This window comes from Euleptes europaea, chromosome 3, assembly GCF_029931775.1.
Source record: "Euleptes europaea isolate rEulEur1 chromosome 3, rEulEur1.hap1, whole genome shotgun sequence".
Lineage (NCBI taxonomy): Eukaryota > Metazoa > Chordata > Lepidosauria > Squamata > Sphaerodactylidae > Euleptes > Euleptes europaea.
The window spans coordinates 77,986,294-78,274,651 of record NC_079314.1 but is presented as its reverse complement, the minus strand read 5'-3'; the positions used below and the strand labels follow the sequence as shown (position 1 = coordinate 78,274,651).

Here is a 288,358-nt window from a genome sequence, read left to right as displayed (position 1 = left end):
GGCTTCTGTAAAGGTAGGTCCTGTCTCACTAACCCGTTAGAGTTTTTTGAAAGTGTCAGTAAGCATGTAGACAGGAATGAGCCTGTGGACATTGTGTATTTGGATTTCCTAAAGGCTTTTGACAAAGTCCCCCACAAAAGACTGCTAAGCAAACTTCATAGTTGTGGGATAAGAGGACAAGTCCTCTTATGGATTGAGAGCTGGCTGACAAATAGGAAGCAGAGGGTAGGAATCAATGATCAGTTCTCACAATGGAGGGATATGAGCAGTGGGGTCCCTCAGGGATCTGGGTTGGGACCAGTGAACAGACTGCTGGACTTGATGGACCTTAGTCTGATCCAGCATGGCCTTTCCTATGTTCTTATGTGGAAAAATTGCACATATCTGGTTGAGTGTGGTAAGTGTTTCTCCAAGTGATCAGGTAAGGCTAGTGATAGGATTTGTGGTCTGGTCATTTTATTTATACATTAGATGAAGACAACAACACCCATCATACATAGCAAAAGCTTCTTTCCCACACAGTCATGTTCTGTGAAGCCTGGATCTAGTCAATAAGGATATTCTCTATGTCTAGACCTGGACAATAATGCCACTTTCCCAATTCTTTGGTGGTGGTGTAAAGTGCTGTCAAGTCTCAGCCAACATATGGCAACCACTCATGGAGTTTTCAAGGCAAGACATGTTCAGAGATGATTTTTACTGCCTGACTCGGCATAGTGACCTGGACTTCCCTGGTGGTTTTCCATCCAAGTATTAACCAGAGCTGATCCTGCTTAGCTTCTGTGATCTGACAAAATCAAGCTAGCTTGGGCCATCCAGATCAGGGCCTCAATTCTTTAGGAAACTGAAATCAGTTTATATTCTGGTACACTAATAGGTAACCCAATGAATGGACTTTCTTTTGGTAGGTGGAAATATATAAGAAAGTTCCACTCAAACATGGAGTAACATGGAGCTGGTCTCTAATGTATGGTGCTCAAAGAATTATAGGCAAGATTCTCTCTTTCCAAGTCATACTACTTTTAAAAACTTAAGAATTATCAAAAGATGATTACTAGATTTAAATGCTAGTAAAGCTATGCTTTTGACAGGTGAGTCTGAATTAAAAACTCAGTTGGCGTTCAAGGGAAAAAACCAGGCAGATCAGTGCTAAAACAAACTCATAATCAGCAACAAGGTAGCCATGAAGTAAGACGATTAATTGAACTATTATAAAGCTTATCAAGATGAAGAGTAACAGCTGAGATTTCCAAGAATTTAGATTATTCAGAATTACAATGTCTGGTTTTTTGCCCTTTTATTGGTTTAAGATGATGTTGATGTAGTATTATACATGCTGTGCAACTGGTGTTGGCTCCTGAATTAAAGCTACAGTGCAATGGACAAGTCCCTTCTAGACAGATTGTATTTGCAAACATTTAAGACTGATAATTCTCAATTAGGTTTAATGAAATCACTGTCTTGTCTAACACCCTTTATGACTCTTTGAAAATGGGCTTTAGATAATCTTGAAGAGCCACAGTTAATCTTTCCTCTTCCTTGTAGTACCCTAATTAAGTCTAGCTGTTGACACTTTTCACCTACTTTTTAAGTCTGACAAATCTCTAAATTTAGGTCACCTATAATTCCTTTGCTTCTTCACTTGAATGTATGTTGGTCAAAACAAAAAGATTAATAACTGCAAAATACACATACGATAGCTGTAAACGAATATTTAATTTGAATTCACCTTAGCATAGTCTATTGTTTTAGACCCATTGATGCAAATAATTAACTTTAATTGGATATTTATAACTAGCATTTTAATAGTACTTTCAATGTGCAAAATCTTTATGAGGATTACAATCCTTACAAGAACTCTATAAGGCATGCCAGTATTACTATTACCAGATTTCTAATGGGGGAGTGATGTTTACAGAGAGAGGTTTGAGTGAGGCCACCTAGTGAGTTTGTGACCAATATGAGACACACACACACCCCGGGTAATACAGCTCGTGTTCTTAGCCATTATGCTCATCAAAGTACATCAAGCATCTTCTTGCTCTAATGAATGAAAAGTCTAATTATGAATAGCACTGTTTATGAAAACAATGTGGAATCTTAAACACTAACAACTTTATTATGCCATCAGCTTTCATGAGCCAGAGCCCACTAAGTCAGATGTATACAGTGTTACATTCAGTTGATGTATTTCTATCCAGGATTATCTGCCTGGGCCTAGGGAACCCCAGGAGGTGCACTAATGCACCATTATGCTGTGGGGAAGTAGGGGAAAAAAACCAGTTCCCAACAGCACTGGGACTGGCATGTGGAAATGGCCAGTGGTGCATTCCCCAGCTTTTCTCTGATCTTTCTGAAATCTGATTTTCTACGAAGGTTTGGGAAAGATCAGAGTAAAACCTTGATGGTTGCCGTGAGGGTAGGAATGTTCAGATTTTCCTGCCCACATGACAACCATTTTAGCCATCATCTATCCTCATGGTAGCTGTCATGTGGACAGGAAAATATCATAGTAGCTGTCATGTGGGAGGGCAAGGCAGGAATGTTCCATTTTGCTGATGAAAAATTTGGTCTGAATCCAACCCAATATGAGGATCATGAAGCACAAGATACACCTATCATGGAAGTGCAACAGAGAGTCAATCAATATATAATGGCAGGAGCTCCATGAGCTGATCTCTTGTCTGTTTTAAGGCTCAATATGCGCTATGAGAGGAGGAAAATTTGTATCACAGCTGTCTAGGGGAGGAAGCATTACCCCTTCCCATACTGGTGAGGGAACATGCCATCAAGTTGCAGACAACTTATAGCAACCCTGTAGGACTTTCAAAGCAAGATACATTCAGAGATGGTTTGCTGTTGCCTGCCTCTGTGTAACAACTTTGGATTTCCTTGGTGGTCTTCCATCTAAGTGCTAACCAGGGCCAACACTACTTAGATTCCAAACTTTTTTCTACTCTCCCAATCATCTCCACAGCTGCAGTTTTTGTTATGGGGGAAGCATGTGGCTACCTGTCTATTAGCCATAGGGCAAATAGAAACTTGGCAGGGCAAAAATTGTATTAGGAAAATGAGTTATCTTCCTTTTAAACTTAATTATATATTTTTTTAAAAAAGAGAATGAGATATCTTCCTATCTCCATAGTTACAATCAGAATTATTCCTGTGACTGCTTTTAAAGCTAAAAAGGGGAGATATATTCACATCTAATTCAGTCCTGAAAAACGACACCTATGATACCAAGGAAATCATCACATTAATAATTGTGTGCCATCAAGTCACAACCAACCCAAGCAACCCCAGGATCATTGGGTTTTCAAGGCACATTAGCTCCTTATACATTCCTAAATTTATCTGGCAACAGCAATAAGTATGCATGAATATAAGAATCCCGATCGCTAGGATTCCATCTTCTGTAAAAGGATCATGAAATTAACTTTACAGCAAACACTTTATATAAAAAAAACCTCTGCATGAAATACTAATTAAAGATTTTAATTACTTTCTGCTGAATCAACCTCTCATTTTTGAAAGTTACACTGAGAATATTGTTTTTAAAAACCTGGTTTCAGTGGACTGGGGGCGGGGAGGTGGTATACAGAACACAGCACTCCTCATTAGGGCTGTCAAAAAAAAAATTCGGTACAGTTCGGATTCGGCCGAATTTGGCCCTTGTGGGTTCGGTACGTGCCGAAGTCCGAACTCCCCCACTTCGGATCCGTTCAATTCGGCGGGAATTCAAAGTTCAGGAAAAAAATTCGGCCTAATAAAGCCATTAAAAACACAACCGCGCCTTTCCGCGGCTCTGGGGGGGGCATTTTTGGGCTTAGAGGTCCCAAACTTTCAGCAGAGCTTCAAAGGACGTATATTGAAAGACTCCCCAAGTTTTGTAAAGATTGGGTCAGGGGGGGCTGAGATATGGGCCCTGAAAGGGGTCCCCCCACCCTTAATGTGGATCTCTCCGCAGAGCTTGCGGCCCACGCACAAAGCTCCCGGCCCGACAAACAGCTGATGAGAGCAAGGGCGGGGCAGGTGCTAAGAACTTTGCAAAGCAACACAACTGCAGAGCAACCCCTTTGCAAATATGCAAAGGGCGGGGCAGGTGTGAAGAATTTTGCAAAACAATACAACTGCAAAGCAACACAAGCACGCAATGCAAAACCTTTGCAACAGTGCATAGCAACACCTGACACCTGGGAGTTTGCATACCATGGAAAGGGACAGAGGCAGCTAGCTATGCATAATGAGCAGGAGGGGGTGGAATGTCTCCTTTTGCATTGGACTTGGGACCAGGCAGATGCATTCTTTAAGTCACCATTTGAAAACCAGTTTTGAGCAAGCATCAATAACTTAACTGATCTTATGAATGAGGAAAAACCTGAAGAATAAAAATGAAGCCCCCCCTCAAACCAGGGAGAGAGAGACTGGAGGGGGAACACACACCCCAGGCAGAACCGGCAAAAGCCCCCTTTGGCTTCCCCCCCCACCCACAGAAACTGCTCCCTCCCCACACACACACACAGACTCTGCTTTCCCCCACACACACACACAGAAAAGAAAAAATATAGATTAAAGCCCCCAAAGGGGTCTTACTGTGGCTGTCTTCTGTTCCAGCAGGAGGGGCTGGGACTGGGTAATCCAATATGATTCCATTTGTATCCAATATAAGATCCATATGTATGCATCTCTCGAGGGTGATCCATTCATCCCAATAGGGGAAAGGGGAAAGCCCATATCTCGGGGGGCCCTGACCCAATGTTTACAAAACTTGGGTGGTCTCTTAAAAAGCCTTGACTGAAGCTCCGCCGAAAGTCTGGGATCGGCACACCCAAAAATGCGCCCCCTGCAGCCATGGAAAGAGAAAAGGGGGGGAGCCAATATTTCAGCCCCCACTGAACCCATCTTTACAAAACTTGGGTGGTCTCTTAAGAGGGATTCTCTGAAGCTATGACAAAAGTTTGGGGGCTGAACCCCCAAAAAAGCGCCCCCTGCAGCCACGAAAATGGAAAAGGGGGAGAGGAAAAAGGGGTGGAGCCCATATCTCGGGGGGCCCTGACCCAATGTTTACAAAACTTGGGGGGTATCTTAAGAAGCCTAGTCTGATGCTCCGCTGAAAGTTTGGGGTCGGCACACCCAAAAATGCGCCCTCTGCAGCCATGGAAAGAAAAAGGGGGGGGAGCCCATATCTCAGGACCCCCTGATCCAATGTTTACAAAACTTGGGTGGTCTCTTAAAAAAACCTGTCTGAATATCCCCTGAAAGTTTGGGGTCGGTACCCCAAAAAATGCGCCCCCTGCAGCCACGGAAAGGAGCGAATGTGCACAAGCACCCCCTCACACACACATGAGGATTTCCCTCTCTCTCTCTCTCTCTTTCCCCGGCCGGCCGCACATCAGCTGATTCCTCCAGTACTCAATCCTGACTGATTGGCCAGAAGAAGACCCAGCTTGGCCACCGATTGGCCGGGGGAGGAGAATGCTGCTTACTGACGGTTATGCTGCTTACTGACGGCCGAATTGGCCGAATTTATTCGCCGAACTCCCGAACTCGCTGAATTCGGCCCCCCCGGTTGCCCACCAGTTTTGAGTTCGGATCCGTCCGAACTAAAAACCGCCGAATCAAGGGAAATTCGGCTGATTTTCAGTTCGGGCCGAACCGAATTGACAGCCCTACTCCTCATTTTTAACAGTTTTGGGGGGTTGGCATGAATTAAAAGATGTATGAACTTCATCCTTGCCCATGTAGATGCTTCTTAATCTAGATCATTCAACAAAAGAGGCACTAACAAAAGGGACAGGAAGAGCATGGCTTCTTCTTCCTCTAATGCAATAAAAAAAAATTACCTAGAGATTCTATTAATGTACTAACAAATGCTTAAGTATTTGAAGAATGTAGCTGTCTGTGTCAAATGCAGTTTGTAAAATGTGTGGTCCTTGGAGTGCACAAAGTGTCTTCATCTGTGTACATTGCCAAGGACTCTCAGAATTCCTCAGTAATAAATGATAATCCTTTCTTAGTTCACCATTTACATGCTGAGAGTTCATGTCCTACTGCCAACAATAATAGGAAAGTTTGCATTTGAGAGGCTCTGGAGAATACCCATAGGGTTTCTTAATGTCAGGAAGTTTGTTGAGAGACTGTCTAGTTACATGCAGCTGATATTCATAGGTCTTAAGTCTGCAGATGTAAATTTTCATCAATTGGCTTTGCTAGAGGCACAACAGAAATCAGCAAGGACTTATGATAGATATTTCATATGGTTTAAAAAAATAGGAAGCCAAGCCATATTGAAAAGATACTCATCTACAGGTAAAATGATTGTTCTGTTTGTATATCATTTCTATATCATTTCCTGTCTTTTAACTTTCTACCACCTCCATCTCCCTTCAGAGGATCACCGCTACAGCTTTCCCCTGAAACTCTCACTCCACATATTGACCATTCAAGTATACAACACCTATTGATCTAAATTAGGCACAGCTCTAGGCACACACTAGTCCTGTTAGGCATCTGTGCTCAGCCAAAGAGTGAACTTTTCTGACAACAAAGCTGTGCAAGAGGAGACGATGTTGTTTCAGTTAGAGTTGCAGAAGCTTGGGCAGCCCAGAGGCACAGAGATTACCATGCAGTTAAGCTCAGTTCTGCTACTTCAAGGAGTAACTTGGGTCATTTTGCATGGCTTTCCTGAATTGATAATTAGCATATATTTCTTTTCATGTATCTATTACCTATTCCAGCAGCACCCTGACAGTGGAACAGCAAAAGAAAGGCTCCTGTCTTCAAAAGGATGAGTCTAATTTTCCATGAAGGATGAGAAGGAGTCTGGCAAAGGAACACTATCTGCTTCTGAAGAAAAGGGCTGGTGGGGCATCTACAGGGCCAGCATCCAGCAGATTGTCTGAAGCAGTGTCAGTAGTGTCATTTTGCTACAAAATGTAAGCAGCTGCAGAAAAAGAACCTTTCAGATGTTTTGGCTAATGTAACCTGCTTGTCCTGCTGACATAGCAAGGAAAACTAACCAGTGTCAACATACCTGAGGCTGAGGTGTTCTGAGGAGGCTCTTCCAAGTCACAGATAACCAATGAACCAATGGGATGGATCCAGCTCCCGAAGCAATTTTATCCTACCACCCAAGTCCTGCCCTAGTAGTGTTAATATTTTCGGCCTGAATGAAAAATATATTTTAAACTAGACAATCCACTCTTCAGTTTAGATACCCATGTGCAAATGGCTCCATAATTCTGAAAAACTGGCTCCTGGTTGGCTCCAACAATATTATACAAGTTGTCCACCCATGACAAAGCTAGTTGTGATGGCAAAAGATTGTCCAGGGAGTAGCATACCTTTCCATTGGTGGTTCTATTTGGGAGATTTAGTGGTACCCTGCTGGAAAGGAGAATTTGTGGTTGTGGCTTGAATCAGATAGACTCCATACATCATAATTTATTGGAGTGTGTAATGCTAGCGGATCTATGCACTAAATTTTTAATGCCATCAATTCAGGACAGGAATTCTTCTCCTCACTCTTTGTTTAGATTCCTACTGAATGGGCCCGACCCAGAAACTACAGAAATAGGAGCCATGTTTTTGAAGCAAGCTTTAAAGATAAAAATCAAACAAAAAATATAATAGCTATTATTTCTGTTATTTTAGATACTCGTTTTCTATAAATACCTTATATTCACTGCATTCTGGCATATCCTACTTCATCCATGTTTATTGATACAGTTAAGTACAGTTTTGTTTTACAGTTAAAAGAGCATTGCTTGCAATCCGCCATGGGTTTCTTGGAGACTTCTTTGGGCTGGCACACCACTTTCACTCCAGACCTCTTCTAGATTGTCTTGTATTCCTCTTCCATTGCTTCAAAAATAGAGGATTAGAAGTTTAGTGGCTGTTGCAGATCAGACCTCTCAAAAAGAGGTGGTTCTTTTTAAAAGCTTATTCTAGGAGCTTAGCATAAAGAAAAGGACGAAGAAACAAACCCTTAGTATAGTCCCTTCCTCCTTGTCTTCCATTTGGCAAATGTTTAATGCTATCTGTCAGACTGACAGATCTGCAACATTGGTCTGTCATAGCATGTTACCCATGTCAACAGAATGGCATTCAGATATGGACTTCTGCCTCTTAAGTACTGTCTGCTCAGTTTTGTCTTTAGATTTATTTCAGGGGTACTATCTGGAGACTGTAACAATTCTTGCCTCTCAGTTTCTCAATTGCTGGACTAATGTAAAAAGAGGCCTCAGAGCTCAATGCAGCAAGCCTCCTTCACAACTGAATTGGCATACAGACATACCAGCAAATCAAACACTGGTTTTGTTCTGTAGGTCTCTGACACACACTTACTCACTTACTTGCTCACTGCTGCTGCCTTACCCTGTTAAGCTATTAAAGCAGCACCCCTGACGCCAGCAGTAGGTTGTACCACTTCCATTTCAGGCACTTGGCTGGTGTCCTTTGTTTCCTAATGTACTGGAAGCATAGGAAACAGCAGGCAGGGAGGAAGGCAAAAGTGAAGATGGAGGATTCAGATCAGTACTTCAGCCCCTAGTAGGCTCATGCGACAGGTCAATTACAGAGTCAGGCTTGCAGAAGAAAACGCCACAAGCCTTCTTTTTATAAGATGTCCATCTCCTGCCTTTGGGCCAGTTGGTAGTGTTTTCATTGTAGAAAAAGAATAAAAACAATAAATGTAAGAAACACTTTCTTACTTTGTGACAGCAAATCAGAACAGGCCAGAGCTTGAGGAGATAGTCACATTGGTACTTTGGAATTCTAGCTATGATACCTGAGTCCTTATGATATCTGAGTCTGAATCAGCTTTTTTTTACCCAAAGATCTGAAGAAGTTCGTAACATGTTGTCTCCTCTCACTGTTGCCTCTGATAAACTGGTTTTGTAAGGATTTCTAATGTGTCTGCTTGATCGGAAGTGATAGTTTGGCAAAAAGCCTTCTCAAATCACTTTCAGCTCTCTTAATTTTCTGTCTCTGGCCTTATTTGCAAATATTTATACCTTCCAGAGACCAAGTGAATGCAATTAAGCTTTTTGCTATAATGATATAACAATCAGAACAGATGCAAGGGATGAGATTCAAATGGTATCGCTAGAAAATAAATCTATATGCTGATGCTGTAGCAATTTTTTTAACAGATCCAATTATTTCTGATATGAAATTAAAACAAATAATTTGAGTTGGGATAAATGTCTGGTTACAAGTTAAATGCAGAGAAAGTTTTTTTAAAAAGAAAAACAACTAAGTCCACACTTAGTCACCACACTTAGTCACCACAACTAAGTCACCACCATGGCTAACGGGTAAGGTGAAGGAAGCAATTAGAGGGAAAAAAGTCTTCCTTCAGAGACTGGAAGGTCTGCCCAAACGAGGCGAACAGAAGCAAACACAAACTTGCACAAAGGAAATGCAAGCAGATAATTAGAGATGCAAAAAAAAGATTTTGAGGGACATATTGCTAAACACATCAAAACAAACAATAAGAAATTCTTAAGTATATTAGGAGTAGGAAACCAGCTAGGGAAGCGGTTGGACCATTGGGTGACAATGGGAGTAAAGGAACTCTAAGGGAGGATAAAGCGATTGCTGAAAAACTAAATGAATTTTTCTCATCTGTCTTCACTGTTGAAGATACAGGGCATATTCCTTCTCCTGAACAGAGATTTTGGAGAGGGGAAAATGAGGAACTGAGGCAAATAGTGGCAACAAGGCAGGAAGTCCTAGAACGTCTAGACAAACTGCAAACTAACAAGTCACAGGGACCAGACTGTATTCATCCTAGAGTTCTTCAAGAACTCAAATGGGAAATTGCTGAACTTCTAACAAAGATATGTAATATGTCCCTTCGATCAGCCTCTGTACCAGAGGACTGGAGAATGGCCAATGTAACACCCATTTATAAAAAAGGTTCCAGGGGAAACCCAGTAAATTACAGGCCAGTTAGCTTAACGTCTGTTCCGGGTAAATTAGTGGAAAGCATTATTAAAGATAGAATTGTCAAGCATATAGAAGGGCAAGGTCTGGTGGGCAAAACCCAACATGGCTTCTGTAAGGGTACGTCCTGTCTCACTAACCTATTAGAGTTTTTTGAAAGCATCAGTAAGCATGTGGACAGGAATGAGCCTGTGGATATTGTGTATTGGGATTTCCAAAAAGCTTTTGACAAAGTTCCCCACCAAAGACTGCTAAGCAAACTTCATAGTCACGGGATAAGGTGACAAGTCCTCTTATAGATTGAGAGCTGGCTGAAAAATAGGAAGCAGAGGGTAGGAATCAATGGTCAGTTCTCACAATAGCGGGATGTGAGCAGTGGGATCTGTGTTGGGACCGGTGCTTTTCAACCTGTTCATCAATGACCTGGAGTTGGGGTTAAACAGTGAAGTAGCCAAGTTTGCAGATCACACCAAATTATTTAGGGTGGTAAAAACAACATCGGACTGTGAAGAACTCCAGAAGGATCTCTGCATACTGGAAGAATGGGCATTAAAATGGCAAATGAGATTTAATGTGAGTAAGTGTAAATGATGCATATTGGGACAAAAAATCCCAACTTCACATATACACTGATGGGATCTGTGCTGGCAGCGACAGACCAAGAAAGGGATCTTGGGGTGGTAGTGGATAGCTCAATGAAGATGTCAACCCAGTGTGCGGCTGCTGTAAAAAAGGCAAATTCCATGCTGGCCATAATTAGAGGAGGAATAGAGAATAAAACTGCTGATATCATACTGCCCTTGTACAAATCTATGGTGAGACCACACTTGGAATACTGTGTACAGTTCAGGTCACCACACCTAAAAAAGGATATTACAGGGCTTGAGAAGGTGCAGAAAAGAGCAACCAAAATGATTAGGGGACTAGAGCAACTGTCCTATGGGGAGCGGTTAAGACGCTTAGGGCTGTTTAGCTAGGAAAGAAGGCGGCTGAGGGGAGACATGATAGAAGTCTATAAAATTATGCATGGTTTGGAGAGAGTGGACTGGGAGAAGTTTTTCTCCCTCTCCCATAATACTAGAACACGGGGTCATCTGCTAAAGCTGGAGGGTGAGAGATTCAAAACAGATAAAAGGAAGTGTTTTTTTACACAACGCATAGTTAAATTGTGGAACTCCCTGCCCCAGGATGTGGTGATGGCTGCCAGCTTGGAGGGCTTTAAGAGGGGAGTGGACATATTCATGGAGGAGAGGGGTATTCATGGCTGCTAGTTAGAATGGATACTAGTCATGCTGCATACCTATTCTCTCTAGTATCAGAGGAGCATTCCTATTGTTTTGGGTGCGGTGGAACACAGGCAGGATGGTGCTGCTGCACTCGTCTTGTTGGTGGCTTCCTAGAGGTGCCTGGTTGGTCACTGTGTGAACAGACTGCTGGACTTGATGGGCCTTGGTCTGATCCAGCAGGGCCTTTCTTATGTTCTTATGTTCACACATACTATGTAAACAGATCAAGAATAGTTTTTAAAAATTAAATATTTAGGGATTTATATTTCTAAAGATAATAAGGATCTTTTTTAAAAAATTAATTTACCCCTTTAATATTATATTAAAGCAAACTTGAGGCCTAGCTAGAGATGAATATCTTACTACTTGAAAAGATTAATGCTACAAAAATGCTTGTTCCTATATATGTTATATCTTTTTCTTTAATAAAATATATATTTAAAAAATGCTTGTTCTTCATAACATTACTTATTTGAATGCTAATATTCCTATATTAATCTGAAAGGGAAAAATGAAAGAACTGCAATACTTAATAGATTTGTAAGGTATAAAAATAAACTAAGAATAATTTTGACAACCTCACAAGATCAATGGGTTGAAGGACAGTCTTTGCTTTCCAAATATACTGTACTTCTTACTATATGACTTGTGTAGCATAGATAGCTAAATAGTGTTCCTTAAGTGCTTACTCTTTATTGATATTATTCAACAGGGCTTATTAGAATCCCTCTAGATGTATAAATATGGTTAAAATATGGTTAACAAATAATACAAGGAACAAATACTACGTGGGTGATAACTACATTACAGTTTCAGAGGGTAGATATGTTGGTCTGCTGTATAACAGCTAGAATTCAATCTAGTAGCAGCTTGGAGACCAACAAGATTTTTAGGCTATGTGCTTTGGAGAATCTGACAAAGGGAGCTTTGACTCTTGAAAGCTCATTCCCCTGCCCCCGAAATCTTGTTGGTCTCTAAGGTGCTGCTGGACTGGTTTCTAACTACATGACAAATTATTTGGTATTTGTCACTTCATAGACTGGCCAAGATATACCTGGAAGTTGTTGGCAATGTGGGATTGGTAATGCCTCTTTTGACCACTTTTGGTGGCAATATCCCAGGTGCATTGTCTTTGCATAATTTTGCAGGGAAGGGGGTAAACTATCCAAACAAAGAGTAATAAATTAATAAGCTGAAGATCTGTTTTGTATCATAAGGTTAACTGGTTATTTAAAAAGGAAAACTGTAAAGAATATTGAAGTTTGGTATAACATGATTCAGAAGATGGACAGCTAAAAGGAAATAAAATTTTATTTGGTTATTGGATAGCTATTATATGATTTATATAAGGATGTAAATATTATGTTGTATATTAATTGTAATGATAATAAATAATAAAGACAAAGGCATGCTTACCTTTGTAAAAGATCCTAGCTAAGAAGCCATCATTCCATCATTCTTCAGGGGGTTGTGTTATTGAGGCAATGAATGTCTGACTGCTTTTTTATTCTGATCTTAAAATTCACTGTGGCAGGTTCTTTGATTGTATGACAGTGGGAGCCTATCAGAAGAACATGCGGCAAAAATCTTTATTCCAAGTCCTATATAAATCAAGGTGTCATTTTGTTAGGCTTCCTCAAGTTGTAGCCTTCAATCAAAGTAAAATGTATTTTGTGAAGTAAATTCTTTTGTCAGTTATCATCTACATAGTTACCACAGGGTCTTCACAAGACACAGGGATCCTGTCACAATAGAGATGTAGGTCTTTCCTAATTTTTACTATACTGTATTGTATTGTATTTATTGACTTTATAAGTCTGTCTTTTTTGCCAAGACTCAAGGTGAATTAATGCAGTGCGATCAGACAGCACAAAACAAGCAAGGAACCATGTAATAGGACTAGGCTTACAAAACAACGTGAATTACAAACCAAACAAAGGTATGATATAAACTGGAAATGGATTACAAAGTATAAGAGAATGCGGTAAAAGCAGATGATATCTACAAATAATTATTGCAGTGGCTTAGAATCTTAGTCCATTATAAAGGTACCTTTCTTGACAGTTCCATTCTACTATAGTTCTAATATATATTTTAATGCCCTCTTAAACTAATGTTTTGCACATTTTGTGGAATGCAAGTATGGACGCCTTCCTGAGTTGTGTTTAAGGGAAGGCCCACATGGAGTGCATTACAATAGTCTACTAATCTTAAAGGGAACCATGGCCTACAAAGGAAAAGCCCATAGAGCCACCTGCCTCTGGTTAGACCTCACTTAGAGTATTGTGTTCAGTTCCGGACGCCACAATTTAAGAAGGATATAAACAAGCTGGAACATGTCCAGAGGAGAACAACAAAGATGAGGAAAGGTTGAAGGAGCTCGCGATGTTTAACCTGGAGAGGAGTCGACTGAGAGTGATAAGATAACCATCTTCAGGTACTTGAAGAGCTGTTATATTGTGCAGAGTTGCTTTCTGTTGCCCCAGAAGGTCGGACCAGAACCAATGAGTTTTTGGCTTTAGGAAGACCTTCCTGTCAGAGCGGTTCCTTAGTGGAACCGGCTTTTTCAGGAGGCAGTGGGCTCTCCTTCTTTGGAGATTTTAAAGCAGATGCTAGATAGCCATCTGACAGTAATGCTGATTTTGTGAACATAGGCAGATCATGAGAGGGAGGGCAGGAAGGGTTGCATCAGTGCTTGGCTCCTGTGGCCCTTTCTTACATGCCCAGGGAATGCTGACCACTACTTTGGGGTCAGGAAGCAATTTTCCTCCAGGCCACAGTGGCCAGGGATCCTGGAGGTTTTTGTTCCTGTTGTTTGCCATCTTCTGGACATGGAGCAGGGGTCACTGGGGGCATGACGGGGAGGTAGTTGTGAATTTCCTGCATCGTGCAGGGGGTTGACTAGAGGATGCTGGAGGTCCTTCCATGATTCTATGAGTAGCTCCTCCACAAAACAGCAGTATTCATCCTGGATCTGGAAACTAGAACACTGGCATAGACCGGGCCAGCTCAAGGTTTTTTTGGGGTTTTTTTGTGCAGTAGGTGAATTATTTTGCTATACTATACTATATTTTGCTATACCCCACACTATAGGGAAGCTGCCAACTGCCCTCCTGCTGCCCCATGGGAAAGCCACCACCTGCTGTCCTCCTTTCCCAGGGAAGCCATCCCACTCATGCTACCCTCACTGTGCCCCGGGCTGTGGCTTGCCACAGTGCCACATCTCCCAACAGGGGCAGATTAGGGGACAAAAGCAGCAATGGAAAAAGACCCTGCCCCAAGATGGAGAAGGAAGGAGCCTTCTTCCATGGACCATCCACTGGTATTGAAGAGACTGCTACATCTTCATTAAGTGAAGTTAGCTAGCAATTCACCCAAATAATTTCCCCAAGAATGATGACACTCTCAGCTACACAAAAACGTGGAAGCTTGGTTCACAACTTGCTAGGAGCTTACAAACATGTTAGTTGACATGTTGCATGCAGAACGACTACGTAGGACACTAACAAGCAGCAAAATGGTAAACAATGATTCCCTGCAAATGAAACTCTAAAAAGAGGGGACTCACACACTTGACAGAGTGTATTTAGACAAAGAAGAAACCAGCAAAGAAAAATTTGCTACAAAATAAAATCTCTAATGTATTTTCAATGAATGAGAATATTGAAATCCATGGGGATTTATAATCAAAACAAATGGAACTTCTTTGAAATGTTATCTTAGACGTGCTGAGAAGTACAAACACATTAGTGCTGGATTTAGGAAGAAAAAGCAGGAGACATGACTCTGCTACTTTTCTTTTGAATTACTGATGCACATACATAATGCCATTATGCAGTTCGGAATCCTTTGGTTTCTGCAAAACATGCTGAAAACTACTGGCTTACTTCATACATTGGTTGGCAATGTGCTCTCAGCATTAGATAAGGTTGGGAAAACACTTGTAAAGTTGTCTGGTAGTGAAGTGATTAAGAGCTATGACAGGTGAAATATGTGGTCAGTAAGCAAGTAAAAGAATCTGCTCATTTTTCAAATATATGCCTAGCATGGCAAGTGTAGATCTCATTGTGTATTCATTGGCAGTGGACATCAGCTGCTGTTCACTTCATTGAGGGTGCTTTTCAGGATGACACGTTAAGGAAAAAAAATATTTGCCTGAATGACAGTGAATGCATCCTCTGCTTTTGTGTCGGCATGCTCTTCTTATTGTCTTGGTTTTGCATCTGTTACAGATGTGAATGGATACTGCTGTCTTTTTTCTCAAATAGAGAATAACTGTAAGGTTCAATTGCAATGGTAATTCATCCATTTACTGCAATGGAATTTGAATGGGAACTGCTGTACTGGCAATCATAACCACCTCTGAAAATTATATGAATGCAAGGTAGCCCACGATTATTCAAGACAGGGCAGCAGTGATGGTGGTGGCTGGCTTAACATATTCAATAAACTATATACCAGTACAACCAGGCAGATCTTAGGCATAATTGACAACTATTCTTTACTAGACCATCTGGAAGGAGAGATAGGATAGGGATCATTTCATTTTTGTTGCTTTAAAACATTCTCGCATGACATTCAATGTCCTTGATGTATCCCATCCCTTCTAGTAGTGATGAATTGCACCATACACTGCTAGTTTCAGCAGATATTTTATTCAAAAGGATTTTCTCATTACCTATTCTTTACCTGTCCACTCATACACACATGACAATTTGCTTTCATTAAGTTCACATCAGGTAAGCATGTTCGCAAAGGGGTCTTCTTTCCCATTTTTGCTGGAATTTTAATGGGGTTGATTTTATAGTTTCAAAGCCTGAATAGCACATTCCTAAGGAAGTGTGGGAAATTGTTTGGAGAAACATTAGCTTCTTCCAGATCCCTTTCAGGACAGATTTTATGTGAATATTTTTGGACCAGAAGATATAGTATCATCCCCATCCCCTAAGCTGACATTCAGGAGGTCATCTACTGCTACCTCATCTTTTTTAATAGATTTTTCCTTCTCTTTTTGGAACTGTAAAGCACATTATGAAATGAAGTGGCCCTGGCATTTCTCTTCTTTCCCATTTGAGCTGTCTGGTTAACAACCAGAGAGAAAATTCAGCAGATTCCTCACATATCATCATGGAATCATTGGTTCCAAGCTGTTGGCCTCAGTCACAGGCTTGTTATCTGTTGCTAAAATTATGTGAAGTACTTTGAGTACTTAGTTAAAGCACTGTATAAATCCTAAACATGATTATTAATTGCAGGGAGACAGGAGGAACTAGTCACATGTCTTTGCATGGATTTAAGCAACCATGTTTTCTAGCATAAGATGACTTTCTGATTATCCTCAGAGTGAATATCCAAAAACTCCTGGGAAAGATTTTATGCTTTGGGGGAAACAGAGTTCAATGGCCCTATTCTCCAAACCATTAAAATGTGGTGTCAGCCCAAAAGGAAAGCTATCAATTTTAAATGATTTTTTTTTTGCAATTACAGTCATATGTTTATAATTAAATGGTTTGAGACATCTGGCAAATGCTTATCAATGGCAAGACAGCATTTTAGAAGCTACAAGAGTAAAACTCAAGAGGCTGAAATTTATAAACACCAGCATGATACAAGAAAAATCTGCCTGTTCTCAGATGAAAGATGGACTGCAATTGCCTGTGACACAGCTTGTAATGAGATCCTGGAGAAAGTGATAAGGGCTATTTGCATTGGATGCTAAGGCATATTCCCATCCCTGGTCACCTATTCAAATGAGAGCTTATCATGCTACATGGATTTCTTTTCAAGTTTCCAGGTTAAAGGCAACAGGAAAATCTGGTTACTGCATGAAACCACTGATGAGTTCACAATTGTAAAAAGGAGAGTTGCTGAGGATCTTGGTAGTGGCTCTGTCAATAATGATATTGACAAAGTTAGCAAGGTTTGTGATATGTGACAAAAATCCTGTTTCGGTAACTAGTTTCCAATCTAGGAACAGTGGCTGTAGCTCAGTGCAGGCTTTGCATGTAGAAATTCCTAAGATTCAGTCCTTGTCATCCCCAGTTAAAAGAATTAGCAGTGGCTAGACTTGAAGAGATTTCTCAGAGGACAGTGCTGATGTGTAAAGGTTGTATATGAACCAGCAGATATGTGTGACAAGAGATTCCATACATAACCTGTGTAATGTGTAGCTCTTAATTACTGTGAAGTATTTTTATAGCAGCTGCAATGCTATGTAAACTGGGCATCAGTCAGAAATGTATATGAAGAGCAAGCATAGTGCAATGGTTAAGAATAAACTGTGTCATTACTGTGTCAAATCTATTGTCGTTGGTTTGGATCCAAGGACTCTTTCCTGCTGATACATCTTTCTCTGTCGCAGAAAGATTCCTCAAATTTGGAATAGGAGTCATGGGCACCATCCACTTAGCTCAGTCACAGCTCTTGTAATATAGGGACAATAATACTAACTATTTGCCTGTTTAATTTAAAACTAAATACTAGCCTGTTGACATCATTTGAAGCATTTTGACTACTTAGGAAAATCACTGTGGAAATACTGTGCATTATTACTATTAATTGCAGGCAGACAGGTGAAAATGGTCACATCTAGACTTGTGGAGAAAATCATGAAAAGGCTATTTTTAGCCTCTAGAAAATCATGAAAATTCCAGTTGTGATTATGGGGATCTGTTCTCCTATCAGTCCTAATTCTGGAGACTACATTTTTGGGATTTTTTAAAACCTGGAATTATGCTTGCATTTCCTGCCAACAAGCAGAACTCAGACTAGAGTCTGCCCCTCTTGACATGTTCAAGTGCCCTGAGATACTATTACTTATCAATACAAGAAATCAATAAAATATGATTAAAGAAGAAATCAATAAAATATGATTAAAGAAGAAGAAATCAATACAATATGATTAAATTATTCCCAAAATAATTTTATTGAGAATTGTCATTACACTATTTTTGTGATTACAGGGCTCGTACATGGGGAGACACATTTGTTATCATGGACACTGATTTGGCATAAAGCGTCCTTATTTGTTTACCTTCATAGATAATTATACTTCTAAAAATGATTGTTTGAAAATTTCTGAGATTTCTGTATTAGATTGCATGACCTTTAAATAGCTGATATTGTATGTCAAATGTACTTTTTGTCTGGCTTTGTTATTTTCTGACAGTATAAACCATGTAAGGCAGTGAGGATTAAGTAGTTTATTCATAAATTAGTATTTAAACACAATATATATATACACTTCAATAGCTATGGTCTAAACATTTAGTGAAAAACATAATGAAGCAAATCCTATTAAAAATTATGATACAGACTTTAACTTTTATTTGGTCCTTTTGCTTTACAGACGGGAATGTGTAGACTGTTAGTTGTCACTACCTCCAAACAAATGAAAGGTCTTGAAAAGTATATACCAGTGCTGAAAAATATCATTTTATAGGTGGTAGTGAGAACACTGAAAATGCCACAAAGGCCAGAGATTCTAAGGATTATGTGTGCCATGCATGCACTTTTTACTGTTCTCCCTTCCAACTGTAGACCTTTAAAGCTCCTTCAGAGGACTGGGAAGATGTTCCCTAGCAGTACATGACAGCAGTGGAGGGAAGTTGGCTTATGAATGCACAAAGGTCCTTTCCACTCATACATTTTTATCCTTTCATAGAATCACATAATCATAGAATCATAGAGTTGGAAGGGACCACCAGAATGAAGAAGATTACTTTCTCTACCACTTAAGGCAGAATCAAACTGGCTTACAATCACCTTCCCTCCCCCTCCCCACAACAGACACCCTGTGAGATAGGTGGGCTGATAGAATGTGACTAGCCCAAGGTCACCCAACTAGCTTCATGTGTAGGAGTCGGGAAACAAATCCAGTTCACCATATTAGCGTCTGCACTCATGTGGAGGAGTGAGGAATCAAACCTGATTCTCCAGATCAGAGTCCTCCGCTCTTTACCACTACACCACACTTGCTTTCCCAGACTTGTTGTTTATTCTCTTCTGTAAAAAATATTAAATATTAAATAAAGGACTGGTTACGTATTTGCTTCAGGGTCCAATTCAAAGTGCTGGTTATTTAAAGCCCTTCCCAGTCTGGAATCTTCATTCTCACCAAACAATTTCTCCCAGTATACGCCCTCGCACCATTTACACTCTTCAGACAGCTTCCTTCTCAATGTGCTCTGCACAGTCACAATGAGGCCTCGGCCTATTACATTTAGTTATGGATCCAGGCCTTTGGAATGACCTGCCAGAGTGGGTGAGGAGGGCACCCTCCATTGCTACATTTAGAAAGGCATGTGAGGCAGTACTAGAGAGCATTTGGTGGGATAGGAATTTTTTCCAGCAGATCTGGCTGTGCTGATCCTGTAAGTTCTAATTGTGGGGAGTGTTTTGTGTGAATGCTTTTAATTTTCAAATTGTGTTAATCTGCTTTAATTTTGTTAATGCATCCCTTTGAAATTTGGTTGCTATCCTGTGTGCCACCTTGAACCCATGGAGATAAGGTGGGCTAAAAAAAAGTTTAGATAAATGAATCTGGAAATCTGTTCATAAACTGAAAGAAAGCAGAACATAAAGCCATTGACCATTTCAAGGCATCTCGTGGCTGAGTAATTTTTCCATATTATGTGCTTCCTTGAATAATGAGAAGGCCAGAAACAGTGTGGAAAGGATTTAGTTTCCATTTGGATGAGACAGCACTGGAGACATATGGTCTCTTGTAATTATATTGCTTTACATTATTTACAAATAAGAATTGGCCAATTGGAAGCAGACATTCTCAAAAACAGGGAACAAAACTACTGACTCAATGCCAGACTTCTAGTGTGCCACTGTTGTGGGTTTTTTTTTAAGCTGCACCCAAGTTTTAACAAACTACAACACATGGCTCCCTTCAATTGCACACGGCAAAACTGTTTCACTGTCCTTTCCTTATACCTTGAGGATGTTACCTTATCAAGTTTGACAGGTATACCCACCAAAAGCTGAAAGGAAATTTCCGGCTCCTGAGGAATATAGCTGTCCCTCACCATTTATTTGTTGTTCATTCACAGTAGTAGGTGCGTATGAGTTAATTTTGGAGGAGACTTGGCAAAGACATGCAATGTGGTGATGATATCCACTGTAGCTTGTACTGGCCATCTGAAGAAGCGTGTTATGACTTTGGCCATCTTGATCAGACACTGATCAAGACAGCCGAAGTCATGCTGCCTCAAATGACCAGCACAATCTACACTGGATATCACAGTCATTTTGCAAGTCTTTCCAGAGTCTCCTGCAAAACCCCAGTGCAAATTACAGCAAGTAAAACGAAGAAGCAAGCAGCTCTGCCACCTCGAAATGAGTCTACCTTGAAGAAAATGTGCTGATTTGGGCAGCTGAGAGAGAAGGGTATGTGGATTGGTTGAGGCTTTGTCTTTTAAGTGACACATTGAAAGACAAAAAAAAGGAATATAGAGGTTAAGAAAGCAATCCTTTGGCAGCTTCTTTTACAGAGCATTTGTTTTGAAAAGTGAGGGGAAAGAGGGCAGACCTTTGTATGCCCTGTGCTGACAGCTCCGCTTCAAATGTAGTAGTGAGTGAGGTGAGGTGAATGTCATTTTGTCCTGTAGCCTTCTAGTTTAGAGGTCTTTAAAATAGGGTTTGTGTTCGCATTCCCTTTCAACTTCTATATTTATTCATTTAATGGGCTTAAATCCTGGATGTTCTCTTCCTACTGGCTTCCAAATGTCTTATAGTTAAAACAATCCTCAACAGAATACAACAAGTTGTTCCCAGTATAAAATTGCATTTAAAAGCACCAGCAAGGCATAAAAGCCAATACAAAACACATGAATTATGAGGTGGGCAAGGGAACCAGCAATGTTAAATCAACACAAATCCTGTATAAATAGAGAAATATTCACCTAAAAGTATCCTGTCCAGCCACCAGGTGAACTGATTTGGGGCACAGCTTTCAAACCCACAGTGAGTACCCATCTCACTTCTAAAAACGAAGTACACGGCAGGTTCATATGTAGTGAACATGTTTAAGCCCCCTGAACCTAAGCCATGTAAGGCTTTAAAGCCCTTTGAATTGTGCCTGGAAGCAAACAGGCAAACTGATGGGATATATTCCTCATAGCTTACACAATGCAGCAACTTTGTTAGTAAACTAAATCTTCAAAATGTCTTTCAAGACCCGCCCCCCATACAGCACATTGTGGTAGTTCAAAGTGGAGGTGATCAGAGAGTGATTAAACACAACCTATTTATGAAAGGTCATAACTGGTGCGCCAACCACAACTGGACAAAGGCACCCCGTGCCACATTTGCAAAAGACAGAATGGAACTCTGCAAGACCCTGATTTTTATGAGAAACTTCTGCAACCAGGGATGAGTTCTTGAGGAGGATTTTTCACATCTGCCTACTTCAAAATGACTAATATTACCTTTTTCCTTTAATGAGACATGTTCTACTCCCTTGAGCCAAGAAGGTATTCCTCTCCAGCTAGATGTAATAGCCTTTAAATTGTGAGGGTTGACCACTGATGACTTTGAATGCATTACTCCAGCAAAGCAGATAACTTCCCTTTCTTCTTTTCCTTCTTTTTTTATAGTTAAATTTTTGAAAAACTATTCTTTTTTTAAAAAAATTACAGCATTTAATTTTAGGTAAATTTTTTTCTTGGACTGCTGAACATTTTTGGAACAGTTTGTCTCTACTGATTAGTGCTCTTTGTCCTATCAATCATGATTATAGTCCAGTTATAATAATTAGGGGGTTTAATCAATTTTCTAACCACATTGCTCAGAAAGCTGTGAAGTACAGCTAGCGCGTGTCATGAGAGGTTATACTAAAAAATACCATACCTAACCTTCCCCCCCACCAATGGTGGATGTGTTTGCTGAACTGAATGAGATCACTGTCTTATCAGGCCGGAACACCTTCCTATCAGGCTTTCAAATTCTTTCATAGTGGCCCTAAAATAATTATAAGCACACACTTGACAAACTGAAGCACAAATTAATTCTCAGCTGAAAATGATAAACAAAACAGTAGTGGAAACACTCTTGGCATTGAGAAGTAACCCCTACTAAATGGGATTCCCCCCCTCAAAACAGATGGAACCAAATTTCCTTTTTCAAAAGTGCCTATTATTTGATAATGTGACTTTGCCCTGTAAAAACAGCACATTGGCTGCATCTGTTAGAAATACTGTCTTGACTTCAGCAAAGATACTTTGAAACAACTTGGCTGTTAGCTTGAGCGTACAACTCTATTCCAGCGTAAGACATTGAAGCACTGGAGCTCTTGTACAGAGAAATAAGTTTGTAGTCTACTTAGATTGTTGATATTCAGGGTGACCTAAAGCTAGTTATGTTGATATGCATATGTCATTTTGGTGCAGTCTTAACTGGGATTAGTGCTAGAGGGTGTTGCAGAGAATGCAATGGAATAAAAAGGATGACAGGTGAAAAGTAAACTTTGGCCAGTTCTGATCAGTGAGTAACTCATGACAACTGGGCACTTTGGCTAGTCAGCAGTGACTTCCCCTTTGAGTAGTGGACCTGATAGCCTCAATCTGTACTTCTCCAGTCTCTCATTCCCTATCAACCAATGCTTACACTGATTACTGGACAGATATTCATTCAATTTCAAACCTTTCCTTTCTGAGTCAAATTGGTCACGTTTCCAATACAGATTCACTTATTTGCAATCACCTGCATACACTACTTGCCATTCTTCCTTTTACAGCTATACATGTACAGCTTTGGTTGACAGTCTATTCCTAAAGACAAAGAAGGGAAATGTAATTTAGTGTCGGTTCTTGTAGATTATCCTGGCTGTGTGACCGTGGTCTTGATATTTTCTTTCCTGACATTCCGCCAGCAGCTGTGGCAGGCATCTTCAGAGGAGTAACACTGAAGGACAGTGTCTCTCAGTGTCAAGTGTGTAGGAAGAGTAATATATAGTCAGAAGGGGGTTAGGTTTGAGCTGAGTCATTGTCCTGCAAACTATTAAAGGTAATGTGCTAATCATTGTCCTGTAAGTATCAAGATAATGTGCTAATGAGGGTGTGGTATGTTAATGTGGAACCATTTGATTTAGTGTGCCTATGATATGCTTATGTCATGATTACAGGACTTAGTGAAACTGCTTTGAAATTAACTCATGGAATTTCTGTTGAAGAATATCTATACAGTTGTACAGGATCCTTTCTCAGCTCTACTTCTATAGTATGTATACAGGTTTATCTGAGACTGTTAGAAAGGGCTGAGTGAACACTCAAAATAAAATATTATCATTATAAAGATGATGCCCACCTCTCCTGGCTTTGATTCACCATTTTTATTCTTATTCAGCCTTCAGCCTATTTATTCAATTATTATGAACATTTTTACCTTGTTTTTTCTATCCATTTCTGGATCCACAAGAAATATTTCAATATATTTTAAAAGCCCATATAGCATCAAAGAAGTCAAAACCCCAGAAAGCAGCATATATAATTCCCATAGATTGTAAAAGTAACTAAACCTATGTATTTCACCTTGTTACACCACCCCCACTCTTCTCTGACTGGTGAGGGGCAGTGTTACACAGGTATGCTTTCTTTCCTTTGGATAAGAGAGATGGTGTCTTTATAATGTATAATTACACAGGTAGAAAAGAGGAGAGGCAGTGTTCCTGAAGGCAGCAGGTCTGCATTCCGCAACAGATCCCTGGAAATCTGAGTGTATCTCATTGCTGGACCTGTTGCAATTGCTGAGTACTAATTAAAACCAATGTTTGAAGATTTAGCTAGGAACTAGATTCTTGTGGGCTATGTAAATGGAATCAAGATAAGACTGAGGTAATTATGGCTTGTAATTAGAATGAGGAAAGCCTACAACAAAGGTTGGATGGGGTGGATACTTAGTACTGCAAAGAGGAAATTATGCATCCACATATCATTGGATATTACACTATTGTTGCACTATAGCAATCATACACAACTAGATTTCCTTATCCACACAGGATAACTCAGCTGCAAATGATTGTCATGGTGCACTAATAGCTCAATATCCAACAATGTATGGTCATGACAGAAAAACTATAACAATGGGCATCCTAGATAGCCTTTTCGAAAGCTTACGAACTGAGATACCAGGAAAATATCTGAGTTCAGCCTCTAGAAAACTAGCTTTCATACGTTCCCATGGGTGGGGGAGAAATCAGTTTGTACTTTTTTTGTGGACAAGCATATGTTAATTTATATTTTAGGTACAGCTAATACATCCAGTATGGCCTTGAACCTGATAACCTTGAGATTATTTCCAGGTATATGTATTCCTTAATTCTTAGCATGTCGCCAAGAAAAAAAAGTTAAGAGCATGCTTTTTTAAGCATTAATGCATTTTAATTAATTCCGTATCATTTCTTCTGTTACCTGTATTTGCTTTGGCTTTAATAGCTTGCATTACAGCACAGGAATTACTGAGTTCTAGTTAAACCAATTATGCTTACATTTACCTCCTCCTTAAAGTAGATCAATTCATAGCCTGTATAATATTTCATTCTCTTTTACCCAGTACAGAGTTTGGAAATGAGATTATCAGGCCCTAATACTATGCCAATTTTCTGGTTACAAAATCTGCAGAATAAGTATTGTGTTTTGCACAACACAATGCCATGAGCCAACAGATGGCAATAGCATATGCTGCTACTGAATTTGTCTATAGCCAGCAGTTGGTGGAATATTTTTAACTGAAGTGTGTGGAATATGAAACAACTATTCAGGTCTCTAATCTACAACCTATTCTTTAATATATGCCTTTTGGAATGTATTTAAAGCTGGTTTTGCTGTAATCAGTTGTTTATTCCAATTCTATCTAATGATGGTAACACAATATGTTAGGTTTCTCATCATTACAGCTGGTGTTTAAATAAAATGGATCACTTTATGCTAAAGAATCTGTCAATGGCCTCTGGTTCCTTTGCAGGATTGTTTCCTAGAGCTGGATTCCTGTGATATTCTGTTTTCTGAAAGCCCAGCTGAAACCTCAACAGACCTTAAGATCACGGGATATTTCAGCTAAGTGGAGGTTTACATGGGTATCTGAACAACCCACGCACAACCTATGAACCCCTTGGATCCATTCAGCTAGTGGAAGTGCTTATCTCTGGTGAAAGGAGCCTTCCCTGCTGGAAGATGGCACACGAGTCACTTCCATCTTGCAACAGAGGAAGGCTCCTTCTGCCAGATCAAAGTCCAAAGAGCTTCAATTAACAGGACAGATCCATGGGATCCAACCCATACTTTCTCCTCTGAAAAAAAAGCAACCAATGAAATGTATGTGGACTATTACATCATGTAACTGATGCCCCGTCTATAATTATTACTTTGATAATACAACAATATGTTGTACTAATTGCACCTGCACATTTAGCAGTGCTGAATGTGTTATCTTTTGTTTTAATTTCAACCCGTTGGTTCTGGTCCGACCTTCTTGATATTATGTGAAAAGGATCTTGGGGTCTCAGTAGACCAAACACTGAACATGAGTCAGCAGTGTGATGCTGTAACTAAAAAGGCAAATGCTGTCTTGGGTTGCATCAACAGTTAGACCTCAACTAGAGTACTGTGTTCAGTTTTGGGAACCACAATTTAAGAAAGATGTAGACAAGCTGGAACGTGTCCAGAGAAGGGCAACAAAGATGGTGAGGGGTCTGGAGACCAAGTCCTATGAGGAAAGGTTGAAGGAGCTGGGTATGTTTAGCCTGAAGAAAAGAAGACTGAGAGGGGATATGATAACCATGTTCAAGTACTTGAAGGGCTGTCATATAGAGGAGGGTGCCGAGTTGTTTTCTGTTGCTCAAGAAGGTCGGACCAGAACCAACAGGTTGAAATTAAATCAAAAGAGTTTCCATCTAGACATTAGGAAGAATTTTCTAACAGTTAGAGCGGTTCCTCAGTGGAACAGGCTTCCTCGGGAGGTGGTAAGCTCTCCTTCCCTGGAGGTTTTTAAGAAGAGGTTAGATGGCCATCTGTCAGCAATGCTGATTCTGTGACCTTAGGCAGATGATGAGAGGGAGGGCATCTTGGCCATCTTCTGGTCACTAGGGGTGTGGAGGGGGGAGGTAGTTGTGAATTGTGAAGGGGGTTGGAATTGATGGCCCTGGTGGTCCCTTCCAACTCTATGATTCTAAGTGAAACAAACCCCAAAGTGGAGCTTTTGTGAACCCAGGGGCAAGGGGGTGGGAAAGCAAGGCTGAGGAGGAAGAATATCAACAGAAATCCAACTGGTGAAAATTAGGCCACAGCTTTTATTGAATATGAGTGCAGGAGCATTGGCACAGCATGGGGACAGATCCTGCATCAGGTGATCTGCCCCGTCCCTGTGCTGGAGGAAAAACCACACAGTGGCAAGCCCCAGGATCTACATGGGAGCAAGCTACTGTGTGGTTTCCTTGTGTGGTTTCCTTGCCACCTGGTGATGAGAGTCAGCCAACAGCCCCCAAGCTGGGTGTGCTGTTGAATGGTTCCACCCCCAAAGACCCCTTAAGGCAGTCCTCAAAATGAGGGGTGAGTGCACAGGCATAGCCTCCCTCCCAAATAGAGCTGTCCCAATGCCCAAACCACCATAAGAGTGGGGGAAACAGCCCAGCTCCCGCCAACGCTCCTACAACTGCAGCCAACAAAGCAAACCATTGTGAACGCTGTGAAACCAGATGTCCAAAGCCCCACTCTGAGAGGTGAATGCCATCAGTCCAGTCTGGGGCTATTGCTCATAGGTTGGGAGTATTCTGACTATTACATTCATCAATTTAAGAATGTCTGTGTGACACATTTTAAACTTCTGTCTAATGAAGGTAGACATCTATGATTTGAAAGATTGTGATATAAAAGTACAATTTCAATTTCAAAAGCAACCATCTCTTTGAAGACATCAAGGAATTAGATTGCATTGTCATGTTCTTTTTGAGGGGGAAAATTTATACAAAACACACACACAATTTCCCTGTGTAGTACTTTACATCTTGAAAGTTGCCAAATATGACCACTGAGGACTTTTTCTTAGATTAGGATTTTGGTTTAGCTTGTTATTTATAACTTTCCATACAAAGAAAAACACCAAAACACCTTGCATCACATATGTAAGTAAAACAGTTAGAATGCTAAGACAAACAGACCTAAGAATTATCAACATCTTATTTTTTAAAAACTGATGAGAACTATTTAATAAAGCCAACTGTGGTGCATTAATAAGTTTGAAGTATTAAAACAGAGATCAGCATCTATCTTTTTTTTAATCATCCAAAGTCAACAACCTCAGTCATCTTAAAGGAGACGGGAGGATTGGGACTACCGGATTTAAAAATGTATTATCAAGCGGCATGCTTCACCTGGATTAAGGATTGGATTCTATTGGAGAACCCAAAGTTATTAGAATTAGAAGGATATAAGTTGTGATTCGGGTGGCATGCTTATTTATGGTATGAGAAACAGAAAGTGAATAAAGAATTTAACTGTCATATTATCAGGAAAAAATTATTACAAATATGGAACAAATATAAAGATGCTTTAGAAAGTAAAACTCCCGGGTGGATAAATCCTATAGAAGCATTTATGTGAAGAGGGGCACATCTAAATTTGGACTGTGACATTTATAGAGAATTGATAGATTATAGAGATGGGACATGGATATTGAAAACACGTGAAGAACTTCAAATAAAAGACTGGTTTATGTATTATAAATTAAATTATGTTTTTATTAAAGATAATAGGTTGGGATTTAATCATACCAAATCTAATTTTGAGACAATATTATTAAAAGGTAATAAAGGATTGATCGGAAGGATCTATAAAATACTTATAGAATTGAATTTAGAACAAGAAAGGATTAAACCGGTCGTGTTGAAATGGATGAGAGATCTAGGATATAATATTGATTTGAAAATCTGGGAAAACCTGTGGAAAAATGAATTTAGGTTTACTATTTCGAATGAAATAAGAGAAAATTTATATAAAATGTTTTATAGATGGTATATAACTCCGGTCCTATTAAGTAAAATGAAAAAAGATGATAAAGCGCTTTGCTGGAAATGTGGTACCGATATAGGTACGTTTATGCATATTTGGTGGTTTTGTAAAAAAATTAGGAGATTCTGGCAATTAGTTATGAATGAAACTAATAACTTGATTAAAGTAAAAATTAAGAGAGATCCCGCTTTTTGCTTATTGGGTATTCCAAACAAAGAATTGGATAAAGGTGATAGAGTCATATGCCAATATAGTTTTGCAGCAGCAAGGATTACAATTGCTAAAAAGTGGAAGCAAACAAATAAACCTTCAATTAGAGAATGGAGAGAAAAATTATGGATGTATATGTGGATGGCCAAAATTACAGCATCTTTACATGGTAAAGACATGGAGGAATTTAAAATTATATGGTCAAAGGCCGCTGTATATTGGGATAAATTGGCAAAAACAGATTTTAAAAATATAGTTAACGAATTATAGTACAATGTGATTTTAATTAATGCATAATAATGTGATTTTTTCTTTTAGTCACTACACCCCATCGGAAGTCCATGGGTGATGGGCACTGTGGTGGGGGGTGGGATTTTGAATTAGGGCGTAATATATGTCTTTATATGTATAACAATGTAACAACAGAAACTTACGCTCTATATATGTATGTATTATTTCTTTTTTATTTCTTTTCTTTTATTATGTATATTTTTTTTCTTTTTTTCTTTTTTGGATTTATTATAAAAAACTAATTAAAAAATTATATATATATAAAAAAAACAACCTCAGTCATCCAAAGAATCAACTTTTAATCATCCAAAGTCACCAACTGTCTTAGAAGGTCACAAGTAATTGATAATTCCATATTACAAACAGTAAGCTGCCAAAAGTATTGAACAGAATAAGCAGTTGTTAATGATTTGCCCTTTTCTGTCATCACCAATTGGCTTGGATTCAGACATTCCTGTATCAAACTTACAATCACTATCCATGTACATATGAGATTGGATGAGAGATGCAGCTAAAGGTTAAGCACAATTTAGATGTGGAGAAATAAGGAGTCAGGGTGGGGAGTTTAATGCAGCATGATAAACAGCAACACTTATTGATTTAATATAGATTATCCCAGCCAGCATCAATTTGCATAGTGGCCAGAGCCTGAACAGATAAAATAAGCATAATTATTTTTAAATGGGTCACTGCTCCTGTCCATGTACAAGGACGGAGCAAATTTAACAATTGCTTAGCGAAAACTATGAAAAACTCATTAATTCTAAGGATGTTTTATGCGGGTATTCTTAACCATGGGAACCAGGACTACACAAGTATGGTTGAATTTAAGTGAGAAGAACAGTTCAATTTAGTCATTATTGGTTGCTATTTCGTGGAATTATAGCTATATTGGTCATTAAAATTTAGGGGCTAAAATCATTTACTTATATGTTAATTTTATTTTATTGAAAAAAATCACCCCACCATATCTTAAATCCAGTGGGAGCTTACAAAAGAAATCCAAACCACATAATGACCCTCCCCCATCCAATCAAAGATAATAATAGACATCCTTACCTCTACAGGAAGTTCCAAAGGGCAAGAGTTACCAATGAGAACACTATTTCTTGGACCATGGATCTATTCCAGATAGTAGGGTAGCAATAACAAAAGATGCTGTAGATTTCATCTCAGTAGGTGGATGTCTCATATGCAGAGGTGGTCCTTCATGTATGTTCCACTTGGAGTAGATAACCTTTAGTAAAAGCTTCATTCAACTTTTCCCCCATGTCACAGGTACGGTATAAAGATCTTTAAATGTCTCGTACAAGGGTAGAAAGCATTTCCTCAAATCTGACCTACCTTGAAAAATAAGACCTTCAGATAAAACCATGACCTGAGAGGAGACACCTTTGATGATAAGTACAAGAAAGATGACGGAGCGCCTGGCTTCAAGCCCAGCATAGATCACTCACTGACAGCAGTAATGAGGCAAAGCAGGGCAGGGCTGATGCATGCCACCTGGCTTGGAATGCCTGAACAGCCTAATTGGCAACAGCTGGCTCATGTAGCCCAGTGAGATAAGGACCTATAAATTTGGGTGTTGTGGGAACAACTTCTCATAACCACCCTGTGTATTGACCTTGTATCTCTGCTGTATTTTGGACTCCTAGTACCCTGACTTGTTGGACTGACTGACTGACCCTGACTCGTGACTTGGACTGCCCTCTCTTTTGTTGAGACCTTGGACTCTGATGGAACTGTGCTTGACCTTGGACTGTCTTACTGACTTCACTTCATGCCTCCAGCCCTTGGTATCTGCCGGCTTCTGGACAGCATGCTTCTCATTTTTGTTACCCATTAATACCTCTACTATAAACTGTGCCATGCTCCTGGTGTCAGCATGAAAGGAAGTGTGAAGGAAAAGCACTCTGCTTTCCTTCTATGAAACACTGGTTCAGGCTTCAGGCCTAGTATTCTCTGATATTAAACTTTGGTAAATTAAACATTGTGGGGCCTAGAATAACAAGCTGGCCTCTCACAGATCACAGTGGAATGTGCTTTCGATTTTGGAAGTACTCCTTAAGGTCTCAAGGTTGCAGATAAGCAGCTGCCCTGAATTTACAGCCATTGGGGGCAGCACCGAACGATTTATCTCCTAGACAACAAATGGGCCATTAAACGTTATCTCTGAGTTTAAGTCTTCCCAGGTGCCTCGCATAACTGCAGGATGCCAGTCAGTGGTAACACTCGTGACTAAGAGATGACATGACAAATTAATTCAGGGTTAATTGACATCCTCACCATTTTATTGGCTAAGATGGCCATAGGCTGGTAAGATGGAGGGGATAAAATAAGCCCTTTTGGACTCAGAGAACATGAAGACTTTTGGGATGCGCAGGCACATCCTGGAGTCTTTCATCAACCTTTGCTTTATCCCATAGAATGAATCTATGCTTGACTGAGGAGACCGGCATGCTGACACCCAGATGCTAACTTCTTGGACTGTGGTAACTCTTTTGCATACCTGAATGCTTTACCTATTTGCCTGATTACCTAAACCTAAGCCAATTGCCTTTCTAATGAAATGTGTAGTTAGACTATTGAAGCTTTCTTGTTTTATATGCTAACCTGCCTCACGTAACGTTTGTCTTTCTGTAACGAGCACAAACCTTTGAATAAACTTCTAGTTTATTATATTTGATGTGTCTAGTGATTTCTGTGGTTTCCCAAGCCTGAATCCTAAGTGCCTAGATTGGCTTTGCTCATGCTATCTTTTGTGTAAACCTTTTGGACAGTGTGAACCACTCTGACCAAGTCTCAGCTTTGCAGGGGAGACTCACTCTGTATTTGGAGCTTGGCAGGGGTTGCTCTGGGCCCCTTTGCCTGAAGGCTCAACCTTTCGGCTCAGAGCTGGTGGCAGCGACCCGTTCAGCTCTAGGCGGAAGCCTGGAGTTTAACGTTTTGTTTTTGAAAACCTCCCCAAACCTAAACAAAGCAGACCCAGCTGGTGGAGACTGGCTGGAGCTCTCTTTGACAGGAAACAACCGTTGTAATTTTTACATTTGACTGCTTATATGGTAATGCTTCTTTAAGAAAAAAAACAGCAGCACCCTGGGAAAAAGGAAGAAATGGATTCTGCTATTCTAACTTGTGTTCAGCATATTTTCAAGAAATAGAAGTTCATTTACTACAATGACCATTTCCCCCCATTGGAGTGTAACATCAACTCCACAGCTGCAGAGATTACTGTGCAACTGCAAAGACAGACCACCAGGGCAGCGCAAAATTGCTGCCCATCCATTCTCCTATAACTGTCCGCACTTGCTCAGACCATAAGACATGCATTTGCTAACAGTTGAAAACAGTAAACTGGTGCCATGCAAGTATGACAAACTAATGAGGTAGAGATCCCAACACAGGTAGTCCAGTCATTCAACTTCCATGTACTTCCTTGTGAATACAGGTTACATCTTTAATCGGAGTTTCTTCTCATGCTGAAAGAACAAACATTGGATCAGAAGGGAACAGTCTGCATGTATTCTTCCCTGACAGCAGTGAGTTTTGTTGTAAATTCCAGACCAGTGATAGTTCAGTCTTTCTGGCACCATGTACTCCCCATCATTTAATATAGAACATACAAATATTAACCACTACAGTACAAAGGGAAGCTGGAATGCAAGCATTTGTGGGAGTTGAAAAGAATATGCTTCAGTGTTTGCTGGACTGGTGCCTTACAAAGACAACACAAACCAGAAAAGGGATAGAACCGTTTTGCATTAAGGCAAGAAACAATAGATTGCACTGTATTAAGTTCCTTGTATCCTTCAGGAAATTTCATAATACCACTTCAACCACTACCATTCCACACTAATAGAAAATACATTGCACTTAACATTTGCCATTATAATAGAGGTTTATAAAAGAGCTCATTTGTTTCCAATATTATTATACACATAATAAACATTCCCTAGACCTCCAGAAGATCATGAAAAAAATTATACCATAAGAAAATACACATTCATATATTAACATTCAATTCATACAAATGCCTTGTATTTCAAGCCTAAATCCTTAAAGGAAAAATGTCACACATAAATAAAGAGGAGTTATGAAGGAGGGAGGAGGAGGTGGAGAAGGAGAAGGACGGCATCTTTGCTCTTCCTGTTTCCTTTCCCCCTTCCCACCCAACAGCCAACCTACATTTTTCTGCCCCTTTCTCTTCAGGTTTCCCTCCCCACCCCCACCCCAGCAGTCTCTACATAGGGAATCTATGGCCCAGTTTTGTGGTGCTGGCCACTAGGTCAAGCCCACTTGCATGGAAGGGAACCCTCAAGGACTTGTAGGGAGGTTCCTCACTTTCCCCTAAACCCCCTCCCTACACTATTTTCTCTTTCCTTCCTCCTAGCAATCCCATATCCCCTCCCCTTTCCCAACCTCATTTTGTCTTCTCAGCCATTCACTAACCTTCCTTTTATCAGCCTATATTCAGTTATACTGATTATTTACTTCATCTATACCCCACCTTTCTCCACAGTGGAGACCAAAAGAGCTTACATTATTCTCCTCCTTTTTTCTCTTGTGAGGAAGAAAGATCTGGAGCTGGCAACCCTAGTCAGGCCTGGCCCCAATGAATCCTCCCTCAAAGGCCAAAATAGGCCTGGAAAGGGTCCTGCCCCCTCCCCCTGCCTTTTTACTCACAGAAACCCAGCTTGGAATATTGTTGTTGCCTAGCAACAGCCACTGAGAGATTCTGTTGCTTAAAGCTACAGGTGCACCTTTTATCAATTTTGGGTTTTAAAACCCCCCAATGTATTTTTTTTATTTCACATTTTTGTAGAAAGATCTGTCTTGCTAGTTCATAGCTCCAGGTACCAGATTTAAACATACTCAGATTTGGCCAACTTTGCTATTAGTATATAGATGATGATTAAAAAAGGCAGCAACACTTGAAAGCAATTGTGTAGCTGCACAGCATGCAGTGTGTGCAGGAGATATGCCAGGAGAAACTAATATGAACTCAGGTTCCTGAAGAACAAGAGAAAATCTGAGGTAAATCTACACAGGAAATAATAGAGAAATGCTCTAAGGCAAGGGAAAGCCTTTAAGCAATGGGCACGGAGGGAAAAGAGAACCACTTCACTCATGGTGTGGAAGATATGGATCCTTGCTGTGTTCTGTTCTCACTCCTACCTGGTGTAACTATGGGTATTTTGTTACTCCATTAATAAAGGTAACAACTAAGTTGCTTCTATATGAATGCTAACAGGAAGAAAGCAAAATAAAGAAGATAGTAAGATAAAAGGCATTACACAGATTTTGGTTTTAAAGTTTTTACTGTTATCTCTAAGGCCTTTTATGCAGGGACATTTCCTCGTGGTCACCCCTGCCGACTGCTTCAGGGCTTCCTTTTTATTTTGCATGCCTTTCCCACCCACCAGAGGTCACCTTGCTCTCCCCGTGCATTTTGCCTGCATTTTCCAGATTCTGGCTAAAACAGCATCTGGAAATCATGGGCAAAGCATGTGGGGAGAGCGAGGCAACTTCTGACAGGCAGAAAAGGCATGCGTAATCAAAAGGAAACCCTGAAGCAGTTGTCAGAGTGACCGCGGGGAAAATTCCATGCATAAAAGGTCTAAAAGTATTTTTTTGTCTTTTTGACATTAAAATATTGTGTGATAAATTTACTCACACATTCAACAACATAAACGTATCATGCATACTGAATAATGCACTTTCAGTCCATTTTCAATGCACTTTAATCATTGTTTGCAAGTGGATTTTGCTGTTTCACAGAGTAAAATCCAGCTGCAACATGCATTGAAAGCGGATTGAAAGTGCATTATTCGGCATGTGTGAAAGCATCCTAAGTAATCTTTTTGTCAGTTTCAGATGGTGATCAAGATTATATAAAAAGTTTAAAGAGAACATGTCTTTCACTGATATTGGGGAGCTTGACTGAGTAGAAAGGTGGCATTAAAATGTTTTAAATAAAAGGTTAGATTTCAGTCCAGTAGCACCTTCGATACTAGCAAGATGCTCAAGGTATAAGCTTTTGAGAGTTAACACTCCCTCTGTCAGAAGGTATCTGAGGAAGGGAGCTCTGACTCTCGAAAGCTCATGCCCTGAAAATATTGTTGGTCTTGAAGGTGCTACTGAACTTGAATCCAACCATTCTACTACAGACCAACACAGCTACCCTCTGAAACTTAAATAAAAAGAAAATTAAGATAGCCTTCTCAGTTAATACACAGAAAACAATCGGACATAATATATAAACCCACAGACATACAAACCTGTATTATCCAACAGTGTCTGTCAATTACAGGAAGGAATGTCTAGGGCTGATTCACATATTGGTTGATGGACAGACCATCAAAGATTACTCCCACATGTGGAACAGGCCTCCCAGACAAAACACTGAAGCCAGAGTTTTCATGTGAGCTCTGACTCAGTATTTTTCAAAGGAAGCAATTCATATATGTAGGTGCAAGTCAGTGAGTGACAAGTCACCGAGTAATGTAGTATTAAGCAATGGACGTGTGTTTGTGGGAAATCATCCCTGAGAACTACAAATCACAAGACGTAGCTATAGAAATTGGAAAACAGCATGGGAAATAGCAAACTGCCCACATGTGAAAAGATAGAGAAAACTGGTACATCAAGTTGAACATTTAGGAAATAACATGCTAGCTACAGTTGACAATCTAACAATTGAAGCTTACATTACTATTTATAGTGTAATTCATTATAATTTAAATGCTTCCCCCCAATATTACCTTCCCAGATTCATCTCCCCATATCCCTCTTCTTTAAAATTAATTGTGGTTTATCTAAGCCTGTTTGCCATGGAATCCTCAAACTTAACAGCCATCTATAAAATGCCAATTATCACAGTTAATGATACCCTTATGGGTCCACAGATGAACTTCTGGGGAAAAGAAGGCTAGTACAATCAAACCCAAGTTAGGGAGATTGATGTCCCATGGTGAGCCTGTGATTTCCTGGAGGGGTTAATTTTCACTCCAGTGAGCAAAACAGTGCAATAGGTGATCCCTATTGTTTTGGGTGATTTTTCAAATTTCCTTTTGATTTAATGAATCACAACGGTACAGAGCATAAATAGTTGTGACTGGCCTTTTCTTTCAACTGAGGTACCTCATACGATGAGGTGCCTCATATGATGTTGGGGAACTAGGTTTGTTTCAAAGTGTAAACCTAGTTGAAATCTAATCAAAAGTAGAATCACAACATTAAGGAATGATTTATATTAATTTTATTTTACTCTAACTTTTATCCTTTTATCCTTATACTATGCCAATAAAGGTATTTGAAATTTGAAAGTGTAAACCTTCCCCTCAGTTACAATGTGGTCTTAGGGTAGCAAGTGTAAAGGCTTTGGATTCAGTGCAGCAAGGGAAGTTTTGCAGTGAGTAAGAAGAACACGGAGATCACTGAGACAGGAGTTGTATTTAAATAGCAAATAAGATCAATTTTTATATGGGCTGTTTTTAAAGATCAAATCAGCAGCACAGGTCTCCAGATGGTCAAAGGAGAAACCTGGCTGAGGCACATAAATTTAAGCTAGGTATGGCTTCAGAGTTTGGTCTGAATTCTCTTTAATGTTAAAGTAGAAATAAGCTTTCACTGACAAGCTACTAGATTGGATCCTTTCACACACACAGGAGTCCACCAACACCAGCCAACTCTTTCTCAAGAGTAAGACTAAATGATATGAGGTCTGCTCATCACCAGAGACAGGCCTCACAACTGGGTATTCTATCCTTTTCCAAAGGAAGAGTTAAACCACTCTGAAGAAGAAGAGTTGGTTTTTATATGCTGACTTTCTCTACCACTTAAGGAAGAATCAAACTGGCTTCATGTGGAAGAGTGGGGGAACCAACCCAGTTCACCAGATTAGCCTCTGCCCCTCATGTGGAGGAGTGGGGAATCAAACCCAGTTCTCCAGATCAGAGTCCACCACTCCAAACCACTACACCACGCTAGCTTTGCCATGCTACCAGGCAGAGCTACCCTTCAAAATGCCTGCTCTTTTGCTGAACAGAAAACTCGTGCCAGCAAGTGGGTATGACAGAAAAAAGGCACTAATGGCATCTAACATAGAAATATTAGGCAATATCCAATACAATAAATGCTAAACTATTTATAAGAACAATGCAAAGATGCAAGGTAATGTATACAATACAAGCAATGCAGAACTAATCCTAATAGGAATCAGTAATAAAGGTAAGACAAATCACAATGTCAATACAGTAATGATACAATACTTCTTGCGTCCAAGAGAATAAAGACACTGTAAATAAAGATAGTCTTTTCATAGGTGCAGACAAGTCAGGGAACTCTTCATAGATCCAAAAGCCAGGAAAAATGGGATTCCGGTATTAGTCCCCATTTCGCATCATGCTTCTTCAATTTCTGGCCAAATTCTGGCAGCCTTTTAGTAGTGAGATTCACATTCCTAAGAACATATGTTCTGTAATATATATACACTTATAAAGAGTAACCATAATGTATGGAAATACTAAACATAAACATAAAAAGCAATAAAATAAAATAAATACAACAATTCCATTAAATACACTTACCCGGGAATTAGGTGTATACCCTGTGTAGCAAAGTGTAGCTAGTGAATGGTGATATGCATCATCTACAGGAAGAAACTTACACCTCATATAAAAAGCCTATACTGGGCTCTAATTGGCAGCAGTTGAAACAACTGGTCTAAATTAGAAAGGTAATGACAATACTTACTATTAAGAAGACCCCCCATTTCATTAGTGAAAGCTTCATAGAATGAAAAATATCTAGTGAAAAATCCATTCTAAAAAGATCTATTAATTGAATGTTTATAGGAAACAACTCAAATCATATGTGTATTAAGCCGATTAGGTGCTAAGGTATCAAATAAAAATATAAAGCGAGCCTCTTGTTGTGATAATATGCGATCAACATTGGTCTACCCGTAAATTGCCAAATGACAAAAAACTGCATTTTGTGGTCAAGATGTTTAAATTGTTTATAATGGGCAGTAAGGAGCACTTCCAAATTGTTATTTCTAACACGTGACCTGTGTTCCCCTATTCTTATTTTTATAGCTTGTTTCGTTTTACCCACATATAAAAGACCACATGGGCATCGGATAATGTAGATAACGAATTTACTATTACAATTACTAAACTGTTTTAATTGAAATTTAAAGCCAGTGCGAATATCTTTAAATTCCTTGACAGGGAGCGCCTGCGCACATGCCATGCAGTCTCCACAGCAGGAAGTGGCCGGCAGAGAGATCTTGGTGCTGCTGGGAAATGGAGTCTGAATGTACCAATTGATATTTAAAGGAACGGGATCGTTTTAAGCCAAACTTTGGAGGAGGCGTGCACCCCGGTATATCACGTACTAGATGCCAGCGTTTGGCAATAATATTTTGAATATCACGAGATAAAGGTGAATATTGTAAGACCCACATGTGACTTATTTGAAGTTTTTGCTTTTAATAAATGTGTTCTTAAATTATTGTCTGCTTTAAAAGAAACTCCTCTATGATGTTGATTGGAAACCCTCATGTTCTAAGGGTGTTATTTAAGGTTTTTGCTTTAGAGTGATAATCCTCCACAGTAGTGGAGTTCCGTTTCAGACGGAGAAATTGCCCATACGGGAGATTTCTTTTTAAGTGCATCAGGTGAAAGGAATCGAAATGGAGTAATGCACCCCTATCTGTTGGTTTCCTAAAGGGTTTAAAAGCTAACTAGAAGTCTGTTGTAGCATAAACTGTAACATCCAAGAAATTAACCCTATCTTTACTAGTAGTGCCCGACATCTGTATAAGGTTATTCTGCAAGTTAAGCCAATTTAAAAAATCAGGGAAGGTATCTGCAGGGTGATATACCAGAAAAATATCATCAATGTAACATCTCCAATAAACAATATTAGAGGAAAATTGATTATTATTGTAGATATGTAAATTTTCATAGTTGGCCATATAAATATTAGCTATTGAGGGTGCACAGGCGGAGCCCATCGCTGCACCATGTTATAAAACGAAAAAAGTTGTGTTCAAGCACCAAATCAAGTAGCCCTAATAAGAAATGAGTGGGAGGTTTTTGTAAAGGTCGATTAATGAGTAGTCCTTCGATAATCATTCTCGTGTCTTCTAGAGGCACGTTCGTATATAACGAAGCAACATCTAATGTTTATAAAAGTGCCTGTTGTGGAATGACCAGTCCCTCCATATCAGAAATAAATTGTTTTGTGTCTAGCACAAATGAAGGGGTCTGAGTAGAAAAGTGATATAAATGAGACTCTAGAAATTGTGCAATAGGATCAAGTAAAGAACCGGCTACAATGGGCGTCCCTTGTGAATTTTAGGTAGAGTATAGAACACTGGAATTTTGGGAAATAATTTTTTCAAAAAATTGGCTTCTTGTTTGTTGATGTAATCTAGGGCAAGACCTTCTTGCACTACTGTTTTTATAGCAAACATCACTTTTTTAGTGAGATCACTATTAAGTTTCTTATACACATGTGCATCTTCCAATTGCCTAAGATTTTTCTGTAAGTAGTCCTTATGATTTAATAGCACAATGGCACCCCCTTTGTCGGCCTCTTTGATAACAAGGTCCGGATCATCAGCCAGGTTTTGTAAAATTTCCCAGTCTTTAACTGTAAGGTTATCCTGCCAGTTCCTCTTTTTACGTTCTAAATTATGAATATCTTTGAGAACCAAATGCTGAAACGTGGAAATTAAATGACTACAGGAGGTAGGAGTGAATGAAGATTTGGGTCTAAATTGACTGGCTGAATACGTGGTGTTTCCCAAAAATTCCCTAAGTTTAAGTTGTTGTGTAATTTTAAAGATGTCAATTCTAGTTTGAAATGCCGAATATTTTGGGCGTGGAACAAACCCCAGTCCATAATTGAGGACGCTGATCTTAGCTTCAGATAATGTTCCTTTAGATAGATTGACAACTAAGTTGGTCTCTTACGATAGCCTCTTCTGGGGAAAAAATCCCTATAGTCCTGTTCCCTGTTGCGAGGTCTTAATGAGTAGTCCTTATAGGATGAGCAACTCGAGAGGCTAGAGGAGTCGCTATCTGACTGGAACCCACGTGGTTGTTTCCTACCTCCCCGGGTATCATTTTTATTATAAGTAGTTTTTTGTTCTTGAGTATCAAACCAAGGATAAACAATATTTTTTGAGTAATCCAAAGAGTCCCGATCAAATTTTTTCTTTTTATACAACTTAATATTGTCACTGTAAGTTTTTAAATCAGAATCCAATTTTTTAATTAGCCTTGTGAGGTCCGAGGTGTCCAGTTCTTCCTCTAACATTTCCTTATGTTTATTCGTAACTACTTTAAGCAGAGAGGCTTCTAGGTTAGCCTGTTCTATTAAGAGAAGCATTAAATCAATAGAACATTTATTCAATATTGCAATCCACTTTTTTTTTAACTTCTCATCATTCCTGAATAGAGTGGGCGCTTTATTCATGCGTAAGCCCCTAGGGATCATCTTGTGTTTAAGATAATCAGCTAGTGAAGAGGAGTGCATCTCACATTGTATCATTTTTCTAGATGCATTGCTCAATAACTCAAAGGTATCAGTTTGTACCATAGGTGTATCTTGCAAAGAGGGTAAATTGCTAATAATACGATCATGGTCTTCTGCCATGAAGGGAAATGTTTCTGACCATGTAGCCATGATAAGTATAGGTATTCAGAACAGAAAACTCGTGCCAACAAGTGGGTATGACAGAAAAAAAGCACTAGTGCCTTTTTTCTGTCATGCTCTTTTGCTGAGGCAGACTTGAATTATCTTGCTATGCTTCCCTCCAGCATTTCATCCCCCTTCTGAAAAGGGATTGGATGCTGCAGCAGCACTCTCATAGGCTCAGGCATGAAACAGCTGAGTGGCTGCTGCTTCTTTCAAGATCAGGGCATCCTGCTGTCCAACACATTCTCAAGTTTCCTTTTGACTGCATGAATCACAAAGGCACAGATCACAAATAGCAGATAAGAAAACATGTTCAGAAAACTTATGTTGTATATTGATGAGTCTTTTGCACCAGTTTCCTAAGAAGTTCAGAGTCCTGATGTGTGATGCATTCTGTTAATGCACACTACTGATGATAAATGAATGGAACAGAATGCAGATATATGAAAAAGGGATGCCAGAAATTACCATACACAAACCTATTGGTTTTTGCTTCAATTAGAGGACTGTACATTTTCCAGATGAGCAGCTTCAGGGTTGCTTGCTTCTCTATTCTTCCTGCACCCACATTAATTATGTCTCTTAACTTGGGACTTAAAAACCACAGGTGTTGCTATAGCTGCATCTGAGCTTGTGCTTGGAGTTGGTAATGAGCTAGAATTGCGCCAATACACTGAAGTTCAGTGCAGACCAGGTGAAAATATATTGTTGATGGGTTATGAGATTGTGAACGTTGGATTAAACCTGTACTGGATGAGAGAGCACTTTCCCTTAAAGGTCAAGTATGCAGTTTAGTGGTAGTAGATCCAGCATGATAGATGGGTACACAAGTGGCATCTATGAAAGCACCTTTCACCGTCATTGCATGAGACTCCAGCTGTATCTCCTTTTTGATAGAACTGATCTTACTACAGTCATCTAGGCTCAGCTATTGCAGAGCTGTAGCATGCTTGGTTATCTTTTAATTCTGTTGGAAAGCTATAGCAGCCAGATTGTTCACTGTGACATTTGTGGGGTGTGCATTATATCATCAATATACCAAATATTGTCACAAGCTGCCAGTTAATTTCTGGGCTCAATTCAACAATTATGGGTTGACCCATAAAACCATAAACAGTCTGGGATCAGACGGGCTATAGGTCCCTCTACTCCAGTAACCACCTGTCCATACATCTTCTTCTGAGGCCATTTTGGATGCTTCTAACAACAGTATCCTATTTAACCACCTCTTTTGTATTTTCTGTGGATTGCCTTTGATGTACCTTCATCATATGACAACCTACTGTGTCAGATAGCTTAAAGGGGTATCCAACCTCATGCCAAAGCTGCTCTCCAACACGCTGCATATACTTACCTTCTAGACAGCTATCACAACATTCTGACTGGCAGGTACTGTGATGAGATGCTCTATAGATTATGATGGCTGCGTGGAAAGAAAGTGGATGCATTTGCAGCATCATGGAAATATGACTCAGTCATCAAATGAAGATTTTGAATGGAAGACTTGATTGATTACAGTTGCAAGAATGCTGATGAGCTCCTTCAATTCATTCTAAAAACCAGTGCTCAGATAATTGGCTATACTTACCATGCATGCAAGCTGCTTATTCATCAAAGGATCAAATTCTACTAGCAATTGAATTCTATCAGATGTCATGAAAACCAGGCACTATTCTATAACAGAAAAGTTCATCGTCTAGCTTGAATTCACTACTGTTCTATCAGCAGTGGCTGCCCCTCTTTATTCCAGAGCTCCCTCATGTTACACCAGGTTTTGAAATATATTTGTGTAGTATTTGGGCATCATGATTCTTTAGCCTCATGGATCAAAACACAACCCAGGCTGTCCTATTGATATATGATGGGTTTTGTTTAGATTATGATGACCTTTTTCCATATGCAATGCAGACTTTCAGAAAAGAAAAGGAAATTTCTCTTCAATGCCAGCCATATGGATTTTGGAACATGAACTAAAAGGTGAAAATGATAGAATAATTTGCTACTCTAGCCCATTTGCTTTAAAAAAATCATTTGTTTTTTTAAATTCAGATATTTGAATGCTGGGGTTTCTCTCATGCTACTCCCAAAAGTTGCATGAAATAAAGTTCTATGAGATAAAAAGAATAATCAAAAACCCTACAATAGATTTCAAACTCTTTGATTCAGGGTAATCCAAAACCTTCCATGACAACAGTTGAATCAGAGATCAATCCCCAAACTACATACCTTGATGAATGTGTCAACCCAATATGCTGTAATCATGAAAAAAGTGCTGAAGATTATTACTAAAGGGACTGAAAATAAAATAACCAATATTATAATGCCCCTTTATAGATCTATGACGCGGTCTCATTTGGAATACTTTGTGAAGTTCTGGTCACTGTCTCTCAAAAAAGATATAGCAGAGCTGGAAAAAGTACTGAAGAGGCAACCAAGATGATTATGAGACAGGATCACCTTTCCTATGAGTAAAGGCTGAAGAGTGTGGGACTTTTCTGTTTAGAAAAGAGATGACTAAGTGGACGCATGATGTCGGTTTATAAAATTATGCACAGGATAGACTCAGGTAAATTCAAAATCAATTTGAATTAATATAGGATTAACAGTGCAATCCTGAAGGGGGTCTGAAGCCACATAGGAGCCGCTGTGACCCCTATGCCGGCGTCTGTGCCACTTGCGCCATGCAAAGTGGCATTGACACCAGTGCAGGGTGACTTACACTGGCTCTGGGGAGTTGCACAGAAGAGCAAGCCTCATGTACTGGCGCTGCCTCCCTGGTCTGGCATGAGTGCCCATGCCGGTGTCCTGTGGGGTGTTTCTTCGAGATACGCCTACAAATTGTGGCACAGCCCTGTGGAACTCTATGGGGAATTCCATAGGAATGTGTGTGTTTTTAACTTTTAAGTTGTTTTTTTGGCTTGCTGCGCTGGCAGCAAGCTGCTCTGGAGGCGGCATGATTGCTCCACCTCCGGCTGCCGCTGAACCACCCTCCCCTTAGGAATGGGCTGCCCACGTGTCATAAAATGATATCACACACAAAGTATTTGTTATCAATCATTTATTACTGAAAACGAATTGAATTTTCTTATCTGGCACATAAACAATCATGTCTACAAAAAGGAAAGCCTACAAATCTTGATAATTTATACAAATAACAGTTTTCTCAAAAAATAAAAATTTAATTTAGTAAACTTGTGCTCTTGTTTTTAAGCACTGTCTGCAATATCCACCACAAATCCCTGAGCAGAGACAACATTTTAACATATTCCAAAATTGTAAGTTATAAAGCCCAGCCCTATAGTGAAATGTATGAAGGAACATTCTTCTTTTAAAACTTCCATTTGTTATTTTTGTTTTAAAGGAGACAATCTTCAATACTACCATAAAACTGTGCTGTGTGTCACTCAACATTGTGCAATGAATAGAAAATTAATAAACACACAAGCACATGCAATGAATGAAAGAGCAACAGGGGAATGATACCTGCATTCGATAGCTGAAATTTAAGGATACCACATTTACACATATTAGTCTTCGGTTAATACATAGGTTATTTTTACAGGTATTCCGAAAGAGGGTGTGCTGTGGTGGATAGAATCAAGCTATTACACACCTTAACATGAAATACTAAAAATACTGTATTTCAATTCTTTAAAAGTCATTTCTTTCCAATTCTAAATAAAACCACTTTTGGGGTTGTACCATGGGCACAGTGAAATGGTTGTGGTTCCTGAACGTCTCAATAAAAGTGGGGAAGGGTTATAAGATCAGAATACTTAGTAGACAGTGCTCATGATCTCCATGTTTACTGAAAACATGCCCAGTAATAATGGCAAAAAACCAAAAACAACCCCAACTTTCAACTTTTACAAATTGTGACCTACATGGCAACATGCCAATAAGATGGATAGCTGCATTCCAAGATTCCTTAGTAGGTATACATTTACATAGCAGGCATATAACCAGCTGGTCCTCTTAAGCATCAATACACACTCTAAACATTTAAAAACAGTGCGTGAAAAGGAAAGTAGAAGGCTAGCAATGGTTGTGAAACACTAATGATTCTTTTTGTGATTTTTCAAGCAGTACATAGCAATCAAACAATATTCAATAAGAATAAGAAGAAATGATAACATATGAAGAATAAGAACCTTTAAAAAAATTGATTCAAGGTGCACCATGATACAAGGCCAATAAACAAAAAAAAATTGCATGATGTCTTTCTCAAACAGCAGCCTCCTCACCATTTTCGTTGTAAATGACTTTTAAGACTGAGATGAGTTTCAAGAGCAGTTTGTGACATAGCACAAAAAAATCACGAGGGCCTATGAGAGCCCTGGACATGTTTGTAGTAGCTCTTTGGAACATGGGCAAAATATATGTTCACAGCTTCCCAAATGAATGTCAAAATGGGTAATTAAATTGGTTATTAGAAACAACTTGCCTACCCCATAAAATAACTTAGTAAATGCTCTGAAAGAACACAGTGCAAGCCTAACATATTTTGTAAAAGATTATTTTGTGTGTGACATAAAACACCATAACTATGCCAAATAAACTGAAATGTTAAGATTTTTTAAAATGTTGCTACTTGTCTTCGGGACGAAATGGATGTAATATTTGGTTAAACGCTGTACAACCTTTTTTAATGCTAAAAATGCAAACTTAATTGGCAACTACTGTCAGAAACACAATCCGTTTGGGTCTAATACCTTTTTTCTTGAGATGGTAAGAACATTAAATCCTTGCTGTTTCTTGCTGGCTGCATAGCATATGACAAAATCAGATTCATTGCTAGCACTGCAAATGCATATTCATCAGCCTCACACTTTTGTTTTTTTTTCCAGTGATGTGTAGCTGTTCTGAAGGCAGAAATGAAGCTAAATACAAACATTATCTCTTAATGGCCATCTGCCCTGCCATTTGGAATGGGGCTTATGCATCCATTAGCAAGTAATGTACAACTCGATCCTGGGACCCATGCTGCTTTGCAGCTCCAACCTAATGAACCCATACTGGGGATACATACAATCATGATCCAATGATCTGCATGCTTGTGCATTGTCAGTGTCAGACTGATTTATACTACACTCACCCATGCTTACAAGTTACTAAGAGCCAAGGTACAATGGGAGCAGTCACACTGGCTCTTCAGGTCTACTCTGTTCATGTCTAAGGCAGACCAACAAGATAGAGATAGCTGGACCTCTCCCTTCCCCACAATCCACACCTTCAGCTACTTGTCTCCTAGTCCAGATCCAATACTGGGGCTCCCTTTACTGAAGAACACAATTTGATAGACTGCATTAGATAAGAATATGGCAGAGATGTGAACAAGCAAATATGCTTCCTCCAACAATTATGTTGCTTCCATCATCCCTAGTTTTGCCTAAGTAGTTTATGATAATCTCTTCTTCTTCCTGTAACAATGACAAAAAAAGGGAGAAGGTGCAGTATAACTTACCCTGAATGCAGTCAAGCAGTGCAATATTCAGGCCAAAAATATAGTTTTTTTTAAAAAAAGGATAGAGTGTGCCAATTCTAATTCTTGGGTTCATTTCTGCTGTGTGTTTGTTTACCCTTCATTGTCCCTTGCTTCTTATTCTCATGACAACCCACAGCCAACATGATATCTGAGAAAAAGCTTTAAAAGTATGTGCACTTTATCAGGAAAGATTGCAAAATCTTAGTTGAAGTGACAAGTTTTTCAAATAGTTTTGGAAGTTTGTGAAACAGATAAGCAGTCAGCCCTAATGATACACAACATTAATACAATTTGAAAACCCATTGTGTTTAGTATACAATTTAAAGAAGGATAGTCTTAGTAAATGACCTAAAATCAGTCTTTACCCTCTTCTAACTTCCCATGCTGACCAGATGGATGCTATAAGCCAGTATGATCCTGTACCAGAAACCGCTTAGAAATGAGCAACGTGAAAATGAGTGGGATGACTTGATGAACGTACTGAAAGGGCTCCTTTCAAGTGTTCCAGTTTTAAATCTATTTTATTTTTATGCTTATGATGGTAACTATTAAGTCCTTCATGAAGTTCCTAAGAAGTTTTTTTTTAAATCTCCCTCTTATTGTCAATTGTCACAACAAAAGCAGCCCTGTAGGTTCTCCTAGCAGCAATTACATCCTTGGACAACTGGAGTCCGGTCCAATTTGAGTGCCAAACAAAAGAGCATCCTGGGAGTTCTTCTGAAATTGACTTTTTCTCCCCCCTTTACAACAACAGAAAGGGTCTAAGGACTTTTCCCCCTTTGTCATGTCTTTGATGTCCTTAAGCCTTGTTTTTCCATAATATTCCAGAGTTTGCGTAGATTTGACTGTGTAATGACATCATCTGGTTTAAACTGAAGGGCATGGAGATAGTTTGCTTCAGCCTCTAGGAGTTTGCCATTAAGATGCAGAATTGCTCCCAGATTCATCAGGGCAGCTGGATACTGAAACACACAAAAAAGGGAAAAATGATTAAAGGTTTGTTTTTTTGTGAGGGTTGAATGTTGTTTCCTCCGATAATCTTCATCCATGACACAAAATTATTCTCTTATGTTTTTGCACCCTTCTTTCATGAAAACAATTTAGCAACTGGAATAAACATGGAAAGATAAGAAAGGAGAGATTTAATCCACTGTTTGCTGCCCTTTGCACTTCAAAGATGGCAGGCCATAGCGTTGACAAGGAGATTCCTTCCTTTTTTTTAATGAGCATAACATAAAGGCTTCATAAACTGTAACATGGGTATTCCCATTGAGATTTCCAGGAGAAATTTATAGCTGATGAGAGATTTTATGTCTTTTAAAGCAGACCTTTTCCAATAAAGATTTTACAACTCATGGAATCCATGAAAAAATGCTTTATACTCTACTTTCTGAAAATACAAAGTTATGTTCACTTTAGGTTTCTTGTACTGGCTGGTATAACACAACATCAGCATAACTGGTGAAAATATGATATACTAAAACAATAGTATGAATATGCTTACACCAGACAATGGCATAAAAGCCTGACAACTTGCATAAGAATATAAGAAGAGCCCTACTAGATCAGTACAGTGGTTCACCTTGCATCACACAGCAGATAACCAGTTGCCCCGGAGGGCCAACAAATACGACACAGAGGCTTTCCCATTACCTTGTCTTCCAGCCCTGGTGTTCAGAGCTTTACTCCCCTGAATATGGAGGTTAGATATGCCTGTGGTCATCACAGTGTCCTTATGCAGCAGAAATGGGGGCAATTTACATTTTCGCTTTAACACTGAAATCCCATTTAACCAATGCTACCAAGTAAGAGGCCTGTAGTGAGATTCTAATATAGCTGGTTAAGCGAGGAATGCCTTCAGAATCCCATAGAGTCAAGTCGCAACAATGTCAGTGTCATGTAATGTCACATCACTCTCTGTGCTTTTAATCATAAAATGTTTTGATAAACCTCCATCATCAAGAGCCTAAACTTGAAAAAGACAGGCTAGAAATATAACAAGCAAGCAAGAGATCAGTTAAAATTATAAAGTGAAAATGATGCTGAAATTTGACCTGCAGTCTTTCTTTTCTATGGATGTGTTACTTCTTGCAAACGCCATAGGAATGAGATTTTTATGGACTGAACAGGCCTACCTAATTAGCATAGAACAAAAACATATTTTGTGGATTTATACAGAAAGTGAAGAACAGCTTTTTTTCCCAAAAGCAAAAATATTAAAATGGTAATCTGCTATATGGATACCTATAGTGTCCCTTCACCAAAAATATTTTCTTCATAATTTAAAGCTTGCCCATTATCAATATCAATGCATGTGTGGCCATGCCCTGAACTGGATGGTCTAGGCTAGCTTGTTCCTGTCAGATCTCAGAAGCTAAGCAGGGTCGGTGCTGGCTAGTACTTGGATGGGAGACCATCAAGGAATACCAGGGTCACTATGGCAAACCACCTCTCTTAGTCTCTTGCCTTGAAAACCCTACAGGGTTGCCATAAGTTGGCTGGGACTTGATGGCACTTTACACACACACACATGCATACCCACACACACATTTTTTTTTTGCTTTCTTTTTACTGGAAGCTGAACACAGAACTCACAAATATTTTCTTCTCTTTATGCCTGGAAATTAGAACTCAACACAAGTATCTGGCATATGTGAACTATTTTCCAGTACTGTCAGTATGTCCATCTAGTCAAACAATCTAAAAACAAGGGGAACTAACAAATGAATTCATAAAACATCTTGATTCCAATGCTGTACAGAATGTCCCAATTACCATACTGCTAGCTCTGAATGCAAGAAATCGTGTTATTTCATTCTCTGCTTATGAAGGCAGGTTACATATCAAACAGAATCTATTTTTAGATGTTATCTCAGTTTTTTTTAGATACCATGTTGGCTGATGTTTGACATTCATTTTCTCTGTAAATATAACCAATTAACCTGCTGCTTTTGTTGAAGATGACACAAACATCATCCACCTCATCCTTGCTGTTCTAGTGCAGATCATCCATACATCAAGCCATACCCATAATGAGTGTGATTAACTCAAACATTACATTGTCACTAAAGGAAAAGTGTATGTGGTGTCCTAAATACATGTGCACTTTATACATACATGACAGCCAGCATGGTGCGATGGTAACAGCAGTGAACTAGAAATGGGGAAATATGGGTACAAACCCACACTCTGCCATGAAGCTCACTTGATGACCATGGTCCATTCATTCTCTCAGCTTACACTACCTCATAGTTTTTTGTGAGAATAAAGTGGGAGGGGGTAACAATACACAGATGATACCCAGCTCTACCTTTCTTTTCTACCTAATTCCAAGGAAGCTGTTGATAATGTAAAATGGTGCTTGAAGTCAATAAAGGGCTGGATGAGGGTAGACAAGCTGAACCTTAATCCTGACAAGACAGAGGCGCTTCAGGTCAATAGACAGGTAGACTAGGGTCTTGAGATCTCTCCTGTCTTGGATGGGGTTACATTCTCTCTAAAAAACTACACTTGCAACTTAGGAGTGCTGCTCAACATCAGGGGGCTGCTGTAGTTGCTTTTGCCCAGTTTTGGCTGGTGTAGCAGGTGTACCCATTTCTGGCTCAGTATGATCTAGTCACAGTGATCCATGTTTTAGTTACATCTAGACTGGTCTACTGCAAAGCACTGTGTTTGGGACCACCCTTGAAAAGTGTTTGGAGGCTGCAGCTAGTGCAGAATGATATGGTTAGACTGGTTGAGAATTCATATAAACCTCTCATGTGCCATATTGAGACATATACCAATGAAGAGCTTTTTTCCCAGTTCCTCAGCTTTCTAGGTTGGGTCAGAATACATCTATATACATTTCATACATTGGGGGGGGGGGGTTGGAAAGCTAATAATTTTGGGGATAAAAGTATTGAATAAACTGTAAAATGTGTCAGATATGTCATACTGATAAGAGAAAAGGGGATTTAATAGAACAGATGAAAAAGGGAAAGACATCCTCAATTGCCAGTCAATTTAGACTGATGATATCATCCTAACCTCAAGTGAGAACTAACTCATAGCCACCTTTATTTGTCAAAATAATTGAACATATTCAATTTTTCTAATGGATTTTGGACCAATTTTACAATCTATTCCCATTTCAAAGTGCAACAGCTGTTGCCACTGTGAAGCCACAAACCAGGGACAGAGTTTGTGTTATTCTAGTAATTATATTATTCTGCTATTGTTAAACCCCTTCTGCAAATCCTGTGTCCCGGCTTCACTCTACTTTTGGGAGTTTTTCATGACAGGCTCGTATTTTTCAATAGAAGAGCCAGGGAAACCCACTGCTTTAAGCAATGGGCCATTTAAAGCAATTGCTTTAAATGGCCCACTGCTTTAAGCGGCAATTGCTTTAAATGACCCATTGTTTAAAGTGGTGGCCTCCATTGAAAAATACGAGCATTGTTCACAATAGAAAATCTGACTAGAGCCAGTCAGCCACTTCACTATTGCTTAACTTTTCTATGGAGGAGAATTGGATGGGGGCGACCCCTTCCAGACCCGATAAAATTGGACTCCCTGATCCAATCTTCACCAAACTTGGGGGTTCTTGCAAGGAGAGTCCCTTGCAGCCATGCAGCATATTTGGGGGCTCTGCCTGAAAAAATTCCCCCCAGGAGCCGTCGAAAGCCCCATAGGCTTTATTGGACCCGGATTTTTTCGGGAATCTCAGAAAAAGCTGCATTCCCATATTTACCAGTATGGGGATTTAGTTTTTTTCGGGTTTACCATAAAAAAATGGGACTAATAAACCTGAACCCAAAATTTACCGAATTTTTGTTTTGTTTTGCACAGCCCTACATTGAACCTCAGCCACAACTGGCAGAATTTTTCTTTCCATACGTATCACTTTTTATGTAAGTCAGCTGATGAAGCTTTTCAACTCATTAAGAGTGCCAGTCAACAGCTAACAGTCCAATACATGAAACACTTGCAGCCGCTGAACAAATGGTTCCACCTACCACATGAAAGGAAAGTCAGCCCCTTCAATAATTTCCTTTCAGAGATACAGGCTTTACATCAAAAAGAGCCACCTAGCAGTTCTAGCAGAGTTTTAAAGGCTGTCTTCTATGGTTTACCGGGAATTATATAGTTATTCAAGAATTTCTATATAATTGTTTGCTTAGCCTTTGAATGTGGCCTTTCTCCCAAGCATTGCTCAATGGTCAAATACGTGCTCAGTACAAGGCGCAACGATTATTGCTCTGGCATGATCTCACCAACCATGGTATTTTACACCATCGCAGGCTCACCACACAAGTTGCAAGCAAATGTGCCAGTTACAGATGTTTGTGATCAAGATGAGTTGTTTTAGTCATGAAACAGAATTGCAAGAGCAATTACACACGTCCCTTCTAAGCAAAGGAGAATACAAAGTTTAAAAGTAACAAGAATAAAAAACAGTTGCAAGTAAAGCAGTAGCTGAAGTTTGTCAGTCAATCAGATTTTCAAGAATCAGATGTGTGCTGTGACTACTGTCATGTCCTAGAGACACGGATACATCCTGTTTCTTCAAAGAAAGTGCATTGTTTCCTCTCTTGTTCTAGTCTCCCTTTTCTCCATACTCTTTTGACTTCCCTCCCCCTAATTGATATTCTCCTCGTATCATTCTCTGCTCAATGTAATTGGCAGTATCCTGGGAAAGGCTCACACCGCCTTCAGCACTTGCATGATCCTATATATATTTCACACATTGCAAACCATAGGTTTAATGCAATGTTATTAACCCCATATCATCACTGGTTAGTGGAAAGTTTAAGAACTACTCAGTGAGCTGTTGTATAGGGATGCAGTCCTAATTGCACAGAAGCAACATGTTAGAATTACATGCTTCAATAACAAAAAGGAAAATATAGTTCTAACAATAAATAACAATGCCCTTGTAAAACTGCATGTGTGCACAGAAGAAGTTATGGTGGTTATTAAGCCACTGGATGAAAAAACTTTTACATAGTCCAGGTCCCATATTATAAACAGAGAACTAAGAGTTGGATTCTGAGGTGCTTTTGCTTAGACAAGGAAGGTTTCTGCAGATTTCTCATTCAAACTGCAGCCCCCTGCCCGGCAGGTCACACTGTTCCCAAGCATCCCAAATTCTCAGCAGCAGTTTTGTTTGGTGGTTTAGGTAGCTTATCTACACACAGAGTTTTTCTTCTGATTCTTTGAAACCAAACCTATAGAATGAACAAATACATATGCACACAGGCACAAAATACCGCATTCATATATACCTGAAATGTTCACTGAGTATCTGTTTTCAGTGGCCATTCCTTTCTCCCTTTCCTTCCCTTAACTTATTAATGTGTAAGTTTCTCCAGTACACAGAATCCCATTCACCCTTATATTTTTAAACAGCACATGATTGTTTGCTGGATGATACAATCAGCATGGCTTACCAAAAAAGGGAAAAAAAGACAGTTAATTTCTTTGAGGTCAAACAGGAACAATCAAATCTCCCTGTTTCTCCTAGACGGAGTGCAGTTATTTCACATCAGGCACGCTCAGTCAGGTAGCTGGTGGTGTTTTTAAAGAGCAAACAACTCCTATGGCTTTGCTGCTGAATGGAATTTAATGGTCTGGATAGCAGGGTGACCAAATATTTTAGCTATACCATTAGGATGCGGTTCTCTTCCCAACATAAAGAGCAACTGAAGTATTTGGAACTTTCAGTGTGCTAATTGAAAACATGCACAGCGGCTTGATAAAGAGGAATGAAGTAATAAAAGAGAAAATGAAAAGAAATTTATCAGTAGGCTGCACTGCTAAGCTTGAAAACGACTCATGGTGGCCCTGCTTCGTCTTGCCAATGACCACGTTATAATGTGCTGTCAGGCCTTTTAATCCTTCTGCGGTGATGGGAAGAATTTTCACTTGAACTTTTATTACTGGTGTCGCTGCCATGCTTCAGCATGCTATTTTCTGAAGCAATCAAAATGTCAACAGCTTCTTTTTTTATTGCTAAAGAGAACTGCGCCCAGCTGAATCATTTCAGAAGTGGCATTACTTTCTGACAGACCCCCGAAGTGTTACTTATGGGGTTAGGCTTGGACATGGAGGCTGCCCTTGAAGCTCTTGGTGATGATACTCTTAAAGCAGCATCTGATCTCTATCAAGCAACTAGAACATGTAAATTCAATGTTTGTGGAAAAGAGATACCATTTTCTAAAAAACCGGGAAACCACAGAAGACTAAAAAAACAAACTGTTTTCATGGCAAGTGTAAGCTGTGCAGCACTGTATATGAAAGAGTCTTCTCTCAATGGGTGAAGATACTGTATATTTGCTACTCCCCATAATGCCTGGAATATCAACACATTTCACAGTCTCTTGAATTGGATACGCTTTCATCCTGCAGAACATCATCAGAAGCTGACTATGTTCTTTTCAGTTGATTAAATGGGTAGACAAATGAAGCAGTGAGGGAATGGGTAAGCGCAAAATGTAATCAAAGACTATTATAGCTCTGCCTAAATTTTCAAATACATTTATGTCTATACTGAACCCTCCTGATGCACTGACTGGGCACATCTATTTCCTGAGTTTTCTGAATTTCAATGATGACATAGTTGTAGAAGCCTAACACTAGCATCTGCAGTAAACAAACAAACAAAAATCCCCATGCCAGCCACTGTGTTTGCCTTTTAAAATTTTGACTGGGTCACAAACATTTTGGCTGTTCCATGTACTTCTAGTATCACATTTCCAGAAACACTGTATCTGCTTCTCCCACTGCAGCTTCAGGTTTAAGAAACTCCTCCACAAATCTTCCACAAATTCACAGAACAGCATATGAAATACCCAGAAGGCAAATACTGTCCACTTTGTTTGAAAGGGAAGTGAGGTCTACATTCAACCTTTCCTTCACTAGGTAAGCGACACTGTAGCCAATCATCTGTTCAATACTCTATGGCACTAATTCAAAAAGTTACATTCTAACATCACAATCTATGGTTTGTTCATGATGAAAATGAACCAAAAAGTCTTCTGTCTTGCTCCCTCCTTTCTCCTTCACCCATCAATGGTTGTGGCAAGATTAAAGGACCCAATTTAGAACTAACTGCTTCACCTGTTGTGATACCCAAATAAGGTGCATTAACAAATTATTACAAAAGAGAATGCTAAATTGTTAAGCAACAAAATGCAGTATGTAATAGCTTCAATACTATTACAAGTTATGATCAGCTCTAAACGAGGAAGTCTTCAGTCTCGGTGATGGGAGAGGGAAATGGAGGGATATAATTGGACTTCCAAGGCTAATTCTCATACTAAACAAAGTACTGTTCGATTGGTTATCTACATAAATCCAATGACATGGATACAAGGAACTTGGAAAAGGTTCTTCACATACAGTGGTAATTTGCATATGGAGATGTGATCATATGACTCCTACTTCCAAGTGCATATAGCTCTTGCTAGACTGAATCACATCTAAATATATAAAACATAATACATTAACCCAAGCCTTGGCTCCATGATCATTGCTAGAAACTACATCACTGAGTCAAAAATTCTAGAAATCGCTAGAAATTACATAACTGAGTTAAAAATTCACCCATAAACTCAAATGCCAAAAAAGCCTATAGTCACCTCTTAAGAAGTAAAGGGAAAAGAATTTTGCATACATCCCAACAGTAATGTGTGCCAGATTTTTGCAGCTTTCAGAGTTATGACACCAGGTCTATGAATTGTAAGATGAAAAACTTGGCATGAACTTTAAAACAGCATGTAGCCTATCTTGTTTTCTTTGGGGGGGGGGGCGGATTATGACAGTTTCTTAGCATAATGCAATGAAGCCTTGACTTTTTAGATTGCCATCCGCTTAACTTCTTTTCCACTTTCATTTGGCACCTCCATAACTGAAATTGAAATATACTTAGTTGGTAAAAGATATCTGCCATTTACATTTGTACAAATTCCTATTATACCATATTACATACTGGCAATGAATTAATGCAAAACTTAAAAGTATTACAAATTATATGGCAGTCTGAAAAACCCAAGAGAACCTCTACAATAGGAGTAGGACTATAGGTTTTTCCAATAGCTATGCATTGAATGCTTTGATACAGTTTTTAAAAAGTCTCTCAGCAATTATTCTTTCAATCCATATGGAAACCAAGCTGCACACTTTAAAATATTATTTTATTAGTATAATAAAACATCCTAAATAGTGACACACACTATAATTTTTTAATACTGTGATTATAATTTTTTAAAAATAAAACACTAACGTATATGTTACAGACCTCACAAAGTGCTTATAATTAAACTCCTCTGGATTTCTAACCCAAATACTTTCAGATTGTGCAGCATATAATCACTGCATGCAATTGTCCAACCATTTAGAGTTAAATAAGACTTCATTTGGAGTTAAATGAAATTTTGTTTATAGAAATCAAGCTGTGTTTTCATTCCAAGGCCTGCAATTTGGTCATTTTCACATCTAGCAATCTGTTGGAATTATCATACAGCAGCCCTTTCCTACTTATTGTTGGGATGTCTGTCTAATGGAAGATGAAATATGAATGAATGCCAGTCTTGCTACTTTTGCTATAGTCAACATTGGCAACACAAGTCCCATGGTGTGCCAGCACAAATGATGTGTACATAACTGCAATCAGGACATGTTAATCAGGTTAAGAAATCAAGGTTGCACTTACCTGTAACTGTTCATCAAGTGGTCTTCTGTGCAGGCACATATGGGACTGTGCAGGGATAGGCCAGCCATGGAGATTTGATTTGTAAAGCTACTGGAAAGACTGGCTCCATGGATCAGCCCTTCCCCTCTGCCTCGCACCTAAATCAGAGACTCTTCCTGCCCAGATGGTCATATGACAAGGGGGAGGGAGCTCTCTTTCCTCAGTTCTCCCTTCACCACCATGGAGCAGAAGATGGTACTATGGCCAGAAGCCCACAGTGGGGAAAGGAGGGAGGGATGTGAGTCTGCAAATAAGACTACTCAATGAACAACAGTTACAAGTAAGTGCAACCTTGTTTTCATCTTTGTGGCTTCTGTGCAGTCTTACATGGGAGAGTAGCAAGCTCACTTACCCAGGAAGCGGGTGTGTGGCTGCTTAATGAAATAATGATAGAAGAACTGTTCTCCCAACAGCTGCCTCATACCTGGAGTCCTCATCCATGGAGTAGTGTTTAATGAACTTGGAAGGCTGCTGCTCTGCAGGTGTCGCACAGATAAACATTGGAGCTGAATGTGGCTGAGGAAGCTTGTGCCCTAATAGAATGTGCTTTCAGCTGGATAGGGCACTCTACATTAGCCTTGTCGTATGCTAGTCTGATGACGGAGATCAGCCACCTTGATAGGGATTGAGTTGTAACCACCATCCCTTTATTGGGACCCTTAAAGTAAATAAAAAAGTGGAGTAAATAAAATAACAATGCCCTGCAAACATCTAATAAGCGTAATGCTCTCTCAGCAGTGGATTGAGGGTTTTCTTTTGAGGGGGGGGGGAAATGGCAGTATTATGTCCTGTGCAAGATGGAATTTGGATACCACTTTAGGAAGGAAGTCCAAACTTGGACGAAGGACAACCAGCGTGGTGTAGTGTTAAAGAGTGGTGGACTCTAATCTGGAGAACAGGGTTTGATTCCCCACTCCTCCAAGGGAGGGAGCGCTCCTCCTTCAGTTCTCTATGCCTATGTGGAATGCTGATATGGCAGCCAAATGTACTTTAATTGATGAGTTGGAAAGGCCATAGTCTTTAAGAGTTAGTAGATAGTCAAAAACATTTTACAATGAACAAAAGTCAGGCTTGATATGTCCCTGAGATGCCCGTATAGTAAATAGATGCCACTTGGGAGCATATGACCATCTAGTGGATGGTTTATATGAAGACAACAGTACATCAGTAACTATCAGACCAGAAATTTAAGGTCAGGTTCTCCAAGGTACATGAGACATTCAGAATGCTTATCATTTTGTTTCATCTTTGTGCCACATTGCTGACATTTCTCGAATAACTCCATCTCCTTACTCTCCATTTCTCCTCAGAATCCAGTGGAAAGAATGATCAGCAGCTACGATATGTCTACTCTCCACAGTGACAGAAAGAGAACTGAAGGAGGAGCGCTCCCTCCCGTCTTTACCATTTGGGCAAGAAGAGTCTTTGACTCAGGCACAAGGTAGAGGGGAGGAGGAGTCTTCCATGGAGCCAATCTTTCCAGAAGCTTTACAAATCAAATCTCCGTGGCTGGCCTGCAACTGAACAGTCCCATGTGGGACTGCACAGAAGCCACAAAGATGAACACTAATCCAGCCATCATGTATAATTTTATTTTGGGTACTTCTGTTTTGGTGTTGTTGTATATGCCTTAAAACAAAAGTAAGTCATAGAAGCAAGTAATTAAACTTATTTACACAACAGTAATGTGTCCAACACAAGTCTGGGTAAATTTAAACTATTTTTATCAACTACCATGACAATTTCAATATGAGTATTCACAACAAGATTCTGGCTTACTACTGTTGTTTTCTCCTATACAGAAATACAGTCAACACATACCTTTGCAAGATAAATGAATAGCTGAGTCTGTTGTTGTTATGGATGAAGCCCTATGTTTTAGGAAAGAAAACAGATCTATTTTTTTAAATTTTCAGTTGAGCCACAAACTCCACACATGTATGAGCACAGAACATCAGCTTCCTGGTAAAGAGACAGTGAAGAATTTCCCTTAGCCTGTCACTCATTTCATCTGCTGTTTGCAGATGCCTGTGTGCAAGACACTCAGTATACTGTGGTAATGATTTATTGGCCAAAATCTCCCTTTTTTATTGGTCCAAAAGTGATCACCCTGCTTCTGAAAAATCCTAAAAGCAAAACTGTTACAATTTGTACTTTTGGCTCTGAGAGACTTCCTGGGTTAATTTTCCCACTTGTCACTGCTTTAAGTTCATATTATCATAAAGATAGTGAGGGGGAAAAGTATTTGATCCCCTGCTGAATTTGCCCGTTTGCCCTCTGACGAAGAAATGACCAGTCCATAATTTTAATGGTAGGTCTATTGTAGCTGTGAGAGACAGAATAACAACAGGAAAAACCCCAGAAACCCAGAAGACAAAAGTCAGAGATTGATGTGCATTATAATGAGTGAAATAAGTATTTGATCCCTTTGCAAAAGATGACTTAGTACTTGGTGGCAAAACCCTTGTTGGCAATTACAGAGGTCAGATGTTTCTTGTAGGTGGCCACCAGGTTTGCACACATCTCAGGAGGTATTTTGTCCCACTCCTCTTTGCAGATCCTCTCCAAGTCAGTAAGATTTCAAGGCTGATGTGTAGTTACTCGAACCTTCAGCTCCCTTCACAGATTTTTGATGGGATTAAGGTCTGGAGGCTGGCTAGGCCACTCCAGGACCTTAATGTGCTTCTTCTTGAGCCACTCCTTTGTTGCCTTGGCTGTGTGTTTTGGGTCATTGTCATGCTGGAATACCCATCCTCAACCCATTTTCAATGTCCTGGCTGAGGGAAGGAGGTGCTCACCCAAGATTTGACGATACATGGTCCCGTCAATGCGGTGAAGGTGTCCTGTCCCCTTAGCAGAAAAACACCCCCAAAGCATAATATGTCCCCCTCCATGTTTGATGGTGGGGATGGTGTTCTTGGGGTCGTAGGCAGCATTCCTCCTCCTCCAAACACGGCGAGTTGAGTTGATGCCAAAGAGCTCGATTTTGGTCTCATCTGACCACAACACTTTCACCCAGTTCTCCTCTGGGTCATTCAGATGTGCATTGGCAAACTGCAGACGGGCCTGTACATGTGTTGTCTTGAGAAGGGACCTTGCGGGCTCTGCAAGATCTCAGTCCTTCACGGCATAGTGTGTTATCAACTGTTTTCATGGTGACTATAGTCCCAGCTCCCTGAGATCATTGACAAGTTCCCCCCGTGTAGTTCTGGGCTGCTTCATCACCGTTCTCATGATCATTGCAACTCCACGAGATGAGATCTTGCATGAAGCCCCAGACCGAGGGGGGTTGACAGTTAGGGTTAGGGTTGTCACCTTCTCACCAAGCTGCTTGGCAATAGTCTTGTGGCCCAGTCCAGCCTTGTGTGGGTCTACAATCTTGTCCCTGACATCCTTGGACAGCTCTTTGGTCTTGGTCATGGTGGCTAGTTTGGAATCTGATGGATTGATTGCTTCTGTCGACAGGGGAACCCTAACCCTAACCCCAATCTGGCTGGTTGATAGGGGATCAAATACTTATTTCACTCATTATAATGCACATCAATCTCTGACTTTTATCTTCTGGGTTTCTGGGGTTTTTCCTGTTGTTATTCTGTCTCTCACAGCTACAATAAACCTACCATTAAAATTATGGACTGGTCACTTCTTCGTCAGAGGGCAAACGGGCAAATTTAGCAGGGGATCAAATACTTTCCCCCCTCACTGTATGTGAACGAGAGGGGGGCATCCTGCCCTTGTCGCACACATGCATGTAGACCCACATTCAAAGAATGAAGGACTGACTGATCTGTAACAGGTATGGCAAACCATTTCTCAACGTCTCTTGCCTTGAAAGCCTTGTGGGGTCTCTTGGTGGTGGCAAGGAAAGTACTGAAGGTATTTATGGGTTCCAAAGGCTCAGCAGGTAAAGACACATTTGCACATGCACTGGGAAAACATTTGAGGGTCTATAACAGCTTTGAAGCATCCTTTTATGACTGCTGTGGTTGCTTTACCACTGTATGGTTTATATTCCTGAATGTATTCCACATGGTCAAGTGCATGACATGTACTTCCAACTGGGTACAAGGAAAACTAAGCATGGAAATGTAGGTTGGAAATGTCAAATGTTGCAGTAAAATATTAAATGTGAATTAGAAAAGGAGTCAAAAAGTACATTTTGATCTTGGCCTTGCTTCTTGGCACAAGCAGTGCTTAATCAACTATCAAAGGTGTATACTGCCAGCTTGAAACAGTTTTCAGCAGACACCAGAAGTGCTTGCCAGAGACTATGCCTATAAACATAAAGGCAAGAAAGACAGAAGAGCTACTGAACAGAATATTTTCCAAGCATAACACTAGAATATTCCAATGCTGTTTTAAGACCATATATTTTGGATGCAATTACAATACACACACAGGTGGAGCTGAGCTTCGGGTCATCAGCTTTTGAACTAATAACTAATTTCCATGTAATAAGATCACATAGAGAGTGCCATAGTATCTGCATGTGGATTTCCAATTATATTTTTCAATCATGGCTGGATTTTCATGTGCCTTTGCTTTTTTAAAGGTTGTAATTATTTTTAATTGGCCAGTTGCCTATTGCCAAAGCAACGAGATCTATTATGGCACATGATCAGGACTATGAAAGTAAATTTACCAGTTTCATGGCTGAAGATGGTTGCATTACCCTGACATAGTAGCTTATTTTCTATCATAAGAAAATCAAGTAGTTAGGAAAGGAAAGCAAGAACATATATGTAAACAGGTTGCATAGTTGTCGCACATAAAAAATGGGGAAATAAAATATGTTCCTGGACTCTAGATTGCCAGGCAGGTTGGGTTATGCCTGAATGTTTTTCCATCTTCACTACAAAGCCAGAAACAAGGTTATCTCCTCATCTAGAGTTCTTCAACAAGAATTAGGCATCAGTGGTCAGGATGTCATTTAGAAGGAAACAGGTGGTGATATTTTTGCTTATTCAACTACATAGGGCTGCTAACTGAAGCTTGGGAAATTTCTGGTGATTTGGGGCATTTCTTGGGAACAGCAGAGTTTGGGGAGGGGAGTAAATTCACCAAAAGGGAGACTGCAGCCAAGAAATTAGAAGGAGATTGAGACTGGGAAGGGCAGCCATGAAGGAGCTAGTAAAGATTTTGAAGTGTAAGGATGTGTCACTGGCCACCAAGACTAGATTAATTCATGCCATCGTATTCCCTATTACTATGTATGGGTGTGAAAGCTGGACAGTGAAGAAAGCTGATAGGAAGAAAATGGATTCCTCTGAAATGTGGTGTTGGAGGAGAGTGTTACGGGTTTCATGGACTGCCAAAAAAACAAATCAGTGAGTTATAGATCAAATCAAGCCTGAACTGATCATAGAAGCTAAAATGACTAAACTGAGGCTATCGTATTTTGGTCGCATCATGAGACGACAAGAGTCACTGGAAAAGACAGTCATGCTAGGAAAAGGTGAGCAGGAAAAGAGGAAGACCCAACAAAAGATGGATTGACTCAATAAAGGAAGCCACAGCCTTCAATTTGCAAGATCTGAGCAAGGCTGTCAAAGATAGGACATTTTGGAGGACTTTTATTCATAGGGTCGCCATGAGTCGGAAGCGACTTGACGACACACTCACTCACACACACACACACAGGGAATTCAGTGGGCATGTGATGCCTGAAAGTCTGCCCTCTAGGGTTGCCAGCCACTGTCTGCCACCTGGCAGAATATTGGGGGCAGGGACATAGAGGGTCCCTGTGCACTGATGACACAAAATCATTTCTGGGGTGAACATGGTAGTTACGTGATGCCAGACTAGGATTCAGCAGCAAAACCACAGAAATTCTGCTGAATCCTAGAGTAACATGATGTCTCTTTCACGTTTGCCTCAGAAATGATGCCATACCATTAGTGTAATGATGATTTTTTTCCTCTTATTTTTACATTGCTGCCTATCGAGCAGCGGCGGAGGTCAGTGGCCCAAAGCAGGGGATCTCCCACTGGGAGCAAGAAAATGGCAGTCCTACTGTCTTTTGAAACTGCCATTTTCTTCAGGGGAACTAATCTCTGTTTCAAACTAAATATGACATTTTTAACACGTCTAGTTTGGCTTTCTGTATTCTGGAGACCAGTTGTAATTCTGGGAGAATTCTCAGCCCCACCTTGATGTCTGTAACCTCAAACATTGTCAGGCCTAATTCTCAGAATGCAGCAAAACAAATCAGATATTAACTTCTATGCTTATTTGCAGAAAGGTAAAACAAATGCCTTTCCATAAGCTATCATACTTATATACTCCCTGAACTTGAATAAGGATCAACAGGTTCTTATGGTAGTAGGACAAAACCAGGAAGAAATGTGCAAGTGTGAATACTAAACCCAAACTTATAAACGTATACTAGGCATATGCTATATTTTTGAAAGAAGAGTTTAGAATAGTATCATGGAAGTGCATTAGTTAATGAGCGAATGTATAGTCTAAGCAAACTAAAAATACTCTTATCATCAGTTTTAATTGAATATTAATTCATGGGATTTCTAGAGTGTGACTGAAATACAATGCAAAGGGTGGAAACCTTGCTGGACTCTTTTTAATTGAGTCAAACTGATGGCTTCATTTCTGAAACGTGAATAGGCTTGCTGTGAATTCCATATTTCACTGTATTTTACTTTTGATTGCCATCAAGGGGTACATTCAAAAGACACAAACAATGGCAGCTCAGGAAGAAAAAGATGTAGGCAGTTCTATATCTACTGCTATGTTACTGTAAGATTGAAACTAAAAGAAGAGAATAAAAAGCACAGCTATGTGTCTATTCTTCATACAACTGCTACTCAGTTGTCCCAACTTAATTCATGCATTTTAAAATAAAAGGCATTCAAAAATAATCACATGCCACCATCTCCAAAGCCTGGCAGTTCTCTATAACTGCACTTCCAAGCAGTCACATAAGCATACCTTTTTCCCTTGAAGAACATGATTTGAAAAGTATGTAAAGTAAAATTGTAAGAGATAATTTACACAAAATATTCAATTGTATATATTATTTATATAAACTGGCTATTTCCACAAAGCAAGAAGCAGCACAGAACCAAAATATGACTAAAGTGACAACTACATGTTATTTTTGCAAGACTATAAAAACATGCAAATGTCCTGTGGGAAATGGAGCAGGTAAGGGAAAAAATGATTTAGGATTGGTTAAGAAATGGCTACCTGTCCCTCTGCTCAATGAATCAAATTACCATCAATGAAACTTTCAATGAGCAGTGTTTCACAGCTGTCCGGATCCAGTGCAGTGCTTCTGCAAAAATTGCCATGGCTACACTTCCGAGACACCATGATTTAGGAATCAAAGTAACAGCACTTCTCTGGCTTTCCTAAGGTTCCTCATACAAACACAGAAGGAAAACAGGTTTTTAAAAAGGAAGATGAAAGCAAAGGCACAGTTTTTCACTATCCCTGGGATTCCGCTTTTTGAAGCTTGTAAATTTTGATTGAAGATTGTTGCATTGAATTCCCAATTGTAGAGAGGGATTAAATCCTAAAGGATAAATCCTAGGAACACCAGGACAGACAGAAGCAATGTAAGGCTTCAAGTATTTAGATTTATAATGCAACAAGTGGGGACCTGCAAGAAACATGCGGGAGCAGCTATCCCATTCTTTCCACTCTTCCTTCCTTCCCTCTCTCCCTACTTCTCTCAGTCTCTCACTCTTCCCCCCTCCTGCCAATCCTTACTCTCTCCTCCGTGCCTGTCACTTACTTTCACTGTTTCTGCCCCCACCCCATCACTCTTTCTTTTTCTTTCTGCTCCCCACACCATCATTCTTTCTCTGTGCCCCCCATCAGCCTCCCAGCCTCCCACCTACTTCCCTCCACCACCACAGCAGCACAATACTATGCAGAGATACCCCAGTCTAAGCCCATTGAAACTGATGGGCTTAGGCTAGAGTAACTTTCCTCAGAATTGCACTGAATGTCAGAGTTTCAATATGGTTATGTTTTGTTAAGAAAAACTTCATTCATGACGCATCAGCTTACAAAAATGATTTCTGGATGAGTTGGGGAAAAATACACCTCTTTATAGTTTGTCAACGGGAGACCTTAAAGATACTGTAGGTGATCTATGCAAATCTATGTAAGAGTTACTGGAGTCTAAACCCATTGAAATTAATGTGGGCAGATTGGAGTAATTTAGCATAGGATTGTCCTGCTTTAAGTATGTGTGTGTATAAAGTGCCATCACGTCACAGCCGACTTATGGCAATCCCTTATGGGATTTTCAAAACAAGAATCTAACAGGGGTGGTTTGCCATTGGCTTCCTCTGCATAGCACCCCTGGTATTCCTTGGTGGTCACCCAACCAAATACTAACCAAGGCTGGCCCTGCTTAGCTTCTGGGATCTGATGAGATGGGGCTACCCTGGGCCATCCAGGTCAGGGCGCTTTAATTATACACTTACAATATACATTAGAAATGCAGCAAGGAAAAATTTGGAAACTCTTGTATCATACAGTACATTAGAGACCCATGACTATCTGTATTCTCCTATTATGTTTAAACTTGGTAGAAAGTCTAAATTTGTCTCTGTGTGGTACACCCCAAACTGACAATTGTAGCTAATTCCTTCTATTTACTGGCCATTCTATTTATTCAGTTGAGCCATTCAGAAAGGATGCTGAACCCCTTCAAATTAATGGATGCTGAAGTATACACTAGAGTCTTGGCAGACTAAAGTGGATTCATTCCATTACACTTCCACAGCTTCTTAGGGCAGAAAAAGGTATTCCACTCTTCTCTAGAAAGTTACTGGCTGTATGCATATCTTAGTCTCAGTGTTATCAGAATACATTGGGTAGGTAAAATATTAATTCTGTTTAATAACAGCAAAAGCCTTCCAAAAGAAACTTACTGAGGCAGTTTTCTTACCACAATTGGTACTATTTCTGAAGGTGCTACTCTCTGAGATAATATATTACTAGTAATGGTTCTGTTATGTTCAGAAACTAAGATAGTAGATACTTTAAAAGTGCACTTCAGGCTAGTTTTATTGGGTAAAAATCAAATTAACTCAATTTGATGACCTTTTCCAATATATAACTTGTTTCTTTCAAATTAAATTCTGTCTCTGTGTTGCAAGGAACAGTATTTATGGAGAGATACAACACTTCAGGGCCTTTTCCTTTTTAAATGTCTGCAGTGTTGTTTTTTTAAAGTCATCTCACAAGAAGGCTACTGAAATTACCCACACATCTGCTCTTAAAAAGGAAGGACACTTTGAAGTCTAGTCTCTGGTGTATCAAATAAAAGCCTACCAGATATTGGGCTTTTTAGCCTGCAACCTTGGTGCATTCCTCATGAAGATGCCATGACCTGAAGCCGCCATTCCCGGTCTCATATCAACCCACTTGCAATCAGCCGCTTTTGACAGCTTTAAACCCTATACCTTCAGCACCTTGTCAGATGCAGCTGTTTCCACTCCATCACTTCAAAAAGCTTTGATTTAAACAGCGTGACAACCCACACATGCACACAGATACTCAGAAAAGAGGGGCTTAGGAGCACAGCACCTTTGGGCCAAACAACTACAGCTTCCACTTCATAGCTGGGCAGAGTGGATGGGGATTGAAAAGCAATTCTTTAACTCTAAGATTTCTGGATGAAAGTGGCAAATCTCTGAGCAGCATATCTGCTATGGTTAATTATATTACACTTTTGAACAAAGGGTTATTTAAGGGTTTGGGAAGCAAGAAAATCTACATTTCAAAAAGTAGGATATGTAAACATGCTAAGTTATATAGGGAATTGGTCAACAATGAAAATTAACTTTCTCCCTGAAAACATTACTAGAAAACAGTGCTATTTTAAATAATTTTAAAAATCTGAAACACCAATTAAATATCTCCCAGTACTGATCATCATATACTCTCTTAATGAACTATGCTAAATTCTATCTTACATTCTAATAGCGAAGTTGGCCAAAATTTTAGATACTTAAATCCAGTGACTGGAGCTATGAAAGGGCAAGACATTCTACAAATCTGAAAAGGGCCCCAGGCTTGCATAAAAATCTGAAATCTAAATAATAATAATACATTGAGGGTTTAAAAATGAAAATAATAAAAAGAGTGCCTGTAACTTAAAAAACACAGATTCCCTCAGTAGCTGTTGCTAGGCAACCACAGTATCCTGAGGATTGATTCTATCAGTGAAAGCAAGGGGGAGCAGGGCCCTTTCCGAGCCTACTTTGGCTTTTGAGGGAGGACTCATTGGACCAGGCCTTGCTAGGGTTGTCAGCTCCAGATTGGCAAATTCCTGGAGATTTTGTGGATTTTGAGGAGGGCAGGGTTTAGGGAGGCAAAGAGATCTTGGCAGGGTATAATGCCATAGAGCCCAGGGGGCAGATTTCTGTCATTTGGAGTTCAGTTGTAATTCTGGGATCTTCAGGCAGGCTGGAGGCTGGCAATCCTAGACCTCGAAGCAATTTCTGGCGGACTTGATACTACCTGACTCAACTAGGCCTGGCTCCTTGCTGCTACTCAACAGCAGCCTCAACATGAAAGCCAGTTTGATGTAGTGGTTAGAGCTTCAGAGCAGGGTCTAAAAGACCCAGGTTCTAATCTCCAACTGGCTGTGGAAATTCACGGTGATTTTGGACCAGTCACATATTTGCAGCCTACCCTACCTTACAGGGTTGTTGTGAGTATAAAAAGGAGAGGAGACTATAGTAAGCTGCTTTAGTCCCTACTGTGGAGAAAGGTGGAGTCTAAATGAAGTAAATAAATAATAAATATACATATAATATAATAAATAAAAATACAGGTTGTTGAATAGCTGAGAAGATGAGAATGAGGCAGGAAAAGGGGAGATGGTTAGCAGGTTGCCAGGAGTATGGAAAGAGGAAATAGTTTGGGGAGGGGGATAGAGAAGAAAGTGAGGTGCCACCTTACAAGCCCTTGAGGGTTCCCTACCATGGTAACAGTCGTGGCCCAGTGGCCGGCACCATGCAACTGGGCAAGCAGCCTTTGACATGGCCGACCATCATCTCCTTGACCACTGCCTCACCGACATTGGAATTTGGGGTGTAGCCCTTCAATGGCTCTGCTCTTTTCTACAGGGTCGGAGACAGAGGGTATCGCTTAAGGGGGAGATATCGCAGTGGCACCCTTTGGGCCTTTTTGGCCCTGGCCCCAGCCTGGTGGAACTCTCTTTCGCATGAGACTAGGGCCCTGCGGGATCTTAAACAAGTCTGCAAGGCCTGCAAAATGGAGTTGTTCCACCAAGCCTATGGTTGAGGACAGCTATGGTTTTTTGTCTATGCTGGCCTCTCCCCCTTTTCCTTTTCTATACTGTGGTCATACCATCAATGGAATTGGGGCCCTGGCTGCCTGAGGGCCACAGCGATTTTAAGATTTAAGCACCACCTATTTATTATTTATTGTTTTAAAGTTTCTGAATCATGTGTGGTTTTATTGAGAATGATTTTACTGTTTTCGACAGAATTGTATGGTTTTATATGTTAGCCGCCCTGAGCCTGGTTTTGACCAGGAATTGAGGTGGATTATAAATTGAAAAACAAACAAACAAACAAACACTTTTCCTAGGTAGAGGCTGTATTGGAGGGTGGACTCTAAGGCTTTATACCCTGCTGAGGTTGCTTCCCTAACCATACCTTGCCTTTCAAGGCTCCATCCCCAAATCTCCATGAATTTCCCAACCTGGAGCTGGCAACCCTAAGGGGGAACTGAATTCTGTAGTTGTGAAATCTTTTGTGATTCCAGGAGATCTCCAGGCCCAACCTGGAGGTTGGCAACCCTTGAAGGACAGAAGGAAATAGGAAAATGAGAGAGGTTATGGGGGCTTTCAGGAAAGGGAAAGAGGAAATAGTGGGGGAGATGGAAATGAGATGCCTCCCACAAGGCCTTGCAGGTTCTTACTTGTACTACGTATTTTTGCAACTATAACATACCATTCAACATTTCACATGTGAAAATAGGCAAGCTATTAAGGTGGTGTTGGAGGAGAGTGTTACGGATTCCGTGGACTGCAAAAAAAACAAATCAGTGGGTTATAGATCAAATCAAGCCTGAACTGACCCTAGAAGCTAAAATGACTAAACTGAGGCTGTCGTATTTTGGTCACGTCATGAGACGACAAGAGTCACTGGAAAAGACGTCATGATAGGAAAAGTTGAGGGCAGCAGGAAAAGAGGAAGACCCAACAAGAGATGGATTGACTCAATAAAGGAAGCCACAGCCTTCAATTTGCAAGATCTGAGCAAGGCTGTTAAAGAAAGGACATTTTGGAGGACTTTCATTCATAGGGTCGCCATGAGTCGGAAGCGACTTGACGGCACTTAACACACACACATTAAGTTTTAATATCAAGAATGACTTCATGTCTCACTGCTAGACACTCTACACTATTTGCTGTGCTGGTTTACTCTATAAATAACCTATATTCCACTGATTAAAAAAAATATTATGCTCCTTCGGTTATTGATACACTTGAAAAACATAACTAATATATTATCCACAGTTCAAAATTTACTCAGCACCTGCAGTGAAATCATAGATTGGCACTGCCTGCTGCTTTATTGTTTGTTTACCAACATGATCACTAGAGATAAGAATGATATATCCATTGCCCCATCAGAGTCTTAGTGCAATCCTACGCAGTGGGCTTAGTCTGGAGTAACTCCTCAACGGAGTCTTGCACTATTAATTTTTGATGGATTTAGAGGAAGGAACTGAAACAACCATTCTAGTAACTCAGAGTAAAAGCAAAACTAGGGACAGTGATTTACCAAGTGCATGGATCAGTAAAGGACCTGCCCTGGTAAAAGGGGGCAGTTGGAGCATATAATGTGAGCATGTCACTTTATCTTGTGAATCTTTCCAGGAAAGTACTTACATTAGGTCTCAGTTCAGCTGCCATTTTATAGTACTTTTCAGCTGCTTCATTGAGGCTAGCTTGTCTATCAGAACAGAGAAAAACAAATATTACAGTTGAATTCACATTGAGAACACAATCTGCAGATAAATCATGAAAAAATTATTTGCTCTGTATAATTAATCCCTTCTAAACATTATATAATTCATGTGAATCCCTTTTGATATTCACATTTTTAAGCTAATTTACATTATAAACTTCCACTTGACTTTTTAGGCAATTATAAAAATGGATTGATGGCACATTCCAAACAACTGATTCAAATTCAAGCGTAACATGAATTAATCTCACAATTAAACTTTATGGTTCTTGAATTTTAATATGCTTCTCGAACAAACAAACTGAAACCATCCCCAATAAGTAGTAATTATATTGGCAAGAAAAACAAGGGATTTCCCCCCCTCTTTGTAGTGCAACTAAAAAAATAGACCTTTATCAGATCTATGAGAAGAATTTTCAGATTGAGAGACTGATGATCATTCAGCTTATTAAACTTATTTAGTAATGCAAACAAACCACACAAGTTTGCAGAAAGGATACCGTATGCTCATTGAGAAATCCCAATGTCCACTTTCATGACTAAGCCAAAACCACTCATTTATTGTCAGCAACATTTTTGCATGGGCTGAAAAAGGTCTGAAAATAAATGAGAAAAGTACCACTAAACTTCAGACCACAAGAAAAAATAAAAGAGGCTAACCACAAAAAGCTGCTAGAAACAATTTTTATTTGTTCAAGTCTTCCATAATGTGTTGCCTGGTCCTGGTGCTCAAACATCAGGTGTAGTAACTTGGAGAACATGAACAAATAAATATTTTTATACCTTTTTGGAAGGTTTGCCTCTTCTTTTTTTCTTCTGAGCTTCCCCTTGAGACCTGAGAAATACAGTCAGGGTGCCCTAATATATGCCTCATGCTGCTCAGACAGGCCAAAACACTGTCAAAGGCACTGGAAAGGAAATGCTTCAAGCCTACCCTGTTGGGACACAACAACTATAGTACTAGTGGAAAGAACTGGATGTCAACTAGGAGCGTGCATTCGGATATACCGAACCGAAAAAAGGGCACCATTTCAATGGAGTCAAAAAAGCTGAATCCAGAAAAAGCTGGAAATTTCCAGCTTTTTTCTGGCTTTTTCGGGTCCATTATATCATATGGGGAATCTTTGTGGAGTTCTGGGAGGGGGGCAGCTTTTAAGCCAGAGGCACCAAATTTGCAGCATAGCTGCAAGTGACTCTCCTTAGAAGAACTCCCAAGTTTGGCAAAGATGGACTCTGGGAGACCAATTTTATGGGCCTCCATTTTTTCTCCTTTCTAAACAACGGAGAATGGATGGGGCACCCTCTTTGGGGACCCATACAATTTGACCTCCTGACCCAATCTTCACCAAACTTGGGGGTTCTTCTAAGGAGAGTCACCTGCAGGTATGCTGCAAAACTGGTGTCTCTACCTTAAAAAGCTGCCCCCCTCAGAGCCCCACAAAGATTTTCCATAAGGTTTAATAGACCTGAAAATGTTTGGATATTTGAAAAAAGCTGGGGGGGGGGGACCCATATCAGTATAAGGGCTCTTTTTTATTTTCTGAAAATTTTCAGATCTATTAAACTCTAATCTGGGTAACCCCCCCCCAAAAAAAAATGGTGCACACCCCTAATGTCAACACCACCTTCTTCTTCCTCTTGTTATTCTCATTACATCTTCTATCTCAATTAGTCACACTGGGGATCTCAAGCAATTGAGGAATCGTGATGCTATGTAGATACTTAGGTTTGACTACGACATTACATCATAACGAGGGTAAAGAAAATCAGTTATCAGTGAAGGTGATGTTTCCTGGATATTCACATGGATGATCCCAGCAAACTGGGGATCACATGGTGAATGCCATGATTTCACAATGCTGCAAATCAGAATCAGCTGTGTGTGAGCATCACTGCATGCAAACAAAGCCAATTCATAAACCTTGGCTTTCTTCCTGAATAGGTGTTCACCTCTTTTTTGATATCATCACCAAAACTGTCAAAGGGAAAGATGTTTTTGATGCTGATAAAAGTGTTTGGAGATAAGTACTTCAGTTTTGGCTCTGAGTTAGTTTTCACACATCTGAAAATTCAAAGAAACCCCCTAAGAACTGCAACTAGCTACATCTGTGTCTATCATGTGTTATCATTCATGATAATACATTTCAAACAGTTCAGAAAAGACATGGCATGGTCAACTCATGCTTCCTTGCTTTAGAAGAAAATAATTTACAATATCATTTGTTCAAAACAAAATATTTAGTAAAACACAAATATTAAGTAAATCAATATTATATGATAAAAGTATACATATTAGGAAGTATTCAACTTATGAAATAATAGGTATTCTTTCATAATGAAACTGTTCATACTATACCAAGTCCATGTTGGGGACACATGGATTTCTGTACTGGGGACTCAATTCCCAGGCACACAGGGGACTGGAAACATGATACATGGGGAGAAGGAGCTTCAGCCTTTCTCATCTAATCTGAAATTGTCAGTGTCGCTATTCGCCCCATTAGGAAAGCTTATGTAGAATCCTTAATACATTATATTTCCCCAGTGAGGCAAATAGGGACTTCTCTGGGACTCTTTCAGGTCAGAAAAATTACATGGCAAAAAGACTTAAACCCCTACTCCCTGCATGTTGTGGTCTCAATCCAAATTGAGCCCCAAATGCCTAGAAATTTGCCTTGTGAAACTCGAGGCATGTGTCTGATCCAAAGTCCTTATGCTGGTTATGTGTGGACTTTAGAACGTGTGAATCAGCTTTAAGACACCAAAAGAAACAACTAACCTGAGCATGTGGGCAGCATTGAAAACCACATCAAACTCTGTGTTATCCAACTCAGCTGCTTTCTTTGCCATCTCTGCTGCTTCTATCAAGCGTGATTCTTCTAGCAGAAACTGACCTGAAAGACAGGACTGATATGAACTCAAGAAGGAAAGCACACACAATGCTTCAAATAAAGCATGTAAAAAAAGTCAGAAAGAAGTTTTCATTAAAAAGAAAACAGGACCAAACAAACTCTATACTGTATTCCTGGGAGTTAGCATATTAATTAATTTCTATATAACTACCAGCAAATTATCATTTATTATTTACTTATTGAAATTTTCATTTTGGTTTTTAGTTCTGAGAACCTGCAAAGTGGCTTATGAACATAATACGTCATCCTGCAGAAGATCCACATATTTTAACCCAAACAAAAAAGTTTCTTTTCATAATCTTTTGTGAGGGTTGAACAAAACTCAAAAGCAAGTCACAGAAATGAGAAACCTTAGATGTTTCATCAACCATACCACCAGCTGCCAAATAAATGGTTGTGGTGGGGGGACTTTTAGTAAGTATTTCCTTTGACAATATCAGAATAGAGTAAAGGTAAAGACAGCAGGGAAGAATTATAAGAAAATATTTTTTTGTTCATTTCACCCTCTATATAAAAATTTCAGGGTGGTTTTTTTCCAACACGCATAAGGGTCAAAATGACCACATCATCATCAGAGGATATATACACTGTAATTTACAAATTACTACAAAGGGTGGGGTTGAGAAATGAAACACCATTACATAAATCGATCTCATCAGGAATATACCAAGTACAGAGTTGTATAACATTATTTAATATTATTAGGTTCATTAATAGTCTGTCTTTTTTTACTGGGATTCAAACTTGATTTCAAATATGATAAAAACATTCCATCATTCTGCAAATGACTTACAAAATATAATAAAAGCATTTGAATCTAGCAGAAAAGATTCCTGGAAAAACACAATAATGCAGTGGGCCTGGACAGATTATAAGTAGGAGAAAGACTAGTCAGTTTGCAAAGGACAAAATATGATAAAACAATTAAGTCTAACAGCAAAGTTTCTTAATAAAAGAAAATAATACAGTAGGTGTGGGACTGAACACAAGTATACAAAAAAGAACACCCTCTCCAAGGCACCTTTGAAAACAAAGTTCTATTGTTCCCACCCAATTCTTCTGGGTCTTAAGAAGAGAGCAAGAAGTAGAGCATATATAACACCACAAGCTAAGAGCAGTTCAACAATGGCTGATTACCTAGACTCCATGAATTTATCCAGTCTCCTTTTAACACCATCTAAACTTGTAACCATTACTAAATGCTGTGGCTGTAAACTCCATAAGTTAATTAGTATTGCATGGAGAAATCTGAACGAAGCTACCACTCATCAAATTTTCATTCTGTGACCCCGAGTTCAGTATTATGAGAGCAAAACAAGTTCATTATTGAGCCAGCGTGGTGTAGTGGTTAAAAGCCGTGGGTTCAAGCAGTGGACTCTGATCTGGAGAACCAGGTTTGATTCCCCACTCCTCCACATGAGCGGCGGAGGCTAATCTGGTGAACTGGATTTGTTTCCCCACTCCTACACACGAAGCCAGCTGGGTGACCTTGGCCTAGTCACACTCTCACAGCCCCACCCACCTCACAGGGTGTCTGTTGTGAGGAGAAGGGAAGGTGATTGTAAGCCGGTTTGAGTCTTAGAATCATAGAATCATAGAGTTGGAAGGGACCATCAGGGTCATCTAGTCCAACCCCCTGCCCAATGCAGAAAATTAACACCTACCTCCCCCCCACGTCCCCACGTCTTCCTTAAGTGGTACAGAAAGTCAGCATATAAAAACCAACTACTACTCCTCTTCCTCTTCTTCTTCTTCCTTTACATCATATATAATTTTATAAATCATTTTCATGTTGTCTCAAGTTAAATAGCTCTCATTCTTGAGGATCTTACATGCCAGTACTTACTTGCTTCTGTTCAGGGAACAATCCATCCATTGTTTCCTGTTTTTTAACCCTTTACAGTCAGGATTAACAGTGCAGTCATAAGCAGAGTTACACCGTGGTAAGCACATTGACATCAATTCGTAGAAGGATATAACACTGTTTTAGAATTACACTTTACATCTATAGTTATCTCCCCTTCCCTGTCAGATCTACAAAGTGAGCTGTTTTAAATATATAATAATTGATTAGGTCTATGACCGCAGTGAGCTGTTTATGATATCTAGACATTCTGCGTCATTCTAAACAACTGCACATGTACTTGTCAATGTGAGGGTAAATTCTTCTATTCTCTCCTTTGGTTGCCTCACTAATCTGTTTTCCTATTTCAAGACACCCTGTAGAATTTTGGTCAGTTAACCAATAATACATCCCCAGTACTATTGGATCCTTCAGGGGTTAGTATTCAATCACACAGATTCTGCGGTCAAGTTTATTTTTGTTAGGTTTTCTGGTTTCCTGCTCTATATGCCTTGACACCCAGTATATTTCCACCCTCAACTGGCCGTATTTATACAGCTCATATTCAGGTAACCATACTCCACTGATTTTATCCATTCTACAAAAAAATTGTAATGCTCATTATATCTATGCTGTTGTTTAGCAACAAGCACTCCAGTTCTCCCATCCTGACTATAAATACTTAGATCTTGTTTTTGTTTCCAAGCATCCATTTTCTCCTTTAACACTCTGATATCTTTACAAGACTAGGCTTAACTTAATTCTGTCTGATGTCACATTCTTCTAGCCTGTTCTCATTTAGATTAACTGGAACGTTTATGCCTGCATCTATTAGGGATGCTTCCTTGTTCCTGTCAGATTTCTCTGAGAAGTTAGTTCACTGCTTAGTGACTTTTTCGGCATCAAGAGCAAACATCCAGGTTCATACTGGCTCAAGTGGCAGCCATCTCGTTTTAACACGATTGGCTTATCCCAGTTTTTCCCTCGGTGCCTAATAAACCTAAGTACTCATTAAGATGCCTAATCTCAGCCTTTCTAGTTGATTCTGACATAAACCCATTAGGCAAGTTTCATAGCTCAGTGAAATTTGAATTCTGGTACAAAGAGCCCTGTGGCGCAAAGTGGTAAGCTGCAGTACTGCAGTCCAAGCTCTGCTCATGACCTGAGTTCGATCCCGATGGAGTCGGTTTTAGGTAGCCGGCTTGAGGTCGACTCAGCCGTCCATCTTTCTGAGGTCGGTAAAATGAAAACCCAGCTTGCTGGGGGTAAAGGGGAGAAGACTGGGGAAGGCACTGGCAAACCACCCCGTAAACAAAGTCTGCCTAGTAAACGTCAGGATGTGACGTCACCCCATGGGTCAGGAATGACCCGGTGCTTGCACAGGGGACCTTTACCTTTACAAATCCAGTACTCTGTGATTACAGTACTGGATCCACTGTAAAGCAGTCACCTGGACATCTAGTGGCCAATGGCCTGGACATCTGACTCTGCAGGTGGTCCAGAGTTACAGAACTGTCAATAGTATCAAAAGCTTCTGATGACTCAAAGACAATCAACACGGTCATTCTCTCCAATTCGACTCTGTACCCAGATTTTCCACAAGAACCATCAAGGCAGACTAAGATCATTGTAGTAGAATTAGCATATGTTAATAGCTGTAATAAATAACAACAACAATCAAAGCCCATATCCCAGAACAACAGAAAAGATCTACTGGGTCATTGAGCAAAGGATCCATCAAACAACCAATTATTATTCCTAGTGCTTTGAAATTTTGTACTCTATTTTATTTTTAAAATGGGAAACAAAAAAATTGATGCCAAAAACTCTTTTAGCACTGCAGGACTCCCTTATACTGTTCTGTTTGCAATAACAGACTGATATGTATTGTGATTTATTAACTGCATGCTATATTAACCAGAGTGAACAAAGAATAAAATTAAAAACATTAACTAACAAAAACTCTGCAGGTTAGGCTACAGAGAACTGCACACTACATGATCAGTTGTAAATTACTTCAAGTGAGTGCATAATTACAGTAATTTAATGTGAATAATCAATTTTATTATAAAAACAGAATCATTAAGCGATTTGCAATTATTAGGAAAATGTATTATTCAAAGGAAATTAACTTCAAGTCTCAACAGTTATTAATAAAAAGAGTATTATTTAGAAGAACATCTTTTTTGCTTCCTATTAAGTACTTCTCTTTTGGAGATGTTGGATTTTAAACCTTCCCTATTTTTAACCTTATCTGAATTTACATTTGAGTACTACTGGTACAATTTTATCTTCAAGATTCAATATATTCTAAACCACTGGTCTTCAGAATTTCCAGACCTGGAACCCACTGTCAGCACCCTGGTGGGAGCATGAGATCTACCAAGCTGTAAGCTTGTGACAGAAACCACATACCAACATAGTTATATGACAGGAAGATGAGCCTCTCTGGAATCTGCCTTTCCTAAAAGGGAATACTCTCCATTCCCATCCTGCCACTATTCTCAAAACGTATGCCTAGAGAGGCAGGAAGATAGGGTCATTGCTCCTTGTGTGCACTACCTTTTCAAAGGGAACAAAAATAGCAGCTGTATAGAAAATGGCAGATCTTCAAAAGAAGAGAATGGATATGGGATAGTTGCATAAACATGAGAAAAAAACCCATTTAAACACCCCAAAACAGAATGCAATATTGCCGAATAATTAATAGCTATTTATCACTTTTGTCTCCTTAGTATGCAACACTACTTCTAGGGATACTGCTTTCAGTTTAATTTCCTCTTGATTATTCTTTGAGATTTACATTAGTAAAACTGATGTATTTCACTGTCATTTATCATAGATATATAAGGATCATGATTAATGATGTTGTTATCCCCAGTAGTAGAGGGAAAATGTCCTATGTATCTAGCTATGTTTTTGTACAAAAAGCAAAATAAATAAGTAATTGGAGATAAATTATACATATTCCTTGCCACATAAGAACATAAGAAAGGCCCTGCTGGATCAGACCAAGGCCCATCAGTCTGTTCACACAGTGGCCAACCAGGTGCCTTTAGGAAGCCACAAACAAGACGAGTGCAGCAGCACCATCCTGCCACATATTTTATTATGAGCAGCAGGAAGAGGAAAAGGAGACTATGGGTTATTTAATCAAGAAATAAATTTGATTTAAAAAATTATACCTAAACTGGCACAGATTTATAGAGCATTTATATGGATTTCTGCCCATGAAGTATGACTGTCTTACGTCCTGCTGCAGTCTAAAATGCCCCCTGAAATTCTGCTCACATTATCAGCATTTTAGGACATACTTTGGGTTACATCTGGAAGGGGAAAGCAGAAAATTGCATTCTGCAAGCAGAAATCCTTGGATCCAAGTCATAGCTTATAGGTAATATACATGAAAATGTACATGATCACCACAAACCAAATCTAAGTGCTGCTTACTTAGTGCAACACCACTAAGTTATTCTATTCTCAATGAGATTTCATGACCTAACTTAACCTCATTCTTTCTTGTGTCAATTTAGTGGTTCTCTATTCTACTTTCTATAGAAACAGAGATCCCTGGCAGCCAGCTTTCATCAATGTGTACAATTTAGCTGTCACCTTCAGCTGCAGCACCCACAAATTTCCCCATTTCTTTTTATGTCTTGCATCTCTGATATTTCTGCCTGGATATTTCAAACCCAGCAAAGCAAAGATTAATTCCCTATATTTTTTCATCTAGATGCCTCCATTATAGTCCAAGAAGCAACCACACATTTTTGCAGTAATCTTTCCTCCCACCTGATGTCACAGGATGGTAAGCTTCATAACAAATGAACTGTGTGTTGTGCACCAACTACAAATAAACTTGTTTCAGGGGAAGCCCTTCATCAAAATCATTGTACTAATGAAAATTCATGAGCCAGCAAGTCATCAAAATTATATGCATGCCTGAATGTAAATGTAGGGGTTTTGTAGCATTACATAGATGAAAACTAATCTCTAGGATCTCGCCATAATGGATATATATGGGGTTGCATTACAGAATTACATATTGTCAGCAAAATAGCAGTTCTGTTGGTGGTACATCTCCATTTGTAATTTTTGCCACTTCTACCTCCCATGGAGACTCCCAATTTAAGAACATAAGAACATAAAAAAAGCCATGCTGGATCAGACTAAGGCCATCAGGTTCATCAGTCTGTTCACACAGTGGCCAACCAGGTGCTTCTAGGAAGCCCACAAACAAGATGACTGCTGCAGCAGCATCCTGCCTGTGTTCCATGTCTCCTAATATTATAGCCATAGAGAGAATAGGTCTGCATCGTGACTAATATTCATTTTTACTAGTAGTCATGGATAGTCCTATCCTCCATAAGCATGCCCACTCCCCTCTTAAAGCCTTCCAAGTTGGCAGCCACATCCTGGAGCAGGGAGTTCCACAGTTTGCTCCACACATTCTTCCTGGGCATCCATAGAAGTGAACAGTGGGAGAGGGGAGTAATAAAGTGGCCTTCATCTAGTTCATCCCCCCTTGTGCTGCTCAGGATCCAAGTCATAATGCATAGCCTGCTCCTAAGGCTGTACTGAGAAGACAACACACGGATTTCAATAGGTCTTAGTTTAAGACAAGTGCATGTAGGACAACAGCTTTCAGAATCCAAATGTCTGAAGAACTTACTTTGCAGTAGGACACAGCCACAGGCAATGCACTTAGAAGCCCAACCTGTACTTTCTACCACAGGGCACAATGACCTATCATATTTGATGATTTAAAAATGAACTTGATCAGGAGCTCACATGGGAAAACCATATTTTAAGTTGTATCAACAGCCATTCTACTGAAGCACTTAAGGCACTGCATAGTCTAAAGGAAAGGCCCATACTTATACACTTACTCTAGTTTTACTTCTAAACTTACTCTACTTTTCAGGAACCACTCGCACAGAAACTCCAGAAAAATTTCCTCTCAACAGCATAAAGCACTAGAATCTCAAGTGAGCTAATACCGAAGAGGTTTATATTTCCCCTCTTCTTTAATGCATTAGTGAACAGGTTGGATTCCATAGCAATTTCATACATTATGCAAAGGCACAACCAAATTTCCCAGCAAGCCTGTCAGAACCTCCTCTATCCACACACCCTGTTCTAACTCTTCCTTTTGGTTTCATAACAAACCTGTGACAAGTTGTGATCCACTTTGGGGTCCTAACCCACAGACTGAGAACCACCGGTCTATGAACAGCAATTAAAATGAAACAATCATAAAATCAGTAAAACAAAGACTTCAAAAACCAACAAAGGAGTACCCTATTACGCAACTAGAGCTCTATCACACAGGAAACCTTGCATGAAAAACAAAAGTTGGCCATTTATGCATGGGAAGTTTTGCCTTGGATTTGCCACTCTTTAGATGCACATTTTCCCCATTCAAATTCTCAATGCTCAACAATAAGCCCCCATGCAGAGTTTTGAGAATTCAGATGGGGAAAATGTGCATCTAGAGAGCAGCAAATCCAAGGCAAAACCTCCCGTGCATAAATAGCCTTTTAAGTTATCTGATTTCTAAAGCTGCTCTTGATCTGAATGATTTCCACTTTCTAAACATATGTCTACTGCTCATTTACACACAATAGTTGGAACCAGAAAGTGCAATTAAATTGCTATACAAAAATATACTGCACAATAGCTGATTTTTCTCCACATCTATTAAATTAATTCCCTCTATTTTTTATCAGCAGGTTTTATCTTTAATTTCTGAATTTCCTGTCACCACACGAGAAGCAGTATAAAAAGGGAATAACAAAGTATCTGTTTAGAATCAACTTCTACAAAAGATTTTAAACATCCAACATAAAAATGTAACCAACCCTCACTGTATTATGCTGTCTTTACTTAAACAGAGTATTAACAATGGAGACTTCAACCTTGACTGATCAAGCAACACACTGCATGAGGACACTTATTTATATTAATGGACTGCCATCACAACATGTGCACATTGTGCCTTTGTGTCTATGGTTGGAGCATCTGTTAAGGGATCTTCAAGTACAGTTGAAGGCTATATGCTTGGCACTGTACTCATGGAACACAAAAAAACCCTTGTCTTTTGTCCTCCATATAGGTGGTCAGTGCTTTCAAAAATGACAGTTGTAAATATCTGATGGTGGAAGTGGTGATCTTTATAGTTTAAAATGCTTGCAAGAAGAACCTTGGATGTCCTGGACTGATGCTACCGTGGAATATTGTCCATTGGCCCACCCAGCATCAAGTAGTGCTAGCTCAAATATATAAAGAGAGCCATGAACCTTTCAGCACTTAAGAAATATTTATTTCCCTCCTTTTCCAATCAAGTGTGCCAACAATTTTGTGCTTTAATTTGAAACCAAGACCAATTTCTAAAGGAAATGGGCCTTTTGATTTACACATAGGAATGGATAAGAAGTTTTTTCTGGCATGCTTACATTTTCCCTTTACAGTAATATTCTGCTAGCTGCAGTTTTTTTAATCATTGATCTAACTCTTCCTTGATCACAGTAAACTAGAATATGCAAGGAAACACTGTTTATTGAAAACATACCGTAATGCATATAACAATTTCCCTTGGTAGGGTCCAGTTGAATTGCCTTCAAGAAATACTTTTCGGCCTCACTCTTACGACCCTTGATGAAAGAAGAGAAATATAGATTATTGGAGGATTATTGGAGACAAAGTCATTGCAATTTTGCCATGTGTAATGTACCATAAGAGAAGTATGCACAGGAAAAACATATGTAACTAATATCTTCTAGATTTCACTGAATAACTGGATTATCTATGAACACAAAGATTGCTCAATTCTTCCCTGCTTTACTCATTAATCCACACACTTCCATTATTATTATTCCTTTTATGCTAAATCAATACTATAAAAAATAATAATAATCATTTTTCATAGGGCTGGGCTTATCCATCCTTTTACTGTCCTGATTGAAGTCTTTTTGAAAAGTGTACTGGGATCTGTCTTTTCAAGATTCATCCTCTTGGAATCTCCTGCTACAGACCCTGGGCTTAATCCAAAAGCTTTCATCATTAGGGATGTGCATTTAGTATATCCAAGCCTAAAGAATACTTCAAAAATACCTTACCAATATTTTGAGGGTATTTTTCCCAGCCAAATATACATCAGAGAATCTCTAAAAAACCTGAAAACCTCGAGTTTATTCAGGATTACTTGGGTATGCCAAATAGCAACATTTAAAGGGCTCTCTATACATGAACATATGAACACATGAAGCTGCCTTATACTGAATTAGACCCTTGGTCCATCAAAGTCAGTATTGTCTACTTAGACCAGCAGTGGCACTCCAGGCACTCCAAAACAAAACAAGCACGTAAACTACGAGTTGAATGTTGAAACAGATTTTGTGATTTCAATGAGACTGGTTCAGGGGGAATATATTGTTATGGTATTAGTGATGCTATGTTTAGTAATTGTTTCTACTGCGTTTTAACCTTAAGTATACGTTGGGTGTTGTAAATTGATTATGTGTTGTTGTATTATGTATTATTGTTATGGTTAAGCTCAAGACCTTTGGTCAAAGGAGCTAGTAAATAAATGGAAATGGAAATGGTTTCAGCCAGAGGACTTTCACATCACCTACTTGCCTAGTCCCTTTAACTGGAGATGCCGGAGATTGAACCTGGGACCTTCTGCATGCCAAGCAGATGCTCTACCACTGAGCCATGGCCCCTCCCCTACAGTTGCCCAATGACCTTTTGCTGCCTTTAGACTGGTCTCCAGGGCAACAGGAGGGAGGTATGTGCAGCACAGGGAGATGTTGGAGGTGGTGCTCACTCAGTCATCAGCCACCCCAAACCAAAATTACATGTTGAAAATAATACAGCTGCACCAAAACTGTTCTTCAACTTGTTGGAAATGAAAGGGATAGATTAGAATAGGGACCTATGTGTCTGACAGAAACCAGCAGAACCCACAGAAGCACCATCAATAATGAAACCAATCTGTATGTATGTAACATTCTTTTTTGCAGGGGTGAGTGGTGGGAGGAGAGCCTGTAATGAAGGGCAGCTGCAGCACCTAAAGCTCATCCTCTGAGGCAGTGATTGTGGGCAGACTGCTGGGAGGGGAGGATGAGGATATACACAAAAACCCCTCCCTCTCACTTTCTGAGGCCTTCCTTGGGGAAATGATGGTATGTAGGTTTGTCAATGGATTGCCTTTGGTTCTGCTGAGTTTTCAAAAGTGCCCCCTTGTGCTTAAGATGGTTTTTCTGGGCTTCTGTGGATTGCCCTTGGTTCCGGGGGGGGGGGAAAGCACCCTGCTGGGATTCTCTGGTTTGACTTTGGTTCTGCTGGGCTTCAAAGGTGGCACTCTATACTTAAGATTGTTCTGCTGGTTCTAGAAAAACCTGCAGAGATCCTCTGGTTTGACAGTGGGGTGGGAGGCATTGACCAGTGATTGCTGCAGCATGCCTCTTTGCTTTTGTTCTGCAATAAAAAGGCTGTTTTCCCCCATTGGAAACAATGAAGAATGGATGGGGGTACCTTCTTTGGAGGCCCATTGAACTGAACCACTGACCCAATCTTCTTGAAACTTGGGGGTTCTTCTTTGGAAAGGCACTAGCAGCTCTGCTGCACGTTTGGTACCTCTAGCTTAGAAAACAGCCGCCCTCAGACCCCTGTATAACTTCACCATAGGCTATAATGTAGCTGAATAAATTCAGATTCTCGAATAAAACCTGGATCTAAGCACATGCCAGTGTTGTAATTTGGGGATATTAGGATTACCCATATTTTTCGGCTCCAGTATACTCAATTCTGAAAAATATCATTTTTTTAAATGCACACCCCTATTCACCATTCAAAAACTTAGATTCCTGGGATTCCCCTTGCATATGTTTTTCAAGCACTAAATAGAGAACTCCAAGTTAGTTCAGCATTGAATAGTGGTCTCCAAGTTAGTTGAGGTACAGCTTCATATACTGGAGGTACTTGTTTTACAGTTGTCCTATTTAACCTTGTAGCCCACAAAATCAGGGCTGTGGCAGAAAATATGTTCCTCAGGACATCCCTACAACTGGGAAATTGATTAGCAGAAAATACAGTTCATGTTGTCCCTGTACTTTTTCTTATCAGCCAAGGTGAGTTGATACTTGCCTTAAAGTGCCTCCGTATAGATGCAATGTTGTGATAAAATGATTTAAAATCCTAAACAAAACAGTAAACTGGAACGCAGGGAGGCTAAAAGCCAATACCTATGCAAATGTTTTCCTACTGAGAGTTTCCTCACATTGATAAAAAGTTCCATGCTTAAGTTTTCTACCAAGTCCAGCCTATATTTAAATCTTTCATTCCACATGAGGAAATTGTGGTGAGTGAAATAAAGAAAACAATACACACAAGGGGAGAAAATAAATGGGAAAAAAAAGAAAAATAGGAATTGCCCAGCAGAACTACAGAGATCATTTGGATTACAAATACCACTACACATTAAAAAGAAACATAGGGCATTGAAGCTATCATTCTCTGGCAAAGGTTTCATGTCACAAAGCATTCTGCAGCAGGTCTCCAAAACTGCAGCCCCAGACTGGAATCCATTGCTAATGAATTAAAGTTTATATACCTTGCACCACTGCCCTGAAACAGAACACTATTAGTCTTGGGAAGCTAATTATCATGTCTCATTGCACACTTAGGTTTCTCATCCTACAGGAAAAGAACAGTTTGCTCTTGCTTATTAAACTTCTGTCTGCAGTATGACTTCCACTGAGACCAAAAAGCAATGTCAAATGCTATTTTTCAGCTAATCAATTCTACAGAATATGTTAGCACAATGGTGTACTTAGCTTCTTCTTGCAGTTGCTGTGGTAGTCAGTGTTAAAGTCATTGGCCAATTGGTAGGTGGATGCCGTAAGGAACTACAACTCAATATGAGGCCAACTATAAGAAGTAAGGGTTCTAAGAGACAAACCATGCTCATTAACAGAAAAGGGAACAGAAAACGTTTCCTATTCTGTCCCTCTGCATGGGAGACTGCTGCAGGTCATCTCTTCAACTTCAATGTAATTTGTCTATACACAAAATCTGTTAAAATAATTACAAGGGAACTTTCATACTCTAGCCAAATACTATTTTTTTCAGTGTCATTTTCCTGTTCTTTTTAAAGAACTATTAAGGACACCCGTTTGAGAGCTTTTTTGTCAGTCACACAATACAGAATCTAATCATTTGACAGGATCAGGCTCGTTGAGTGCTAACTTTTGGCATTTACCAAACTTACATCTTCTGTCAGACAATAATATAAATGTTCCCTTTCTTAGTATCACCTGAATAACAACATATGTAAACTGAAATAGTCAGATTTACAGAGCAATAGCTGACTTTTATACGAACTCATTCTGGTTTAGGACCGTAATAAATATTCACTTACTTATACCAACTCCATAACAGGAATTTAATACAAGGAGGACCAAAATATTGGAGAATCGCATATAACAAAATCTTTTATCAGTTAAGTCAGAATCTGAACTGAACTATTCAAGTATGTCATAACCATATTGTACCACTGCATGCAGATTCTTCAGTGATGTGTTTAGCTGCCTGACTAATGCCATTTTCTTTGCATTTTAAATGGAATTATTTCCAGATTAGCAATTGGGTATTAAGATATTATGAACTTTTCTAGTACATGCTATGGTTTGATCTCAACACAGACTGGATATGAACATGCATTTATTTAATAATGGTTTCTAAGAAGTGAACAGCTGGTTACAATCTAAGGTTTAGTTCTCATGTAGCCCAGCGGTACTTAATTAATGGTGCGGGTACTACATGCTTTTGGAGAATTAGATCCATGACAGATGCTTAACCTAGACTAATGACCCCATTCCTGTGATGGGAAAGTTCATTCCTTCTGCCACCCTTGTAATGTAATATGAACTTTGTAGATTTGCCTGAAGTGACACCTGAGGAGTGAAGGATTTGAGAAAAGGTTATTGTTCCTCTAAAGGCCGTGGATGTTGCCCTGATGAAGGATACATCCACCAAACACCTAGGATCTGTATTTGAGAAACAACCACTGCCAGAAAGAATAATGGACACAAGTACAAAGAGTTTCTAGCTACAACATTAGCAATTACTGCCAAAACACCAACATTAGGTACAAAACTGAACTGGACCACAGTGACTCCCAAATATCACTAAGCGGATTTATCAATGAAATTTCAGCTGAAATCCTTAGGCCATTTCAGAGCAGCTTCGGATGGTAACAAAGCTCCAAAGCCAGCAGATCTGGAGATACACTGGCAGAATGCTATGGCAGTGTAAGCCCAATGCTGGCACTACTATGCCAGTGCAGAAACAATGTAGCACCCAAAATAAGATTCCCAGGAGTGTGTTTGGGAAGGAATAGGACACAGTCAGCATCTTATGATCTATCAGCCTAGATCCTAGAGGTGGGATAAATATAAATATTGCCAATGAATGTGATAGGAGAGAAAAATAAATGTCCAGACTGTCCTCCCATCATGTAACTTAATACAGTGATTAAATATTCAGCCAAACAGTGTAGCTGTACAAAAAAACCTTGCCAGGACACACAAATCTCAGATGACAAATGGTAATCCCATGCTACAAATGTTTAAAACTCTTCATAGTGCCAATAACATCTATCTGTAATGCTGATGAGGTCTTGTTAGCATTAATGTAGCCACATGTGTATACTACATGAAAGCCTTGTACAGAAAACCTATCCGTACGTTCACTGATCGTGCTGGGATGGAGAGCGGGCATGACTGCCCTGGCTCTGCCCCATGCAACTGCTGAGTTGTCTGTATGCTGTGATCACATGGAGGAAGTGTCCATGTGTACACTCCCCCACCCCCGGTGATCCACAGCGCTGCTTTCCAAATGTGGCTGCTCACAGGGAGGGAGCGTATGGGTAGGCACTTCCTCCGAATGTTTGCACTGTGGGGATGCCTGCTCTCTCCTCCTATGCGGTCAGTCAGTGTGTGGACAGGCCATCAATACAGGACAATTTCAAGCATGTGTACGCTCAAAAAAGTGCCTGATGTACTTCTGTGTTAGCTCAAGTATTGGCTACATTCACACTTACATTTTTAGGCTCCCACTGAAAACATCTGAAGAACTAAAAATGTAATGTTAAGTGGTAATAAGCAATAAAAACAATAATATCTTTTACAAATTAAGTTTTCTGGCAATGATTCAGCATTGTTATTAAAACAAATTAACATTAATGAAAAATTAAACGGACACAATTATTGCAACATTCTTGAAAGAGCTAGTACCTGACAATAGGAATGCCTCAGATAGCCACAATTTGAACACAAAATATTCACAATTCTTATACAACTGCTTTATTGATTATACATACATTCACAATCTAATAAAATAATAAGCTTGATTGGTACATGTTTGACTGTTGTCAGAAAATGAAATGATGGCTTCTTTCATGAAACATACCAATAATTCTGTTTAGCTTTCTAATTTCCAGTAACAAGCTTGAAATATATGTAGTTAAAGAGTGCTAATTACAACTTTCTCTGTTGCTACCAAGAAATAAACAATAAACAATGTCATGCAGTTAAAGAAGTATTTATTTTAAAGTGACAGTGTCTTCTGTTTTACAATTAGAGTTGCAAAATTTTGGCAAGCAGACTAATATGCTATAATTGGATGGCAAAATGTATGCAAATTTAAATGTGAAAGTAATTTTATGGCATGTGGCCAATAAAAAAAAAAAACAATGTTCACAGATGCCAGTTCTGAAAATAAATTTAGAAAATGCTGTCATTTGCAACGGAAATGCTAATGATTTGGATATACAACTTTGCTAAGGATGGCAAAATAAATTCTGTATTATACAGAAGGACAGATGGATACAAAAAGAGAAGCCCCCTTCTGGAAATCCTAACTGAAATAAAAATGTAAATAAGACACAGACTCGCACTTTATCCCTAGTGTAGACATTTAAACTGCTGCTTCTTTGTGCTAAAAGAGAGTTGTGTTGCAGAACATACCTAGCCTTTAGCATGACAAAGGATGAAGTTAGAAATTGAATCACAAGGGCCTATATTTTTTACCATAAATTTTCTGAAGTGAAATACTGTTCATTACTTCACTAGATTATTTTTTCCCTAGACTAGCAATTGTGTATCATGTCCCATAACAGAAAGAATCTTTGGCCAATGACTTTCCATCAAAATATCTGTAACCACTTAATTGATTTGTTCCATCAAAATGCCACTCTAGAGCTCATGGAATGTAGACAATTTTGTAACAAATGCTTTTTGAAGTCTCCGCTTCCAAGTCTTGGCTTTCCAATATCCCCTTAAGCACCAAGCTAATCCTAACATTGCCTTGCCCTTCTATGGCACTCAAGCAGCTAAAACAATGGCAGCTAGAAATACTGTAAACATGACTTTCGATCAAAATCCTTTGTGACAACAATATCCACTTACCCATGGATGACACACCACCTATAGGCTATGAACCTGCTAGTAGGGTTATAATAAGAACATAAGAAAGGCCCTGCTGGATCAGACCAAGGCCCATCAAGTCCAGCAGTCTGTTCACACAGTGGCCAACCAGATGCCTCTAGGAAGCCACCAACAAGACGACTGCCGCAGCACCATCCTGCCTATGTTCCACTGCACCCAATATAATAGGCATGCTCCTCTGATACTAGAGAGAATAGGTATGCAGCATGACTAGTATCCAATCTTACTAATAGCCATGAATACCCCTTTCCTCCATGAATATGTCCACTCCCCTCATAAAGCCCTCCAAGCTGGCAGCCATCACCACATCCTGGGGCAGGGAGTTCCACAATTTAACTATGTGTTGTGTGAAAAATACTTCCTGTTATCTGTTTTGAATCTCTCACCATCCAGCTTCAGCAGATGACCCCGCGTTCTTGTATTATGGGAGAGGGAGAAAAACTTCTCCCTGTCCACTCTCTCCAAACCATGCATAATTTTATAGACCTCTATCATGTCTCCCCTTAGCCGCCTTCTTTCCAAGCTAAACAGCCCTAAGCATCTTAACCGCTCCCCACAGGACAGTTGCTCTAGTCCCCTAATCATTTTGGTTGCTCTTTTCTGCACCTTCTCAAGCTCTGTAATATCCTTTTTTAGGTGTGGTGACCAGAACTGTACACAATATTCTAAGTGTGGTCTCACCATAGATTTGTACAAGGGCAGTATGATATCAGCAGTTTTATTCTCTATTCCTTGTCTAATTATGGCCAGCATGGTATGTCCACCCTTTATTTTTATATAGCCATATGGCTATTGCAGGTAATACACAATCAATCACTACCAGCAAAATCAATCCATCCAATAGAGTCTAACACAATGGCTGCTGAGATTAAGTCCACCCTGACTAATGTCAGTACACTATGGTGAAAGAAGTTCAACCAACATAAACACTTTTGGGAAATTAAACTCAGTAATTAATATTTGTCTATACCGACTTTCTTCATCCAGAGTTAACTTACGCTTGTCTGCTTGGAATCTTCAGGAACAAAAAGTACAAGGTAGCTTCTCATTGCACAGATAAGACATTTTTTGATTAAATGCCTAGCTATAAATCCAGCTAGATCTATGAGAAATTCAATCTCCAGTTCTGTGTAATGTTTCCTGAATGAAATTTTTGCCCCTAGAAGCTTTGTTCAAATTATAACTACTCTGCATAACAAAGGTCCTGCCATTTAGGTCTTAGGGAAACAGGAAAACTGAAATGTTAAATCTTTTCAAAATAAAATATACTTCCCTTCAGAAAACAGACAAATTACAAATTATTTGCTCCTTAAGAGCTTCACTAGATTATGATATCTTAAGTACTTTAGACCAGGATGATTACAGTGCAATATAATTTCAAATATCTAAGTACTGCTGTCAGAAAACAAAAATAAGTACAATGAAAATAAAGCCTTTGCAATACTGGCTTTCAAATTATTCGCTCCTTAACCACTAAATTTTGCTGTTCTTAAGCTTTCTGGGGGGAAACATCCCAGTGTGGTATAATTTTAAATATTAACTTATATTATTATTTTGTATATGGGTTGTGAAACAATATTTCTTATGGTGACTTTAGGCCTGATGATCACAATCTCACCAATGATTCTCTTACAGTTTAGGTTAGGTTGATTTCTCTCTCTCTCGAAATATAATCTGTCATACTATCACTCAGTGAAAGATATATCAAATGTTCACAAAATTGCTCAGATACATAACTCAAATACTAAGCTTGTACAAATCTAAGCAAATTAAACATGTGCAATTTTATAGATCACAGTTAGATTATCTGCTTGACACTGTTTTTCTTAGTACCGTCACAATAATGGCCTTAATCCAATCACACAATGTTGAAGACTTAAGGTCACTTTGTGTTCTTGGGAGGAGATGGTGACTTCCAATGGTTCTTTCTTTCTGGTTCTGCTACCCCTTCATTTTATTTCTGAAGGTCAGCACATCCACAACAGCAGCATAGGGGGCACAGTGGGGGGTCTATAGTGGGAGGAGGGAAATTGGCAGAAATCACAGCTGCCTCTGAAGAGAATGTAAATGCCCTTAAGTCTTTGGCATGTGTGGTTAGATAAAGGCTGCTGTTGTATAAAACAAGGTTATATAACAGATGGAGCTGCCTTGATTGATCCAACCAATCCCTAGCTCAGTACTTTCTACTCTGGAGCGGTAGGGGCTCTCAAGGAGCTAAGGCAGAGAAAGATCTTTCCCTACATTGCTTCCTGAGATCTTTTAACTATGACTGTAACTCAGTCCTACTTAATTCACAGTCCTACTTGTAAAGCATGTGCTCTGGCACCGAACCTACACTTACAAAACAAGAATCAAATGATGTGGAATCCCTTGGGGACAAGCTAAAACAAAATAAAACCTTCCAAAATTCCTAACTGCCAGTGGGTGGCCACCAACAGGGATCTTGACAGATGGAGCAAGCATTGATCCTCCTGAAAATATCTCCGATGTTCCAGAGGAGGGTCAATGCATTTCTTTCAGGAGCCAGATTCAAGGGAAGAAATGCAGCAACACATCTGTTTTTCCTCTACTATCCCAAAATTCTGTGGTGAAAGAAATATTTCTTATAGTCTCTTCCTCATGCCTTGGAAGGGCTGTGTTAAGAACAGGATGGTCTGGATAAGTAGGGTGGGCCTTGGGGGAGAGGTTTAGTGAGTGAGTTGGAAAACTGACTACTACCCAGTCAAACTTGACTGGTATTTCATTAGTTATGACACTTTTGATGGTTGAATTAACAGGGTAAAAACAGAGATAGTTTTCTGGCTACCCAGGTAAGTATGAGTCATATGGCCCGACTAGTAGAGTGCTCACCAATAGCATTTTTCCCCTCTCAAAAAAGCATTGCTTTTTTGGTAATGGTTAACTTACCGTTAAAGCTAGAAGTTTCCCATACGTTAGATGAGCTGGGATATGGTCTGTTTTGGAGTGTAGTGATTCCACATACCAGTGCTCCGCTTCGGGTAATCTGCTGAGTCTCATGTAGGCTTCCCCTATGGAGCAAAACAGAGACCCTTCAGAACACATGGAAAATAGGAAAGTTGATGAGCTGTAATTATTTTTATTAATTGTAAAGACCTTCTGTTCAGATGGAATTGTTTTTCTCACACACACTCACTCAAACACACACAAAAACATCCACCCAACAGTTGCAATAAAGGCCCTGCTCTTTGTTGCATATGTTCTTAATTCATGAAATAGAGGTACATGGAACAAGATCTGGCTTGCAGAAAACAAAGACAAGGTGAGCTCCAGTAGATATATGAGTCTCAAAGCGTGGAGAACTTGAAATGACAGCACCACACCCTTAAACTGGGCAGGAAGAAAATGGCAGCCAGTGACACGTCACAAGAGGTGAACAGTCAGAGCAACTGACTCATCTTCAAGGGCAGCCCTGCATTAAATTACTCAGGTGACAAAATAAAGGTGACAAGAGTAAATATCATGACAGGATCTCACCTCTCCTGAAAAGCTGCAGCCTCTACAAAAATAAAAAGATAAAATTCACTCCTGGCCATTACCAAAACGTTCCTATCCAGCAACACAGCAGGGCCCAGGTGAAAAATAGTGTCCAGATCACAAGATTTTGAATCTGCCCTAATGGAAACTGGTACCTCATTTATCACTGGTAAAACCACTCCTTCTAGAGACCTGGGATTTTTTGCCACCATTACTATCTCTCTCTTGCAAAAGAATTCATATAAATACATTAGAAATATAAAATTTCCACTGGAAGGCTTTGCTATCAGAATGCCAGCAATATAAAAATAAAACCATATTTATATGATTTATTTACACAACAGTATCTCTCCTATATCACCACCAGCAGTGGTCATATGGCACAAAATGGATGAATCAGATACTTTCAAAGTTATCTGGGAAATTAAGACTTTGAACATGTAAGTGTGCCTCTGTGAACACTTTCCCTCTGTATATTTACATATGCACATAGATCTATATACACACAAGAAGCAAAATGCTTCATATCTCAATATAAACTTCAAGTATATGACATATAGCAGTTTCTAACTATGTCAATAGTGAATATAGCAACAGCATTTCCTCTATCAACATCAGTCTGTGAAATACAAACAAATGATGATTACAAATGGAAAAAGAAAGAGCCCAGCCCAAAATGTTTCAGCCCAGTAAATTATTATTATTTTTTGTCAAAATAAATAGATTTTTACTTCCTTAGATTTTTCGGCATCCTGAAGCATGCCATTTTAGAAGCAAAAAAGCTTGAAATATTTTGAAAAGTGATATTGCTTGTTACAAAAATTCTAAGAGCCATACAATCCTCTTATTTACACTGTCTACATGATATAGGTTGTATGCATGTGCTCATAAAGTGCACTGAGTCCCATTTATCTCAGCACTATCACCCTTAACTTCATTAATTTGAAAAATACTTTGAAGTGAATACTAAAAATAAAAACTTCCATATACAAGGTCCATTTGGCAACGTAGCCTCTCAGACACACGAAGATTAATGGACTTCTGCCTCTTGATACAATCTGTAATAATTGTTCAGAATACACACACACATGCAATATACATTTGAAATATAAGTTTTTGTCATAAAGGATGTATGCATTTATGGAAATCTGAGTGCAATTTTGAAAAGTGTGCAGGCACTTATTAAAATGCCACAGTCTAAGATTGCACAATAAAAAAAATACTTGCATTGTTATTTGCTGAGCCAAAGTACAAACACTTGTATCTGAAAGTTTTATTATTTAAAATTCATTAACAGGTGGTTCAAGCAATCTGTTGATTTTTGGCTTAAAGCAAAAATACAACAGAGAAATACAACAGAGAAACACTGAAATAATAAACTTATGGTTCAGTGCATGGAGTCTGAGAGCCAAACTAGATGAGACAGTGTCCCCATGGACACTACCGCCATTTTACCTTTGCAATTAGCTCAGTTTCCAAAGACCATGAAGGCTCGATCCTTCACAGGGCCATGGTGTGGGGGAGGAGCGGCTCCTGCCTGTCCTGCTGTTTCCAAGAGCCCAACCTCCCATGAGGGTGTTTGGGCTCTTGGAAATGGCATGGGAGACAGGACCCTCTCCTGTCTCCCATGCCATTTCTCTCCTCCCTGTCTCCTTCCCCTGTACCGTTGTCTTGAACAGGATCAGGCCCCCATGGTGTTTGTAAACGGAGGGAATTCCAGAGGTAAAATGGTGGGGATGCCATATCATTTACATTGGCCCTTAGGCTCAGATCTGAGGTTGTCATTGTTGATCTGTTAATAAAAACATCAATATAATGTGCAGGGTCACACCTACTCCTAAGGAGCTTCACCCCCCTCCTTCAGGAATAGGCTGCTCGTTTTGCAGCAAATGAAGAAATATAAACTTTTAAGATTAAATTAATTTTAACTGACACAAGAAGAAAATTATTCACTCAGTTTAAAACATACATACTGCATGTTACTATCAGGTGCCCCAACAGTAAAGGTGTGAGAAGGACAGCCAGAGCTGAGTTGTTTATAAAAAGTTAACATCCTGCTAATAAGTTATTCGGTAAAGGGAGAGGGGATTTTAAACCAGACCACTCCTCCTCCTTAGTGGATAGTTTGCATTTTAGTGTTAAAAAAGACCTCTAGGCACTGGCTACTTTTATCAGATGAGGAAGCCTATGATCAGCATCTAACAGAACACATGATCAAGCTAGGGGCAACCTGCACAGAGAACCTGTTTCCAGGCAACAGTGCTCCGAGCTGGATCCAGGCAATGTACCCAGCAAGAAGAGCAATGATGTTATGAGACAGAATATTTTAGCTTGCACTTTTGCTGCTCACAATCTCTTTTAAAGTCTAAGTACAAAGATATGAATAGTGGATGTAATGGAGCTTTGAACTTGCCTTGCATCAACAAACGCATTGAGATTAGATAGCTTTAATCTTTTAAAAGTGGTACACATAACAGAGAAAGATCAATTGTGAAACTTCTATGTCTCAAGAGGAACTGAGTGAGTTTTCATAACATATCTCCAGGGTCCATGTGGTCAAAACACAGTGCTATAGTAGAGAAATTATAGCATAAAAGAAAGAAAAATAAAGAAATACATTCATTCCTCAAAAAAATACCAATGGCTTCATTATGCTGGACAAAAATTATTATATATTGTGAAAGATTATTTATGTGTAATATATGCACGCAGTGGCTACAATGAGACATCTTGTTTAGCATGCTAATTGAACGTCATCTTAGTATTTAAGGGGACAAGCAAGAAGAAGGCAATTATGTTTTATTGCATTTCTCAATGGAAAAATCTAACAATATTTGGGTTTACATAATCTGACTGGAGAAGATATTGTTCTAGATAAAAGGACTATCCCTAAAGTGACTTTTAAAGGTTTATTCCTGTGTTTTTACGGTTTAAGGTTAGTTTCAAGCACATAGTAAAAATGAAACACATTCCACAAATACTATTTGGCTTGGGCAAAAATATACAGTGACCCACAGAATACTTAACCCAACATGTCTGCTCATAAAACTATCCTTGATACATTAAACACAATGGGAGTAAGCTTAATAGTGAAGCATACTTTAGTAAATTATTTAAAATTAGCCTGAAGCATGACAGGAATGCAAGCAAAGATTTCATTGCTTGAGGCTTACAAATAGCTACTCCTTTGGTGAGTAAGGACTGTCACCAGGTCATCAAACATACAAGATTTCTAAAGCTTTTTCTCCCTGTCAAGTCACAGCCTACTTAAAGTGACCCCCTAGGATTTTCAAGGCAAGAGATATTCAGAGGTGGTTTGCCATTGCCTGCCTCCACATCATAACCCTGGTATTCCTTGGAGGTCTCCCATAACCACAGCTAACCCTGCTTAGCTTCCCAGATCAGAAGAGATCTGGCTAGTCTGGGCTTTCAAAAGTTAAGGGTTTTTTCCCCCTTTCATGCTGCCAGAGATGAATGAAGGATGTGCTGACAGATAAGCTAGCAATGATTTTTATGGGCTACTGATAAGTCTGGCGGATTTGTAAGGTTGCATTAGCGGAGTGATTGTTAAGTTTACTGAATGCTGAAATGATAATGATAGGACTGGGACAGAAAACAGTTGCAGCTCCATTCCAAATGCATGCACTGGCTTTGTGCAAGAATCTGCTCATTCTGTTTAAAGCTGGGTGATCTTCTGAACACAAACTGATGCACATAAAAAAACTGCTTCAGCGACTAAAATGGTCAGGCAGCATGTGCATCTACTACTTTGATGCACAGGCATCACGCTGGGGAATCCTTAATAGGGCTGTCGATTCAGTTCGGCCCGAACCGAAAAACAGCCGAATTTCCCCTGATTCGGTGGTTTTTAGTTCGGGACGAACCAAACTAAAAAATGGTGGGGAAATGGGGGAGCCGAATTCAGCGAGTTCAGGAGTTCACGAATAAATTCAGCAAATTCGGGAAACAGCAGCATAACCGTCAGTAAGCAGTATTCTCCCCTGGCCAATCGGTGGCCAAGCTGGGTCTTCTTCTGGCCAATCAGTCAGGATTGAGAACTGGAGGAATCAGCTGCTGCGCGGCCCAGCCGGGGAGAGAAAGAGAGAGAAATCCTCGTGGGGGGGGGTGAGTGTGCATATTCGCTCCTTTCCATGGCTGCAGGGGGTGCTTTTTTGGGGGTGCAGCCCCCAAACTTTCAGCATAGCTTCAGATGAGCCTTCTTAAGAGACCCCCCCAAGTTTTGTAAAGATGGGTTCAGTGGGGACAGAAATATGGGCTCCCCCCTTTTCTCTTTCTGTGGCTGCAGGGGGCGCATTTTTTGGGGTGCAGCCCCCAAACATTCAGCATAGCTTCAGACGACCCTTCTTAAGAGACCCCCCAAGTTTTGTAAACATTGGGTCAGGGGGTCCTGAGATACGGGCTTTCCCCTTTTCCCTATTGGGAGGAATGGATTACCCGATCCTGTATGCATCTCCAGAGCGGCAAATCCAAGGCAAAACCTCCCGTGCTTAAATAGAATTGTATTGGATTACCCAGTCCTCCCAGCCCCTCCTAATGGAACAGAAGACAGCCACAGTAAGACCCCTTTGGGGGCTTTAATCTATAATTTTTCTCCTGTGTGTGTGTGTGTGTAGGGGAAGCAGAGTCTGTGTGTGTGTGGATAGGGAGCAGTTTCTGTGGGTGGGGGGGAAGCCAAAGGGGGCTTTCACCTGTTCTGCCTGGGGTGTGTGTGCCCCCTCGAGTCTCTCTCTCCCTGGTTTGAGGGGGGGCTTCAGTTGTGTGTCCTCAGGTTTTCCCTCATTCATAAGATCGGTTAGGTCTATTTTGATGCTTGCTCAAAACTGGTTTTCAAATGGTGACTTAAAGAATACATTTTCCTGGTCCTGAGTTCGATGCAAAAGGGGAAATTCCACTCCCTCCTGCTCATTATGCATAGCTAGCTGCCTCTGTCCCTTTCCATGGTTTGCAAACTCCCAGGTGTCAGGTGTTGCTTTGCATGGTTGCAAACATGTTGCTTTGCAGTTGTGTTGCTTTGCAGTTGTGTTGCTTTGCAAACTTCTTCGCACCTGCCCCGCCCATTATGCATAGCTAGCTGCCTGTATCCCTTTCCATGGTTTGCAAACTCCCAGGTGTCAGGTGTTGCTTTGCATAGTTGCAAACGTGTTGCTTTGCAGTTGTGTTGCTTTGCAAACTTCTTCACACCTGCCCCGCCCTTGCTCCGAGCAGCTCAGCTGTTTGTCGGGGCTGGGAGCTTTGTGCGTGGGCGGCAAGCTCTGCTCAGAGATGCACATTAAGGGTGGGGGGACCCCTTTTGGGGCCCATATCTCAGCCCCCCCTGACCCAATCTTTACAAAACTTGGGGGGTCTTGCAAGAAGGGTCCTTTGAAGCTCCGCTGAAAGTTTGGGACCTCTACCCCAAAAAATGCCCCCCCTGGAGCCGCGGAAAGGCGCAGTTGTGTTTTTAATGGCTTTATTTGGCCGAATTTTTTCCCCGAACTTTGAATTCGCGCTGAATTGCACGGACCCGAAGCGGGGGAGTTCGGACTTTGGCATATCCCAAATCCAGACGGGCCAAATTCGGCCGAATCCGAACTATACCGATTTTTTTTTCAGCAGCCCTAATCCTTAATTAACTCATAGTAATCTCTTATTTTACAAACATCTAGGTAAAATTTGATGTGGTTCAAATGATAATCAAAAACACTGAGGCTTGAATTGTGCTTTACTATTGTGCGATGGAACCACTTCTGTGTGGTATGGTTAATGTATAAATCATGTATAAAACATTACACATGTCTTTAAACAGAAGCCATGTGCACTGGACAAATGATATCATTCCTTTCCATGCCAGCCAAGACCCCCAATGGAAAATGCCTAGATGATAAGTAACGCTATTATTATTACTGTTTACAAAACTCTACCTGTGTGGTATGGGACTGGCCCACAATCAACTGATTCTATGATGTAATAGTAATAAATTAATCAGGTCTCAGGTGTATTAAGTAAAGGGGATTTTTTTTAAAAAAATGAGGACAGTAGATTTTTCTTGGCTGAACATAAGCGTATTAATTAAATTTACAACCCAAGTATAAATGGTAGCATGAAACACACCTCCTTAGGCCTCAGCCTAAATGCTTTATTACCAATGTATACATGTGAGTAATAACCTTCAAGAGATGCAGAAGAATTAGGTCAAGTTCTCAAATCTAATCTAAACAATAAAAGACAGACATTCATAATGTGTTACCATACAAAAACAACCTTTAAAAAAATCTGTAGTGCTAAATTACAAAGCTGATGAGACTCATGTGAGCCAATTATCTGTATTTTGGTTATCCAGATACATGTTCTAGGTTTTGTTGGATTAAATAATGGGATAATTGTGACCACAAAATAAAATGACCAGTCTTATGTTGTCAAAGCAATACAATATGCCTTTCCTTCTAGAGACCACTGCTCCTTGAAATCTACAGTATATCAAATTGCTACCCTGAAGTGCCAGAATCCATATTACTGGTATTATGTCTTCAGACCTAGCATGCACAGAGGGGTAGGGGCAATGGTACTCAGTCTGTGGCTCATGGAGATACCCTTTTGCAATTGCCATCAATCAAAAGAGTCATATATAATTTTATTGCTGCCATGAGGCCTGCACTTCAGGGAGGGTTGCAGCTTATCCATTCCACCAGCGATGGCTGTTTCAAGGTAGAAACCCATCAACCACAAGCCCGACTGTGCAAGAGCCTTGCCCTCTTCTCTAAAACAAGAGGAAGGTACCACATTGGGGAACAGTGCTCAGAAGAGTCAAACAGCCACACGTGGCTCTTGAGCCACTGAGTAGGAGGTTGGTGAACCCTATACTGTGCTCTATGTGGGATTTCTTCATGAATTTCTCTTTACATTTTTTTTAAAAGTGCCTGGATACAGCTGTATCTCATAGCAGTTTGACATCCCATCCTCATTACATGCAAACAAGACATTCTGTGCATCTAAAGAAGATTGCTCTGTGATACGATTGGTCACAATGACAAACAAAAACAGTCAAAATACTACCTAGTTAATTTATGAAAATTATATCTGAAGAACAGACATGAAGCTGCTTCTTGAAGGAATGCACTTACAAAAAATGTTTGCAACAGTGTAATCCTAAGAACAATTTCCTGGGAGAAAGCCCACTGAATATACCTGAGTAGGGTTCTGAGTAGATCTGCTTAAGATTGCTCTCTAACTACCTGAAATTCCAGCAGATCAGTTTTACCCTTTTTCCTATTACTTTCAATGTTAAAACAAAGTCTTAATTCTCCATCTTACTTTTATACCACAAAGCTAGTTGACACAGGAATTACTCTAGCAAGTGGTCTTGTGTGGTTTTAAGAGAAATGCAACACAACCAACTGCATATTGTATTTCCAGGATACTGAAATACATCTAGAAGTAAGACTGATTCCTAAAGCAAGACTAATTTTGGCATTAAAGTATTCAATGTTCCATTAGGACCATTATTTCTTTTAACCCCGAGATTTAATTGATGCTTTAAAACTAAATAGATTACCCCATTCAATGCAGTTGAGTTGGCTTTTGCCTTTTGTATTGCATGTCCCAATGCCAAATTAATCTATGTTACCCTCTTGCATACTTGTTTAAGGTGAGTGCCAAAAAAGGTAAAAACGTACTCTACACGGAATCTTAAATAATTAGCCTGATAAGAATTTTTAAACTATCATTCTACAGTAATGCTCTTTCTTTGCATGAAAAAGACTGATAGAATTATTTCTCTTGGTAAAGAGCCAAACATATGGTTTTCTTAACTCGCTTCAAGCACACCTGGCCAAATAAATGCTAGAGACCAAATTCACTGTACAGCTTTCTATACAGTGCACATTTTTGAATACATGAGATAAGAATGGCCAGATACCTGGGAGTACAGTACAGGCCAAAAATAGCACTCTACTTTAACAGTAAATCAGTAGCTAGATTTTAAGTAGGACCCAGCTGGCCAGACTGGTGAAGTAAAAGCCAATGGGAACACTCCTTGAACACTGTGGAAAACAGGTGGTGCAAAATGTTTACACAGCTGAAGTGCTAATCAGATTTTGGTAATTTGGAGTGCAACTCTTCTCAGCCTAGACAATGAACCTTCTGTAGCTACAGAGGAAAAAATCACAAAGCTACTGTAAGTGGCATAAGGGGGTGGGGAGGTTCTGAAATCTAATTATGGCTCAAACTACAGGTGATACTACAGGCCTTAGCAAATCAAGAACATGACTGATTTTGCTGTATTCTTGCAGTCAGATGATCCGAGCTGCCAGTTCATTATATGTTCACAAGGTGAGGTATAATATTCAGTGTGGACCAGTATCAGGGTATTAGGTTGGCTATTTGCTGAACCCTACCACATGACAAAGATTCCAGTGTCAATCAGAGATACTTGGGATCATCTACTCCAATTAGAAATGGGAGCCATATCACTAGGGTTGCCAACCTCCACGTAGTAGCTGGAGATCTCCTGCTATTACAACTGATCCCCAGCTGATAGAGATCAGTTCACCTGGAGAAAATGGCCGCTTTGGCAATTGGACTCTATGGCATTGAAGTCCCTCCCCTCCCCAAACCCTGCCCTCCTCAGGCTCCACACCAAAAACCTCCCACCAGTGGTGAAAAGGGACCTGCCAACGCTACATATCACAGGGGCCCCCATTAAACCTGTTGGGACCAACTGTCCAATTATGTACATACAAGGGGCAAACAGAATGGAGGACAGTGGGGCAATACTGATGGAAGTGTATTTAGTAGGGATACTACTAGCAAGCATCTGGAAGGAGCTGAGGAAACAGATTGAGAGGAATATTGCTTCCAGCTGCAATGACTTTTCTGTGCTCCTGTTTGCTCTTCCTGTCTTAAGTATATTATCTTGGGCATGGCCAAAGGGCTCTGGGCAGTTAGCTTATAGAATCATAGAGTTGGAAGGGACCACAAGGGTCATCTAGTCCAACCCTCCGCACAATGCAGGAAATTCACAACTACCTCCCTCCAACACACCCAGTGACCTCTACTCCATGCCCAGAAGATGGCCAAGATGCCCTCCTTCTCATGATCCGTAGAATCAGCGTTGCTGACAGATGGCCATCTAGCTTCTGCTTAAAAACCTCCAGGGAAGGAGACCCTGGCTCATGCCCTGTGACCATGGAGAACGGCCTATTTGATTCTGGAGCAGTTCCAAGATAGTTTGTTCTTACTGTCTTTTTTATATTTAAATTGTATTTGCTTTCATTTTTATTTGTTGTAAGCAGTTGTGGGTGTCAGTAGGGAGAAAAGAAGCTAATAAATATACTAATGAACACTGTCCAGTGATGCCTCAAGCACGGGCCTTGTCCAGGAGTGGCGTTGAAGGCTCCTTGCTCCCCTTGGAGCACCATGCCCCGAGCTGCACCAACCCAGGCAGAATCCCTGCACTTACTTCCAGGTGGCTCCTCAACGTCCCTGTCTTCGTCAGCCTGGCCGGATGTGCCTCTGGCAGGTGAATCCTCAGTGCCCCACACCCTGTGGGACTGTCTCTCCCAGCAGCAATGGCCAGCGGGGACGGGACTATATGCCAACGAGGCGCAGAGCCGGCGAGGGGCAGCAGCGCGGGGTCGCCTCCTCCTGGCTCCCCCGGGTGTGGGGAAGGGGCAGCGGCCGGCCAGCGGGAGCCTCTTCGGCACGCAGAGCTGAGCAGCAAGTGGGCATGGCTGAGGCGCCCTCTGCCTGTGCCTCAGAGGCGAGTGAGTGGCTGGAGAGGGAGGGAAGAAGAGGGGGGAGGATGGAGGGCGCCTGGGTGGAGGGCGTCTTCGTGGCTGTCCCCTCCCTTTCCCCTCCTACTTCTCTCCCTCCCTCGCCTCCCGCCTTTCTGGACTTCCTTGCAAGTAGCCGTTCGCTTTCCAGAAGGACGGGAGGATGGGCGTGCACGGCTTTGGGGGAGCGTGCAGCGGCTGCGCCGTTCAAGGGTGAGTGAGCGGCTCCCGCCCTTTTCCCGTGAGGAGGAAAGGGGCCGCCTCCGATCCAGCTGTGCTCTACCATCAAAGAGGGGTGGGTGGATGGGAGAGCCCCCTGCCCACACACAGCGAACGTTTGTCGGAGAAAACGAGTCTTCTGGGGGGGCACTGCTTGGACGATTCTTATTCACAACTAATTCCACCCGCACCAGGCCAAATAGGTTGGGGAGGGCCTGTGGCTCAGTGGTAGGGCATCTGCTTGGCACGCAGAAGGTCCCAGGTTCAATCCCCGGCATCTCCAGTTAAAGAGACCAGGCAAGTAGGTGATGTGAAAGACCCCTGCCTGAGACCCTGGAGAGCCGCTGCTGGTCAGAGTAGACACTACTGACTGGTCCCTTTTCGCCATCGGTGGGAGGTTTTTGGGGCAGAGCCTGAGAAGGGTGGGGTTTGGGGAGGGGAGGGACTTCAGTGCCATAGAGTCCAATTGACAAAGCGACCATTGTCTCCAGGTGAACTGATCTCTATCGTCTGGAGTTCAGTTGAAATAGCAGGAGATCTCCAGCTAGTACATGGAGGTTGGCAACCCTAGTTTCCCAGGGGAAGGTGGAAGCCAGGAATCCTGGGAGTTAGGGCAGACAACAAGGTAAGACACAGCAAGGGATTGGATGGGGGGGTGGAAGTTCCTCCTTTGGAGGGAGAAGGATTATGGAAGGAGTAGGATCATTGGAAGAGGAGTGAAGGGGGTGGAGCAACTTCCATTTAAATAAGGACTAGAGCCACGGCCAAGGAGGACATAGGCTGGGAAGGTTCTAAAGTACAGAGAACCAGCCAGCCAGGGATTGGAGTTGAGTGTCTTTTGCTATTCCTGCCCATTCTGAGGCTGCTTAATAATAGCAGATCCAGCTTGAGCCAGGGTGGAGGGCCTGCAGTGGGACATGCCCAAGAATGTTCCTCACAAATAGATTTCCCAGTGGCCTGTGTTCGATTAAGTCTTTGATGAAAAACAGGGACAGACATTTTTAATACTGTTGACTGCAGTTCTACTATTTCAAAGAATTCATGAACACTGATTGCTATGCTGGATGTAAATCTATACTATCCCCACAGCAATTTTTTTTTAAGACCAACAAAAGGCACTTAAACCAAATATGGGAAGGCAACACCTGCATGTCCCTGTGGGGGACAAGAAAAGATGTAAAAGGTTCAGCTTTGGACCTCTTCCATAATTGCACAGGAACAAAATTGTGTTTTCCTACTCCCAGTTGGTTCCTTAAACAAACAAACACAGGACAGGTTCAAGAAATTTAGCCAATGCAGAATTCATAGCAGCCCCGAAACATCTGCACAGTAACAGTTCGAGTGCAAAAAGCCATCTTGAGAAATGATATTTTAACTGTACCTAACAAATTTATAATGATTTCAATATAGGTTTTGCTCTTGAAACTATAGGCTTGAATCAAGAGTTTTATCAAAATATTTTGCAATATTTTTGGATGAACATTGCCAGGTGGGCTACAGATGTATAAACTCAATCTAATTCTGAAAGAAGAGCACCATCTGCTTGCTAATTTAAAAAAAAAATTGGTGCTAGAATGGGCAATACAATCTATTTGAACTGAGCTATCCTAAAATAAGAAACACACAAAGATAAATCCCAGAAATTTCATTTCCTTCCTTCCAAGTATTTGAACATCATCATCAGTGAGTGAAATGTTGAAGCTGTCAGCAAAATATACAGGGCTTAGAAAAAGCCTCTAACTCAATGTGTATGGATTTGGATCCAGAAATTCAGTTATTTAGTATCTTCATGAATAAAATTCCTAAAAAAGAGAGCTATGTCAAAAATTAAAATTATATGGCAAATAATAAAAATGCACAGATCTTTACTACGATGTAAAAGTGTTTCCAAAGTGTTTCAAGTGAAAAAATGATCTTTTTTCAGAATCTTCTCTCCTGCTGTTACTCACTTGGGGGGGGGGATCATTAAACTGGATCCAACTGAGATGGAGCAACTTCATATAAGAGATTTTTACTACCTTTTCCTAAACACTAAACGTCCAAAAGCTACTCCTGATGCCAGGGGTGAACTTTGAAGAACAACACAGGATAGGGTTGCCAGGTCCCTCTTTGGCACTGGCAGGAGCTTTCTGGGGTGGGGCCAGAAGAGGGCGGGGTTTGGGAAGGGGAGGGACTTCAATGCCAGAGTCCAATTGCCAAAGAGGCCATTTTCTTCAGGTGAACTGATCTATATCAGCTGGAGATCAGTTGTAATAGCAGGAGATCTCCAGCTAGTACCTGGAGGTTGGCAACCCTAACAGAGGATATGGTATGGCCCTTGTAGCTAAAAGGATCAGCAGAAATTCCTTCAACCCCTATACAAATGTCAGCAAAAATCTGCTCAAAAATAGCATCAGGGTGCTATTGATTCTCTCTTCTGGGTACAGTCTTCCCCCTTCACTGGAGATGGGGCCATGGCTAAGCAAAAGAGCATCTGTTTTGCATGCAGGTCTCAGTTTCAATCACTGATGCCTCCAGTTAAAAGAATCAGCTAGAAGGCTATGTGAAAGGCCTCTGCCTGCAATCCGAGACTGCCATTATCAGTCAGAGTAGACCCTACTGACTTTGATAGGCCAATGGTCTGACTCAGCATGAGGTCAGTATTTTCAGTTCATTTGTTCACTGCATCCCATTCTGTTCCCAACCGTCTCACAGACTTCAAGCAGGCCTTTTCAGAGGAAGTCACAACGGGAAGGAAAAAGAAGCAAAGACTCTCTTCTGAAACCTTGTGCTTGCAATTCAACAGGATCCAACTGATTAAACTATATCCTCGAAGACAACTATTTGGCTCCAAACACCCTGGAATGAATTATTTTCTGCATGATGTGAAAGATTTTTTCAGCCTTGTGCTTTGCCACTTATTTTTGTTTGTTGCTTAAAAATAGGCAATCATAATGCATTCAACACAAAATCAATCCTGATCAGAAGGCAATAAAATGTCCTAGATTTTTCTTAAAGTAAATATCAATAGTTTCCACTAAGAAATTCCTAATATTGCCAGTCATAAAAACTCTGCATTTGGGTAATCGCATGAGTCTAATAAAACTTAGATTGTGTGCATATTGAGTTTTATTTTCACAATGTTGGCTTTGCACTCACCCATCATGTTGTACAAGCTCTGTGGTGCAAACTGCCTTGGCATCTTCTGTATTGCTTCTTTGTAAACTGTGAGGGCATCCTAATATGAAAAGGTAGAGGGGAAAATCATTTTGGGAACACTGTGGCTTCAGAAGCAATTTTTATATGCAAATTTAATAGAGGAAAAATGCAGAGTGGCCCTCATTAATCATGACGAGGATCCCACTTCACATTTATAAAAAGCAGGCAACAAATGAGGTGAATCTCCTCAACAATCCTGCACAGAATGATTTACATTATTAAACATCTCACTAGAGAATGGGAAAAGAGAATGTCTGACAACCTCCAAAGGCTCATTATCCTACATTTAAAATTCTGTGGAATTAAACAAAATGCAAGCTGTTATTTAACTACAGATGATATTTTTTAGTCATTTTACACTGTGATTCTAATCATCACTTAATGATAGCTTCCAATCTAATATATACACAAATTCCCATTACAGAATGTATTGTCCCAAACAAAAAGGTTACAAGAATATGAAGAAAAACTACATGACATAACAAAAGAAACTTCACATTAGGCTTTCTTAAGCCATATACAATCAGGTAAAAGTGGTCTATTTATTTCATAAGTGTTAAATGACAGCTTGAAATTTATTTTCATTCTCACTGTTCTGTATGACATTCTCCCTTCTACTTCACAGTCCTTTAAAAGTAGCACTTCTAGCACAAAACAAGTTTTTCTTTCCCTAATTAAAAAAGCCCCCATAAAACAGCATAATTATCTTGGCTCAGAAACGTGTCGCTTGATTAATCTCAAAACACAATCACTTATAGCTAGCAGCGCTTGGAAATGTGACATTTGCTAGAAAGGGTCCCGGCAATGTGACAGTCTCTTTAAAAAACAAACAAACAAACAAATAACCAGAGATTGTTTTGTACAATCTTGGCTTCTTTTCCGGAGAACACAAAACAATTCTACTGCACAAATGTTCTGTGAAGGTTATCCATATAACCAGTGGAAATTATTTTTTGTATTTAACAAATCAAACACGTAAGGAATTATTACAATGAATTTCCTGAGCATGTACTTCGGATTTAGAGGGAGGGAAAGTCTCACCTCATACTGTCCCTGTTCATGGTAGAGTTTTCCCAAATTGTAAAGGCAGCTGGTGACAGAACTCTTATGAGCATGAGGATCTTTTAAATTTTCATCAGGGATTTCCGAACACTTTAAAAACGTCCTCCTGGCATCTTCCGCCTTTCCTTGGTTCATCAAGATGATACCAGTATTTAAATAGGCAGCTGTGAGATGGGAAAAAAAAATATTTACATACTAATTTTATACACACACACACTACTTACACACACACACATTCATTTTGTTGGGTTTAAACAATCAAAGCTGTGACAGCTGCAGTGGCTAGTGCTTCCTTCGGACTTAGGTCATTTGATATCTCTAATATGGCAAAATTCTTTATCTATAGAACACTGGGCTACAACAAAAATTCTGTACAAAATAGCGTAATAGCCATGAACAGTTATTTCCATAGATATTAGTGCTGCTGCTTTAAAAATCCAGATGCAAATTAACAGCTGCCACTGCAAACATATACAAGCTTCATCAACTATGACCTTTTCTTAATTTAAACAAAAATGATTGTTGAAACAATACAACAAACTGGGTTTCCAAAATGGGTCTGGAATGTCAGGCATTCCAACCTCTTCTCTAAATGACAATCCTTCTCTAGAGAAGATAATATACAATGAGAGTTCCCATTCTATTCTGGAAGAGGAACAGCAAACCAGTGACTATTTGCAGGCATAACAGTTCTAATGAACAAAAAAAGCTATTGTGTCATACAACGTGAACAAAGTCCCTTGTATGCATATGAAGAAAAATCCCTTTCCTCCCATACAAGGGAATTATTTCATTGCAGATGAAACAAATACTAGAAGCAGATCATGATGGGTAGCCATGTTAGTCTGACAATAGCAGCAGAAAAGAGCAAGAGTTCAGTAGCACCTTAAAGACTAACAAAATTTCTGGCACGGTATGAGCTTTCTGCAGAATTGAGCTGTGGCTCACAAAAGCTCATACCCTGCCAGAAATTTTGTTAGTCTACAAATACTACAAGTGTCACCCCTTAAAGCTGTATTCATAACAGAGCAGGGGAGAACATCTTTTTTAAAAGAAACGAGCATGCAGCATTACTTACAAGCTAAAGTAGGTCTGCTTCCAATGGCCAATTTATAGTAATGTAGAGCTTCTGAGAATCTGCTGCTTTCCTGCAACAGCAATCCCCTAATTTGAAAAAGGAAAAACAAACAGAAAGTGAGATTACTCCACAGGAAATTATGAAAAAATAAATCCACAAAAGGCAGATTTACTGGTCTAAGTATTGACAAGGTCAGGCAGAGCCAGGGTGGTGTAGTGCTTAGAGAGTCAGATTAAGATCTGGGGGACAAACTAGATTTGACAGCATCCTTGTGTCCATCACAGGGATGCCATGGACATTTTGAAGTGATTTGAAAATGCCATGAGGGCACAATTGCACTGCTGTGGGCTGAGATGCTCTTATCCCTTTCCCCATGCCTTTCAAGTGCCAAAACAGCTGTGTTTGGCCATTTCGGCACCTCAAGGCACATGGTAGAAACGAGAGTTCCTCAACCTATCAATCAGGCCCTCATAGCATTTTTAAATCACTTTTAAATGGTGGCAGTGACCCCATAGCGGTCACGAGGATGCTGTCACATCTAGTTTAGCCCTAGAAGACCCAGGCCCCTTTCAAACTGCCCTTATAATCCATTTGAGCAGCCAGTTGCTAATGGATTTTTTGTGTCATTTCAGACACAACTGTTTTGGCTCCTGGCTGCTAACAGATTTTTTAAAAAAACTTTTAAACGTTAAAGCCGCTTGCATCCCATTGGCATCCCAGGGTTCAGCTGTTTTTTATTAAAACAGCTTTCTCCTGTTTTAAGTTCTCCCTTGCGCTTCTCAATCACTCCAGTGTGCTATTTGAACTGTCTGGAGTGCTTCCAAAAGGACCACTATTCCCCCCGCCCCGCCGTTTTCCATGCCATGTTCTTTTTCAAAAGCTACAGGCATGTCAATGGTGCTGCTATAGCACTATAGTGCTATATTGCTATAGTGCAAATCTTAGGGAAAAAATGAAAAAGAATGTGAAGCAAAAAAAGATGGGGGAAAATAGCAGCTCCATTTGAAATGGCCAGAGTACTTCAGAGCACTTCGGAGATGGCTCATAGACAGATTGAAATGAGCTGTATGAAACACCCATCCCTGTATCACTTTACTCAGATTCGAGCTGGGTGACCTTGGGCCAGTCACACACTCTCAGCCTAACTTACCTCACAGGGTTGTTGTGAGGACAAAATGGAGGGCAAGAGAATATGTAAGCCACTTTGGGTCCTCCACTGAGGAGAAAAACTAGGTATAAATAAATAAAAACAGAAACACAAACAAAAAACAAACAAACCAAAAAAGAGAAAAACGTGAATTCCTATTAACTTGGCCATGAGATTAGATAAAGTAGAAAATACAGAAGCAACTTTCCAACAAGTTAGGTTAATCATTTATTTTTGCAGAGAAAGAACATCTTAGTGCATTTCTATAGTTGTATTTGTTTATTTATCTAAAACATGTATACCCCCTTTCTCCCATCTGTAAGACTCAATTTGGCTTGCATCATTAAATCCACATTAAAGCAACTAGGACAAAAATAGAAGACAAATAAACAGATACAAATAGGGTTGCCAGGTCCCTCTTTGCCATCAGTGGGAGGTTTTTGGGGCAGAGCCTAAGGAGGGCAGGGTTTGGGGACGGGAGGGACTTCAATGCCATAGAGTCAAAATGCCAAAGCAGCCATTTTCTCCAGGTGAACTGATCTCTATCGGCTGGGGATCAGTGGTAATAGCAGGAAATCTTCTGCTATTACCTAGAGGTTGGCAACCCTAGATACAAAAGAAGTTCTTCCAATTATCCATCAAGCTAACAGACCTCCAACCAAATAATATATGCTCTTTTTAGAGTTTCTGACTAGAGATCTTCAAGATTAGAAAAACTCTGATCTTCCATTCAAAGATGTTCATTTACTGAAATCATCTTTAGAAGTCCTGGCTTGCTACACATGCTTCCTGAGATGAGGTGGGTGGCACTGAGATAAGGACTTCCTTTGCTATGCTGCCCTAGCTGAGGAATGCCCTGAGCTGGCACAGGAGTTTTTGGTGCCAGATTAAAACTTGTTTTCCCTCCTCTCAGACATTATTTCAGTTGAGGTTTCCCACCCTTATATTGTGCTGTATATCTCCTATTGGTAGATGCAATTTAAACTACTTGCATTTATTACATATATTGCACTGTTTAATTTGCTGGTATTAAGATATTTATTCTGTTGGCTTTTATGTATAGATGTAGATAGATATAGATATGTCTACCTGTTTGATGTACTTCTATCTCTTTGTAAACCATCTCAAGAACTAACCTGCTAGACAGGTCGGATAAAATGCATCAAACAAATGTAAAAAAAATGGAGCTTTGATGATAAACAGCAACAAGGAAGAACACAAAGAGGGGAGACAGAGAAAATGAATGCTAAGGGTAGCATAAAGCGATTTAACATTATTGCTTTCAAGCAGTAAAACAGGTTAAAATAAAATCCTAGGGTTTGAATCAGTGGATAATCTCCACTTTCAATGTACTAAATCCAAGATAAAACGTTGCAAAACATAGAAAACATCTTTATAGTGAGATCTATATTGTTTTTTATTTCCCACTTGCCTTCTTAGCCTTCATATTTTCAAATTCATTCACAATTCAGTGATGCAATTTGTATACTTGTAAAAAGCAGTGCTGTTGCACACGTGCACAGAGATAGATCTATGAACCGGTGTATTAACATACATATAAATGTATTTAATAGTCAACATGGCCCCCTCTGTGGATATTTACATTTGCTGATAGGGTCCATGTTGATAGAAAACATATTTCTTCAAACTTGGGGGATCTTGCAGTTTTAATATAATACTGTCATCCCTTATCTAGTATATGCACACAAGAACCAAACAGGATGGCATAAACAGGACTATGCTATTGTGTCCCAAATAAATTAAACACAGGGGTCTTTATGGGGGGGGGGGAGTTTGACACATACATTTTGAAAATGTCACTGGTTTATTCCCAGGGGTGTCCAGTCTTGAATTTATATACTAGCTGCTTTCCACTATGGGACTGTAGGAACTTTGATGCAACAGGCTTATCCCATTGCTACTCTTTTTGTATTGCCGTTCACATAGTTTGAGAAGTGACTGGAAATTAAGGCAAATTTTGAACTTTAGGGCCTACCATGAGATTCGCTCTCTTTCTCTTTGCCGTCAAATCGCAACTGATTTATGATGACCTCATAAGGTTTTCAAGACAAGAGACAAGTGGTTTGCCATTGACTGCCTTTGCGTAGCAACCCTGAACTTCCTGGGTGGTCTCCTTTCCATGTACTAATCAGGACTGACTCAGTTTAGCTTCCAAGATGTGATAAGATGGGACTAGCCTGGGCTATCCAGGTCAGAGCCTCTCATTGTTTAGAAAATCATAGCTTCTTTTGTCCACTTTCATATAACATTACTGACTATTCTTTAACCACTAATGTAATGATAGGGAATGTGTTTGCTAAGTGCGGGGAAGTTGTTTCCGACTTATGGTGACCCTATGAATGAACAATCTCCAAAAACGTCCAATAATTAACAGCCTTGCTCAGGTCTTGCTCAGGTCCACGGCTTCCTTGATTGCGTCAATCCACCTCATATTGAATCTTCCTCTTTTCCTGCTGCCTTCAACTTTTCTTAGCACCATTGTCTTTTCCAGTGTGTTTTTCGTCTCATAATGTGACCAAAGTATTACAGCATCATTTTGGTCATTTTAGCTTCAAGGGACAGTTCTGGATTGATTCAGTCTATCACCCAATGATTTGTCTTTTTGGTGGTCCACAGTATCTGTGAAGCTCTACTCTTAACGCCACATTTCAAAGAAATCAACTTCTTCCTGTCAGCTTTCTTCATTGTCCAACTTTCACACCTATACACAGTAATGGGGAATACTATAGTATTAATTATCTTGATCGCCAGCAACACATTCTTACACTTAAGGATCTTTTGTAGTTCCTTTATGACTGCCCTTCCAAGTGTCAATCTCCTGATTTCTTGGTTGCAGTCTTCCTTTTGGTTGATGATGGAGCCAAGGAATAGAAAACCTTGAACAATTTCTATTTTGTCATCATCAATCTTAAAGTTCTCAGCAGTCTTCTTGATGTTCAGCTGTAATCCTGCTTTGGGACTTTCTGCTTTAAGCTTCATCAATAGTGGACAGTAACAGTCTTTGTTGTAAGATTTTGAGTATCACTTTATTCATGTGAGAAGTTAATGTGATGATCTGATAATTGCTGCAGTCTTTGATATCTCCTTTTTTCAGAATTGGAATGTAAATTAACAGTTTCCAGTCTGCAGGTCATTGTTCTGTTTACCATATTTGTTGGCAAATTCTTGTTAAGAGTTTGATGGACTGTTTCTGTGGCTTGAAATAGCTCTATTGATATCTCAGCTATTCCTGGTGATTTGTTTCTCCCAATTGCTCTCAGTCTAGCTTTTACTTCACTTTCTAAAACTGCAGTTTCTTCAAAAGATTCAAAATATCTGTCATACTTTCATCATTTTGATATGGTATTGTTCAGTGTATTAATTTCATCTTTACTTCATTTTTTCCTGTTTAGTTAATGCATTTCCATTTTGTTCTTTCAAGATCTCTAACCATGCTTTCAATTTCCCTTTGATCTCTTGGATCTTGTGGAATTGATCTCTTGTTCTTTTTTTGTTGCTCTCTTTTATTTCTTTGCACTGGTTAGTATAATAGTTCTCTTTAGCTTTATGTGCCAGTTACTGGAAGGCTGAATTTAGACTTCTATTTTTGTCACTTTTTACTTTTGTTTCTTGTTTCTCTTTAGCAATTTTAAGAGTTTCATCCATCATCCATCAAGGCTTTGCATTTCTAGGAATAGTCTTTGTACATTCTTCCTTGGTAATATCTCTGGTTTCAACCCATAGCTCTTCTGGTTTATGTCCACTTGAACTTAATAATGCAAATCTGTTCTTTGTGTGGTCTTTAAACTCTTCAGGAAAGTTGTTCTGAATGTATTTTGGTACCATGAATGTGTTGGAGTTTTTCTTCAAATTTAATGTAATTTTTGATATTAACAGTTCATGGTTTATACCTCAATAAGCTCCTGGTCTTATTTTAACAGAAAGAATAGAGCTTGTTGTCTTCACAGAATTCTGAATCACTCTCCTGGTTCATTTCAATTTTATGAGTTGCTTTCCTGCTTCATTTCGTGCTCCTAGCCCTAATTTTCTGACAATGTTTGATTCTACTTTGTTTTCCACTTTTGCATTCCAGTCACCTATGATTATCAGCACATCTTCTTAGGGTGTGTGATCAATTGCTTCCTAGACATTTGCATAAAAGCTTTTAATTTCTTCCTCTTCAGCATGTATAGTTGGGGCATAAATTTGAATGATGGTTATGTCAATAGGTTTTCCATGAAGTATGACTGATATTGTTGGGTCAGACTTTGCATTATAGCCCAATTGCTTGTGCTACATCTCGTCTCACTATTAGAGCGACTCAGTTTCTTTTGTCATTTTGTGTTTGTCATTTTCTGACTGAAATGTCCTAATCCAGTCCACTTTAGTTCACTCACTCCCAGAAGTATAATGTTTAAATGTTCCATTTCTCATTTTATGATCCTGATATTACTTTGATTCATACTTCTCACGTTATATTTGTCAAACAGCTCTGGACTTTCCTTTGCATCCATTGACATCGACAACTGAACATCCTTTTGGCTTTAATCCAGTTGCATCATTAAGAATAGTGCTTCTCTTACTTGTCCTCTACTCTGCCTCTGTAGCTAACTGAGTGCCATCCAACTTGGTGGACCTGTCTTCCAGCACAATATCTTTTTTTTTAAATTTTGGATTCTCTCATCACAGGATTTTCAAGATATGAGATGATCAGAGGTGATATACCTGGTTAGTGATATATCTGGTTAGTACTGTGCAGAAAAAGGCAAAGGTCATCTCATACCTTGAAAAACAAGCTTTGTTCCTTCAGGCTTTTGCTGCCTATGATCGTTTTTTGATCAAGCCCAGTAATTATTCCCCTTTTTTTCTAAAATGCACATATTTAACATAGGCAAAGCATAATGGTTCACAGTTAGAACTGTTTTAGAACCCCTACACCATCTATTTTGCCCAGTACTATTACAGTACATTAATACTGTTTATGGTTTTTATGGGGATGGTTTATTTATGAGTATTGTTTAATATGATTTATTGTGATTTTATTGAGATTGTATTTTAAGAATGTGTGAGCCGACCTAAGACTGGCTTTGCTGGGGAGGGTGGCATAAAAATTTAATAAAATAAATAAATATGACATAACACATTCTATGAATATTGTATATTTATATCTCCAGATTATTGTACCATTAACATTATCATCTGTCATGTACGTTTATTCAGATGGGCATATTATTCCACCACCACTAAGTATATATTCAAAAACATTCTTGAGTGACACTTATGAAGAAGTTAAGTCATGGATTGGCCATAACTCCTACATGGATAATCATCAAAATATTTAAGCTGTCACTCAACATTTAGATATACTTGAAAACGACTGCTGTCACCATGGAAGTGCTCCAGTATTGGGTTATTTATTGATGTGACATCACAAGAAACCACCATACCAGCATCTACCTAGTGTCATGTCTATAGCTTGAGGAGGAATGTAGTTTCTCTCTATTCTGTACTCTGGCTGTTAGGTCAGAACTATCTTACTCTCCATGTTTCCTCTGAAGAGGTATAATGGATTAATCACACACCTCCTAGTATCACAATGGGTAGCTGTGTTAGTCTGTCAACAGCAGTAGAAAAGAGCAAGTGTCCAGTAGCATCCTTAATGACTAACAACATTTCTGGCAGGTATCTGAAGAAGTGAGCTATAGCTCACAAAAGCTCATAAAGATAAAGGTCCCCTGTGCAAGCACTGGGTCATTCCTGACCCATGGGGTGACGTCACATCCTGACATTTACTAGGCAGACTTTTGTTTACGGGGTGGTTTGCCAGTGCCTTCCCCAGTCATCTCCCCTTTACCCCCAGCAAGCTGGGTAGTCATTTTACCAACCTTGGAAGGATGGAAGGCTGAGTCAACTTTGAGCCGGCTACCTGAAACCAACTTCTGTTGGGATCAAACTCAGGTCGTGAGCAGAGTTTGGACTGCAGTACTGCAGTTTACCACTCTGTGCCACGGGGCTCCTACAAAAGCTTGTAACCTGCCGTAAATGTTGTTAGTCTTTAAGGTGCTACTGGACTCTTGTTCTTTTCCACCTCCTAGTATGTACAGCATCCCCAATCTGACAGGCAGTTGATAGTTTTTCTTTATTCTGTTGCCTCAGGCCAACGAAGGTATGATTACTGGCAAGATTTAACAGATTGGCAGTACAGTCCTAAACAGACATCCTTCTTAACCCAAGTGTTTAAGGTAATTCTGTTTAGGATGGTACTATCAATGTATCAAGCCACTTATAAGGGTTTCTATGACATTTACACTGCACACAGCTTTCCTAATGTATGATGCCAAGCTGAAACAAAGTAGGGGCATGACAGAAACGGAAAGAGGTCAGTTAACATTTTCCTTCTAACAGAAGAAATTTGAGAGACAATTGATTCTCAGGAGACAGGGCTGTGCACATTGTATCACTCCACCATGCCAGCAGAAAGAAGCAAGGTCCAAGCCTGCAAGGAATCCTGTGGGCCTTTTTCACTCACTGGAACTATAAAGAACAACATGCTTAACACACTGAAATGAGTGAAAGTAATGGCTTGGAAATTCTTAAAATAAGTGAGTCATATTCAGTTTATAATCCTCCAGCTTTGAGAAAGCCCTATAGTTATGAATTGCTTGCCCATACAGATAGAATTAAGTATTGTTTTTGTGTGCACAGTGTATTACTTTTGCAATATGTTATATCACTTGAATTTTTAAAATATTCTGATCTCTCATAAGAGGACTTCAACTAATTTTCTTCTTTTATTAGCAGCTTTATTATTGGCATCCATTGAGGCAATGCAGATTTATTTTCCCCTTCTGTTGCAGGGGAAAAAACATTTACAGCTGTTTCACAAGCTATTTAAAATTCATCTAGAGCAGATGTAAGGGCAAATTTGAATTCTGGTAAATAATTAAAGAGGGGTTTTTTTAAAAAAAGAAGAATGTATACTGTGTAATAAACTTTAACTAACAACAATGAAGCACACAACCTAGAGCTTCTTGATCAGGCAATAGGAAAAAAACCCTTCATTTTCAAACTGTAATTCTCATTTGATCGATCTTTGCCCTTCTATGTGTTTTCCTGTGGCATACAAAATATTAAAGTTAAGTAATTTAACGGCTTCTACCGTTCATGTTCTACCTTTTTAAAAAGGAAAATGTTTAAGGAAAACATTACTGTGTTATTGTCGAAGGCTTTCACGGTCAGAGTTCATTGGTTCTTGTAGGTTATCCGGGCTGTGTAACCGTGGTCTTGGAATTTTCTTTCCTGACGTTTCGCCAGCAACTGTGGCAGGCATCTTCAGAGTAGTAACACTGAAGGACAGTGTCTCTCAGTGTCAAGGGTGTAGGAAGAGTAATATATAGTCAGAAAGGGGGTTGGGTTTGAGCTGAGTATTGTCCTGCAAAAGTATTGTCCTGTAAGTATCAAGATAATGTGCTAATGAGGGTATAGTATGTTAATATGGAACCATTGTATCCTGAAGTGATCTGTTAATGTGTGTAATCCAAAGCTAATCTGTATGGCTATTGTTGAATGTTGTCTTTGTCAGTCTGGAGGTTTTTCAGGGCAGGAAGCCAAGCCTTATTCATTCTTAAACTCTCCTCTTTTCTGTTAAAGTTGTGCTGATGTTTATGAATTTCAATGGCTTCTCTGTGCAATCTGACAAAATAGTTGGTAGAATTGTCCAGTCTTTCAGTGTCTTGGAATAAGACCCTGTGTCCTGTTTGTGTCAGTCCATGTTCAGCCACTGTTGATTTCTCAGGTTGGCCAAGTCTGCAGTATCTTTCATGTTCTTTTATCCTTGTTTGTATGCTGCGTTTTGTGGTCCCGATGTAAACTTCTCCACAGCTGCAAGGTATACGATATACTCCTGCAGATAGCTACTTACACAAAAACTCCAACCACCACCCCCGACAGAAAAGAGGAATAATCAAAACATTAATGGACCGTGCAAGACGGATCTGTGAACCACAGTTTCTCAAGGAAGAAACTAATCATCTAAATCACGCACTGCTAGCAAACGGCTACTCCAAGAATGAAATCAGAAGGGCCATTAAACCAAACAAAAATCAGAAAACTCAAGAAAAACAGTCTCCCATAGGAAAGGTATTCTTGCCATTTATTAAAGGAGTCACTGATAGGATGGAGAAACTTTTGAAAAAACATAACCTACAAACAGTGTTTAAACCCACCAAGAAAATACAACAAATGCTACGATCAGCAAAAGACAAAAGAGACCCCTCACCTCTGCAGGAGTATATCGTATACCTTGCAGCTGTGGTTTGCTACTTTTAATAATAATGGAGTGGATCACCTGAGAAAGGCAGAGATAAGAACATAAGAACGGCCCTGCTGAATCAGACCAAGGCCCATCAAGTCCAGCAGTCTGTTCACACAGTGGCCAACCAGGTGCCTCTAGGAAGCCTCAACAAGCCACAACAAGATCCTCAGCTGAGCTTCTACACTGACCCCCCAAAAGAAAGAAAGACCTGTGCTCAGTAGAAGAAGAAGAGTTGGTTTTTATATGACGACTTTCTCTACCACTCAAGGAAGAATCAAACTGGATTACAATCACCTTCCCTTCCCCTCCACACAACAAACACCATGTGAGGAAGGTGGGGCTGAGAGAGCTCTAAGAGAGCTGTGACTAGCCCAAGGTCACCCAGCTGGCTTGATGTGTAGGAGTGGGGAAACCATCCTGGTTCACCAGATTAGCACCACCACTCACATGGAGGAGTGGGGAATCAAACCCAGTTCTCCAGATTAGAGTCCACCACTCCAAACCACTGATCTTAAATACTACACCACGCTGTACTCTTTCACAAGCGGGTGCTTCTGTCAAATCTGGAAAAAAATAACATCCGTTTAGCTCTGTGCATGTGGGTAGAGTGCCGAAAGCACTCATCTGCTGGATATGGTAAGCCAACTAGCAAATACAGTTATTCGGCACACCATGGTTTCTGAATGACTCCTGAACCAACTAGGCTCCTGATTTGTGAAAACTTGCTTTTGAACACAACTCCCTTGCTGGATCAAAATGAAGAAACAGCCATAGCTGTAAAGAAGGATTAATAATAGGCACTGAAAAATAATACAAACCGATTTCATGCTAACACTTTTGACTTCAGCAGAATTGGATCTTGCCTACCCCCCCCTACTCTGCCTTGCTGCCCACTTTTCTACATGCCTGCACTCTCCCCATCAATTATGCCTGCCCCCACTGCTCTGCCCGCCTGCCTGTCCCCCTCATCCTTCAGCCCACCAACCTTACCCACCACCAATTCCACCTCCCCATCACTCTGCCTGCCTGCCCCTGCTTGTCCCCCTCCTCACCGCACTGTGGGAACAGCTCTTCCCCAGCCCACCTGCAGTGTTGCTGCCTCTACCTATCTGGCTCACAAAATGGAAGAGGTTCCCCCTCCTCTTTTGTCTCCCTTAGTCAGCCAAGGCTCCCTTGGTCAACCTTGGTCCCCTGGTCTGGTGTTTTGTTTTTATATACATATAGCTTTCTAAGAATGAAGACAGATTCAAATACTACAGTATGTAAATATAAAGAGTTAAAATTCACAAAAGGTATTCATGTTTGTCTCTGAAGATTTAGCTTACATAGTTCTTCATAAACATAAGCATTAAAAAGTTATAGGCATGAGCAACGTGTAGTCATTTGTCTGGGAGCCAGCTAGCATATTCCTGCTGAGGGCAATTTTACTCTCTTGTTTTTAAGCTTCAGGTTTCCTTACACTATTTGGAAACAGCCCGTTGCCCCAGGAAATGACTGAGCACATAGATGGTTGAAATGCATCCAGTAAAAATGCATCCGTTGAATAAAAAGGGGGGAGGGGTAAATCAGGAAAATTCAAAAGCACATAAAATCCGATTCAGGTATACTAATAAATATGCTGGGAAGAAGTTGACTGAAACACAAAGGGACAGTTCATACTAGACCAAACAATGGTTTGGTCATGTGAATGACCCTGTGCTTGCAGATTTCCTTTCTCTTCTAATTATATGGCGATAGTCAGGTAATGATTTCTGGCCTGCACCCACACATCATTTGATAATGCACTGTCATTGCAATACAGCAGTTGGGGGAAATCTATTGCAAAGGATCTATTGTTTGAATCCTACCTTTTTCATTGAAAGGGAAAAACAAACAAACAAAAAACCCACACAAAGAAATGGGGCAACTTAGCAGAACTAAAGCTGTTACCGCAGTTGTATTCCCAGCGATGTATTAAGAGTTTGAAAATGTTATAAAAAAAACTGTTTGCACTTTCTATGTATTCCCACCGATGTATTAAGAGTTTGAAAACGTTATAAAAAATAGTGTTCGCACTTTGGCCCCTTTAGCTGTGAAGACGTCTTCCAACCATTTATAAGCCGTGGTATCCAAAAACCCTTTTAAAGCAATGTTTTTTATAACGTTTTCAAACTCTTAATACATTGTTGGGAATACAAAGTGCAGTAACCCCCTAAGAGTCCATTGCCAAAGACCTGCAGAGTCAGGTCTTTTGTGGCTTTAAAGTGGAGTTCTTTAAACTGGCTTCAGAAGCAATCAATATAGACAGCCAGTGAGAATGAGATTACGTAAATCTGAATTCCGCCTTAGAGCTGCCAAGTCCCTTCCTCCAGCCACTGCCCTCTGCTGCCAAACAGCTTGTCAGTGGGGGGGGGGGATGTACTGGTAGTGGAGAGTGGCCTAGCCCAGCATGGAAGTGACATTACTGGAGATATGGTGACACCACTTCTAGTGCGCGCTTCCAGAAATGACATTATGGCATTGCCAGTGATGTGGGATGCTCTGGTACTTAGGCAAAAACTCTATAGTAAAAACAGGTTCTGCCATAGAGTTTTTGCCAAAATACCAGAGTGTCCTGCATACCGATGACATCACTTTTGGTGCATGCTTGAAGTGATGTTACTGCATTGCTGGCAATGTTGCTGTGACACTGGGCTAAGCCTCCGCCCACTGCCAGTAAGTCCACCCTGCCCCACACCGATTGCCAGGGGTGACCTGGCAACCCCATTCCATCTCCATCAGAAGGCAGGCCATCATGTCTTGTAGTAGCTACAGTTCTCACTTAAGAGCAGCCTTCAAAGGCAGCCCAAAAGTAGTAATTTACCAAAAAATTAACGAGAGGTGTCAGGTCCTTGTCAGAGAGAAAGAGTTGAAGCTAGTTCACCAAATGAAGTCAATAAAAGGTATTCCTATCCAGTCTTTGGTCATTACAGTGCTTTTGGTGTGTCCATAAACTTCTGGTTACTGGGAAGCATGGATGTTCTTTATTGGGAAAAGGTATGGATGCAAAGGACTATTGAGAAACACAGCACTCCACTGGATCACTAGGGAAATCAGCTCATGCTACTCACTTCATAACAGAATCTCAATACATGATGACCTGATAAATGTATAGAACAGAAAGGCTCTGTCTACCCCAGAGCTTCAAATGCATGATTAATAAAGAGGGAACCCCCCCACCCCAAATAACAGCTAAGGTTTTTTCCACTTCCAGGAGCCAGATAAATAGCTTCATTCACGAGAGGCATCACAGATGAACCAGAGTAAGTAAAACCCATGCATACTTACAAATTATAAAGCATATCAGCCATGTTGCTGCGGTAGTACAAGGCATTTCTATAGGCGCTTTCAGCTTCAGAAATCTTGCTCTGGCTCTTTAGAACATTTCCAAGGTTACCCCATGCTGCCAAGAGAAGAAAAGCAGTATTCAGAAAGAGCTACAATCCAATTATATACTCAACACATATCTGAGCACTGAGAAGTTCCTCAGGGACAGAAAACCCACACAGCTGTCTTTTTTTATCTGGAGAATAACTTCCCACTTTTCATTACACTATATCGTTTCTTCTGCTAGCAAAAGGGATATGCTTACTTTAACTTGATCATCAACATTGTCCCAAGAGGGCACACATTATCGGCAAAAGGCATCTATTGCTGGGATCACAATTTCCTCAGGAGTACCTCCCAAGCCCTTATGGATGTGGGGAGACATGCAAGTAGGACAAAGCAGTCACAATGCTGCTACTGTCAGTGTTTGGAAGCATACAACATTGAGACCTTCATAATACAAAGAATCAAAGGAGAAAGAATAATTTAGTAGATCCTTAAAGAAAGCATACTTCACATATTCGTATGGGGTATGGCATGTTGGTTTTAGATACCCTGCACAGGAAGAGGGGAGAAGTAATTTCAATAAAGGACATGAAATAAATGACCATGTGGATGAATGGAAGAATATGTACTAGGAAAAGGATGGATAGAGGCTTCTGTTCAAGGAATAGATAAGTGAAGGATATACTTCTTTTCAAGAAAGTAGATCAACATAACCATCATTCAAGTCTATGTCCCAACTACAGATGCTGTTAAGGAAGAAATTGAAAGCTTTTGTGCAAGTGTCCAGGAAGAAACTGACCACACACCTAAGCAAGATGTGCTGGTGACTGGAACACAAAAGTAGAAAACAAAGCAGAATCAAACATTGTTAACAGATTTGGACTAGGAGCATGAAATGTAGCAGGAGAATGACTCATAGAGAATTCTGTGAAGACAACAATTTGTTCATTAGCATCATAGAATCACAGAGTTGGAAGAGGCCATACAGGCCATCTAGTCCAACCTCCTGCTTAATGCGGGATCAGCCTAGAGCATCCCTGACAAATGATTGTCCAGCCTCTACTTAAAGACTGCCAGTGAGGGGGAGCTCACCACCTCCCTAGGTAGCTGAATCCATATATATATATCCTAATATCCAGCCAGTACCTTTCTGGCCACAATTTAAACCCATTATTGTGAGTCCTATCCTCACTGCAAACACACATTTCAGGCTACTAAATAGATGGTTGTATACGTTGACATCACTGGACAGCCAATATAGAAATCAAATAGATTACATAATAGGAAGCAGAAGATGGAGAAGGTCTATTCTCTCTGCCAAAACAAGACCAGGAGCCAACTGTGGTACAGACCATGAATTGTTAATATTGAAAATTAGAATAAAGATGAAGAAAAACGCCAAAACATTCATAGTGACAAAATAAAATCTAAGCAACAATCCTGAAGAGTGTAGATAATAGATGTACATTACTAAGTTCAAGTGAATATGAACCAGATGATGGTTTGGAACAAGAGATATTATCAAGAAAGACTATTCCTATAGCAAAAGGAAATGAAAAGCCTCTGTGGATGACTGAGGAAACTCTTAAAATTGCTAAAGAAAGACTGTAAATTATTGTCTGTAATTTTATCTGGCTAAGGGCCATAAATAAACAATCTGAATCTACTAAAGAAAGACGAGAAACAAAACTTCCGGTAGAGACGCTGGTCTGAGTGCCACGTTCTTCGGGGGCTCCCGAAGAACCCAAGAAACGTTCAAATTTGGGATGCATTCTGCACGCCCACCCGGTTCCTAAATAGTGGTTCGGGGAACAGGAACTCTCCTGCATCCTTGAAGAGCAGTCTGACCCCCATTTTTCTGAGAGAGGACGACTCTCGGGGAACTGGGCGAGGTCCCGCTGGCATTGAGGGGAAAATACAACGCCGTGAATGTCTCTTTGGAATTAGGCTCCTCTACCTATTACTACCTAAGCAACTACATGGAAGCAAGAATACCTACTCTTCTAAAATCTGAGTAAGTTATAAAAACTCTTTTGTTTTACCTGGATTTGGAGGATCTGAAGAATTGGCAAATACATCTATCAAATCCGTGCCTCCCAACCTGATGTATAAATGACTGTTATAAAACAAAAAAGCATCAGATAAGCCGGCAGGAATCCTATCAATTCGATCAGTGGGTAGACAAACAGGATCTTTTGAAAGACGTTACAACCACCAATCAGATACTTCGACGTTGAAAGGAGAGGGAGGAAGAATCCCCCCTCCCTAGCTGTCATCTTTCCGCTTTCATTGTTTAATGCAATCGCAAGACTGTAACAGTCTGTGAGATCGTGAGACCAGAAGTGTGGCTCCCTTGTGCAACTGGCAAATTACTCCCAAGTTCCTGAACAAGAGGAGGTAATGAAAGGTCCACGGTTTGGCATCCTTTTGGGTATATCCTGTTCTCTGCAGCAGTCTATACTAGAATTTTTTCAACTTGATGGTATTTTAACATCAAATTACTACCCGCAATGCAGGAATCCTGTTGAATTACCTACATTTTTTTATTTTTTTGGTTTATTTGTCCGGACAAAATTTTTAAAAGCAGCAAGCATGGAACATGCGATTAAACAGATGGATCAACTAATTGCCATGACAAACACCCTATATCAATCTATCAACCAAAAACTGGATTCTTTTTTGGATGTAATTAAAGACATAAAGGACCAAGCTAATACAACGAAGTCAGATTTGACAGTAGCGGATGCTCCAATTGAGAAGACGGCTCAAGATCAGGTAACTCCCATAAAAAAAAGGAGAGCCGGGATAAACAACAAGACAGTACATCCTTTCAACAGGAAACTGCAACAGACCAGCTGCTTACGAAGGATATGAACGTGAGAGACTTTGACTTTTGTTTTTATAAATTGCCTGAAGAATTCTTTGATACTAGCTTGGAGGACTTGCAGGGTGGAAAGGCTGGAGCTACCGGGATTTCTTTTTATGATCTTGGAATTGAAGAAACTACAATGCAGGTGTACTATGAGAACTCTATGCTTGCAAAGGGAATTTTACCAACAATGTCCAAGGATGCTCTTCAGTGTTTGGAGTTAATGAATAAAAGTGGAAGACGCTGGAAATTCCGGACAAAGGGAGTGGCTAAAAGTCTAGTTTTGTTTTTTGGAAATAGACAAGGAACTGGTTAAAAGGCTTGATTTTGGCAATAATGGTAGAATTTACTATATTAATACATTATAAAGACAATTTACAATGAATAGGTGTAGGGAGACATGGAGGGTTTACGGAGGAATTGTTTTATAAAGGAGTTGGTAATTTTTACTTATTGATCTAATCCATTTATTATTAGTGAGATTTATTAACCTTCTTTTTTCTGAGTTAATATTAACCACTTCTTAATGATTATATTCAATGAAATATTTTTAAAACTGTATGAGATTTAGTTTAATGAATGTAATTAGAAATATTAGGATTAGAATTGTAGATACCAAAGAGCACACAGGTTTATTAATGGAAGGAGGAAGATGTAGGGTAAGTTCTGTTATATTTCTATTTTTTTCTCTTTATCGTTATATGTTAACTTGTTTCAGAAAAATAATAAAATTATTTTTAAAAAACAAAAGTAAAAGGTCGTAGAAACAGAATCAAGTCTAAATGGAGCATTCCAGCAACTTGCACATAGAGACAAAGAGAACTATTATTATAACCAATGTAAAGAAATAGAACAAAAAAGAAGGAAGAACAAGAGATCTATTCCACAAGATCCAAGAAATCAAAGGGAAATTGAAGGCACCGTTAGGTATGCTGAATGATAAACATGGAAATACATTAACTGAACAGGTCAAAATAAACAAACGACGGGAACAATACACTGAAGAACTATATAGAATAAATGAAAGGATGACAGATTCCTTCCAGGAAAAATCTTTTGAAGAACCTATAGTTTTAGGAAGTGAAGTGAAAGTTGCACTGAGAACAATTGGGAGAAACAAATCATTAATTGATGATGGGATATTAATAGAGCTATTCCAAGCTACAGAAATGGAGTCCATCAAAATCCTAACAAGAATATGCCAACAAATATGGAAAATAAAACAATGGCCCACAGACTGGATTCCCACAAAAGGAGTCATGAAAGACTGCCACAACTATTAGACCATCACATTAATTTCTCCTGCAAGTTAAATGATGCTCAAAATCTTACAACAAAGACTGTTACCATATATGAAACTAGAAACGCCTGATGTTCAAGCTGGATTCAGAAAAGGAAGAGGCACTAGAGATCATATCGCAAATTTACATTGGTTACTGGAGCATACAAGAGAATTTCAGAAGAAAATCAGATTGCGTTTCACAGATTACACTAAAGCTTTGATTACACCAAAATCAAGGTAATTCATGCTATAGTATTCCCCATTACTATGTATAGGTGTGAAAGTTGGACAATGAAGAGGGCTGACAGGAAGAAAATTGATTCCTTTGAAATGTGGTGTTGGAGGAGAGTTTTACAGTTTTACAGATACCATGGACAGCCAAAAACATGCCCTCGACATGCTGGGGCAGGCCTTTGTGCCGGTGGGACGTCGGCGGAAGACCTTGCCAACATCCCTGGGCACCGCTGCCTTGGCAGCACTGGGAGACCAGCATTTGGGCCTCCCCACCAGCATCTGTCCCATCCTGGATGGCGTATGTAATGCCGCCGCTGGTGCAGGAGGCCTGAATGCCAGCAGAGCCCCTTCCTGGCCTCCAAAAGATTTCGTCCTTTAGGCTCAGGAATGGGCTATGAGGCTATCATACTTTGGTCATATTATAAGAAGACAAGAGTCACTGGAAAAGACAATAATGCTAGGAAAAGTTGAAGGCAGAAGGAAAAGAGGAACACCTGACATGTGTTTGACTCTATAAAGGAAGCCACAGCCTTCATTTTGCAACACCTGGGTAAGGCTGTTAATGATAGGATGTTTTGGAGGACATTGATAGAATCGCCATAAATCAGAAGCAACTTAACAGCCCTTAACACACAAACAGAGATAATTCCCCTGCAGAGAACAAGGATATTATAGTCTAGTACATCTAGACTATATCTACTCATCAGTCTCAGTCATTTAATCAAAATTGTAGAATTTATTAAAACTAGATGGTAGTAACCATGTTAGTCTATGCAGCAAAAACAAACAGGAATGTCATTTTTTTAAAAAAAACTAACACATTTTATTCCAGCATAAACTTTTGTGAACTACAGAAGCAATGAAGTGCTCCTAAAATGAAGTTAAAAGATTATTGGAGCGAGGACAGTAATGTGTGTGTAAAGTGCCGTCAAATCGCAGCCCTTTTTTGGGGTTTTCATGGCAAGAGACTAATAGATGTAGTTTGCCAGTGCCTTCCTCTGCACAACAACCCTGGTATTCCTTGGTGGTCTCCCATCCAAATCCTAACCAGGGTTGACCCTGCTTAGCTTCTGAGATCTGCCGAGATCAGGCTAGCCTGGGCAGTGATAGCTGCCACATATACCTGCTTTATGCAATTGAGTTTTTAGAAGCGTTGGATTCTTGGATTTTTCCAATAATGAATAAGATGTTGGGTCTTTTATATACTCCCGCTTCTGAACACTGGGCAGGAAAGCATGCTAGATGGAGGGAATGTGCACCAAAATTTTATCCGTGGTAGTTGTTCTTGCATTACAAACACACGGTCTTTAAATAAAGTACATTTACACTAGATAGGCAGGGATAGAAGAAACAGAAATAAAATCGGAATGAATGCCTTGATGACACTGATGAAACTACTTCAGAAGATGCTGAGCTAATTAAATCTCAGTAACATAATTTTGATTTATATATAATACTTTCCATCTTCTTCAGTTGATGGACAAAAATGCACACTAAGCAACACAACCTCTAAACCCTTTTATGTCTTGGTGATATATTCTTATTAATGTGTGCTTCTGGATTGGAATTTCGTTGAGCTTTATTACTTATGCTCCTCCCAAATCACTCTTTCTCTAGCTGCCATAAATTAGCAAGAGAACAAAAACGCCCTTGACACAAAGCAAGATTACTCCTTTAAAATGTTACCATTTACAGAAACGTGTTTTCAACAGCCAAATATACAGTGGCTTGTTTCATATTTGGTGCTCATCTTTAGAATTGCCCCTCGGAGCTCTTCACTTCCATTGTTCATACAGGTATTGTTTACTACTTTGGCTCCCTTTCAATCCATTAAAGTTTCATGTAAGCACTTTGCGGTGAAGCAGTAACTTTTATATTGGCATTGTATCCATCCATTTAACATTTATGCATTATCAGAGCAATATTGAAAATAAATTCCAAAATAAAATATTATTAAATAAAATATTATTTCTCAGTACGTATTTTCTTTTGCCTCTCTCTGGTTGCTAAAAGCGCATCATAGAAAACATGCATGGGTGTGCTCCCCAAACTCATAATACATACATACTCATACAACAGAACTATGCCACTTCAGGGTATCTGTCACAGCAGTGACTTGAATAACTCTCATGACTAGAAATTATATGGTGTTCATATCAAATACAGTTGTAGGATAAACGTAACGAGCACATGTTCCAATTGCAATAATGGTTCAATCCTATCAATAGAAACTGTTTAAAAAGCATTACCTGTCCTGCAGATATAATGAAGGAAATAATTACTTCATTTCTACATCCAAAATGGTATCCACTGGCCAAGATCAAAATGGAAGATTAATCTCTGAATATATGAGCAGGGCTGCCAACTGACCTCGCCTGAATACCTACCTTTTAACAGCAACTTGAGTTGTAGGAATGCACAGATCTCTTCTGGTTGAGAAGAGGGTAACCCTAAATTAGGGGTGTGCATTTGGATATCTTTCTGAATTGAAAGGACATCTAAAATTTCCTGTTTTGTGTCAGGAATACCTGAATTTACCCTAAACACTTCTGAAATTTCAGGAATGATTAAATGTATTTCCCTCTGGAAATCAGGTCAACCACCCACTGAAAACAGTGTGGGGGCTAGAGGTGGCCTCCAAATTCACACACCATGTGTTACACCCCAACAGGAGTAGACCTAGCCTCCAGACCCCAGGTCTGCTTTGGCTGCTTTCTGGACTCTGAATATACTGAACTCACATAGTGTGGCTACTCATATGATAGTACAACATTTATTAACAATCAAAAATAGTGAAATCTAAACACACCCATGAATCCTATATGTGCTACACACTAAAACATACAAGCATAGAAACCTATACAAACAGAGTATCCAATGATGTCTGACTGCCTATTTTCAATGTCCACAGTTGTAGTAGGAATATCCAACAATGGCTGATAGCCTATTATCGATGTCCTTAGTTGTAACGAGGTGTAGTCTCATCTAAAGAGTTCATGCGTTGGTTGTCCTTACCAACTTTGGCTCAACTGGCAGAATATTACTCAGGGCAAAATTATTCCACAAAGGACTGCATGGCCTGCCTTCAGCTAGAAACTTCTGATTGCTGTGGAATATATATTCAAGGCAGGCATTTCCCAAGTAAAATACAGCCTTGAGCACCATTCTTTCATTCTTTTGTTCCCACTTTCATCATGACCCACAGAGTCCACTGACTTACGGTATCTCAGCCCTCGTAATTCAGTCTTTAGAGGCCTGACCTCTGCTTGACTCTGAAATGGCACATTTTGCCTTCTGACACTTTGCCTATGAGCATAGGCTGCAAGTTCAGCACTCTATGCCTCTATGCACTGGAGATCAGAACATATTGCGAGCAGTTCAAATGCTACCCATCCCATCAGGAGGCCACTCTAAATCTCTTCCATGACAGCACCACACAAAATGGGACATAACGTTTATCCTGAGGTTATCATAACAACCAGCCACAACTAGGAACAGAAGCTGGTATGGTATAATGGTTAAGGGAATTAATGTTGATTCTAATTTCACCTCTGCCACAAACTCAGTAGATGGCCTTAGAAAGTCATTCTCACACACCCATGAGATACACAGGGAATAACAGTGACCTCCTGTGACAGGCCTTTTCTTTACCAACTGAGGGGTCAAAAACCTACCCCTCAAGTTACCAGGTGTTCTAAAGGTAGCAAGGGTATAGGGTTTGGGTTCGCCACTGTGAGGTACGTTTTATGGTACCCAAGATTATTGAGATCACTGAGGCAGGATTAGTATATAAACAACTAAGATTTATTTATTTACAGGTTTGTTTAAAGGAACAGATCAGAAGCACAGGTCAAAAACCTGGTGCAGCCTGACTGTTTTCAATGGGGGGAAATGCCCCATTTTCCTAAAAAGCCTCCCATTTTTTTTTTAGTCTTTTGGTGGCCAGGAAACTGCTTTAGAGGCAGCGCGGTTATGCCATTCCCAGCTGCCACAAAGCTCAGAAATGAGCTGCCTGTCATGGGTATGGCTTACTCAACCTGCTGTTGGCCAATAATTCCACAAATTTAGGAATCATTACATATGCAGTTTGTTATACATAGATATATTGCCCCACAGATCTGACAGTAATTTGTTACTACCATCACTATTATAATTCTAAAGGGAATTTTGGCACTTTCTCTTCAGATAGCTCAATGTATTAATAGCTTTTGTGGCTGTTACAGATGTGTAATATTTTAATGAATGCTAGACTGAAAGCTATCTTCCAACTGTATCTATCACTACAGCTATTAGAAAAAAATGACTTTTTATAGTAAACAAAAGAAAAAATACCCTTCAGAAACCAATCTCATGAGAATACGCTTCAGAAGGAACAGCATGTTGAATGTACCCGAGTCTCAGTAAAAGGAGAAAGAAATGTGAATTCTGCCTATCCAAGCACCTCAGAGTTTAGAGAATATCAAGCAATGAGATTTTGAGAGGTAGGGTAGGATTTCCAGATTGTTCCCCTGCTCAAATTCCTTCATGGTTCCAAAGCTAGACCCAGTGTGATGTAGTGATCAGAGTGCCAGACAGGCATCTGGGATAGGGCTGTTGATTCAATAAAAACCGAACCAGAAAAATACTGAATAAATGCAAATCCGGTAAAATTTGGGTTTGGGTTTACTGAGTCCGCAAAATCAGGGAGGTTGGCAAAGCCAAATTTTTCGGGAACGTCTTTCTGCGGCTCCTGTGGGAGGGAGCATTTTTGCAGGTAGAGGTCCCAAATGTTCAGGGTAGCTAGAAGGGACTCTCCTTGCAAGAACCCCCAAGTTTGGTAAAGATTGGGTCATTGTATCTCTATGGAGGTGCAGGGCGAACTTTCCCACCATTTAAAGCCTGGCTTCTCAATTGAGATACATTGCAAAGATCACACTAAAGCATCTGAACACAGCCACCTTGCCAATGCGTTTCAATGGAGGAGGATGGGGTGACCCCTTCCAGATCCCATAACTCCGGACCCCTTGACCCAATCTTTACCAAAGGAGCTGCAAAAAGCCATGAAATGGGTTTAATGGGTTTAAATGGCCAAATCTTTTGGAAATTCTGAATTTAAAGCCGAATTCCTACCTTTACCAGTATAGGAAATTCAGCATTTGGGTTTTCCCAGGAAAAAAAGGCCAATAACCCCGAATTTTCCTGAATTTGTTTCCCAACAGCACTAATCTGGGATTCGAATCCCCACTCTGCCATGGCAGTTTGACCTTGGGCCAATCACACAGTCTCAGCATAACATTGTGAGGATAAAATGGAGGATAGAAGAATGATGAAAGCAGCTTTGGATTCACATGGGGGGGGAAGGAAGGGTATAAATGAAGTAAACAAATTGTTGACCTCTGATTAATAGAAGATATGGTAAAACAAATAATACATTTTCAGATATCAGAAGATTGTTGGAAGAATCCTTTAAAAAAAAAAAAAGTCATCCAGTTCACTCTTACCAGACTGGATTTCCCCCCCTGAAAAAGTATCACCTAAACATGGCTCAAATGAGTATTTTATTAACTTCAGATACATAAACTTAAATAAGACTGGTTTTTCTAGGAAAATATAGTTATCCAAATGTTAAGCATTTATTCAATTACTTTCCTAAATCAGAATTTAAGATGGCAAACTGAGATAAAAATAAACACAGTGTATGTGCATGCACCATTTTAATATATATCATTTATGCTAAAACTTTAGCTGTAAGACCAAATACAAGCACCTTTTTAAAAAGAAGCATTTGTCCATATAAAAAAGCAACAACTGTGGAACTGTCAAATTGCATATTTTACTGAAGGGATACTTATCGTCTGCTCTTCTCCCTGTTTTCTCTTGACAGAACTTCAGTCTTCCAGAATCCTTAATTAACTACATCCACTCTACTCTCAAATCCTAAAACTATAATAGGGCATGACTCAGCTAAGTTCATGAGTTATTTAAAGATACCCTTAACAAAAAAGCCCTGATTATATCAAAATAGCAAATGGACAGGCATGACAACTCATGCAGAGGTGGCTGTCTCAAACCCCACTTTCCGAGAAGTTAATGACTGGCAGGTTGCCCGTCAAGCTTCAGGTCAAACAGAATGGCCTTTGCACATGACAGTTTTAAGGCAGTTGTAGAAGATTCCTTTCAGCTGGTTCTCCTGAGTATATCTTTCCCCAACAGTGAGCAAAATTGTGTGCCAGGAGTTTAAGCAGTTCATGAGGACATAAATAATAATAAGCTGTGCTACAACTGGAAAGCAGTTGGAATTTTAAAAGAGAAAGCAGAACAAGTTCTTCCACTAGATAGTGTAGCCACATTATTAGACCATGTGAAACACATAGCAAAGAAAGGAAAAGAGGGAACTGGTAACTAGCCTGCTTATATTGTCAATAACTGTTTAAATAGAAAACAGAAGCCCCATCTACCAACAAATAGTTACAAAAAGGTGGAATATGAATCGTTAACCTTACACATTTAAAAAGAATAAACCTGATAAACTAAAGCCTTTGTTCATAATATATTTTAAAGTTTTTGAAAGATGGTAGAGTCAAAATGGATCTAGCAAGGTTTGTTCTTTTGGTAGAGATTTATGTTAAAGAAAATCCTCTTGCAGCCCATTCCTGAAAGGGGGGGCCGAAGCTCCTTAGGAGCCAGTGTGACCCCGTGCTGGCGTAGGTGCCACCTTATCATGGAATAGGGTGGCATCTACACTGGCACGGGGGAAAAACATGCTGGCATCCAGGATCTGCTGGCCCCTGCTGCCAGCACAGCCACGCTGGCAGGGCTTTCCCAGAAGGGAAAGCCCATGCAGGCATGGGGGGGGGGCGTTCCTGGAGGCTGAGCTGCCTTTGGGCAACTTCCTAACTGTTCACCCTGGGAACGTCCCCTTGAGCTGCAGCGGGGCTGAACCACCTTTTTTGGTGGCTCAGCCTTGCTTTGTTCAATGGGGCATTTCCCCCTTTTTTAGTATTTTATTTTTTAAACCTCTCTTTTTTTGTTTCTGCGGTGTCTGGGAAGCCTCTGAGGAGACAGTTTGGCTCTGCTGTTCTTGGCCACCATGGATCTAACCCCCCTTCAGGAATGGGCTGTCCATATACTGTTAATACAATGAAAGTTTTTAATGGTATATACTAATCTATTTTGTACCTATGTCTGTAACAAGCATTAAACGGTTAAAAAAAGGGAACGACACAGAATTTTATTTTATTTTTTAAGTATGGGGGGCATGGTTAGAACCAGGGCTCAGTAAGACCAGTGCTCATTTTATCAGCTTCTTTCTTTCCCCCTCCATTTTAGACACCAGCAAGACCAACTCTTCTCTGCCAGACACGAGACCCAGAAAATGAATTTTGACCCGACTACTAGGGCTGTCAAAAAAAAAAAAAAATCCGGTACAGTTCGGATTCGGCCGAATTTGGCCCTTGTGGGTTCGGTACGTGCCGAAGTCCGAACTCCCCCACTTCGGATCCGTTCAATTCGGTGGGAATTCAAAGTTCAGAAAAAAAATTCGGCTGAATAAAGCCATTAAAAACACAACCGCGCCTTTCCGCGGCTCTGGGGGCGGCATTTTTGGGCTTAGAGGTCCCAAACTTTCAGCAGAGCTTCAAAGGACATATATTGAAAGACTCCCCGAGTTTTGTAAAGATTGGGTCAGGGGGGGCTGAGATATGGGCCCTGAAAGGGGTCCCCCCACCCTTAATGTGTATCTCTCAGCAGAGCTTGCCGCCCATGCACAAAGCTCCCAGCCCCGACAAACAGCTGATGAGAGCAAGGGCGGGGCAGGTGCTAAGAACTTTGCAAAGCAACACAACTGAAAAGCAACACCTTTGCAAACATGCAAAGGGCGGGGCAGGTGTGAAGAATTTTGCAAAACAATACAACTGCAAAGCAACACAAGCACGCAATGCAACACCTTTGCAACAGTGCAAAGCAACACCTGACACCTGGGAGTTTGCCAACCATGAAGCCCCCTCTCAAACCAGGGAGAGAGAGACTGGAGGGGGAACACACACCCCAGGCAGAACCGGCAAAAGCCCCCTTTGGCTCCCCCCCCACCCACAGAAACTGCTCCCTCCCCCCACACACACACAGACTCTGCTTTCCCCCCCACACACACACAGAAAAGAAAAATTATAGATTAAAGCCCCCAAAGGGGTCTTACTGTGGCTGTCTTCTGTTCCAGCAGGAGGGGCTGGGAGGCTGGGTAATCCAATATGATTCCATTTGTATCCAATATAAGATCCATATGTATGCATCTCTCGAGGGTGATCCATTCATCCCAATAGGGAAAAGGGGAAAGCCCATATCTCGGGGGGCCCTGACCCAATGTTTACAAAACTTGGGTGGTCTCTTAAAAAGCCTTGACTGAAGCTCCGCTGAAAGTCTGGGGTCGGCACACCCAAAAATGCGCCCCCTGAAGCCACGGAAAGAGAAAAGGGGGGAGCCGATATTTCAGCCCCCACTGAACCCATCTTTACAAAACTTGGGTGGTCTCTTAAGAGGGATTCTCTGAAGCTATGATAAAAGTTTGGGGGCTGAACCCCCAAAAAAAGCGCCTTCTGCAGCCACGAAAATAGAAAAGGGGGGAGAGGAAAAAGGGGTGGAGCCCATATCTCGGAACCCCCTGACCCAATGTTTACAAAACTTGGGTGGTATCTTAAGAAGCCTTGTCTGATGCTCCGCTGAAAGTTTGGGGTCGGCACACCCAAAAATGCGCCCTCTGCAGCCATGGAAAGGAAAAGGGGGGGAGCCCATATCTCGGGACCCCCTGACCCAATGTTTACAAAACTTGGGTGGTCTCTTAAGAAAACCTGTCTGAATATCACCTGAAAGTTTGGGGTCTGTACCCCAAAAAATGCGCCCCCTGCAGCCACGGAAAGGAGCGAATGTGCACAAGCACCCCCTCACACACACATGAGGATTTCCCTCTCTCTCTCTCTCTTTCCCCGGCCGGCCGCACATCAGCTGATTCCTCCAGTACTCAATCCTGACTGATTGGCCAGAAGAAGACCCAGCTTGGCCACCAATTGGCCGGGGGAGGAGAATGCTGCTTACTGAAGGTTATGCTGCTTACTGACGGCCCCGAATTGGCCGAATTTATTCGCGAACTCCCGAACTCGCTGAATTCGGCCCCCCCAGTTGCCCGCCAGTTTTGAGTTCGGTTCCTCCCGAACTAAAAACCGCCGAATCAAGGGAAATTCGGCTGATTTTCAGTTCGGGCCGAACCGAATTGACAGCCCTACCGACTACCCTATATAGGCTGAGACAAATTTGCACAAGAACACTATCACATCTTTGTAATTCTATCAAGACAGTATCTTGATAGCATTATGTATATCTTAGAGACAGTCCACTTTAATGAGTTAGTCATTAGTAAATGATAAGCATATTTTAATTTTATCTGTCTTCAAATAGTGGCTTTATTTACACACGTGTCCCTCAAGAACAATGTAGTTCAAACTGTGTACACATTAGGGTTTTTTATGTTCATTAGCCTTTTATTATTTTTCCTGACTACTATTTTGCTACACAGCATGCTTTTCTACTTTCATCTACATGCATCCTTCTGATATACAGTCAACATTAACTTGTATTCTATTTATTATACCTCCAATGTTTTCACACTACTCATAAATGCACACCTAGAAGCCATAAGAACATAAGAAAAGCCATGCTGGATCAGACAAAGGCCGTCAAGTCCAGCAATCTGTTCACATAGCAGCCAACCAGGTGCCTTTAGGAAGCCTGCGAACAAGACGACTGCAACAGCATCCTGCCTGTGTTCCACAGCACCTAATATAATATGCATGCTCCTCTAATGCTAGAGAGAATAGGTTTGCATCATGACTAGTATTCATTTTGACTAGTAGCCATGGATAGCCCTATCCTCCATGAACATGTCCACTGCCCTCTTAAAGCCTTCCAAGTTGGCAGCCATCAGCACATCCTAGGGCAGGGAGTTCCACAATTTAAGAATGTCACATCCTTTCCAAATCTATTAAACCCAGAAACAAAAAATAAAAGCATAATTAGTAGAATCTGTAAAACAAGCAAAGAAACAATAAAGATTGTTACCTTTAGCTGGATTTACTTTTATCCCTGACTTATACAGCATCTCTTCGTTCTGCCAGTCTCCATTCCTGACAAAAGTCTTGAGTCCATACAAAAAAATTAATGCAGCAGTGGCAAAAAAAATCAAGTTCTTCAGAAAGCGCTTTTGGGTTTTTATGTAGAGGGCCCTGGTGCCCACGGTAATCAGTAGGCAGAAGCCCATACTAGGTATATACAACACACGCTCTGCTATTACAAAGCCAACATAAAAAAACAGGTTTGTGGCTGGAATAAAGGGCACAATTAACAAGGAGAGAGACAGAACTACAATGTTCTCAGTTGAAGGAAGCTGTGGTTTCTGTGGCAAGGGTCTGTTAATACCATTTTCTTCTTTAGACAGAAAGCTGGACTTCATCTCCAAGCTTTTGCATTCCATTTCTGATATAAAGTTATGACCATTGGTATTCGGCTTGCCGTTGGTTATATTTTTCCCATTGCATTCTCTCTCTTTGCTGGAGTTTTTCAAACCAGAGTAAGCAAGAAGGAGAAGTCCAGCATAAAAGGCCACTGTGTGTAGGTTCCTCCAGTCACTGACTGTTTTGAGAAGAGGCACAGCATCCATGGACCAATCAAAGCTAAGAGTGTCCGGGCACAGCAATAGCCAAAGGTTTTTGGTTGGGAGGTAAAAAAAAGTCAGAGTTCGTGTTAGAAAAGTGTCCGAATCAGCTGCTGGGTTGTCAGAGTTGGAAAAGCTGGGAGGTTTGTTCCCCATCCAGTAGAAGCGAAAACCTAGCAGAAAAGTTCCCCAGGAGATCAATAAACCAATGCTCAAAAGTAGTGGTAAATTCTTCCTCTGAAAGGGAAAAGAGAATAATACATGTACATTACATCATCAAATATACTGAGGCTCGTGAAATCACTATATAAAAAGATTTAATTTCAATATTTGCAAGCTTTTAAATAGGCTTTAAAATCCTCACCTAACAGCACCCTACAATTTCCCAGCCAGCTTTTACAATACCATCTGTGCCTATTAATATCTAAATGTTGTCCTACATTATTTACTCCAGTTACAGAGTTATTCATGTAGAAGAAGAAGAATAGAAACATAGAATTGGAAGGGACCACCAGGGTCATGTAGTCCAATTCCCTGCACAATGCAGGAAGAAGAGTTGGTTTTTATATGCTGACTTTCTATACCATTTAAGGAAGAATCAAACTGCTTTACAATCACCTTCCCTTCCCTACAACAGACACCCTGTGAGGTAGGTGAGGCTGAGAGAGTGTGATTAGCCCAGCTGGCTTCATTAAAGCTCCTTTGTGAAGGAAGGTGATTGCTAACAACAAAAGACTTCTTAGGTTCATGTGATCTGCCCACCCCTTCCCTTGACTTTCTGGTTTGCACCAAACCATAGTTTGACATGTCACTAGTTTATCTTATGAAGAAAACCTAGTTTGTAGGCAAGAAGCAGTCCCTACTGTGTGGTTTGAATGCAAAAACAAACTATGGCCTTTTGCAAACCAGGAAATCATCAGTCCCTAAGCTTCATGTGATAGGAAAGCCAGGAGAGACAAAGCACACAAGTCCGAGACACACACCCCATCATGTTCATAAAATGACAAACCAGGGTTTGAAGACAATCTCAAAACTTCAACATTTGTTATGTCTCCAATACTCTCCATCTTTTTTTCAAAACAGTCCTAAATACAATAGCTCAGTCTATACATCTGTGTCCATGCAATTTAATCATACAGGAGTCCTCATAATCTAAATCCACATGTCATGGCATAATTTTTTCCTCTTCTCTATTATCCAAGATCTGGACAAGAACACTTGTAATACAAATTTATAATAGTCACCATTGCAATCAGTATATTGTAGCTCTGCCCTTTTCTATCCCAATCATCAACACCAATTTGAGTTTTGGCCTGAACATTCAATACCCTTTTAAAAGGACAGATGGGATTATCTCTCTCAATGTTTAGAAATGACAATAATGTCTTCCCTAGCCTTTTTGCTTTGAATTCTAGCTCTGTTCTATCTGGAAAAGTATTGGAGCACCATAAACATTCAAAAAAAGCTATTTCGTCTACACTGAGCTGTGGTGTGAGATGAAAGAGTCAAGGACAAGAGCAAACTTCTCTCAAGAGCACTTTAAAAGTATGCTTTTAGCTGGTTTTTAGTAAACTGTAATAGCTTGACATTTGTCTGCACTACATTCGTGGTATATATCACTGTTAATGAATGCAAGATACTGAACCCTAATTTGGTGTTCAGGCTCCCCATGTAAAAATCGTTTCACTTGCCTTTTTAAATAATATTTTTATTATTTCTTATGCTCTCATACATCTTAGGTGTTCATTGAGTTTATTTTTTTGTTTGCTCTTACCATGATTAATTACTGTTTTAATCACAAAACCACTTTTACCAAAAATAGGCCGTAATAAATTGATATTTTTAATCATGGTCTTGAGACATCAAACCATAACACATGCTGGGAATTCATGAGGTAGGGACTGTTGCCAATCTCAAACACAGGCACAGGTATTTATTACTGCTATTTCATAACAAAAACACTCACTTTCACACAGTTTTAAAGAACAATGAAATCTGGATATGGACTGGTTTATAAATGTTGAACCTTTGTTTGGGGGGCTTCTTCATCAAAGGGCTTTAAAATGTCTCTGTGGTTAGGGTTGGATAAAAGGGCGACAAAGTTCAGTATTTTCAAAGTTGGATTTTGGAAAGAGTACAAATACAGGTATTTGGGAGTATTCGGGTCCCCAAATATTATTTCAGGATTAAGGCTGGGTTTTGGGAGGGGGGATTCTGAAATTATTTGGGTTGTATTATTCCCTAAGGGGGACCTGGGGGTCTGGAATGTCTGTTTTTAAACCAAATGACACCAAATTTGCAGAACATCAAGTCCTGCCAACCTACTTGTCTCCATTGTTTCTTATGGGCAAAAAAAAATCAAAAAATCAAAGAAGCCAATATTAAGAGCAACCACTGACCAAAAGCATTCGAACAAAACCAGTGTCACACCACAGAATTCCAGTACAGCCACAGACCAATGTGGGAAACCCAACTGAACCAATGTCAGACCAGAGAATCCAGCTTCATCAAGGGACACTGTTGCAAGATCAACAGAACCAATGTCAAAGTACAAAAGCCAAGCAAAACCCAGGGCTAATACGGCATGCATAACAGAACCAATGTCACACCAGAGAATCCAAGAAACTTGACCTTGTGTTTTTTTTTAAATACCTAAACCATCACCTACACATAACTGTTATTAAACCTAACCAGAAATTTTCTTCAGAACCTGCTGTAACCATTAAAATTTTAAAAGCCAACAGGAATACTTCAAAACTTTATGAAACAACTTTCCCAAAAGGAAGAAAGGTCTTTAAAACCACTTGGAGAAAATAACTGTAAAATCTGAATCAGAAGAATGAAAAATGATAAACTTCTAAAGAAAGTAACAGCTTAGACCCCCCCACCAAAAGCACAAACACTTAATTTTTTTGAAAGCTTTTAGAAACAGAGAAAATGCAAAAGCAAAAATCCTCTTTCCATGCTGGAAAAGTTTCACAGGGTTATTGCATTATTAACTTATGCAATACTGAGACTTGGTGCTTCTAATTTGCCAGTATGGCAGTGGTAGCTGCAAGAGATCTAGGCCCAAATACATAGGTCTATGTAGCAAGGCCTGGGCACAGTGATGGGCTTGTAGTATTCACTTCTATAATGGCTGCAAGCACATGAAATGTATGGAGAAATTCTAAAGCAGGAGTTGGAATCAGAAGCTCTTGGGGTCAGGGAACCCACCCCAGCTACACCCCCACCCCAATTTCTTAAAAAGTGATATCACTTAGCTCCTGTAATATTTTAGGCATTTCTAGTTTCGCAGGCGTGCTTTTATGGGAATTATTGCTTTCATAAGAAACTGACATTCTTTCTTATCTGAAATACACATGTTTCTTGTAATAGGTTATTGATTACAGTCAAAGCTTGTTGGACTATCCAACCATTAATATTAATCAGCATGGCTGGAACATTCCAGATAGGAGTTAAAAAAAATAATGAAACCCACTCATATTTTTCATAAGAGTTTTCACATTGTTTGAGATGTATGCTGCTCTACTTTTATAGTCATGATCTAATAATTCATGCAATGAGCCCGCTAATCCTACTTCAAACAGGAAAACCTCTTTGTGAAGCGGCTTTTGAGGACTATTTTTATTCTGTGTCCAAATGTGGATCTTTTTTTTTGGGGGGGGTCACCCAAACTTAAGGCTACTATAAATGTCATTGGTTTTACTGTTCCCACTCCAAATGTACAGTGCTGTGGTCAAGATTAAAATCTGGTATTAAAACTTTAATTAACTTTCCATTGTATAAATTGAAGGTGCCAGATGGTATGGTTTTCCTTACACATGAGACTAGGGGTCTATTTGATTTATAGCTAAGACCAAAGACTTCAGTCTGTTTCATTTTCACTTTTTATTCAAAAAATATCAATTTTAGACATATTCTTAAGGTTAACCCTTCACAAGTCTTGTTCAGTTCCCAGACACTAATGTCACCTCAGATGGACCTGGGCCAAAGGGCTCATGGAAAAGTTATAATGGGATTCTTAAGAACATAAGAAAGGCCCTGCTGGATCAGACCAAGGCCCATCAAGTCCAGCAGTCTGTTCACACAGTGGCCAACCAGGTGCCTCTAGGAAGCCACTAACAAGACGAGTGCAGCAGCACCATCCTGCCTGTGTTCCACTGCACCCAAAATAATAGGCATGCTCTTCTGATACTAGAGAGAATAGGTATGCAGCATGACTAGTATCCATTCTAACTAGCAGCCATGAATACCCCTCTCCTCCATGAATATGTCCACTCCCCTCTTAAAGCCCTCCAAGCTGGCAGCCATCACCACATCCTGGGGAAGTGAGTTCCACAATTTATCTATGTGTTGTGTGAAAAAATACTTCCTTTTATCCGTTTTGAATCTCTCACCCTCCAGCTTTAGCAGGTGACCCCGTGTTCTAGTATTATGGGAGAGGGAGAAAAACTTCTCCCTGTCCCCTCTCTCCAAACCATGCATAATTTTATAGACCTCTATCATGTCTCCCCTCAGCCGCCTTCTTTCCAAGCTAAACAGCCCTAAGTGTCTTAACCGCTCCCCATAGGACAGTTGCTCTAGTCCCCTAATCATTTTGGTTGCTCTTTTCTGCACCTTCTCAAGCTCTGTAATATCCTTTTTTAGGTGTGGTGACCAGAACTGTACACAGTATTCCAAGTGTGGTCTCACCATAGATTTATACAAGGGCAGTATGATATCAGCAGTTTTATTCTCCATTCCTCGTCTAATTATGGCCAGCATGGAATTTGCCTTTTTTACAGCAGCCACACACTGGGTTGACATCTTCATTGAGCTATCCACTACCACCCCAAGATCCCTTTCTTGGTCTGTCGCTGCCAGCACAGATCCCATCAGTGTATATGTGAAGTTGGGATTTTTTGTCCCAATATGCATCACTTTACACTTACTCACATTGAATCTCATTTGCCATTGTAATGCCCATTCTTCCAGTACGCAGAGATCCTTCTGGAGCTCCTCACAGTCTGATTTTGTTTTAACCACCCTAAATAATTTGGTGTCATCTGCAAACTTGGCTACTTCACTGTTTAACCCCAACTCCAGGTCATTGATGAAGAGGTTGAAAAGCACCGGTCCCAACACAGATCCTGAGGCACCCCACTGCTCACATCCCGCCATTGTGAGAACTGACCATTGATTCCTACTCTCTGCTTCCTATTTTTCAGCCAGCTCTCAATCCATAAGAGGTCTTGTCACCTTATCCCGTGACTATGAAGTTTGCTTAGCAGTCTTTGGTGGGGGACTATGTCAAAAGCTTTTTGGAAATCCAAATACACAATATCCACAGGCTCATTCCTGTCCACATGCTTATTGACGCTATCCAAAAACTCTAATAGGTTAGTGAGACAGGGCCTACCCTTAGAGAAGCCATGTTGGGTTTTGCCCAACAGACCTTGCCCTTCTATATGCTTGACAATTCTATCTTTAATAATGCTTTCCACTAATTTACCCGGAACAGACGTTAAGCTAACTGGCCTGTAATTTCTTGGGTCCCCCCTGGAACCTTTTTTATAAATGGGTGTTACATTGGCCATTCTCCAGTCCTCTGGTACAGAGGCTGATCGAAGGGACATATTACATATCTTTGTTAGAAGATTTGTTAGAAGTTCAGCAATTTCCCATTTGAGTTCTTGAAGAACTCTAGGATGAATATCGTCTGGTCCCTGTGACTTGTTAGTTTGAAGTTTGTCTAGACGTTCTAGGACTTCCTGCCTTATTACCACTATTTGCCTCAGTTCCTTATTTTCCCCTCTCCAAAATCTCTGTTCAGGAGAAGGAATCTGCCCTGTATCTTCAACAGTGAAGACAGATGAGAAGAATTCATTTAGTTTTTCAGCAATCGCTTTATCCTCCCTTAGAGTTCCTTTACTCCCATTGTCATCCAATGGTCCAACTGCTTCCCTAGCTGGTTTCCTACTCCTAATATACTTAAAGAATTTCTTATTGTTTGCTTTGATGTGTTTAGCAATATGCCCCTCAAAATCTTTTTTTGCATCTCTAATTATCTGCTTGAATTTCCTTTGTGCAAGTTTGTGTTTGCTTCTGTTCGCTTCGTTTGGGCAGTCCTTCCAGTCTCTGAAGGAAGACTTTTTTTCTCTAATTGCTTCCTTCACCTTACTTGTTAGCCACGGTGGTGACCTCTTGGACTTATTACTACCTTTCCTGACCTGCGGTATACAAGCTAGCTGAGCCTCTAGTAATGTGGACTTGAGTAACCCCCAAGCCTTTTCAAGAGATTTAACCCTCCTAACTGTTCTTTCAACTTCCTCTTTACCAGTTTTCTCATTTTAGAGAAGTTCCCCCTTTTAAAGTCAAAGGTAATTGTGTGAGATTTCCCAGTCACTTTCCCACTTACATATAAATTAAATTTGATGCCATTGTGATCACTATTGCCAACTGGCTCAACTACATCCACATCCCACACTAACTCACTGGCAGCACCACAGAGTATTAAATCCAGGATCGCCTCCCCTCTGGTTGGGTCTATGACCAACTGTTCGAGGGCACAGTCATTTAGGATGTCTAAATTTTTTATCTCTTTGGCTTGACTGGAGCATACATTTATCCAATCAATATGAGGGAAGTTGAAGTCTCCCATTATTACTACTTCATTACCTTTACATGCTTCCCTAATTTCATTCTCCATCTCAAGATCACCCTGAGCCATTTGGTCAGGGGGCCGATAGAACGTCCCCAGTACTAAATCTCCTTTGGGGCCCGGAACCGTCACCCTTAAGGATTCTGTGGACGAGTCTGCCCTTTTTATGGTCTCTAGCTTATTAGACACTATGCCTTCCTTGATATACATAGCAACACCCCCTCCAATATGCCCTTCCCTGTCATTTCTATACAGTTTGTAACCAGGGATGACTGTATCCCACTGGTTCTCTCCCCTCCACCAGGTTTCTGTAATGCTCACTATATCTATGTTTTCCCGTAAAACCATGCACTCTAACTGTCCCATTTTTGCTTGGAGGCTTCTAGCATTAGCATAGAAACACCTCCACACTGTTTCTCTCTTTCGACTTGCCTGGCATGTGCCTTTGGGCATCTTTAAGTGGCTATCCATCATTTTTTCCCCATTCCCTTTCATGTCCAAGTAATTCCCATGTGGGCAATCTGAAGCAATTTTCCCTTTGTCCATGTGCACTGAGTTTGCCCGAACCAGATGCTTCTCAGCTCCTGTCGGCTTTTCCCCCAGGATCAGTTTAAAAGCTGCTCTGCCACCTTTTTTATATTACGCGCCAGCAGTCTGGTTCCATCCTGGTTCAAGTGGAGCCCATCCCTTTTGTATAGGCCTGGCTTGTCCCAAAACGTTGCCCAGTTCCTTACAAATCTAAAGCCCTCTTCCCTGCACCACCGTCTCATCCACGCATTGAGACTCACCAACTGTGCCTGTCTAGCTGGTCCTGCACGTGGAACAGGTAGCATTTCTGAGAAAGCTACCTTGGAGGTCCTGGCTTTTAGTCTCTTGCCTAGCAACCTAAATTTGGATTCCAAGACCTTCGGACTACATTTCCCCACGTCATTGGTGCCAACATGCACCACAACCACTGACTCCTCCCCAGCACTACCTACCAGACTACCTATATGACGGGTAATGTCCGCAACCTTCGCACCAGGCAGGCAAGTCACCATGCAGTCCATGCACCCACCAGAAATCCAGCTATCTACATTCCTAAGGTTTGAATCTCCCACTACAAGAAGCCCCCCTCCCCTCTGAGGCATATCCTCGGTACGAGAGGATATCTGTTCATCCACCAAGGAAGAGGTCCCTTCTAAGGTACCACATTCCCCTACCTCAGTGAGATGGCCTCCTTCCCCAAGGGCTCCATCATCCATGACTGGCAGGTTGCCGTCACCTTGGGACTGGGATGTGACTATTTCATCCCCGGAGTCCTTAGTCATCTCTCTCTCTGCCTGCCTCAGCTCCTCCAGTTGTGCTACCTTGGCCTCAAGGAAGTAAACTCGCTTCCTGAGAGCCAGGAGCTCCCTGCACCGAGCGCACACCCACGACTTTTTTTTTTTTACTTTGTTTTTTTTTTTAACTTTTTATTATTTTATTTATATATTTGAAGGGTACAGGGAGAGAAAAAGGGGAAGGGGTGACACCCACGACTTCTGTCCAGCAGGCAGATAATCATACATGTGACACTCTATGCGGTACACTGGCTAGCCCCCCGACCCCTGCTGGCTTTCTACCTTCATAACTGGTATTTTATTAATTAATTAATTATTATATTATTCTTTGGTGTTGTAACCCTGCCCTTGCACTCTTGCACTCTTCCTATACCAAATAACTCTCTTGCACTCTTCCTATACCAAATAAGAACTGAGTGCCGAAGTTCCTTGCCCTGCAGCTATCTGCTGCTAATTCACAAAGATATTCAAGTTGCTCGGTACTCCAACCAGATGGAGAGAGTTACTCTGTTAAGATAAAAAGATTTTATACTCACCTACAGATCCCCAGTCACGATCCACAGGCTAAGAGCCACTGGGCAAGAGCCTCTGGCGAGCAGGAGCCTTGGAATTTAAATGCACACAGCCCCCACCTCTCAGACCCAAGCTCCAATCACAACAACCCCACTTAACAAGGGAACAATCAAGCTTTCAGGCAGCAATCAACCTTAATCACCCCCCTGGCACAACAATCACAACCCTCTCCCAGCAAACCTGAATTAAATTCTCAGTTTAGTTAGGCTTCCCAGCGTTTTAAAAAAGGCAACGTTTAAACTCACCCCTGCCTGTAGTCCCCATCTCAGCTGAATCAAAATGCCTTCTCAGGCTTTGGTTTAATTTAAATTGGTCATAGTTTTAACTGTGCCACTCCTTTGCAAAGGCTTGGAAGCTTCCCTGCCCAGGATCCCTGTAAGCTTGTTTAGGGGTTGTACATTTTCCTGGGTATGAATTGCTCAAACATAAATCACAACCTTTCGCATAGTTTTCTCTGAGCTGCATTTAGCACCTAGGGCATGGATAAAAAGCAGAATTAAACTTTGGATTTTCATGTTATTGACTTAGTTTTCAGCAAAAGTTTGTTCATTATTACACATTATAGTATAAACTCACAAACATTCAGCTGTAGTCTAGCTGACACACAGTGCAACTTGTCCTGACAATATGACTGATAAGCAACCACAGTTGTCACACATTCACCACTGGTTGCTGTGCTTCCCTCTCCCAAACTGCCACTTCCCTAATGCTCTGCCACAATCAGTACAGATGTCCCATGTTTCATCTCCATTGATCTCTGTGACCTGTTTTACGTAGGTCACTTCCTTCCATTCATTAAAAAAACTAGCTTAGATTTTGTAGTTTAGATAAGGCAGTCTAGTATACTACACTGAATGTTTGACTTACAACCAAGTAAGGAAAGGCTCAAATCCACACTTTATCTATGAAGCTTATTGGCTGACTCACTGGCTGTCAGCTCAACTCACTTCACAGAGTTGTTGTGAGGGTGCAATGTGCTCCACATATCAAGGGCGACAACATACACATGCCATAAATACCAAATCATCACCATCCTGCCAAATGATGGTGGTCTAGGGCTTTGTACATCACCCAGTAGAATCTCTCATTTTTCAGACTACCCCACCTATCCTCTCTTCTACCTTTGCAATTTCTACCATGACAGAAACTGATAATGAATCCTACTTTCATAACCTTTGAGGCATTAGGGCTTGCCATGTGCCTGCTGGGGGCAGAACATCTCCCACCCATCCCCAGCTCCCATTGCTTGCCAACACTCAAGCAGCCAGCAGGAGGTTAAAAAAAATAAAAATTGCTGTTAGGTGATGTCATTACGCTACTTCCAGGGAAAACCTGGAAGCAACGTCACATTGCTCTATCAATCACTGGAAACTTGATGTTTTACCATCAAGTTTCTGGTAAGTCCAAGAGAAGCCTGATATCACTTCCAGGTTTTCCCCAGAAGTAATGGAACTTTTTCTTTTAATGGTGCTCCCATGTTCATACCCCCCCCCCAAGACTCCTGCCAGTTGCTGCCACTGGTAACTGGCTGGCAACAGGCTAGATTTTTCAGTATATTATTATACAAACACAGAACAATAAAACTTCAGTGTTCTTTATAGGTATGGAGAATGATCATTTTTCATTCAACAGGGAACACCCACTAATTTTTCATGAAAAAAGCTGTTTAACTACTATTTCAGGAGCAGTTCTAACACTATTTTTAATTCTCAGCATCTTTAGCACTGTTCCAATCATTCTGGCTGTAAATTTAGAAGAACCTAGCAAGAGGAGTTCCTTTTAATATATGGCAGCAAGGATTTGGATTACTGTGCTTCTGAGTCCTAATCCAGCCCATCTGCCATATGCTTTGACACTCTCATAAATCCTCCAGCCCTTCAACAGCTATAATTTTCCTCTGGGAAAGAAAATGAACGAACACAGATTTTTTTTTCCAAAGATCAGATTGAAATGCCACACGATTACTGTTTTTTAATCAGTGAAATTTTCTTTTCCTGGTTTACTAAATCCAACCCCTCCATACCATGAATGATCCAATACTTTGAGTCAGATTCCTGTCACACAACTCTGCAGTAACACTGCTGAATTAAACTCCACAGCAGATTACCCACATTTAGTCCTTCTCAATGCAAAGTCCTCGTTTAGCCAGTGGCATATGGAATTTCCAGACGACAACATTCTTTCCTCCTTGCCCTCTCCTGATCCATCAAGGAATAAAAACCAAAGAAATATACTTTGAAGATTTCAAAGCATAATATAGGCAAGAGTTCAAACACTATTCTGATATTACAAACAGATGCATCAAACAGATTGTTTCTAATCCCTCCACACCTTTTAAAAAGAAAAAGAATGCAAGTTTCAGCTCAAACCATGGTTTGCTACTCTAGCTGGGAAACATGGATAGTACTTTTATCAAGATAGCCCAACCTGAACTGTCAAAGATTACAATTTTAAACCTGAGCAGAAAACAACAGATAGTTCATTGCCTGAAGGGATGGGTTAATGGGAAGATATATTTAAAAGGTGCACAAGCATCTGCACTGGCTGTAACAGAAAAAGTTTACATGAATGAACCTGCAGAAAACCTCAGGGTCAAGGATTCCCTGATCCTTTCCTTGTACAACCAGCAAATTAAATACTTCTGCATTCACAGCAAATCACAGTTTGTTGTTTTGTTCAAACGACAAACCATGGTTTGTTTTCTTTTTTCTCAACCATAATTAAACAGTGCTTAGGAGACCTGCTGGTTTGGGAGGAAAAGAAGAAACTGTAGATTGTGGCTCAGAGAAAACAGCAAACTATGCCATGCCAGGAAAGCAGGAATATTTAATTAACTGGACAGACTGTTCAATCCCAAGGATCTTTCAGCCTTGTTTTGATAAGGACATATTACATTTCGTTATTATTACTGAACCATGCTAAAGTCTTCTGGGCCCCTTAACAATTCAGTTAACAACAAACTCCCAAAATGTTTTTTTTAGTGAGGAGGCTTAACTCCTTCCCCAAAATAGAGATTGACACCCAAGATATGTGAAGTTGTATGAGATCATATTCATCACTGAGGGACCAGATAGTTACTGATGCATTATCTAAGCTAACCCCGGCACAAAAGAGAATGAAATAAAGTAGTGATGGAGGAGAGAGAAAGTGATGACTGGTGAGAAGGGGAAAATAGTGATGGGGGCTAGGGATCAGTGATCCAGGGGAAAAGGAAGAAAGTTCTTTTCTCCCCTCCCACACTGCCACTTAGGGTCTCTTTCATCTGCCTTCATTGGGTCACTCCTTTCTCCCCTACCCATCACCACATTCTTGCTCTGTTCTTCTAAAACAGGAGAAGGAAGTACATACTTTCTCATATGAAAAAGTAAGTAGAGATGGGGGCAAATGTTACTGTCCATTCAGGGAAAAGGGCAGGATACATAGAAAAATGTTAGCTTTTATTTCCTAAAACACACCAAACATTAACTAAAACACTTTCAGAACCAAAATCATTTCAGCACTGAAGTCTGCTCCCATCTCTATTTTCCCAGAATGCCACGTGGTTCAGTCTTAAAGGGGCATATAAAGGATTAAGCATAAAATGTATATCAGCTATTACTCCCTATCACACTCTCCCCCTCCCCAATTTCCTTCCCCTCATATCTACATATGCCACAGTGGATAATACACAGGGATCTGATAGTAAAATGGCAAATAGCTTTGCAAATAATACCAAGATGCAGTCATCTGTGCCAAAACTAAATGAAGATGCTGGTAAGATGCTGGCGTTCCTGACTGACCATATGTCAGCATCTGTGGGGCTCATTTTTTTTTCCTATTTCATATTTTTCTAACTGGATAACCAGTAGCATTCTCTGGAGATTGGCATTTCACTGCAGCCATTGCATTGGAAGGGCCTGTTTTTTCTTCTTTCCTTTTCCCCCCAGGTTTTTTCGGTTGGACTTTAGCCAAATGCACACCCCTAAACAGAATCTCAAGATATGCCATAATTTTGCTATGCTGAGATCTCTTTTCCCTTCCAAATAACTCCTCAGATTGAGTCCAAGAGAAATTGCTTTGATGAGAACTTCTGTGATCTCTGCCTCTCTGTATCCTTTTTTAAATTAAAAAATTAAATTGTCATACATAATACAGAAGGGAAAAAACAAAAGGAGAGAAAAGGAATAATACATAATACATTACAACATCAACATTAACTTAAAAATAATACATAGCTATCTTACACTGTACATGACCTACATAATATAAGCACTTTCATACCAAGTCTCTTAAATCAGTTACTCATAACATGGTATTACTGTGTAAAGCATGTTTAATTTTTTTGAATCATGTCATTCCAATGTCTTGTGACATTTACGATATCTTGTGACCTTTGCAATAGAGTTAGTTTTAACAGTTTAAACATTTCTTTGACCTTATCTAACAAGTCATCCAACGATGGTCTATTCTTTGATTTCCAAACATTAGAAAATACTAAATGTGCTGCTGTGAACAAATACAGTGGTATTATCTGATACAGCCTTGGGAGACATACAATATAGTTAATGAGAACCAATTCCACTGGTTTCCTCAGGTTCCCCTCAAATTCCATAGAAAACAAGTTAATTATCATTTCCCCAAAAGACCCTGCTCTGATGCAATACCATCATGTGTACAAAAAGGTGTCTTTATTAAACTAACATCTACCATTGCTAGTTTTTTAAATTCTGGCAATTCAAACAGGAAAGAGATGCTGATGATGAACCATTTTACAAAAGTTTTCTTTTAAAAAAGGTAGACACAGAAAAAGAGGAGCCACAAGTAAACAAATGGGACCAAGCTCTTAATCTATATTATGACCTATGACTTCCTCCATTTTTAACATAGCTGGGGATTGAATCACTGTTAATTTCTAGTGGAAAATACATTGATATAGTACCACCCTTAATTCTCTGTTACACTTTTTTTAATCTATAAAACTGTGAAATATCACATATATTGAAACATTCTCATTTTCCTTGCTTGTGTTTTCCTGTTGCTTTGGGAGGGGGGTACTGTTCTGCATGTTTTTTGCTCCCTCTAGTTGTCAATTCAATATTACATTGGTTTATGTGCAGCATATCTCCCTGCACATTTAAACTGCAGGTTTTTGTGCTGGACATAAAGTAATGCAACATTGAATCAACCCCTAAAGGGAGCAAAAAATATGCAGAACAGAAAAAAAAACTCCAAACACACAAGTGAGGAAAATGAGGATACAGAAAATGTCAAGATCGTTATTTAACCGTTATTGGCCTATGTGAACCAATCTTTTTACTATCTTTGCCAGGTTTAAGAATTAATATGACTTTACCTGTAGTCCAAGAAATTGGTTATTGTTTTATGCAGTTTATTTCATTCAGTGCTAAGAACAAAGCTTTAGATAAAGTTTCTATAAATATTTGATAGAACTCACTAGTAAAACCATCCCTACCTGGCACATTATACTTTTTAAAGAGATTTTATAGTGGAAATTACTTCACATAATGTTATTATGTGTCTAACCATATTTTCAGCACAATCTTGGGGGAGGGGATAGTTATGCTGCGGCCAGGGACGGCACAGCGGGTTGCTGTGCCATGGCCAGCAACCTGACAGGGGCACCCCAACCCCTGTGGAACTGCTGAATGGGCTGTGTCCATGATTTTGCTATCATAAGTTTGCACTGGCAAATGTGGGCATTCCTGGGTTGAAAGAGTTCAGGGAGCTGACTAATGCCAGCCCCGCCCTTGGGAACACTGCCACCATGGCATGCGTGACACTACTGCGCCACTCCCTAGCACATAGCGTAAGTGCCTCGGGGCTGCCATAAGTGCCCCTTATGCCAGCAAAAGTGGCATTTATGCCAGAACCATGCCAATGCCTCATCAGTCCCCCCGCCTTGGATTGTGCTGTTAGTATGATTGTCAGCAAAGGTGATAAATAGTTGTCATTGCTTTGGACATTTCAATAATTGTTCTTATAATTTTTTGATGTGGGTTTCTTGAAGGAGTACAACACTTACATGCTCTGTAATTTGAAATTTCCTTCTTTTATGTAGGCTACTAAATCCATTGAAATTCCATGACATAATTTTAAATGATTCTTTAGTAGACATCTAAGATTAAATGAAAAATGTGATCATATATTGTTATAGAAAAAAAAAGAAAGAAAAAAAGAAACAGATTTCTAAGGAATACACTTACAGCCCATTCCTGACCTTGAGGGCTGAAAGTCCTTAGGAGGAGTGCAGGGGCCCGCTCTGGCATCTATGCCACTTGTGCCAGTGCCCGTGCCCCTTGCGCTGGCAAGACTGGAACAAGATGCTGGTGTCAGGCATCTAATACTGTCATCCCTGCACTGCCATGGCAGATTGATCCTGGGACCCCTCCTCAGCCTCCCGCCGGAGTCCTGATGGCGCACTTCCATGTAACGTCTTCCCGGGGGGGGGCATTCCTGGGGTGTTCCTGAGGCAGTCCAGGGGAGAAGCTGCCTTTAGGCAGCCTCCTAAGCTTTTTTGGGTCTGGGAATGCCCCCTTTGCCTTTACTTCGATGTAGGCCATCTTTTTAGCCTTTTTAGGTGGCGTATCCCCGTGGAACCCTATGGAGTGGTTTGATGGGGCTCAAGGGTAAGGGCAGCATTTTGACTTCAGTGGGGGGGGGGCTGAATCCTCCTTTGGAGGTGGCATAGCAGTGCCGCCTCCAGCCACAGGCTCAGCCTTTCCACTCAGGAATGGGCTGCCAATATATATTCTATTTGAGTTACATAGTTTCCACTTCTTGAGCATTTTTCAAAGTTTTATATTGTAATTTACCCCTTTATATTTAAAAAAACAGGTGAAATAGAAAACCCTAACAATATATTATAGCTTTGTTATGCAACTTATCTGTGAAAAATTTCAAATTTTTGAGCTTCTGTAAAGTAAGTAGAGAAAGATCTGGAATACCTGTGTTGTTTCATTGTTTGACTATAAGGGGGTGGTTCTCAGAACTTTCAATAGAGCTTCCTTAACTTTTATATTCTCAAAAGAAAAAAAACAATTACATCTCTACATACATTTCTTTTCCAAACAATGTCAGAGTTGACTCTGAAAGCCTTTTTATTTTCACTGGAACATAAAATCAGAACCTAGTATGATGGAGAAAAGTTCTAATAATATCTCCACATTATTTTCTCCGTGTTCTTCCTTAAATCTCCTCACCTTAATACAACTTCTCCTATTTTTGTTATCCAGGTCTTCAATTTTTTCTTCCAGTACTTCAATTTTTTCAAAGTTCTTATTAATTACAATCCTTTTTCACCATTCTTAGTTTTTAAAATCTTGTTTTTGTTTTCCAGATTATCAATCTGTTTCATAGCTGTTTTAATATCAATCAGTCCTTTCAAAACTTTTTCAATTCTCCTCTCATTAGCAATTAAACTTAAATCTATAGTTTTAATCTTATTTTCCAAATCTATGTGAAATTATTCTATTTTTTCAAATGTTTTTTTCTTCAAAGTTATGAAATTCAGTTAACTAAATCTCACATTTTTATCTAAAGAAAAGAATACGGGATATAAAGGAGGTGACTACTGTAGACTAATCTTTTCACCTTTTTGGCATTTTTAGATTATTATTTAACTATTTTTAATCCCAAACCAAACCACTACAGTATTCTGAAGACTAATAAAATAAACCTAGTAAGATAACAAATGACAACTGCAGACATAAGGCTGAGTTGCCCGGGCCTAAGTGTGCCTTGCTAAAGCAAAACTAGAGCCATGTTTTATTTGTCACTCAAGGAAAAGAACTAGCACATTAAAACTGCAGAGGGGACACATTTTGCAGTGAATTAACTAAATGGATTTTATGTGCAAAATGTCATTTAATACCAAATTAAGCCTCTGGAAGGTCTAAGCAGTTTTAACAACCCAGCAGTGGAACCCATCCAATATTGAATTCTGTTTGTAGTATAAATAGCAATTTGGCTTTGAGAGCGACAGAAAAAGCTATCCAGATACAACATAAATCCAATCAGTTGAAGTACCTGTCATTCATCAACTAAGTCAGCATTATCTGACTTATGTCCTGTATATGGATTTCGCTGCATTATCTTTAAACTGAGAAGAAAGTGACACAATAAACTATTTCATAAGGTTGATCTACATATGACTTTCTTCATATGTAGAATCTAGTAAATACCCTCCACTGATAAATTCCAAAGGTGGTTCCATATATATATTTAGCTAATGCATCATTTTAATCCCAAGCATGGAGATAGCATATCTCCACAGGCAAGGTAATATACTGACTAGTACTTAGACTGTGCCTGTTCAAGGAATGGATATGTACATGAAATACATTGGTTGTTCTAGTCCACCTCTGTATGATCTTCAGCCCATGTCTGCAGCTAGCCCATCCACATTGTTGCCAAGGACAGTGACTCTGGGAGCAATCTTAGACTGACCTAGGACTTTGGAAAGTGTACCTAGGATTGCAGCCTTAGTAACTTTTAAGGCAGAGGCTTTCATGAGAAACAGCCTATATCAATATACAGTTGTAACAATAGGAGTGACAGGTTCTCTGGATTCCCAGCTTTAGTTTTCTTTTCCTTTTTTTTTAAATAAAATAAGTCTCTAGCTCCTTTAGTTGCAAAGACATGCCTTTTTCTTTACATCTCTGCAAGGGAAAGGCCTAAAGACTTACTTTAAAAAAAATGAAAGCTTCAAATTCAGAGAACTTGCGACACCTATTGCATATTGATATAATTATATTCTATTGCCATTTTTTTAAATCCCCCCAGTGGCAGGGGGAGGAAATGTATGCCATGGGGACAGAGTAAGGGGAAATGGCTACACTGAAGAAGTCAAGCAGCTGGGATCAACAGTTTAAACCTGTTCACCCTGAAGGCAGAAAGATTCTTCTCTTGAGATCCAGAATATCATTCAACAGCAGAGTGATCTCTCAGGTAGTAATAAAATCTAATTATGATTGCCTGAACAAACTGCTTTATTGACTCATCATAGGTGGGTGCCAGGGGAAGGGAGAGAAATGTATGTGGGAACACAAGTTAATTGGGACCTGGGGGTGGGGGTTGTATGGTTATTTGAAATTAGCTCTGCTGATATTTAGTGGCATTCAGGGGTATGGGTGAGACACAGCAATTGGTACTGCCTGGCTTTTTAAATTACTTTTAAAAGTCCCATCAGTTTCTCTTTGTACAGTTTAACTCGGTTTTTTATGCTCTGAATATCTGCCCTGTGTTTCAAATGAGCTGTTTTTTTCTTGTGATATTTCAATATACTGTCATTAGGTTGGAAGGTTTTTTGTGTTTTATGCTGGTTTCTGCAATTTTTATGTTAATCTGTAATTTTGTAAACCCTTGGAGATACTTAATTTAGAAAGGCAGAAAATAAATATTTTAAATACCAACCTACATAAATATACTGTGAATAGGAACACTGTAACATTTTAAATAACTCTTGGATGTATTGAGATGGATAACTTTTAACATGCAAGGTACACACTGTCTCAACTGTACAGTCTTTCAGAAGTTATGACTGTTAAAAATTAACATTTTTATTACTGGATATCTACTTCCCCCAATTGTCTGATATCAAGTTAATTATTTGAGAAGTCAGCATTTCTGAGGACTAAACTGATGAAAAGGCCATTCTCTCTGATCAATGCTAATTTATGGTTTTTAATTTGTTCCCTATTTATTGTACTAAGTGGAAAGTGGAATGAAACACTATTACAAAAAAAAAAGAACAAAAAAAACGCATTAAAACTATCTGAAGCAAATAGGATTTTCTTGTCATGGGTAACTAATAACTAATGATTCTCTAATTGGAATGCTGCAAGATAAGCAGAAAACCTTTCAGTAATAGTTCACTGTAACAAAGAATATGCAAATACCGGGATCACAAAAAAGGGAAGAAAATTACATTGAGGTACATTGTTTTGAGAGAAAGGCAAACAAGAAAACAAGGCACACACGGGATTGCACAAGCACGGGCCGGTTGCAGAGATTAGATTTCCAAAGCTTCCTGAGAGTTCTCCAGAGGGCGTCCCCTCTCCTCTGTCTTGTGCCACAATCAGGGTTTTTCCTGCCTAAACGGTCACACGATGGAGGCACGGAGAGCGCTCCTCCCTTAGTACTCTCTTTGCCGCTGTAGGAGCCCACGGCAGGGAAAGGATGGAAGTATGTATGCCTGCACAGAAGAGACTCGATGAATGACAGTTACAGATAAGTGAAACCTTGTTTTCATCTTCATGTCTTCTATGCAGTCCCACATGGAAGAGTAGCAAGCTCACTTACCATGGGGGGGGGGGCGCTGGAGAGCGAAAAATTGACTGTAACATTGTCCTCCCAACAGCCGCCTCATTTCTGGAATCACTGTCCATTAAATAGTACTTGACAAAGGTAGATGGTGATGATGGCATTGCTGCCCTGCAGACTCATTGTGGACTTGTAAGGGGGTAACAACGCCTGAGCTCTGGTTGAAAATGCTCTATGTAGAAATGGACAGTCTACCCTGGCTTTATCATGTGCCAGTTTTACTGCAGATGTCACCCACCTAGACAGAGTCTGGGCCAATATTGCTTTGCCCTTCTTATGACCACTGAAGCAAACAAAGATTGAGAGCACCCCGATTCCTTGTAGGAATATTCTTTGGTTCAGGCCTGAAGTTTGTCCTGCCCAGTTAACATCCTTGGAAACCTTTGGTATGCAAAGGGTGTGGGAAGTTCTGAGTGTGCTTCGCACCCCTAGATAGCGCACAGCTGGAGATGTCTCCAACTGCCCTTTTCTGGCCATCAAGGCCATGCAATTAGCAGAACCAATTTGGTTCTCACAAGCAGTATCAACTGTCACTGGGAGGAGGGGGGAGTGATGGATGGACGGCCACCATTCCTCACAAACCACACCTCAAAGAGATAGTGTAAATCCCCTGCTCGGCAAAAGTCACAACACCTGGCTTTGATCCGTGGCAAACTGGGGTTGGGTAAGAGCTCACCCCATTCCCAGTCCGTAAGGGTAAGAACACCTGACTCGGTCAGTCAGTGTGTGGTGCTCTGGGGCTTGCATGCTCCGAGGCCATCACCATGCCTACCTTTATTCCATAGGAAGGGATGCACTTTCTTTCCTCTTTGGATATGATCCTGACTGAATCATCTTCATATAGGTCTATGCATATGTATTTGAGCAACATTTTATAAGATAATTAGAAGCAAAACTACCATACTTCACAAGTCAAAAAGGAAAGCCTCAAAAAAAAGGGGGGGTTAGGTTGTTGTGAAACAAGTACAAATGGAAAGGCTGGTTCCATTTCATGGTATTGTAGTTGACATGGCGACTCATTCTTTTTCATTAAACTAATGTCAGGAAACCAGGCAGTTAGCAATCTCATGACTTCCAACAGCAAGCTAATTCTAAAGTAAACTCCTAGAAGCTGAAGCCCCTAAAGAGTTCAATTATTGGAGCTGCAAGGGAGAGTACTGGAACCCCTTACCTATTATGCCATTATGCATAAAGCTATTTGAATGCCAGCTTTTGGAGTAATCTTGTTTAGCTTAAAAATAAGAGATTTAGCACATCCCACCAGGGAGTGCACTATAGTTGAAATACTTTAGCTGTGAAACAGCTCAGTCTTTAAAACAGTCAAGGCTTTATGGATGAAAGTTTTTTTTAATAGCATGCTTCTTACAAACTTCATTTTTATTATTAAAAACATTTTTGATTGTAACACATAAGTTTCTATATATTTTTAGCAGAAGAAAATATTTAACAGGGAAGGTAGATGAAATAAAGGAACAAAAGTAATTGAGTTGGGGGGAGCAGTTGGAATCAATCTTCATTGCTTTCTCTTTAGCAAGCTTGCTGAAGTGCAAATGTGTTTCCAGCACTGATGAATTAAACTGCAACATTCTTTTTTACTCTGTGTGGTTCTGGTGCAACAAGCTAGCCATTATGAAATACATTCCTGTCTCATTAATGAGCTAAGCTTGGGAACCCAGCATTTTGGAAACATAAAGAGGCAATTTATAATGAGATCTCAACTCAGTGGGAAGGTTGAGGGTGGCAGACTCCCCTCAACATTATCATAATAGAAAATTGTTTAATGAATGAGAGACTTCTCCAAGAGTTGTAAAAGCATCCTACTTCTGAAGAGGATATATTATGTTACACATAGGCCCACCTTGCTGAGCTTTAAGATACAGAAGTTCTTTTACTTTAGATGAAAAATATACTTTGGAGAGAATGGTGCCAGATGCACATAAATCAGAAAAAAGGCATGTTTATAAAGTACAAGAATTCCAGGTCAGAACCTCTGTAAGAATATAAGAACTTAAGAAAGGCCAGGCTGGATCAGACCAAGGTCCCTCAAGTCCAGCAGTCTGATCACACAGTGGCCAACCAGGTGCCTCTAGGAAGCCCCCCAAAAAGACAACTACAGCAGCATTATCCTCCCTGAGTTCCAAAGCACCTTAGTAGGCATGCTCCTCTGTTCCTGGAGAGAATATGTATGCATCATGACTAGTATCCATTGTTACTGGTAACCATGAATAGCCCTCTCCTCCATAAACATGTCCACTCCCCTCTTAAATCCTTCCAAGTGGGCAGCCATCACCACATCCTGGGGCAAGAGTTCCACAATTTAACTATGTGTTGTGTAAAGAAATACTTCCTTTTATCAGTTTTGAATCTCTCAGCCTCCAGCTTCAGCAGATGACCCCACGTTCTAGCATTATGAGAGAGGGAGAAAAGAGTCTCCTTGTCCACTCTCTCCAAACCATGCATTATTTTATAGATCTCTATCATGTCTCCCCTTAACTGCCTTCTTTCCAAGCTAAACAGCCCTAAGCGTTTTAATCACTCTTCATAAGGCAGTTGCTCTAGCCCCATGATCATTTTTTGGTTGCTCTTTTCTTGCACCTCCTCAAGCTCTGCAATATACGTTTTTAGGTGTAGTGATCAGAACTGTACACAGTATTCCAAGTGTGGTCTCACCATAGATTTGTACAAGGGCAGTGTGACAGCAGCAGTTTTATTCTCTATTCCTTGTCTAATTATGGCCAGCATAGAAATTGCCTTTTTCACAGAAGTTGCACACTAGTTTGACATCTTCGTCGAGCTATCCACTACCACCCCAAGATCCCTTTCTTGGTCTGTCACTGCCAGCATTGATCCCATCAATGTATATGTGAAGTTGGGATTTTTTGCCCCAATGAGCATCACTTTACACTTGGTCACATTGAATCTCATTTGCCATTTTAATGCCAATTCTTCCAATTTGTAGAGATCCTTTTGGAGCTCTTCACAGCCCGATTTCGTTTTAACCACCCTAAAAAATTTCGTGTCATCTTCAAACTTGGCTACCTCGCTGTTCACCCCCAAATCCAGGTCACTGATGAAGAGGTTTAAAAGCACCAGTTCCAAACAGATCCCTGAGGGATCCCACTGCTCACATCCTTCCATTGTGAGAACTGACCATTGATTCCTACTCTCTGCTTCCTATTTTTCAGCCAGCTCTCAATCTATAAGAGGACTTGTCACCTTATCCCGTGACTATGAAGTTTGCTTAGCAGTCTTTGGTGGGGGAGTTTGTCAAAAGCTTTTTGGAAATCCAAATACACAATATCCACAGGCTCATTCCTGTCCACATGCTTATTGACGCTATCAAAAAACTCTAATAGGTTAGTGAGACAGGACCTACCCTTACAGAAGCCATGTTGGGTTTTGCCCAGCAGACCTTGCCCTTCTATATGCTTGACAATTCTATCTTTAATAATGCTTTCCACTAATTTACCCGGAACAGACGTTAAGCTAACTGGCCTGTAATTTCCTGGGTCCCCCCCTGGAACCTTTTTTATAAATGGGTGTTACATTGGCCATTCTCCAGTCCTCTGGTACAGAGGCTGATCGAAGGGACATATTACATATCTTTGTTAGAAGTTCAGCAATTTTCCATTTGAGTTCTTGAAGAACTCTAGGATGATTATCGTCTGGTCCCTGTGACTTGTTAGTTAGCAGTTTGTCTAGACGTTCTAGGACTTCCTGCTTTGTTACCACTATTTGCCCCAGTTCCTCATTTTCCCCTCTCCAAAATCTCTGTTCAGGAGAAGGAATCTGCCCTGTATCTTCAACAGTGAAGACAGATGAGAAGAATTCATTTAGTTTTTCAGCAATCTCTTTATCCTCCCTTAGTGCTCCTTTATGAGCCCCATGGCACAGAGTGGTAAGCTGCAGTGCTACAGACCAAGCTCTGCTCACGACCTGAGTTTGATCCCGACGGAAGTTGGTTTCAGGTAGCCGGCTCAAGGTTGACTCAGCCTTCAATCCTTCTGAGGTCGGTAAAATGAGTACCCAGCTTGCTGGGGGTAAAGGGAAGATGACTGGGGAAGGCACTGGCAAACCACCCCATAAACAAAGTCTGCCTTGTAAATGTCGGGATGTGACATCACCCCATGGGTCAGGAATGACCCGGTAGTTGCACAGGGGACCTTTACCTTACCTAACTGTTCTTTTCAACTTCCTTTTTACTAGGTTTCTCATTTTAGAGAAGTTCCCTCTTTTAAAGTCCATCCTGGTTTAGAGTAATGGGCATTATGATAATATGACAAAAATGCTGCAGTCATGACATCAGATTTGTAATATTCAGGTAAAAGGGAAAAATGACAAAAAAATCTAATTATCATATCTATATTTAAATGTTTTACTCTGCTCTTTTATCTAGTGGGTCAACGCAGAGCAATTCAATGAAACTAATATCAAGATGACTAACACCACTCAAGAAAGTAGAAAGCAAAAAATAATAATATCCAGAACCACCACCAGACAATATAAAATAAGCAGCTATCAAGCATGTGAAAAAAGAAATTTTACAATTCCAGCACCAGCCATCATTATACTCAGCTGTTGCACCTAAACTGCTGGTTTAAAACCAGGAGGGAACCTAGTGGGTCTCCCCCGGGGAAGCTGAGCAGCCACTGAGATGCTTTGGAACTGGGGACTACATCCCACTTCGTAGTGCTGAGTTCTCTCTTTTTTGCTTCTCAAGCCACTGAGCCACAATACCTTAAGTGATGGGCTGTGACTTAGAGCATCTGTTATCCAAACATAAAGTCCCTGTTTCAACCGCTGGCACCTCTAATTAAAAAGATCTCTAAAAGGGGAAGGATCTCCACCTGAGACTCAGGAGAGCTGTTGTCAGTGGACAATACTGACCTTGATAGATCAATCATCTTTCCTCATTATAAGGCAGCTTCACATGCATGTTTATGTCTCCAGCTGATGTGATTGCTGCAGCTGTTGCTGTTCTTTCCTATTGTTCTTGTAGCCCTGAGAACACTCCTGAAGTTGTGAAATTTATTTGCACATTCATACCCTACCAAAAAACTATGATATAGAAATGTCAGCCTCTATGGTTTTAAGGAAATTATCCCACTTACAACAGCATAAGAACATAAGAACATAAGCCTTGTACTGAGGTCTTGTTTATACCTGCAAAAACAAGTGTGGGATAGGAGTGTGTGCGAGGGGGATTAATATACCAAGGAAAAAAGCTCTCAGCTCTTCCTTGCTCTGTTAGCTGGGAAAGGTTCTGTTATGCAAAAGCGCATTAAAAATAGATCTCCCACCTGCAGTCTTCAGTTGCACAGTTCATTATCAGGATTCTACCACCTCATTTTGCAGATCCAACCTGAGAGTCTTGGGCTAAGATTTGTGAAGTGGGTATGGGAAGAAAGTTGTTTTTGTCTTGTTTTCAAAGATTGGTGTCTATCTTGGCTTTGTGAACCCAACACATCTCCCATTACATACTTCTAAAAAAATTCTAACCAAAATAGTATTGTCAACATATGCATGCTGTTTATACTCTCACAATATTCTGGGAGTCAAATTTTTAAATTCACTACTTCATAGCAATGCAATGTCCTAATTTAAGAAATTCAGACATAGATTAAAAAATATGTGGGCTTGAGAGCAAAGGAAAGAAAAAGCATAACTGTTAGGTTGCCAGCAGTCAGCCTGAGGGCAGATAAGTTGTTCTCCAAGTCATTAAAAATGCCAGCATCCTCCAGTCTTTCCCTTACCAGGGGTTCCCAGAAAAAGAAAATGTAAATTTAGCTCTCTGAATCCTGCATTGGTATTTTCCTTGAATAACAATAATTTCTTGCTACATATTTACTTTGGATTCTGATCATTCTTTTGCAAATATCTAAATACAGCGCTTATTAAAAGCATTCAAAAGCAAAAGAAACACAGAAGAAATAGCAACACACTACAAAGAGAACCACCAACCCTAACTTTAAAATGAAATAAATAGAAAACTAAAACCATATAATCATCACTCTGAATTCCTGGTTGATAACAGTGGTGATCAGAGATGTGTTTGCTGCAAGAAACAGAACTCAGAAGGACAACCAACACTTTAGTTGCTGTGTTTTGTGTTTCCAAGGGGAATTTAGGTAGCGCTTAAGGTACAGCAAAGGCATAATCTCATAGCTAAAAGGAAATGAAAACTGAGAGGTTTGGTGTGTTGAATTTTACTACAAAGAAGTCTTCTGTGGCTAAACACATCTGAGCTCAAAAGCTTAAATTTGAAGTAAAAGGTCAGAAAAGGAAAAGGGGGGAGATTATTTCCACTACTTGGGATTCTGGAAGTTAGCAGCCAAGCTAGTAGGAAAGCCATGGTGATTGACTCACTGGAGGGCACTCCATGTTTGCATTTAAGAAATATAGAATACATGCATCTGTATATGCCTTCCTAATTTTCTCAAAAACCCTATTTGTCCCTAAACACACGGTCTGAACAAAGTACTATCCACACTACCAGATTTGTCCCTGGAAATTTTTTTTTTTAATTGTTTGATCAAGTGGTTAGGAAGATACTACATTCAAATAAATACACTACAGTTCTGCTCACTCATTACTTCCTCTCTATGGGGAGGGAAGTGATCTGAGAGATCTCCTCTGAAATTAGTGAGTGAGTGAGCTGAACGTTGGGGTAACAGAAGCTTTTTAATGGAACTTGGAGCAACCAAAACTATAGCATTGCCACCAAGAGGTTGTTTACAGCTATAGGAATAGAAGTTATTATATTGTCCAAATGCTAGAGTTAAAACAGATGTAATACCATGAAATATGGATGTTTTGAAGCTCATCATCATGATTTATGCATTTAGGTGCAAAAAGTGTTTTTAGTTGGTTCACTAATGGAGTCTTTGCTGCTTCCCTTATTACAAATTAGAAGTATTTTTTTTTCCTTCTCTAAGGCCATACTAGAAGAAAATAGTTTATTTTGATTCAGCAGCTTGGTTTAATAAATCTTACGATCTATTGCAGACAGAGACTGGGGTATGTGGCTTTAAAGTCTATAGGGGAGAGAAGAGAAAAGTTATACTTAGTTGTAAGTACATTAAAGTTCAACTATATAAACTAAAAAGCTAAATATGCAAATGTAGTTGTATTGCAAAAAACTAGCTTAATGTATATCAAAGATACAATACCAATACGCTACAAAGTTTTTTTTACAGAGAGTATCAAGACATAAAACCACTCTGAATAGTTGACAAGCCCGATTCATGTGTAGCTGCTTCCCTATAGTACAATCCCACAGTCTCATGGGTTTCTCTCATTCAAAATACTACATAGTCAGTGGGTGGCAGTCACTAAGGAAAGACACATGTGTGACTGGTCCCACCTACATGTCGTTCACTCCCTCTAGGTGTAACTACAGCTATATATGAAAGATGAGATAGGTAGGTATAAGACAGACAGAAGTCAATTAGGGAAAGCCACACTATTGATGAGACCTGCAGTTGAAGCTAACAAAATAGTGCATTACCTTAAACTTTCATTTCATTCCCAGAGAGAAACTTGTGCAATAAAAAGATCCAAACAACTCTCTACATGTGGGAAAGAAAGGCACTTCCATTTCATATTGGGAGGAACAGTTCATAGACTCCCCCAGCTGTACATTCGCACACTCTTACCCACCATTCTAGGTTTTTCCAGCCTTGGGTTGGTTTTAATGGGGTATGAAGAAGGATAGGGTACTAGGAACATTATGATACGTCTGCATAGCTATTTAGAACCCAGCCACTGTTGCCTAATTTTCTTGTATAAAATGTGCATGCCATAATTGCCCTCTTCTGTCATCTATCAAGCATAGATACCCCATTTCTATTCTATGCATCTCTGACATCCTCCCCATTTTCCATCACGCCAAGTGGATTAGTTTAAAAATCTTTTAAGAATAAATGTATTTCAATCAGCAAAATTCCTGTAAGTATTAAATGAGGAAGTGCAAGTTTTTTGAACATATACAAAGTAGTTGAAATAATAAGGAAAAGTTGACGATGGGAAGAAAACTGAATAACAGAAAAACTCAACTGAATTTAGAATATCGTAAGAAAAGGGTAGCTATACACACCTATCATTTAAATACTAAAAAGTAACTGATTTAAGTATTTCCTCTAGTAATAGACAAACGTAGGTGGTGGCATATTTAGATTCCATCCTGTACAAGTGGTTATTACTTTTTATTGAAATATTTCTATCTTTCCCACAAATAGAGCCCAAGGCTCTATAATTTCATTTATCCAACAAGCTTATGCTACAACATTAACATCACAAGGTCAACTAAAAAACCATAATAAGAATAAGAACTCAATATAAATAAGAGGCATTTTTTCAAAAAAGTGTACTCAACAGAGCATCCTATGCCACCACATAAAAACTCTACCTTTCATCTCCTCAGAATCCCTCTAAATCCTACTAAATAGAGTTGTCTTCCAGACTTTCCTAAAAGCTAATAAAGTAGACAACATTCCAACTTCGTCTGGGATGTTGGTTCAAAAGAGTTGCAGCTACAATTGAGGAAGACGGTTTCAGAAACAGATGTAACTGGAAAAGGCACTCTTAACAACCAGACCAACCTGCTTCCCTGGATCAAAAATCATCCCGAAACACTTCACAGAGTCAGTGAAGGACAGACCAGGTTAGGGTTGCCAACCAGATGTGGTGGCTGGAGATCTCTGGCTATTACAACTGATCTCTAGACAACAGAGATCAGTTCATCTGGATGAATTCATGCTACCTATCTGGCTCTCATAGTTTAAATTGAATAGGGGATTGGTGCAGCTGTGACAATTAGCAATCAGCTTTCAACTTCACCACTTGCTTAAAGGAAACATGCAAGATCAAACTCGTTATTGAGACCCGTGGCGGCCATTGTTTTAAAGAGATACACCATCTTCATTTGTCTGCGTAATATCTTGATTATGTCCTCCTGATGGTAAGCACGGGGTCTATACTGCCACGGGGTCTTTACTGAGCAAAGAACAGTAGGTCATTTTCAGAAGTCCCTTTTGCAAAAAATGCCCCGTAAGCGGCGCCTCCGTAATTTTCGCGCGCAATCTGGCGCTATTGGCGCCAATACGCAATTTTAATTGCCTGGAGGTGGAGCCAATGTACATTAATAAACATGGGCACAAAATTGCATAAACCACGTTTTGTGAGGCACAATTTGTAAACTGATTTAACGTAAATTTGAAATTGGTAGCTGTAGAGCTAACTTCCTTGATAGGAAGGCTATAGGGACATAGGGTGCATGTGCCACATTTGTGGTGTCCTTTCACATTAACCTGTTGTTTGCTGGGTGTTAAGTCAGTCTTGACAACATAGTTCTGAATGAAGCATGTTTTCCTGAGCCCGATTGCATCCCGGGATATCAGATATTATGTGCCAATGGAGATACAAGATCTTTTTAATTTCAAAGGTCAGATGATTGAATTCTAATGAGGCATAAACCAGTGGGATGTTTTCCTTGTGTTCAGTCCATAGTTCCAAGAGTGAGTCGCGGCTTTTACCTGGCAGTTGGCAACCCTATCTGGAAAAAATGTCTGCTTTGGCAATTGGATTCTATGGCATTGAAGTCCCTCCCTCTCCAAACCCCGCCCTCCTCAGGCCCACCCTCAAAATCTCCAGGTATTTCCCAACTTGGAGCTGAAAATCCTAGACCAGGTCCACCCAGATTACACAAGACAACTCCCTACCTTATCATCCAGTATCATATCTGTTTGCTTCTCTTAAATAACAGGTTTAATCTTGAATATAATGCTGAATCATAGGCATTCATCTAACTAAATGTATATAAATGAGCAATCTTAATAATTTTACCTCATTTGGAAGAGGAAAGGGCATTTTACAAATAGCACAGACAGTGCCTGACCCTTGCTATTAAGTGCTGACCTGCTGTTTCCTAATCAGCAAAATACAGGTGGATGTTTGAGTATCTGTGGTAATTCAGTTGTAATATACACTTGTCAGTTACCTTTTAGTCTCCCAAACTAACTGGGAGTTTTTCCCCAAGATTTTTTTTTTAATTTGTATTTTTTACTTTTAGTAGGCCTCATGATAAGGTGGAATGTAGGGAACTCTACCAAATGAAAAACACATTGTGTTAGGAATCAAAAGCTATGGTGCAAGTTAAATGTGTTTTGCCATAGGTTTTTGCTACCAGTTACAGAATTAAAAACAACCTTCACTGTAAGATGAAAGTTGGACCCTTAAATACTATTTTCTCTGGAAATGTGATGCAAAGCACAGAAGGATCTTGAAAACTGCTTTCTCAAAAAACGGAACCTCTGTTCTTTGTGAGAAATCAATAGCAATTAAAGAGAGTTGCTCTACCCTTACCTATTTTATGGCTTTGCATGCCTGGGAATCTGGGGGAGGGGAGGACTCTGACAGACATAGGCCCAACTTCTTAGCTTTGCTGTTAATTTCCAGTTCAAATGAATAGACTATGTAAAACAGTCCACCATGTATACTTACAAGTAACAGAGTGCAATGGGACATACACTCAAGCATCAAGTCATAGGACTGTATCCTAAGAGTGCTAACCATGAGCTCCTGCCCTCCCTTCACAGAACCACCTACTACCAAGTCTCCTTTCTGCCACTCTGCTTTTCTCGAAGAATTTTATATGTCTTCATAAGATGGTCACCGTTGCTGCTGCTGCTGCTCAAGGGGGCATTCCCAGGGCGAAAGGGCTGTGGAAGCTGCCTAAAGGCACCTCCAGCTCCGGGAATGCACACACACACAAGTGTGGGCAGCGTTGTTGGTGGGGGCCGGCAGCACCTGGACGCCGGCATGTTTGCCCCCGTGCCAGCATAGGTGCCACCTTATTCGGCACCTACACCAGCGCAGGGTCACGCCAGCTCCAAAGGAGTTTTGCCCCCCTTCAATGGCTTGATAAATGAGGTTGCTTATCCTTATATTTGCTGTCACCAGTTCATATAAGAACAATATTAGTTTTCCTTAGTCTATACACTTTAGCTATTTTATTAGAACCAGAATCTATTATTTTAAAAACCTGGGTATGGATTGTAATGTGCAACATGGAAATTTTCAGGAGGGAGTTTTTAAGAAAGGGATTAGAACAATAATATAATGTAATATCGTAGCAGGTTACTTTTATAGGGGAATAGGGTTGCAGTTTATTTCTTTCATTTCTTCTAACATAGCTTATCTTCTAACTTTATAAACCATTTTCTTCATGGTACAATATGCCTTAGACGGGTTTTTGGTTTGTTTATCTGCATTGTTTTCCAAACCTGAAATCTTAGTCCTACTACATTTTTGTAAAGCAATGTCTTATACTGACTGATTGAATAGCATCCCATCCCCATAATTATGTAATCCATCAAGAGTCCAAGCAAGAAAGGTGAGCTATAAATGAAGTAAACAAATAAATAATGGACAACAGAGAATCCATAAACATGGAAGTCACCTGCTGATGCATCAATTCTGGTTCAGCTAATTCTTGGTTCAGCTAATTTCCTTTCTTCAAATTTAAATTACAGATAACCTTTATTCATTTTGCCTACCTGCATTATAAAATATTAAGATTCTTTACAGTCCTCCATTTGTTATTACTGGCCAAATTATGACTTTTTGTATAAAAAACGTCTTTCAGACAGCAATTCTATAAATGTTGTTTTCAAAAGCACCTTACAATGCACATTTTCTTTCATGGCATAAACAAACTGATCATGTAACCCTGCAATCCTAAACATACTGACATGCTGATTGCAATTTTTCTTCAGGTTAAAACCTAAGACACCAAATAACAATTTGAATAATTATGAGCATTGTTTCCTCTATGTTGTGCACATTAGAATAAGTGTTATAACTGTGTAATAAATTATAGATAGTTCATTAGGCACACTGTCATAGCGGCATCTGAAACTAATAATTCAAAACAATACAAAGAATTTAAAACTAGAATCCAATTTAGAGTAAGCTGCAGTAACCCTTGCATACACAGTCCTGTTACTTTTGCCACAGAATAAGGCAAAGCAACTGTTTTAGTTCATCAGTTAAACTATTCAATTAATTCAGAACAACTACATCTGCCTGTGTTGTGGTTGTAATAATTATATCCTGTAATCTGTTAAGGGACAGCCAGCGTAATAGCAACTTGCTTTAATGATCGAGAGTAATATTCTGACCTGACATGGTCTTTTGCAATTACTGCAGCTCATTCGTGTGTGCTAATTATGCTGACAATGCTGCCATTCTTAAAGACATCATACATTTTCCCCTTCTTTGCTAACAGACAAACTCACGAGATTAGACAACTTACACTGTAGACTGCAGTAATTCTATTAGCTCCTAAAAGGTATGTGTCTAATGGGAATTCTGTCTCATTTAGCCATCATGCTTCAGCTGAACTACTTTTTATCAAACTGTCAATCATTCCCTTGGTTTTCAGCATTTGATAAAAAGGATGGTGGTATTTTTCTTGGATGTTCAGCTTCTACTGAATAAACTTTGAAAGGCCGGCAGCAAGGAGATTGGTGAATCAATAGAATCTACTTATTTGCTATAGGTGCTTCATCTAAATATATATTTATCAGAGAATCAGAGAATCAGAGAATTGGGACCACCAGGGCCATCTAGTCCAACCCCCTGCACAATGTAGGAAACTCACAACTACCTCCCCCAAACACCCCCAGTGACCCCTACTCCATGCCCAGAAGATGGCCAAGATGCTCTCCCTCTCATGATCTTCCTAAGGTCATAGAATCAGCATTGCTGACAGATGGTCATCTCTCTTCTTAAAATCCTCCAGAGAAGGAGCACTTACCATTTCTCGAGGAAGTCTGTTCCACTGAGGAACCGCTCTGTTAGAAAATTCTTCCTAATGTCTAGACAGAAACTCTTTTGATTTAATTTCAACCCGTTGGTTCTGGTCTGACCTTCTGGGGCACCAGAAAACATCTCGGCACCATCCTCCATATGACAACCCTTCAAGTACTTGAAGATAGTTGTCATATCCCCTCTCAGTCTTCTCCTCTTCAGGCTAAACAAACCCAGCTCCTTCCACCTTTCCTCATAGGACTTGGTCTCCAGACCCCTCATCATCTTTGTTGCCCTCCTCTGGACACGTTCCAAGTGATCCTAGTTACGCATTTCTATAATGTACCTTTATGTTTCTGTAACTGTAGAAACTTCAGTACAACTGCTAATGGATTACACCTCTAGTATAATATGTTAACATCATTCACGGGAGGGCAAAGAGAAAGCGAATGGGTAACTACAAGAGACTTCACAGCAGACAATAATATTCAGAACTCTTAGTGCTATGTACATGCCAGTCTCCCTTTATTGGCTAAAGAAAGAAAGCAATCACAGAGCTCATAAGACTTTTGCTGTACGTACAGATTTGCTGTGCTAGATTAAAGCTTTTGTCTGTGTCCAGCTCCAAGACAATTAACAAATAGAATATTTTATTTTACATCTGAATCTTCAGACTTGACAAAAAACTATGTTAAAAACAGACACAAAACATACAAATATTAAAACTTTATCTTGAGTAGCTGTTGATAGCCAACCAAAGCTTTAAGCATTTTAACACAGTTTCTTAAAGATACTAACTTGGCCTTTTTCTGGACACTCGCCCAAGTCAATAATTGAATTTTTGTGAGGCAGCCACTGAGAATACTGCTGTGTTCCCATGCAACCCTAATTTTAGAACTGGCACACAGGTCTAGCTCTACAGCATGTTTTCTGCTGGTAAGTGCTGCTGTTGCAACTGTGTCTGGACTTAAGGCCTGTGTACTGTCATATCAGAAATAAAATATTTTCCATGGATTTTGGGCTGACCTGATCTTGCCAGCTCCCAGTATCTAAGCAGGGTCAGCTCTGGTTAGTATTTGGATGGGCATCCTCCAAAGAACACTAGAGTGGTGACATGGAGTCAGGCAATGGCAAACCACCTCCGGACGTCTCTTGCCTTAAAACCCTACGGGATAGCCATACTTCAGTTGTGACTTGATGGCACAAAAAAAATATTATTGTAAATAGTGCTCTTTCAAATACACTTTCAGCTGTTCATATAACACACATCCACGTGGCTCAAGGTATGCCTTTATTAATCTTTCTACTGACAATAGAGCCCTCCCCTTTCTACATACAAAGCCACTGAGACATGGAACTAGAAATGGATGAGCTAAGCCTGATCTGTAATTCACCTTTCAGCACAAAGTTGTGAAGCTGCCCGATACTATTCCTGGTCAAATTCAGCCTTCAGCATTACCACCACTGCCACACTTTTTGCACTACTTAACAGGAGTGCAGGATGGGGTGAGGAGAAGGTATGGGATGGTTCATTTGTCTGGGATTAATATAAAAACTGATCAGCCATCTTGGGCATTTAGGACTTATTTAGGAGTCTTGACATTGTACCCCTCCCTAACAGGGCTTGGTGTCATCTTTAGTGGGGGCAGATAGGAAAAAGCAGAAAATGGCAGGGATATTGGAAACAGTGGAAATGGAGATCAGTTACAGGGGACACAAGACAATCAAAGCTGTTGATAAACAATCATGGTGTTTGAGTGGATGGGGGTAGAGTAGCAGTGTCAGATTCCTTAATATAGATCCTTTTCAGCATATTAGTTCTTGGTACTCCAGCACTGGAACAGTAACTTCATCACAGAGACCTCACCCCACCTCTACACCAATCCGAAGAGGAGGTTGCACTATCTGGTAGACTACAATGCTTCTGTATCTCCAGTTCATTGGTATTTGGGCTTAACATACATAAAACAAAAGAAATATGTTTATTGAACCATTGAGACAGTAATCACTAAGTGTCACAGAATGCATGCCTGCTTAGGTCACAACTTTCAAAATCTCATTTTCCATTAAAGTTGTCAAAACCTGTAAGAATGTGCACAAACAAACATTTTACAACCAGGCATGGCAGAGAGTTTTTTTGCAGCAACATGATGATTATACTGTCTCTTAATACTGCCGTGGTAACTCTGGATAAGCTGTCAGATTTTTAGTTTTCAAAACATAGGCTTTGTTTTTCAAATCAATGCAGAAAGATCCTTTTTTGTTATTGCTAATTGGTTTGATTCCCCCCCCCCACTTTCTAGGACTGCTCACCAAGTTTAATGCTGTCACCTTACTTACCCAGGAGGTTTCGTTGGGGGAGGGAAAACCAGTTGTCTTCCAAGTGTTATCAAAGCACACCTTTCTGTGACTAACCCTAATCCACCCAAAGAAGCAGTGATATGGCAAACACCTTAAGAAGACCTGCTCAATGGAAAGTGGAGCCAGTGTGATGCAGTATTAGAGCACTGGACCTGAGCAAGGTTCAAAACTCTTCATTCTGCCACAAAAATGTTTTTAATAGTGCTTGGATTTTTCAAAGAATAAAGAGGCCTAGTCTACATGACTTAGACTTTGATTGAAACTGTAGAACTTAGACTCTGATTGAAACTATCAAACTTGTACTATGTTTCTGATCCCTACCCCCCATACACACTTGGCCCACTGACTTTTCATTAGGAAATGCACTTGCCATTCTCTGTACAAGTTAGATGAGGTCTTTACTGCAGCTCCCTCTTTTGGTTGGCATAGATATCTATCATACTATGGGCCAGACACTCTCTCAGCCTAACCATCTCAGAAGCTTGTTGAGAAGATTAAAAAAGGAAGGAGTCATATACATCACCCTGAGCTCCTGAACTAGAACAAATGATAGATAGATACTTGCAGAAGGATCTGGCAAGAGGCACGCGCTGAGGCAGAGAAAAGGACAAAATCCTTAACAGCATGCTCACATATTACTTATACAGAAGATTGTGCATCAACCATAAATTATAAAGCTTTTTCCACTCATTACATTAACAACATAAACTTGTCACCGTGGTTACATGAGTCTTATGGATTTTTAAATCAGTCAGTTCCTTTTTTAAAAGGTGTGGTTAAACAATGGTGCTTCAATATAGAACAACCATGCTATATTTAATCAATCATTTGCCATATTGCAAATTAATGTTATTTGAGCTTTATGTTCTTTTCTTTTTGCATCACTTGTATTAAACATAAATTCAGCATATTTATCTATTTTCACAAGGCCCCAGCTTTCCTCAGAAGGCTCAAACTAGCTGATAACAAAGAAACAGATGTATAACATCAAATTAAAAAAATGTAATCAACTTGCCAATCAAATACAGCTCGGCAATACTATTCGAACTACCTAAGCATAAAATAAGAAAATGAACAATTTCCACCACTGAACAGCAACAAGGTTGCCAGCTCCAGGTTGGGAAATACCTGGAGATTTGAGGTTGGGACTTGGAGAGGTGGGGTTTGGAGAAGGGAGGACCTTCGAAGGGTTCCTAATGCCATAGAGTTTACCCTACAAAGCAGCCATTTTCTCCAGAGGAACTGATCTCTGTAGTCTGGAGATCAGTCGTAAATCCGGGGATCTCTAGGCCCCACCTGGAGGTTGGCTACCATACAACAAAAAGCCCTTTGAAAGGTCTCCTAAAAGAAAGCAAAGATGAGACTTGAAACAAGACCTCTGGAAGGCTATTCTACAGGGCTAGAGCTTCAGAAGAAAATACCCAATTTATTTTGAAAAGTAAGGTGAGTGAAGAGCAGATCTCAGGCACAGCAAAAGGTCATACAAGGAGAGGTGGTCATTCAGATATGTGTTTTTAAAAAGGAACAAGGGAATGGTAGTTATCCCAAGTAAATTCCAAATAGTAGTCATCCCTGTTAATTCACCCTAAACAAAAAATATAACAGTGTGTATGTCACTGTATATCTGCTGTATCAAAGTTATCCTGACAATTCAAAATAACTTATTTGTTTCACTTAGGGCAGCCAGCTCCAGAATGGGAAATTCCTGGAGATTTCTGAGTAGAGCCTGGTAAGGATGGGGCTTGGGGAAGAGAAGGACTGGCAGGTTATAAAATACCATGGAGATCACCCTCCAAAGCAGTCATTCTTCACAGTGGAACTAATCTCTGGAGATCGGCTGTAATTCCTGGAGATCTCCAGGCCCCACCCGGAGGTTGGCAGCCCTAATTTCACTCAGGGTTTAATTACAAGCCAGAATGGAATTGAAAGTGAGAGGCAACCAAAAAGCAATTCACAGACGGGGTAAATAGGCTAAATCAGAGACATGAATAAGCATTAGTGCAGGGATTCCATGGCACAGAGTCCTTCTGTTTCATGCCAGGAATACAAACCCAGCAGAGCACACAGAAACCATCTGGTACAGTATAGAGCCACGGAGACTGACTTCAGAGAACAAGGTCACATGAACCTTCCTGTCACTATGCAGTTACAAAATGCTGACAAGAAATTCCTTACAAGCCGTACAGGTCTTTTAAACAAAGATGAGGTGATTCCCCTACAGAACTAGAAACGGACCAGCGTAACAAACCTTCGTTTTTAAAGTTTTATTTTTAAAATAAAAATTAAGAGGTAAAAAAGAAGTGCACACCTATTTTTGGTTAACAGAAAAGCCAGATTATAATGTCTGTGGACAAAAGGGGAGCTTGTTGGAATGTAATTAATGGGGAAATTTGTTAGACACCTTGGTGGCCCTTGTGAGGGCAGAACAGTAGAATATAATTTTGTAACGTAAAGTAAAATATAAAAATTCCAGTTTTGCACATTAATTATTAACTCTGAATGCTTTACTTTGTTATTTAATAAGGCAATTAGAAATACACGAGCATGGCTTTGCGACTTTATTATCTATTGTTATCTGCAACCTCAACTCTTTTGTTACGAATACATAGTGAGTTACATTATCAAAATTACTGGAAAAAATGTAAATCTGGGTATGAGGTTTACACTAAGGCCCCAAAAACCTGGGCATAGAGAGACATAAGAACTTATTCTATCCAAAGCATTTCTTTTTGTTTAGCTCAAAGATGCATTTTTAAGCTTTGTAAATACCTTTTTGAAGCAAATATATTTAGGAAAGAATTTTCAAAAACATGACCATTATTATACTGTACAAGATACATTTGTAATTTTAATGGTATATAAATAAAGATTTTGTAGTTTCTTTTTGCCAATAGCAAGATTGTACACATTAAGATGCTGCTGGAGCCTGAATCAGCACCCCTATGGCTGCAATCCTGAAGGCAGGATAAGGGGTACTAATCCGTCCCGGGAACAAACACACCGGCATCGGGGAATCGCGGAGCTGCACCGGCCCCCGCCGCCAGCACAGCCATGCCAGCAAGGAATTCTTGGAAAGGAAAGCCCAAGCAGGCATTAGGTTTTTTCCCCAAGGGTTGGAGCTGACGTCAGTCAGCTCCCAAACGCCTTTTACCCCAGGAACGCCTCCTTGAGCTGCAGCGTTGCCTTTTTTTGGTGGCATAGCCTCACTTTGCTCTATGGGGGCATTTTCATTCTTTTTATTTGAAAAATGTTTTTTCTTTCCTTTTGGTGGACAGGAAGCCTTTGAGGAGGCTGCACGGCTGCGCCACTCCTAGCCGCTGCAAATCTAACCTCCCCTTCAGGAATGGGCTGTCAGTATCATGTTTTTCTACTGTAATGTCTAGGGGTCTTCAGTGTGCCTTGATGCTGAAGGCTTATGGGATCCCTTCTCTCACAAGTACAGCAAATGGAGTAGAGCAGGGGCAGTGAAGTCTGCAGCATGATACCACATGCAACTTTGAATTCCCTAGACTTTATGACACCATGGGTTGCCATAATTTTTAGGTCTGCTCTGTCATCCTCAGGTAACATAATAAAGTGCCTTTCTGCGCAAAGTATGAACTGCATATTAGTTACTGTACCATATTTCTCAAAGCTTTCTGAGTGACAATAATGTATCTACAGTGTCTGAACAGAGTAGGCTTGCTGTATAGGAAAAATGCAGGACTGGTGAAAATATACAAAATTATAGGTTACTGTTCTGAAGCCAGGACAGCCTTGCAGATGGTTTGCAGTAAAAAAAAGAAAATAGTATTATGGATTTCTATTTCTGTTTGCATGCTAGAGCTAAACAGTCATGAAGATAGGCTACAGAAAAATAAAAAAAATCAATAAAACAGCAAGTCTGTGTGTGGAGCTGTGCTATGTCAATAATTGTATCACATGTGAATGCACAGAAAAGCATTAAGATTGTGTGAGGCTATTCAAATACAAAGACAGGAAAGGCATATTAAATTATCATACCACTCCAGAAATCTCCAATTTGGCATTTGCGATTGGGTATCCTGATTTGTTTCTGGAGTTCTGAGAACAATAATTCAGAGGGCCTTCAATGACGGATGGGGGCTGTCAGCTCATTCCCCATCAGTTGACTGACTAGCAAACTGTGGAGCTCACCCTGAGCAAGCACATTTTATTAAACTGCTTGCCCTCTACCTCCCAGAACAGAAGGTACTCAGAAGAGCCCTGGAGGCCTCTTTAAACCTCTTTGTCTATGGAAAACAGTCTGAAGCAGCTACCTCCATATTAGAACAATACTTGGCTTGGAAATGTACAACATTCTGTGACTATTCCTCCATGCCATCCATTTTGAGACTACCACTGTCCTCTCTCAAAACTCCAGAAGTGCAAACAGTCTCAACAGGACCCTTGAACTAAAATCTAAGAAAAAGTAATGATAATTTTAACACATATAACATAAGGTTGCCAACCTTCAGGTAGTAAAACAAAAACAAAGGCACCTCCGTGCCTATACCAAATAGGTTTGGAAATTAGCACGGGAAAGTGGTACACAAATGCACATAAACAGGTTGCAAAAAACACGTCCATAATTCGTTTCTTCAGCCCCACATTGCATCATTCATTTTGTAGTAGGTCAATTACATATACAAGCCCATTTCCCGATGGGAACCTGTTGACAGTGCTGCTGCAGAATGTTGAATTGAAATGGACTTGTATATGTAATTGACTTACTACAAAATGAATGATGCAATGTGGGGCTGAATGTGAAACGGCCGTCCCCTAGCTTTTGGATTTATACCTACTATTGGATATCCTGGTGAACTGATTGATTTTGAAACTCAGAAGAGGACTTTTTGCCTCCAGATACATACCAATAGACTGTTTCATGCTTACTTGTACATTTGTATATAACCAATCACTTAGTTGCTAAGCTTTCATGTTGTACACTTGTTTTGTTCTTTCCGTCATCATTACTCATTATAGACGTGTTTTTTGCAACCTGTTTATGTGCATTTGTGTACCACTTTCCCGTGCTAACCTTCAGATAGTGGCTGGAGATGTCCTGGAATTACAACTGATCTCCAGGCTACAGAGATCAGTTACCCTGGAGAAAATGGCTCCTTTAAAAGGTGGACTCTATTGCATTGTACCCTGCTGAGGTCCCTCCCATCCCCAAACTTTATCCTCCTCCGGCTCCACCAATAAATTCTACAGGAATTTCCCAACCTAGACCTGGCAACCCTAATAATTTTACTAATGTGTACTTCCATCTTGCCCAATACCACTTATAAACCATTATATTCCCATTTTTTCTACTTTTCTTAATCCTTTCTCCCATTCCTTCTTCCCCCCTCCAAATATCTTCTCAAAAACAGATCATAAAAAGGAGTTTCATAGCATGAATCATTATTTAGATTCTGGAAGACAAGCAAAAGGAGAAGAAGATTTTCGAAGCACAGCCTATTAAGGCTCGAGTACATTATACATACTGGAGCTAAAATATCCCTATCTTTAAAATACTGTGCTAACTTTCAGTTAACAGCTTATTACAATTAGTAAGTTTTATCCAGGCATAAACAAGACCATTGCCAAAGCATCCATTTAAAATTATAGCACAAAACCTACTCAATATTTTAAATGCATTTCAAATAATGCAATTGCTCTTGTAAGCACTCCTCATCGTATGCTATTAAGCATGCACTATAGCTATATAAAACTATCTGAAGTCTCATAACACATAACAATTGCTATGACATGTGTATGGAAGTGGGGCTCATGAACCCTCACTTCAGCCTCGTACAGGAGTGAGAAAGTATTCAGCCATCCTGGGACCCAAGCCTAACCAGGCTCTCCTTCCTTTCCTCTCTCTCTCTCTTTTCTGTCACTACCACCATCAAGGCGGGTTTTTTTAGGATTTGCCCTGCCTAAGGGTTTGTGCTCAAGGGCATAGTACCTCATTTGTGTTTCCCTCTCTTTTCACACTTGCTAACAAGGGGGCCAACATGTTTCTTTGAGTGCTTTAGGGGAACAGGGTTTAACGGCTGCCCCCTCCTCTTTCTGCTCCTCATATATGTGACCTAAACAGGGACTTAATATGGTTCACAGAGATCAGATTGACTGCATTGAAAATGAAAAGAGGTTTAATACGAAAGTAAAAAGCACACATTGCATCTACAAACACGATAGACTGAGCATGGATTTTAAAAAGTGATAAAAGGCATCCCTCTAATCCATAACTCTACGCATACACCTACAGATGGTAATAAGAGATAAGGTACAAAGCTCTGGGAGCTGCATTTAGAAGAATAAGAAGAAGAGTTGGTTTTTATATGCCGGCTTTCTCTACCACTTAAGGAAGAATCAAAGTGGCTTACAATCACCATCCCTTCCCCTTGCCACAACAGACACCCTGTGAGGTAGGTGGGGCTGAGAGAGTGTGACTAGACCAAGGTCACCCATAGGGTTGCCAGGTGCCCGGTGGTGGCGGGTAAAATCCCACCAATTCACCGGGTTGCCCGCCAGCCAGCTGAGGGCCCGCAGGCACAGCTCCGCGAGGGCCCCTTCCGGGTTTACACTCTGGCTACCTCCGGACAAAATTGCTAGAGAATTCGTGCTGCGCGGGTTGCACACGCGTGCCACACCAGGCGCGTGCTCAGAGCGCACATACACTACGGCCATGCAAAGCTCCCGCCGGTGGAGCTGCGGGGCCTGGCAAGCCTAGTCACACAGCTGGCTTCATGTGTAGGACTGGGGAAACAAATCTAGTTCACCAGATTAGCACCCATTGCTCATATGGAGGAGTGGGAAATAGGGCTGTTGATTCGGTAAAAACCAAACCAGAAAAATACCGAATAAATGAAAATTCAGTAAATTTCTGGGTCGGGTATACCGAATCAGCAAAATCCGGGAGGTTGGCAAAGCCGAATTTGCCATTCCTGAATATTCGGCTTTCCGAGGCTCCTCCGGAGGCATTTTTGCAGGTAGAGGTCCCACATTTTCAGGGTACCTTGTAGGAACTCTCCTTGCAAGAACCCCCAAGTTTGGTAAAGACTGGGTCAGGGGGTCCGGAGTTATGGGGTCTGGAAGGGGTCGTCCCATTCTCCTCCATTCAAATGCTTTGGCAGACTCTTTAATATGATCTTTCCACTGTATCTGAGTGGAGAAGCTGGGCTTTAAACGGTGGGTGGGAAAGTTCGCCTGGTGCCTTCATAGCGATACAATGTGATACACTTTGTCTCTATGGAGGTGTGGGGTGAACCACCCTATAAAGACCGGATTCTCCATTCAGATACATTGCAAACATCATACTAAAGAGTCTGAACACAGCCACTTTGCCAATGCATTTGAATGGAGGAGGATGGGGGCAACCCCTACCAGACCCCATTCCTCCAGACCCCTTGACCAAATCAGTACCAAATGTGGGGGTTCTTGCAGGGAGAGTCCCTTCTGGCTACCCTGAAAATTTGGGGCCTCCAACTATAAAAATGCCCCCCAAAAGCTGTTTCCACCATTGAGAAGCATAAGGAATTTTTTTTGCACAGCTCCTTGAAGAACATATTTGTAGGTAGAGGTCCCAAACATTCAGGGTGGCTTGCAGGGACTCTCCTTGCAAGAACCCCCAAGTTTGGTGAAGATTGGGTCAGGGGGTCCAAAGTTATGGGGTCTGAAGGGTGCTGGCTTCTATTCATTCCAATGGGCGGATGGACCCCTTCCAGACCCCATAACTCTGGATCCCCTGACCCAATCTTAACCAAACTTGGGGGTTCTTGCAAGGAGAGTCCCTCCAAGCTACCCTGAAAGTTTGGGACCTTTACCTCAAAACATGCCTCTCCCAGAGCAGCACAAAGCCGTTAATGTGTTTAAATGGCTTTAAATGGCCAACTTATTCAGGAATTGTCAGCCCTTGGCCCACAGAACCAGAAATCACCACAAAGTCGTATAGAGTCCAAACAGGTGGATTTTACTGATCAAATAGGCATACAGTGCAAACGAATAAAATGACAGCTATGAAAGGCTCACTAGCTGGGAGATATTATAAGGCAGGAAAGGCGGGAGATTACACGCAGGAATACAGTTTCCCAGGAGCTGAGTTCCCAGGCTTAGGCCTAGGCATGCGACCTTGGGGGGCAGACATCCCGTGCGCGCACCCATTCGTCATAGGCAGGGGGGAAATGTTTCCAACGAACTAGATACTGGAGAGTACCATGGTGAATACGGGAGTCAAGGATCTTGGAGACTTCGAAGTGTTCTTCCCCCCCCACCATGATGGGTTGCGCAGGCGGTGGGTCCGGATGCCACCGTGGAGAAGCAACATGGGGTTTGAGGAGGCTTATGTGGAAAACAGGATGCACACGCCTCAAAGATTTGGGGAGAGCCAGTTCCACTGTGACAGGGTTTATGACCCGAGTAATGGGGAAAGGGCCAATGAATTTGGCGCTGAGTTTATGGCACGGTTGGGTGGACCGGAGGTTTTTGGTGGAAAGGTAAACCAAAGCACCCACTTGCAGATCACCCCCGGGGGAGCGATGTTTGTCAGCTTGCGCTTTGTATTTACGTTTGGCCCGGTCGAGGTTGCTAACGAGCCAGGGCCAAGTGGTACGGAGGGCGTGTGCCCAGGAGGCAATGTCGGGGTTCCCCTCCCCCTCTACATCATCTGTAGGAACGATGGGACTGAAATCTTGTCCATACACAGCAAAAAACGGGCTAAAACCTGTGGATTGATGCATGGCATTATTGTAGGCATATTCTGCTAAAGGTAGCAGTTCCACCCAGTTATCCTGGTGGTAGTTAACATAACAACGCAAATAACATTCGAGTACAGCATTGACACGTTCAGTTTGACCATCAGTTTGAGGATGGTATGCACTAGACAATCCCTGTTCCACCCCCACCAACTTGAGGAAAGCTTTCCAAAACTTAGAAACGAAACCACTTCCGCGGTCACAAATTATTTTACGCGGAAACGAATGTAAACGAAATATATGCGTCACGAAGAGGCGGGCTAGTTTCTGAGCAGAGGGGATCCCTGCACATGGAATCAAATGTATTTGCTTAGAAAACAAATCAGTAACAACCCACAACACAGTTTTACCCCCACTGAGAGGGAGATCAGTCATGAAGTCCATAGCGATCACTTCCCAAGGTTTGCTGGGCGTTTCAAGAGGTTGTAGCAGTCCCGGGGGTTTGCCCTGCGATCGTTTCGCAGCGGCACAAACGGGACAGCTGCGGATGAAGGAATCAATGTCGGAACGCATTCCCCCCCACCAGAACTGTCTGCGCAATAAGTGAAGGGTCTTCAGAAACCCAAAGTGCCCAGCTGTTTTGGCTCCATGAGCTAAATGTAAAACGTCCTTCCGGAGAGCTTTGGGTACATACAATTTTGAGTCTTTGTACCAGGACCCCCCTTGTTCCAAAACACCAGGAGGTAGGGTATGAGCGGAACGTTCTAAAAGGCACTGGTCCCGAAGGACAGTTAAAAAGGATTCGGAGATGGGGAGTTTGGAGGGAGCCCCCCCGTCGGTTCTGGAGATCTGAGAAATAGTTATAGGGCTAGTGCTTACGTGTGGCGGCGCGCAGACTGCAGGCGGCTGAGCGGTCGGAGGGGTAGGAGGGGCGGGAACTCCGGTCTGTTGCGGTGGCGGCTGGGCAGCCGGTTGGGCTGGCGGAGCTTGCGAGGTGTGTTGATGCTGGGATCGGGTTTGCACAGCCAGCATAGGTAGGGCCCCACGTTGCATAGGGGTGAACAGAGAGTTGGTGGGTCTTTCGAGTTTTACCGGATATTGTGGTAAACGGGAGAGGGCATCCGCGAGAACGTTCTGCTTCCCAGGGACGTGCTTCAGGGTGAAACGGAACTGAGCAAAGAACTCCGCCCACCGTTGTTGTTTCGCCGATAGCTTATGGGACCCCGTGAGGGCAGCTAGATTTTTGTGATCGGTCCAAACTTCAAAGGGTATTTTAGACCCTTCCAAGAATTGCCGCCATAAAGTCAGTGCATGATGAACTGCAGAGGCCTCTTTCTCCCAGATGGGCCAGTTTAATTGAGCGTGCGCAAATTTTTTTGAAAAGTAAGCGCAAGGGTGAAGAAGACCGTCCGGTCCTTGCTGGAGGAGAGCCCCTCCCATGGCTACATCGGAAGCATCGACTTGCACAATGAACATTTGATTTGGGTCTGGGTGCCGTAGCACCGGCTCCGAAGTGAAGAGGCGTTTGAGGGCCAGAAAGGCGGCTTGGCATTGCTCAGTCCATAGGATCTTTGCGGAGGGCAAGGCAGCCGAGCTTACTTTTCCTTTAGTTTTAAGCAGGTCCGTAATGGGTAGAGCCACTTGGGCGAAGTTAGGGATGAATCCCCGATAGAAGTTTGCAAATCCCAGAAATTGCTGTACTTGCTTACGGTTGGTGGGGGGAGTCCAATCGAGGACGGCTTGGACTTTGGCGGGGTCCATGCGAAGACCTTGGTGGGAGATGATGTATCCCAAAAACGTGAGTTTGCTTTGGTGAAATTCACACTTAGCTAGTTTAGCGAACAGTTGATGGTTACGCAGGCGTTGTAGAACTTCTCTGACCAGAGTCACATGCTCGTCCATAGTTTTCGAATAAATGAGAATGTCATCTAAGTAGACCACCACCCCACGATATAGAAGGTCATGTAGGATTTCATTGATGAGTTGCATGAAGACCCCCGGGGCCCCTTTTAATCCGAACGGCATTACAAGGAATTCATACATTCCGAAACAGCTAGAGAAGGCAGTGAGGTGTTCATCTCCTTCGCGGATACGGACTCGGTAGTAGGCTTCCACCAAGTCTAATTTAGAGAACACACGGCCTTCCTGTAATTGTCCCAAAATATCCGATATTAATGGGATAGGATAGGCGTTGGTCTGGGTAACCGCATTGAGCTTTCTGAAGTCAATGCACAGGCGAAGGTCGCCCTCTTTTTTCCGGACGAAAAACGCGGGGGCCGAGTTTGGGGCATTCGAAGGGCGAATGAACCCTCTGGCGAGGTTTTTGTCCAAAAAGTCCCGGAGGACAGTGCGCTCGGAAGCGCTCATAGGGTAAATCTTACTTTTGGTTAATGTGCAGTCCTTTACTACTTCAATCGCACAGTCTGAGGCCCGGTGGGGGGGTAAGGCATCACATTCCTTAAGGTCGAAGACATCTTCAAAGTCCCGGTATACAGCGGGTAGAGCCGGTGGTACTGGGGCAGTAGAGGTTAACGCTGGAACGGGCGGAAATGGCAGAGCAAAGTTTTGCCGATGCTGGTCGCAGGTGGGACTAGCGAAAGAAATAGTGTCTGTTTCCCAATCAATACTGGGACTATGTCCTTTAATCCAGTTAATTCCCAAGACCACTTCAAATCGGATAGGGGCTATAGTGAAGTCTATTTGTTCCCAGTGGGAACCAATTCCCATTGCCACCCCTATGGTGCGATGATCAACTGGACCCCCCTGGAATTGGCTCCCGTCCATTTGAGCAAATTGGACGGGGGCGGGTAAAGCCTCTGAGTCGGCTCTGAGGGCAGCAAACGTGGCTTCGCTTATGAGAGTGCGACAGCAACCGGAGTCAATTAGTGCTTTGACGGGGATTTGTGGACCTCCGTTAAGTTGTTGTAAAACTGCATCTACGTAGACGGTGGAGTCCACTTCTTTGATTTTGGTAGGAGCATTCGGTTTGATAGGAAGATCCTGAGAGGTCTGTGGAGATGCTCCATTCACCACAGACCGGAGCCGTTTTTTGACAAGTCGAGGGGAGATTCCAGGTTTAAGGCTGGAGAAATCCAAGGGTTTTCCTCATCCGAAGAGGGAAAGCTGTCCCCCAATGGGGCACTTGTAATCCGAGACCCGGCGGGGTCGTTGGAAGCAGGCAGGGAGGCTGGGTCCCCGGCATGGAGTGCAGAGGGTGTGGGCCTTCCCGGAGCTGCGCTGCGGGTGGCCGCGGTGCCTCTGCGTGGTGGACGACCTCGGGCGCGGGTTGTCGTGCTGGGACGAAATAATTCCTGGCGGCGTGGGCAAACGGCTGCGAAGTGGCCCATTTCTCCGCATGTAAGACAGGCACCCCTCTGAAATCGGACTTCACGTTCCTGGAGCGGACGTGGGGGATTTCGTGGGACGAGCAGTGGTGCCTTGGGTTGAGGCTTTTGGGTGCCCTTCTCCTTGTGCTTTTGACGGACGAGAGAAATAAAGCGGCGGCGGCTTTCCACTTCCTCGGCTAATAGGATCCAGCCTTCGAGGGTATCGGGATCGCCCCGCATGTAAGACCAGTTCAGAATGTCAGGATGCAAGGCTTCCCTGAAATGATGGATTAGGGTGGTCTCGGGCCAACCTACAATTTTACTTGCCAGTCGCTGAAATTCATCGGCAAATTCCCGAACTGTAGCAGAGCCTTGTTTTAATTGTAAAAGTTCCGTTTTGGCTCTTTCTCCCAGGAAGGGGTCCTCAAACCTCCTTCTCAGGGCAGTCATGAAGTTGTTGAGGGAACGAATCGCACGAGAGCGGGTGTCAAACTGGAGGACCATCCAGTCAGCCGCTTTGCCTGTCAGGAGGGAAGCTACGTACCGCACCCGGCTATCTTCCGTGGGGAAAAGTTGACCTTGTTCACGCATATAACTGTCCACTTGATGCAAGAAACAAGGCAAAGTCTCAAGAGATCCGTCATACGTAGTCCTCAATTTGAGTTGCTTCCAAGGGCCGGGCGCGGGCTGACCCGGTTGCACGGGTGGTCCGGGCGGAGGAGCAACAGGAGCTCCAGGAGGCAAGGGTGGAGCAGGCACATTAGCAGGTGGTTGCACGGGTGGTCGGAGCGGAGGAGCAACAGGAGCTCCAGGAGGTAAGGGTGGAGCAGGCACATTAGCGGGTGGTTGTACGGGTACCGCCTGACCCGGTATCGGAACGGGCTGTCTCTGAGCTATCAGGGTTTGTTGTAATTGCCTGTTCTCGTGAAGCATAAGTTCCATTACTTCTTGGAGTTGATCCACACGGTCGGAGAGCTCCCGATTCTGGGCTCGTAAAAGATGAACCTCCTCACTTGGGCCCCCAGTAAGATGAGGCTTACTGGTTCGGAAGCTCGTGGCCCATTGAGAGCTATCCCCATATAAATCCTCGTCTTCAGACTCATCTGAGTCTCGACGTCGGTCAGCCAAACGGCGTGCGCGTTGGGTCGTACGCGACGGGACAAACGCCGGGGAAAAGGTGAGACCTGATAGTCCCAGTACATAGTCCTTGGGGCGCGTGTCCACGTTCGCCTGATTCCTTGCTGCAGCCGCCCTGGCTGCTTCCGCCGCCTCTCTCTCTCTTGCGACCCTAGCCGCTTCGGCGGCTTGCTGATCCGCAAGAACTTTGGCGTTCTCAAGTCTTAGGGCAGCCTCTGCCGTAATGCGCGGCAAAAGTTCTGTCTCGAGGAGCAAGAGTATGGGGTCAGGTTCCCCGCCCAGCAGAGGTTGTACTCGAACCGCCAGTGCGGATGCCTCGGCTCCAAACGTCGGGGTCAAAACTTGAGCCAAGGTGGCTACCGGGGTGTCCTTTGTACATTCCACAAGGAGAAGAGCGGTGCTAATAGCGACTCGCTTGGCCTCAGCCTGGCAGCTGGCCGCATCCGGGATCAGGGAAAAACCCTCCGGTGGGGCTCCCGCCATGGTAGAAAGAGTTTGTCGAGAAATAAGATTATCCAGAAGTCCAGTTAATATTTGTAAATCCTCAGTCGCCAATCGGGCATCGTCCAGTAATTGATCCAAGTCCTGAAGATCTAAACGAGCATCAGTATCCTCCGATGTTAACATCCAGAGACGTCCTGTAAGAGATTGCCACTGCGCGTGTACCAGTCCCCTCAAGCGGCAAACCTCTCGGTTCGTCCGGAAAAGTTCAGCAATTAAGTCCTGTAACAGAGTAGGGTCCTCTGAGAAGGGCTCCAGGGTAGTAGATCACCTGGAGAGCTGCACAGCTCCCATCCAAGTGGCAGGCGAACCCCCCTGGGTTCCAGCCTGGCTAGGAGAACGGTGAAGATGTGAGATAGCTGTCATAATGTCAGCCCTTGGCCCACAGAACCAGAAATCACCACAAAGTCGTATAGAGTCCAAACAGGTGGATTTTACTGATCAAATAGGCATACAGTGCAAACGAATAAAATGACAGCTATGAAAGGCTCACTAGCTGGGAGATATTATAAGGCAGGAAAGGCGGGAGATTACACGCAGGAATACAGTTTCCCAGGAGCTGAGTTCCCAGGCTTAGGCTTAGGCATGCGACCTTGGGGGGCAGACAATACAGCACAGAGACAATAACGAAACCGAGATAGCAGCCTGACAGGAATCCTGAATTTAAACCCGGATTCCTACCTATACCGGTATAGGGGGATTCGGGATTTCCTGAATAAAAAAAGGCCATTTAAACCCAAATCCAAATTATACCGAATTTTTAAAAATTCAACAGTCCTAGTCTAGTGGGAAATCAAACCCAGTTCTCCAGATCAGAGTCCACCACTCCAAACTACCGCTCTTAACCATCATCTTGGTTTCAGTATCTATGGTTCCCCCCTAGATCTCAGGAGCTACCTTCTAGAGTCAAGATTTCCCCCTCTTCTTTGGTGTGTGTAAAATGGAGCTTCTTCATCAACACGCTCAGAGGTTTTACCAGCTCTCCTTCGTCCCGTCCCCCCAACTCTTCACTTTAGTCTCCCAAGGCACTATACTCTGTGCCTGAATCCTCTATGCCTGCACAACATGCAAAACCAAATATTATCCTTTGGGGTACAAACTTTGGCACTAATCCTGGGGTGCCAAAGGGATTTTATAACATCATATAAGAGATTTTATAACATCATTAAAATTAAGTTTCTACTTAAAATCTGTAGAAAACAGGTTCAAAGAAGTATGATCTATTTTAGATTAATACCTGCTCCCTGAAAAATTGCATTTTAGAATCTGAACATCAGTCTTGAAGGAGTCATATTTTTCTTTAGTACTATTTTGTGTGACAGTAATCTACTGAGGAGGAAATATATAGGAATGCTGTGAGGAGTCCCACAGTACACTGCAGGTTAAATGCAGCTGAGAAAAACAACAACACTGTACTTGAACCTGGCAATTGGCAAACAACGAAATGACAAACACAAGAGCTAACACCATCTGTGCAAATCTCCATGAAACTTAAATTCTCACCTCATGCCTCAAAGAGTAATTCCACCCCAGGGAAAGTTTAGAGGACACTCAAGTGTGTCTTTCAATTCATGTTGTGCAAAATAAAGCTTCTGGCTTGCCACAGAGAAGCACACTGAAGCTTTACATTTCCTTATATCCACTAGCTTCAATTATTATTTCATAAGAAATAACATAGTCTGTAATTCCTGTAGAATTAAAGGAAGAGTTAGGAATTTTCAGACCAGCTCATATATAATCATGTCTCAAACTCAAATTCTCCTTTCTATCCTTCCCTCCTTCTTTGTGCAATTAGATGACCTCTATGAAAGAATAAAGAGTGCATGAGAGTGGGGAAGTGAAGTTGGCAGCATGTAAACCTATGACATTATCACAATGGCCAAATTATGGGTTGATCATTACATGAGATGTTGACAATAGAGAAGAGGGACTATTGAATCAGCCATGTGCACAGAACACTAAAGACTTGTTCAGAACTACATGTCATACTATGTTATAAATCAAAGGGTGGGTTTTCCTGACTCATTTCTGTGATTGATTTTCACACCTGCAATCAAACAGAATGTGAATCAGAGTGTCACAGAATTATTCCTTCTGACTGCAAACTGTTTTGACATCTACCATTTATGGGATTGCAATCTGTGTCATTATAACTCACATTACAACATGACCATAATTTCAGTGTGTTTAAATATCCACTTGAGGAAACGGTGAAAGCCTCTGATGGTACACCCAGAGGTGGATATATTAAGATGACATTATTCTTGATTTCTGCTCAACTACCTCTCATTTTTTGAATGCCGTAACAAAATGCATGTCCCCTAGAACCCCTCCCCAAGGAACATGCTTATAATTTAGTACTGTAATCAGAAAGGATCCAGATTTCTGCATATTTGTTTGTAATACTGAACATTTCACAGTAATGTACTTTCTACAAAGAGTTTCTCACCAAATTATGATGGTGGCACATGTAAGAGCCATTTCCAATCCACATCCAAGAGTAAAAAACAATGACAATCTTCCATTCCCTTTCCTTATTAATTGTAGCCATGGCATCTGCACTACTAACCACTGATAAACTGATCAGATAGTTTTTGAAAACCGATATAAAAAGCTTGGTTAAGATAGCTGTTAACCGTAATAATGTCAGTGAAGATAGAGCAGTAAGGGGAAGGCAGAACATGAGCACATAAGCCCACTTCTAATTACTAAACCATGGTTAAGAGATGGGCAGTTCTGCAGTTGTCCCTGGAGCCTCTGTGTTTAATCTCTTAATAAACCTTGTTCTTGTTAAAACCTTGTTCTTAATAAACCTTGTTCATACTTGTTCTATCCGCTTTACTAAATTCGGTTCAAGGACTACTAAATAGGAATGTGCCACCCATACTATCTCATGCAGCACAGACTACTCTGCATAAAAGATAAATAGTAATGAAATAGATAGTATCAAGCAGACAATTAACCTATCTACGAACCACTGCACTTACATAGGATGCTTCTAAATAGCACCTGTTCTCTGGAAGAAACGAAACTGTTGGGGCATAAATAAATTCTAATATTTGTTCAGACTTTCACATGTTTATAATGAGATATAAATGCTGGAGAAATTAATGGTCAGCTGAATAATCCTGTATGCAAGGGATTCCACATGGGAGTGAGCAGTTGCGTTCTCAACCGTTTTTTAGCTCTTCAAAGTGTAAAAAAAATCCACAGTGCACTCAAAGGCCATGTTTAACTGTTTAATGCACTTGTGTGTGCACATTTGTCCCAAAACACATGGCTAGATAGTGGAACTGGTAAGAGGTCAGACCACATTCTAAACCCAACAATCACCATATAGCAGGTTTTTAGGAGCTAATTTTTGCTAGGAAACACTCATGTTCTAATTATGATTACACAGAGCTGTCCCAGGTGCTGCAAAGGGATCCTCATAAACTGCAATATCTACCTGTAGAATTACAAAATAAAGTCTGAAAATTTTACACAGACACCATTAAAAAGATACTAGCTGAAAAGAATTTCCACATTCTGCCCTGGGGGATGTATCTTTGATTATTACTACAGTGTTAATGTTATATTAAAGTAAAAAGAGCAGTTGATAGCCAGGTACTATAGCTTTTAGAATGATAGGACAGGACCTGGACCTAGAAGACCAGAGTTCAAATGCTACTTAGCCATGAAGTTCATGGAATGAGCTTGAGCCAGTCATTCTTTCTCTCCTGGTCTAACTTACCTAAGAGGGTTGTTGTGATGACAAAATGGGGAGCGGAAGAACTATGTTCATGACCTGGAGCTTCTTGGAGCAAGGTTGTACAAATGTACAGAAAGGTTGTACAAATTGATAGAAGGGTGAAAGTAAATCCACAGCACCAAAGCTCAATAATTTCAGTGAACTCCAAAGACTATCATCCTGCTCAGGTAGCACTGTTATTCTTCTTTTCCTATCGTAACAGAATTTCTCAAGGACAAAGACTAACTGGCACTATTTCTAAGCATCTGAGTAAGTAAATTATTCCACCCTGAGCTCTTAACTTCTACTGCAGAGGATTAACTCACATATTTAAGATTTACAATGGCATTTTTAAGGACATTATTCTGATATTAAGTTCCATAGTAATTTAAGGTTTGCTTCATTTAAGGATAGAATTGAAGTTGATCAATCCAGATGAGTGTTTTCATAGGTGTAGTGATTTCCAAATACATAGAACAACTTTCTGACTTGCCCCCTCTGTGGCTGCCCAAAATGTGCCCCCAAATCCTATTCCATGGGAGGGGAAAGGTGAGAAAGTTCACTCCATGGGTGGAAACACTTTCACCCACAAAAATACTAGTTTGGATACAAGCTAAGATTTGCACAACTACCCTAAAGTTAAAATAGTTTTTATAAAATTTAATTTGTGACATAATCCATAACTGGTACCAGAATTCATATCAAAGGCAGATTTCCCTTTGTTGAATTACCCAGGAAAAGAAATTGTTTCTTTAGTTTGTAATGTTTTTTCTCCTCCCACCATTCATAAAAATATATTTGCTAGCAATGTATGCATACATAGAAATTTGACAATAAAGTGGTAATTTTAATGCTTTTTAATAAAAACATTGTGATGCATTCTGCCCCCATTTGAAAAAATAAGTGCAAGAAAGGAGAAAACCTAGAGCACAAAGACTCAGCTTTGTAGGCTAATTGGACCAAATTCTACAAAGTTGATTAAAGTTCTTAGATTGGGATTTGCAGCTACAGAGAAATTAGGCCTCTGATTTTGCATAGTTGTTATCATTACAACCTTCTCCAAAACATATTCCCTTGTTGAACTTTTCCTTCTTTTATTGTGATGGTATAATTTATGAAGATGTTGCTGACAAAATGAAGAATCACTGGATACATACTGGAAGTTGATCTAACAACATACATTCTACCTGATATATATTTTAAGAAATTCCAGCCACCAGTAACTCAAAATAAAACTAATCAACATAAAGCCTCAATACAATTTATTCTATTGGTGGATTCCAAAATGGCCTTTTTTTTTTAAACCTGTCAATATATACTTGCAATCTACCTCCCATTATTGTTTTACATTTACATATTTCTAAAGGTCACATTAAACCTATGCTTAAACATTATAAACTGCATAAAATTAAATTCTAAGATCACAGATTTCTCCTTCATCAAAGTGATTTTCAATCTCATTAAGCTATGGACCCACAGTTCACGTTCTGTCCACATTCTACCAAGCCTAACATATTTTCATCTATCTTATTTTGAGTGGGCTCATTGCACAGCAGCTGTATCACAGCTCCAGATGAATGCAGGATTTTGTATAACTACTCAACACATTTCACAGCTGCTCAAAGTACTTCAGGAAAATTTAAATCTTGGGTGATGCTAATGGTTAGCCCAGGCAAAAAGCAAGTAAGACTTCTAAGATGTGGCCATGAGTCTCTATGAAAGCTAGACTCATAACAAAAAAACTGTGCCACCCAATTTGGTTCAAAAAACAAACCACAGACCAAGAGATGTTTAGCGCAAGACAAAGCACAGGAGCATGACTGAAATACCAAGCATCAACTTTATGAAAAATCACTGTTGAATGAATTCAATGATATTTCAACCACAAAGCCTTTTCACAAGGCAGGGTGACCTATTAAGTACCCCAAGGTTTTTTTTAAAACACGCAAATATATATATTCCCTATTACTATGTATGGGTGTGAAAGCTGGACAATGAACAAAGCTGATAGGAAGAAAGTAGATTCCTTTGAAATGTGGTCTTGGAGGAGAGTGTTACTGATACCATGGACTGCCCCCCCCCAAAAAAAAAATCAGTTGGTTATAGATCAAATCAAGCATGAACTGACCCTAGAAGCTGAGATGACTATACTGAGGCTATCGTACTTTGGTCACATTATGAGAAGACAAGAGTCACTGGAAAAGACAATCATGCTAGGAAAAGTTGAAGGCAGCAGGAAAAGAGGAAGACCCAACAAGAGATGGATTGACTCTATAAAGGAAGCCATGGCCCTCAATATGCAAGACCTAAGCAAGGCTGTTAAAGATAGGATGTTTTGGAGGACATTGATTCATAGGGTAGCCATGAGTCGAAAGCAACTTGATGGCACTTAACACACACTTATATAAATAATGTACGCAAAACCTTATGCTTCTTACAATCCCCAGATTTCACTCACCTTGTTAATAGCAGGCATGATTTGGTGCATTTTCAGCCTGTGAAACACAAAGACATCATAAACTGCTGAAACTGCTAGAACTGTCACTCCTTGCTCCTTCCACAGCATGCTGCAGGTGGCACACACGCCTGTACCCAAGAGCCAGCCCCAGGTTCCTTCTGAATAACTTCTTCTGCAGCAGTGTTTAATGTAACACATTAGGGCTAGCAGGAAAAAGAGGCAAGCTCCAATATCAGCCCTTCCCACTATGCCTGCCACTGCTTCAGTATGGATGGGATGAGAAGCAAACAGCAGGCCAGCAAGTAAGGTCCAATATCCGTCACCAAACAGTATTCGGGAAAAACTTGTGAAAAGAATTGTGACCGCAGCATGTAACAAGACATTTACAAGATGGTAGCTCCAAGGATCCATTCCTCCAATAGCGTGGTTGAGGCGAAAAGAAAGTGTACAAAGAGGTCGATATGATTTATGGCTCCCACTGTGGGTAAGAAGAGTGCCCCAAAAGTCGTTGTAGAATATTTGAGTCCATGGTGTTTCTGGAAGAAGATCCTGGTTTGTCTTGATAGCTCGGCTGAAAACAGAGAAAGAAAACAAATTAAGCAATGTGACGACAACAACTGGGGCTTCTAAAGTAATCACAAAGGAATTATTGTATGTAGATAGTCATATTATGGAATTAGAACAAAGTCATAATATGAAGCATTACTACTTCTTAAGTTTTAAACTCCGTAGTACAAGTTCTGCTAGGAGTATTTCATCTATTGACTTTTTGCTACAATAAATTTCCATATAAATTGGCTTTTAAAACCTTAGAAACAGCTGTTATGCTGGGTCCATTAAATTAAAACACCCTTCAATGACATTCATCCAAGTCAAATCCAGAAGCAATCACTTGCAAGTTGATGAGTTGTAATTAAAATGTAAAGGAAATATGAGAAACTGACAAACACAGTGGCTGAAACTAGCAATTCCTGAGCAGTTCCAAATAAAACACCAAGTGGCCTTTTACACACCTATTTTAATTTATGTGGCAAAATGAATCTTGCCATAGGACGCCTTCATATGTATGCAAATTTGCAACATGGAATAATTCCACATTACATACACACACAGCTATATGTTAAAGAAAGCACTGTACATTTGGCTTAAGTGGCCAAAATGATGGCAATCTCAGCTACTTTAAGTCAAGCTCTCAAGGCTACTGTTCTAGAAAGTCAGGAATGTAACATGGTGGTGGAAAGTGCTGTCAAGACATTACCAACTTATACCATAAGATTTTCAAGGCAAGAGACATTCAAAGGTGGCTTGCCATTGCCTGCCTGTGTGTAGCAACCCTGGATTTCCAAGCCAGTCTCCCATCTAAATACTAACCAGGGCCAACCCTAGGGCTGTTGAAAAAAAATTCGGCCCGAATTTAAAAGGGCCGAATTTTTCCAAAGCCTGAACTGCCCCGCATCGGATCCCCGAAATTCGGAGGAGATCCAGAGTTCGGGGGAAAATTCGCCCTCCCCGCGGGCCTTCACGGGGCTTCCCTGAAGGCACGTGGGGGGGCCTTTAAACAGATCTGCGCCTCCCAGCTGGAAGCCCCCTGAAGGCGCACAGGGTGTGTGTGTGTGGAACAGATCGGTGCCTTCCGGCTGGGAGGCACATATCTGTTTAAAGGGACCCCCACGCGCCTTCAGGGAAGCCCTGTGAAGGCACGCGGGGGGAACAGATCTATGCCTAACAGCTGTTAGGCGCAGATCTGTTTAAAGGCCCCCCCGGGCGCCTTCAGGGAAGCCCCCTGAAGGCGCGCGGGGGGTGGTGGAACAGATATGCACCTAACAGCTGTTACGCGCAGATCTGTTTAAAGGGCCCCCCGCGAGCCTTCAGGGAAGCCCCGTATGTATTCTGATTTGGAGAGGGGAATTCTAACTAACTCTATCTCACCCTCTGAGGGATAACTTTGTCCTTTCAGCTCAGTTACTGAGAAAGTGTACAGTCATGGTGTAAGATGTTACAAGAATATCATGATATTCCAGTTAAAGCTGTTCCTTCTTGCTGTATGCAAAATTCCTACTCCTCAGTAAATGGTGGCAGCTATTTTATTTAGGGTGGGAAAGAGGATTTAGACCTCACAGTCAATCTCGAGAAACTACATAACTGAGTGCCAGAAAGACCCATGAGAAAATCCATTATCTATGTTGGAAAAATGATCACAATGAGTGTCAAAATGTACCACATACATTATCTCAGTAATCCTTAGAACAACTGTAAGATTTGCAAGTATTACTGTTTGCCATTTTTTATTCAATAACTCTCCATATCCCACTAAGATTTACTACTTGAAAACTACAGTTATATATATTCGGAGTGAAGTGCTGTCAATACAAAAATGACTCTGAACTTTCCATCTTCTGCTGAAGCAAGGAATCATGGCAACAACTAGCACCCCAATCAATGACCTCCCTCCTTTCTCAATTTGCTTGGTGCCTAGGCAATCATCTTTTAGAGGCCAGGCGAAGTCTGTCCTATTTTTTCTTGCTTTTAACACCTAAAAGCTTGGCATGACTTCCAGTATGGTGCTTTGTTTTGTTTTCTATCATATTGGTGTACCAAAGGTTAGATGTAAATCCTTAAATAAATGAATAGAAAGGATATTAGACAATTCAAATGGCACCACTAACAGCGCTCAAATAAAAACACCAATTTCACAGTATTAATTAAAAGCTGTTGTCCATGTTTGCTTCCAATCTATCTTAAGAATGGTAAGCAGGAACACAAAGGAGGTGGAGGACCATATGGTATATCCGTTTTTGATTTTAATAAAAACATCCAAATATGGGATGGGATCTAGTTAGCTGTTCACAAAAGGATGATGGATCTTCCCTGTTTTCCCCTCCATACAAGCTATATATACACACTACATATAGACAAAACACATACCAAAACTAGATAAATAGATTTAGAAATGCCATTCTCAATGCTACAAAAGCAGGGCTTTTCACTGAACTGGGGAGAAAATTTTGGGTTAAATAGTGTTCAAGAAAGAGAGCAATCTAGCACAAATGAGTATAAACCCCTGGGCTACACGTGGCATCACAAGGGTCCACTGGTTGAGGCAGCAGTTGATGTGGTATGTAGTCCAAGACAGGTGCTTTGTACCTTTTGCTTAAGCTGTTTTGGCCAGAAGAGCTTCATTTACACTCCTAGCAGAATTAATGAGTAACAGAGGGTTTTTTTCCTGCAACTTTGCCTCATTTCATGTCACCAGTGGGATGATTTATAAACTACAATCTAACAAGAAACAAAAGTAGATATTCCCACAAGTTGGCATGATGGGAAAACACAGATTTATTTAAAAATTCAGATTTAGGTATATCATTAACAAATAAAATTCATTTCTTCTGCTGAAACAAACTCTCAAGGATCCTCAAAGCTACCACCCATCATCCTGTATTTTCATTTAAAAAAACATAACTATATTAATGAATTGCTCTCTGCACATTTGTTTTGAAGAGAAAAAATTGTCAGTGTTATTTAAACTGCTGACTTTGCAAGTCATGCCACAGTTCTGCAAATACATGGTAATACAAAGCTCAGCAGTTTCATTGTATGAAGCACATTGCTATAATGCTTTTAGGCACATTTGCTGCCTTTAGATCCCTTTTGTCTGCATATATATTGAGGTTAGGAAGAGGTCAGTAAAAATACTCATTTCAGTTTTTGCTTAGGTTCTTTATCAACTTTGTCTCAATTTCTATTTCATTTAACTGCGATTAGGATAAGACAAAGCTACAAAATCTGGGCCTCATACATATATCGCCTCATATCCTTTATTCTAATAAGAAATCAGAACCCTGTGTTTGTGATGTCATACCCTAAAATGCAAATCTCTGGAGCAACAAGAGACCAAAGAGACAACAGGCAAAACGCTTAGAAGACTCAGGGATTACTGCCAGTCCCCATAGCAGAAGTATGGCCTTAATTGAGGCTTCATCGTTAAGAAAGGCTAATCTGGTGTTACACAGGCCATTGTGCTAATGAAATCAGAAGGAGAGTTTAGGAGGATTATTTTCTCGATTGTTGTTACCTCAAGCAAACCTTCTTTAGGGCTTAGATTAATACATTTTTTTCTTTTTGAATTCTAAACCAGATTTAGAGGGATCTAGCAGCGATGGGCTCTTTCCTTCCCCATCACCCATATCAGTCTCACTATGGTAGAAACTCACTGCCTGAATGCAACGAAGAATTATAATGCAGGCAGCTGTCCCCTTTGCAGCTGGAGCATGGCACACTTGCTTTCCCAATGGGAAGTGTAACATGCAGGGAGGGGGAGTTCCAACTAGTTCCCTAGGGTAAAGAGAAACATACCTCTACAGGAAGAGATTCTAGGTGATGCAATACAAGGCATATAGACAGCAACTCACTATGTCCTTTTTAAACCCGTTAAATGAGTAATTCTTACTGCTCTGGGAGTTCAAGCAAAGACAACATGCTTCCTCAATGAAGCATCTGGCAGAAAGCTACTAGAACCATTGGTTTACCTGCCCTGAAAGTAGTGATGATTCAATTTTCAAGAATAACACATTTGAAAATCGAACTTCTCCTGCTTACAATGGCAGCTTTCCCTTAAGTCGAGAACCCCCTGTGATTGCACTAATGATCTGTTCTCAATTTAAAATGAGCACTATTGGCATCAGCACAGTTGGAAGCACAGAGTATGGCAGGTGCTTGGATAGCAACTACTGGTATACACTCACAATCATGGGCTAATTTCAGATCAGCTATCTTTTGAGTGTAATGTGTTACTTTCTCACTTACCAGAGTAGTGCATGCTCAGAGTTCATTAAAACATACTTCCTAGTTAGCAGTGCAGGAGTGTATAGTTTTAAAATTCATTTTAGATTTCAATTACCCCTAACACAGTCCAGTTTGTGAGTAAAAAAGGAAAACTCGCAAGACTGGACTATTCAACAAACAAGTCATATAGCTTTCCTACTGCCACCGTACCAGTAGGAGCTGGACAACCAGGGCAATCACCTATTTTGTAAGACTCCCCCCACCCCCAGTACCTCAGCTGAGCCAACCGGCAGAAGGAGATAGGTGGCCACAGCTTTTTAGGATGTTTCTTTTGAACAAGGAAGCTTTATGCAACCTCCATACTTATTTTTATTAATTTATATAAAATATTTATTTGCCACCTTTCTTCCTTACAGAGTTCAAAGAGGATTATAACATAAATAAAATGAATAAAATAAAATGCATTCAAAACATAGAAGCCAACATTTAAAATCACAACTCAGGATTGCTTGTGAACTTAACCAAATGGAGTCCTAAAGAAAACCATCTTCAACTGCCTCCTAAAGATCAAAAGTACAGGGGCAAGGGGCCACTGAAAAGGCCCTCTCTCATGTACCTACCAAACAAACTTATTTGACTGATGGGACAGTAACAGGCACCTCTCCCTGTTATCTTAATTTGCAGGCAGGAATTTACTTGAGAAGATTATCCTTCTGATATTCCAGTCCCAAGCCACTTGGGGCTTTAATGCCAGATGCTATTTACAAATAAATTACTGGTGCATTTGTTCATTCCATGATATTTGTAATGATCCATGCATACATCAACTTTTCTAGCCTAGGCCATAAAATAAAAAATGATTTATTTACTTTAAATTCTAACCTCTGGGTACTTTTGCAGGACTATTTATAAACTTAAAGGACTATATTAATGCTCAGAAAAAAATGGAAACAAAATTCAAAATTAAATCTTTGTAGTAAAGCTAAGAATTAGAGTCTGGGGAGAGACAAACTTCTGCTGGTTAAATAATAAATATATTTTATCAAGGCTTTTGAAGAGGCAATATGGTTTTTGCCATAACCATAAAGTAATCCACATAAGCAGTGTTGAACCCTTTGATGTAGTTTAACCATTAATAAAAAGTACTAAGGCATTATTCTTGCCTAAAGATGGACACAAAGTTTGAACAAACATGGCAATATAATTGTTTTATTTCCTTCTTATTTTCTGTCCTTCTCAATTGTATTGTTGATACCCCCATTTCCCTTCCCTCCCCTGCATCCCCCTTATATAGAAAAATACAAACAATGGACACAAAGCTATCCTGTGTAAAAGCAAAGCTTGTAACTTTATTTTAAGATGTTTTCCCATCACAGAGACCCTTCAGATAGAGATAAGTAAAACAAAAAATGAAACCCTAACCTCTGTTAAAGTTGAAACCAAATAGAAACACAGATTACCATAAAATGCCAATAATTTTCTAAGCTTTGATGAAAGATGCTCTTTTCAGTTTATTTCATTTATATCCCCTTTCTCCCCAGCAGAGACCTGAAGAAGCTTACATCATTTTATCCTCATAAAAACCCTGTGAGGTACTTTGGGCTGACAGTGTGTGTGACTGGCCAAAGGTTACTCAGTTTTGTTGTTCTTTTCCCTGAAAACATTTGGTTGGCAGTTGTGATATATAGAGCACTGTGCCAGATAGAGTTTTAGTGTGATTTATCTTATTACATCAGATTTTTAACTCTAGGAACAAAATAAATGTTCAAAATAAAAATAATTACTAAATATGTTTATAGTATGAGCTCACAATGTGAAGGACTTCCATAAGTGGCATAACACCAAAAGAGACCCCCTCCCTTGCAGACCCTATTTACTTCAGCAGGTGGGAAACATAACAAAGACCCCTTCCAAAAGATTTTAATTGTCAAGGAAGAACAGACTCCCAGCCTAGAAATGCAGAAGTATGACTCACAAGTTATTCAACTCATGAAAGATAATACGGTTTTTGCCCTCCAACTTATATTGAAATCCTGAAAAATTCCAACCGAAATCATGCCTGTGGGGGGAATTCTGTTTCCCCCTCTCCCGGTTCTTTGTGATTGGATTTCTCTGCCTGCTTACTTACCAAAAGCAAAACTCAGAGAATTTGATAGGAAACATAGACCTTGCACACAGCACACCGGACATATAACAGTAAACCGTGCAGTTTATTGAACTTGCAAGAGAATAGAAGGCAAAGAAAGAAGCAAATACTTGACTAAATATATATGACAGAATTGAACAAACCCACATACAATTTTACAGACAAACAAACAGCAGAGCGCTCTGGGTCGTTCCAAAGAAGAGACAGAGATGGCAACCACAAATTGTGGAGCCTGGTCTCTCCTTGAGAAGGACAAAAGACTGGACAACTGGACTAGCCTTTTATAGGCTAAACGGTGAGAAGGGGGTCCCAACCAGACACCTCCTTTCAAATTTTTCAGGAGATGGGTTTTCACAAATCATGGCTAATCTTGTTTGGAAAATATCCTGTTCCAAAATAAGTTTCTCATATCCAGAGTGCCTGACAACTGTTTGTTCGCCCGTCAGCCCGTGTACAAAAACAATTTCCCCCATTCGTAAGCAGACAACTTGCTGCCTGCCTAAATGACCTTGCTATCCCTAAACATGATTTGGGGCACCTAATGTGTTTTGGTTGACTAACTCCTAGTAATACAATCTCCTGTACCCTTTAAGGTCAGGGGCCTAGTTGAAGCTTGGGTCAGCTAAAGGTCTCCCCCCTTGAAAGCCATAGTCAGGCCTGTATGTGGCTTCTAAGCTACAGGTTATAATATTAGGGTATAAAGATGGTTCTTCTTAAGCCAAACTAATGTTTAATATAACAATTCTCACCACAATGCCCTATTTTAATGAGAGTAATTTAAGTATATATTTACTCAGCCGTAATCAATAGGGCTTAAATGCACTCGAATGGCTGTGTTTATTTATTCATTTATACCTTACCTTTCTCCCCAAGGGGGACCAAAACTGGCAAACTGGCTTACATCCTCCTCCTTTCTTTCATTTTATCCTCACAACAACCCAAAGAAATTGGTTAGACTGAGAGTGTGACTGGCCCAAAGTCACCCAGCGAGTTTCCATGTCAGAGTGGGGATTCAAACCTGGACCTCCCAAATCCTAATCCAACATTCAAACTACTGCCTCATGTCTAGGGTTGCCAGCTCCAGGTTGGAAAATACTTAGAAGTTTTTGGGGCAGAGCCTAAGGAGGGCAGGGTTTGGGGAGGGACTTCAATGCCATAGAGTCCAATGGCCAAAGTAGTCATGATCTCCAGGTGAACTGATCTCTATCGACTGGCGTTTAGTTGTAATAGCAGGAGATCTCCAGTTAGTACCTGGAGGTTGGCATCCTTACTTATGTCCAATGTTCTTTCCTGTTGGGACTGCAGAGGAGTGATGGCAATAAAGGAGTGAAAAAGTAGTAAAATATATTCCTTAAGATAGTAGTTTTCCAATTTTTAGAAGAATTTTAGAAGAATTTACCTTTCAGGACCAGCTTGAAAAGTAACTCCATTTCTATTTCCTCAACATCAAACACTATAATTTCACATTAGCTCACTGAAAAAAATTAAGTTTTATTTTTCATTTTTAATATTTACAAATATATAGCAATGTAGAGCAACAGGATATACAAAATTCTCCTGGCCATTTCACACATCATGCAAATGCAAATCTACAATCAGAATATGCTCAAGAGGAACCATAGCTATTCATACCTTCCTGTCTATTTTCATGTGTGAATACTGATTGCATTTTATATTTTGGGGATCACACTTAAAACTATTACATATACACTAAGAATGCTTGACCCCTTGCAAGTTTGGCTCACTTTTCATTCACCAGTGGTGATTAAATGTCCAATTAACTGACAGCTGTTTGCAGAGTCTCTTCCACTAAGCCACAGCCTCTCCTTACTCAGGATGCCATACATGGTTCTTCCCTTTCCCTTTTATCTCACACCAACCTTGTAAAGCAAGTCAAACTGAGAAACTATAACAAGCATCACCATAGAGGTTCACACCCAGAATGGCTCAGGGAGGCAACAGATGGTGGCTAAGTTCACTTCCCACACTGGCACTGGCAAGTTCAACTCCTATGATGATATTCATAGCACCATAGGTTGGGGCTTGCATGTTGGCAGCCAGGTCTAGGATGAATGAACAAAGGCTACTATGTCCATCACCTTCTTGGCCATGTCAGAGAACTTGGTCAGCAAACCTATACATGGAGCACTCATATTACTTAGCCAAAGAACCTGCATGTGGAACATTCACCTTGTGCTCAATGTAGGGTTGCCACTGGTGGGAGGTTTTTGGGGTGGAGCCTGAGGAGGGCAGGGTTTGGGGAGGGGAATGACTTTAATGCCATATAGTCCAATTGGCAAAGTGCCCATTTTCTCCAGGTGAACTGATCTCTATCGGCTGGAGATAAGTTGTAATAGTAGGAGATCTCCAGCTAGTACCTAGAAGCTGGCAACCTCAGCTCAATGTTTGGTAGACTGAGCTTCTCTCTCCCTTTCTGATGACATGAGCAGGAAGGTGAAGGAGGAAAGGCAGCAGTTATTCCCCTTGCTTCTCCTTTTCCCACAGCCTTCTCTCCCAGCTTAACTCCTGGCCTCACAATCTCACCCACACGAGCCATAATCCACTTTTGCATCCCGAACCAGAACTTGAGAACCTTAAGGAATACATTATTGTTACAACTACATTTCAAGACCTTCAGCTACAAGGTACTCTTTACAGTTTACATTTTTCCGATGCTTACTATTGCATTTTTATCTAGCTACCAATGAGATGGGAGCGTTAAAGCAGCAGAGGAGACTGCCATTCAGAAATCTTAACTTTTGCTTAAGAACATAGGCAGCAGTCTTGTCTTTTGAGACTTTTCCGGTTCTCTGAAGCACCAGCAATAAAAGTGTGGGTGGGAAGGCATTATCTTAAACTATTTGAAAGAGAAACCTTAGGAAACAGGGGAAACTGACTAAAAAATAGCTATTCCAGTTAAACATTCAGGTTTTAGGAAAATAAACATGCTGTAATGTCTGGTGAAGGAGAAAAGAGGGAGGTCACAACCCTAAATCAATTCCAACTTCAAATCAAAGAAATAACTTGTTTGTATTTCAGAGTAATGCATGTCAGAAAGACTATTCCTGGGAGCAGTCAACAGAGGAGCCTTGGAGACTAAAAAACTGAAGCATCAAAAGGTCAACAGGCTGTCTCAACTATTGGGGTGTTGGCTACACCTGCACCTTACTACTTACAGCTGCACATGTGTGATTAATCTCTTTCTCCCTTCCTTTCACATCGTTTTTTAAAATCCAAGAGCAAACTAAAACAAAGAAGAACACTGGGTAAGCTTATTTTCACTTGCTAATGCTTATTGCCTAATTCCAAAGCAATTTTTAAAAGCAGTTTTCTTAACACCTTGGCAAGTGCTGCAGACACTCTCTAAATAACATTTGTGCTTCTGTGAGCTATTTCCAGGAACAGATTCTGGGATAAAGTGACAACTAATGCTGTTAGTACTATCACCTGGTTTTTAACTCAAATAATGTATCTTCTGGGTATAGTCTACTCATTAGTCTAGACCCGCTAATGGGCATAATAAAAGGAAACTCTCTCTATGGGCCATCTAGTTAAGGACTGTAATCTCTCTCTGAAAGGCAAGAATGTCGCAAGAAAAGTCATCTGTCAAAGTTCCAGCTCCACTGGCACTTTTATTTTCTGTCAGCCACAGATAACATTTGCAGACTCAATAAGCAAGACTACCCTCCACATTTTAAAGCCTGTCCATTTCACAAGTCCCTGGAGAAAGTTTGCTTGCTTATATCACCACTAATGGGTTATTAAAAAAAAACCTGTGCATTATCAAAATGTTTTAAATTATTAAAAATAGTTATTTGATAAAGATAATGGCAAATGACTTTTTATTCCCCCAAACAGAGAAATTTTGTTCTTCTATGTATGTGCATATTGCCAGCAGCTGCTTCTCATAAAGAACTAGCTTGAAATGGGGAAAGAAGTACAATGTTAGTCCTCAACTGCTTGTATGGAAATTATTGTTAGCCTATTTCCATGATTAAGACAGAAAAGCGGGGCAAGCCCTCACTCACCAGGCAAGCACACCATGATTCGCTGGGTGCGCCAGCTGATTCCTGTCTCAATCTGATCTAGCCTTGGTGATCCATGCCTTAGTTACATCTAGATAGGACTATGGCAATGCACTCTCCCTTGGGGGTACCCTTGAACAGAGTTTGGGAACAGCAAATAGTGGAGAATGCTGCAGCTAGACTGCTGGTTGAGGCTATCTACCAGGAACATATGATCCCAATACTACAGCAGTTACACTGGCCACAAATCTTTTCCCGAGCACAATTCAAGGTGCTGGTTTTGACATTTAAAGCCCTACATAGCTTGGGACTGGCACATCTGAAGGACCATCGTCTCGTCTGGGAATTAAGATCACAGGGATAGGCCCTCTTGACTGCAACACCAATCAAAGAAGCTCATCTGGTGTCCACACAACAGAGGACCTTTTCAGTATCAGCTGCATGATTATGGAAAAATCTCCCTAGGAAGTCACCCCATCCCCTCCTTGTCAATCTTCAGGAGGCAGTTGAAGGCAGTTTTACTTTGGAGTGTATTTGACCGATTTAGTATTTGACCAATTTAGACTACACATGAGTGACGGATGTTAATCTGGTTAACCATGTCGGTTTCCCCACTTTTCCACATGAAGCCAGCTGGGAGACCTTGGGCTAGTCACAGCTCTCTTCGAGCTCTCTCAGCCTGACCTACCTCACAGGGTGTCTGTTGTGGGGAGGGGAAGAGAAGGTGATTGTAAGCGGGTTTGATTCTTCCTTAAATGGTAGAGAAAGTGTGTATATAAAAACCAACTTTTCTTCTTCTAATGTAAAGAGAGAGTTTAAGGGAGGGGCTGTGGCTCAGTGGTAGAGAATCTGCTTGGCATGCAGAAGGTTCCAGGTTCAGTCCCCGGCATCTCCAGTTAAAGAGACTAGGCAAATAGGTGATGTGAAAGACCTCTGCCTGAGACCCTGGAGAGATGCTGCTGGTCTGAGTAGACAATACTGACTTTGATGGACCAAGGGTCTGATTCAGTATAAGGCAGCTTCATGTGTTTGTAACACTTCTATGCAAAAATTTGGAGTTTTGCAGCTCATGGATTTTGAACCTACTCTTCCCACCACCTCCTGATCCTGCAGATGTCTATACATTTCTACTGACTGGAGTTGCACTTCTACATATTACATTTTGTTCCACCCTCTTCCACAAACATCAGAGCAGCACACACCCTTCTCCATTTTATCCTCACAACAACTCTGTGAGGTAGATTAAGCTAAAATACAGTGACTGGCCCAAAGTCACCCAATAAGCTTTATGACTGAGAGGGTCTACATGGTCCTAATCTAAGTCGGCTCTAGCTTCTGCTTCTAAATCTGCTGGTCTTGAAGGCGCCACAGAATTCCTTTTTTGATACTTGTGCATAGCCATGAATCTACTGTCAAGTTATTTATTATACTCTTTATGCTTCTGTGTTAAATGAGTGAGAACATACACAATATTCAAAGACTGACACATAAAACTTGTATCTCAGCCTCTGAAATTTAAGTCATGGGAAGTGACTCTTAAAATGAAGAGCAAGTCATTCAAGCTAAAGCCAACAGCTAGGTGATTCAGAAGTTCTACTAAACAGTTACACTGAAGTTGATATTGGCCACACAAAAAACAAGCATAACATACAAAGAAAGTCAAATATGGTGTGTCATTCACAATGGGAGAATGTTTGTTTAATTTTGTTTAATTTTCTGGACTGGTAAAACACAAATGTTCCAACATTAAAATTTAGTGTGACAAAATTTGACCAAAATCCTTTGCTTTGAAAGGATATGCAATGTTGTCATTCTTTCCTATTACATTTGCAATCATTTAAAAATGTTATCCCTTCTTCTGAATTCAAAATCAGATGCATTCAGAAAAAGTGAAATTCTACTCTCAAATATTCTACCTACCAGAAGGCCCTAACAACTTAAGGGGCAACCTTCAGTTAGCAGTTATCACCTTCTCCAGTCTAGTACTAACTTGGATGCTAAGCAAAAATTAACAGCTATTTTCCAGGAGGTTTAGCTTTCCTAAGGATCATGTGGGTGAAACTTGAAGCTCTTTTACAACCCTCCTAAAAACCAAAGACCCTGGTAAACCACTTTCCTCAGTTCCCTAGTGCAATATTAAAAGTACATGCACTTTTCACACAGCAGCAGCATCAACTGTTTCCATCTCCAACTGTGAAAGCATCCAAATATCACAAAAGGTTGTGCTAGATTAAGACACTCATTTGTTCTCTCAACACTAAACTATACATTCTCATAAAGAAAAAGACACGGCAGGAAGCAAAACTTTATAAAATTAATGAATTACATTAGACAAGAAGGGAGAGAAGGAATTGTTACCTTCTTGGAAACTTCCATGACACAAATATTTCAATGTTGACTCCATACAACCACTGATGCCAGAGCAACAAGTTTTAGCTGCCGCAGGATTTTTAAAAAGCTGAAGAAACAGAAAGAGTGCTACTGGACTCTTGTTCTTTTCTACTATTGTGTGTATAAAGTGCCGTGAAGTCGCAGCCGACTTATGGTGACCCCTTTTGGGGTTTTCATGGCAAGAGACCAAAAGAGGTGGTTTGCCAGTGCCTTCCTCTGCACAGCAACACTGGTATTCCTTGGTGGTCTCCCATCCAAATATTTCTATTACAGACTGACTAGCATGGCTACCCATCATGATCTATCTCCTTTGATGAAATACACATAGTGCCAACATAAAGCAGAGTTACACCCTTCGAAGTCCTATGAAGTCAATGGGCTTATAAGGGTGCATCTCTGCTTAGGATGACATGGACAGTTTCCTAATACAGACAGGAGTTTATTTATTGTGCATATTAAAGTGCAAAAAAGGATTTGCTTGAAGTGGATAACTGTTTCTCAACGGCCCCAGACATGCACAAACGTTGATGAAAGAAATACAACACTTACAGAGTAAATATAAAGCGATATGACATATGATTCTGGCCTGTGTCGACCATACCACAGTAAAAACACATCTGAGTTCTCAGACAACCACTTCAAAATGGTGATTTAAACAAGAACCAATCACGTGGTTTAGATACATCACATAAGTAGTTTCCATATCTGCAACCACAGATGAACAAGCTACTAAAGCAGCTTGTCTGTTCCGCGTCATGAAACCACACAAGTCCAGTCAAAAGAGGTTTAAGGGGAGAACATGCACACACAGGATTTATAAAACAAACTATATTGTTTAACTGAATCATTTAAAAACATTTGTATGCCCTCTTCATTACATCTTAATTTGTACTCTATTATTAATGGGCTGCATATAGTTACTACGTTCCCCATAATTTCTCTTGTTAAAACTGACTTGCTTTCAATATTCAAAACTTCATATTGCAATGGAATTATACATATTCATGAAATCCCATTATCTCAATTAAGAATAATCAACTGAATGATAGACGTTTAATTGATCTTTTAAATCTACCTAACTATAGCTCCTCTTACAATTCACAAAGACAACAGAATCAAGTTTTCATGTTACTATTCTGACAGTTCTGTACAATTTCCAGAGCTACCAGAGGCCACACCAAATCCTGCTACACTTGTGTCAAATTACAACAATTCACCCAGAACAAAGCACCTTCCATTTGTCACATCTACATCCTATTATTTCTCTTAACTTCTGTCTTGCGCTACCTTTTCATTGTGCACTTGCACACACAAAAACTATGGGCTATAATCTTTTTACATCCCAGAAGGCCAAGTACAAACAAGAGTGAAATATGCATGCAAGAAGGGCAAAGAACTCACCCAGCTCAAAGACAACAAAACCCATAACACATCACACTCGCAAGCAAAACTTTGTGTAAACATCTGTAGTGTGAATTAAAGCAGGCAACTTATGAAGCACTGAACATATGGAAGCAGAAGATTAATTCTTCCCACCAGCTGGAAAAATCTTGGAGCATAGCCTGCTATAGCAGTAGCAAACTTTCCAGAAGCTACCAGTAACACAGGAAAGCAGGCTATGGTGCCCAGCTGCTCTCATGAAGGATTGTTTCATGAGTGGGAAAGCAACCAAACCCAACTGATCTGTTTTACACAAACCTGCTCTTCAAGTTCTAAAAAAATGGTTGGTTCGGCATAATTCTCTACCTTACAATACAATGTAAGAAGACTTATATTGTGCTCAGTCTTGTAGAGTTCGGTTCAAGTGTTTAGTGGAATTAATAAGAAACAAGGTTTAGTAAATACTGTGGAACCATACAGTCCCAGGAGGTGTTCCTGGGGCGTTCCAGGGCCAGAGCTGCCATTACGCAGCTTCCTAACACCTTTCAGCCCAGGAATGCCATCACTGTTTTCTATGGAGTTTTTTGCCCCTTCTTTACCCAGACCTATTTTACTTATAATGCGGCTTGTTTCGCTTGTGAGCTTAAACTGATTCTAACAAGGGCCAATCCACTTCTAGCACCTGGCATATTAGTTTACACAGCATCTTGGTTTGAAGAATGCTGATGTCTCCTGTGCATGTTTACATAATTTTTCAAAAACCTATTTTAGGTACTGTATAATGACCTGACAACTAACGTTTCATGGTAGTGTTTTTTAAGCTCAGCTGACTTATGCTTGTTTAATGGATCTTGAAGAAAATATATTATCAACCTTAATGAGAATGTATGTAAATTGCTGGCAGAAAACAGTTACCATTAATTATAATTAGCTGTGAGGTTTATTTCCTAGTTACTCCTATTTCATGAGCCTAATTTCTCCCTTTTTCATTTATATAACCCCAGATTTCCTCTTTCACAATAAGACATAAGCAACTGAGTGAGTGTATTCCCTGAAGTAACTCATTTCTCACCTGACAATTAAACTAGCATCTTGCTATGTACTATATTTTTTATTATTCTCCTGTTACTCAAGGAGGAGGAAAGGAGAATACTGTAAGCAGTTCTGAGTCTCCAACAAGGAGAAAGGAACAACTTCTAAGTCTATGACTTCAGTCTATGACATATAGACTTAGGAAGAAAAATGAGAGCCAGACACTACTTCCCCAAGAGAACAAGAATAGTTATGCTGAATTCTAAGAGTCTTAAGTCAATGTAGTACAATAACCGCGAAAAAGAAATAAGGAAGTGTGTGGCTTTCCAAAGGGATTACAGACAGACTCTCAAATAGATCCTGACATTTCTTTCATAAAATTGCTTGGCTTGATTGATACCACATTTACTGAATGTAAAGTATCCTCTAACTGCACTGAGATAAACTGAAAAGAATAATTACACCTTCAGCAGGACTCTGGTATTAAGTAATGTTTTTTCTATTATAAATGGTCTTTTTGTACACAACATTCAATACGGTAATAGCATGCACTGGTTTTCAGCACTGTAATTTAGTAAATTACAGTTTCTGATTCCTAAAATATTTTGCAGTCCTAAAACTGCATATATTCTGCTTATAGTAGCCCTTTTAGGATGTCTCCCTCCTTATGAACATGTGATTATCTACAAAGTACTTTCCCCCACTTGGTTTTTTAAATTGCAGTTCCAGTAGTAGCTCCCTGCAGTGTTTTATCATTTAAGGCCAACGTAGATATATTTCTTAAAGTTGTAAATTAGACATGTGATACGAATTTCCCTTTTGTAAATTTATATCACTAGCCTAAAATATATTTCCTTACAACTCTAGAAAAGAGCAAGAGACCAGTAGCACCTTAAAGACTAACAAAATTTCTGGCAGGGTATGGGTTTTGGTGAGCCACAGCTAATAGCTGAAGAAGTGAGCTGTGACTCACAAAAGCTCATACCCTGCCAGAAATGTTGTTAGTCTTGAAGGTGCTACTGGACTCTTGCTCTTTTCAACTGCTTCTGACAGACTAACACAGCTACCCATCATGATATATCTCCTTACAACTCCGTCACCTTTATATTCATGACATTTATTTCCACAGAATTTCAAAAAAAGGATGTAGTGTAGCAGCTACAAGAATGAATGGGGATCCTCAGACAAATTCATTAAGCAGCTAAAGGCAGACCACTCTTTCCTAGTCTCAGCCCCTCTCCAATAAGAAAATAACCATACTTCCTTAACAGAGCTGTTGTAAGGATTTCAAGATGTGTGGCAGTTGGAATATTGTATGTAGAATAGCTTCAAGAGTATCCTTCATATTTTAGGCCTTTCTACACAATGAAGGTGCAGTTGTTACTTATGGCTGCATGCAGGCTGGACAATTCCTCAGGGTAAACCTCATTTTCTCAGCTGTGGGTATTCTTTATTTGAATCTGGAAAATTCTTTTTCCAAAAGTACATTGAAATTGTTATGTGGAGGGGAATGAGATACCCGCCTTCTCCCAATCGCTATGCCAAGTATGAGAACCATTTTATTAAGACACCACACCAGTGCACCAATATTTCATGACTGTTTAATACATTATAGCTCTTTAAAAGCTGTGTTTAGTTTCTCTCCAGAATTAAATGCTCTCCAGAATTAAATGGCAACTTTTTCCCAAGTTGTCAAATAGCAAGAAAAGCTATCCCTCTCCACATTTACATGTTGACTGGATAATAAATAGCAAGACACTAATGTATCCAAGTGGAAACACAGAGAACTATCTTGTAAACGCTAAAACATGGTTAGGAAACATTCTTTGATCACCTGGATAAGGCATTACTCAGAGGTAAGTTTAACTGGGACTTAAAAGAAAATGCATTTAGGTACAAGGTAAGATGATGTAATGTGTGATATTTATTACTAGAAACACCAATTCATTCTGGCATATGGTTTAAAACAATATCCCAAGTTACTATTTCTGAACCATTTGAAGCACTACAATGTACCCTTGAAGTAAATGCTACTTCCACTGTATGCCAATTCATAATTTAACTCTTCTTTAGATATCCCCACAACACACAAATTAACAGTCTGGTCTTTGATAATGAAACAGATTGATTAGAAAACCAAAGGGGGGAAGCATATAGAGAAAACCTTTCATCTCCTTTCAAATGGCTTTTGCTTGTTTTCCTGTCTAAAGACATCCTTTGGAAAATAATCAGGGTTGTCAATGGTAAACTTCCTTCAAGTCAGTGAAATGATGTCATTTTGTATACTTAAACAGATGTGGGAATTTTAAGATCTGGGGGCAGCAGAGGATGGGTGGGTCAGATGTAGAGGAAGCAACACAAATGGTATGTCGGAAATCTTCTTGAGAAGCAGAACAGCAACTTCCCTTTGTCTGATATGTTTTAAATTAAAAGTTAGAAATAAAAAAAAATCAAAGTTAACATAGTACTTTCTGCTCTTTCTGAAAAATCCCTTTACATGTATTTCAAAATATGTAATAGCACAGATCAGAATAATAAAGGTTGTGCTGAACAGATGTCGCTACAATTATCTTTCAGAAGTCATATTTGCTTCTGTCTGGCTTTCTAGGCTCTTAGGGAGAGGTCTTTCATATCACCTTCTATCCAGCTTTTAACTGGAGATGCCAGAGATTGAACCTGGAACCTTCCGCATGCAGATGTTCTACAAGTGAGCCACAGCCCCCCCCCCCCACACCACCCAGAGCTCCTTGAAGGAAGGGCTAGATTTTTAAAATGTAATTATTAGGTGAATGAGGGAAAAAAATCACAGGAAGACAGGATTACACTTTCCTCCCTATAGCTCTGAACCAGTCTACATGAGCTCAGCAACTGCTTGGAAATTTAAAGAAACAAAAAACAAACAAAAAACAAATTGCACATGCCCAACACTGTGCTGCATTTGCAGTTGAGTTTTCAGACAAGGAGTTCTAAGGGGAGGGGGTCCATATCAGAATTCCTAGGAATGAAGCTGCCAAGATTTGCCTAATATTGTACTGGCAATGGCGACCATTCCTTGTTACTGATTTTATGAAACAGTGAGTCTTTTACAAGTGGAAAACAAATTGTGGAAAAATAAAGCAGCAGAAAATGTTCTGCTCTAGATCTCTGATTAAGTGCAGCATGGCATACAAGAAATTTACAATTTTTAAATTTCTAAATAGAAACTTGGAGATGATAAGCTATGGCTAGCAGTCCTTGTTTTCAAACAAAAGTTTGTTTTTGAAAAATCACATATCTGAATTTTGCAAACAGTTTTCTAGTTCTTAATGCACTGCTTTAAGCAAAACAAAAAGTTAGTTTGTATTTATTAATCTAATTGCTTGCTAGTTAGTGTAACAGTCAAGACTCAGTAATGAAGTAGGAATGGTCTGATTCTCTGAACCTACAGGGTGTTCTTGGACCACCTGTCTTGTGGCTTACAAGTCCTACCCTTGTAATGTAGGGATAATAATACTGACCTACCTCACAGGATTGCTGAATTCCTTATAAAAAGAAAATGAAGGTGAAATGCTGTAAACATTCAAGAGTGAACACATGAAGCTGTCTTATATTGAATCAGAATATTGGTCCATCAAGGTCAACATTGTCTACTCAGACTGGTAGCAGCTCTCCGGGATCTCAGGCAGAGATCTTTCACATCACCTACTGCCTGGTACTTTTAACTGGCAATGCCAGGGACTGAACCTTGGGCCGTCTGCATGCCAAACAGATACTCCACCACTGAGCCACAACCCCTCCCCATTAAATGACATAGATTTAAATGACAATAAGGAGTGCTCTGAAAGCAGGCAAGTATTATTACTACTGTCATCCCATGACTTACCAGTCATATCCATGTACCTCTGTGTTCAGATATGCCATATCCCAGGGTTCTCCAACTGGGTGCCCATGGGTGGCATGGCATCTGTCAGTGCTTCCCCTGGTGCCTGCCACGATTTTCAGAAATTCGCCCAGGACATTGTAAAGCAAAGCTTATAATTGGCTTCCCTCAATCAAATGGAAGGGTTCCACATCTACAATAACAGTTGCAGCCATGGGAGGATCAGGAACACTGATAAGTATCCAAGCTTCCTTCAGTCAGTGTGTGGTTCCATTCCCCCTTCACTCTTGCCTTCTTTTTATCCTCCATTCTCTTTCTCCTTTCATGTCTCCCCCTTGGGCTTTCCTCCTTTTCTTTATTATTCCCACTCCTCCCTTCCCCTGTCAGACTTCCTTTCATTACTTTTTATTTCTCTTCTCTTCTTTGAGAAACAAGCTTTATATATATTATATATATATTACAAGAAAGGTTTTTTCAAAACACACACACACACACCTGCTTTAGAAATGAAAGGCTTATTAATAAGAGACGCCAGAGAGAATTTTAAATGACACTAATGTCACTGAGCGAGATTCACAGAAAATCATGCTGTGGGTTGATTTGCCCCAGCGCCCAGCTTGTTTCCATTGCAGTGCCAGGCACCACTGACTACGGAGAAAACAGAGCAGCCAATCAGAGGAGGGCAGCTGGCTGTTTTGCCCTGCTTTCACCTTCAGACTTGGATTACCAAGCACATGAGTTTGGGATGCACTCATTCCCGGTGAAGGCTGCATCATCAGTAGCCAGCTTGGGCCTAGCTGGCCGATACATACAGCAGATCAGCCGTTGGCAGGCTTAGATAAAGCAGTGTGCTTTGTCTCTTACAGGTGCAAGCATATTGCACAGCCTAGTCAGGGTTTTCATCCTGGGCCACTCCATAAGAACATAAGAACAAACATAAGAAAGGCCCTGCTGGATCAGAACAAGGCCCATCAAGTCCAGCAGTCTGTTCACACAGTGGCCAACCAGGTGCCTTTAGGAAGCCATAAACAAGACGAGTGTAGCAGCACCATCCTGCCTGTGTTCCACCGCACCCAAAATAATAGGCATGCTCCTCTGATACTAGAGAGAATAGGTATGCAGTATGACCAGTATCCATTCTAACTAATAGCCATGAATACCCCTCTCCTCCATGAATATGTCCACTCCCCTCTTAAAGCCCTCCAAGCTGGCAGCCATCACCACATTCTGGGGCAGGGAGTTCCACAATTTAACTATGCATTGTGTGAAAAAATATTTCCTTTTATCTGTTTTGAATCTCTCGCTCTCCAGCTTTAGCAGATGACCCTGTGTTCTAGCAGATGACTCCCTTGTTTTAGGCAAAGAGAACAGCAGAAGTCAGTGCTGGAGTGATTCAGCTGAGCTTTCCCCCTTTGACAAATGTTCAGTGGTGCCGCAACAGGGGGATGCCATGGGGCCAGCTCCTTCCCTCCACCAGGCACTCCAGGTACTAAAAGAGGGCAGTCACCCCAAAATTCTAGTGTTACACTTAGGTGAGAATGATTTAGTGCAGAACAAGGGTGCTGTGTTAGTAATAAAAGTGATTAGGGACCTCAGAAGAATTCAGGCAGGCTGCCCCAGAGTGTTGTTGTTTTGGTTGGAGTTCTTCTGGAGGCAGGTCTGGAGGGGCACCTTTAAACCTTTGGCCATTGAGAATGCCAATAACGACCATTAGAAAGGCAATGTTGGGGACTCATGAGAGGGAGGGGAGGAAAGATTGTGTCAATGCTTGTCTCTCATGGCCCCTTCTTGCATGCCCAGGGTGATTCTGATCGCCACTTTGGGGTCAGAAAGCAATTTTCCTCCAGGCCAGATTGGACAGAGATCCTGGAGGGGTGGTTTTATTTTTTGCCATCTTCTGGGCATGGAGTAGGGATCACTGGGGGTGTGGGGGAAGGAGGTTGTTGTGAATTTCCTCTATTTTGCAGGGGGGGTGGACTAGATGAACCTGGTGGTTCCTTCCAACTCTATGATTCTATGACATGATATGGTATCCACCATATATGCCACATCTGTATAGAAACAGTGGGTTCAGCATTTACTTGTCTGATCTTCACTGAGGCCTGCATGACACAACAGTCAACATGTGGGGCAAGTGGTGTTAAGCTAGGCTCACCCCGTTGTGTTTTGGATAGGTAGGATTAATCATTAAGCATCCTGAAACATCTGCATGATGGAGGGTGTGTCTGGGACAGACCATCACATGCCTTGTAGTTGGGTGTGCTGTGAAGGAGCACCCTTGGTGATGAGTGGCATCTTTTGAACTTGGTCGTAGAGGGATGAAACTGGGCACCTCTCTGCACTTAGGGCTGTGCAGGCAGTGATATAAGCAAGACTGGCAGAAACACTGGTTGAGTTTGGAACTGGGGTAGAAGACAGAGCATGAGGAGGCCTAGTGCAGAAAGCCCTCAAAATCATCAGCTTACTGAAATAAGCAGAGACATAGATCAGCCATTTATGCATTTATGCAAGATGGACACTGAAACAAAAAACTAGTTGAACCCTCACTTGGTGTTTTGTGTTTTCATTGTGGGGGGGGGGTGCTGGGGCAAATTTAATGTCACAAAGTCTGCTTGCCAGTCAGAGTGGAGAAAATCTGGACTTAATATAAGGCTGCTTCATGTATTCACCATGGAATAAATTAGGCAGAAGAAGTGAGAGTGATGGAGTTGGACCAACTGTTGCCATGACCTTCTTTTGCGAAGTAGTGAGGGAGCTGGACTGCAGCATGGGAAGAGATGAGCATTCAAGAGCAGAAGCCCACCTCCTCTTTCTCCAGGTTTGCGGTCCTCCCAGTGGTTGGACCATGCTTCCAACCAAAGTACAGATAACGCTAACCTTGACAGACCAATGACAAGACTATGAATAATGCAGTTTCATGTGTGGTTGCCATGTGATTTTTTTGCCAAGTAAGTAGTGAAGCATTGCCTTTGCCTCTGCCTCCTGCAGCACCCATTTTGGGGTAGTACTCATCTCCCCCTCTCAAAATTCCAGTGGTACATACAGGACCAAAAAGAGTGGGGACCCCTGCCATATTCCATAACATTTTGAAGTACTATTTTTGCTTCTTGCATGCAAAATGTTGTTTTCTAACACACTAAACTCTGTTTTTAGCTAATGGAAAGTAAAATGGGAAAAACTGACTGTGAGATAATTTAGTGGAATCTGGGAAGGGGCGGGGGGACTTCCTTATCTGAATTCTGGTTATTGAGAGATGAAAGTGTGGAAAGTTAGCTACTGTATATTAATATCTGCCTTTTTCTTCTAACCTACTGTTATTGCCATTGGGGTGCCAGCAGTAATACTATGAAAGGTGTACATATAGAAGTAGTGTTGAGCTATATTCTTTGTACTTGGCTCCTGTTGGTGACTTCTGTATTTTGCTATTACAGGCTCACTGCAAGGGCAGTTGTACTTTGTGCCATGCACAGCTGAAAGCGTTAAGCTCCCCACGATCAAGACTCTTCTGTGTCCAATTATCTGTTTTCAGCAGGGACAGGCACATATAGCAAAGCTCTGCAGAAGCTAACGTTCAAGCAAAAAGTCAGAGGAAAAATAATGAGTGGAAAACTGAAAAAGCCAAGTATTTGAACAGTACTTTGGTGTCAAATATCTGATTAGTTAATCCACCATAATGGCTTCACATAATCAAGTCATACACAATTATTTTCAGCTTTTCAGCTTTCAAAACTGGGAGAGCTTTTTATAAACAAGTCTTAAGTTTGATTCGTTTAAAACAAATCTCTCTAGAAATTCAACCTGTTGAACTGCCTTTCATTTTCTTTTGATTTTCTTTTTATTTTTTTTATTATTTTTTTAGAAATCTCATCCAGTGCAGAATATAACTGTCTACCTGTTGATGGGGGCTAGTTGCTGTGGCATTTTTTGCTACTTATAATTAAATTTGACTGGCTTTAAATTAGTGTCAAGGCCCAATTCAAACACTGGTATTGACCTTTAAAGCTCTAAATGGGTTGCAACTGGGTTGCCTCAAGGATTTTATTTCGCTTGGCCTGCTTTTAGATCAGTGTTTTTGTTGTTGTTGTTGTTGTTTTTGCTGTTGAGCAATGTTAGTTTTTACTGGGATAGTTTTATAGGGTTGTTTTAATTTTCAATTGGTTTTATGCTGTGAGCTACCTCAAACAGGGTTCTCAGAGAGGTGACATATGCATTGCCCTCAACTGTTGTAATGGAAGGGAAAAATATAAATAATGCTACTCAAAGCAATGAAATGCAAGAAGTTCTGAGCGTGACATCTCGAAAGCCCAAGATAAGCACAATAACATTCACAGAAGCAGGGATTCTACAATTGGAAGAGGAGAATCTTCTAACAGGATTCTGTTCATGAAAGTTACATATCCTCCACTCATAAAGAAATGCTACCCAATATGGCTTTTACTAACTTCCTACCTAGCACATCATCTAAAATTAATATCTGGGTTTGTGAACATAAGAACTACTACATTTTTCTGGTGCTTTCACAAAAAATGTGTGCTGGACAGAAGTGGGGAAGGGTTCTAATGATTTGCTAAGTGTTTTAAAAAGGAAATTTCCTTCCAGCTTCGTCCTCCCAGGAGCCTCTGATCCACCTTAAAACCCAATTGCACTGATTACCATGTAATAGAATTACGGATGCAACACCTCCTGTTCTCAATTTTTAGAAGCAACAAACTGCAGATATTCCCCCCTCCCTTCTCCTCTCTTTTTTCTCTTTCTTTTTGGAACCTCATGTAGACTGTCAGGGTACTCAAAAACTTGTATTTTGTGTCATTATGTTTCCCAATAAAATCAAACAAAACAACACCTAAAATCAAAGTACAAGAGCAAGATCTAGTTTGTTGCTTATTATAAAGCAAATTACATCTTGCTTTAAATTTGTGCACTTTAAACAAAAAAAGGGCCCTTAAAAATCCTAGTACCATTTCTGGATTTCTTCCCCACTCATCAACTTTTTTTTGTCTATTTATAGCAGCAATAATTAATGATATCATCTTGCTGAATTGTTAAGATAGTTAAGCACCTGTTGAGCCAGTTTGTGGTTTTGTGCAGAGACTGGCTCATTTCTCCTATTTGGAAAGTAAAGAGCACTGATGACTTATGATTATATGTCTCATATTGGAGAATGAGTAAGTGAGTAAACTCTGGTGTGGCTAATGTTATCAGGTCTCATTAGGGTTTCCAGGCAGTGCCTGGCAACTGTTGGGAGGGTTGTGAATAGAGACATGGGGAAGCCAAATGCTGGCTGCAGCACACCACTTCCAGTAAAAACCCAGAAGAAATGTAGAGAAGCTCTAGGAACTGATGACACCATAGAGTTTCTGGCAATTTCTAGAGCTAACCTAAGAGAAGTGACTTAGTGCCATGTGCAATGCTGTTACTTAGAGCAGTGGCAGGTAACAGGAGCTGGGGGCAGAGAATCCCCCATCCCCACCAAGGGAATGAGAACGCTAGGTCCCATAGAGATTTTGTCCAAGTGGATAAACAGATGGAGAGAATTAGATTTGTAGGATTGGGTCCTTGGGCAAGTGTCTTACGTTGTTTATGCATGGGTACTTTCACTCACGTTCACTCCCGGTCTGAGTCGGTTGATCCTTGGAGTTATGCATGAGTTTTCCCTCCATTAGAGATAACCTCGCTGCCAGCCCTCACAATGTCCAGGTCTTCCCATTCCTCTGTTAACCCAACTCTTCCATCTTCCCTGAGGAAAGCCCGAGTGAAATTCCCATGCATAAGGCAAAGTGCGGGACACGCAAGCTTGGTTTTGCTCACAGCCAATTACAAAGTAGTATGTCCAGAGGCAGGGATTCAAATACTTTCTGCTTCCTCAGAACTTGTTCTGAGCAGAAGAAAAGCTTTTTAAAACCGAGGCTTGGATTTCTCCCCTCCCTTCCTTTCAGATTGCTACAGGTTTTTTGTTTGTTTGTTTTTTGTTCTTAAAATGCATTTTTATGTGGCAATTGTGTTGGGGGATTTTCTCTCACAGTAAGCACTACAAGTAAGCCAATTACAATGCAGCATTTAAAGGGGCGGGGACTTGATTTGAGCTTGGAGACTGCTGGTGCATAGATTCCCAACAGGAAAGAATAGGTCTAGCGAGCAACGAACCTCAGGTAAAACTACTATGCATAAACGACCTTAATGAGGAGACTCAATGTTGTTTATGAGTTGCTTTTTTTAGATTACAGGGATATTTGTAGGTGAGAAAAGGTTGAACACCCAGGGCCTGCAAGAAAAATATGTTCTCCAGGATGAGCTATAGATGACACATCATAATAGTTTTCACTGAAAATTCGTGATCCTGTTCAGAAATTTGAGCGCCTATGTGTCAAAGCACACGGGCGAATTTTTTTTAAAGGTCCCCATTAAATATTGGGGGGGGGGTTCCATCTCCACATTTAGATGATACATACAAACTCCTAATTTTAAGACTGAAAACCCTAGGTGACAAATGGTGTTCTGTGTCAGTAATTACTAGGCTACTCCAGGGCAGGTACATCAGACTAACACAGCTATCTATTTAGATTATTATTGAAATGAATAAGAATATTTATTACAGGTGAAATATTGTCTCAACATCAGTACCATTACCAAAAATTTATATTAGTAATATTTAATTAGTAAAAGATCTCTTCACGTACAAACATCAGTGCTTGCTTTCATAATACTTTTCTCAAATAGGGAACTGGCTGTTAGACCAAAATACCTTTATCTGAATTAGTATTATTACTATTCAATAATTTTGATCAATATATTGCACTCATACAAGGTAAACGTACAAAATGTAGATGGAAGAAAGAACAGTACACCATCTGAAGCTATGCTGATTATAAACCAATATTTTCAATTGTCCTTTATACACAACCACTTACTGTGTACAAAAGATGAAGAATCGTGAATATATTAGTCATAGTACTGGGATGTGCTGTCCTGGCACAGCAAGTCCAGTGCAGCTTCATTCCAGATGTATCATTTCTGTTCTAGCACTAAGCAAAACAGACATCTCTGTTATGCTAGCAGAGGGAAGCATTTGTCCAGCGCTATGGCAACTGGAGCATCTATCCACGTCCCCCTTTTCCAAAGCCTCTCTTTTTCCTAGCTTAAATTATACTTCTTACACATCCCCATGCTGGAAGATACGGAGACAAATGATTGATTACAAGTGTTTTGACATATAAATGGAAATTACATCTAAAAATCACCAAACTTATAATTTATTCAACGCAAATCAATCTGCTATATTAAACCCAAGTCCATGCTAACAATATACGGGAACATCCCATACAGATAAAACAGGAGTCCTGGAGCCCAAGTATTTTTAGAAAATGGCGGGATGGGTCTTTTTGCCCAGCTGGGCATCCTATTAAACGGGGCTTCTATTTCCAGTGGACAGACAGATTTCCAACTGGCTCCACCTCCTGCAGCAGCCATTTTGTGATTGGCTCTGCCTTGTGTGGCAGCCATTCTGTATTTGTGCCCAACACCGTATGTCAGAATTCCAAAGGTACCTGCAGGATGTGAAAGGCTGGGAACCCCTGAGATAAAAGAATAATAGACTCATATGCCTTTCTTCTAAGGGTTCAACTTTTTGTCACTGAAGAAAACTGAACAAGCAGGTAAATCTAGCAGGCAGCATCACTCAATTAAATGAGAAACTACAATCTTTAGTGTGACTATACAATGACCACTGAATTGATCAACTCTTCCCCCTTCTTTTTTTTAATCAGCGCTGACCAATCATACCTGATTAAAAACATCAGTTTTCAAAATGCTAGAAGGAAAACAAAACCTGGTTAGGCTAACAGAAGAACTCTACTGTACTCAGGACTATCCCTTCATTCCCCCCCCCCAAAAAAAAGAAACATAGCAAAACTTGGCAGAATGACCTGCAAAGATGGACAGTTTTGTAGCTTTATCAAAATGACATCATAGCCCCAAGGATTTTAAACCATGTTTAGGAAGAATCCAGATAATATTAAGTCAATTTTCAATAAAGAAAGAAGCCCATTTTTGAAGTAACCTGAAAGCATGACCCTAGACGAACATATGTGCGGTTTCCGTTTTAAACTTTGTAAGAGGCCCAAGGCAAATCTATCCTTTTAAAATACATAACCAGTTTTTGAAGTCTGGGGGAGGGGTGTCTGTAGAGACCGTACAGAAAATCGCAGACAAAAGTGAGAAAAAGCAAAATTCAAAAGAAAATGTTTTTTTAAAGAACCAGCTTTTTTGTGATTGTTAATCCTAACTTGACTTTTAAGTCTTCTGCAGTATGAAATGGTAATCAAAAAAGGAGGGCTAGTTAAGGCAATTCTGTCTATTTCCTTGCTACATGCAAACACCCACAGTGTGTGATACATCCATCTCCTTTTTGAAATTGAGAAATGGAATAGCTGATCAATGTAAACATGACAGCTGTCTCTCTCCATTGGTTGGTACACTGTTCTATATTCAAAAATACATCTCTGAAATCCTGCCACCATCTTTACATACGTTTAAAGTAATAAAAAACTCTGATAATGCTCAGAAAAGCAGTAAGGAGGTTTTTATATAGACAGATGTAGATTACGCTGAAACATTTTGCAACTAAGGAAATTTCTCATCTCAGTTCATCTGCTTTTTTAGCTGTGAGATACCGATTTCACATAATAAAGCCCATAGCTCCCAATTAGAAAAGGAAAAGAAGAGGTTTTGGACTACTCCTGGTGTACAGTTCTATAAACTCTCAAATTTCATCTGCAAAAGCACCTGGGCCTCAGTGGGAATGTCATGACATCTAAAGTCATGCATGATTTACTTCCTAAGCCAAAGCACTTTATGTCCAACAAATAATTGGCATATAAAATCGACATGGGTGTAAGTAACTTGAAACCTGTTCATGTATAGTAGCTTGCAAACGGAATTCCTCTCTCATCACATTCTTCCTCACTCTCTCTGCTTCAAAAAGAAAAAAGGGACTCCCACAGAAACATTCTCATCTCCCTCGAATGTGATAAAACAGTAATATTCTTACTGCAACAAAACTTTTGAGTCCTCTCAAATGATATTTAACAGGGAAAAGGCATCTGGGCATGAGGCAGCAAATTATAACAAACCTGGACAGGTACTGAAAATTCAGATTTCTAATCAAGAACTGTATATACAGATTGCTTTCCCTAGCATCCCAGTATGAACACTGTAATTACTAGGTACCATATTGTCTTGCAAGATCTTGAAATAACAATGGATGTGAAAGAAGCTAACCAAAGCTAAATGGAAAGAATGGAAAGAAAAACTCACTGTTCTTGTTCTATTCAGGACTACCAGTGTTTTCTTTTGGGAAGGACCTGATTTCAAAGGCTCACACAGGTAAACAGTGCACTAAGTAACATTAGACAACCCAAGGTCAAACTTAGAGACAAGGGTCAGTAGATCCAAGGTGGGGTCAAGCTATCAAAAACCTATGGGACAATAATAGTCCCTTTCTAAAGAACTGACTCATCCCAAGCAACCAGAAACCAACCACACTTATATCCATTAACTTCTGTCCTTCTCCCCCACCCCCATCTTCTGATTCCTAAAAGGAAGAAAAGCAAATAGAAAAACAGCATAATGCTATTACTACTTGGTAGTTACACTGCTGTGAACACAGCAAGCAAATGGAGGCTAAACTCTACTAGGAGTCCACCCAAGATAAAATTAAAGGACACAGTTAGCATGAATCAGCTAAATTGCTTACTTCTTGCTTTTAGGAAACACTATTTTATTTATTTTTTTCAAATGGATAAACAAAACGTACAAACATATAGACATACACATAAGATTCTTACATTATACTGGATCTTACTCTATAGTTTCAATTCGATTATACATACTTTCGATTATTTATGTTTTCATACTTTACAATAGATTTTATACCTAAATTCTTACCATCTATTATTTTTATTAATTAACAGCTATATAATGTATCACCCTGACCTGGATGGCCCAGGTTAGCCTGATGTCGTCAGATCTCAGAAACTAAGCAGGGTCAGCCCTGGTTAGTATTTGGATGGGAAACCACCAAGGAAGTCCAGGGTTGCTATACAGAGGAAGGCACTGGCAAACTACCTCTGTTAGTCTCTTGCCTTGAAAACCCTATAAGAGGTTGCCATAAGTCGGTTGCGACTTGACGGCACTTTACACACACATATAACGTATCATAAAACTCAGAGGTTGATCTATTGCACATGAAAGATAGTTTAGCCACAGTTGCATATTCTGCTACTTTATTTGACCATTCAGCTGCATCTGGATAATCTTCTGCTTTCTACTTTTTATTTTTTGGATCTAACACAAACTTAATTTTCAATATGCTTTGCATTTCATAATGTATCATTTTCAAATATTTATTGATTACTGACTGCCCTATCTAGAAGTCCCTTTCAGAGCCAAGGAATTTTTTAAATTCCCATGTCAAAATCAGAATGAAATCTTTAAGCAGTATGGAATAACTAAAAAGTATGTGCACCTTGGAAAGTATCCACCAGAAGATTTCCAGACGTACTAGATTACATCTAGATTAGATTACTGCAATGTGCTCTACCTGGGGCTGCCCTTGAGAAGTGATTGGGAATGTCAATTAGTACAGAATGCAACAGCCAGGATGGTCCCTACGACCCACTCCAACCACATCCTGGCTGTTGCATTCTGTACTAATTGACATTCCCAATCACTTCTCAAGGGCAGCCCCAGGTAGAGCACAAGGCAGGGTTTGGAGAGGGGAGGGACTTCAGTGCCATAGAGTCCAATTGCCAACACGACCATTTTTTCCTGTTTAACTTATCTCCATTGGCTGGAGATCAGTTGTAATAGCAGGAGATCTCCAGCCACCACCTGGAGGTTGGCAACCTTACTACTCCCTGATATTTTGTAGGGGTCTGCCTCCAGTGGAAGCCATTGTGTGGTTGCACCCACCACCCTGTTCCAGAATTCCAAAGCTGCCTGCAGATTTAGAAGGTTGGGGACCATTGTGATATAGGAAGAAAAGCTCTAGCTGCTGCAGTCGATCTTGTGCAAGCAGAACTGCATGAACTCCATTTACATTTCCACTTGCATATCCCTGGAATCCAGCCCTTAACTTTATCAACTCTTCACAATGGAAAATTAAATGCTGCCAAATCCAGTATGCAGCAATAGATTACCTATTTGGAATTCAATCTTGTAATATTTAATGTCTAGTCATAATTAAAGAGTTAATATATGTACATTTCCTTTTATGACAAGATCAACCCCACCATTATGTGAGATGGAATGTTACATTATAATATTGACTTGGATCCAGCGATGCACGAGTGGAAACACAAATTGAAAGTACTGCTCTGCTTGCAAAAGATCTGGAGCAACTCCTAGTTCAGGGGCCTCCAGCCTTTTCTAGCATTCAGACACCTTTGAAATTCTGACACAAGCTGTTAGGAGCATCCACAAAATGTTAGGGAGTGATGTTATGCATAACTCTAATAGAAACTCTTCAACATTTCAGGCAGAAGCTCTGTTTAACAGGATGCCTTTTAAAATGCCCATACACTAATGCAGTGAAGAACTTTGTGCTGTGGTGGCAGTTGCTGTTGAAGCAATTTTTGAAAAATCTGCATAGATAAGATTTTCAATGGCTAATTGGAAACCCTGTGGCCAAAAGACCCATCTGACCATATCCACTTTCTAAAAACATTTGATGGGCTTCAGCAAAGGTTTCTGCAGGTGCCAGAGCATCCACAGGCTCTTCTTTGGGGGGCCCTAATCTTGTGTTTTCATCTTTATTCATTACATTGGCCAAAAATTGGTTGCACAATTTTGCGTAAGCAAAAATACAGATGGGGATAGAACAAGTATGACTCAGCACAAGCAGGTATCATGGTCTTCTGTTTGTGTTTCTGCTTGCTTGAGAGTTCTAGTGCAATTGAACATTTGCACTGGATCCAACCTATTAAATATACTGTCTATACAAATTCATTCAAAATTTCAAGGATTGTCTATACAAATTCATTCAGAATTTCAAGGATCGACTCCCGGGACCTGATGAAAAAACGAAAATGGTCAAACCAATATCCTACCACTCAGTGCTCATTCCAAGAAATGCTAACTTGTCACAAAACAATGGTAGAATGTTAGAAAAACAAAGTGATCTTAGCGTTAATAGATAGCTCTCAAAGAAAACATTGAATCAGTGTGCAGTAGCTGTAAAGAGGCAAACTGCATGCTGGGCATTATTAGACAAGAAACTGAGAATAAAATGATAGATGTTATAATGTCCGTGTACAGAGCCATGGAACAGCTTCATTTGGAATAATGTAGACAGTTCTGGTTGGTATATCTCAAAAAGGATTCTGTAGAGCTGGAAAAAGTACATAAAAGGGCAACCAAGATGATCAAGGGGTCAGAGCACCTTTCTTGTGAACAACACTGAAGAATCTGTGACTCTTTACTTGAGAGAAATGGTTAAGGGGAGACATGGTAAAGGTTTATAAAATTATGCATGGAGAAAATGGATAGAGGGAGCTTTTTCTCCCTTTCCGGTACCAGAACTCAAAGGATCCATTGAAGTGGATGGGCAACAGGAACAAGACAGACAAAGTAAATACTTATTTTCTCAGTGAGTAATTAAATTGTGGGATTCACTGCTAGTAGAGGAGTAAAGTCCGCAAACACAGATGGGGGTTAGACAGATTCATGGTGGATAGATCCATCAGTGGCTACTAGCCATGGTGCAGAAAGGGATTCTCCATATTCAGAGACAGTAAAACTCTGAAACCCAGCCCTAGGAAGAAACATCACGGGAAGGCCTTGGCCTCTTTGCCCTGTTAGTTGGCTGTCCAGGACAGCTGTTTGCTGCTGTGTAAAACAGGATGCTGGAATAGATAAAGCACTGGTCTAATCCAGCAGGACTCTTCTTATGTTCTTATGCTCCCTCGTGCTTTGTTTTCATTCAGATGGATGGAACATTCCTGTCTCCCCCCACCATGTAAATCCACTGATCTTCACAAAATGCTGCTGCTTGGGAGGATATGGACATGAGTGTGGTGTGCAGCAGGGGGGGTGGAAACTGGCAGAAATTGTCAATTTTGTCGGGATCCAACCCTGTGTATCCAACTCTTTTCTACTTATAACAAAGCAAAAACTGTATGTTCATTTTTCTTCAAATCAGAAAAAAACCTCAACAGTCACACAGCTTTGGTTCCTAGGTTATGTTACAACAAATGTCCATACCTGATATCCAGCAATGGAGTGCATTTAGCATTCCTAAGAACCAGGATTCACTCTCAAGGGCAGTTGGCTTGGATCACCCTGTAGTTGAAGTTTAAACAAATTTGTTGGCCTCAGCTCAGTCTATAAAAGAAAGTGTTCCATACCACAAAACCACAAAATTGTTCTGCAAAATCTACCAGCATACAAGAAACTAACAAGTCTGAGTCAAGTGAATGATAAATATTCAACCACTAGCACTCAAATAGAACAGCAGGGGTCTATTGTGTGTGTGTGTGTATTTAATGCCGTGAAAGAAACTTTAGTTTGGGAGTCAGACAGTATTTCCTAGTTCTCATATGTGTTGTGGCAAGCAGAAATGTCCTGCAATGCCTTCTGAAATTATCCTAACAATATTTCATTAATTTGTTATAGAACTACACTACATTTTCGCCATCTCACTTCCCTTAAGGCTCTAGATAGGAGATAAAGAAAGGACAAATTTTGATTTATTTCTGTAACTACTCAAATAACGTTGTAATAAACCAATATACACCACAACTGCTAAAACAAAATTTAAAAGTATATTTGTATTTTTAATAACATATATTTGCCATGCTTGTTTTTTTGGCAGTATATTACATTTTGTGAAACTTAAATAGGCTGAAAGGTTTATTGCTTCTCAGAGAAAAGAACTTAAACTCACAGTTGGACTTTTAATGGTGCATTTTATTAACAGTCAAATAATAAATGGCCCAGAGCTGCTTTTTAAAAAATGAGAATCACATACACAGACAAAAAAAGAAAAAACCTGCAGTAGCTTTGGTCAAAATTCTTGGAGAATGGCAACCAAAGTTTTGGGATTCTAGTGGCTGAAACAATACCTAAGATTCCAATGGAATCTTACTTTATTTGTTGTAATAAACCAAGGTGGACAAGGTGGACATTTCTTGTGAACAATGCCTGCATCTGAAAAACATCACATCTTCAGGTTGGATTCATATACTGTTAGATACTGTAATATTGTCCAGACAGCAAAGTCCAAGAGGTGACCGATTACAATGGCTCCCTATCCAATGGTATGTGGATCCAGCTGAAACTATACACAGGAAGACGACTAAAGATAAGCTTAAATGTATTTATAGTAACCATTTTCTCCAGCCTGCCCCTTGCCGAGCAAGGAAGGGAAATTGTGGGAAGACAGCGGTCTGCTGTTAAGATTTAGCCTGAGATTTTGCATCACTTAGAGTCTGGGGATGGCAAGAGGAGCAACCAAACCAGCCCAAGATGTTTAGTCTTTTGTTTTTCCTTGAAGATAGTTTCAGGTGGGCAGCCATGTTAGTAAGTAGGAGTAGAACAAAATTCAAGTCCAGTAGCACCTTAAAGACCAACAAAAAATTTCCAAGGTATAAGCTTACATGAGTGAATGCTCACTTCGCTGGTATCTGATGAAGTAAGCTTTGACTTAGGAAAGCTTATACCCTGGAAAATGTTGTCGATCTTTAAAGCGCTACTGGAGTTGTGCATTCTTTTTCCTGTTTGTATCTTTACACTGCATTCAAATTGTATGGGTACAGGATAAAGTGGCAAACATGCCAACGTCTGGGAGCCACGGAGCTCTGCCGGTCCCCACAACCAGCGCAGCCTTTACTGGAACTAAATCCCAGAAGAGAACATGGGGGAGGTATTCCCAGGGCATTCCCAGGGGCGGAGCTGCCTTTGGGCAGTTTCTTAACCCCTTTTGCCCAGGGAATGCCCCCTTGAGCTGCGGTGGGGCTGCACCAACTTTTTGGGTGGTGCAGCCTCGCTGTTTTCAATGGGGAATCCCCCCTCATTTTTTTCTCTCCATGGCAGCCAGGAAGCTTCAGAGAAGACAGCGCAGCTCTGCCACTCCCAGCTACCGCAGATCAACCCCCCTTTTAGGAACGGGCTGCCCGAGGCCTGTGTTTGAGAGTTCCATCTTTTCAGATTTAAGTAGATAATGTAATAGAACAAAAACGTTTGCTGCTTTCATTTGTTCCTATACTAAACCAAAAGTTACTTTGTGTGGCTAGCAAGAAAGGTGATTCGTTTAAATATGTGTTTTGCTACAATATAAAAATATTATCGCTTTCATGGATTCTTTCCTGTAGCTTCAAACAAAACTCTGCCAAAATTAACAGTTTAGATATTAGAGTAGTCAAAAATATCTGAGGTGAATCAGTCAAACACTTTTCCAGATTCTAAATCCTCATGCCAAAAATAGTTTGTTTATTCTTTTCACATGCTCAACCCTCAGGTCATATCTGCACTAGCTTTATTTCCCAGAAAAAAATGTTTCAGTGCATCCCAGAAACTATTACTGCATTCCACATCTCAGCTCAGAAGGTGCCCCCGATTAGGGATCCACTTCCATTTTTCTATGAGGAAATCAACATAATGTTCCCTTCGACAGTTCTTGAAATGTCTGGAGAGATATAAAGTGGTGGTGGCTTGTAAAATGGTTTGCTAGCAGCAATCTCCCATTGGCACGGCAGGACAAAATTGAGAGTGGTGGGGAAAGCACATTATTACTGGCAACCGTAGGGAAGCAGAAAAAGAAGCAGGGCATTTAAGTCAGTTTCATGTATACACACATTACCAAAAATATTATACAGAATCCCCACATTTTGTATGTATCTATCACTTGATTACCAATCGGATTGATGGTCAGTTAACCACAAAACCACAAAAACACAAATAATTAAGCTATAACATACAAAGATAAATGAATGCATTTTTTCCTTTTCTTTGATTCTACCATGAGGTAAGCGAAACATTTAAAGTTTCTCTCCCAATGCTGGCAATATACATGTATAAAGAAGCCATCATTGCATATGCATCCTAATTATATGCAGCCAAGATGAAGGTGCTGGCAGATGGTATAAAATGATTCCCATATTAATCACTATAACTAGGGCCAAATTTTGTGCCACTTGAACTACATTTAACCCTTGAGAATAACCCAGGCTGTTTCTAACTCAATGGGCAGTGGCTTGATAGAAACACAGAGCCTTTGAAGTCTTGGAGCAAATTCTTTTTATTGTCTTTCTCCTCAGGTGGAAAGTGCTTTCAAACTGCACATCATTAGGCAACCTAACCCCTAAATATGAAAAAAAAATCACTGTAAATACCTATGGGGGAGAAAAATGAAACAGTTCAGTAGTTCGCTACATTTGGCCAAGTAGATGCTCACTAAGCTTTCAATTATATTCAGGCAAATTCGAGACTGACTGACAATGGTATTTCAACTGATAACAGAGATACATTAAGTCAGGTATAAAATGTGTAAGCTGTTGAATCCAGTTTCATCCCTCACATCCTCATCTTGGGTGAAGGACTTGCTTTGCATGCAGTCAAGGAAAATAAAAAGTAGTATATGGATGCACACTAAGAAATATAAGAGCAGCCAATATTCCTAAAATAAATTACCACTCCTCTCAAATGTGAACAGGGGCAGTATCTCCCTACAACAAACATCTATTTATGTCCAGATAAGAGAAGCTGCATTTTCAGCAATTCCTTTTTCAGTTCATATATTTAAAGCGCAGGTGCCTTCTCCTCCTTTGCCAGTGGGCGCATTTGAGCCCCACAAACATTTTCCTTCACCATGGCTGAAAGAGTGGGGGACTTCAGCTTTAGAATTTTGCCACATATAACCCCCATCTTAATTTTGGCACTGGATTTATTCTGCTCTTCTTCTCAATGAAAGAATAAGAACTCCAATAGTGTATATGATAATGCTCTTCCTGTAACTGCTTACCAACAGAACAAAATCTCCCTGTTCTACCCATTTGTACTACAAACTCTTACTTTTTCTATGCTTCCTTTGCTTATTTAGTTACTGTTTTTTTTTAAAAAAAAGACCAGCGCTAAAGCTAGTACCACTTGATGCCAGTCGCTTTTTTCTTCTTCCCATTTTCTGCCACAAACACATAGGTTTGAACAGGCGGATTTAGCATGCTGCTCAATGCCAGCATTTTGTTACTGTTAATAAATGGACAGATTAAGAAGACAGGGTCTAGCAGTTTTCCCAGCTGTTAATTAAGCAGGCACTAGCCTCGTCTGCAAGCCATTCAGAACAACTATCAATAAGAACAGTCTATACACAGATCTGTGTTGTTGTTGTTTTTACTGGAGTCAGAAGACAGGACATGTAAACAGTTCTCCCACCTCCCATAGGGATTCTAGACCCAGGCATAGAGGAAGAATCCAATTAGAAATGTGTTAGGCTTACTTTTAAGTGAAATATTAGTCCGCTGGAATCTTGCTTACTAAGATTTCTAAATTTCTGAAGTACATTGTCAATGAATTATCTTCTTATGCCATACTTTGTGGTTGTTACGGGGCTCCTTTTAAAAGAAGTGCAATACACAAACACCTCATTATAGCATGCAAATTCTCTCCTTGCTAGCCTCATTAGAGATAGTGAACAGTATTCGAATAAAGCTCTTCCCCCATTTCCAAAATGAACAGGATTAAAATAATCCAACAAAGAGAGAGAACTGCATTAATACTTGAGAAGCAAGCATCTAGACTCCCTTTTGCCATACATCAAGCCAAGACCACATTCTGCTAGACCAGCTTCTACTGAAGTGGTTATTTGCCTGGGAATTGCAATAAAATACAAATAGCCACAAAACTATTAAATCTTCTCATATCTTAATATTCCAATTGTCAAATTCGATGGCATATGATTTGGAAATTGCTATTGAGGATGTAATGCTATATTACGTGTGATTAATTTACAGCCAGTTGGAAACAGAAAATGTAAATATAAAGTCTGAGAACAAGAGCACCAAAACAAGTTAGAACAGTTAGAGTGGTTCCTCAGTGGAACAGGCTTCCTCGGGAGGTGGTAAACTCTCCTTCCCTGGAGGTTTTTAAGAGGAGGTTAGATGGCCATCTGTCAGCAATGCTGCTTCTGTGACCTTAGGCAGATGATGAGAGGGAGGGCATCTTGGCCATCTTCTGGTCACTAGGGGTGTGGAGGGGGGAGGTAGTTGTGAATTTCCTGCATTGTGCAGGGGGTTGGACTTGATGGCCCTGGTGGTCCCTTCCAACCCTATGATTCTATCATTCTAAGTATTATTACTGCATAATCAGATGTTTTAAATATTGTTAATTTCATATGACAAAAACTGCCAACAATTTTAAGAAATTTTGCCAACCTATTCTGTCAGAACCACAGAGGCATATACATTGTACCTGGAGATGAGCAACATTTTGACAATCTGTGATGAATGAGTAGTTGAATGAATTTGCAACATAATCCCAAACTTGAAGGATTTATAGCATCTTTTATTTCTTTATGATGATAGAGTTTGGGATTAGAACTGATGTTTTTCAATGAAATTGGTAAGGGTATTTAGATGATGTACAACAAAAGGGATAGTTTGTTAGAAGTAAAATTAAGATTACATAAAATTTAATTTAAATAGATGGATTTTACTATATGTATATAATGTAGAAAACCTTTGAGATGTAAGATGAAACATACTCCCCGAAGGAGTACAAATTGTATAAATATAAGTGTGGTTGTATGTTTGTTTGTTAATATATTGAAAAAAATTAATAAAATATTATATAAATAAAGATAAAGTTTGGGATTAAGTTGCATATTCATTCAACTACTCATTCATCACAGATTTTAAAAATGTTGCTCATCTTCATGTTCAATGTATATGTTTCTGTGGTTCTGATAGAATAGGTTGGCAAAATTTCTTGAATTTGCTAAAACTTGTAATGAAACCATTATTTTATTTTTTTGCCGTAAAGTCACAGTTGATTTATGGCAACCTCTGGTGGGGTTTTCAAGGCAAGAGATGTTTAGAGGTAGTTTGCCTTTGCCTGGCTTTGTGTCATTCCCCTAGTATTCCTTGGAGGTCTCCAATCCAAATACTTGGCAGGATCGAGGCTGAGAGTGTATGATTGGCCCAAGGTCACCCAGCAAGTTTCCATGGCAGAGTGGGGATTTGACCATGGGTTTCCCAGATCCTAGTCTCACATTTTAACCACTACACCATGCAGGCTATCTCAATGAAACCATAAAAATATACAAATTACTTAGTACACTCTGGTCCACATCTCAAATTGAGACACCAAATACTTAGCATAGATCATTCAAGTTGGAGACAATTAGAATTTCAAGAATACGGACACAGGCTAGAATTTCAACTATCTGCTGTAAATATGGTGGTAATAGATCATGACTTCAAGACAAGGCTTAACAGCAATATCAAAAACACTCTTTGATCCCTCCCCAAAAAACAGCAGTCATTGCCATTCTACAGAATTACTAATGATCTTTTCTAGTGCTAAGGCACAATCATCAGACAAAACTGCACAGTAGAGTTGTTTAAATGCCTGCTCCATAGTCATGGTTACTTTGAAGGCTTCTGTATGTCACAGACAGAATGTGGGATCTGCCATTCATGCAGATCACACATATACCCGATCATTTCACTGAGTCACTAAAGTCATGCCAAAACAAAGCCTGCTTTTCATGTTATATACATTATCATTCCTAAGTGTCAAGCCCATTAGCCCACCCACCATCAACCAGGAAGTGTTCCAGGGATGGTTCCCCACTCAGGTTCTTATAAACTGGTGAGCCACAAGAGGCTTGTTGAGGTAAACCTCCATATACCATGCTAATGCGTCATGGTACTTGGTGATGTTCTATCTCTCTCCTTTCTTTAAATCTGCACTGCACCTGCTCTGGCACAGGCTAGCCCTACATTGCACCCTCTCATAAGAACATAAGAAGAGCCCTGCTTGATCAGAACAGTGACCCATTTAGTTCAGCGTCCTGTCTCACATAGGGGCCAACCAGTTACTATGGAGGTCCAAAAACAGGGCATAGAGTCCAAGGCCTTCCCTTGTTGTTGCCTCCTGGCTCTGATATTCAGAGGCTTACAGCCACTGAATGTGGAGGTTCCCTTTAGTCAACATGCCTAGTTGCCACTCATAGACCTATCACCCATAATCACCTTTTAAAGCTGCCTACACCTGTGGCCGTCACTACTCCCTGCACCTGCAAACTATGAAATCTTACAAAGCTCAGATGAAAGTGTCACATCTCAGAAAAGCAGTTGCCCCCCACCCTTCAGGAATGAAAACCTCATCAGTCTAAGTCATAAGTTTTCTACTCACCCTTTTTTTTTCAGGGCTCACTGCCCCCTGCCCCCACCAAACCCTGCATTGGAGCAACTGGGGCTCTGAAAAATAAATTGCTTTCTCAACGGCAAGCTCAAAAAGAAGCATGTTCTCTACCTCAAGTCATTTCTCCCCAAATGTATGACAGGGGTGTAACTGGGGTGGGTGGGTGAGGAGGGCAGCCACCTCCCCTGTGGCATGCAGAAAGGGCAGCAGAACTGCCTCTCCTACCCGGCCCACTCCTCCTGTAGAAGAGGCAGTTCTGCTGCTCTCTCTGCATGCCACAAGGGTAGCGGCTGCCCTCCTCGCCCCCCCCCCACTAGAGCCCTGATGTATAACTAAAGCTTGATGGCTTACTTCCACATCTGAAGAAGGAAAGGCCGAAGTTAGTTCCACAACTTTCCTCTTTTGTTAAACCATTCCATGATGGCAAGATGAAGGATACATTGTTATGTTCCAGTGCTACTGCTGCACACCTTCGTGATGGCTAAACCTGTTGTTACAGTGTCCACAATTCTGACCCATGGTCACTGCTGCCTTTTAGAGGTGAACTTGGGCTATTTAAAAATTAATCAAGGGCCTAATCTTAATTGGGCCCACTGTGCAGTAGGACCACCTTCCTCTCTCCCCTGCATGCATTTTCAAGTGCTGAAACAGTTCCCCACAGCTGTTTCGAGTGCTGAAACAGCCCCCCACAGCTGTTTCAGCACTTAAAAAGGTGAAGGGAAACAATATTGTTTGGTCCCACTATGCTATGGGTCCAATCAAGATCAGGCCCTTGCAGCTTTTTTAAATGGCCCAACTTTAAATGGCCCATGGACACTGTAACATCTGGTTTGGCCCAGATAAAACAGATGATGTCAGATTAGACATAGCACAACGGTCACTTTGGAATTTAGGAATTTATTTACATAATCCCACTTGTTCAATGGCTGGTCCCCCCTCCCCCACAAGCAGGTTCCAGAAAACAAACTTCACCCTGAACACCATGAACTGACTCGTGCTATTTTCTGTATTACATATCACTGGTTTTTCCCTTTAGGGATTCTCATAGGCACTGTACAACTTTCTGACTTCCAGTCACTATATGTCCTATACTTAGGCTGTAATCTTAGGGACAGTATCCTGGGAGTAAACCCCATTGACTAATATTGGATTTACTTCTGAGTAGATCTGCTTAGGATTTCTCTCATAATGTATTTAATGACTAGCCTGGCCAGCCTCCACCACATCAACTTGGCACAAAACCTTAGTCCGCTGCTAGTCTAAATAAGTGAAAACAATCATGCCCCCACCCACATAGCACAGGCCAGTAGTGAAGTCAACGCTGCTTGTACGAAACTTCCTGTTTTGTAGCTGCAACTGAAAACCTGCCGCCCAACTTGACATTATATGGGGAGCCTGGTCATCAAAAACGTTGTTTCTGCTTTAGCGAGCAGCTGAACTCTGTTGCACCAAAAACAAACAAAAAGACAACCAAGACAAAAACTGCTCCAGTATTCGAAGATTTTGTTGTCAATGAATGAACTCATTCTTCTGGAACAGCACATGAATGCAAGAGAAAAAGTTACATTAACAGCATGAAACACTGAAATGCTATTTTATTCAAGTGGCATATAAATAGAGGAGACAGAATTTGTCCAGCTTTTGCTCTATGAATCGGTAATCCCTATCACCAAACCAGAGGAAAAGGTTCTATAGTATGTCTTCAACTAATTTATTCATCATACAATCCATCATATTTAATGCCAGAAATTGATTTTTAAATGTACTTTTACACAAAAATGAAATAAGAGAAGATGTATCTGTGCCCCTGGTACTGAAAGGAGAGCAGCTGTGAAAAGCTATTTGTTTAAAGAACAGATTCTTTTGCCGTCTGTGAAAAGAGCATTAGATAATCTGAACTCTTATGTAAATTACAGTAGAAGATGGGATATTGTTTATACTTCATATTTTCCAGTGTTCAAACGCAAATGACTTTGTTCAGGTTTTATATTAATACATTTTCCAGCAATTAGCTTATACAAGGTTTAAACTAATTTGGAGAAACATGAAGCTTCATAGCCAAATTTAAACTGAAGGAATTACTTTGCCAAAAATTTATCAGCACATAGCCACAGAGTACTTAGTAGCAGGTCCCAGCTGATCTGTTATATGTAGTGTTAAAGTATATTTACTCAGAGGTAAACCCTGTTAAATTCAGTGCCAGTAAGCATACTTAGAAATGATGCATAAAACACCTAGAAACAACGTGCTAGTAAGCTTCCAAAGCTATCATTCACAAAAATCCATAAATAATTGATCTTTTCAGGAAGAAGTTATCAGAAAAAACATATGTCTTGTGGGCAGATCACAAGGGAGATCGCTTAATCCCTTCTGCTCCCACCCAAACTCTTCTTTGAATGCTTCTTCCTATGATACACATTTCCTATAATGCTTCTTCCTGTAATATACATATACACAATAAAACATTTAAAGCAAAGGAGCCAAATTTAATGCACCTCTTTACAAATCCACTCTGAATAGTTTACAGTAAGAGATCAAAAAGTCATCTCTTTGATTTTTTCATTGGCATGGAAAAACCCAACACATCCACAGAAAGACATACAAATCTGAAAACATCACAGTTTCTTTTGATTTCAGGGATTGCTTTTAAAGATGGTGCCCATATGTGTCTAATAGAAACCTATAAAGGTGAGTGCCCTTCTCCCATCCACAAGCATCCAAAACCAGCCTCTAAATCTGAGATTAGCAAACAGGGCTACAAAAGCAGTGAGTGGATGTGGGTTTAAAACTACTGCTTTTATTTTTAAAAGACACACACTACTACTTATGGGGATTTAGGAAAGGACAGATATTAAGGGTCAGTATGAATTCTAATGTCAGTGAATATCTTGTATTTTCTCTAGAACTCCATTCGTTATGGGCTAATCTTCATAGCATCTGAAGTGAGCTCTAACTCAACAAAACTCATGCTGGAATAAATGTTGTTCATCTTTTAAGGTGCCACTGGACTTCTGTTTTATTAAACTTCTAAGAGCCATCCAGGAAACACACACTCAGTCCTCTCTGCTACCAAAACATGAAGTGTTTCAAGAAAAGCAGTGGCAAAACCTACAATAGATTTGAGCTCAAACATAAAACATCACAAAAACAAACTCAGCAGTCAATCTTCAGATTTCCTCTGGGAACATCTGCAAACACCACTTATCATAACTCTTAGCTGTAACCCTATCAACTTTGCCTCTGGGAACATTGATAATAAAGACACTTACATGCTGGAAAACTGCACTTTTGAGCCCCTGTTCCCTTTGTCAGCACATACCTCATCAGACTGCAGAAGCCTTCTTGTAATAGCTATTGCAACATCTTACCATCATAGTTGCCTCAAAGCAGTTAACATGTACATAGGTGCCCACTTTTCACCCATTCTTTTTTGTTTCGACAGGCTATCAAAGACTGTTCTCTGATAAGACATCCATAGTGCCAAACTAAGAACACTTACCTGGGAGTTAAGTCCCACACGTTTAGCATTGCACTGTCACTGAAAAATGAGTTATTTTGTGTGTGGAATAAGAAACCTTCAAGAGGCTTCAATTAGATGTGTGCAGTATTGCTGATACAGTTACATGAAGCTGCCTTACTGTAAATCAAAGTATTAGTCCACCAAAGTCTGTACTGTCTACTCAGAATGGCAACAGCTTTCCAAAGGTCTTTTATATCACCTGATCTTTTTAGGTGGAGATCAAATTTGAGCTGTTTCTGAATGCCAAGCAGATGTTCTACTCACTGAGCTTCAGCCCCATCTCTAACTGCATTACAACAGCAACATAACATAGTGAACATTCATAATTTTATCTCCGTGCTGTAGTTTCTAGGTTTGGGCTAGATCACAACAAACTATCTCTGCTTCAGTTACTTCTTGAAAAATATTGCAAATCAGTAATTCTGCTGGCCATCAACACACCATTAGTTTTAGCTGTTTACCATAATATTGTTGCTTTGGGCAGCAAGTGATTACACAGTCACCTTTTAAGACAAGGTTTGTTTGTATTTTCAGACTAGCATTCATAAGGAACACATAGGTACAATTAATTTCTTGCTTGACAAGCTGTGTTTTACCCATTGGGTAAGCAGAAGCTATTTCCATTTGCTGATTCTTAAAGCTGTACATTACCACAAAAAGAGGAAAATATGCAGGTAACAGAACACAAGAACATGGGAAATGCAGTTGTGTGGCTCTCTAGGAAAAATGGAAATTCTGCAACATGTGGAAAGTTCAGTATGGCTTGGCTTGTGAGAATAGAAAAAAAATTAAGTGGGAAATGGCAAACACTCAGGGAAGGAAACTGTCAGATCATCACACTGCTATCAAAAGCACAGAAGCATTAACACAAAAGAAACTAGCTATCCAGTTTGGAAACAGCACACTTAATATGAACTAGAGGTATTTTGGTATAGAAGATCCTGTCGCAATGCAGGGGACTGGATTAAAGGACTGCAAGATTTCCTTCCATGTCCACAAAGGTGACTATTAATAATAAAAGATGTAATGGTCATAAGTGACACATATACACAAGTAAGAAGCTTAAGCATAGAGCCATTCTCTCTGAAATCACCATCTCATACAAAATGTCAGGTTTCCACAAAGCAGCTTCCAAAATGGATCTGTACAAGAAAAAAGATGTACTAGATCAGCACCAACAGGCTTTGTAAAAGAGTGTCAAAATATTGAAGATCAATATTTTTTCTCTTTGCAGCTATCAGAGAAAAGTGAAACACATTGTTCTCCACATATGCATCACCAATGTATAGCACTGTCAAAGGGCGAAAACACATGGTCGCTTTAGCCTCCTTTATTCCGTTTCAGCCAGGATCGAACGTATGCGCTTCGCCGAACGTGCGTTCGATCCTGGCTGAATCCTGGCTGAAACGGAATAAAGGAGGCTAAAGCGATGCATTTTCGCTCAAAGTATCTGGACTGCAACTTCTCAATAATACAGATATAAATTAGATTAATATTATCATTTAGCATCTTTTTGCTGTCGGCACTCAAGATGAAATTCTACAGGAGAGGTTCTGCCATTATACGCTTATTCTGCCAATGTATTATAAAACATTAATTCAGAAAGCCTCTCTCATAGAAGCCATTCCTATTTATCTTCACATGCGGAAGGATATTCTTTGCTCTACCTTGTATCCACACAAACTATGTCAAAGGATTTCCTCCTACAAGCAGGTCTTGGTTGATCAGCTTTGACACATTTATACTACATTCATTCAGTTTTACCATCTAACTGTGCCCTTCAAAGAACACTTTCCTAAATAGACTTAAGTAGGATTCTGAGTGAACCTGCTTAGAATTGCTGTCTAGGATACTTAGAAGAAATATTGCATTTTGTATTAATCAAGGTCTTTGTCAGATTTCTTGACCTGCTGACTACCTCTTGCTCAGAGTTAATTATATACTATGGGAGGAATACAATTATCTGGGTTTCCTAGCCAAGAAAAAGGAAGACGACACACATAGGGCTAAAAGAACGAACAAAAGGTACACTTGTGTAACAAAGAAAATAAAATGTTTACAGAATCAAATTAACCTTTATTATAAAGTCAAAACTCTGTGTGTGAGGAAGATCTGCTAGGAAGAGACACATACTCACCTTGCCACTTCCCTGCCAACAACAGTTTAATATTTGGTACAACAAAGCCTGGAGATAAAATGTCAAAATTACTCTTATCCCTCTGACTATCATACGAGCTGATATGCTTTTATTACCCTATTGCTTCCCTGATGACTATTTATGTCGTGTTGGGAAACTGGGAATAAGACTGGTATCTTAAACCCAATAGTGAAGATCACTGCAGTGGTGGGCAAGACACAGCACAACAAGTGATAAAAATAATTTTATATTTATGGGGCTTCTCGGACCAGAAAGCCAAATGTGTAAAGCAAGCATTAGAGCAATATGTATTCATATGTACTTTATTAACAACCTTCTATGGTACCTTTCCATGCAGAACCACAAAGGCAACTTACAGATGATAAAATGTGAAATACAGTAACAGTTAAAAACAATAATCTGGGGGTGGAAATTAATAGCTAAAATCCCAAGCATGAACATCAGATTTCCTCTAAAGCCTTCTAGCCTGCCTTGAAATGTTGCATGGTAAACCCTCCTTTCTCTTGCCCCTTCAGCGTGCACATTTAGCAGGCTGAAGCACTGACATTACAAAAGCATAAGTAGCCAAGACACCCTTATTGTGGACACTTGCTGCTACAGACGCATCTGACTGGCACTCTTTATGGTCAGTGAGGCTGACTTTTTTCTCCCAGAACACAGAATGCTGTTTTTAAGAGCTCTCTGCATAGTTGACAGCTGCTCTAGTGCACCATTCAATGTGGGTTCAAATAAGTTTTTAAAACACAAATTATTCCAAGATTAACATCATTTCAGTAACACCGAGAAAAATAATACACTACAAGCTATTTTTAAAAGAGTAGCTGTATCACCTAGCCACAGTTCTAATACCATATTTGCTAAGAATATTTATGAAACAGAATAATATTTTGCCTTAAGCAGTAGGAAGGGTGCCAAGAAATAAATGACAAAAGTTTTACTGTTATTTGACCTACTAGCAATTGTCCATTTCAAAATGTTATGTGCAAAAAGTACCCTAAGTATCTTAGAAGTCCCCAGCCTTCTGCCACCTTGTTCAAGCTATGTAAGGTGAAAAGATTTTTTAACTAATGCAACATTTTGCTTAAAAATCTTAAGTGGTATGAACACTATGGAAATTAGAAGCCGGTAAACTAACTGCATTTCAAATTATAAACAGTACAATTTACAGTGAATTTAGTATTCAGAAAGTTTTTCCCCAAAATAAAGTTCTCTCTTTATTTTTAAATTCAAGAGATCTTTGTGGAAGTACTACCCTAAAACCAGGCACCCACTGAAAAAGATCTGCTCTCAGTCCAACGCAATAACCCCTGTTGGAAAAGGATTGCCTCATCCTATTCCCCTTAGGGTCAAACCAGATGTGACAGCACTCCTGTGTCTGACATGGAATGCCACCCCCATTTTAAAGCCTAACACAGGTGATTTAAAAATACCATGAGGGCCCAATCCTTATCAAATCAATCAATTGACCTTTATTGGCATATTCTCAGAAATATATCATAGACCTTATCAAGTCCACAGCACTGTGAATAAGGCACTCTTCCCCCCACAAAAGCCTTTTAAAGTGCTGAAACAGCTGCAAAGAGGCTATTTAAGCACCCGAAAAAGGTGAACATGAAAAGTGCACATCCCACCACACAGAACTTTTAAATCACCCATATTTTGTTTTAAAATGGCAGCAGCACCCTTGTCACATCTAGTTTGGCCCTCAGTTCTCAGAAGGGCTCATACAGGAAACTGTGCTCTTTCAAGGCGGCTCGTATCAAAACATTTAGATGTTAAAAAATCAAAACCAGGCCCTTTAACTGTGTTCTGCCAGAGATACACCGGCACATCCACTATGCTGTTGCAGAAAGAGGCAACCTTGGGGGCAAGGCAGGAGTTAAGTCAACTTCCTAACCCTCTCCAGCCTGGGAAACGCCACCTAGAACCAGTGAAGAGTTAGGCTACCAAAAACCTAAGCATAGCCCAAAGGCACCCATGCAACAGAAATGGTACCCACCCCCATCCTGGCTACAAGCCCACATTTGCACAGGATGCCAACTATAGACACAGCTAAGCACACCCCTCCACACCCACCCAATCACAGCCACCCAAGCACTACATAAACTCCAGCCAGGCCACATCATAACTCAGCCGATAAGGCAAGTGGCATGGGACTATTTCTGATGTGCAGATTTAGAGCACACAGTGTTGCACTATGATGGTGGAAATCCACAAATAGTACACTTAGCCACCTCAAGGGGGTGAGTAAATTAACTTTCTGTGTGACTAACACTTCTCATTTCAGAACCAGCGCAGGTTCCCATTCCCAGAGGCATAGACAGAAGGAGTGACCATGCACTGACAGGTGAGCAGGGGTGGAGATCCACATCCTCTTCCCTCTTATCCTCTTCCCTCTTATCCCTGACAGTGCAGGTGCCCACAGCCAAAGCTAGTGGTTTGTGCACATGGAGTCAACCCAAGACAGATCTACCCAGCAGTAGGTTCCATGTCATGTGATGGGGCTTACTCCTTGGAATGTGTACCTAAGAGAGCTTCTGATGGTGCCAAAGGGCTGTCAGCACAGTCCCTTGCCAGGACACCCGCTGGGGTGGCTGGCAGCTTCCCCACTGTGCTCTGTCATACTACTGGCCATACACTCATAGTAGCTATAGCCTTTCAGGATCAGAGCCCAATGCTTCAGCAAATAGAGCAGACATTATTGAGTTACAATACTCCACATGGTGGAGGCATCCTGGCAGAACAGAGCCCCCTTTCATTGGGAGGAACAGAGCCCCCTCTCATTGGGAGGAACAGAGACCCAGCCAGGGGGGCCATAGGCATGGCTATAACAGTCATGACCACTGTGCTGTTTGTTATCATTGCATATATCTATGTTTGGAACCTGCACAGACAGTGATTCAACATGGAGGAGAGCTGGAAGAACAACATTCCCAGTGAAATACTCACTGGCTGTAGTAACCTGTGCTGTCCCTGCTTCTCTGCTAAGGGCTGCCATCTCCCCAGTTCCTACCCAGCTCCTGCAGCACCCCAACACAGGCTGTCATCTATCAAGCTGTGATAAGAAGAGCCTGCCCCATCTCCCCATACCTTCCCCAAGCAGCTCTCAAAAGCAAAAGGGCCAAACTGGATACAGGGATTTCACAAAGCCTGTCATCAGATCTCATTACTATTTCCTGTTGCTAGTCCATAAAGACTTATGGTGACCCTATGAATTAATGACCTCCAAAATGTCCTATCATTAACAGCCTTGCTTAGGTCTTGCAAACTGAAGGCCATAGCTTCCTTTATTGAGTCACTCCATCTCATGTTGGGTCTTCCTCTTTATCAGCGAGTCTTGTCTCCTCTCACTGGAAGATTAGTATTTCAGAATAAAAGATGGTGTACCCAGGTAGTTTTTTTTTCCTCATGTGTGAACTCTCATTCAACCCCACCCCTTAGCTTCAGGGAGTACAAGAGAGATACACTGCACCATGGAAACTGAGATATCAAATAAAACTTTGTAAGCATGTTTGGATGGGGGAAAGTATAGATTTGAAGCCTGATTCCTGCACCCATTTTCTAAAAGGCTAGGACAAAGACCTCTTTATGTACTATGTTTTAGTAGAAAACAATAGATTTGTTTTACGCCCGTAAGTGGCTTTACAATTTGAATAGAACCTTTTTAAAAACAATGTGAGAAAATGTAGTGCATTTCAGAGCTCAAATTGATTAAGTATTAAAAAGGACGATGTCCTTCAGAAAGGGCTAGGGGAGGGGGGAAATTATAAAAGGAAGCTGAGGGCTAAACTGTTGTTAATCTAAGAAGCAGTGGTGGACAGAGCAGAATCACAGTGCCCTTATACTGTGCTAAATGATCACTGTGTGCCCATCTTGACCTAAAATTCAGACTGAGTATCACGATTCAGACAGGAATGGTCTCAGCTCTATGCAATTTATACTCAGTTCACTGTATATAAATAGAAGTTAAATGCAATAGTTCTACAGCTTACGGGGAGAAGAAACTTATGTGTGCGTTTTAATTTAAGAGCTCCTTGCTGGCCACCTTCTTTTTTTTCCATTGGGAGTTACTATGAGAATGGATCGACCTTTCAACATAAGCTTCAGCTATATGGTAATATACAAACAGATGTCTAAAGTGTCTGACTACCATTTTAAACTGAGCACCCTTTTAGAAGTAAAAGCCTGCAAAAGAAACTTGCAGATGAAACTTTGCAATGATATCATTGAAAAAACGTTCACATTACAAAAACTCTTTTCAAACTACCTCACAGCCCAAGGACATTCACTCAAACAAAGAAATTAGCATGCAATGTGTTCCAAATGCATAGGAGGCAGGAAGCAAATTTCCTTTCAAAAAATGAGCAGCAACTGGGAACAGAATGGCATGCCTGCAACCCAATTCATTTTATTATAAGACATATCATAAAGTTGGGTTACAGTAGCTCCTGTCACTGGGCTGCTTCCAGTCCAATTTCTTAACACTTTGATACAGTATATCACACAGTTTTCGATGCATATTCTCAGAGTATTAAAGAACATTATATTTTGTGATAACTATCTTATCAGCATTGAAGAAGGAGACAGGATAAGCTCAAATCTTTATTTAGAGAAATAATGCCCCTCATGTAGCATTAATGTAACCCTGCCATAGCATTGAACTGCATCAGCTGTGTATGGCAACAATATTTCTATCTTTGTCCAATAGATGGTGAGAAGCAATCCTTGTCAGGACTCCACAGGCTTTGATACATAACTTGTTTACAAAATAATTAGGATGTTCTGGTTAACTAATATTTCAAAAAAATAGTGTATTACAACATGTAATGGCAACTGATAGTGCCAAGTCTGCAAAGGTCTAGTTCAATAGATAACTGGAAGTTGACTCCAGAAAATTATTTTCATGACAGAGATTAAACAAAAGACCAAAAGAGCTGTATGAAGTACTGGGGAAGGAACACAAAACAGGGTTATTGTCAACCAGTGGGTGTGCATATGCTTGACAGGATGAGCATTGATAGCCTTTGCCAGTAACCTCTTTGTCATTCTCCAAGCGCAGAGAAAAATAATTTTTTTCTTCTTCAAAAAGAAAATAAATCGTTACCATCCCTAAAAGGAGAACAAGAAAAGTAGTATTAGCAGCACATTGAACTAATTTCACATTTTAATAATGTCTACATATGGCAATATCTTATTTTAAGAAGCCACATAATTGCATTTAATTACATAAACCCTTTTACAGACTATAACTAGAACTTAAACAAAAGGAACCATTCCTTCAGTCAGCAAATATTGAAAAGTTTCTCCCTCTCTAGACAGTTAAGCTCATGAAATTTCTACACAAGTCAAACAAACTTTGAACTAGGGTTGCCAGGTCCCTCTTTGCCACCGTTGGGAGGTTTTTGGGGTGGAGCCTGAGGAGGGCGGGGTTTGGGGAGGGGAGGGACTTCGATGCCATAGAGCCCAATTGCCAAAGCGGCCGTTTTCTCCAGGTGAACTGACCTCTATCAGCTAGAGATCAGTTATAATAGCATCAGATCTTCGCTATTGCATGGAGGTTTGGCAACCCTACTTTGCACTCAGTTGTACATGAGTTGCATAGTCTTTATAACACATTGGAACAAATCATATAAAGAATAAAAGCTTTTCATAAGCTATGCTCAGTAATCAACACGTACAATACACACCTGAGAAAAGAGGCCATATTACAAATATTTGTTGAGATTTCTTATCTGTATATCTCTGAGTCAGTGGGCAGAGCAATCCTGAAGAGGGGCTGAAAGGGCATAGGAGCCGGCGTGACCCCAATGTCAGCATAGATGCCACTAAGGGAACTTAATGCCAGTTGGTGGGGGGAGTGGTGCAGCAGTGTTTCAGCTGGTTGCCGGCATAGCAGGCACAAGAGCGTGGCTCCAGCACAGGGGTTGTTGCCGGCCCCAAAGGGGACATTTCCTGTCAGCCCAGGAACACCCCTTTTTTGCAGGCTCAAAGTTACACCTGCAAAATGTAGCCCCATGGAACGCAGTGGAGAGTTTTACAGGGTTTTCTTTAAACTAACATTTTCAGCTTGTTGCGCCTGGCAGCAAAACACTCAGCTGGCAGCGCGGCTGTGCCTTCCCCAAGCCCACCGTAACCACCCTCTCCACTCAGGATTGCACTGTTATTGAAAGAACCTATATATCAAAGCTAGCAGAGTGTACACAGCAACCCAAATAATCAATGACTTGGCCACTCCCCACATTTTCAGATTCAATGATAGAAGGTATTTTTATTATATAATTTGAAAGACATTCCTAAGCAATGGAATAATCCTATTTATGAAAGATATGAATATATTACAGAGTTTAGGCTTGCCAGACCTTTCTTTGCCACGGGCGGGAGGTTTTTGGGGCAGAGCCTAAGGAGGGTGGGGTTTGGGGAGGAGGAGACTTCAAAGCCATAGAGTCCAATTGCCAAAGTGGCCATTTTCTCCAAGCGAACTCATGTCTATCAGCTGGAGATCAGTTGTAATAGCAGGAGATCTCCAGCTACCTCCTGGAGGCTGACAACCCTAACAGAGTTTGATGCCAAAAATCTGATGTCATAAAAAAAAATTATAACCCACTTCTTGATATTAATTTTTTTCTATCTTACTGAAAACATTCTTCTACTTATGAAGCACCATTCTCTTTCTTCAAAGAGAAGCATTGTCAGTGACTGATCATTCCAATCAATTTTTGGATGCATTCTAGACTCAAAAGACTAGCAGTATTCACTATTCTCTTTTATGTTAGCAGCTTTCATGCTTAAGAATATACTCGACTCATTTATTCGATTTTTTAAATAATCTTTTAATTGAATAAGACTAGGATAGAAACTAGTATATTGAACTAATTGTAACAAGCATAAAATTTGTTTTATGAATGTATAATATCGACCAAAGAGAACACTGTCTATTGCAGATGGAAGTGAATTTTCCCTTTTTCCATCCTACATAAATACAATAAAAGCATTAAAAAAAATTTTTTTTAAAGACTAGCAGTATTATGTAGATGTTCATGCAGGCAAATGGAATATTCAGCATGATTGCTCAATTTCTTCATTTCCTCTTCTTTCAACACAAAAGCTCGTACCAAATTGGAGTGGTAAATATTTTAGCCTGGCTAGTCTGAACAGAATTCTTGCAACATCCCAATTCTAGCTATTGTCATTATTCCTCCCCTTATTACCACACCTTGATTTTGCTGAAAGTTTTTTTTACAGAAGCTGCACATCTCCTCTTTTCTGTTAAAGTTGTGCTGATGAAGCCATTGAAATTCATAAACATCAGCACAACTTTAACAGAAAAGAGGAGGGTTTAAGAATGAATAAGGCTTGGCTTCCTGTTCTGAAAACCTCCAGACTAACAAAGGCAACAGTCAACAATAGCCATGCAGATTAGCCTTGGATTACACACATTAACAGATCACTTCAGGATACAATGGTTCCATATTAACATACCATACCCTCATTAGCACATTATCTTGATACTTACAGGACAATGATTAGCACATTACTTTTGCAGGACAGTACTCAGCTCAAACCCAACCCCTTTCTGGCTATATATTACTCTTCCTACACACTTGACACTGAGAGACACTGTCCTTCAGTGTTAATCCTCTGAAGATGCCTGCCACAGTTGCTGGCGAAACGTCAGGAAAGAAAATTCCAAGACCACGGTTACACAGCCCGGATAACCTACAAGAACCAATCTGATTACTGTTCAGTCACACAAATTCATAAATAGTTCCAGAAAGACAGACAGAAAGAGAAACCATTAATCTCACTTATACTTTTGCTATCATTTGTGCTCAATTTCCATTAATTGGAAATCAAAGGGATAATGTTTACAGGAAAAAAATGATTACATTACTTGACAATGGCATTGGATGTGAGATCCGAATTTTATAAGACTGCAATAAAGTTATTGGGAAACGTTCATATTGCCAGAAAGGAAGAAAAAAAAGCATACATGGCTCAAATGAGAAGGTGTTACTATGTTCCTAGCATTCATTAGTTTGAAATTCTCGAGTTCTTGTACAAAGCAAATATTCCTCTACTAAAAAATTAAAATCTATTTACAAAATAGTCCTGCTTGTTAAAAGAGCATGAACTAAAGTTGTCTAATACCTCTTACTCTCTCCTTTTTTTAGCAACCAGTTTACAAATAACTCCCCTCTTACATACACACTCACCAAAATATTAGTACCCTCTTTTCCTGGCGTTTAAATTGAATGTATTTTGATTAAATTTGCAAGCCAATTTGTCAGAAAAACAGAGTAAAAATGTTACAGATCAGTTAAATAAATTTGCCAACAGCACACCCAGCCCAGTAAAAACCCAGTGCATCTCTTGCACAGATTCTGGGCTGAAAAGTATGTCTAGCAGATTGTACAGTCAATGCACTCTGCATGTTCTTTTCCCTATTTGAAACTTTGGAGAGAAAGAAGAGAAAAACATACCAGGTACACACAACTCCCAGAGTTTAAATAGGGTGTCTGATCATTGAGACTACACAAAGAAAGCTTTCATCCAACAGTACCATCTTGTCTATTTCCATTTTTGAGAAAATGATCAGAGAACAGCAACACCTGAAATGGCCATGGTTTATTCAGTACAATGAAGAGGTCTCTTTATTTTTGCTATATTTGCTAAGGAGTACATTTCCTGCTCCCTGGAGAAGTTTTCAATAAAGATACTCACTCCTCTTACTCATCTGATGCACAGCTTACTCTGTTTCTACCACTATCACCCCTTAGCACTTCCACAGCATTCCATGTGAACTGTAGTAATCCAGTTTGGTGTTCAACCATATGCTGAAGAAAATGCAAGTAAAGGATCAAATGCTGGCCATCTCCAGCTATATCAACTCTGTGCTTACAATAATCTTTTGCAAATTGACAAGTTACAGGCTGACATAACAGAAATGCCAACTAAGTGGTGTTTATAGCTCAAATGGTAAGGAGTCATCGGAAGTCATTTATTCAGTTCACAGACAACTTTTTCAATACACTGAGATTTCATCCCAAAGCGCTTTTAACTGTACTCTCCAAAAACTTAATAAATTTGTATCATCTCTTAAACCATGCCCCTGGACAAACCAGTCCAAGCATTACTTTCTTCATCTCAGGGCCTCCTCTCTGCCCTTGGTGACAAGGCAGATCACAACAAGGGACCTGGGCTGTACAGGTGCGTAATCTCATCTATGGAACAGCCTTCATCTGGCCTACAGTTTAAATGTGCTGCAGCACCAGAGCCTTTGAATGCCACTGAAATGCCTCAATTACCTCAATTGCCCAATAAAGTAATTCAGGAGAGGTTATCAGGATCAAACAGTTCTTTTATTGGCCAATAAAGGAATAGCGTGTGTGGAGATGCCCTTAAAAAGAGTCACAGCATTCCACCCAGAACAAAGGAAGACATCATGTTTTATAGACTTTAGGATGAAGGGCAGTAATCAGAATTACTATAACATCACAGCCAATACACATTAGATTCGTACATACAACCATTAGCATAACCTATTAGTGGGGTTTTGAGGCGTTTACTTAGATTATTTAGATGGCTATATGATCTCTAATGAAGAAACGAAACTTAACATTCTTATCTGACACTTCTGGTGTCTTCAATCACTGGTCTAGGCCTTGTTAAGGCGGCTAGCTGTACCAGCCGAGCAAGGATGAGCTCACTGGCACCTGATTAGAAATGGCTGCCAGCTTATGCTAACCCAGTGATCTGAACTAGTGAATCTGAACCAAAGATTAATTCTTTACCCCTTATACATGGGGCAGTGCCTTTACATGTGTGCAGAATATATATATGCCTGATGCTATGCTTTTATACCTGAGCATAGCACCTTATAAGCCTGTGAGTATTCATACATGTGAAAGAATAAATGTTTTCCCATAAATGACGTTTATAGGCACTTCACCACAAGGAGTTTTTAAACTTTAGTTTGCATAACTTTTATCTACAGATGACTGACCTCAGATAATTCTTAGGCACAAAGCTGCTTGATGCTTCTTACTATGGTTCCTAACTTGCTTTAATGCTGATTTTTAGAGGGCTATGTGCTGTTGTAAATTGTATTTTACATTTCAATATTTTGTTGATTTACTTGTATATCATAAATTATATTAATGTTTTTAAAATTGCCTTGAGTGTTATTAATCAGAGTGTTCTACTTACATATTATAAATAAACGATACATTAATTCCAGGAAAGAAATATGGTAGAATATCCCTATATGTAGATTTAATCCATTTATTTGCATAGGACAGGCCACATTTATATTGGCAGTCTTTGTCAGAAATCACAGTTTTAGCCTCCAAGTATTTTCTCCTATCCTTACAAATATAATTGCTTATTTCAATGCATGTTTAATTTGTTTTTCAAGGGCAAGTTCTAGAGACTACAAGAATCCTCCTCCAAAGCAACACATAGCTACTAATATCTCACTGTTTATACCACTTCTCACAGAAACCAGATGTAAAGGGTTGTTAGAAAATTCTTTCCCGGGGCTCAGTTTTCTCTGCCATTCTAGTCAAGAAACAGGAATATGTTCCATGTGTTAAATAAAAACGCCTCTCAACAAAGAAAATAGATTTTCAGTAAGCCAACTATTAGGTCAAATCTGTATTAAAACTGCTTTGTTCTGAACTGTACATCATTGCTAGTTAATTTTTAATCATAATCATTTTTTCCTGGACTCTTTCTCCCACACAGTCGATAAACATACAGGATGATTTATCAGCTTGCAGTACAATGCACCATAATTTTTGTATAGTGTAAAATACACTGCCACATTGAAAAGATACAGAATGCTGTTTGTGGTACTATGCATAGTTCATTTACTACTGCTCTGAATGTTTTTAATCAGAATGCTCTACTTGCATGTTTTAAATAAATGAATGAAAATAAATTATTTCCAGGAAGAATAGTTTCACTTTGTTTTTAAAAATGTAACCCACACTATCTATATGTTTACATTTTCTTTTACTCAGTTTTATGTTCATAAAATTAGAATATTAAGCATTCCATACTCCTACAGATCAGTGATGCTCATTCAGCATTTCAGGGCCCACGTGTGGCTCTTTCATGTAGTTCTTCTGAGCAATGTGGCACCTGCCCAGGGTTTCAGGAAAGCGGGTAAGGACCTTGCCTAGCAGGGCTTGGGGTTGGAAGGTGGTTTCCACCTGAAACAGCTGCTACTGAAGGAAGAGGTAAACTGTGAGCCTCCCTGAGGTAGAGGCTTTTTAAAAAAATAAAATTATTGGTTTTTATAATAGAAATTTTCCATAATAACTAAGAACATATAAACATTACAGAAAAAGAGAAAAGATAAAGGAAATTTCTTTGACTTCCCCATCACCTCTGTCCGCCTCTTAATAAAGTATTTTATCCCAACGTGATATAGTCTGATCTTGATTATTCTTAAATTCATTTAAATTTCATGTAAATTTCATATAACATACTCTATTGATATAAATGGTTATAATTCTTAATATTAATAGTGTCATTTAGATCAGATTAAAAGGTATTCTTGCATTTTTCCCAGTTTTAATTCATATTCGCAATATTTCATCCAAGCCTCCCATTCCCCCATAAATCGAACACTGTCTTTTTGATTTATAGTAGTTGTAAGTTTTGCCATTTCCACCAGGTCAACCGTTTTCATAATCCAGTCTTTTTCCCCAGGAGTATCTGCCCCTTTCCATTTTGCTGCATAGAGCAATCTTGCAGCTGTTGTAGCGTAAATTAAAAAGTTTCTTTGTGTTGACAAGTCATCAGGTATCATACTTAGTAGCATCATTTCTGGTATTTTGGGTATATTTTTTGGTAGTATCAATCTTAATTCGTTATAAATCATATCCCAAAAATCCTTGGCTTTGTCACAGGTTACACATATGGTAAAAGGAACCAACTTCCTTGTTACATTTCCAACATTTAGCGGACGTCATTTTGTAAATCCTTGCAATCTTCTTAGGTGTTAAATGCCATCGATACATCATTTTATAAATATTTTCTCGAACTGACTGCGCATTTATTCCTTTCAGGTCTTTCGACCATAATCGTTCCCATTTGTTTAAAACAATATCATGTCCCACATTTTGAGCCCAATCAATCATTGTTGGTTTAATTGTCTCCTGTTCACAATATATTGTTAAAAGAAGATTATACGTTTTAGAAATCAGTTGAGTGTCGTTATCTAATAACATCTTATGAAAGAGCGATTTTTCTTTAGAAAATCCATTTTTCATATCTTGTGCAAAGACTGATTTAATCTGACAGTATTGTAGCCATTGTAAATCATCTTTAAGTAACTGAAAGTCTTTTAGTGAACATTTTTTCCCTTCCCAGTTAATTAATTCCTGGTAAGTAATAAATTTGTCCGGTCTAAGTGGGCGTAATGTCAACATTTCTTGGGGTGATATCCACATCGGTGTTGCTGGTTCAAAAATATGTTTATATCTCATCCAAGTGCGAAGTAAGGCGGATCTGATTATATGGTTACGAAATGATGCATGTATCTTGATTTTATCGTACCATAAATAGCCATGCCATCCACTTATGTTGTTGAAACCTTCAAGATCTAACAAACGCACGTTAGATAAGTCCATCCAGTCTTTTAGCCATGTTAAAGCTGCCGCTTCAGCGTAGAGTTGAAAATTAGGTAGTGCTAAACCTCCTCTAACTTTAAGATCCACCAAATATTTATAAGCAATCCTCGGTTTTTTCCCTTGCCAGACGTAATTTAATATGTCTTTTCTCCAGGTATCAAAGTATTTAACATGTGATATTATAGGTAAATTTTGGAATAAGAAGAGTATCCTTGGTAAAATGTTCATTTGGACTGTTGATATACGTCCCAATAATGACAACTTTTTATTTGACCAAATGATCATATCAGTTTTTATTTTACTCCATAGTTTAAGATAGTTGTTGTTTATCAATTCTTTATTCTTCACAGAGATCCAGATACCCAAGTATTTGACTTTGTTAACTTTCTCCCAACCTGTATATGAAGTAAATTCCTGCTGCTGTGTTTCTGGTAGATTCTTAAATATTGTCTTCGTCTTTTCTTGATTGACTTTAAATCCCGATATTTTTCCAAAGTCGTCCAGAGTCTCCAATAATATCTTCATTGATTGTGTTGGGTTTTCTAAAATTAACAAGAGGTCATCCGCGAATGCTCTCAATTTAAATTCATGTTTTTTAATTTTTAGTCCGCAAATGTCCTCCATACTCCTTAGCTTACAACATAGTGATTCCAACACCAACAAAAATAATAACGGAGATAGAGGGCAACCTTGTCTAGTTCCTTTCTTGATTGAGCAATTATCTGACATTGATTCATTCACCAAAATTTTTGCCTGTTGGGATGTGTATATGGCCGATATACCTCTCAAAAAACGGTCTCCAAAATTTAATTTTTCCAGTATCTTTTTCATAAAATCCCAGGAGACCATATCAAAAGCTTTCTCTGCGTCCAAGAATACAAAGGCCGCCGTTTGTTGGATATTCTGGTCATAATATTCCATTGAATCTAATAAAATTCTTATATTGTCTTTAATTTGCCTTCCTGGAACAAAGCCTGCTTGGTCTTCGTGTACAAGGTTCTTAATAAAGTGTTTCATCCTATTCGATAAGACCGAGGCATAAATCTTATAGTCCACATTTAACAGCGAAATAGGTCTATAGTTTGATGTTTTTTCTGGATCTCTTCCTTCCTTAGGTCCTGGGGTAGAGGCTTCAGGCCAGGAATGGAAATAAAAGGTCTCTCCATGATCCACAATGTGAGTACCATTGAGGTACATATTCAGCATTTAGCTCTGATAGCAGTAGCTGTGGGAAATGGTACAATTACATTGTCATTCCTTGATGGATGACCCAGAGAACACTACCCAACTCATTGCCTAGGGCATCACACTTTTTACATACCAGAGTATTGTTGTGGGTTTTAACTTTAAACCATACTTAAGGACTAAAGAACAGTATATTCCTATTTGGGATGGTCATCCTCTACCCCCGTGTTGGCGAACCTATGGCACGCGTGCCACTTCCGGCAAGCGTTGCCCTCTCTGCCGGCACGCACGGCCCCTCCCAGCTGCTGGCCTTTCCAGCTCTGCCCCGCCCCGGATGGGGGAGGCTGTAGGCACGCGGCCGCCCAGCTGGGTCACGGGGGCGGTTCAAAGCCCCCCCTTTCCTGGACTCTGGGCGGCGGGGGCTGATTTCTCCGCCCCCCTGGAGGGTATTCCGCCCCGCGGCCCTTCTTACTCCCTGTGGCCGGCCGGCTTCCGCGGCCCTCTGGAGGGGCTCATGAGGAAGAGTGGGCAGGGGGCGCACGCGCACACACGTGTGTCGGGGGGCCTGGACTCCCGGCCCACCAGAAGCCCCCTCGCCCCTCTTCGGTTGGGCCAGTTCAGGGGCGTCTGCCCTTCTTGCCTTTGGGGAACCTGCGGGGGAAAGGTAGGTTGTGGGGGTCAGCTCCTGCTTGGGGGTGGTGTCGGCGCTTTGCCCCCTCTCCCTGGCCAGGCGCGCGACCACGGAGGTTTGTCGGCGGGCGGAGGGAAGGACGGGTGGGAGGGGCTTTTATCCAGCTGTCCTGACCCCTTTTCTCCCCCCGCGTGTGGGGGCTAACCCCCGCCGGTGTCTGGAAAGTCCCGAGGTGGCCCCGGGAGGCCTGGGCTCGGGACAGGGGTTATTGGCCATTTGTGAATGGGAGGTTTTGCCTTGGATTTGCCACTCAGATGCACAACTCAACAATAAGTTTTGAGAATGCAGATGGGGAAAATGTACAGTGATTGTCAGTCATTGTCATGATTTAATTTTATGGATACCTTACTTACTTTTTTCCCTCCTCAGAGGCCATGTCTACCCACTGGCTTTCTTGGCAGTAGACCTGGACTCCGAGGAGGGGAAGAAGTCCCCCTTCAGAGACTAGGTCCACCAATTGGCTTCTATGGGCCTCCGGAGGCCAGGTCTACTGCCAAGAAAGCCTATTGGTAGACCTGGCCTCCCAATGGGACTCAGCCGGAGGCCAGGTCTACCAATAGGCTTTTATGGCGGTAGACCAGGCCTCCAGACGAGGACTCCGGACGGGGAGGGGGAAATGGCAGGGACTTACAATTAAATTTTTATCAATAAATAAGATCATTATTAAGTATGATATCAAGTTTTATTCAGTGTACCTACCTACAGTTTAAGTTTAAGAAATTTGGCTCTCAAAAGAAATCTCAATCATTGTACTGTTGATATTTGGCTCTGTTGACTAATGAGTTTGCCGACCACTGGCCTAGGGCTGTGCCGTGTTGCCATGTTGCGCATTGGCACTCGGCGATAAATAAGTGGGTTTTGGGTTGCAGTTTGGGCACTCGGTCTCTAAAAGGTTCGCCATCACTGCTCTACCCCCATGAGCACAGCTTCAGGAGGGATGCACATGGAGCAGTGAAGGAGGAAGGGGACACCTGCCTGGCCAGCCAGATTAGCCAAATCAACCCTGGAGATCAATGGGGTTACAGATATTGCAGCCAGATCACCCTCACGTCCATTTAAGCCACTGTTAAGGACACAGTAGGCCTGAAAGTTTGGTTTTAGATTTTTGTGTAAATCTGCGAATAGGCCTTTATTCCCTATTCCAGCTCTCAGCCTCAAGAAGAATAACATATCAATCAATGGCTTTGTGCTCAGAATAAATCCTAGAACAAATGGAACCGAATTTGCAACAATTATTTTTTGAAATATTCAGAGGCATTTAACATCACATCTTTAAAGTTAAGGTTTAAATGGTTTTAAAAAGTCATGAAAGGCTTATGCAATGGGCAAAGCAATCCTGAAGGGGAGGCTGAAATGGCTTTGCAGCTAGCGTGACCCCTGTACCAATGTTAGTGTCACTTGTGCTGGTTAAAGTGGCACTTACATTGGTGTTGGGGAGCCGTGCGGTAGCACCATGCATGGGCACCAGCGCAGCAGCTGTGGCAGTGTTTTCCCGGCACAAGGGCTTGTGCCAGCGCCAAAGGGGGCGTTCCCGGGGTCGGGGCTTATATTAGTCAGTTCCCTGAGGACTGTTGCCCAGGGAACATCCCCGTCTGCAAGCATGAACTTGCTCCTGCAAAAATGAGGCATAGCCCCATGAAACTCAATGGAGGAGTTTCACAGGGTTTTTTTTTAAATTGCATTTTCAGCTTACTGTGCTGAGGCAGGAAGCCGCTCAGGAGGCAGCACAGCTGTGCCATCCCCAGGCCTGTCCCACTACCCCTGCTTAGGATTGCTCTGTGTGTCTATGTAAGATAGTCACACCGTAACCCCCCAAATCTCTCAAATCCAGGTTACAGTGAGAAAACTTTGGCACAAATTTTAGAAATTGCATTTCATTTTAAAAAGCAAACTAGGTCGGAGAAGGGATGACATGTATGCTTTTTTATTTATGATCTCATTTACATATACTAGTGTTTTCTGTATACTTGTGATTCTGGTTTATTTAATCTGCTCAAGAGTAACTTGAGTGATTTTAAATAAATTTCTTACAAGAGAACATTGAGCGATCATTGGCTAGGGTACAAGTCTGTCGTATACCGAGTCAGCCCATCCATCTATCAAGGCTAGTAATGTCTACTCAGCTTGGCAGCAGTTCTCCAGGGTCTCAGGTAGAGATCTTTTTCATCATCTGCTATTTTGATCCCGGGGGGGGGGGGGCAATGGAAATGCTGGGGATTGAACCTAGAACCTGTTGCATGAGATGCAAATGAGCCATGGTACCCTTCCCCCATCAATGAAACCATGTGATTTAAAACTACAGAATCAACCACCACAAATGTGATATCTATGAATTATACCAGTTGTGGTTATAAAAAACCACATTAATAAAGATAATCCATAATACTCATGTTTAACTCTAAATTCAACAAATGGTATGTATAAACATAACACATCCATGGCTTTGGCTAAGACTGCCCAGTAGAAATATAGGTGTTTGTCAATAACTTGACTACAGAAATTACAAATTATAATTAATCTGAAAATGGGGCAATACTTTTCAAGTTCATATTGCTGACTAGATGTGTTTAAAAATAGTTCATAGAGCAATGCTCCAGTCAAAGTTTTATACTATTTCTTCTTGCCTCCTCCCTATCTCCCCTGTTTTGATATTCTAGCTCTACAGTAGTTTGCTAGAATAACCAGAATACACATATTACTGACTTCTAGAGAAATAGAGCAAACAAATCAAAGTAGGTCAAGCAAATGATCAACTGCCTTCCTGACAAATGTGTACATTCTATGCCTACCTCGTTTTGAAGCTTTGGTGAGACAAACAGATTAGAACAGGTATGATAAATGCCTTGGGAAATACTTTATCTTCGCAATACTTTAATATATGGCTAATGGCTCTATTTCATATGACTATTCAGATGCACAGATGAAATCAGCCTGCAAATTTGTCACTTGCTCCTTCTGCCTCTCTAAAGCCCATTGCACTGTCAGACACCACCTTTGCTTCTCCTCAGATCTCTCAGGGGAGGGACTTCCAACAATCACAATGATGATGGATACCACAAGACAAAAGTGTACTGACCCTGTACATTCCATCCTTGCATGCAAGAACAGTTCACAGAGAAGCATGTTCAGGAAAGAACTCCCACAGGGTATCTATACCCTCCCAGCCCCTACCTGGATCACATTGCAAGTATGCTGCAATACTCAATATGCTATACATTACTGCACAAGTCACTGCAACAAACATTGCAAGTAAGCTATATGGTAGGGGGCTTAGAGAGATATGGAGCTATTCCATGCCGCTATAAAATATGCAAGATCCTCCTGCAGTTAATGGCCTGCACGTACCAAATGCTTTGAGCAATATGTGGCCAGCTAAGAAGTGGTAGGAAGGGAATTTATAAACACCCTGTGGGTTCCTATTGTGTACATGTAGCTGTGAGTTGTTCATGTATGCAAGGATGGCCTGCATAGGGAAAGAGCTCTGCGGATATTCTGCATGCATCCTTGACAGAGCCACATATGCAGAAGCAAGTAAAACTTAATCTGTATCTTTAAACAATCAAATTGTATACTAGCCACAAAAAATGAACAAACAAGACCATTGCACCCCTTACTGTGAAAGCATTGGAAGATAACAGTTAAACAAATTTATTAAATTTTTATAGGCACTTTTGCCAAGAAGCACAGTGAGGCTTATGTGGGTTCCTAAAGTGGTCTCCAAGAGAGGTAATTGCTGGGCCAAGAGCAGACTGAGCAATTTTCAAATATTATGGTTTATATTAAACTGCTTCCTATATTACCCAAAATAGTTAACTTAGAGTTATTTTTTATCACAGAAATAAAATTTTAAATGCTTGGTTTCACTATCTAGTGCAGGGGTGTTGAACTCATTTGTTACAAGGGCCAGATATGACATAAATGTCACTTGGTCGGGTCAAGCGGGGCCATGTATACCATAAAATTTAATGTCAAGTACTGGAGGTACAAACAGTCTTTGATCATTGATACCTCGGGACTGGGGGGGTGGCCTCCGGTCAGCGAGTCCACTGCAGGCTCGCCAGCCCTGGTCCCCCACAGAAGTCACATGAACACATGAAGCTGCCTTATACTGAATCAGACCCTTGGTCCATAAAAGTCAGTATTGGCAGCGGCTCTCCAGGGTCTCAGGCAGAGGTCTTTCACATCACCTACTTGCCTAGTCTCTTTAACTGGAGATGAGTATTTTGACCTGAAAAACACATAGGACCACTGGGACTCTTGAGATGTTATTTATGCTTTTCTTGTTATATTTAAGACCTTGAATGACATGGGCAGGGAAACTTGAAGGACTACCTCATCCTGTGCTGTTAGGGTTGCCAGGTCACCCCTGCCCACCAGCAGGGAATGTAGCAGGGATGCTACATCCAGGCTGGGAAACTCTTAAATATTTGGGGATTGAGCCTGGGGAGGGCAGGGACCTCAATGGGGTACAATGCCATAGAGCCCACCCAGGGTTGCTTCCCTTCCTAACCAAACCAGCAGGGGATAACTTCCGTGGCATAGAGGCATAGTGTCTAGGGATCCATACTGATATTTGTGTTAATACTGGCAGTAATCCCAGGATGTCTGTGAAGGGAAGCCTTCTTGTACTGGCTTAAAGGTTTCCTGTGCTGGCATTGAGAAGCCTTATAAATTTCTCAACAGTTATTATGTGCTGTCAAGAAATTAGACGAGGACAAAACATGCCTAACCATAAACTTAAGTGGCACCTGGACAGCACATAGGGACACCAGCCTCCAGGTGGGACCTGGGGATCCCCTGGAATAACTGCTCATCTCCAGACTATAGAAATCAGTTCCCCTGAAGAAAATGGATGCTTGTAGCATGAGGACTACTATCATTTCTGGCTGGTCAGTATTTGTTTGAGATTTTTAATTGGTTTTTTGGGGGGCGGGTTCCATTTTAGTTGTGAGTCACTTCTAGGGGGTCACTGGAGAGGGAGCATGTGCACATGGAACATGCACACTGGTAGAAACTTGGGAGACCTTTGTTGGCCCACAACACTTGAAAATGGTAGAACTGTTACTTAACAGAAGTTATGTAAATATCTTCAATGCTATTGTAATTTATGACCAATCAAGCATTTTATTAAACTTTTGTTAAACATGCTGCATGCACTTGTTTATGTGCAGAAAGCTCAACTACAATTTCCTAACGCTGGCTATTATTCAAAAGCAATTTGGGCCACGATCTAAAATTTATTTACCTATTCCACTTTCCTGAGCCTGCAGGCACATGTGATGCACACATGCACAAACAAAAGTAAGGTCCACTTCCATGCAGTGATGACGAGAACAATGTTATTACTTAGCACAGCCCAAACTTCCACTGGCCCTGGAATGCAGATAGCCTATCAATTTCTCCCCAGTTAAGCATTTACTCATAATGGCTGAAACACAGTGCCCTTCTAAGTCTACTAACTTCAGTGGATTTAGAGGAGGGTAATTCTGCTTAAGATGGCTCTGACAGATAGTTCTGAAAGAAGCAAAATTAAATCACTAAACAAGATTAAATTAATCCCATTTACGATCAAAGTCAGTTTAATATTGTACGCTTACAGGGTGATTCAAGTAGATCACTGAAGACCAACAAAGTGAATATACTTAATTATTCTCATTTTGAGCATGGCTTAAAAGCTAAAGGCTTGTTTTTAATACATGGTGGCTTTAATTGTAAGATGCCTCAAGCAGCACTCTGAAGAAGCAGCATAGAAATATCCTAAATAAACAGAGAGAACTTACTAGCATTTAAAGAACAGCATTTGAAGTACAAGCCCTTTGCTACACATATTTATTTTGCGAATGTGCCAGTAATCGTCAACTGCATTCATTAAACATTTTTACATAACTTCTGTTAAGTAACAGTTCTACCATTTTCAAGTGTTGTGGACCAACAAAGGTCTCCCAACTTTCTACCAGTGTAAATGTTCGATGTGGACTAAATGTTAGGATTACAGACTCTACATGGTACTATCAAAGAACAGAGTTTAGATCTCTACCTTCAGATCATCAAATATTTCATCTTTAACTTGTTCATGTCTATTTGTTTAGAAAATGAACATGCTACCTCTCCAGTGACCCACTAGAAGTGGCTCACAACTAAATGGAACCCGCCAAAAAAAACCAATTAAAAATCTCAAACAAATACTGACCAGCCAGAAATGATAGTAGTCCTCATGCTACAAGCAGACTATAAAAACAATTTTAAAAGATGGAGCCCCTCAGTCAAAAATCCAACTAAAAAGAAAATGTTTTGGCTTGAAATGTAAAGTGGGCTCCTGGCAAGCTTCTCTGTGGAGGACATTGCAACGGCTAGGTTCCAACACTGAAAAAGGCCCATTTCTGGTCAATACTCCCACTCCTTTGCAGGAAGGAGCATGGAAAGCAATGCTTGAAAAAAGGATCTTAAGTGGCACCTGGACAGCACATAGGGACACCAGCCTCCAGGTGGGACCTGGGGATCCCCTGGAATAACTGCTCATCTCCAGACTACAGAAATCAGTTCCCCTGGAAAAAATGGATGCTTTGGAGGGTGGGCTCTATGGCATTGTACCCCATTGAGATCCCTGTCCTCCCCAGGCTCAATCCCCAAATATTTAGGAGTTTCCCAGCCTGGATGTGGCAACCCTACACCTCCCTCCATTCCCTGCTGGTGGACAGGGGTGACCTGGCAACCCTAGCAGCACACAATGGGGTGGTCCTTCAAGTTCCCCTGCCCATGTCATTCAGGGTCTTAAATATAACAAGAAAAGCATAAAGAACATCTCAAGAGTCCCAGTGGTCCTATTTGTTTTTCAGGTCAAAATACTCAGGGTTTGAGAAAAAAGCCCCCTTGCAACCTAGAAATGTGCCACTGAACAACACTGCAGAGACATAATGATGGTAGAGAGGTGAGTTTGATTTGGTGTTTGGTAGACCAAGGAGTATTCTGAGTATCTCCGAAGGAAAGAGGGCACTCTGGAGCAATTGTGTCCATAGCCTGTAGTCATCTCCGCAATCCACAGGTCAACCAGGGCTGTGATAGGAAGACCAACCTTGCTGATCAGAAATCCCCATGAGATATAAGGAAGCTCACATCCAAACCCGCCTAGGCCAACCATCTACGTAAGCACTATTTCCTTGTAAGCATGTTCTTCTCTCACAGAGACATTTTATCCTTATCTTTCACCTCTGCACTTTCTCTCAGCAGCAGTAGGCCTACCACTTCCATATATGTTTTTTCCCCATAACAAAAGATCTTTTCTTCTTAAACTAATTAATCCTAGGAAAAAATAGGCTGTATTGCTTGCTGAGGGAGACAGAGATAACAGAGATTGTGTCATGCTAAAACAAATGTTCAGCCAAGGCAAAACTGAAATAAATGAAAAATAATGAAACGCCTTGACGAAGGTTGTTTCACAGTTCAGTAGCACAGCCAGAACTAAATTCTACTCTGCTGGTATTTGTCCCAATCAAGTCTCATCGCTTACACTGAACACTGAGCATGGAATTATAGATCTGGACCTGGTACAGAATAGCAGTAGAATTGTCACTACAAAAGATGGAAAGGACACAGTTACGTAGTGCTTCTACAAACAAATATAACACTATTGTATCACACATATGGTTTCGTTTTAGCTAACAAACAAAAACTGACCTGAACCTAGAAGGTATTTTGCAGTAGGTTTTGGTTGCATCTATATAAATCACAAATGAGAAATTAATTTGCTCTTATGACATACATATTGCTAGATTTCTCAACTCAGCCATGATCTCACTGAGTGATCTTAGACAAGCCAGAAAATTCTGTATGCAAATCTGTGTATGTATGTGTGCGTTCATGTGTGTGTGTAAGTAAAGTGCCATCAAGTTGCAGCCAATTTACAGCAACCCTGTAGGGTTTTCAAGGCAGGAAACCATCAGAGGTGGTTTGCCATTGCCTTCCTCTGCATGTATATCTCCACAGTGTACACACACATTTCCATTCCGGTTAACTGTTAAGGCTTCTTACAAAGAATCCTGGAACTTACAGAATTCTACTGGAGATCACTAGCTCCTTTCATGGAACTACTGAGATATCGTGGGCAATTCTGAGAGCAGTTATAAAGCTTACCAAAGGATGTGGGTCTCCAGAGTCCATACACCTTCAGAAAATTAAAGATGGTACTTCAACCATGAAAATACCGTATATACTCGCGTATAAGCCGAGTTTTTCAGCCCAAAAAATGGGCTGAAAAAACCGGCCTCGGCTTATACGCGGGTCAATACGGGGGGAGGGAGGAAAGAGGAGGGAGGAAGGGGGGAAACTTACCGCCGCCGCCGTGCCGTGCCGCTTCCTGCTGCCGGAAGCGGCCTGGGGCAGCCTATTGCAATTGCAGGAAGGCTGCACCAGCTTCCCCCGGGCCGCGCCGCCGCTTCCTGCCACCGGGAGCGGCCTTGGGCAGCCTCCTGCAATTGCAGGCAGGCTGCCCCGCCCCCCCCCCCGGGCCGCGCCGCCGCTTCTCCCCGCCGGGAGCAGGTTGGGGCAGCCTCCTGCAATTGCAGGAAGGCTGCACCAGCTTCCCCCGGGCCGCGCCGCAGCTTCCTGCCACCGGGAGCGGCCTTGGTCAGCCTCCTGCAATTGCAAGAAGGCTGCCCCGCCCCCCCTGGCCGCGCCGCCGCTTCCCGCCGGGAGAGGGCTGGGACAGCCTCCTGCAGCTGCAGGAAGGCTGCCCCGCCCCCCCGGGCCGCGCCGCCGCTTCTCCCCGCCGGGAGCGGGCTGGGGCAGCCTCCTGCAATTGCAGGAAGGCTGCCCCGCCCCCTCTCGGGCCGCGCCGCCACCGGACCCTCGCCGCTGGAGAGCCCTGTAAGGTAAGCCTGTGGGGGGGGAGGGGTTATAAACCGACCCTCGGCTTATACGCAGGTGCCTAATTTTTCCCCATTTTGGGGGAGAAATTAGGCACCTCGGCTTATACGCGGTTCGGCTTATACATGGGTATATACGGTATATCACAGGACTAATTATTTAGAAATATTATTCACTACTACCTCTCCTCCTCCCCTTTTTTTTGTCTTTGTTCTTTGTTTAGTGTCATGTTACACTTGCATTTGGATTAGAAAGGAGCATAAACAGGAACTGCTGCCTGTATACTTCAAGGAAGGAGTTAATTGGGGGTTACTAAAAAAGATTTAAAATAATTTTAAAAGCTAAAAAAAAGTGCTACATGAATACTAAACATTGCTAATGTTTAAGCACTACAATCAAAGAGACAAATGAAACCAAGCATTTTAAAAAACCATGGAGTTTGAGGACATATAATAAAACTGCAAAGATTTCAAGAAAAGGTTTCAGAAGTGTGGTAGATGAATAAAATGCCTATCCACTTTTGGATTTGGGTTTGTAAACACCATCCTGATGACAATGACAAGCAGGTCACTTGTAATTAAATATATATATTAGCATAGGACAAATTCCTAGTGTGTTCATCCATACTGAACAGAATATTCACCCTTAAAGCAGAAAATAGAAACTGCTTGGTTACAAAAGTGTTAGAAATACATTATAAATCATTTTGCTACCTTAGACACTGACTGCAATGATTAAAAGTGCCACCTGCCCAATTAAATTTTATCATCATTGCCTTGTACTCATATTTCTTGCAAATTTTGTTCCAAGCATAGAATTTTCCCACTTAGTAAATTACTTTCTTTTAACAGAATTAGGTTCTTTTCAAAGAACAGTTTAGTGTGACCAAAAATAAAATGTACTACATAGATTAGAACTGATTTGATTCAGTGTCTGGGCTCATGTAGAGTAGGGGGAAAGTTAATTCCCTCCATTGTGTCTCTGAATCTTCCAATATGAATGACTGCTAATCACTCTTATAAGTTATAGCACTGCTCTTAGAGAAACAATTGCAATAAGGGTAAAACTTATAGCCTCAGCACTGAGTGCCCAGTTCTCACTGAGAGGAATGCCACAAAGTAATCCAATAGGAATATGCATATTATTTCCCAGCAAGGTCTTTGTAATGTACAAGTTCTCCCCACACATCCTATCCATCATAGAGATGGGCGTTTTATTATAAACATTCAGCCCTCTGTCAAAGAATAGCAAATCACATAGAAAATACTCACGTCAATTAAATTTTGCACCAAAAAAATCCTAAAATTGCATTTTTCCCCCCAGGGTTCAGCTACGTACTGACCAATTTAAAGGTTAAAACTGAAACTGTTTACATCTCAACGAGATTGAGACAAGAAAGGGAAAATGTGTATCATGTTGATTTAACAATTGCATTTATTAGCAGACTTTTTTTGTTAACCTAATCTCATTTTTCTTAAATCTAATGTTTCCACTATTAAAAAGAACACAATAGAACAATGTTCCACCCCCAATCCTGCATTCAAATCTTCAGAAATCCTTAAGCCAGTGAAACCCATTGAAACCAAAGAAGCTTGGATGAGAATGCAAAATGAGGCAGGCATCTCAGGCACAGCCAATAGTAAGAGAATTTCAATTACATGGTGGGAACGGCTGGGAAAGTGTAGTGTATATCCAGAAAAAGAGAGAGAGAGGGGGGGGGAGGGAACTTGTTTGTTGCAATTACAACTTCAGTGTCCTGTTTTCAGTTCTATACAACTAATCTTTCTCTTTCTATTGATACACAGGTACCACCAGTAATGCAAAGATGTTCCATTGACTGCTGTTAAATTACAAACTACCATTATTAGCATTTTTACTGTTTTTCCAATGGACATAGGAAAAAACTCAATTTCCCAAAAAGCTCCCCATCTCATTTCAAGACCAAAATCTCATGATCCCTAGCCATCATCATTACCCAGGGTATAGATTAAACCACAATGTGCCTGAACAATAAGGATCAACTCAGACTGCCTGATATTCAGCCCTAGGTTATCATTACTGTGTACTTCCAGCAAGGTTTTAATGCTGCAAGAAGGTAAAGCACTTGCAGTATCCAACTATGCATGTTCATGTTTCACAAGCGCACATATTGCCATTGGCCACATTAAGAACTCTCCCTATACACAAGGAGATGTGCAATAAACTAAATTAGATGAAGCAAAGCCAGGAAGATCCTACATTTCTCCATTAGTAGAGAAAATTCACAAATGAGCCTCATTACCTGATGGAAGAAGCAGCAAACACTAATTTCTCCCAACCCAAGACAGTATGTATCTTTTCTTTAAAACAACAACAACAACAACATAGAGGGCAACAGTTAGAAAGGGCTGGCAGTATCCCTTGGGTGATGCTTTCAGATTATAGCGGCTTCAGTTGGGCTTGAGAGATATAGACAGTAAACACTCTATTATCACTCACCCTGTCTAAAATATCCAGACTCTTCTCCCCACCCACCCCAAACTAGAGTTGCCAACAACCCTATAGTATTGGAGGTTTAATGTATCGAAATCGGCAGTGAAAGCTTTTCAGGGCATGGAGGTAGATAAAATCCTCTGGCAAACAGCATGGCATTAAGCCTCCATTAAAAAGACAGGGCTCTTTCTTTTCCTCCAGGTAGCTGACAACCCCAGCCCATTTCTTAAACAATTGTTTTTAGTCACTTTTCTCAAGGAACAAAACAAAGGGGGGAAAATCACTGTGTCTAGAGACAACATATTTAAAACTATCATCATATTCAACAGCCCAGACACAAATAAGTTCATAATACTCATACAAATGACATGTGATAATAAAAAACAAAAACATTTTTTTGAGATTGGGAAGATTGTTCTATAGGTGTGTGGCAGACACCCAGAACACAATGTTGCCAACTGTGCCACTCTAAGAGAGGGTCATTCAATGTATTGGTCTGAGGCATAATTGAGGTAGAAATGGTTCTCCAGATAGATGGGTCCAGGTCATGAAGGGTATTAAACTTGAACAGCATCACTTTAAATTGAAACTAGACGCAACTAGCAAGCCCGTGGAGCCATTTAATAAGCAGCACTGGGACTCACGAAAACTCATACCCTGCCAGAAATTTTGTTAGTCTTTAAGGTGCTACCGGACTACTGCTCTTTTCTACTGTTAACAAGTGGACAAGCACATTTTTAGTTGTCTTCAAGGATGGCCCCACAGATAATATGTTACAATAACCCACCCTAGAGGTTACAGAACCTTTAGCAGAACAAGGTCAGCCCTGTTCAGGTGGCTTGAAAACTTAAAAGTCTTTTTTTTATAATAATTTTATTGGTTTTTATAATACAAATTTTCCATGATAGTAAACAACAATAAAAGCAATATGAAATTCAAAATCAAAATTCTAACTCTATGTTGTTATAATTTCTTGAATTCATAACAAAAAAAAACAAATTAGAGGAAAATTTATGACTTCCCCATCACCTCTCTCCGCCTCTTAATAAAATATTCATCCCATCGTAGAAAACTTAAAAGTCTGATGTAAATGGAAAAGTCAAACTTTGACTACAGTTGCCAGCTGGCTAGGATGTCCTAGCCATTTAATAGCTTAATGTGTAGAAATGGACAGTTGAGCTTTTTGTGGCATGCTAGTAAATATCACCATCTGGTAGTCACTGCAGATCAATCTGATATTAAAGGATCAGCTAAAAGGACCAGTTTAAAATTTGGCAACCCTGACTCTGACAATGCTGTTACATGCTTTTCCAAAACCAAGCTGATAAGACTTCTAGTCTTCTGGCAGATCTGCCCTTATGCCACCCAACAAAGCCAAACCATCCTACCAATTTTCCCCACTAGCAATATGACTGTCTTGCCTGTATTCAAGCTTCATCTTTTTCCTCATCCACTTGACCACAGGAGAAACTGCAACTTTGGGGGGGGGGGTAATCAAAGTAATATACAAGCTCGGTGTCATCAGTACATTACTTCCAGTTTGACAGAGATGTGGGCAGCCAATGTTAACACCGCTAACTATGTGCTACTTTATGAATTCAAATGAACAGATGGATCAACTGCCCCACCCAGTATTTCAGCACCCCTACAGTCACATCAATAGCAGGTATCCTAAGCTGTCAAGGCTGACAGTCCCTTACAAAAACCTCTTTGGTGGAAGCCAGTATTAGTATATAGATGGACTAATGAATTTTGAAGGACAGACTCCTTCCATATGTGCCTGTGCGCCAACTACACTCATCAGACAGCTATCAGTTGGCTATATGGTGGCCCGTCTTTTCCAAAATGGGCCTTTTCCATCATGGCTCCAGCTCTGTGGAATGGGCTCCCTAAAGATGTGAGGGGACCCCTCATTGGAGATCTTCAAGAGGTGCTGCTAGGGCAGCCTGCTTGCCAGGGCTTTTTGGGGAGGGGTTGAATGGCAGGCATCTTTTAAAGGGGGAGGGGGGAACGATTTGGGGTTAGCTATTTTATTTTTGGCTTTAACTGAAAATGTTTTTACACTATTATTGTAAGATGCCTTGAGATATGAGGAATGGCGGGATATAAATGTTAATAAACAAATGCACAAATATCTAGGTGCTGAAGTCTTTAGTACAATCTCTAGCAAATGGCCTCAAAAAGACCGTGGTCAATGATTTATATATGAAAGTGATCAGTCAAACATCAAAAAAACTTTCAACTAGACTTCGGTTTCTGCTCTGAACACTAAAAAAATAAATCAGACCTTGTCAATAGAAACCATCTTCCTTGATCACCTAATTCCATTTCCATTTTAACTAGATAACACCCTTAATGCTCCAAATGTAGAACAATATTAATACCAGTGATGTATATTTGTGGACCATGCCAATTCACAATGAAAATAGAGGATCCCTGCAAACCAGTACTAAAATAGCTAGTAGTTAAAAATAATTAAATATTGACATATTCTGTAGTATTTTGTACTCTTCAATAAAACTATTAAAATTTAAAAAAATAATTAAATCCATAAATGCTTGTCCTGATCATACCAGGCAAGACTATAGTGAGGTGGACAAAGCATACAACTTTCATAAGTCTGCCACACATCCTAGCTAGCCAGAGAGTCAAAGTTCAATAATCTCTTTGTTCAGCAACAGCTCTATGAATAGAGAAAGAATCCTGCTGTTCAGCCTCCTAGTCTACTATATAATGCTTTGTAGTCTCATGCGGAAAATCTTGGTTCAATCACCTATCAGTCTTTGCTTCCAATACCAGCTGGGTATGGGAGATGTACAGATGTAGTTTTCATGGCTCCTGGGAAGGCAGAGGGCATCAATGAATTGGACAATTACTTTAGAAGAGTTAAGGAGCTCTACCAAGAGAATTCCATGGATGGTTCACCTTCTACCAGAAGAATAAAGGCAAAATATTGACTTCCAAAGTGTAAAGCAAGAAGTGTATCTTTATGATTCACTGTAATTATGACTGGTACTTATATGCATGATCTAAATCATAATACTGATTGGCAAGGCATTTTAATGGCTTGAAAACCTGTCATTGTTGCGATGAACATCTTATAAGAGAAAAAATATTGACATTGGTACTATGCCAAGATTAATAATTTACCTGATTCAAAGTAACTTGTTCCTGGGAGGAAAAATTGTGGAAATTGAGAAGTAAGCCCCATAGCATTACTGTAGTAACACCAAACCCTGATCTCCAAAATCCATTTTCTCTGGGGGTTTTCCAAAGTTCATTCAAAACAAATGTTGCAAGTCTAATTGTCAAGAAAAGACCACATTAAAGCTATAGGAGTAAAATATCTAGCAGACTATAAAAATTACATTCCTCTTTTCCCTTCCCCTCTCAGACCACCATCAGTTCTAATCAAAGCAAAATTCACCGTAAAATATCACTTGGGTGCAAAGGTGCAATGTAGAATTAAACTGTTAGCAATGAGCTAAAAACCAACAGCACTGCATGGTTTTCTGTCAACATGACAACCTGCCCAAGCAATCTGTTCAGGCCTTTGAAAAGAGATAAGAAGAATGCACATGATCAGTCATGCGAATGAGGGGGACACAAAGAATTCAAAGGTCAACAAGTAAACTTCAACAATCAGGAAGTGTTCAATGGTGAGATTAAATTAGTTTAAGAATGCAGAAATCAGTGGTAAAAGATTTAGCACACTGTCAAACATTTAAATTCCATATTGAACATTTGAGTTTTCCCACTCATTTTGCTTTATCAACAACAGTTCACTAAAATTTAATTACAAAGATGGCAATGAAACAATGTCAGTATGTGATGTAAGTTATCCAGTAACATGATCAGTTAATTGAAGGTTAACAATTACAATAATATCTTCAGAAGTTTTTAGCCACTCATAACAAAAACCTTTGTTCCAGGTGTAACCCATGCCATAGTCCATACATGCCATGTCCAAGATGGCACCATGGTGGGAGCTCTGAGTTAGAGCTCCTGCCCCGTTGGTATTTCCCCCCAATTTTTAGGATTTACAACAATTAATTTTAACAATACTTGATTCTTTGCTGTCTTGGGAGGTTGTGGTGAGCCTCTAAGCCTTAACCTGGAAAGTAGAAGCTCTGGGGAGGGGCTGTGGCTTAGTGGTAGAGCATCTACTTGGCATGCAGACGGTCCCAGGTTCAATCCCTGGCATCTCCAGTTAAAGGGACTAGGCAAGTAGGTGATGTGAAAGATCTCTACCTGAGACCCTGGAGAGTAGCTGCCAGTCTGAGTAGACAATACTGACTTTGATGGACCAAGGGTCTGCTTCTGTATAAGGCAGCTTCATGTGTTCATGTGTACAGGGCATAAAGTAGCTCGGTGATCTCACAGCCTTTTTACAGCAGCATTTCCATTCTGCTGAAGAAGGCTGGATTTAAGGTGGCCCTGGAGTAAAGCCTTTGATTGAGGGAGCCAGGGTTGGGCCTTGGTGAGAGGAGGGGTCGGCCCTAGGGTTCCTCCACAGGCGGTGGGCTATATATCCAGGTCCACTGTGTTGACGGCAAGCTGAAGAATCCTCAGGCAGCTTTGAGTGTTCTGTGGCTGCAGGAGCTGAATCATCTTGCAGCCAGGAAGAGCTGAGGGTTGCTGGAGGGAACTTGGCTGCTCAGCGGACCTCAGGCAAACCTGGCAGGCCTCAGGTGGCCTCAGTGAGCTTCGTTGGACCTTGGGTGGTCTCAGACAGCTTCAGGTGTCCTCAGGCGGCCTCAGTGGACTTCAGCATGCTGGGATGGATAGGAGCTTTCGAGGTGAACCCTGTGAACCTTGGACTCTCCAGAACCACAGTTCCCAGGTTAGAGCCTTATGCTGGCCACTTATTCCATCCACTATACCATCTATTAAGACTTTTAGGATCACCAAAACTGCTGAGTTGAATTATTAGTTTTTACAGTTAGTTTATATCCCTTGTGTGTGGGGTGCCGCTGGGTGTGATCCCCTCCCCAATGTTATTTAACATCTACACACACACCCTCATCCAGCTAGTCAGAAGTTTCAGGCTGGGCAGTCATCAGTGTGCTGATGACACCCAGCTTTACCTGTTGATGGACAGCTAGCCCAATACCACACCAGACACACTGGCCTGGTGCTTAGAGGCTGTGAAAAAATGGTTGAAGCAGAGTTGACTGAAGCTAAATCCATCGAAGATGGAGGCTGGGCCAGGGCAGTCCGAAGGCTGTGCACCAGTTCCTGGCTCTTGATGGCGTGGGATTAACACCTGCTTCCACCATCAAGAGTGTGGGGGTGATTGTAGATTTCTCCTCATCAATGGAGGCCCAGGTCACAGCAGCCATCAGGGCTGCTTTCCACCATCTCCCCCAGACTAGGTAGCTGGTGCCTTACCTCTCCTACCCAAACCTGGCCATGGTAATCCATGTGACAGTTACCTCCAGACTAAATTACTGTAACTCGCTCTACATAGGGCTGCCCTCGAGACTGATCCGGAAGCTCCAGACGGTTCAAAATGCTGTGGCGAGGGTCCTCATGGGGACCCTGTTGAGAGCTCACATCTAGCCAGTGCTCCCACAACTGCACTGGCTCCTGATGGAGTACCGGTTCAGGTTCAAGGTGCTGGTTTTAACCTTTAAAGCCTTACACGATCCAGGACTTTTGTATCTGTGGGAACATCTCTCCTGGTACACCCCCCCCCCAGAGAGCACTGCGCTCGTCAAACACCAACTTACTGGTTGTCCTCAGCCCAAGAAGTGTCTGGCTGTCTTCAACCAGGGCCAAGGCTTTTTCAGCCCTGGCCCCAGCCTGGTCGTACTCCCTCTCTAATGAGACCATGGTCCCGAGGGATCTAACACAGTTCTGGAAGGCCTGTAAGACCAAAATGTTCCACCAGGCCAATGGTTGAGAACAGCAACAGTTTCCATCATGGCTGACCTCCCTCCCCTCACTTCTTTCTTTCCATCTGATCTTTTACAGTCCCAATTGCTTTCTCTAGGCAGGTTCCTGGTCCTGTGTTCAGATAGTTGAGCACCTATTGTTTTAAAATTTGAAATTAGCCATTTTAACTAGGATTGAATTTTCCTGTATATTTATTGTATATATTGTTTTTATCTGATGTAAACCACTCTGATCCCGGCCTTGGCCAGGGATAGCGGGCAGGCTACAAATCCAAAAATAAATAAATAAAATGACACATCGCTTGAGCCAGCAATATATCTTAAATAGTGATTAGAAAGAGGGGGACCAAGATGACCAGGAAGATTTTTAAAAAGAGCAACTCTAATCCATATCTTTAAAAAGCCATTCCTGACACCAACTCTTGGGAAATTCAAACACGTTGGAGTAAGTGCCAGGTCAAACAATATTATGCAAACAAATCAATACAACTGCTTAAGCTCTATAAGTATAGGGTCATCCGGTGTACTACCTGATAAATTGGCAAAGTAATGCAATCGCCAAGTTTTTAGAACACTCATGAACCAAAAATCTAGCCACAGGAATACGTGTATCAGTCACTGAGTTTAAGGAGCTACAAAAAACAGTATCAAAGCTTGTGAATTCCATCCACAGAACAATTTGAGACCTTGGGGTAACTATTTTACAGTAGAGTTTCATGGCAACTACTCTCATTCTGATATGCAATGTACCCAGTAACTACTGAATCAATTAACTAGGAGCATTACCCCCCTTTAAATGTATACCCAGCACCAATGCTATTTCATATCATACACAACTTACTTCCTAATTAAAGATCCTACAGACTGGCGTTCCAAGAACCAAGTCACTATTTACTATCCTATATCAATCATCTTGGATATTCATGAACACCTCATTTGGTTTTAATTACAGAAACCTGAAACGAGACCTTTACTGTCTTTGATACTGTACTTTATATGTTGGCATTTGAATAACAAAACTACTGCAAGCACATTCAGAGGTGTAGAAGTTAAATAAGTGCACCTGAACAGGGATATTTGCTCATTGCTTGCAGTGTGTTTAGCAGTTGCAATCAGCACAATTTTAAAAAAGTCTGCCTGTGTTCAAACAATTCACTTGTATTCAATTGTGTAAAAAAATGCTTGAGCAATTACACAGTACTGTTTTCCCACAGCTTTCCTCAACCACCTTGTCATTGTGACCACCTACCCATCTGCTGTTTACTATATTATTTAAATATATATAATGTTTACAGTTACTAGGGTAGTTCCTATGCCTAGCTTACCACTTAATCAATCTAAGTCTGAACCTTCCTCTTATGTGACTCTTCCTCTAACATAAATTGAAGGAAGTCTTCGAACTTTGAACAGGTGCAAAGCTGCCAAGCATGCTGCTCGATTCAAACTTCACCTCAATAATTTTGTTTGATATAGTGAGCGGCTTGACAAATGTAAAGGAACGGTTCAAGCACATCAGGTCTGAATGTCTTGTGTTTTTTCCAAAAAATTCCACACCTGTAATCCAGAGCCACAAATACTACACTTGATTATTTTTACTAAATTTTGCTACTGTAGCCTTCTCTTCTTTCTCAGTCCACTTCTTCCTTCGTTAATTTTGGAGAGCCGGATTATGTTGGTGGGTACTCTCAACAAATGCATTTTAAAGTAACCAAACACATGTGCTATATCCCCACATTTGTGTGCTGATGCTAAACCAATGGTATTTATTCATCATTAGTGAGTTTTCCAGCTGTATAAAATATATTAATTGCATATTCCCATTTCAAAATGCTAGATGCCATGTACCTGCCACAGCCACTACCGTATATACTCGGGTATAAGCCGACCCGAGTATAAGCCGACCCCCCAAATTTGAGGCCAGAAAAGGGAATTTCTTATTGACCCGCGTATAAGCCGAGGGGCAATAAGAAATTTCCTTTACCGGCAATGCTGCGCTCTAAAATGCCGGCCGCCATTTTAGAGCGCAGAGCCCCTGCCCCATGTCGCCCTCCCGCCACCTCCCAGGCCCTCCCGCCCCACCCCACCCCAACCCCAGTGCCATCCAAGGGGGGAGGGGGAAGAGCCCCTGAACCCCCTACTTACCGGGAGACGCGGCGAATCGGCGGCGTGGCCTTCCTGGGCCGGCAGGAGGCCTTTCCAGGCCCCTGCCGGCCGGAGGAAGGCGCTTGGGCGCGTGGGTGGGGGCGGCGCAGCCGGCAGGAGCCTCCTGCCGGCCCAGGAAGGTCCCTGCCGGCAGAAGAAAGGCGCCCGGGCGCCGGCGGAGCAGCCGGCAGGGACCTCCTGCCGGCCCCTCCAGGCCCCTGCCGGCAGGAGAAAGGCTCCCGGGTGCCTGGGCGGCGGCAGAGCGGCCAGCAGGGACCTTCTGCCGGCCAAGGAAGGACCCTGCCGGCAGGAGAAAGGCGCCCGGGCGGCGGCAGAGCGGCCAGCAGGGACCTCCTGCCGGCCCCTCCAGGCCCCTGCCGGCAGGAGAAAGGCTCCCGGGCGAGGCGGAGATGGCAGCGGTAAGTTCCTCCCTCCTCCCCTCTCCTACCGTATTGACCCGTGTATAAGCCGAGTTCGGCTTTTTCAGCCCTTTTTTTGGGCTGAAAAACTCGGCTTATACACGAGTATATACGGTATTTTCAGGAAGGGAGTCTGAAGAACCAAGTCAAATTGAGGTGATGAGCAATGAAGTTCTAGATCAGGGGTGTGCAAACTGCAGCTCCCGAGCCGCATGCGGCTCTTTGGCCCATTGAGTGCGGCTCTCCGAACTTGGTTCGGAGCCCCTGCTCTCGCGCCCGATCACACTGGCAGCCGGGCTGCGGAGCCGGAGCGCCTGAGAGAGAGCGCGAGCATGAGAGAGGAGGTGAGCGGGCGCGCTGTCTCTCCCCCCCCCCCACCGTGAAGAATGGCCAGGTCCCCCTTTCCCTTGCCCTCAATGGTTGGGAGGCTAAAGCCTCCCCTCCCCATTAGCCGCGTGATTGCTGGGTGGGCGGCTCAGCGGTTCCTGCCCCCCGCCCGCCTATCAGCTGTTGGGCGGGGCGGGCTTCCTTTGGTAGACCTGGCCTCCGGCTGAGTCCCATTGGGAGGCCATGTCTACCCACTGGCTTTCTTGGCGGTAGACCTGGACTCCGAGGAGGAGAAAAAGTCCTCCTTCAGAGGCCAGGTCTACCCATTGGCTTCTATGGGCCTCTGGAGACCAGGTCTACTGCCAAGAAAGCCAATGGGTAGACCTGGCCTCCCAATGGATCTCAGCCGGAGGCCAGGTCTACTAATAGGCTTTTATGGTGGTAGACCAGGCCTCCAGACGAGGCCTCCAGACGGGGAGGAGGAAATGGCAGGGATTTACTATTTAATTTTTATCAATAAATAAGATCACTATTAAGTATGATATCAAGTTTTATTCAGTGTACCTACAGTTTAATTAAGACTTAAAACTTTAGTTAAAGTTTATTAAGTTAATAAACAGTGTACCTACCTATATAGTTTAAGAAATTTGGCTCTCAAAAGAAATCTCAATCGTTGTACTGTTGATATTTGGCTCTTTTGACTAATGAGTTTGCCGACCCCTGTTCTAGATCTATTGGGGAAGTTAAAAACTGATAAGCCTCCAGTTCAATGCTGGTAAGTATACATTGGGACAAAAAATCCCAGCTTCAAGTATAGGCTAATGGGGTCTGAACTTGCTGAGACTGAGAGAGGGAAAGATCTTGGGGTTGTAGTAGATAGCTCAATGAAAGTGTCAACCCAGTGTGGTGCAGCAGGGAGAAAGGAACATTAGCTTTACACATTGCGAGCATAACATTATTCTTGGCAGCCACTTATTTTGGATGAGAGACTTTAGTTGTTAGAGTGGGTTGCAGATAATACCATCTTAGTCATCTATAATAAGTTGTTTGTATTAGTGGCTTAGGATAGTAACATTTATTGTGTTAGACATAGGAATATTTATTGTCATATTGAATTTGTAGAAGTGTATGTATTAATGCTTACATTGTTATTCAACAATACATTTGAAAATTGGTATAGTATTCCATTATTTTTGTTGTTTTGAATATTGGGATCTTGTGCTGCTTCTTGGGTTGCAGCAGGGGGAAAGGCAAACTCTGTGTTAGGGATTAAGTCAAAAGGCTGGCAAGAAGGAAGGAAGGCCCTTAAGGAGGGGTCAAACTAGCGTGAACGGTCTTGCATTATGCCAGACTGCCCACAGCTGGCCTGACCTTCGGCCAATCAGGAGTATTGCTAAGACATGTGACCACATACTTCTGCAGCTACCACATATTCACAGTCAAGCACCTCACCCACACCCAGGGCTCCTTGTGCTTATGATATGAAATATGAGTGCAGAACTCCCTCTGGGTCTCTGGTCTTGAAGTTCCCAGGCCCAAGATCTCACTTGCACCTGTGTCTGACTCTATCCCATTCCTATTTCTCTTGAAACTGCAAGTCATTGTGACATTAATTTCACTGAGTGGAGCCTTCAGTAACTTGAGTAGGACCAAAAGCCTGAACCACAAATTGAAAGGCCATGAAACAGCTAGACAAGGCCAGTTTATCAACAGTAATCAAGGATTTTCAGTTTAATCCACCACCACCACCCCTTCCACTCTTCTAAAACGCCACACTCAATGCCGCCACACAACTTAAGCCATGGTTGTTTTAAGCCTATTACCAAGATACACAACACTGTTTACTCAGGCACATATGCTGGTTTATCACCTGCTACTTTGTCACACTTGCGAGAGATCCCACCTACCCACTTTGCTTTGAGAACAGGAGCTCAAAAGTCAAAATATAAATGGAAAATTGTGCTGTGCATACACAGAAAGCATCCATGGCACTAAAGATCCTGGTGGAAATCACACATGAAAATTACCAGTCATTCGCTAAGCAAGAGACAGATGGCAATCAATTATTTTCATCATTTATTTACACGAATTCTTCGATATATATTTATCAGTTCCTAGCTTACATCACACGCGACAAGCCCAAGAGAGTTGCTGAGCATATTGACTCAGTTTAATTTTCAAAGGGGCAACGGCTTCAGAAAATGTGTGGTTTCAAATTTTAGAGGCTGCAATCCAGAGGTCCACTTACCCAAAAGTAAGCTCCGCTGGCTGCAGTTGTAGCAATGCATAGGCTAGCACTGCATGCTGTTGCTTAAAATGTGCATACCAAAGCCAAACTACTGACTATAACAATTTATTCGCACAAATTTTAGAAGCGTTCATTTGTTCACATTTGTAATTAAAACTGTAAAGTAAAAATGTGACTGGAGATCTTTATTGTTTAGAAGACTACACTGAATCCTTTCACATTGTTCAGGGCCGAATTGGCCATGTGAACAATATCATTAAAGAAAAGTACTGAACCCTACTTGCAGAAAACCGCAATCCTAATCAGAGTTACTCTATTCTAAACCCATTGAAATCAATGGGTGTAGACTGGAGTAACTCTGTTTAGGATTGCACTGTATCCGATAGATAAATTCAGAGTTTAAAAAACATGTTTTTATGTCACCTATAGATTTTGCCCCAGTGTTTCCAATAAGGATAAGATCCTGGGTGATGGGAAAGATCTCTGCCTAAGATCCTGGAGAGCCACAGCCAGTCTGAGTAGACAATACTGACATTGATGGACCAATAGTCTGATTTCGTATAGAACAGCTTCAATCTTCAACTGCTTAATCTAATGAATAAAATCACTATTGCATGGAGCCCTAGAGATAAGTCACCTGAACTTCAAAGTATTGAAAAACTTTAGGACAGACAAATGGGAAGTACTTCTTTACTCAAAGTAACTAAATTGTAGAATTCACTGCTGGTAAATGAAGTAAAGGCCAGGAGCACAGATGTCTTCAAAATGGGATTAGACGCATACATGGAGGAGAGGCTTATCATTAGTCATGGAGATTATAGGAAACCTCCAAACCCAGAGCCAGTAAACCTGTGAACATCACTGCTAGGAGGCAATGTCATGAAAACATCTTGTCCTCCATGGCAATTGGTTGGCCACTATGTGAAACAGGATGCTAGACTGGACTAAGACCACCCATCCAGCAAGGCCACTCTTATATTCTTAACATCCTATGCATATTTACTACCTACATTTCTAGGTAGTCTCTACAGGACTGCAGCCTAAATGATATTTACTGCAGTCCTAAACAGAGTTCAATGGACTCAGAAGGGTGCAATTCTGTTTAGGATTGCACAGGTAGTCTGCAGTTGTACATTTATATAAAAGGATTCACAGTCCAGCATGAAGACACAAGGAAACAAGCATGCCATTTTTTCATGATTTTTACACATTGTGTGTAATGTGCAAAAGCTGAACAAAAATCCCCACTAACAAAGGATATGAATAAGATTATTCTCAAATGTTACCAAAGTGCAGAACTTTATGATTGGAACTTGTGAAAACACTTTAATGCTGATGATTGAAATGTGCACAATGGAAAACCATATGCATGCATTAAAGAGTTCTGTTTACATTAAAGTATTAGTTCCGCAAAATCATAAATTTATAGGAATAATTTATCATCCCATGGTTAAATGTACATAATGTGAACATCTGCTCAAGCATTTGAGAGTAGAAGTGACTACGTCAATGGATAAGCATAAGCACCTTTAGATGATCACTTCAGTTACGTGTGACCTTTAGTATCTTGGACATCCTAGTTATATATCAATAGCAACGTGTCTAGCTATTACACTGATTATTTATATTTCGACATATTGGCCAGCTGGCCAACCAACCAAATGGCACAATTTTAATTATAGTACCAGTGGGGAAGCAAAAAGAAACTTTTAGCAGCCACAGTGAAAACAAAATAACAATGTTCTGTGTCCTGGGTGAAGATTACAAAACTTCTCTGCCAGGAGTCTATGTTCAATATTTTGCAGAACAGAATACTCACTACAAAAACCTCTAGATCCAAAACCCTACCTTCCTGCCATACATATTTACATCCCAAGAATTAGAAGTTATGGGATTTTATTTTTCCTTGTATTTAATACATAATATTGCTGCTGATCTATCGTTTAATTTTTACATGCCTCTTAGAAGCACCAGAATTTTTTTTAAAACTACATTAAATCCAGTGGGGTTAGAGAATGGAGAACAGTTGCCTTGTAACATCTACATAATCAATATACATTTTCAGACCTTGATTGAGACATAGAATATGCTCTCTGAATTCATCACATCTTTGAACTGATAGCACTTCAATCCGAATTTCACCTACTGTAATCTATAAGGATATTAACACATACACATTATCATGCTTTCAACAATTCTTCCACAAATTTAAATATGGACATAAAACTCAAGAATTCATCCAGCTCTGTCTGAAAACAATATCTGGCCACATGAAAGTTATTTGAGCCTGTAAGTAACTTCATTCTATGCCAGCCTTGCACATTGTTTTCCATTACTTTTTTTATCATTAGGAAATTGATTTTGCTGTAAGAAGGTTTTTATGACACCACTTAATCTTAGACAACCTAGTAAAATCCAGAAAACAATTACAGGCACCTTTATATAGTACAGTAATTTTGATCACTACATTAAGAAGGAAAACACTCTAGATTAAATGCCACATTTGGTAGTCCAGGAACCTCAAGAATTTGGCATTGCTCCTGAAGTAGTCAATAGTTGCAAAGCACAAATGCCCAGTTTTGACCCAGGAAGACTGGAAGGATGATTCCACCCTGAAAGCCACATGCTACTTTGCCAGCTCGACTCACAACTTCTACAGTCACATTCTAAGCAGGCTCCCAATGTTCAACATAATTTACTAGCTTGCAGTTTTCATCTCTCCTTTCTCCCCACAGTAATTGAAAATGCTCTAATTAACTGACCTACAGCATAGCACAATCAATACTTCCAGAGCACACATGCCAATGAATTTCTAAATTCAAGAAGTATTTATGTCTTTAGCTATGAAATGAATTAAAACAAACCTGCATATTAAAATGTGCAACCCACACAATTCTTTTCCCCCCACCCTAAGCAAAGAGTCTGCAATTAACTGCCAATAACATTGTCTAATGACATTTGGACACAAATATGTCATACCAAGAAAAATCTGGACTTTTACCTCTCCACAATGGGCCCCAAAGTGGCTTACATCGTTCCCCACTCCTCCAGTTTACCTTCACAACAACCCTAAGAGGTAAGTCAGGCTGAGACTGTGTGACTGACCCAAGGTCACCCAGCAAGCTTCCATAGGAGTGGAGATTTGAACTGGGGTCTTCCAGATCCTAGTCTGACATGCTAACCACTACACCACAACTCAACTTTAGCAAATTCAAAATAGAATAGTAAATTCTTGGTTTGCGCCCTCAGACAACCTAGTGTCCTCCCTACAGTAGAGCTAAACTCGAATCCAGTAGCACCTTAGGAACCAACAAGATTTTTGGGTTATAAGCTCTCAAGAGTCAAGGCTCCCTTTGTTAGCTATCTGGACCTGAATCTAGCTTTTCTACTGTATAGCACAGTCTCTTAAATTCCCTAAAATAGCTCATTCTCAAATATTTGGATACCCTAACAACCACATGCCCAGGCTTTTTCTAGACCTGACAATGCTATTGCAATATCTGTATATAGCATGACAGACGTTATCTATCATCAGCAACATAGCTAAATCAGATATCTAAATCTTTATATTGTTTGTCTGTAAATATGCACAGCAGTGTATAGCCATTAAAACAAGCTTTATAAAACCATTAACACACTGCTAATACATTAGAAAGCAGTTACAATCTAGTTAAATACTTGAAGAAGAAAAGACTTCAGCCTATAACCCTGGGAAAACCTTAAACTTTGGTTGCTGATTGTTAATCTGCCACTGTTAAAGAATGAGACAACAGGAACAACAAACTGGAATTCAGCATTTGCACAATATAGAGAATCAGTACTAACTGCTAACTATAGCAGGTACAATGCAATGCTAAGGGGGGACATCAAAATTAAGAAACTAGTAAAGCCAAATACAGACAAATTATTACCTGGGGCAAATAGCTCAAAGAAGTAGCAGATACTTTCCCTTCCTAAGAATCTGTTGGAAACTTTGTAACATGTTTTCTAGCAATAGTTAATTCTGCACATCTGTTCTCCTCACTTTTGGCTTCAAACTCCCCTTCACCCTCACACTAAAATAAGAGAAATTAAGATCTTCAGACGCTCAGTCAAAGTGTTTGCTTACAACAGTGTAACCTAATGGATATATGAAGGCAGAATTGCTGATGTACCATTTGTACATCTACAGCCATCAGAGCTTGGACTTTTTAGATACTGTAGGGTCAAATTACTCCCTTGTATGAGAATTCAAGGAGTGCACCGTCAATACAAAGCCACTCTGCTGAAAGGTAGTGCAGCCTAACCCAAGAGATTCATTCACTTTCCACATAGGGAAGGACTGATGAAAAGCTGTCAAAGTAAATCTATGCTCACTTTTTGGATGGTTTAACATCAATGGAGCATGCAAACACCCCAGGATGGCTCATAAGCTTAGTCGTGCGTGAAGTTCTCCCTAATATATTTTAATTATGAATCTGTTTTAATTGTAATCAGATTAAGCCACCGGAAAACGGTGTAAATTGGAATTTTCTTTAATTGCTAATGGAGCTTTTCAGCAATTTCTAACCACATGCCTGGTTAGGAAAGGAACTGGTAGACACCAGCCCAAGTTTGACATTCTCTAGAAATCAATGCTGTTTCTTCGACAACACAGTTCAGCTCTTATTAACAGCCCAAACTCACTCGAATGCAAGAGGCAAATTCTAGCCCTGGGGGTTTCATCTTTGCTAATTAGCATAAAGGAATGTTGAACATACAAGTCCAAGGAACACAATAGAAATGCTTTCCCAAGCGCTGCCCAGCAGATCTTCAGAGGACAATGCATACACACAAACATGCAAACATTGAAACACCGCCACTGAGGTTTTCCAGCCAGCTCAGTCTCTGTGAAGCAGCAGCTCCAGCTCCAAGACAAGGCTAACTAGAGGATTTCAGTCAAGGCTAACTAGAGGATTTCCATCAGAATATATATTTTCAGGGCTGGAGCTCACCCTCTGAATACGATAACTACAAACAAGAACATGTGCAGAGTTTTGCTTTTTTTCCCATTCACTGCTGAGTAACCACAATGACATAGCTCTAGCATCCCAGGAGGAAAGCTCTAAATTAGATCCCACTTTCTAATCAAGTTTCCAGTCAGATTCGTTTTAGGAATTAGGTACATCCTTACCATTTAGCTATCCTATCAGTGCAATCCTATACGTGTTCAACAGTGTTTACTTTCAGGTTGTTGTGTTTAGGATTGCAGCCTCATGTGTCACTTTTTAAGAAAGTGTCAAATGTTCCAGAAAGGGGCAAGAAGGCAAGGAAACAAACAGACGAAGAGTTTTTTTTCCCCTTCCCAACCTATATTACCATGGTGTTATGGTCTGTTATTAATTAGGAGGCAGCTTGAAAGAAAGAAAGAAAAGGCTGGTCTCCAAGAGACAGAAGGCGCATGCACTTTCAGAATCATTCCCTACCCAGCAGTGATTTCTGGTTCCCCAAACTTAAGGAACTGCTAGTCGCGGACTGGAAAGCCAGATCACTTTTTCCCCAAAACCCGGGCAGGAGAACTTGACTGGGAGAGATGCGCCGCGCTCTCCGCCCGTTGAGCTGTTGGCTGACCCCCTAGCGAGGCGGCAGCGGCGCCAGCCAACTAACTTGACAGCAGGGACAGTTCAGCTAACCGCCGGGGCCCCTCCACGGCACTGGCGCAGGGTCTCCAACGACACACACACACACACACCCGAGTGGGAGGGAGGGAGGGAGCTGGGACGAAGCTCCCAACCCTGAAACCCGGGAGCAAACCGACAGCCCGAGCCCTCCGCCTACCTGTCATCGTAGCAGAAATCCGCGCCGAGCGTGTTCAGGTAGAGGACGAGCCCCAGCGCGCCGCTCACCAACTCCGCGATCATCTCTCCGCCGCCGCCCCCCGACCGCGCCAGGCATCCGCCGCGCGCGCCTCCCCTCCGGCCACTGGGGCTCGGCCGCTCGGCCAGCGCCTCCGAGCGCCCGGCGTCGCCGCCGCTCCCTTCCACACCCACCCCGCCGCCCGCCCGCCCGCCCGCCCTCGGCCAAGCAGTCGGTCAGTCGGCGGCGGCCGCTTGTATTGTGGCGTCCGCTCCCTTTACCCCATGACTGGCCGGGGCTGGCCCCGGAGAGCCGCTGGCGCGCTGCGCTCCGCCCCGACGGGCCGCTCCCCCGTCCCCGGGGCGCCGCTCCCCGTCTCCACCGCCGCGCTGCCCGGAGGCCCCTTCGCGGCTGAGCGGAGAGCGCCACTGCCCAGGCTCCGAGGGCGCCCGCGTGGGGCTCGCCGAGCGCCCATCGCGCTTGCGTGCCGCCCCGCCCCTTTTCCCCCCTCTTTCTCCTCCCCTTCGCCCCGCCCCTTCCTCCGCCCCTCGCTCCGAGGGGGCTTCCCGCCCTCCGCCTTTCCCTTTCAGTTTCGCCCGGGGACCCGCTGAAGCGGGTGGGTCGGCGCTGGGGGAGAGCCCCGGGCTGGAACGGGGCCGGGAAGGAGGAGGAGGAGGAGAGGGGGGTCGAACATGGGGAGGGAGGGGCGCAGGCCGGCCGGCCTCCCGCCTCCGCGACCAGCCCGGGTTTTGCTGCTGACCCTCGCTCAGGAGGAAACGTCAGGTGGAAACGTCCAGCCCTTTGTGAGGGGAGGAAGCCGCCGCCGCCGCTGCCTTTGTTCGGCCCGCCTGCCGTGGATATTCCGCGGGCACCCCCGGACCTCTTTTTTTCAAAAGAAGAATGGTCTGCGGATGCCACACGTGGAGGCGGCTTCATGTGAAGCAAGCTTGCGCTTGGGTGTTAAAAAAAAACAAAACAACTTTAATACAAGCGTCCAGAAGGGAGGTGCGCGCGGACAACTCCCTTGGGAGGAATTGAAATGATTGCTTTCTGGAAGCAAAAATGACTGGAAGGCAGTGTGTGTGTGTGTGTTACAGAATTAAACACACACACACACACGGGGTTTCTAGGAGGCGTGGTAAACAATACGTTTTACAGATGACCTTAAATGGGGTATTCGCAGTGGGTCGCCGTGTTAGTCTGTCTGCAGTAGTAGAAAAGGGCAAGAGTCCAGGAGCACCTTAAAGACTCACAACAATATGTCCTGGTAGGGTAGGAGCTTTTAATGGGGTATGGTAGGCTGGAGCTCGTACTGATCTTTCAAAACAAGGCTTGTTTGGGGGGGAGGAGATTTTTCCGCTTTTTCTCCCTTTTCGGTGAACCAGCCATCGGCAATAAAAGGGTTTCTTCAAGTGGCACAGCAAGCCAGACTACAGGAGCGCGACGTGCCCAGCTGTGTGCTCGGAATCCAGAAGCTTTTAACAAGTCTCTTCCCCCCATGATTATTTAACACAACCCCCTCCTGACTTGCGAGGCATTAAGCACATTAGGGCCTTTTCAAGGCAGTGCTTTAAATGCTCTTGTGAAGCAGGAATGTCACCAATTCCCCCCTGCTGCTTTCAGTTAGTTCCAATGGCTTCAACGTGTCATCACCAATTGTGGGTAATTTTAGATGTGGGGGTGTGCCATGCTGTATTAAAACACAGAGGTCCCTCGGTGGATTATACTGGCTTCTAGGGAATGACTGTGTTAAATGTATCTGGTCTTCAACAAGAAGAATGCTAATTTAGGATAGGTTAAAATAGGGTACCTTGTCAGTTTCATAGGCACAGCTAACACACATTAATTTGTTCTATTCTACTATTCTGTTCTTTCTTCCAGAAATAAATTTATTCAGTTAAAACCATCCACTAATCACTTTTCTACAGAATGATAACACACAGCAAAAGAGAAACAAAGAACATAAGAAGAGCCCTGCTGGATCAAACCAGTGGTCCACCTAGTCCAGCATTCTGTCTCACATAGTGGCCAACCAGTTACTTTGGTCAAAAATATCAAAAGACTTAAGGTAACAGTTCAGGCAAAATATTCTGGAGAGTGAATCCTCACAATCCCAGGGTGAGTAGCCACCAACAGTCCCTTTACTAACTCTCCAGCCAGAGACCAAGGGACAGAGTTACCCTCCTGGGTGTTAGTCAAGGTGGGATGCTTGCAAGCTGAGTTCCAAAAGCAATTGGTCTGGTAGCTGTAACCAACGAAGACCAAAGTACGAGATTTAGATGGAAGCCCCAAAACCTAAGAACACCACTGGGTATAATTAATAAGGTATATTAAATGTGCAGGAATATACAAATATAAGAACAGTCAACAGTAAGGAGACATTAATAAAGTCTAAAGAGCTAATCTAAAATATTTATACAAGTGGTTCTTGTGGGTTATTCGGGCTGTGTAACCGTGGTCTTGGTATTTTCTTTCCTGACGTTTCACCAGCAGCTGTGGCAGGCATCTTCAGAGGAGTAACACTGAAGGACAGTGTCTCTCAGTGTCAAGTGGGTAGGAAGAGTAATATATAGTCAGAAAGGGGTTGGGTTGAGCTGAATCATTGTCCTGCAAAAAGTATCAAAGGTAATGTGCTAATCATTGTCCTGTAAGTATCAAGATAATGTGCTAATGAGGGTGTGGTATGTTAATATGGAACCATTGTATCCTGAAGTGATCTGATAATCTGCATGGCTATTGTTGACTGTAGTCTTTGTTAGTCTGGAGGTTTTCAGGACAGGAAGCCAAGCCTTATTCATTCTTAAACTCTCTTCTGTTAAAGTTGTGCTGATGTTTATGAATTTCAATGGCTTCTCTGTGCAATCTGACAAAATAGTTGGTAGAATTGTCCAGACTTTCAGTGTCTTGGAATAAGACCCTGTGTCCTGTTTGTGTCAGTCCATGTTCAGCCACTGCTGATTTCTCAGGTTGGCCAAGTCTTTATACAAGCTTTGGTTCTCTAATCTAGATGTTACCTGATCAGACTGAGACACAGAGTCCAAGCCGTAGGTGTTCCAGCCATACAAGGCCCAACCTGGCTCAAAGTTGTCAAGAATCAAGAGGTATCCAAACTAGACAGGTACAAAACTAGAATGAATGATCTTCCTTTATTCCAAACTGCCAGCAGTTAGCATGATCCTAGTTAACCAATCAAATGTGTTGCTAGCCGGGTGACTTGACCAATCAGGTGTGTTGCTGGACATGTGACCACATACTCTGCAGCTGCACGTAGGCACAATTAAGTAAACCACCTTTTCCCATCCAAGGTTTCTTCTGCTAATAAGATGGAATGTGGAGGCAAAACTACCTTCTGATCTTCTGGCCTTGAAGCCCCTAGGCTCCAATGATCTCACTTGCACCTGTGTCTAACTCTCATTTCTTCTCTCTTTCTCTCTGAGACTGCAAAATCATTAGGTTCCCAGAGAAAGGTCTTTTATGATTCTGCTAGGCCCAAATCCTGAAACAATGGTTTGAAAAGCCAAGAAACTCTTAGGCAAAGACAGTTGTTGTTTTTTAACCAGGCCCACAATACGGCATAGAGGCCAAAGCCTTCCCCTGATGTTGCCTTCTGCACTTGCCAGAAAATATAGTTACATAGAGTTTAAACAATTTGTACCAGCAAACTATCTGGAAAATCTTGTAATCCCGAAAACAAGAACAGCTTTCATTCAGGCGCGTTTTAACATTCTACCCTCTGAGCTGCTAAAAGGGAGATATCAAAAAAACCTCTGTATTCAGGATGGAATTGCCCTTGTGGCAGTAAGCAAGTGGAATCAATAGGGTATGTTCTTTTACGCTGTCCTTTTTATGAGACGAGCTGATTTTTCCCATTTTATGAAAATTCCCCAGAAGATTGAAAAATCTTACCTTATTCTTCTTCTAGCAAATAAATATAGACAGATCACAGAGAAGGTAGCAAAATTTTGCACAGCAGCAAGATCTATTTGTGCTTCATTGGGGAGCTATTTTTGTTTTATTGCACTAAATTATGTAAATTTTATTTGAGATTTTAGTATTTGTAAACCATGGAAATGATTGTATTTTGGAATTACTGTGAATTCTTTGTGTTTTAATTATGCTGTTCGTTGACTGTGATTATAAATGCTTGTACTTGCCTTCTGCACTGGTATACTAGCTCTGAATGTCACCATAGCTAGTGGCCATTGATAGACTTGCATGAATCTGTCTAATCCCCTTTTAAAGTAATCTGTGCCTGTGGCCATTGATACATCCTCTGGCAGAGAGTTCCACTTTTTAATCAGTTGTTGAATTTTAAAAGTATTTTCTTTTGTCTGCCCTGCCTCTACTACCCATCAGCTTCATTGGCCCCCACCACTGGAGGGAGAAATAGAGAGCTACACCAGTGCCTTACCTGGAAACCAGGAGCCATAGTGATATAAATCAATACCTGTTGGACATCTCTATTTTCAGCACAACGTGACTGGATTGTTATATGGTTTTTCTGGATGCTAGGATATTAATTGTTAGGTACTGGGGAGGTTTATTAGTAGCAATTGGGAGAAATCATTGCCTTGGAAAGGATGTTTGATGAATGCACTGTTCCAGTGCAAATGGGAGTCAATTTGGAAGGAAGTAAGATTTATCATTAATGGCCAGTCTGGCAAAGATGTTTGCTGCCTGTCTAACCTCATGAGAGTTGATGAAACAATGGGCCCCTGTTTCCTTCATGTCTGTACTGATATAGTATACCAGATCAGTGAAGCACAAAACTGCACACCTCTATGAGATGTTGCAGGAAGAAGAAATTGACCTAGCTTGCATAAAAGAAAAATTGCTGGAAGAAAATGATATAGTGTGTCCCGTATAACGCCCCCTGGTTATGCGGTCCTCCACCAACCCTGCACATCTGGCCAGCATGGCTATTATCCTCCATGAGACCTTTAACTTCTATGGACGTCCAGTGGAAACTATCCCTGGCATTGACTGTATGGTCCTTACATTAGGGACGAAGGGTAGACTGGGCATTCTTCTTGTGTACCAGCTACCTAGTTCCCCAGTGGGTGCCCTTTATAAGTTGGCAGAGGTACTGCTGGGTGTGGTGCTAGAGACTCCTACACTGATAGTTCTGGGATACTTCAACATTCATGCCAACCTCATTGGGACCAGCCCAGGATTTTATAGCTTCTTTGACTGCATGAGGTCTCTTCCAAATTGTGACAGGCCCAGCACATGAAAGAGGTTACACCCTGGACTTAAAATTTTGCTTTGAGCCTTGGGTTTGGTTTCAGGGTTAGAGATTCACGCTGAACCATTGTCTAACCACCACCTACTTGAAGCCAAGGTGAATGTGGCTCTGACATCCTGCATGATAGGGGTCCTGGTTAAAATGATCCACTACAGAGGCTCATGAATCCTACCAGATTCGAGTTCTGGCGGGACCCGAGCGAGGAGCGGCACAAAACTCCAAGCCACTTTCAGTACACACCGGTTTAGAAGGGGAATCTGCACGCAGAAATTCCCTGGCAGCACAGGGATCTTTCCCTGAACCCCCCCCTCTAAGAGGTCCGCGAGTCTTGGCCGCCGTGAAGAAGCAGCAGCTCCAAGCAAAGCCGGTTTGGTGTTGGGCACTGCCTGAGCCAACTCGCGCCCGCCATTCCCCCCCCACCTTCCCTAAATCCTTACATTCCCTTTCTGAAGACTGCCAAAAGGGGGAAACGCCTTGGATAGACTAAGAACCAAACTACAAAAGAGTACAAAAACGAGGAAAAAGCCCTTGGCAGACAGGCAAACTCGGATCAGAGTGAAGCAGCCCGGAAACAATAAAGGAGCACACCGGCAAGTTATAAACAATTTTTTTCACATTAAGGGACAATAATAAGGGAAAGGGAGGAACATGGCAGTGGAAAGTGGGGAAAAATGAAAGCCACCGGGTAGAATTGCGGCTCCACGGAGCTACGTTTGTTTTCACAGCCGCAGTAAAAAGAACGAGTCTAAGAGCAGGCAAGACAAAGAAAAGCAACAGCTCTGACTCACTTGTTCTACTTGATAACTAAAGTCAAATTTTGACTAATTTTGAACTCATCTACCTTGGATATAAGGAGACTGCTCCCAGATAAGAAAATTTTGGCTAGCTGCCAGATCAACTCCATTGTGTTCCTGTCGACTTCCGGTTTCTTCTCGGAAGAAGAAGATAGACACTGAAGCCCGAGCAGACCGTACTTGACAGAGGACTACAGCTACATCCAGTGGATCCAAAGAAAGTAGCACCTTGCAAATAAATCTTTCCCTAAGCTACTAATATTCATTGAGCCTGCTTATAGAAAGTAGTATTATACAAAGTAGTATTATACAAAGGGTATAGTAGTATTATACAAAGCAATTAACATTAATTCAACATTAACCAACTCAAACAAATTAATTTTGGGAACAATATACTAACCAGTAATAACTGAATTAATGAACCTAATAAAACTAATTTACTGTATTTTTAAACAATTGAACTGAACTATACTATTAAGCTGATTTTGTTTCAACTAGTATTGTTGTTTTTAAACTGATTGATTGATAATTGGTTAAACTGATAGAAAGCATATAATTTAAACAAATAGTAAAACTGAACAGTCTTATCCTGACATTTGAAAATAAGTTGTTTATTAACTTCAATTGAGGACCATACTGACTTTTATTTGATTAATTGGTGATTAGTTAAACTGTAAGGATATATAACCTAAACAAATTGTAACACTGAATAGATTGACTTTGAAATAATTGAAAACAAGTTGTTTGTTAATTTTAAAATGGATATAACTATTTTATTTCCTTAAATAACAAAAACAAGTCTAATATGAAAAAGAGCACAACAGTATTGAAAGAAGAGCCTAGAACAACTGTTGTGATCCAAACAGGAGCAGTTAAAGAGGAAGAAATAACACCAAAGACAACTATTCAAACTTTTTCTTCAAATCTCCATAACTTTTTACATCAAGCAGGAATGCCAAAGAATAAAAAGATGAAAGGAGACAAAGAAGACACCCAAATGGAGAATCTTAAGAATCTGATAATAAAGTTAAGTGAAAAACAAGAAGAAAACCAGAAAAAGCTCAAAGAATCATTTCAACAAAGTCTGCAAGAGAGTCGTCAGAAACTGCAAGATACACTGCAAGAATCACTCCAGAGAATTGAGAAGAAGATAGATGACAACACTAAGGAGATAAAATCACTTAAACAGAGACAAAATAAGATTGAAGAAGAACTAGAGCAACAAGCCATCACTTTGAACTTACATGAGGACAAACATAACATTTCAGAAAAGATATTTGACCACCAAGATATAATTAATCGAGAACAGAATCTGAAATTTAGAGGTTTTGGAGAAAAATTTGGGCTGACGGACTTAGAATCAGAACTACAGACCTTACTTCAAGAAACTTATAATTTAAAAGAAGAACTGCTTTAAATAGAAAAGATATTTAGAATCAAATCAGCTTACTCTACCAGATACAATACCCCAAGAGACATCCTAGTCAAATTTACTCATCAAAGGACCAGAGATGATATTCTACGCTTACAAAGAGAGCAGTGCCTCAAATACGAAGGGAAAGACATCCTGGTGCTAGCGGACCTACCCCCAGCTGTGATTCAAAAAGAAAACAATTTGATGATCTAAGATCAGTATTACACAAGTGAAACATTAGACATTTCTTTACCAGAAGGGAGAAGGATTGTTAGAAACAGAGAAGAAGCTGACCAATTGTTAGCAGAATTTGACATCAGAGCCAGAAGAAGTAGAATAGGATACCCAATAACACCACACAGAGAAGAAACAGCGTCCTTCAAGAGATCCACGTAGTCTCGAACTAAGAGAATCTCTTATAGGGTTAGCACAAGTTGACCCACAAACTTCACAACCAGAGAGAGAGCAAGTGAGCGCCATTTTGGAAGCAGCCAAATCCTTTGTTTCGCCAGAGACTTTGTTGGAGATAGCCAGAGAAGAGCAAAGGCAAGCAGAAATATTAGCTTCTGGAGGATTACTGTCAGAAGAAGAAATACCAGAAGAACTCAAATTAGACGAAGCATCAGGAATGAGCTAAAATGGATAATTTAAAAATTCTATCTGTCAATGTCAATGGACTTAATTCAACGGCAAAAAGAAAGAAAATATTTCATAAACTGTCTAAAGAAGAATGTGATATAATTTGCATCCAAGAAACTCACATTAAAAACATGCATGGAAAATTTTTAGACTGCAAAAAATTGGGGAAAGTTTATCTTTCATCATCAGATAAAAAGAAAAAAGGAGTTGTGACTTATATCAAGGGAAGCAAATTGAACGTGTTAGATACCTTTGAAGACAAAAAAGGAAGGTATCAGATAACTGTGACACAAGGCACAGATGGGAGAACTGTAACAATAGCAAATATATATGCCCCAAATCATACTAAAGAAAAAAGTTTTAATACTGTAAGGATTTAGTGGATATACATCAAGGAGACATTTTGATTATAGGGATATGAATAGACCCCAAATTAGACAAAACTTCGCACCTTAAAGGGAGCAAACTACCCAAGACCGTATTTCAGTTCATGGAAGATTGGGGTCTATTAGACACCTGACGCTTTAAACATCCTAAAGACAGAGACTATACCTTTTTTTCCAATAGACATAACTCAAACTCCAGAATTGACCTATGTCTTACATCAAAATCTCTGTTGAACTCTACCGAAGAGATATCAATTTTACCATCAACATACGCAGATAATAGCCCTTTTAAATTAAAATTCTGGAGTGAGAGGAAAGGACTAAGAAGATGGTGAATGAATGATGCAATGTTGCTGAGGAAATATATAACCAAACAACGTCAAGAAGAAATTAAAGAATTATTTGTTCAAAATACAACACCTGATGTGGAAGCGAACATAATCTGGGATGCAAGTAAAGCATACGTGAGAGGAAGATTGATAGCCATAACATCAAAAATCAAAAAAGACCAAAAGCAACAATTAAAACAATTAAAATCACAATTACAACAGTTAGAGGAAGAACGTAAGAAGTCAGGTAAAAAACAGATATTGACAAAGATCCAAGAGACAAAACATAAAATTGGGGGAATTGAAGTAGAGGAGATGCAGAAGAAGCTAAAATTTGTTAAAAATATTTTGATCAGTCAAATAAACCTGGAAGATTCTATTAAAGAAAGAATTAGAGAAAAGAAGGATCCTGGAAGTTCAAAAGAATGGTCAAATGACAAACAAAGAAGATATTCAAGAAATTTTTGTGAACTATTACAAACAGTTGTACCAAAATAATGACACTGAACAACTCAACTTAGAAAAGTATATACAATCAGCTGGTTTAAATAAGTTTTCTGATGACGATAGACAATCATTAAATCAGACTATTACAACTCAAGAAGTTGCAGATTCAATCAGAAAGCTAAAACCAGACAAGGCTCCAGGCCCAGATGGACTTTCAGCAAATTACTACAAATTAATGGAACACATTTTGATTCCACATCTACAGAAAACTTTCAACAAAGTGCTACAAGAAGGGAAACTACCTGAATCATGGAAAGAAGCTCATATTTCATTATTCCCAAAAGACGAACGAGAACAATATTTGCCAAGAGCTTACCGACCGATTTCTCTATTAAATGTGGATTATAAATTGCTGGCGGCGATACTGACAGAAAGACTAAAAAGACACATTTCAAAAATAATACATCCTGATCAAACTGGATTCATGCGTAAAAGACAATTGAAAGATAATCTCAGAGTAGTCTTGGCAGCCATTAATAATATCAAAGTCAATAAAAAGAAATCTGCAATGTTATTCCTAGATGCAGAGAAGGCATTTGATAACATATCATGGACCTTTCTTAAGAATACGATGAAGTATTTGAACTGTGGAAAACAATTTTGGAATGCAGTGGACACTATTTACTCTTCACAAAAAGCCAGATTATTAATAAATGGATCACTATCTACACAATTTGATATTGAAAAAGGAATAAGACAAGGCTGTCCCCTGTCACCCCTATTATTCAATTTAGCAATGGAAGTGTTGGTGAACAAAATAAAAATAGACCCAGAAATTCAAGGATTAAAATTTGAAGACCAAGAATATAAGATCAGAAGCTATGCAGATGATGTTGTACTGATGTGTCAACAACCTAAGAAGTGAGCAGAGAGAATCATGTATCAAATTGAAACTTTTAACTATTTTGCTGGATATAAACTAAATAAACAAAAAAACAAATCTGTTATCATTTAACTTGACGCCAGGAGAAAAACAAGAAATTCAAGGTATCTTATAATGCTCCATAACTTGAGAAAAGTTTGAAGTACCTAGGTATAAAAATTCCCATGGGGCTGGACACGTTGTTTGATTTAAACTACAAAGAACTTTGGAAAAATATAGAAGAAGACTTCGAGAAGTGGAATAGACTACAACTATCTTTGCTTGGAAGGATCGCTGTTGTCACAGTCTCTGACATAATTATGGAATTTTGTGTTCATGTGCAGAATTAATTCCATGTAGAGCTTGAACACAACATATAAAACTGAACCACAAACTGTAGAGGGTTGTGTAATGAAAAGCCTGGCAACATCTTGCAAAATGCAAATGTCCTTAGAACAGGCTGACTGAATTCTCTCAAGGTCTGAATTCTTTCAAGAGCTAACTAACTTACCCTGGTATTGTCCTTGAAGAGAGAAGAACAAAGTTATTCTTCACTATCTGCCAGAAAGGTGTATCTGAAATTACCCTTTCTGATTCAGCTGCCAGCTGTCAGCTGCTCATATATCAAGGCTATGGGTGCAGTAAGCTTCCTGCTTTCTATAACCTCAAGGCTGTAAGTGCAGTAAGCTTCTTGCTTTCTATGACCTTGCTGAAGGTTTCCTACTGACCAGATGGTTACATGTTACAATGTGAGCAATAATTGTGTTTTATGATTTATATAGTTATATATTGTATTGTAGATTTCTAAATAGTATCATGTGTATTGTACTGACGATGAGAATGGTATGAAAATTGAGTATATGGTGTTATCATGGAGCTCAGAAATGATTGTTTATACTTTAAGCAAAATAGACTGAAAGGAAAGGAAGCCCATATTTGGTCATGGGGAGAAGCTAATAACCTGAACAGCTGCAACTAAGACATTATTGCACTGCTCATGTTATCTGAAAGTGTGGAGAAAGATATCCCTCCTGATGGTAAAATTAACACTCTTAATGAACCTGAAACAGTATAAATACAGCTACAGTAAGCCCAGAGAATCAGAACCTTCCAAAGGCTCTCAAGAAAAGGCTGACTGGTATGTATGGCTTAAATAAATTACTCTAGACTTTATGAATTAGATACTTTGAACTGAATCAGAATAATTTGACTGTTATATTTTAGAAGTTGGATTTTGAAACTGAATAGTATGTAAGGCTTGCTTTTACTTCAGACATTGTAAATACATACATTGTACTTTGACAAGAGTTTTTATAAAAGTTTTAAAGACTTGATAATCTGCATTTATACATATTTTACTAGAGGTATATCAATAAAAAGACTTGCTTTCTAAAAGTAGGTAAAGTTGTTGAGTCCTGCTTACTTGATGACTGGCTGAATAAGATAACTTCACTTCTCAGTAAGTGATACATTCTAAGAGCCTGTCATCTGAACAGCACGACCCGCTTCACTGTAATTAAAATGAACATTTTACCAAGAATAAATTTCCTTTTTTTGACTTTACCCATTAGAATTCCAAAAACAACTCTTGAAAAATGGCAACGAGCAATCAACAAATTTATATGGAATGGGAAAAAACCCAGAGTGAGATTTGCAGTACTTCAAGATGAGAAGGAAAGAGGCGGTCAAGCAGTACCTAATTTAAAACTATATCATCAAGCAGCTACCCTTGTTGCGATATCGGACTGGATACAAAAACCAGAAGACCGGGTGATAAGACTTGAAAAATCATGTTTGACCGGTGGATTTCATCAATGGCTATGGTCAAAAGAGAAAATGAAAATTCCTAAAGAAACCAAAAGAATGTGACATTCCATCTACTAAAACCTGGCATGAATTAAAAGAAACCATCAGTCCATCACCACCAGAAATGATGTCTCCCACAGAAGCATATTGGGACTGGAAAACTAGGTCAAAACACAGCTTCTTAACTTCCAAAGATCTTATCAACAAACAAGGCAATGTGAAATCTCTTCAAGAGTTAATGGACGAGAAGATCAGTATATCTTGGTTTCCATATATGCAAATAACTCACGCACTAAGAACTGAATATCTTTTGAAAGAGAAACCTAGAAAACAGCCTGAATTTGAATTAACAATAAAAAAATCGCAAGATCATCTATTATCAAAAATCTACAAATACTATTGGCAATTGAAACAGCTCCAGAGCAAGTAAATGTATGTATGGTGAAATGGATGCAGAATTTCGGAGAAATGACATCTTTGCAAACATGGGA

The 288,358-nt window shown here is 40.6% G+C and overlaps 1 protein-coding gene across 1 annotated transcript; it reads right to left on the bottom strand.

Annotated features, from left to right (window-relative positions):
- Positions 1-46,563: 46,563 nt before the first annotated feature.
- On the bottom strand, positions 46,564-275,962 carry TMTC2 (transmembrane O-mannosyltransferase targeting cadherins 2). The gene is made up of 12 exons (XM_056846658.1): positions 275,868-275,962; positions 187,483-188,053; positions 133,029-133,857; positions 118,513-118,627; positions 105,746-105,831; positions 104,647-104,831; positions 103,546-103,624; positions 89,831-89,952; positions 79,984-80,065; positions 71,437-71,551; positions 68,579-68,642; positions 46,564-46,903 (listed from the first exon to the last, which is right to left on the bottom strand). The coding sequence occupies exons 1-12, from the start codon at positions 275,948-275,950 to the stop codon at positions 46,724-46,726; spliced, it is 2,511 nt and encodes an 836-aa protein (XP_056702636.1). The 5' UTR covers positions 275,951-275,962; the 3' UTR covers positions 46,564-46,723.
- Between the last annotated feature and the right edge of the window lie 12,396 nt (positions 275,963-288,358).

Bases quoted from the DNA above. Each gene is read 5' to 3' on its own strand.
- TMTC2 (XM_056846658.1), bottom strand. From the start codon at position 275,950: ATGATCGCGGAGTTGGTGAGCGGCGCGCTGGGGCTCGTCCTCTACCTG. The intron at 89,953-103,545 runs GTGAGTGCAAAG...TTTGCTCCATAG, and splicing joins GAGCTTGTACAACATGATGG to GGGAAGCCTACATGAGACTC. The intron at 46,904-68,578 runs GTAAGTACTTTC...TGTGTGTTTCAG, and splicing joins CAGCTGAACTGAGACCTAAT to TATCCAGCTGCCCTGATGAA.